General features: G+C 38.7%; 38 protein-coding genes and 1 long non-coding RNA gene across 43 annotated transcripts; 15 read left to right on the top strand and 24 right to left on the bottom strand.

The window, feature by feature from the left end:
- Nucleotides 1-323: 323 nt before the first annotated feature.
- LOC129787612 (homeobox protein Hmx) lies at nucleotides 324-12,891 on the bottom strand. Of its 2 annotated transcripts, none has more exons than XM_055823335.1 (4): nucleotides 11,910-12,891; nucleotides 3,087-3,193; nucleotides 1,983-2,286; nucleotides 324-1,783 (listed from the first exon to the last, which is right to left on the bottom strand). In XM_055823335.1, exons 1-4 carry the CDS (start codon nucleotides 12,254-12,256, stop codon nucleotides 1,471-1,473), a joined length of 1,071 nt encoding a protein of 356 aa, XP_055679310.1. In that variant the 5' UTR covers nucleotides 12,257-12,891; the 3' UTR covers nucleotides 324-1,470. The 2 variants fall into 2 exon arrangements, with proteins under 2 accessions (XP_055679310.1, XP_055679309.1); XM_055823334.1 differs by having other exon boundaries at nucleotides 1,983-2,301.
- Nucleotides 12,892-16,559: 3,668 nt separating this feature from the next.
- On the bottom strand, nucleotides 16,560-19,650 carry LOC129787568 (gastrula zinc finger protein XlCGF57.1-like). The gene is made up of 2 exons (XM_055823281.1): nucleotides 19,543-19,650; nucleotides 16,560-18,253 (listed from the first exon to the last, which is right to left on the bottom strand). Exon 2 carries the CDS (start codon nucleotides 18,234-18,236, stop codon nucleotides 16,584-16,586), a length of 1,653 nt encoding a protein of 550 aa, XP_055679256.1. The 5' UTR covers nucleotides 18,237-18,253; nucleotides 19,543-19,650; the 3' UTR covers nucleotides 16,560-16,583.
- Nucleotides 18,341-19,549, bottom strand: LOC129787613 (formylglycine-generating enzyme). The gene has a single exon (XM_055823336.1). It carries the CDS (start codon nucleotides 19,542-19,544, stop codon nucleotides 18,471-18,473), a length of 1,074 nt encoding a protein of 357 aa, XP_055679311.1. The 5' UTR covers nucleotides 19,545-19,549; the 3' UTR covers nucleotides 18,341-18,470.
- Nucleotides 19,651-19,770: 120 nt separating the features above from the next.
- LOC129787620 (mitochondrial import receptor subunit TOM40 homolog 1-like) lies at nucleotides 19,771-20,966 on the top strand. Its single transcript, XM_055823342.1, has one exon. The coding sequence runs from the start codon at nucleotides 19,881-19,883 to the stop codon at nucleotides 20,898-20,900; it is 1,020 nt and encodes a 339-aa protein (XP_055679317.1). The 5' UTR covers nucleotides 19,771-19,880; the 3' UTR covers nucleotides 20,901-20,966.
- Nucleotides 20,967-21,066: 100 nt separating this feature from the next.
- LOC129787641 (protein DPCD) lies at nucleotides 21,067-21,945 on the top strand. Its single transcript, XM_055823369.1, has 3 exons — nucleotides 21,067-21,419; nucleotides 21,504-21,740; nucleotides 21,809-21,945. Exons 1-3 carry the CDS (start codon nucleotides 21,153-21,155, stop codon nucleotides 21,932-21,934), a joined length of 630 nt encoding a protein of 209 aa, XP_055679344.1. The 5' UTR covers nucleotides 21,067-21,152; the 3' UTR covers nucleotides 21,935-21,945.
- Nucleotides 21,946-21,966: 21 nt separating this feature from the next.
- On the bottom strand, nucleotides 21,967-25,174 carry LOC129787623 (uncharacterized). Its single transcript, XM_055823346.1, has 2 exons — nucleotides 24,636-25,174; nucleotides 21,967-24,513 (listed from the first exon to the last, which is right to left on the bottom strand). Exons 1-2 carry the CDS (start codon nucleotides 24,815-24,817, stop codon nucleotides 23,697-23,699), a joined length of 999 nt encoding a protein of 332 aa, XP_055679321.1. The 5' UTR covers nucleotides 24,818-25,174; the 3' UTR covers nucleotides 21,967-23,696.
- A 190-nt stretch (nucleotides 25,175-25,364) lies between these two features.
- LOC129787585 (dolichyl-diphosphooligosaccharide--protein glycosyltransferase 48 kDa subunit) lies at nucleotides 25,365-26,916 on the bottom strand. Its single transcript, XM_055823298.1, has 2 exons — nucleotides 26,701-26,916; nucleotides 25,365-26,630 (listed from the first exon to the last, which is right to left on the bottom strand). The coding sequence occupies exons 1-2, from the start codon at nucleotides 26,846-26,848 to the stop codon at nucleotides 25,438-25,440; spliced, it is 1,341 nt and encodes a 446-aa protein (XP_055679273.1). The 5' UTR covers nucleotides 26,849-26,916; the 3' UTR covers nucleotides 25,365-25,437.
- Nucleotides 26,917-27,141: 225 nt separating this feature from the next.
- Nucleotides 27,142-27,886, top strand: LOC129787653 (protein SYS1 homolog). Its single transcript, XM_055823382.1, has 2 exons — nucleotides 27,142-27,414; nucleotides 27,500-27,886. The coding sequence occupies exons 1-2, from the start codon at nucleotides 27,244-27,246 to the stop codon at nucleotides 27,815-27,817; spliced, it is 489 nt and encodes a 162-aa protein (XP_055679357.1). The 5' UTR covers nucleotides 27,142-27,243; the 3' UTR covers nucleotides 27,818-27,886.
- On the bottom strand, nucleotides 27,830-28,611 carry LOC129787659 (V-type proton ATPase subunit G-like). The gene is made up of 2 exons (XM_055823387.1): nucleotides 28,396-28,611; nucleotides 27,830-28,282 (listed from the first exon to the last, which is right to left on the bottom strand). Exons 1-2 carry the CDS (start codon nucleotides 28,475-28,477, stop codon nucleotides 28,005-28,007), a joined length of 360 nt encoding a protein of 119 aa, XP_055679362.1. The 5' UTR covers nucleotides 28,478-28,611; the 3' UTR covers nucleotides 27,830-28,004.
- A 12-nt stretch (nucleotides 28,612-28,623) lies between these two features.
- Nucleotides 28,624-29,835, top strand: LOC129787630 (probable dimethyladenosine transferase). Its single transcript, XM_055823354.1, has 2 exons — nucleotides 28,624-28,799; nucleotides 28,888-29,835. The coding sequence occupies exons 1-2, from the start codon at nucleotides 28,742-28,744 to the stop codon at nucleotides 29,748-29,750; spliced, it is 921 nt and encodes a 306-aa protein (XP_055679329.1). The 5' UTR covers nucleotides 28,624-28,741; the 3' UTR covers nucleotides 29,751-29,835.
- Nucleotides 29,757-32,128, bottom strand: LOC129787538 (protein FAM114A2). The gene is made up of 2 exons (XM_055823238.1): nucleotides 30,687-32,128; nucleotides 29,757-30,613 (listed from the first exon to the last, which is right to left on the bottom strand). Exons 1-2 carry the CDS (start codon nucleotides 32,028-32,030, stop codon nucleotides 29,843-29,845), a joined length of 2,115 nt encoding a protein of 704 aa, XP_055679213.1. The 5' UTR covers nucleotides 32,031-32,128; the 3' UTR covers nucleotides 29,757-29,842.
- A 126-nt stretch (nucleotides 32,129-32,254) lies between these two features.
- On the bottom strand, nucleotides 32,255-33,138 carry LOC129787639 (nucleolar protein 12-like). The gene is made up of 2 exons (XM_055823365.1): nucleotides 32,967-33,138; nucleotides 32,255-32,898 (listed from the first exon to the last, which is right to left on the bottom strand). The coding sequence occupies exons 1-2, from the start codon at nucleotides 33,050-33,052 to the stop codon at nucleotides 32,271-32,273; spliced, it is 714 nt and encodes a 237-aa protein (XP_055679340.1). The 5' UTR covers nucleotides 33,053-33,138; the 3' UTR covers nucleotides 32,255-32,270.
- Nucleotides 33,139-33,423: 285 nt separating this feature from the next.
- On the bottom strand, nucleotides 33,424-56,697 carry LOC129787494 (histone-lysine N-methyltransferase trithorax). 2 transcript variants are annotated; one of them, XM_055823110.1, is made up of 10 exons: nucleotides 56,366-56,697; nucleotides 56,237-56,297; nucleotides 55,835-56,148; nucleotides 54,858-55,682; nucleotides 45,196-46,012; nucleotides 44,605-44,934; nucleotides 36,505-44,506; nucleotides 36,280-36,413; nucleotides 36,031-36,206; nucleotides 33,424-35,958 (listed from the first exon to the last, which is right to left on the bottom strand). In XM_055823110.1, exons 4-10 carry the CDS (start codon nucleotides 55,143-55,145, stop codon nucleotides 35,785-35,787), a joined length of 9,921 nt encoding a protein of 3,306 aa, XP_055679085.1. In that variant the 5' UTR covers nucleotides 55,146-55,682; nucleotides 55,835-56,148; nucleotides 56,237-56,297; nucleotides 56,366-56,697; the 3' UTR covers nucleotides 33,424-35,784. The 2 variants fall into 2 exon arrangements, with proteins under 2 accessions (XP_055679085.1, XP_055679086.1); XM_055823111.1 differs by having other exon boundaries at nucleotides 54,858-56,148; nucleotides 56,500-56,697.
- Nucleotides 56,698-56,862: 165 nt separating this feature from the next.
- Nucleotides 56,863-58,901, bottom strand: LOC129787576 (pre-mRNA 3'-end-processing factor FIP1). Its single transcript, XM_055823289.1, has 4 exons — nucleotides 58,534-58,901; nucleotides 57,404-58,454; nucleotides 57,185-57,335; nucleotides 56,863-57,114 (listed from the first exon to the last, which is right to left on the bottom strand). The coding sequence occupies exons 1-4, from the start codon at nucleotides 58,747-58,749 to the stop codon at nucleotides 56,979-56,981; spliced, it is 1,554 nt and encodes a 517-aa protein (XP_055679264.1). The 5' UTR covers nucleotides 58,750-58,901; the 3' UTR covers nucleotides 56,863-56,978.
- A 278-nt stretch (nucleotides 58,902-59,179) lies between these two features.
- LOC129787642 (40S ribosomal protein S8) lies at nucleotides 59,180-60,710 on the top strand. The gene is made up of 4 exons (XM_055823370.1): nucleotides 59,180-59,282; nucleotides 59,655-59,761; nucleotides 59,940-60,342; nucleotides 60,558-60,710. The coding sequence occupies exons 1-4, from the start codon at nucleotides 59,279-59,281 to the stop codon at nucleotides 60,665-60,667; spliced, it is 624 nt and encodes a 207-aa protein (XP_055679345.1). The 5' UTR covers nucleotides 59,180-59,278; the 3' UTR covers nucleotides 60,668-60,710.
- On the bottom strand, nucleotides 60,680-62,142 carry LOC129787598 (m7GpppN-mRNA hydrolase). Its single transcript, XM_055823315.1, has 2 exons — nucleotides 61,938-62,142; nucleotides 60,680-61,867 (listed from the first exon to the last, which is right to left on the bottom strand). The coding sequence occupies exons 1-2, from the start codon at nucleotides 62,025-62,027 to the stop codon at nucleotides 60,740-60,742; spliced, it is 1,218 nt and encodes a 405-aa protein (XP_055679290.1). The 5' UTR covers nucleotides 62,028-62,142; the 3' UTR covers nucleotides 60,680-60,739.
- A 149-nt stretch (nucleotides 62,143-62,291) lies between these two features.
- Nucleotides 62,292-70,348, bottom strand: LOC129787664 (uncharacterized). The gene is made up of 4 exons (XM_055823389.1): nucleotides 69,636-70,348; nucleotides 62,703-63,514; nucleotides 62,508-62,643; nucleotides 62,292-62,443 (listed from the first exon to the last, which is right to left on the bottom strand). The coding sequence occupies exons 1-4, from the start codon at nucleotides 70,252-70,254 to the stop codon at nucleotides 62,307-62,309; spliced, it is 1,704 nt and encodes a 567-aa protein (XP_055679364.1). The 5' UTR covers nucleotides 70,255-70,348; the 3' UTR covers nucleotides 62,292-62,306.
- On the top strand, nucleotides 64,010-68,433 carry LOC129787665 (uncharacterized). Its single transcript, XM_055823390.1, has 2 exons — nucleotides 64,010-64,635; nucleotides 64,873-68,433. The coding sequence occupies exons 1-2, from the start codon at nucleotides 64,054-64,056 to the stop codon at nucleotides 65,542-65,544; spliced, it is 1,254 nt and encodes a 417-aa protein (XP_055679365.1). The 5' UTR covers nucleotides 64,010-64,053; the 3' UTR covers nucleotides 65,545-68,433.
- Nucleotides 70,349-70,835: 487 nt separating the features above from the next.
- LOC129787666 (DNA polymerase alpha catalytic subunit) lies at nucleotides 70,836-75,840 on the bottom strand. Its single transcript, XM_055823391.1, has 3 exons — nucleotides 75,485-75,840; nucleotides 71,217-75,416; nucleotides 70,836-71,131 (listed from the first exon to the last, which is right to left on the bottom strand). Exons 1-3 carry the CDS (start codon nucleotides 75,498-75,500, stop codon nucleotides 70,980-70,982), a joined length of 4,368 nt encoding a protein of 1,455 aa, XP_055679366.1. The 5' UTR covers nucleotides 75,501-75,840; the 3' UTR covers nucleotides 70,836-70,979.
- Nucleotides 75,689-77,408, top strand: LOC129787667 (uroporphyrinogen decarboxylase). The gene is made up of 6 exons (XM_055823392.1): nucleotides 75,689-75,946; nucleotides 76,047-76,160; nucleotides 76,221-76,391; nucleotides 76,450-76,908; nucleotides 76,968-77,135; nucleotides 77,195-77,408. The coding sequence occupies exons 1-6, from the start codon at nucleotides 75,929-75,931 to the stop codon at nucleotides 77,336-77,338; spliced, it is 1,074 nt and encodes a 357-aa protein (XP_055679367.1). The 5' UTR covers nucleotides 75,689-75,928; the 3' UTR covers nucleotides 77,339-77,408.
- Nucleotides 77,409-77,499: 91 nt separating this feature from the next.
- On the top strand, nucleotides 77,500-78,289 carry LOC129787675 (60S ribosomal protein L31). The gene is made up of 3 exons (XM_055823401.1): nucleotides 77,500-77,570; nucleotides 77,790-78,043; nucleotides 78,107-78,289. Exons 2-3 carry the CDS (start codon nucleotides 77,820-77,822, stop codon nucleotides 78,255-78,257), a joined length of 375 nt encoding a protein of 124 aa, XP_055679376.1. The 5' UTR covers nucleotides 77,500-77,570; nucleotides 77,790-77,819; the 3' UTR covers nucleotides 78,258-78,289.
- On the bottom strand, nucleotides 78,280-86,393 carry LOC129787669 (uncharacterized). Its single transcript, XM_055823395.1, has 9 exons — nucleotides 86,141-86,393; nucleotides 84,795-84,967; nucleotides 83,594-84,727; nucleotides 82,567-83,529; nucleotides 81,160-82,501; nucleotides 80,769-81,093; nucleotides 80,155-80,258; nucleotides 79,833-80,088; nucleotides 78,280-79,772 (listed from the first exon to the last, which is right to left on the bottom strand). Exons 1-9 carry the CDS (start codon nucleotides 86,391-86,393, stop codon nucleotides 78,305-78,307), a joined length of 6,018 nt encoding a protein of 2,005 aa, XP_055679370.1. The 3' UTR covers nucleotides 78,280-78,304.
- LOC129787673 (RWD domain-containing protein 2A) lies at nucleotides 80,790-85,949 on the top strand. The gene is made up of 2 exons (XM_055823399.1): nucleotides 80,790-80,905; nucleotides 85,011-85,949. Exon 2 carries the CDS (start codon nucleotides 85,026-85,028, stop codon nucleotides 85,887-85,889), a length of 864 nt encoding a protein of 287 aa, XP_055679374.1. The 5' UTR covers nucleotides 80,790-80,905; nucleotides 85,011-85,025; the 3' UTR covers nucleotides 85,890-85,949.
- LOC129787674 (anaphase-promoting complex subunit 10) lies at nucleotides 85,875-87,320 on the bottom strand. The gene is made up of 3 exons (XM_055823400.1): nucleotides 87,101-87,320; nucleotides 86,791-87,027; nucleotides 85,875-86,707 (listed from the first exon to the last, which is right to left on the bottom strand). The coding sequence occupies exons 1-3, from the start codon at nucleotides 87,207-87,209 to the stop codon at nucleotides 86,496-86,498; spliced, it is 558 nt and encodes a 185-aa protein (XP_055679375.1). The 5' UTR covers nucleotides 87,210-87,320; the 3' UTR covers nucleotides 85,875-86,495.
- A 122-nt stretch (nucleotides 87,321-87,442) lies between these two features.
- Nucleotides 87,443-89,755, bottom strand: LOC129787671 (centrobin). The gene is made up of 3 exons (XM_055823397.1): nucleotides 88,442-89,755; nucleotides 88,197-88,358; nucleotides 87,443-88,135 (listed from the first exon to the last, which is right to left on the bottom strand). Exons 1-3 carry the CDS (start codon nucleotides 89,561-89,563, stop codon nucleotides 87,650-87,652), a joined length of 1,770 nt encoding a protein of 589 aa, XP_055679372.1. The 5' UTR covers nucleotides 89,564-89,755; the 3' UTR covers nucleotides 87,443-87,649.
- A 101-nt stretch (nucleotides 89,756-89,856) lies between these two features.
- Nucleotides 89,857-92,353, bottom strand: LOC129787670 (protein claret segregational). Its single transcript, XM_055823396.1, has 2 exons — nucleotides 90,541-92,353; nucleotides 89,857-90,483 (listed from the first exon to the last, which is right to left on the bottom strand). The coding sequence occupies exons 1-2, from the start codon at nucleotides 91,942-91,944 to the stop codon at nucleotides 89,923-89,925; spliced, it is 1,965 nt and encodes a 654-aa protein (XP_055679371.1). The 5' UTR covers nucleotides 91,945-92,353; the 3' UTR covers nucleotides 89,857-89,922.
- Nucleotides 92,354-92,457: 104 nt separating this feature from the next.
- LOC129787672 (pyruvate dehydrogenase E1 component subunit beta, mitochondrial) lies at nucleotides 92,458-95,461 on the top strand. The gene is made up of 4 exons (XM_055823398.1): nucleotides 92,458-92,583; nucleotides 92,654-92,858; nucleotides 93,029-93,599; nucleotides 94,402-95,461. The coding sequence occupies exons 2-4, from the start codon at nucleotides 92,679-92,681 to the stop codon at nucleotides 94,713-94,715; spliced, it is 1,065 nt and encodes a 354-aa protein (XP_055679373.1). The 5' UTR covers nucleotides 92,458-92,583; nucleotides 92,654-92,678; the 3' UTR covers nucleotides 94,716-95,461.
- On the bottom strand, nucleotides 95,259-104,192 carry LOC129787668 (serine/threonine-protein kinase ATR-like). The gene is made up of 6 exons (XM_055823393.1): nucleotides 103,857-104,192; nucleotides 101,511-103,800; nucleotides 101,355-101,447; nucleotides 100,614-101,290; nucleotides 96,415-100,555; nucleotides 95,259-95,621 (listed from the first exon to the last, which is right to left on the bottom strand). Exons 1-6 carry the CDS (start codon nucleotides 104,108-104,110, stop codon nucleotides 95,493-95,495), a joined length of 7,584 nt encoding a protein of 2,527 aa, XP_055679368.1. The 5' UTR covers nucleotides 104,111-104,192; the 3' UTR covers nucleotides 95,259-95,492.
- A 270-nt stretch (nucleotides 104,193-104,462) lies between these two features.
- On the top strand, nucleotides 104,463-111,108 carry LOC129787678 (uncharacterized). The gene is made up of 2 exons (XM_055823405.1): nucleotides 104,463-106,826; nucleotides 107,103-111,108. The coding sequence occupies exon 1, from the start codon at nucleotides 104,539-104,541 to the stop codon at nucleotides 105,817-105,819; it is 1,281 nt and encodes a 426-aa protein (XP_055679380.1). The 5' UTR covers nucleotides 104,463-104,538; the 3' UTR covers nucleotides 105,820-106,826; nucleotides 107,103-111,108.
- On the top strand, nucleotides 107,109-107,879 carry LOC129793278 (uncharacterized). Its single transcript, XM_055833154.1, has one exon. The coding sequence runs from the start codon at nucleotides 107,109-107,111 to the stop codon at nucleotides 107,877-107,879; it is 771 nt and encodes a 256-aa protein (XP_055689129.1).
- On the bottom strand, nucleotides 111,025-112,571 carry LOC129787677 (something about silencing protein 10). The gene has a single exon (XM_055823404.1). It carries the CDS (start codon nucleotides 112,399-112,401, stop codon nucleotides 111,109-111,111), a length of 1,293 nt encoding a protein of 430 aa, XP_055679379.1. The 5' UTR covers nucleotides 112,402-112,571; the 3' UTR covers nucleotides 111,025-111,108.
- Nucleotides 112,572-112,640: 69 nt separating this feature from the next.
- LOC129787676 (RRP12-like protein) lies at nucleotides 112,641-116,979 on the top strand. Its single transcript, XM_055823403.1, has 4 exons — nucleotides 112,641-112,782; nucleotides 112,837-113,056; nucleotides 113,126-116,692; nucleotides 116,770-116,979. Exons 1-4 carry the CDS (start codon nucleotides 112,641-112,643, stop codon nucleotides 116,879-116,881), a joined length of 4,041 nt encoding a protein of 1,346 aa, XP_055679378.1. The 3' UTR covers nucleotides 116,882-116,979.
- Nucleotides 116,980-121,417: 4,438 nt separating this feature from the next.
- On the bottom strand, nucleotides 121,418-166,251 carry LOC129787680 (neuropeptide SIFamide receptor-like). 2 transcript variants are annotated; one of them, XM_055823409.1, is made up of 7 exons: nucleotides 165,727-166,251; nucleotides 164,536-164,827; nucleotides 142,760-142,859; nucleotides 125,391-125,763; nucleotides 124,742-125,007; nucleotides 124,037-124,674; nucleotides 121,418-123,969 (listed from the first exon to the last, which is right to left on the bottom strand). In XM_055823409.1, the coding sequence occupies exons 1-7, from the start codon at nucleotides 165,871-165,873 to the stop codon at nucleotides 123,782-123,784; spliced, it is 2,004 nt and encodes a 667-aa protein (XP_055679384.1). In that variant the 5' UTR covers nucleotides 165,874-166,251; the 3' UTR covers nucleotides 121,418-123,781. The 2 variants fall into 2 exon arrangements, with proteins under 2 accessions (XP_055679384.1, XP_055679383.1); XM_055823408.1 differs by having other exon boundaries at nucleotides 124,037-124,686.
- LOC129787681 (larval/pupal cuticle protein H1C-like) lies at nucleotides 129,552-130,360 on the bottom strand. Its single transcript, XM_055823411.1, has 3 exons — nucleotides 130,229-130,360; nucleotides 130,001-130,140; nucleotides 129,552-129,934 (listed from the first exon to the last, which is right to left on the bottom strand). The coding sequence occupies exons 1-3, from the start codon at nucleotides 130,319-130,321 to the stop codon at nucleotides 129,748-129,750; spliced, it is 420 nt and encodes a 139-aa protein (XP_055679386.1). The 5' UTR covers nucleotides 130,322-130,360; the 3' UTR covers nucleotides 129,552-129,747.
- A 149-nt stretch (nucleotides 166,252-166,400) lies between the features above and the next one.
- LOC129787679 (eIF-2-alpha kinase GCN2) lies at nucleotides 166,401-174,438 on the bottom strand. Of its 2 annotated transcripts, none has more exons than XM_055823407.1 (9): nucleotides 174,264-174,422; nucleotides 174,016-174,179; nucleotides 173,280-173,923; nucleotides 171,729-173,218; nucleotides 170,811-171,227; nucleotides 170,619-170,736; nucleotides 169,770-170,547; nucleotides 168,150-168,896; nucleotides 166,401-166,622 (listed from the first exon to the last, which is right to left on the bottom strand). In XM_055823407.1, the coding sequence occupies exons 1-9, from the start codon at nucleotides 174,318-174,320 to the stop codon at nucleotides 166,523-166,525; spliced, it is 4,515 nt and encodes a 1,504-aa protein (XP_055679382.1). In that variant the 5' UTR covers nucleotides 174,321-174,422; the 3' UTR covers nucleotides 166,401-166,522. The 2 variants fall into 2 exon arrangements, with proteins under 2 accessions (XP_055679382.1, XP_055679381.1); XM_055823406.1 differs by lacking the exon at nucleotides 166,401-166,622 and adding an exon at nucleotides 166,669-168,070 and having other exon boundaries at nucleotides 174,264-174,438.
- A 189-nt stretch (nucleotides 174,439-174,627) lies between these two features.
- Nucleotides 174,628-177,083, top strand: LOC129787682 (polyribonucleotide nucleotidyltransferase 1, mitochondrial). The gene is made up of 2 exons (XM_055823412.1): nucleotides 174,628-174,805; nucleotides 174,876-177,083. The coding sequence occupies exons 1-2, from the start codon at nucleotides 174,672-174,674 to the stop codon at nucleotides 177,031-177,033; spliced, it is 2,292 nt and encodes a 763-aa protein (XP_055679387.1). The 5' UTR covers nucleotides 174,628-174,671; the 3' UTR covers nucleotides 177,034-177,083.
- A 246-nt stretch (nucleotides 177,084-177,329) lies between these two features.
- LOC129787683 (discs overgrown protein kinase) lies at nucleotides 177,330-189,612 on the top strand. The gene is made up of 6 exons (XM_055823413.1): nucleotides 177,330-177,592; nucleotides 177,750-177,857; nucleotides 178,062-178,172; nucleotides 185,773-185,881; nucleotides 186,256-186,845; nucleotides 187,909-189,612. Exons 2-6 carry the CDS (start codon nucleotides 177,782-177,784, stop codon nucleotides 188,100-188,102), a joined length of 1,080 nt encoding a protein of 359 aa, XP_055679388.1. The 5' UTR covers nucleotides 177,330-177,592; nucleotides 177,750-177,781; the 3' UTR covers nucleotides 188,103-189,612.
- Nucleotides 181,767-184,230, bottom strand: LOC129787684 (uncharacterized). The gene is made up of 2 exons (XR_008750248.1): nucleotides 184,163-184,230; nucleotides 181,767-184,093 (listed from the first exon to the last, which is right to left on the bottom strand). It is a non-coding gene; the product is annotated as an uncharacterized LOC129787684 (long non-coding RNA).
- A 749-nt stretch (nucleotides 189,613-190,361) lies between the features above and the next one.
- On the bottom strand, nucleotides 190,362-205,090 carry LOC129793345 (cytoplasmic dynein 2 heavy chain 1). Its single transcript, XM_055833292.1, has 8 exons — nucleotides 205,057-205,090; nucleotides 204,487-204,985; nucleotides 199,796-204,395; nucleotides 199,576-199,713; nucleotides 196,827-199,518; nucleotides 193,036-196,757; nucleotides 192,863-192,973; nucleotides 190,362-191,036 (listed from the first exon to the last, which is right to left on the bottom strand). The coding sequence occupies exons 1-8, from the start codon at nucleotides 205,088-205,090 to the stop codon at nucleotides 190,362-190,364; spliced, it is 12,471 nt and encodes a 4,156-aa protein (XP_055689267.1).
- Between the last annotated feature and the right edge of the window lie 10,508 nt (nucleotides 205,091-215,598).

The raw sequence follows: 215,598 nt of genomic DNA on the forward strand, positions 1-215,598 counted from the left end.
GATGGTCGTATTATGTGCTTCTCTTTTTTTTCTGGGGGGATTACACAATGAATAAATTTAAAGAAGGAGGCACATAAAAAAGAGGGTGGATAGAAAGGTGATACAAATACTGATTTTTCTTCACTTTCACCAATACGCAATCATCCTACTTCTTCTATTCGTGCGAGTCTCAAGAAAACTTTTGGCCAAAGTTGTTGTTACTCTGTGTAATCCTTAAGGGAAATGTGAAGCCATTGATGGTTTTTTTTCATGAATATAACACCCTTTTGCTGTGAAAAGAAATTACTCCGACGATGTACACCATCCCCCAAAGAAATGCACGATTTATCATCAAAAAATTCCTACATTTAAAATATACAATATTTTTATATAACAAAAATTACATTTGACTAATGAATATTTTCTTTTATCTTCTTTAAATACATGTGACAATATTACAGTCCCCTGAAGATTTTTTTTTCATTTAATACAAGTTTATATTATTCATTTATTTGTTTTTTTTATAACGTAAGATTTTTTTTAATTAATTAAAAGAAGTCGGGCTTTATACAAATTTACTTACACATAATGTTTATAATTGAAAAAAAATATAGGCATTTTAATAAAAATAAAATCACATTTTGTCATACTTTTATGAGAAGAAAAAATAATTAAGCTTTTTTTTTTAAACAATTTTGGAATATATTTAGAGGAAGGATTAAGTTAAAAAAGAAAAGCATTAAGTGGAATTAGGATCTTTACATAATACGCAATTAACGCACTAAATAAATTACTTGTGTAATGTAAAAATCCTTCTTTAAAAAAATTAAATAATTAAAATTTTGCTTTTATTTTCAAAAATGTTTTATTAGTTAGGGGTGATTCTTTGGAGAATATATTTACACACACTTCGAGTTTTTTTAAAAACCTATTTTGAAGTCTAAAATCATAATAAAAATCATCCCTAACTACATATCACATGATTTTGAAAATAAATTGCCTTGAAAATCAATTTATTTTTTGATGAAAAATATGTTTTGCTCGTTTTTTTCTCCATTTTTATTTCATTTTGCATAATATTTTGCATGTTGTAATGAAATTTTTGTTTTTCCGCTCTTTCTATTAACACGCGGATTTATATCGTAAATAGTTTTCGCATCTACCTTCCTCCTCTTTCTCCCATTTTCAAATATTTCAAACACCACAATCACACTCAACTTGTTAGTAAATTTTATATATAGAGTTTAGTAAATGCGATTTATATGGGCTTTTAGTGCCAATCTCATGTGAGCTTCAGTCGATGACTCGCTTTTTCCGGGTTCTACTTCGTGCTTTGTGCTCCCCCTCCCCCGCAACCCCCTTCTTGATTCAATTCTTTTGATTATGCATTTGTGTAGAGAGGGGTTCTGTGGTGGATCCCAATGCCAAGGAGATTGCAATTTCGTATCAAACATCACTTTGGGGATGTTCTGTCGTCATTCTCAATGCGATCTAAACGAGGGATGATAATGGCGGTCGTGGCGACGTGCCACTCCTCGTTGAATAGTAAAGGGGAGTCGCGTGCGAATGAGGCGGTGGCGGGGCGAATCCTGTGCCAGGCGCGCCAGCACTCTCGTGGTAGAGGACAGGAACGCGAACAAGTCTCTGGGCCGCATGTGCCATGTTTGCCATATTTGCGGCCTCCAGTTCAGCAGCCAATTGACGCTTCCATTTGTTCCGTCGATTTTGAAACCATATCTTCACTTGAGTCTCGGTCAATCGCAGTGATGCCGCCAAACCAGCTCGTTCCGATGAACTCAGGTACCTTGTGAGAAAAGACATTTTGTGATGTTTTAGGGGAAATCAATTTGTATTTTAAGCCCCTCCTGCCCCCCTATTGCTCCACAAAAAAAATCATAAAATGTTCAAGGAGACAAATCTAATGTAGAGTCTGGTAGTGAATGATTTTTGCAATAATAAAAGTTGATAGAGTGAGAGAAAAAGACAATATTATGTATACCAACCTTTTTATATCAAATGTTGATTCTAGTTGAAACACTTGCGCTCTCGAGAAAACTGTTCGAGTTTTCTTTTTCCGTTTCGCCTGAATTGGACCATTATTATTTGGGTGTGGTGATGCATTATCCAATGTTCGATCCGGCGTATCCGAGCCGTCGTCCTCAATTATCTCTTGGTGCTCGTCATCTGATCCCGCACCCGCCGGATATGTGGCATGAGATACCCCAGCCGATGGCGATTTGTTTTCCTGCTGTGGTTGAGGACTCAGCGTCGGTGATGGGTTTTCCGTTGTATTTGTTGAGGAGCTATCTGCAAAGTTATCCCCTTTTAGCAAAAACACTCTTTGGATTATTTTGCAATTAGAGAGAAATGGGATTTTTTTTTGCAATGATGGAGGGTGGGGAAAATTACAGTTTGCATCCCTTAAAATAAAATATTTCATACAATACGAATAATTTTTTGTGCTATGTATGCAAGTAAAATGAGCATATATTTTATAAGACAAAAAGAAGAAAATATGAATTGAGGATTTAAAATATTTATTCTTATTAAAAAATCTAATACCAAAGTTCTAGGTACCCGAAAATGCGTTACAAATTAAGGAAATTCTTTCTTTTGAAAGGTCAAAATATTTATTGGGCACTTAACACTTCTAAACCAATAAGTAGTTTAATACAGCAATTGAAAAACAAGAACATTCCGTCATGTTGTCCCAATTTTAGTGCACTTTTAATTCTTAAGGTTTCCACTATTGATTTGAGAAGTTCTAGGGTTTCTAATACCTTCATTTATCGATTTACCAAAGAGGTGTTCAATGTATATAGCAAAACTTCTATATCTCAAGGCGAAATGAGAGCCAAATGCACGTTGTATGTTGTATTTTCAAGCTCACTGAACTATTCATTGCGAGCGATTACATAAAACAAGATTATTGGAAATATTTCTTTAAGACAATATTTTCCACTACACTACTTCAAGTTGGATACAAATAGTATAGAGAAAATAACTGACTACCCCACACAAATAGAGTGCGAAGTACCTACCATTTAATATTCAAGGTTTCATTGTTGAGTGTAGTAGAAGTTTAAGAGAAAATTCTGAAAACTCACCATTGGGACTATGAAATGATATCCGATGTGCCGACCATGGCCATCCAGGTGGGCATAGGGCGGCATACCTCCCCGCTAGAGCACCCCACTGTGATATGAAACCTAATCTGGAATTGGAAAGAGAAATGAATGAATTTTTTTGCACGTATCAGGAGAATTTTACGGCAATTCGCATGACTTGAGGCGACAATGATTGACCAATTCATTGCGTGGTGGCTTTGAACAAGGATAAAAATTATGTTTTACAGAATTGCGTCCAACGTTTTGTTCTTTTCTCATTTTCACCAAGCTTTTTTTAAAATAAAGAACAGTCGAGACAACTCTTTTACCACTTTACTACCACGACTACCGAGCGGAATCAATTAATCGGTAGCCGTGAGCAAGTCGTAGTTTTTGTTAAGGATTAGCAGTTTTAATAAAAATTTTCAGTGATTAAGAAATCAAAAATAAATAAGTTAGCTAATCGAAAAAAAAATCTTTGAAATTTAATATTATTTATTCAATAAAACACTCAATTTATCTTTCAATATATTACCCAATTTTCCGCATATTCTTTTCACAATACGCATTTGATATCCACAAGATATAGATGGGTGGAAGGAGGAAACTTTTAATGGGGAAATGTTATATCTTATCCCATATTGAGCTGTAAATCTTTCATTCTTGGAAGGAAATCTTCACAAAAGAGGGAATTTCCACCTGGAGGATGTGTTCAAAGAACCCTTTTGAATATTACTCCTCTTAAGAACTTGTGAAACACGGTAACGTTATAAATCTTTAAATAACTGCCAAGTTACCCTCGGGAGATAAATGATTAATTTTGTAAGTACCAGTGAATACTCTGTGTTAAAACACGACGAAACTTTTCAATATCCGCCTAATAAAGTATTAAATACATCCCTTTCTTACCCTCGCAGTTTTCTTTAGCACAATTTTGTATAAGATGATACGTAATTAAATGGTTTTGTTAGTTTATGGGATAAATCTTTAGTAACTTTTGCCGCTTGGGAAATTACCTATGTATGTACGTATTATATATTAATGTTACCTGACTGGGAAAAGTTTTTTTTTGTTTTAGTTTTAAACGAAGTTTGAAAAAATTGCATTTGTAATAAATACGTCTTTTACTTACTAACTTAGATAATGAAAACTTATTTTTTATGTTTTCTAAAAGATTTTTTTTACAATCTTTGGTAGAAACAGGAAGAATCTTTGAGTAAAATCTACAAAACATAAAACAGTCGCAATCACCTAATAGAGATCATTAATTTGAAAAAAAAATCATTGCAAAATGGAGACAGATTAAGATCTCTTTGAAAGTGTTTTCAGCGTGGTAAATTGAAAACCGTCCGAGGCGTCAAAAATAAATTTGGTACATGATTAAAGGGAGATTTCGAATGTCCTAAAACACGCGTTTTTGACTGCAATCACAAAATTAGTTGCGTTAGAGATCCCTTCCATTCATTGATGTTCTATTTTCGAGTTTTCCTATTTAACGTTTTTTTTGTGAATGTGTATATAGTACATAATGTCCTTTCTGAAGTGCTCTTGATTTCTCACTCATGTGAACCTTTACAAAAAAAAGTATATAGACAAGGATAATTCTGGATTAAATACTGTATGCGTGTTCAAAAGATGAATGAAAGTAGAAAATGGGGATGAATTGAGACACTGGGAAAAGCGAATGAGAACAAACTATAAAAGGCAATACGAATCAGATTTCATGCTTTCGTTTACTTAATGGATTCATCTTCTCCTGCTGTGCGGAATCTTTGGGGTATCAACAATGCGGCTGATGCTATCCTCCGCATGGAAGGATGATAGAAAAGTTGTGTATAGATGAATAGAAAACACAATAATCACTCCTGGTGGTGTCCCTTGTTGATGTGGTTGGTCGGCATTTAGACAAAGAATAAAAATAAAAATCCAAATCGATAATCCCTTCCTCGGGAGTCCCTTGATCCTTCAAATACATCCAATAGGATACAATTCTTTCCATCTCATTTCCGCGATAAGTCTCCTACAGCACATCTTATGTATGCGAGCTAATCAATTATTCCTCCTTTTGTGCTCATACGGGCTCAAATAAAATATTAATGAGAAAATAAATCCTCTTCAGCAGGTCACCCATTGATTAATATGGCATGGACGAATTGCCCGATAAAGATAATGCTTTAGGCACCTCTATATAATGTGTTATGTTTGTCATTATGTACACCATCAAAGTCAGAGGCACTTTTACCTTCTACCCATGCAATTTATAGTATTGAATTTCAAACACCAAACTAAAGCCGATGATTAGGAAATCCCCCAAGTTAACACACTGTGATTACTTCAGTCAGAGATCGAGCATGTGCCATCATCGTCAATAATATACATCGCATGGATTAGTTTTCAAATTATCCCGCAATTAATTTTATAGCACAGCACACATTTTATATCTCCTCTTTGATTTTTATGCAGTTGCGTCCTTCTGTTTTTAGATGTACCACCGTAATTTGTTTTGCAGTAACATATGTAAGATCACTCTCACACTCAAGCGGCAGGGACGTGTCGACACACCTCCTGTCGCAGTCACTGCCATCACAACACTGACTGTCCCGACAAGGTTGGCGATCGTTGTCCCGTTAATCCCCGTTAATCCGCTCATACCTTACTGTTAACCTTACATTCGGCCACTCCTGACTTCGGGAGCTGCCCTCAGCGACCTTGACGTCATTCGTCATATTATCTTCTCGCTTCTACATTCGTTCTAATTGCCTCCCAGAACTTCTCTTGCTTCGTACTATTCCTAACTCCCTTAGATCTTTCCCTGCTCGTCTTATCTTCCTCCATTCTCATGTATTCTTGTACCCCTCTTGTTGCCATCTTTTGAACTGTGCTCTAACTCTCATTATTCGCCGTAAACCGGATCTTCAATTCAACCTGTCTCCTTAATAATTGTTCTGTCTCTATCTGATCGTCGTTGTTCCTGCATCCTACAATTCTACCTAACTTTTTATTTCTTTCCTACAGGACATTACAAAATTTCCTTTCTTTCACTACTCTTTCTCTAACACTGAGTACACTTCTAATCCGTTTATTGGTTCCTGTTCCAATACCGTTTTTCAACCCCTCGGCCACTCCTGACATCAGATGCTATGACGCTCATTCATAGATTTTGCTTCAACTAACTCTCAATTTTCTCTTACTTCCCTCTTCATTGGCTTCGACTTATTCTGGACACGTCTTGAACTTAACCAAGGGTGTACCAGAGTGGCGCTCATTCACATATTCTACTTCAACTAACTCTCAATCTTCCTTGTTCTCTCTTTATTGGCTTCGACTTCTTCTGCACACATCTTGAACTTAACCAAGGGTGTTACAGATTGACGCTCATCAGGCTCTGCTTCAACCAACTCTCAATCTTCTCTCTTCGTTGCCTTCTACTTCTACTGGACACGTCTTGAACTTAACCAAGGGTGTTCCAGCATGAAGCTTCCTCGCAATCTCTACTTCGACCAACTCTCATCTTCTCTTGCTTCTCTCTTCATTGCCTTCTACTTCTTCTGGACACGTCTTGAACTTAACCAAGGGTGTTCCAGCATGAAGCTTTCTCGCAATCTCTACTTCAATCAGCTCTCATTTTCTCTTTCTTCTCTCTTCATTGCTATTTACTTCTTCTGGACACGTCTTGAACTTAACCAAGGGTGTTCCAGCGTGAAGCTTTCTTGCAACCTCTACTTCACCTAATTCCAAATTTTTTTTTCCTCGCTTGCATTTCTCTATTGACTTCAACTTCTTTATGGACACATCTCGGACTCAATCAAGGGTGTTTCAGCATGAAGTTTTCTCTATTCTTCCCTTCTTCATTCAACTCGATATTTTTTTATTACTCTCCCTTCTTCACTTGACTCAAACTTTTAACGGCCCTATGCGAAGAGATAAATTTACTTTCCCCATTCCAAGACTTCCCTACAATTCTCAGATAATGAACTTACTTTCAGATTCTTTACAAAAACTCTGCTTTATCAACCACCTGTGTCAACATATCAGTTTTGTACTCACCCTATAGAACCTCTGATACACTCCCTTGTTATGTTCGTTCACCCACTTTCCTGAGTTAAACACTAAATATTCCCCCTCGCTTCAATTCAAATTGTTTTCTCGTTTGCATCCTTTCGGACATCCTCTATCTGCATCGTTTTCCCTTGTCTGACGATTTGTATATCTTCCTTTCCCAGAATATCCAGGCCGACAATCATTGGAATGTCTTGAGCTTCATCTGGTACGACATAGACGATTGTTTGCCTTCGCACCTCGTCAATCTGACCCATACTTCCGTTTGCCCCACGGTCTGGCATTGTCCTGCAAATCCTCTCAGTATTGTCGTTCTCGATTTAATCTCTACCCCCAGAGCTTCTGCAACGGATTTCCTGATTGTGGTGCAATCACTCCCTTGATCAATGTAAGCCCAGAGCTTTTCCTCGTTAACTTTCATCTCCTTGTAGTTCGGATTTTCCTTTTTCTCAACTTCAATTATTCTCATGTTGCCCTTATGGATCATCTTTGAGTCTTTCTCCTTTTTGCCACAGAATCTTGCTATGTGACCTTTCTCGTTGCATTTGAAGCAGGTGATTTTTGCCTTGATATCTCGCTGTTTGTCTTCCCTTTCATGGTATTCTCCGGCTATTTGACAACTTTCCCTCAATTGTAGTAAGATACTTTCTGCACCTGATTCCCATCCTGGCTCTCTTGTTCAGGCCGTGCATCGTTCTTTTCTCCCTTTCGCATTCAGCGGAACTTGTTGATTGGTCCATTCGTAAATCTCCCGCGTGGATTTTAGATTCTCAATCCACTCCTCTGTGGTTGTCTCACCTTCCCCAGATCGGAACGCCGGGATCAAATCTTTAATTTCCCCTCCAGCAAGTCGGAATGTTCTCATTTCCCTTAAACTTGATCAAAATGTACCCCGTTTGAGCGCTTCATTCTCTTTTTCGAATTCGCGGATCTTTTGCTCGTAATATTTCAACAAATTCTCCCTGTTCGTCTCCTCCCCTTGGTTTTTTTTTTTTATTCCCGGAGCTCTCCTTCTTCCCAATCGATTTCTCTTTCATCCATTCTGACTTCTTTTCCGCTCTATTTGCTAACTTTTCTTTTATTTTCCTTTTGACACTGGCTTTTACTGCTATTATTAAAAACAACTCGCGCTTTGTTTTGTTTTTTTTTTCGTTTATTTCACAATGACAACAACGAAACCCAATTGACATTCGACACTCTGTGTGGTATCGACCGATGTCGAACCCACCCGAGTGCATTCGCGCAATTCCCGTTTCCCGATACCACCACTCGCAGCATTCTTCACTTTACATACATTCCCAAGATGATTATTCATTTAATTTCCCTATTAACTTTGCTCGCATTCTTTTTCTTTAGACACAAAATCTTGCTTCTATTCTTAATAACCCTGCACAATTTCCAAATAATAGAGAGAAAAAATTTTTTTATTTAACATTTTACCGCTTCCCGCTCTTTCGACTTTCCGCCCTTTGTTGCTATTTTGTACATTCCGCGCCTTTTCTTTCCGAATCGTCCTACCTTTGCCTTTACGTCTGTATCACCTATCATCTTTTATGTCCTTCCATTTCCTTCCGTGGCAGAGCCGCATCCCACTTCTGAAATGTAAGATCACTCTCACACTCAAGCGGCAGGGACGTGTCGACACACCTCCTGTCGCAGTCACTGCCATCACAACACTGACTGTCCCGACAAGGTTGGCGATCGTTGTCCCGTTAATCCCCGTTAATCCGCTCATACCTTACTGTTAACCTTACACATACATTATATATCCTACATATAAGCTTAACATGATATTCTATACACTTCATTGTCTGGAGCACCACATGTGTGTACAAATGCCTGAACCAGGAGGGTGAAGAAGGGAAAAATTAAAAGTGAGATAATTTAAAATAATTCCACTTGAATAGGTTTCTACTTCACTCTAGCAACAATGTTCCACGCTCAACCTTTAGTGAGATTGAAATCCAATATATGTGTAGTGTATGAGTCAAACTAGGAAAAAATATGTTTGTAAAACAATCCTTATACCTATAGCAATCAATGTTCATGTTTGTATGGATTATGGGTGTAAAACAATACATAAAAATTTCATTATTCATTAACTCATCAATACCTATACTTGACCAGACTAAACACTTGATATAAATTAATTAAAATAATTCAAAAACAGTCGTGCTCTCGTGGTAGGACCGTCGTCAAAATGACTTCTCCGCGGTAAAACGGCTTCAGAATGAGGAATTTTGCCTTCGCAGTGGGACAATTAGTATCCTACCTTTCCAATAGTACTAATTGTCCCACTGCGAAGGCAAAATACTTCATTCTGAAGCCGTTTTACCGCGGAGAAGTCATTTTGACGACGGTCCTACCACGAGAGCACGACTGAACTTGTTTTTGAAGCCGACGTAAGTAAGTGTGAATTGAATTTTTTGGAAAATTAACTTTTCCAAATCGGAACTCAGTCTAGCCCCAGAGGAAGGCACTGATTTGTGCCGAAAACTCTGGCAGATTTTCTGACGCTGACCGGGGGAAAAGTTGTTTTTCCAAAAATTTTAATCCAAATTGAATTGGTTTGATTAATTAATTTTTGGAATTTATGCTTAAAATGGGATTAAGAAAAACTTGAAATAATCCATTTTCCTTTAAGAACACAGAGAATTTCTGAAAATTCTACCATATCTAGAATTTTTATAATATAATAACTCAAATTTTAATACAAGATACCTGCACTGTGCTTAAAAATTAATTTCAATTGATTAAGAATCATTTACCACCCTGTTCCCTGTTTCGATTCTCCTAACTTTGCTCTACAGGGTGTTACATTATGGCTTACTCTGTTGATTTGCTTTTTAGTTGAAATTTAAGATTTGCAAAAAAGGTAATGATGGGAAAAATCGTTGATTCAGTCAGTTTTCAATGGATTAAAAATAATGGAAAAGACATAGTTCTTTGTATGGGACATCCACTGTATCATTTTAATTTTAAGAAATTTTAAATAACGTATTATCAGTACTTAACGTTTAAACGTCTTTTAGTTAGTTATTAATGATAAATCAGTATTACTTAACCATCGCAAGCAACCACAAAAGTGCACAAAAAAGTTGTTAACATATAAAAAATTCTCCACTCAATTTCACCCCTAATTCTTCCATACTCCTCATTCTTTTATAATTCACCAAAATTAATTTAAGAGCATTCTAATGGTTTCACCCCAAAAGCATTTTGCTTATGACAGTGACAAACAGGAAATTGTGTTTAACTCCACAGTCAAATATTACACGGAAAAAAAAAAGTTGTACGGTACAGAAATTGACATATATCCAAGCCAGAAATTCTTATATGTCTCTGCCACGCATAATTTGTACTCGAGCCACTTATAGTTCCAGTCTCGGCTACAAAAGAATTTCAACTGCCTCACAAATTTTGTCATTTTTTTCCCAATACACACATAAACATGGTCATTTTCATAAGTCACCGAGAAAACTGTGAGATTTTCCGACAAATCATGAGATGTTATTGTAAATGGGTCCACAGGAAAATTGCACTTCTTCAGAGAAAGTCAACAACACCATCACATAACCTAATTTTTGAATGTTTTGATTTTTCTCTAAAATTTCTGAGCTAGAAATTTCAAATGCCTGGGAGAGACATAATCCATTTCTACCCTGGACATTATTATATTCTAACGCCAAATAGCTGGGAGACATATTTTTTGTGTCTACCTTGGCTATTCATTTTTTTCCGTGTAATAAGCCACAAAGTAGCGAATCTTATCTGATAATCTAATCGGTGTGGCACACGACCTGAAGCTCATGAATAAAAATAATCGAGCATCATATGTGGAAACCATATAATTTGTTAGATGTTGTTGAGTCGTATTAGAAAAGCGAAGCGATATTGTGAGGAAAAAAAAGGTACGAATAGTACAATGCTCCCGCGCTACTGTGGCGTTCCCATTCTAGACAAAAATTCTTCCCTCGCACGAGACAATATGGCAACGAGGGGACGATGCGAAATTTTAATAAATTAATTGCTACTCTTAGACATTTGGTCTTTTTCAATTAAAATTATTACCACAGAACATGGGAATTCAGGTATAATGAGCAGTAAATTGCCCATTGAGGGTGTATAGTTTGCTGTCGTTTGGCAAATGAGAAAATAACTCAAATGGAATCTGAAGCGTGGTGTTCTCTACTCCTATTTTGTCATAAAATGCAAATTATCCCAAATACATAACGCATAATAATGCTAATGAAATTATCTCTATCAAATATTTTAAACGACGCACTACTATATAGAATGAATATACCTGGCTAATTAAAATGCCTATTTGAAACGATGATGATAACATTTTATTGCAATTTGAATATTCATGAGAAGCTAAAAAATCAATTAAAATAATTTAACGGCATAATGTACACAGAATATTTTGAAATAGACAAAACAACATTAGATGAGTCATAGAACTATCTTTTGTTAATTCTGCAGGTATATTAGATAAAATAATGTGATAATAGATCAATTAATTATTTTTTCATGTTGTCTTACTTCTGATTTGAGGAAATAAATTTATTAACTTTCAAAATCATCCAAAATTTATTTTAAAAAAATGAATTGAAATGAAATGAAGCCATATTTTGGGCTAAAAACAATTTTACATTCAGTATTTAAAAAAAAATGCTATCTTAATTTTCAAAGAACATAATATTGAGCCCTTTTTATTTTTGAAAATTATTTTAAAAAATGTGAAACTTTTGAACATCTCACCTTGAAAGCATTGATGCATCGTGATGCCCCGAAATTCCTTGTGCCGTTGGTACAGCTGAAAGTGGTGTGATGGGTCCTTTCTTGGGATCATTGCGACTCAAGATGCTGGATATTGAGAAACTCGTGTAGCCTGCCCCAGAAACTTTTCTCTGATCGGTGGGTGAATGATGTGGTGACCCAAGATGACTTTCCATACCATCCTGATAGGTATTTATGATTGTATGCTGTGACTGTCGATCATTCTTACTATTCTCACACGATGTCCGTAGCGACGGTGATTCTTCCCGATGCGGACTAACTTCCGGACTAGATACAACACTGATATCCACATCTGTATCTTGCGACATGGTTCCGTCTCTTTTCTCTTGTCCTTTCGCCTTGAGTTTCTATTTTTTTTTTTTTTTTTAATTAAGGGCTTTTTCTCCCTTTTTCACTTTAAACGCCTCACACCCTCACAGGAACACAGGTAAAATGTCAAAGTTTAAATTACAATTAATTGCTTCTACTTGCCAGAAGTTCCAGGGACATCTTGCACAATTTATTTTCACCAAAAACACTTAATTTAACGAATTTATCTTTTGATTTTCACCTAATTTGTTTAACACATTTGGGATTTTAAAAAAAACCGAAAGTTCAAATTAATTAGCTCTTTGGTTGAGGTCTTTGTTCATGTGTGTAGGCGTTTAACAGTTGTACTATATCTTCTTCAGATAAACACTTTCACCACTTTTCTTTCGGATTAGAAATATTTTATATGAGAAACTAATTAAAATCAAACAACACCACCTAAAGTGATAGGTCCTCTCAGTATCTGGATGCAAATCCGAGAGTTGGGTATTTGAGGAGAACAACGACCATTTCTCCAAGTAAAGCCGGGTGCAGACGAAGCAACTATGACGATGATGACGATACGGCACCGAATAACCGTGTGCGCCAAAGGGAGAGTAAAAGCAACCCCCGGGGTTGAAATGTGTGCGTGGTTGTGCAAGAGTTGAGGAACATACCCGGGGTACGCATTCACACGAGCAAACAAAAGGGCGGAGCACGGATTGCGGCCAATAGGAGTTGAAAAGAGGAGTGATATATTTTCCACCCCACGTTAGAGCCCTTTTTCACCATCATCATTTTCTCGAACCCCAACTTTTCGTCGTCGTGCAGTTATTCCGTAAACGAGACCCTTAACATGCTATATCCCTATCTCATGCCCCACACAATCATCCCCTACGCGTTAGAAGAGATGCGAAATGCAAGAAATTCAAGAATTGTACAGACAGAGTGATGAAATCCAAAAAGGTAGCACTGCTTGCTAAAACACTCAACCGAAGGGGGATGATGATGGCAAGAAAGAGAAGAAGTCAAGTTAAAATATCCCAACAAATGTTTAGGCGATAAATGTGGTGGGAAATGGGAAAACTCTTGCTTCTCTCTTTTCACTCTTTGCTAATTCATCAGACCATCAACACGACATAATATAATACAAAACCATAAAGGATGAAAATGGAAACAATGTTATTTTAGTACCTTACTCTATCTTCTCAAACACAACATAGAAGCACCCTTATTGCTCTGCACCCACCCTCCTCCCCCACACACACAATAATGTATAAGATGGGTAAGAGAAAGATAGAAGAGAGAAATAAAATATTCTCGTTATTTCCTCTAATTACACGCAAAATCGTTTTAGCAATAAATATCACATACATACCTCCCACCCACCCCCCGCGCGCAACAAAGAACGCTAACATCGCACGCAAAGTGCGCAGAAAAAGTTAAATGTGTGTAATGGGTCTAATAAATTTTTCATCATCAACCCCAGAGAAATGGAGGTATATAGCAGAGTGGTTTTTGCGTAAAATGTGCGTCGAGTGGTTTACCGTGTGGCCTTAAATTGACGGTGTTAAATATTAAACGATGGAAAAATTAAGGACTCCCAAGGGAATCATTTTGAAATATAATGATAAATCTTTATTCCATTCACTCAATTTCTCCTTTAATAGTAAATTTATTATTTTAGCAAAGTATGGTAGTTGTTGTTTTTAGTTGTTTGGCTAAAATCGGAACTTTTTTTTCGTTCATTTTAACGATAGCTCGATTCTATTAATCAGAACAAGAAAATCAGAAAAAATCTTAATTGACAGTATTTTAAAGTTAAGTTTGCAAGATCTTGAAGTCTTAATTTCCTTTAAAATCTTAAAATTGACTTCAGAATAAAACCAAATAGGGATATTGAATCTTTAATTTTTTTTGAAGTTTTTCTTCCTCCTTCACAAGCTAATTGTAATTTCTAAAATGGAAAGGAGGAAAATTATATTCGTTCCGATTTTGAACCCTAAATATCTATTCTAAATCACCTAAATCATGTAAATAATGTTGATTTTCAGAAGCTTTTCGCATCATGTCATCGGATTTTTTTACAAAAGCTACAATCTCTCAATCTTAAGATGTTTACCGATCATTGACAATGCGCTATCCAAAATTCTATTCATACCGTATGTCCTTTAAATTGATTTAATCTTCTTTCAAAGATGTGCGCCCACATCTAACAGAATGAAATGTTATGTATATTTCGTGTATAAAATCAAAGTCTTTAACACGGTTGCATTTGCAGCATAAACAAGGAAGAAGAGAATGAGCCTCTATTTCGGCTCTAAATGTTCATAGTACTTGATCTTCTTAAACCATATGATCATCACTGTTGGACAATAGGGGGACACAATGGGATGATTTTGTAGCAGATTTCACACATAAGTGCCGACACTTAATCCGTCGCTCGAAACACCTTTTATCCATGGGATATAGTCATTCGAGTGCATATATTGTCTTCGTTTTTTTCTACCCCCTATATTATGTACACTCTCATTCCTCCTCATTGCCATCCTTACCCACCTTTTTAAGCATGATAAATATTTATCTGGTGTGTGGAGCTAGTCTGCCAAAAAATAAACATTACACTTTGGTATAAAGGGATTCGAAGAAGACATTTTTTGCTGAATGGATTTCTTTTTTTTTTTGCCTTTTTTTCGGTGGTGTATTTTCTCGCATGGATCCCGTAAGGTGCGTTTTATTTTCTTGGTTTCACCCACTAATGGGTTAATCTCTGAATTTGTGACATGTCCCGTAATCTTTGGGATTTCCCCTGAGAGACAGTCAAAAGAAGAATTTATTTTCGCGTCAAAATCAGAAGAAAGTTGAGAAGCATTTTCCTTTTTATGTGATTAAAGATTGAAGTAAAGTCAAATCCTCTAAATAATATTTTGAAATGGGAATTATTTTATCTTAAATATTGTATCCTAATGCGATATATAAGGGATAAAATGGATATTAAATACAAAAGAAGTACAAATTCAATTTTGTAAAAAAAAAATTATAAAAGAAATTCTTTAGTGAACCACAATATAATTGAAAAAATATTTAACAAAAAGATTTTAAAGCTAAAAAAGGGAAACAAAAAGCAAATAAAACCAAATAGTTACTCCATTATAGCGGAATTATGTGGAGATATCAAACATATACCGACTAGCCGACCACCAAGGATGATGATAGTTAAAAAATGAGGTGAAGTAGAGAATCTCAAAAGCAATCGATGCCAATTTTTCGGCTTCTTCAGTATCAGTTCCATCGCATGGAGGGATGGAGAACAAGATGTAAAGAGAGATATGTTTCACAAAGTAGGTAAAACTACTGTTGAGAGGACCACAAATGATTTTGTGCTCACTCAAGTGCACTTAATGTTCAACACTCGACGGATTAGCTATTGAGTTTCTCTCTATGCGTGGCTCAAAGAAGTATAAAAGGGGCACCAGGTTAAGAAATATGAATAAGTGAATTATAATTGAAGGGAAAAAAATGTTTTTGTTACATTTTTTTTGCTGCATGGTCCTATATGTTTGAGACTTGGCAGTTCGTCTAGACTCCACATTAATTACATGCGATTTTCCCAATGAATGATCTTTGCTTTTACCATCCCTAAAATAAAGTACTTACTGAAATTTATTTTATCAGTCAAATACAAGAGGCGCCAGTTGAGATAATTGGATGAAGAAGACCAATTGAGTGAAGGGAAAATACATATTCCATCAGCTGCAAGTTATTTAGTCCATTTTGCAAATTATTGTATCATGAAGAATACAAAAGAATATGAATTTGAGTGATTCTTCCTACCTAAAAGCTATATTGGACCATGGCAGTTAATATTTGGTAGAGATATCTTTATTTGTCCAAACTTTAGGCTAAATAAATGTGTCAGGAGAAGTAAAATTGAATATTTCGAAATAATCAAGAACATTATTGTAAAAGGACGAATAAAATATCCAAAGGGAAGACCGGGGCGAAGAATGTAATCTTAAAGTATTTATGAAAATCTGAAAATAATTTTCCAAGCATATAAATGAAAACGGAATAAAAGAAAGAGTTGTTAGGGCAATAACTTTGAGCTTTTCCTAAGTTTTTTCCTAACTTTTAGCCCAGCTTTTTTCTGTTTTGCATTTCCCAACGTTTTTAGATTAATTCGGGTAAATCGCTTTTATTGGTTACTGCTCGCGTAGAGCTAGAAGGTGTATCTTCGATGCAAACTTAATTTGAAGAGAGTATTAAAAATAAATAACAAAAAATAGGAAAATCTATAATTCCTTTGAATGAAAACTGCTAAAGAACATTCCATGAATAATTCTTTATTCACTGTGATTGGCTTACCCCCTCGGTATTATTGATTTCTTCGAGATTCCCATATTCTGCTGGTGCCGTCGCAGAAATCATGTGTGTTTTCGAGTGGTTGTTGCGAGCATCAGCCCTTCGGAATTGCCTCTTGCATATGCCGCAGGAGAAGGGTTTCTCACCCGTGTGAATACGAAAGTGCTCCTTCAAGTGCCCTGGCTGTGAGAAACCCTTTTGACACACTGTGCACTTGTGTGGTCGTTCTCCACGATGCATCCTCCTGTGCTTCTGGAAACTACTCTGATGCACAAACTCCTTGCCACATTCACTGCAACTGTAGCATTTCTTGCCAGTGTGGATCTTCATATGATCAGCATAGTGCCCAGATGCGTAGAAGGCTTTCTCGCAGATGCTGCACTTGAAGGGTCTGTCTCCTGTGTGAGTTCTCGTATGAACAACAAGATTACTGCTGTGCTGAAAGGACTTTCCGCAGAAGTTGCACTGATAGAGTCTTTCACCCGTGTGCACCATCATGTGTTTCTTTACACTCGTTAAGTGGGCAAATGTCTTCCCGCAGATATCACAAGTGTAGGGCTTTTCTCCTGTATGAATCCTTGAATGTTTTATCTTATCGCACGATTGAGCAAATCTCTTGTCGCAGTATTCACACTTGTGGGGCTTCCCTCCAGCATGGATCCTCATGTGCCTCTCCAAATCTCGTTCTTGCCCATAGGGAATGCCACAAATTTTGCAATTATGAATTGTGGCTCCAACATGTCGCTTCATGTGCTTCTGAAGAGTTTGATTGAGGCTGAAATGTTGACCACAGAATGTGCAATTGTGCTTCTCTGCTGTGTGATTCTTCATATGCTTAGACAAGGAGGAGATTGTGGAAAAAGTCAAACTACATCTACCACACTTGAAGTCCTTTTCAGTATCATGATCAATTCTCAAGTGCAACATCAGATCTTCAGTACTTTCGGAGAAATCTTCACAAAGAGGACATTTTTTTCTACTTTGAATCTGTATTGTCAGCTTTTCAGGATCTTGAGACACTTCTGTGTGCTTTTTGTCTTCAATTAATTTTTCTAATTTGTTCAGATCCCTTTCTGAGGTGTGCTTCCGTAGGTAGTGCATGTCCAACGTCCCTTTTTGGATGAATGCCACCGGACAGAGGAGACAGGAATATTTTTTCGTGTATTCAATGGAAGTTGGTGTTTCCGGAACAGAATTTTCAGTATCCAGAGAACATTCTGTTTCACTTTTCTCTGGCAAAACTGAAAACTTCCCTTGATTAATCTCATTCTGATGCAACTTCTGCATGTGATTTGTGAGATTTTTGAATTGAGCAAAGAGCCGATCGCAGAAAACACACTCAAAAACGGATTCATTGCGGTGTATTCGACGATGAATATGAAGTTCTTCGGATCTTGTGAATTTCTTTTCACATTCACTGCATTCGTAAACCTTACCGTCATCATGTAGCTTCCCATGATTTAGCAGCGAGTCGTGTGAACGGAAAGATTTGCCACATTCTGAACAATCATGAATCTGTAGGGATCTTTTAGTTGCCAATTCGTGATCATTCACATGTTCTTCCAGATTCTTTGAACATCCAAAGGACTTCTGGCATAAATTGCACATAAACAGCCCATTATTCTGCTTGCTGCCCATTTTTTAGTTTATACTCTCTGAAACAATAAGAAAAGGAATAAATTATCCAGGGGAAGTAAAAAATAAATATCTTGTGAGGAATAATGGCAATAAAACTAATTAACTTTCAATATTAAAAATGTATTCGGAATAAAATGGTATAAATTGAGATAATGTACAAAAAATCTTATAATAATCATCCCAATTTAAGTACTTTGCGCAATAACAATGCATGTCTGGTGTATATAATCAGAATCACTCTTTTGTGGCATCTTTAGCACAACGGAATCCCAGATTCCCAGCTGAGCTGTCTTCGGTATTCTGTGATCGAGCAGCACAGCGATATCGATAGCAATAGGATTTGTGGCAGAGGTATGAGCCACCCTTCTTCACCCTATTTGGATTCTCTGTCTTCCTCTCCTCATCTTTCTTATCCCACAAATCATCTGTCCACTCCCAAACATTCCCAACGATGTTATAGAGATTGTACGAGTTCTGGTGATACTCATCCACTGGACAGGTTCCAAAGAATCCATCCTCCTTCTTATTATCATCTGGGAATTCTCCTTGCCAAATATTCATCCAGTGCTTACTCTGAGGTGTCTCCTTATCTCCCCATGGAAATAGTCGCTGTTTCTTTCCTCCACGACAAGCTACCTCCCATTCCGCCTCTGTGGGTAATCTCTTCTGACGCCACTTGCAGTAAGCCACAGCATCTCTCCAGGAAACATGGATAACTGGGTGGTTTTCACGTCCAGTTAAGTCACTATCTGCCCCCTCTGGATGCTGCCAGCTGGCACCCTTAATCTTGTACCACCATTCAGCTCGTACAACCCGGAAGTCCTTGTTTTCCTCTTTTACACTATCCTTCAAGAACCCTTCAAAGACAAAGCTATCGCCAAACTTTTCTGCTTCCGTGATGTACCCTGTGGCATCCACGAATTCCTTAAACTTTGCATTGGAAACTTCATATTTATCCAAGTAGAAGTTATCCACTTTAACCGTCCTCTCTGGGGCTTCAGCATCAGCTTCGAAAACGGGTTTATTCGTCCCAACAATGTACTCTCCTCCAGGGATCAATGACATTGAGATTTCCACGTCATTCTCAACATCATTGACTTCCCGAGGGGTCATCCTGATAATTTTCTCCTGAATCTTCTCCACATCATCTGACTGGTATGCTTCTGGAGTGTTGGCTCTCTCGGAATACTTTTCAGCTGCCTTCTCCCGATTTGCAGCACTGCAACCACAATCTGCTGACCCAAATCTCGTTCCCAGAGACAGGAAACACAAAATAAAGAATAAAATATTGAGGAATGATACTAACATGGTTGACCTGATGATGTTTTATCACAAATTAATATTGTTTTACAGTCGTGGAATTATATTTTTTTACGATACCCATCACGAGCCATGTTGGGAGAGAAATAAAGAGAGAGACACATTTTCTCTATGATTTTATCTTATCTCTCATTCTAACACACAAGAATGCATGTAGGATCTTACTCCCTCTAACAAAGAGAGGGAGATTTTATGCTGCTCCTCTCCTAACCTCACAAATGTGAGAGAAAAAGAGAGACTTGTCAAAAAGTGTTGCGAAACGCGGTGGAAAAATCGTGTTTATTTTCCGTGAAAAGTGAGGAAAACCCGCCGTGTGCAGCTGCAATGTTTCACCGCCTTTTCCAGAAAGTCTTTTGTGCCGATGGCACACCCACGCGACCGGCGATTGGCAGTCAAGAAGGTTCTGGGGAAAAAGGGAGCGATACCGGCTCACATGGAATCTCCCTGACAAGTATCCTTGGGCCACCGCGCCAAGTGGGCACCCTTGAGGACCTCCACAAGAAGTGCAAGGAAGTTTTCCCGGCCACTTTTGAGGGTGGCAAAGTGATGATCAACAAGGGATTGAGCAATCACTTCCAGGTCTCCCACACATTAACCCTCAGTGGGGATCCCGGAAAGACGGGCATTAGTGGATACCGTTTCGGGGCCACCTTTGTGGGTACCAAACAAATGAGCCCTACGGAAATGTACCCAGTACTCCTGGGAGATATTGATCCAGCTGGAAACCTGAATGCGAACATCATTCATCAGCTCACAGACCGAATTCGAGGGAAGTTTGCCGCCCAGATTCAGGATAGTCAAGTCAGTGCAGCCCAAATGTCAGCTGAATACCATGGTCATGACTTTACTGCCTCTGTTATCACCGCCAATCCCAATCTTGTCAATGGTTCAGGCATCATAATTGGTCACTATCTCCAGGGAATCACAGACAATATCTCTCTGGGTAGTGAAATTGTCTACCAATTTGGACCAGCTGTTCCTGGTGGGGAGAATGCCATGATTTCCCTTGCTGGCCGGCTCATTCGTGGGGATACAACATGGACGGGCACTGTGGACTTTTCAGGCGTGCATTTATGCTACCACTCAAGGGCAAGTGAACAACTGCAACTCGCCGTGGAGGTAGAAACGAACTTCCGGATGCAAGACTCGGTGGCCACATTTGGCTACCAGGTGGACCTTCCGAAGGCTAATCTAGTGTTCAAGGGCATGGTGGATACCCATGGTACCGTAGCTGGAGTGTTGGAGAAAAAATTGGAGCCACTGCCCTTCACCTTGGCCCTGAGTGGTGCCCTCAATCACTCCAAAAATCAATTCCGCATGGGATGTGGCATAGTTCTAGGCTAGTCCGCTCTCCTCCTAGGCTTTCGATGCTTTTGAAAATACCAATAAAAATTATGTTGCGTAGATGAATTCAAGATTTTTCTTCCTTTATGCTTTGTAATTTTTTATTCCTAAAATTTTTTATCATTTTTTTTTTGTAAAACTGCAGTGTGCCAGTAGTGTGACGTCACAATGCGGTTGTCATTATTTTGTTTACAAAACATTGATTAAACAGTTTTCTCGAGGAAGTGCAGTTTATCTTAATTTTCTGGCAAAATGTCTTTTGTTGAGTGGGTAAATCTCATCAGAGCTGCAGAGAAGACTTCAATTATCTCGGGGGGACAGCGAAAGGTGCACTACACCTTCCCGGATGGGCAGGAAATGGTTGAAGAGTACAGTTTGGAAACAGGAGTCATCCAGAGGAGAGCATGGCGCAAGAAGAAAGATCTACGTGGGGAGCCAGACTGGGAACTTGAGTTGGGAGACTGTGTCAAGGAGTTGAGAATTGGAGGAGATTTTATCATGAGGGAAGCAAACACAGAGGTGAGTTCTTCCTTTATACTAGGGGGTTTGTCATTTCGAAGATTGAAAGTCTTAAAATATGTTTTTTATTTTTTATTCATACAGCCAATAATATCAAAACGCATCACAAAATCAAATATTGAATGGAGAATCCGAAATCTCCCGTATCCCATTGAAACGTACTCCGTCACAGCTGATACCGAGAAGAAGTCCATTGTGGTGCGAACAACCAATAAGAAATACTATAAAATCATTCAAATTCCGGAACTGCAGAGATGTAATTCACTTCCAAAGCAGGAGAATATCTCATTCAAGCATCAGCACAATACTCTGATAATCTCGGTAAGTATTTTAATTTTATAGTTAGTTTAAAAAAAAGAATAATTCAGGGAAAAATCAATTGTTTTTAGTATCAAAAGCCGAAAATTCTTCTTGAAATGGAAAAGGCCGTACTGCTGGAGCTAAAAGACGTTGAAACAACCACAGATGTTAATGTTGACTGCGATGAATTGCTCCAAGAACTGATGCGTAAATAGGAATTTACAAAAATAAATCAAAGAAAAAAAAATACAATAATTTACTTTCTTTTATTAAAGAGGCCCATTGTTGTGTATTCTCATCAACAAAAATACGTCTCTCCTATAAACATTAGGTATATTGTATATGAATAAGATATTATTAATTAATTAATAGACATTCCCACTTGATGGCGGGGAAGCCATAATTTAAAAAAAAAAAGTAAAGTATGACTCCAATTTTCTCATGATTCTTGTGACAAATTCATTGAATCGCAATTCTTAGAAATATTTTGATTTTTTTGGTGAATTCTCTCAAATCCCTCCTTCAGGGCACTTTTCATGTAAGATTTTTTATCACACTAAATATAGACGAAAATACAGAGAGAGTGGATAATCCTTTCTTACATGAAGAAAATCTTGGCACAATACACACCAAATCATTAATTGGATGTCACACCTTTTTACCACATAGAAATTAATACTTTTCATTTTTTCATAGTTAGTTGTTTAGAACAGAGCAAATATTTCTACACGAACATGTCGAGGCTGAAAGAAGATTTTTTTTATGAATGAAAGTTTTTGTTTTGTAATTTATATTACAATGATGTAAGGGACATCTCATTGTTATCATAATTGGGCAAAAATTAATTTCTTTTCCTCTCAAAGGCTTCATTTGGTTAATTTGTCTTTTACTATACACATTAAAAACGTAATTATCTACTAAACATGTTGCGATGTTCAAGCATTCAGCACCGAGAATCCCAATATAAAACACAATAAAAATGTTTGAGAATCTCTAAACTTTCATCTTTGAGAGCTTTATGAGTTCTCAACGTTACACATTTTTTTTAAACATAATTTAATCGGCACTCGAGGCACGTCATTTTAAATTACCTACATAATAAATTTTAAATAAAAAAGATCACTAAACATTTTCATTTTCTGGCCTTATGATGTCCTTCAATGTAGGTCTATCTTTTGCTAACATCTTATACGTAAGTATGTGTATTTCAAAAAACACTCTAAAAATTGTTTTACTAAAAATAGGTACCTTCTTCAAAGATATCTTTGGGCTAAATGGAGTTAAGTATACACCTAGAAGTTAATAAAACATGAAGTTGTGGGTTTATTTTCTTGGAAAACAGTCTTATAAGAGATTCATTAAACACTTTCTTTTTGTAAAGAAAAGTTTCTTCTATATAAATACTTGTGGTATAGATTGATAATTGAGAAAGGAGTATTTAGTTAGGCTATCAATAGAAACATATTCAATGTTGCTTCTATCTAAGCAATTCTTTTTTAAGGACATCATTTTCATCATTCGTTAAATTCTTTAAAAATTTCTCAACGAACCCAATATAAATTACAAAAACACCGAATGTTATCATTTTATACCTATACGTATTACTTTTACATAAGACTTGAATCAAAATAATGCTATGCTCAAACTTTATCATCTCTCTTCTGCTCTTTTAGTCTCATTTTTTCAGTCCCTTTTTTTGATTTAATGTTCATTTTCGAAAAAAATGATAATTTCTATTGCAAAATCTTTTTATGTTGGCCATTTATTTTCAAAACCTGTAAAACTGTATTATTTGCATTATTTTTGCATAAATGAAATTGAATTTTCATTTTAAAAGTAATAATTTTGCAACTTGTACACTTTTTTCGCTCAATGAGATGCCCCTTCGGCTAGAGCCGTAATTTATGCAGCAAGAACAATTTTGTCAATTTAATCCGCACAAGCAGTTACTGGTCAATTTGTAGAAGGTAACTGCAGTCACTGCTGCTGGAGTACTTCATCATCCCCCACAGTTGTCTCATCCAGGGAATGCAGCCAATTGAAGATCATCATGTTGCGCTCATACTTGGACAGTGGCTTCCCGCGGTCACGTTCAATGTCATACATGGTGATGTTGCGATTTAAATTGATGTTAATTTTACGTTTGAGCTGTGGACACGCCAGTTGGTTCACCGTTTGACTCTCATCGTCCACTATCGTAACCGTTGGACACTGCGGTTGCGGTCGGAGTTTGGGGACAACGAGTTCCGTGGGTCCTGGGCCGGCGTACACTGTTGCTGCTGCCGCAACAGCTTCTAGGCGATCAAGGTTGAATTCACTCTGTGAGAGGCGTTCCAATGCACGATAGGTGGTAAGGAGGCGCCGACGAATGTAATTCTGGCGGACCTTCTTGTTGACCGAACGAATGAGATCAGCAGCCGTGAAGGCCGGTGGAGGTGGTGTGTTGGCCATTAGTGATGGAAGGGTATTGGTGTGCCCACCATGGGGAGAGGGTAGTTGGGAAGTTGATGCAAGCTCCCCAACAGCAACCCACGTAGAACAAGAACGGGATGTATGTTCCAGGCGTGGATGATCGAGGATGTAGCCGCAACGTTGGAGGGAGTTGAGGGCCAACTCTGATGTGGCATAGGTATTTTGGAGATGATTTGTGTGGGATTCTTCTGGAAGTGGTAATTGGGCAATGTCGCTCGTGCTGAAGGATTTCTGCATGCCCAGAGCTGTCGATAAGGCAGCGCAACTGCGTATTAAATCATTTCCTTCCTCGAACCACATTACTTCCGGAATGTCAGCAGGTCTATATAAATGTAAGGTAGCATAGATTTTTATGCAATTTTTTCCACAAATATTTTTTTTCACCCTTTTTTCTCAAGATTTTTGTTCCATTTTTTTAACGGGGTAAAATCAGATAAATCTCACCTGCTGGATTGTTTGTAGCAATCAGGATTGGGACTAGGTCCTCTGTGCTGACGAGTACCCGCAGCTGAGGATACGGAAAACAAGGATAAATCCGTGGTGACACTTTCATGTGATGGTGAGCGCAGCATCCGCGTGACGGTGAGAATAGGCGTCGCGGGAGCTGTTGAGCGCGGTGTAGTCATCTCTATGCACTCAGATCTGGAGATTCAAGCACCATTCCACGCAAAATGTGCACAAATTTGCCTTCTGGATACACTAAAAATAGCTCAAGTGTCTTTCACCTTTCCGCCCAACACCGTGGGAGAAATTTCCGCTGGAGCACAGGAAGCTCCTCTTCCCCCCTTCAATGCCCCCACTGCAGCGTAAACTTTGTAATCTCAATAAGCTCCTGGGTGGTAAATTGAATTAGCTGGAAAATAGTAGCAAAGGGTATCCCGGGACACAAGAACCATGCACGAGAGTTTCGAGAGGGCGTGTAGGTGGAAAACAATTTGTGTGACACTGAATGCCTTTTCCCGATCGATATTAACATGCCAAGGGGAAATGCTATTTTCACCTCTACATTGGAAAAATTCTTTTACATTCTCTCCCTCTCTCATTCTCATTTTCCACACATTTCTCTCGATGCCTCTCTGCCGAAGAGAATCTGTAATCTAATGCTGTAAAGGAATTTTCATTGAGAAAAGAAAAAGGTACAAACAATCATCTCAATCAACATAAAAAATGAGATTTTTAATTCATTTAGAGACGTTTATTTCTTTCTCTTACCAATTCTTTCGACAAAATGACAATTTATTTTTAATCAGTTAGTTTTCTTATCATCTGACTTCTTAGTAGGAGGAGTATCTTCTCTGTAGTGCAGGAACACCAGGGCAAAGATCCACACACCAACCATCATGGAAAATGAGCTGATGTAGTATGGATAGGCGCTGGGAATGAATCTTTCGTACTCTGTGTGCTGCAGAGGACGAACTGAGACTTGTGTGGTGCTGTAGAGATGCGTGTAGCCCACTCTGTTGTAATCCACCTTGAACTGGTAAACTCCATAGACGTCTGGGATCTTGAACTTGGCCTGATACTCTCCGGGTTTCACTTGCTTCAGTGTGGTGCGCACAAATGGATCAATTCGAACAAATTCCAACTGAATATCCTTGGCCACAAAGGGTTCCCATGAGCCATCATTGATTTTCTCAATTTTAATGGTATAAACGACTGGTTCGAGAATTGTGTATGAAGCAGGTGGACTGGTTTCGCCATCCTTGGCGTGTGACACTGAAGACACCCGAAGACGTCCTGTCTCACCAAATACCCACTTGCTGATTGTTGTGACTACATCCTGATTCCCAGATTTAGGATTGAGTTTTCCGCCAATTGCCTTCTGGACGGAAGCTGTGAAGGCTTCATCGGAGAAAAAGTACAGAGATCCAGAGAAAACAACACGAGCATTGTTCCGTGCCTGCAGAGCTGCAATGAGGAGTGTTCCCTTTCCAATGGCGTGAGGATATTCCTTAATGGGGCTAGTTGGAATGTAGCTGTATGCGGTACTGTCAGCAGTGAGAAGTTGCAAAATCAGAGGATTCTCACGATCAGCAATGAGTCCTGTTCCCTTGTACAAGAGAGGCGATCCCGTACGTGGCCCCACAATGACAGGAGCATCAATGAGATTGGATGGAGATGCAACGATTAGTGTATGATCCCCGGGATCAGCAGCATCATAGTTCAAATGATCAATCACTGATGCACCTTCCTCATCCAATTCAAAGCCACATTCCGATGCCAACTCCCGGATAGCATCTCCGGATTCTGAGCCACCAGCAATGAGAACATTTCCTCCGTCATCGATAAACTCCGCAATCTTGGGGACACTCAAATCCCCACCGAATTCCTCAACTGATGGAGCAAATATGATGATGTGCTTATAGAGATACTCTCCGTACTTGGCAATCACGAGATTAGCATCATCAGCTAGTTTGTACGTAAGTTTGTAGCCCCGGTCTGCGAAGAAAAAACTCGGACACGTAAGCAAATTGAGGTTAAGGAATTTTCTTTTTGCTTTTACGCTTACCAATGAGATCTTTGAAGAAAATTGAATGGGTCTCTTTCACCGCAAGATTGTCCAGAAGAACTAGGACATCTTTTCCTGTGGGGGAAGCAGCGATTCCTCCCAAAAACAGCAGAAAAACAAGAGCCGGCACTCGGAACATTTTCACCATTTTCTTACACACACACTAATCCCTTTAAACTTTGCTTCCTTCCTTACATTGTAAGACAAGTCCTATGATTTTCCTACGGAGATTCATAGAAATTATTGCAAGAAAGATTAATTTTTAGCGAATTTTGAAGTGAATTCGCGGGAAATTGATGATTTTTCATTGAAAACCATGTAATCTGATGAATTTATGTGCCAAAATAACATTAAGCGTCGTTGAATCATAAATCGAACATACGCAGCATAAAATTTCCATGGATAGTCCAAAGACACATCTGCCAATAATTCGTTAAATTCATCAAATCTTTATAGGGAAAAGTGAAAAAAACAACACGCAGTGAGCAAAATGTTTGGGAAATAAATAAATATAAGAAAACAAAGCATAAAACATAAAATATAATGGTGAAGACAGCTGGCTCTTTCCGGAACACACAATGGGATCCCATACTGCTTATATCTCAAATTGTTGCAATGCAGGCTGTGCTGTACACCACCCTGGGAATGGTGATGTTCTTCATGGATGTGCTCGCTGGAGCGAACCACACACTTGATCATCTCTTTCAATATCACGTAAGTTTCATGATAAATCAATGCTAAATGTCTTATGCAACACTCCTATAAAAAATCACAACATCCATGCTATTTTTGTTTGCAGGAGATTCACGTGTTTGACCTTGGGGGTCGCCTAGTGATATGTGCATTCGTTTTGAACTCCTTTGTGGGGTCCCTGGCACTGTGGTTCATCGTACGACGGACAAAACTTTGCCTTGACTTCACGTGTACGTTCCACCTGATTCACCTCATCATCTGCTGGTGGTACAACTCGGCGTTTCCCACTTCATTCTCCTGGTGGCTCCTGAATGCAGTCTGTGGGGTACTCATGTGTGTCTGTGGGGAATTTATGTGCCTAAAGACGGAACTTCGTGAAATTCCAGTTGGCTACTCAGCCCTCAATCAACGTGCCGACCTCTGAAAACCCCTCTAATCATTTTCTCATTAAATTATTCCTTTTTTTATTTAATTCACATCCCTCTTCACAAAATACTGTTTGTTTATTATTTTTTATACCATTTTTTTAAAAGGCAAATTACAAGACGATTTATTTAAAGGAATTCAAAATCTACGGAATGTGAGAGGAGGAGGAAGAAGGGGAAAACATATTACTTGGCGGAATTCTTAAAGTTCTTATGCAATTCGGGTTCAATGTTGTAGATATGCGTGAGGATCTCCTGGATAACACGCTCCTTGTGATTTGTCACGGTTCTATTCATGTCGTCAATCTTCAACCTTGTGTCTGCATCAATTTTATTGGCAACACCCTCGCGAGATCCTACATGCTTGGCCTCGAAATCCTTGAATTGCTGATCACGTTCAACTCTGTACTTCTCAATTTCCTCTGTTGCCTCATCCTTTGCCTGCTTTAGACGACGAGCCTTGCCTGGAGGGAAGCGAGGAAAAATTATTCCAATCGTCATGTGACTCACAGTATTTCCACTGTCATGGAAGATTTTCTCTTTGGGGGATCAGCCCAAAAAATTCCAGTAAACTTACGTTTTCGTGCCTCTGCAACCTTTTCTGCGGCCTTCTTTTCAGCTGCCAGCAATTGCTGGATTCCTTGGGTGTTGCTGGCCATCTTCTCACTGATATCCTTACAGTACACAGGGGAACGGTTCTTCCAGTGACGACCTCTTGAGCACCTGACACAGACTGAAGAAGATTTTCCCTCAAGAACACGAAGCGATAAGAGAAATCATGTGACTTCCAACTTCGTCAATTTATCACAGTATGCGTGTGTTATATGTGTACGGGAAGAAGTAAACATAACCTCACATTCGCACGTGAAAATAACAACGAAGAGGGCAAAAAATAAGGAATTTCTATAAGAAATTACGGGAAAATGCCTAAAGTAAAGAGTGAAAAGAAATCTCGAGTGCACAAAGATGTGCAAAAACAAGGTGAGAATGATGTGAAAACATAAATTTCTCTCAAAATTTACCAAAAATCATTTAATTTATTTACTTTGTTTTGCTTTGGTTATCCCAGGAATCGTCTTCAATAAGGATTTTGGCCAGCATATCTTGAAGAATCCTCTGGTGATTACGAGTATGATTGACAAATCAGCAATAAGATCCACAGATGTAGTTCTGGAAATTGGTCCAGGAACGGGAAATATGACTGTGAAGATTCTGGAGAAAGCCAAGAAGGTGATTGCCTGTGAAATCGATACTCGTCTTGTGGCTGAGCTGCAGAAACGTGTACAGGGAACTCCGTATCAGTCAAAGCTGCAGATTATGATTGGGGATGTCTTGAAGTCTGAACTTCCCTTCTTTGATCTCTGTATTGCCAATATTCCCTACCAAATCAGCTCACCTCTCGTCTTCAAACTCCTTCTCCATCGACCCTTCTTCCGCTGTGCCATTCTCATGTTTCAGCGGGAATTTGCCCAGAGATTGGTAGCTAAACCTGGGGATAAGCTGTACTGCAGGCTCAGCATAAATACCCAACTTCTGGCACGATGTGATCTGATAATGAAGGTGGGGAAGAATAATTTCAAACCCCCTCCAAAAGTAGAGTCAAGTGTCGTTCGTATTGAGCCCCGAAATCCTCCACCACCAATCAACTACCAAGAGTGGGATGGACTTACCCGTATTGCTTTCTTGAGGAAGAATAAAACACTCGGAGCTGCCTTCAAGACCTCTTCTGTCCTTGAGACAATGGAGAAGAATTACAAAATTCACTGTTCATTGAAGAATATTGAAATTCCCGAAGGATTCAACATAAAGGCGAAAATTGAGGAGATTCTCGTGACCAACAAAGCTGATCAGTTGCGTGCCCGGACAATGGATATTGATGACTTTATGAAGCTTCTCTACGCCTTTAATGCCGAAGGTTTTCATTTTAATTAAAAAAAGTTTTCAATTGAAATTGCATAATAATGTATTTCATACAAAAAAAAAGAAATTAAGGATAAGGATTTTCCGGATACAAAAAGTGATGTTTATGCAGCCCCAAGCTGGAGGATGGGTATGAAGAGTTGGAAAGCATTCTGAATGTAGGAAGTACTGTTGGAGCCTTCAAGGAAAATCGACGTTATTAAGGCATTTGGGTCATCTGCTTCCTCCGCACTATCCACCCGTACACCTGGTCCACTGAGAAGGGTTCCAAATTTCCCGGCAATGCCATTGAGGTGCCAGCAGAAGATCACTGTGAGTTGCACCAAGCTATCAGCTTCATTAGCCGTGCTATGATGATCCAGGACAAGCAGTAATTCAGCCAATTTGTGCATTTTGGAAACACAAAGAGCCGTAGTTTCGGCTAAGCAGTGTAGAGCTTTGTCGTAGACTTCCCGTGTAGATTTGATATTCTTCTCCAACAGCCAGCCCGTGTAATTTTGCCAGCTGTCGAGGATCTCTCGGAAATCCACCTCAATGCCCAAATCTTCGACGGCTGTTGCAAATTTATCCCTTAACTCATCAACCGTATGCATTTCATCTGAATCATCTGCATCCATTTCCGGAAGTTCACAGAGTTCCTTCACCTCACCAATGGTTTCCTGCATCTCTTGCAATGCCTTGCCCGTAAGTGGTGCCAAGAGAGATTGAAGTTTCAGGACGCATTGCTTCGAAAGGATTTCCAGTGCTTCAAGATGAACGAGACCACAGTAATCATCGAAGAGTGTTTCAAAGTGAACTTGCTTCCGGTAGTGCTTTTGCATTAACTTCATCTGTCGCTCTGCTTCTTCGGACTTTTCCTTTGCCTCCCGCAGTATCTGCAGCGAAAAGGTAAGAAAATTATTTTTATTAGCATCTTAAACACATTTTCTGGGAATGGGATTGCCTTACCTGGCTTAGAACTGGTCGATCCCCTTCAAGTCCCAACATCTTCCTCTTATTCATCAAACCTGGATCATTTTCCTGAAGGATTGTCATTGTTTTCTTCCCTATACCTTCGAGAGTGTCTAAACCACCGGAAATTACTTTAGTACCAATTTGCTGAACACCTGAGACGATATGTCCGAATTTGAGAGATCTCTCTGAAGATTCTGACACTGGGGTAACAGTTTTTTCATCTGCTGCGTCACCTTCACCCCTTTTGGCAGCTTCCTCCCTCTGGGCTTTTGCCAATTCTGCAGGATCTGGTACACCAATCCCGGATTCTATTACAGATGAGATGCCATGAGTAAGATTTGCCACACCCTCAGTGGCAGTTGAGAGGAGCGTTGAGAATCCACCCCAGGGTTTCCAGCCCCATGATTGCGTTTTAGCGGTATCCTTGGAGAGTCTATCAAGAACATTGGTCACTTCCTCTGTATTTCTCTGCTGGAAGTCCTGCACTGGGGGTTCACTGAATGACTTCTTCCCACCCAATTCATTGAGAACGGGAAAAGTATCATAGGATGAAGTTCCCTGGGAGGGTTTAATGATCTTCTTGGAAATATTTTGAAAAATCCCCGAATTCTTATCCTGCTCCACATGCTTATCTTGAGAGATTTCCGATAGAACTGGGAAAACACTGTACAAATTACTTCCGGATTGTTTTGTTGGGTCTTCTGCATCTGATTTTGTGGGTTTCTCCCAATCATCCGATTCCCAGTCATCTCTATCCCATCCTTCTTTGTCCTCAGATACAGCTTCGTCTTTTTTGCCATCATCTATTGCATCATTATCACCCCAATCGTCAAAATCCCAATCATCGCCTGATGACTTTTCCGTTTTCTCTGATACTGCTGGTTGCTCAATTTCTGGCTTCTTGCTTTCCACTTCCTTTGGAGGTTGAACTTTGGAGCCAAGTTTCATTCCCAACTTCAAGGGCTTTGATTTTTCATCCCGACTCGGCTTTTCAATCTTTGTTTCTGGCTGGATTTTGTCCTTTCCCTGATCCTCAACTTTCAATTTTTCTGAATCCTTTTTATCCTTCTCATTCGACTTGAGGTCTTCAGATAATTTCTCTTCAGCCGTTGGATTTGATGCAGTGTCATCCATTGCTTCTAGAAGCCCATGATGCATTTCTGATGACGATTTTCTAGCCACGCTTCCTGTTTTGTTGTCATCACTCTGTGGATTTTCTTCAGCAGCCACAATTTTCTCCTTTTTAGCCTTTTCAACGGGCTTCACATCACTTTTCTTTGTTTCAACACCAAAATCTTCATCTGCACTCTCAAATGCTTCACTTTCTGAACTGGACATTGTTTATTTTTCACTTCTAATTGGAATTTTCACGATTTTTCTTTTGTCTCTACGCAAAAAAAACTCGCCCTGACAGCCTGACGTCACATAACCTCAAAATGTCAAATCAGCTGATGATGAAAACAAAAAAAAAATAAATAAATTCCCTATGGATACGACGTCCGCGGCCGTAAAATATTAAAATAAAAAAAAAAAAAAAAAAACAAAAAAAAAAAAACAAAAAATTGGAAATTAAAAAATTTATTTTCTTTTTTGAGATTTTCCGCCGGATTTCTTATTCCGTTTCTTTTGCATCTTTTCCTTCTGCACTCTCTCTCGGCGAGATTTCTTCCGGTTCTTTGATCTCTGCAGCTGTGTCTTCATTTTATAGGCTTTACTATTCTTCAGGAACTTTAATGTGTGATCCTGCACCATCCGGTTGAGCTCCTTTTTAGACTTTAGCTGCACTTCTTCCTTTTCCGCGGCGCTTTCTTGTGTGACAGGAGTGGCTTTTGGGGCTTTAACACTCATTCCGGGTATTTCTTCCTCTTCATTGTCCTCATCAGAGGCAGAATCTTCTTCCTTCATGAAAGATTCTTCCAACTTTGCCTTATTCTCACCCACCCAATTGTTTTCTTTAGCCAAATCATATGTGGAGAGTTCAGTAATCTTCACCGTAACATCTTCAGTTTCATACTCTTCCTCTTCGGCTGCTTCCTGTTCCTCTAGCTCAGGAATTGGCTGAAAGGATTTCTTGAATTGCTTCGTGATGTTACTTCGAATTTCATCCCGAAGCTGTTTCTTCTCAATCTTCAATCTCTGCTCAATTTCTTCCTTTGCGCGCTCCTTTCGCTGCAGTTTCCTCTTCCGGAAGCCTGTGAGGAATTCTCTGTAACAATTTTTGAGGTTATAATTTTAAAATTATTGAATAAAATTAAATGTTTTGGTGTTTTGTACCTTCTTTTCTTTTCATCGAAATTTATCACGACTTTTGGGCGAGATTTTCCGCCATTTCCACTTTTATTTTTCGGTTTTGCTCCCATTTTAATTAATTAAAAACAATTCCTTCCTAGTCCTCAGAACGAAAACATAAACAGAAAACACGTGAAGAATTAAAAAAAATAAAAACAAAAATTGAGAACAGTTGATATTTGCCCTCGGGCAAGTGTGTGTTGCTGAGAATTGAACTTTAGGCACAGTTTTGCCCCTTTTACCAGTTTTTTGCGTTTTCTCCGAGTTTTTCATCGTATTTTCCAAATAAATTAAAAAGAGACTAAAAACTCCATTTTATAGTCGGAAAAATATCGAAAAAACGCCAAAAGAGCCGGAAAAGTGCAAAAAAAAACATTTTTTGATATTATATTACTATTAATATATATTTATTGTGATTCAAATGCAAACAGAATCCATAAGATTACAAAATTGTACATAATTATTATATATTTAATAATTACAGTATTCCTTTTTCTTTATCAATTTTTACCTGTCTAAAAGTTTGACATGCCTGTAATATTTTATTACAATTTTCGTTTTAATTAATCTCTCTATCTCTCTCTACTGGCTACCTCTCACAATAATGTTAATTTCTACACTGCTAAATAATTAATTGATACACATGTCACAATGTTTTAAAATAAAATACAAACAGCCAAAGTATTAAAAAATATAAAATATAATAGTAAAATTATTAGAAAATATGGCAAGAAGTTAATAGGTCTCTAAAATACATTTTACACAAAATTCTTTTCTCACGTAATTTTCTTTTTTTTTTTTTGTTGTTGTTGAATTAATAAGTAAAACGTTAGTGAGGCTTCCTTTCGAGATTTTTTTCTTTCTTTCTTTCACAATGCTTTATCACTTCGCTTAATCTTCCATACATTATTTGTTTTTTTTTTCTTTTCATATAATTTCAATGTCGTGGGCAAATTTATTACCTACAATACATAGTACATAATGTAATATTCTGCAACAGAAGTATTTGAAGCGTGAAAAAGAACAAATTAAACACGCTCATTACGTTGGGAAAAGGGATTGAAAATATTTGAATATACATACAATTTTTTTTCTTTGTTCATTACAATTCTAACTTCTTCTTTTTTTATATTACACGATTTTTTTTTGCTATAGTGTAGATGTTGTATTTAAAATGAGTCACTTTTCATTAGTGCATTAGTTATGTATGTATATTAATTTTTTCTTTAATAGATTCTTCATTACAATACTTTTTATATTGTCAACATGGCTATGTGTGATGATGCTAAAAGAGACTACATAATTAGATAAGTAGGTAGTTAATTCAGCATCTTCTCGCAGCATCATCATAACCAACTGTACCTATTTATTTTCTCAATTTTAATAATACTAAAAGTTAAATTGTTAGTTTGATTTGAATCTTGATCAGACACTGAGACACTTGATTTATTTTTTTATTCTTTAACTACCTATTTTATACTCTTTCGTTAGCGGACTATTTTTTTAAGCTTTTTTTGTTGTTTGTTTTTGTCTGTTATTTATGTCGTAGTACCTTAAGGACCTTAAGTAGAGAAGGTATTGAGGAACTGAAAGTATGTAGGCAAAAAGGTAAATATTTTCTAATAATAAAAATACATCAGAGATTTTTATTGAAGAAAATTCTTTTAAAAGAGAAATTATTTTAAAAAAAAATTAAGGAACAACCTAAATGTGATGTGAAGGACTCTAATTTAAGTAGTTAGTAAACAACGTCTTATGTACAAATTCACAGAAAGCCTGAAACTTTCAGAATTCCACCAAAGAAAGGCAGAAAAAAATAATATCATTGAGGATTCAGACAAAAAACATTCAATGTTGATTTTTCCATTATATTGAAGATCATTATTGAGAGAAATATATACTTAATTATTTATTTGTTATTTCTTACTAATTATGCTTCAGGTGCAATATACTCAGAATTATCTTTAATATCTCAACAGAAAGCACCTTTTTGTTGTTTGTATGTGATGATTTTATTTTCGAGAAATTAAGGAACGTTCTGTAGAATGCCATATTCTTTCATCGGAGCTTAAAAAAAGACTCTCCCCTTATAAATATTAGAGAAGATTTAATTGCAATATAGGTAATTCTATTGTTTTTCTTATATGTTTGTCTTTTCTTTAAAATAAAGACTATTTTTTTTCTTGTTGTTCTTCTGTGATGCTGTCAATAGATTATTAATGAAAAAAAAAATTGTAGATTTAAACACTTTTTGCTGCATAAAATCTCGTGCAAAATGCTTATTACTGGGAACATGCAAGCGTGTCACTTATTAAAATTATTATTAGGTAGGTATTTAAAAATAAAATCTCATTCAGTGAGAATTTCACAGAAATATTACCATTCACATCAAAGAATATTTTTTATCCAAAAAAAGTTTCCATTTAAAATGAAAGTTTTTTTTTCTTCTTATGTCCATAAAATTATTATAAAATATTAAATATAATTTTTTGTTTAAAATAATAAATTATTATAAGCACTATAAAATAAAAAAAATCTTCACAGTTGATTTTCTCTTACACTAGCATGTAAAATGTATATATAGCTACAATATTTATGTACAATACAAGACAATGATACATATACGGTCTAATTGCTGATGAAGGACATTTCTGTAATTTTATAATTTTACTTTAGAATCCTTCAAACCGATACAATTTTCTTTTCATTTATATTTACACACATTATTTTGTTCTTATACAACACTACCCTCATTGTGATTGGAAGGATTTTTAAGGATGTACGTACTTTTGGGGTCCCCTCATTAATTTAAGTATTTCCGGCAACGTTTTGATCCACATGAGCAGGGTATTTTGACGTCTTCAAATGGAAATTTGTAGTCATACGTTAATTCCTCGCCTGGAACAATTCGCCTCAGGGCAAAGATGATAATGTGCTTATGACCAAGAATATCCACGACTTTGGAGTAGCAATTTGGCTATAAAGAGGGAATTTTTTTAAAATTACAATCCCTTAAGAATTCTATTTTATAGCCATAAATCACACGTACCTCACAAGAATGATTAATAAAGCGTGCAGCATTGCCACGCATTGTTGCATCTACCACGAAATTGTCATCAATGCGGAACATGTAGCAGCCGATTCCTTTACTCTCATAGTAATGCTCCCGTTTATCCGTCAATGTGGCACGGATTAATTCACCAGCATACTCAATCACCATTTCACCTTGACACAGAATGAAGCATAAATCAATAAAAATCCTCTTCTTTGATTTAAAATTTTAAAAATAAAAACTTACCAGCTTCAATATCTCTCGTGCAGAAAAGACCACGTCCGTGTATATGAGAGCGATAGACACCAACGGAATCCTTTGATGTTTCCTTAAGAGTTCTATATCGCATAGCCATGGGGAGATTGCTAGAACTGCCACGTCTGCAATTAATTTATTTTTTATTTTAAGGAAAATTGTTTAAAACATCTTTGAAATCTTCATGGGCGTAAGATCTTTATCATTATTACTCACCTTGGTATTGTAATTTCACTGTCCAGTTGAATAGTGACCGGTGCAGGTTGTTTGCGATGTCGCGACGCCAACCAGCTGAACATATCGTACTCTGAGCGTCCACTGTAGGGTTCACATCGAGCTGCACCAAAAATATTCTCTTTGCTATCGTCGAAATCAATGAAATGCGGGAAAAGTGGAGCAGTGTCCTTATTTAACTTTCTCTCATGGTACTTTGGGGTGTAGTTCTTGCACGTCTCCACACCAGGTAGTTGCTCAATGAGGTACCGCAGTGCATTGGATTTCAGCCCCAACATCCTATGACCACTCATATCGGCCAAAGGGCCATCGGGTAGGGCACAAAGTCCATGAGTTTTTCGTGCAATTTGCACAGCTTCGAATACTTTGTCCCAAATATCCGTAATTGATGTTGATTTGTAGTGAAAACCATCCTCAGATTGAATCTCATAGAGCATCCTGGGACCAGGAGGTGCTTTCAGAGGTTGCAGGGCGTTCAATGATCGTTGAATTGAGAAAGTTGTCCTCGGTTGGGGTTGTTTGAAATTCACATCTTCTTGCGGTGCAGCTACAGGATTGCGATTCTCCTTATGCTCTATTATGTCCTCCATTGCACTGTCCAATAGAACATTATTCTTGTTGCAATCTTCCTTGTCGAGATTCACGAGAATTTCGCAAATCTTCTGCTTCACTTCAGGTGTTGAACTTTCAGAGGAACTCTCATCTTTGTCATCCATTGATTTTATTTGATCAAAGAGATCTGCTTGAACGTCATTCTGGAAGATTGTTTTGAGATGAAGGCTAGCGGGTGAGCTTGTATCCTTTTCCCGGGAATTTTCATCTTCCACCAAATCTCTATTTTCAAAATCTTCAGTTTCTTCCTCCTGGGGTTCCTCCTCATCCTTTTTCTCCTCCTCCATTGGACTTTCTTCAATGACTAATTGCGGTGATGGCAATTCAGTCATTACAACGTCTTCCTTTGCTGGGATTTCTTCTATCTTGGGAGGTACCACGGGCTCCTCAACCTGGCATTTTGGTTCAGGTGGTGTTGGTGGTGATTGACGTGCCTGAATAGTTTGCATGGGTAGAACTCGGTTTGTAGGCCGGGAATTTGTTGTATTTCCATTGTAGTGACACTGCTGGATGGGATTGACAACATTTGTAGGTACATTGGAGTTATGCGATGGAGCATACGGAGCTGAAGGTAGTTGAATTTGTGGTGTTGGCGTGGAGTTTGTCTGGAAGTTGTGAGTATTCTGTTGATTTCTATTTACAGGTGAAAAGACAACTCCTTCTTGGAGAGTTTTTGTCGTATCGCTACTCGCGCTAGCCAATTGAATTATATTTTGAACATTTTCCTTTTCAACTGGGAAAATTTGTTGATTTGATTGTTGCGACGACACCATTTGACTTTGCATATTATTCTGTGCTACAGTTGTTATGATAACATCCCCCACAATTGAATCATTCTTCGTAGCTTGATTGATTGAAATGGCAGGACTCTGTTTTATGGTGAAAGTCCCACCTTTGGGACGATTAACTGATGTCCTACCAATTACGGGTTTTGTGATGATTTTGGGTTTAATTGTAGCCGAATTAACATGCCCCTTGGCAATGGGTTTAATTATGTTTGCTGCTCGGGGGATTGGTTGAACTGTATTGGGGGTGGTTACAATGATTGTCTTCATTTGACTAGACTGTAGTTCCTGTGGTGGTGGTGGCATACTAGCCTGATGGAATATTGGTGTTGAACTACTCGAAGTGATGGTCATAGTTTTGGGTAAAATTACCGGCTGTACCTGAGGCTTAACTGCCTGTGGTGCAGGTTGTTGCTCAATATTAACCACATTTGCTGGTTGGGATGGTATAACTTTGTTAATCACCTGTGGCTGAACTTTTGTCACAACAATCGGTGCACTTTTAACCGTAGGTTTAGGCGGTGAAACTGGCCTAATTTGTTGCGTTACCTGCGGTTGTGCTTGGATCTGCGGTAGTACCTGTGTGGTTGGCATTATTGCAGCTTGAGTCTGTTGCTGATCAGGCATATTATTCAAGACAACATAGCCACCTGGTACCTCCATGATAGGCTCAATTTTACTTGCCTGAAACACTTGAGTTGTTGTTGCGGAAAAACTGGAGTTTTGACTCAAAACCCCCTGCATGGCTGTTGATACAAATTGCTGCGATGACATCACGGTGTTCTGCACAATGGTCTCAAGTCCATAGTAAACTGGTTGACTTGTGAGGTACATACATCCTGAATTGGGATCTGTCACCATCTCAAGCGTGGGCGTACTCCCAAGTACCATTTGTTCCGTTGCCATCATGCCGCACTGAATGGTTGTAGCTTGAGGTTGAATAAGAGTTCCAATAACTTGTGGTTGCTGCGGTTGTGCCAGCTGCATTGCCCCCGAAGGAAGAACTTGAAGCCCAGGTGCTGCATTGGCCAACACTAGCTGCCCATTGGCGTCAGTTTGCAGTTGAAATGCTCCCGGAACAATGGGACTGGGTGCAAGAAATTGTGTCTGTGGCTGTTTGTATTCATTCGAAGGCATTGCAATGTACTGCATCCCATTGCTGTCTGTTACATATTGCACGAGGTTTGCATTATTGTTCATTGGTTGCACAATTAAAGGTTGTGGTTGTTGGAAAACAACCCCGGGGTTTGATGTTGTGGTTGCGAGTGTTGTAGTTGGTGTTTGGATCGTCTGTTGTGGTCTTATGATGGGCAAATTAGTTGAATTAACAATTTGCAGAGCATTTGTATTGGGTTTCGTGACAATCTTCTTCATCTGAATTGGTTGATTCTTCCCATTCGTCTGGCGTCCTTTGGTCTTCATCATTGCAGCCGATTGAATTCGTGGAAGGGCTTGTTTTTTCATCATCTTATCCGCTGGTTGTGGTAGGATTATTTGATTCTTCTGCGGTGTTGTCTGCATAATTGTTCCACTGGTGCGAATGGGAGCCGGTGCTAAGGTCATAATTTGAGAATTATTGCTTGTGCCCCCAATTGAAATTATCTGGGGTTGACTTGCAGCTGGCTGAATAATTGGGGTATTGTTGAAATTTTGAATGTTTATCCCACCTGAGAGTTGAATTGTTGGTTGAATTCCCGAAGTTTGAGGGAGAATTCTCTGAGTCTTCTGCAGATAATTCGAATTCATATCATTGTATTGATTAATGTTCTGCAGCGGGAAGACTTGCTGCTGGAAATTATTCACGCTCAATGGTTGAGTGAATTGCTGATTCTGCGGTGTCGTCATGAGGACGTTGGACATTCCACCATTTATTTGACCCAATTGATTTACTCCACTCAGTGGAACTGTTTGAATTTGGGGATTTTGCAGCGAAATCTGACCCCCATTCTGAATTGGAATTATATTTTGCAGTGAACTAGGGATGGTTATGGTGTTAGCACCCTGATTGGGTATTGCTTGAATTGTATTCACATTTCCATTCCCAAGAATTTGTCCGTTAAAATTCTGCACCAAATTGTGGGGCTGAATGGTGGATATTGTGGAAGAATTGCAAATATCCGAAACAGTCACGGTTAGCATGTTATTTGGAGCTATGGTGGCTACTTCTGCATCTGGCGTATGGGGATTTGCTTCTGATTCCGATTCACTCGTTGACATTGGTTCACACGTGAGAAGATGCCGCTGGAATGAATCTTGCGTGCGATACGTGCAGTGGCATCGATCACATTTCACAGGACTTTCCCCGCAATTCTGATCAAAGGGAACATTGTGAATTGTGTAGTGTGGAAGAGGTGATCCACTTTCACTTCCACTACTGAGATCATCCATCCCGTCCAATTGAGAGATTTTCAGCTTCTCCACAATTTTCTTCTCCGCTGAAGCATCTTGGGTATTTTCATTTTCAATCTGGAGTAATTTTTTGGCACTCCATGTAATTTTTCGATCACCACTCGTTGAAGCTTTTATGTCTGATCGTCCAAAGGTCCGGAAGACACTCTCGGGAAGTCTCAATTCTTGCAACATTGAAACCTTTCGACGTTTGGTGTTTTGATCAACTTTGCAATTCCAGGTGAGACTGGATGATCGCTGGTGATTCCTGCTACCACCCACACCTCTATTGAAAACCTCGGATTTACTACGTTTGAGTTCCTTTGCCATGGTTGTGGACATTGGTCGTGTTGATGAAAGAAGAGGGTCTTCAACGTGGGTAACTGTGGATGAATGACTCCAATTCTCCATTGGTTGATTAGTCACTTCATCCTCAGCCACATACTCCTTTGCATCTTTTATGAGTTCACCACCAAAGTAAATTTCACTCTTTGAATCCATTGCCACTAAATCCTCATAAGTCATCAATTTGGGGAATATGTCGAGCATTGAAATCCCATCGAGGATATCATGGGGAAGATCCTCAAAGATAGCTTCCTTAATTTCTGGTGGTAGAAGATCCGCATTACTCTGAGGCTCTTCCTCACCCTGCTCATCTCCACCACCGACAGAATCCATATTTTGCTTCGTTCTCGAGTGATCTCCACTATCTTCTCCATTGCTCAAGCTACTGTGCCATTTGGCGATTTGATTGAGCCCCTTTTGAATGAGATTTGTCGTTGAAGAGTGATCAACTGTGAAGTTTTTCCCCAAATCCATACAATGTGTCGATGAGGTGCACTGAATTGATGTCCTGATGGTGTACTCGACAATTTTCCATGGTTCTTTGGTGCTCCAATATAGGCGCGTGCATAAAAAATCACTAGGAACTATCACATCACTCAGGTCAGAGAGAATTGGCACAAATCGCCCAATATTGCGCACGGCCAGGGAGCCAATTGCAAATTGCACCTTTCCTGGTTCAACGGATTTCTTTCTCCGGCGATCCAATTCCACATAAACTGGGCGATGAACATCGAAATCCCCCTCTGGATGGCATTTCTTTTTCGTGGTTTCATCCTCATGACGAGGACAGTACACCGTCTTATCGGACATGAATACGCATTTGGCCGTCCTTGCGCAGGGATAGTGAAAATGCTCACCGCAATTCTTCACATTGCATCCCACTGTTGCTCCCTTATTGCCACATTCAGTGCATTTTATCATCCTCCCACGGGAAACAGCACTATGTACATTCTGAAGGGAACCATCAATCTCTTCAAACACCTCCGCTGACCAGAGGGCACAATTTGTGTGAACCCAGGAATTCTGGCCACAATACAGCAGACGTCCCTCCTGCAGTGCCATCTGTTCCCCAGTTTGACGACAAAATAGACACACACGATCATCATTTCTCTCATACGACCCGTAAAAGTATTCTTCGCCATTCTCTGGAATATCCACCGTGGGTACCATTTGATCACAATCCATGCTCAATGTATCGGGATTCGCGGTGAAATCACACGAATCATACATATCTTCCTCGAGAGCATCTGTGCATGCTTTCGTTTCATTCTGGAACCATGGAAAAGTCTCACTGAGAATCTCCTTGTAGGCCGTTACGAGATCATCGCAAGAAACCGAATTAATTATCTTGAGCATATCATAATTGAATTCTTGCAGTGAAATGTATTCGTTGTCGTTAATTTTGCGCTTTAAATCAAGAAGACTCGGTGAGGATGTTGCGTAGGCCAATTTCTGCTTTAGGCCACAGTAGCATTGAGTATTTTCTGCTTCACCATCAACGGTTTTTTCACTGAGATTTGATGCTTCTTCAAAGTTGGCATCTTCCCCTGAGAGGGTATTCTCAACATTTCCTTCAGTGAGCTTCTTAAATTGAATACTCCTGCTTGATAGGATTGGTTGGCATGCACAAATGTTGGATTTTTTCCTGGGACTGAGTTTCAGTAGGGCACATGCAGGACGACTCTTGCTGAGCATCTTTACAACACTCAAAAGACCCGATTTGAATTCAGCAGCAACAGCATCACGCCACATGTCCGCCATGGAGTTGTTCTTGGCGCATTTTTTGCAAATGAATTCAATACTTTCGGGTAAGACAGAGAGCATATTGTACTGTTCATCAGTTAATCCTTCACATTTTGCATGAACCCATCTCTTGCAGTCTCCACACTCCATCATCTTGAGATCAAAATCATTGTCTTCATAGCACTTCTGGCACAACGGGCAGAAGTTGCCCTTTTGCCTAAGTTTGAAGCATGCTGTACACATGGGTAGATTGCCGACAAACTTTGTCACATTTGTCGTGCTGCAGCTCTTGCATTTGAGACAATTGGCACAGATTAGGGGTCGATCAGCACCAAGGAGTCGCTTACTCGTGCCCAAGCACGTTGAATGGTAGTTCTTCTGACACTTTTGGCATTTTACCTTACTCCCCGAGGCCATGTTGCATGTGTAGCATACTGTGCATCGTGGGCAGAGCCAATTTAAGCGATTCCTCACATTCGGGGATCCACTACTCATGTCCAAAATACTGATTCCCGTCTCATCGAGCGCCGTGGGCTTCAAATTGTACTCATCTTCCACGCAGTAGCTGTGATAGGGTTCACAGCAGCAAATACAGAAAATAAGAGCATCCGTTCCGGCACTTCCGCATAGAAAGCATATTGCACGGAGAGGGACACTCTCTGACAAAATCAATCCAAATCCCGTCTGACTCACCTCAGCTGGGTCGTAGTTCTCCCAGAAATCAATGGATACCATGGGATTTTGAATTGTGAGCTGTTGGATGCGTTTTGTGGAACTGATTGCAGTGAGGCGATTACTCAAATTTGTAACATTGTAGCTTGGTCGGGAGAGTTTTCGTGTTGTTGGCTTTTGAGATTCATCCACAGATGCTTTGGTCTTCATTACATTCTCCTTAACACTTTCCTCATTGCCCGCCATTTCACTATCTTTCTCCACCATTGGCACATCAGCCTCATCATTGGGGCTATCGATTGGTGTTGCAGGTGGACTCAAGCCCAAAACTTGTGTATTTGTATCACCACAATCTGTGCACATGCTATTGGGCCTTTCGACAATTGTCTCCACCATGCCAACGACATCTGCATGAGGGGAATCAGGTCGTGGTGGTGTGTCCAAATTCTCAAGAGGAGATTCATTGGGAAATGTTGCAATTGGTTGTCCAAGAACAATTGATGCACTACGACAAACATGCTTAACTCGGGGCCCTTTGAGATCAATTCTCTGCCTCTTTGGAGCTGAAGCATCTGTTTGTGGGGCATTTATTGCCGCTTCCTTGCTACCATTTACTTGTGGTGCATCACCCTTCTTCCGACACACTTTTGTCTTCTCATCGGTGTTCTCATTTGTGCCAGCATTTGAATTGATCACAGAATTATTGGACGTCTTTGCACTGGATTTTGTATTTGAACCATCTCCCTCAGAGGGTGTTCCTTTACCTTTAACCTGTGCTGCCGTCTCCACTGTATTCCTCACATGTGGAGGAGAATGTACCATAATCATGGGTTTCTCCGTAATTGTTGGCACCACAAGGGGTGTACTGCCGAATGTGGCATTATTCTCAACGAGGGGATTTGAGAAGGGTAGTGTTTTTGTTGTTTTAAATTCTATATCTAACATACGATCAGTATTGGGTGGATTTGAGAAGATATTCATATTACTTTGATTCTCCGTCTCACGCTTAATACTGAATTTCGTGGAAATACCAACAATGTTGGTGTCAACATCACGCATTGTCACTGGTAATGTTGCAATGAGTCGTGCCTTGGGCCCCGAAGGGATTTGGAAGGATTTTATGCATCTCTTCAGCCAGCATGCTTGACATCTTTCTTTTAGGGCCATTTTTAGTGTCTTTAGATGCCCCCCACGGGGCATAGGCTGTAATGTGCAGGTTCCATCACCCTTGGAACACTGCATTGGATTCGATTGACAATGATTGCCCGATGATGCGGCCAATTTTTTAATCATCTTCGATATAAATTTGCGACATGCTTCGCAAGAATTAATACCGAATTTCCTACATTTCTGCGCATACCGACACGATGAGATTGTACCACAGATGCCACACGTTGAGGATGTCATTGAGGACAGTGCTGAGGACGATGGCAGAGAAACTGCATTGAGAAGGGAAAAAAAGAAGAAGGAAATTTAATTGGTATCGTTTCCTCAATAAATTCACTGCAGCAGCTAATGCCAGACAAGGGAATCTCACCTGAATGGGATGATGATATACTATTCTTAATACTGTTGCTATTGACATTAAATGAGAATGTTTTTTCCATCATTGTAGATGTTGTTGCATTTGATGTGGATGCAGCTGAATTGGTACTTGTGGAAGAAGATATTATCGTACCCGTGCTAAATTGCAAACGTGGTTGCCGTAGAATCACTTTCCCTGAACTATTTCCACTATTTTGTGTTGATGGTATGGCGCTCTTTCCGCTTGTTGAATGGAAAATCGATTTACAAAATAGCCTTTGTTGTTCAATCCTCTTACTCTTGTCTCCATTTATTAATTTACTCTCCTCTTCGTCAGTTTCATCTGCAAACACACACAGAATGGTGTAAAGAAGAACAACATTTAGTTGAGGTAGAGATATATATTAAATGCAATCACCTCTTATTATTCGGTCGATTAGGAAGTTCGATTTGCTTCTTATTGAGTAGCAAACATTTTTACGCAATTCAGTCATAAATATTTCATAACAAATTTTTTTTTTTTAAAGACAAACGAACATTTTATTCGACCAATAAATAATTGCGAGTATTTTTGAAAAATAATAAGTCAATTTACAACACTCACCAGCATCATCACTATTCTCAGATTGAGTTTGTGATGTTTCCGATTCACCGCAGTTTTCTGTATCCAATTTGCTATTGGATATCTTTGAGGAGAGCGTACTATTAATAAAAGTATCCTGGAATGTAATTTCCTTTTGCATCCTCTTCTTTTTGTCCACACCATCCAGTTGATTTTTGCGCTTCATACTCAACTGCAGGCGTTTCTTGCTACTACAGTCATCCATGTTGTCCAGGAACTTTTTATTCGGCTTAATCACACGACACGAGTGGAGGCTTCTCTTGGGCAAAATGAAGCGTTTATCCCTGGCAAGACCACCCTCAGTGCGACGTTCACCCTCCCCATTTGCCTCCTCATCACCACCTTCCCCATTAGGTGGGTCCTTTGCATTCCCCTGATCATCATTACTGGGAATGCTGGACAATCGAAAGGAGAGTGCCTTCATGGTATCCTGATTGTTGGAATTTTGCTTCATGACCTCCGTCAACCGGGATGGACGCACAATGCTATTCTCCATTCGTGTGAGAGACTCTTTCTTTATTATTGGCACAAGTGGAGGAGCAAAGTCTGGATTGTAGCTCTTTCGCACCAAGACATCATCACTCGTCTCGAGGACATTCTTAAAGGTGACTGTCTTCTTTTTGGACGTTTTCTCACCGCCCGGTTTGTCCTTGGGCCTGGACTCACTTGTTGCATCTGACTTCTGCATACCCACTCGATCTTTCACGGCGTCTTCTGTACTTGTCTTCTCTTCCCCATTCGCATTTCCTCTTGCTGTGTCACTCCCTTGAGGTATTATTACCTCGTGTGATGGTACTGCCTGCAAATCAGACAGAAAAAGACCACCAATTAATTTTTATAATTTTCTGTGCACAAGTAAAGAGGTAATGAAGAAAAAAAGAAAGCTTATGCCTACATATTGTATGCGTATGTACATAAAAACGTTTAAAAATTTATTCTATATGGAATGAATTATTTAATTGTAATGTATGGAGTCTCTTTGTGGTTCTTTGTGTCCCTAAAATAAAATCATATTTTCAAGATCTCAACATAAGACAATTTATTAGCAAGAAGTAAGTCTCATCCTACTATGTAGTTGTTCGCTAAACACTTTTGAAGAAGAAAAATCGCACATAAAAATCACATTGAGTATGGCGCATAAGTATTTAAATTGCCCCCAAATACAAAGAATGTAAATTTATATCGTTCATTTTTTTTCGTAAATTTTCTTTCAACATATTTTCCGTAAGGTTAGAGAATACTCTTGTGTGTATGCTATGTACGTGAATGCTATTTACATAAGTGAGTCAGCCTAAAATTTGTGATGTCTTTTCCTTCTTCTATTTTACATTGTTCCAGTGGCAAAAAGATAAAAATCTCATCACTCTGTGAATGTATAAATTTTAAAGGAAATAATTTGAATATTTTCGCTTTGCTTGCATTTTATTTGTATTTTGTTATTTATTTCCGCTGAAATTGAGTCATTTTGGATCCAATGGAATCATTCAATATTATACTGATTTAATGCCATGCAAGAAAATTAGGATAGAGGAATTTAATAAAAATTAATTATTAAGGAGTTAACCCGTTCCCCCATGGGAAAACCGTTCATTCGAAGAAAAATTTTGGACGTATTAGATTCATTATGGAAAATTAAAAAAAATCTATTTCTCCTCCACTTCTAGACAAAAATTAATAAACTCCTTTTAATCAAACTCTCAAGCTAAGACGGGTTAGATCTTTAATTTCTTTCAAAGTATAAATACCTACTCTAATAAAAAAAGTATTTGAGATTTCTTCTTAAAATGTAATTAATTACGAATGAACTCTCCTTAAATAGAAAATCTTCTACTATTAATGAATTAATCAAATAAAAAAAGTATCTCTTCACTACACTTCGTAATGTAGGTAATGCGATTAAAGGAAAAAGTAGCCGATGAAGTAGCAATTGGTAAATTGAATATTACTACTTACACAATAATTTAGTACAGAGAGCTACACATATGGTTGAAAATTTATTCACATATTAAATTTAACATTTTTCGCCTCAATACGATGACAATTTGCAATCATAGCAAAGCGCAACATACAAACTGTGGCGAAAGACATCAAATTGATGTAGTGAAAGAGCAAAGGCACTGCCATAATGGTGAAAGTTGTAAAGTTGCGAAAGACCATTCATTTAGAATTTAGGTACCTATACCTATATTTAAATTATACATACATATACCTACTTTTAGTAAATAAGTAAAAGCTCTCCAATAAATAATGCTGTGAAATTTAATTTAAGATTAATTTGAGGGCACCTTCCCCCAAAAAATATGAGCTTATTGATTGTTGCAGATATACTATGTAAATACATATTATTTTGAAACCTCAATGACTTATGTTTGCATTACACAAATACCTTTCTCAGATTACATAGTAAAGATACAAAAGTTCGCACCTTCTGCAATTAGTGGTAAATGAGATTTGTGACAGGAAATTATTGTCACCTCGTGGCATATATAATTACTACTTGTTTGTGAGAATGAGCATTGAATAATTTACCTGTGGCAGTCTTGCTTGATTATGTATACACAAAAATAGTAAAATTTTAGCGCCATAAATATGTAAAGGTATTTACCTATATATGTACATATGTGTTTAATTTCTGTAACATGAGAAACACTTGAATTTTCATTCAACTTTCGCATTGTTACACTATATTCTTCAAATCATAATGAATTCAACTTTATAATTGGTCATTTTGTATTACTTGTATTGGAGTGCCGTGACACATAGCACTGTGCATTTTTAACTTGTTTTAGAAAACTAGCAATAGTTGGTTACATATTGAAGATAAATCTTTGGCACAATTCAAAGTAAATGAGTGGGCATTTCATGTGAAATACATTATATATGGTGGATAAAAAGAAACATATGTATACGGTTCATAGCTTGACGTATAATTGCGCAACTTCTCTATAATAATAATAAATTTACCATGAGATTGATGTGTATAGTCAAAGTATGTATGTTGCTGATTTGTCGCTTTTGATGGTATAGTAGTTTACTCTCAAAGCAAATTCATTCTGTTTATTCAAACAATTAGCTTTAAAATCTGAATATTATATTTGTGATTATTAAGAGAACTATGTATCTAGTTTTAATGGGTTTTAAGTATGTACATAATGTTTTGGCCATCTTGCCTAAATTCGGATGAAGCCAAAAACAAATTCCATCTATATCTATTATTTTTGCAAAATTAATTTGAATATTTTGGAATATAGGGGTAGATTCTGATAAAAATCTTTTCTTTTCTTTTCAAAATTTAAGATCGTTCTATAAAAAATTAAAGAATTTGTTGTTACAGAAAAATATTTTTAAAAAATCCATGGAAAAGTAATTTTCCATCAAAAATAGTAAGAAAAGATTTATATCAGAATCTCTACCCCATAGTTAAGAGTTTATCCATGCTCATAACTAGACGCTATATAAACAAGGTGATAAACTAATATTTAAGAAAATGGAATAAAAGAAACACTATATGTCAAAAAAATAAATAAATTGAAAGAGTCTGAAAACACGTTTGTAATATTTTATTTATAGAATCGATTGTTCTTCAAAAGCTCGTCTTATATAGTTTTTCCGTCTCTCTTTTTCACATTCAGGTTGAGTTAACTTTTATTATTTTCTTATTTAAATTACACGCACGATTTCAATTAATCCAATCTCTTGCGTTCTTGCGAATATGAACACACTCACATCACATATCTTGTGGTATCTCAAGCTAAGCAATCAAAAACAGCTAAATCGATGCTTAATTAACATTTTATAACTGACTCTGTGTGTGAGTATTATATGTATCTATCTACCTATGTATATAAATAAACATATATCAACACATTTTAGCAAATATGAAGATATAAGAAGGCAAAGTGAAAAAAAAAACTAATAGACAATCTCAAATGTGATGAATTGTGTAAGTTAATATTCTCCATAGCAATTTGCATACATCATTTTTGTATTTAGATTTTTGTATGCTATGTATATAGGTACATACATATATTTGTACCACCATGGTTGATGATATAATGTAAGCGGCAGATTGGATGAATTGGATAGCCCAGCATTTCACGACTTTTCAATAAATAAAGGTGTATTTGGATACGTTGATTTTTTTTGAATAAATGACCATTGTAATTCGGTTATTAACCCTCAATTAACAGGTCTTTTTCGACATTTTCATTACACGTTCACCATGTAAATTAATTGCTCAACAGTCTTGTGAGCCTCTGAGGTGTCTCTCGAGTCTCGCAGAGTGAGACGCATCGTGTATTATATCAAATGAGCATGTTTGCCAGCGATTTTATTCACGTGGGGAATTTTAATGGTGCGAATAAACTCGTATGTACGAAAAGACCATGAAATTACAATCCGCACACTGATGATGGTCAATTAGAAATGACTTTATGACAAGTAGAGGGGCCCTTTGAAAATTAAATTTACCAATTAATATCGTTTAAGCGAATTGTCTCAAAAGGTATATTTCGCCTAATAATCATTCGGAACGGTTACAAGAGAAGAGAAAGGTTCAATGTGTACATGGTAAGCAATAGTTAGGTGTACATAATATGACTCTCTATTGAGCTTATATTTGCCAGTGGAATGTAGTTATGTATTTATAATTAAACTATTTGTTGTTGTTGTTGTATATATACTGTATGAGAAAACTTTTATATTGTATCCACCTCAATAATTACAGTCAGATACTACGGTAGGTAGTATGAATATAAGCAAGAGTCACACTGTGTGTTCTTTAGCACCTCTTACTTGTCCACATATTAACCCAATACGATCGAGAGTTGATGATCGTAAATATTTCAGCCTCTCTTGCCACCTCTTGCTGATCATTTTGTGAAGTGAAAAAAAAGCGAAGAGACATGATGGAATATATACATATTTCACTACATACATGTAAACATTTATATCATCTACATAAGAATGAAATAATGTCTGAAATATCTCTGCGAGATATTACACTACTTAAGTGTTGGCTACGATCATGTTTTTTATGAGTGATTTTTTTTACTTCGCTGATCACTCTGCTGAAATGTTTTATGAATAAAATTCAATGTTGCCACATTTTGCAATGAAGCTATCTTCTCTCTAAATATTTCACGATACATACAACAACATCATTCAATGCTATATCTACACACAACTCAACACATGAAATGAGAAAAGTAATATTTTTTGCACCTCTTATTCAATGATAATAGAGACACACTGTGTGTACGTACGTATACCTACTCGTAAAAAAAAGAAGATAGAATTTGAAATGTTGGAAGAATGCTCGCATTCCTCACCTTTTTTCTGCAAATTATATTAATTAAAGATTTCAAATTAAGCATAAGAATTTTATTGATCTTCACATCCTCTATTTAACAGATTATTACAGAAAGAAATTTTCAATCTCCTTGAGTTTTTTATCAATAAATCAATCAAAAAAAATTGTCTGCGACAGATTATTAATCATTAATATAGCAAAAACATAAACATTGAACTTCTTATCGTTATCACATATACTATGTATGTGCATAGTTGTTGTCATTCACAGATAGTAACATAGTTACATTTAATTTATTTTATTTTCTTTTTTTTGATTATTGTTTTATGCATATCACAGGTGATGCGAAACACCAAACATTAAAATAAATCTAACCCAAATAACTCATGATGCTGTCAATGTGTTGAAGCCTTTAATAATAGCATCATGAAATGAGGTGACACCGAAAACTTCTCTAAATAAAAGTATTGTCTGAAATAATGTATACATACCTATATAAATGATACATGTACGCATAAATCAACACAAGTGAGAAATCGTATTGGAAAAGCCCGCGTACAAGGCCACATATGCAGTGATAAAATAAATTTCTTATCCATTCACATGATATAAAAATGTATTGTAGATAAATAAAATAAATCAATTACATGATGTAATGTATTCGATTAGAGTAGAAAAATTGCATGTTACTACATCATGATTTGCCCTAAAAATAAATAACGAGCATGTCAATTTTCTGATTAGATTCCAAAGCTTCTACTATATGGTTCCATTTTTGGAACACGTACATTATTGCAATATTGATAACAACATTAAATAAATATTGTCACAAATAAACATTCCTTTATTTTGTTAGAAAACAACGTGTATGCACTACAAGACTTTATCAAAAGGAGCATTTTGTAGAGAGAATGACTTTAATTATTTCATAAATAAATAATAAACATTGTTTATATAATTAACAAATTAATAATATTAAACAAGAAATGAGAGTTCACAAAGGTGCAAAAGTGTTTATTTATAAAATGAAACGAGGTAAATTGTCGCTTCGCTCCAATTTACCTCGCCCCGCTTCGCGGGGATTTGTTGCGCTTCGCGCAAATTTTAGATGGAGAAAATAATTGAGATGAAAAAGGTCCAATAGAAAAATTATTCGTTAGTAAAAATCGCCTGGTATCAGTAGTCTCTGTACCAAATTTCATCACGATCGGACCAACGGTGTAGAAATGCATAGCTGTACAGGAACGAAATCCTTTCTTTATTATATAGATGGGCCATGCAAAATCTCCAACAGATATTTCAAAGAGAAAAAGTGAATTTCACACAACATTTAAGGCGCCGAATTCAAAAAGTAGTCAAAAAAGCATGAATTTTATATGAGGGCTATGAGAAGGGGGGCTCTGGGGGGAAAATGAATGCCGTTGGTAAAAACCGCCTGGTATCAGTAGTCTCTGTACCAAATTTCATCACGATCGGACAAACGGTGTAGAAATGCATAGCTGTACAGGAACGAAATCCTTTCTTTATTATATAGATATCATATGTTGTAATCAATGCAAAAGAAAACTGAATGGTGTGGAATTTCAAAAGCGTGACCATCACATGTGTCAACAAACCTTATAAAAGAGTTGACTCTTGTGCAAATTCAACCAATATTATTATTCCTTTTATTTCACTTGAAGAGTTGTGTGTTGTGTAAATTCTTGGTCATTTGATCTTATGCGATATATTAATATTTCACCACACAAACGTTAAATAGCCACAAATTGGTGAGGAAGGAGTGAGAAAATATCATTCAATATTGTTTGTTTAATGTTTTGCACAAGCACATTTTGGATAAATAAAAAATAATAATGTTGCAGACCTGTACAAAAAAATATTATAAACCATCTGCTTCGTATTAAGAACATCTTATCAATGCGTTTACATCTAAAACGTCGTCCTTTCACGAAATTAAGTATTTGCACTCTGCTGTTGTAAAACAACCCACCGTTGAATTTGAAGGTACCCTTTTCAAGCCAAAAGTTTCTTTCTTTTATTACATATCATATTAAAAAACGAGGGAGACATGCATGACGAAATTAATCATGCAGTAGGTAGGTAAGTTATATGCAAAACTGTTGCCGACTTATGCTGAGTAGCTGGTCAGACAGAACAATTAAAAGTAACATAAACTGGGGTGAATAGAAATGAAAGGGTGTTAATAGGAACACGAAAAATTGTCATTTAGACCCTTTAGAAATTTCTTTGTACATAATATTTTATAAGGAAGTAACTCGTGAAGGTAGTAAAAATTTACGATAATGTTTATTCAGATTTGTCAATACATATAGATCCTTGTTCATGAATGACATTCCACAGTATAGAAATAATTTTATGCAATCGCTTTTCTTCACCCTGCTGCATCCAAAACAATGGAAAATCAAATAATAGCCAAAACATTATTTTTTATGTGCCTCTTAACATGGAGTATGCTGCACATTTTACACACCAAACTCTCTCTCTCTCTGCAGCTCATCTCATGAGTGGCTTTTTTAAGCCAATTTTACACACACAAATTACACGCTTTTTACGAGCATTTTGAGTGTGAATTGAAAGAGCATAGCTTCTCGCTGTAACGTCAATTTAAAGCCTTCAAATTTAGTTCAATCTTGATATTAGCACAAAGTTATGATTCCAAAAAAAGACTACATATTTGCGCTAAAAATTGATTTATTTCATGTTAGCTTTAATACCTTTGAGTGCCTACATATACATACAATGAGGTAGGTAAGTGATGTAAGTGAATTTAATTATGATACATGCTCAATTATATTGCAAGTGCATGAAAATGATAAAATGCAGTGAAAAAAATCTGTAATGAAGGTTAAAAATACTAATTGATAAAAAAGCACTGCATGTAAGCTGAATAATAACTATTATTTTACTTTTGATAATTCATAATTTTAACAATTGACCTTCTTTACTTTAAAGCAATGTGGCATTGAAAAGATTTCCGTATAAGTTGAATTTATATGTCTGAAATATTTTGTAGTTTCTTTTTATTTTGTATCCAACATTTTTCACTGTGCATGTCCTTGAAATGTAGTCACAAAGGGTTAAAAGGGAAAGCAGACGCAAGATTGGATAAATAAGATAAATAATTAAACTACAGTGGTGCTTCGTATTAACGTATTTTTTCAATTTTCGCATAAAGCCAATTCTAGGGCGTCGTTTAAACTAATTAACTAACCTAATCCATTAAAGGAAGTTTTCTCGAAAGTCCTTAATGACTCAAGATGAAATTTAAAAAAAAAACGTCAAGCGGAGCCCTACTGTAATCCTTTCAGAAGTAAAGCATTCTTTGTATTGTAATTAAGTCAACTTAAAGTAAACCAAAATTACTCGTTCTGTGTTAAAGGTGAACAATAAAAGACTTATTTTTTAATAATTGTTCATTGGTTTTATTGATAAATTTAATGTATTTTTTAAGGATTATATTACACATTAAATCCCTCACGTGTATATGTATGCACATTTGCATAAAAAGGCTTTCACCCTTTAATTTTATTTTTCTATTTCAACTCATTTTTCCAGAGAAACAATAGGTGGGTAAAAAAAGCGTGCAGTATTTATTTTATACTGTGGGGTTTTAAATTGAATTTTAGGGTGAAAAAACGGAGGTAAAAGAGGGAAAACGAAACGACATAAACTACTTGAGCCAATATTAATTGGTGTAGAGGTACTACCTATGCTATATGTATGTAGCATATATAATGTTGTACATGTATGTGACGCGGCTTGAATAATTGGCAAAATGTGAAGCGCACAATCGCGCGCAATAACACTACAAATATCATTTATTTTGCAAGTATGTACCTACATTATGTACAATATACGTTTTTTTTATTATGTACAAAAGGTATATAGTAATTTTAATGTGTGTGTGTGAGAGATTGAATACTGTGGAATTAGCATGAAAATGTTATAATACGATTATAGATATTAGATCAAGAGCAAATATACTGTGAATGTTTTTTTTTCGAGTGGTTTAGTTAATCTAATGATTAACTTTTCTCTGTAAATGAACTCTTTTGATTTAATAAAGGTTGTAATTAGAGTCCTGAGAGTCCTCTAAGATGCTAATTATGATTAAATAGACTAGTTTAATGTCCTTAGTTTACTTAGTGTCATGTGTAAGGTCAGTGCAATAGCTACAGAAGGTCAAAGGGCATAATCCCCTTTTATCATAAAATGAAATTAAAAAAAAAGAAAATGATCATAATTAAATTTCTCACATAATGTGTATGTGTGTGTGTGTGATTGGAGGTATGAGAGCCAATTGCAAAATTACCTGAATATTGTCGCCATCTTCATGAAAGCTGCATGATGGGGTTGTTTGTGTTGGTGACGACGGTGCATTGGTGTTGCTCGCGTGCAGGAGTAGTGGTTCACTACTTTCGTGACGGCTGCTGCTGCTGTTCCACTGCGAATTATCATCATTCGGCGAATATTGCTGATTATCCGTATCATCATCTGCACTGGTATCACAATTGCCACACTTTGCACTCCCCCCCAGCACACTTATGCGTTTTTTATTCACCAATTTCGATGGTTTCCCAGGGAATTTCGACCTTCCCATTTTTCATAAAAATTCAATATCTCACGTAAAAGCCACACACACATTTACGATGCTTTTTTTTTATTATTTTATTTTATATCCAACTACACATACACACACACATACACCCGCCCAATTCGATTTTTTTCTCGGGCGACCAAAGAAAAAAATGAAGATTTTTTTTGCTATTTAATTGTATCTTGTGCACACATATTTTCCAAGTTTCTTAACACATTAAGCGAAGATTCTATTATTAATTTATTCCTCTTTTATTCCACTTTATCTGCTGCTGCGTTGTTGTTCACATCACAATACATACATACTACAAACACTACCTATGTATCCCCAGCTTCAAACTACATACATATTTGGGGATTTTTATAGTTTTAATTCTTTTTTTTTTATTAAAACACTTTTCAGGCTCTTGATCTTAAAATCCTTTTATTTCACTTTTACACAAAACATTTAAGGTAGTAGCGTAGTTACATACTAGCTACTAAATTGCTCGCTAGCATACGCGGACGTCACTTCCATCAATGTCGTCGTCGTCGTCGTTCGCTGTGTTTTGGGAGACAGAGATGAAGTTTTAGATTTGCGCAGTACAAACAATGGGTGCACAATAATTCGATTGACTCCACTGAATAATCCAATCGAAGCAATTATGTACAATGAACAATGTATATTTTGAGGACACTTTTTGGGTTTTTTACCACAAAAATGATCCGCGAGAAATAAACGAGACGCGCGAGCCAGAAACGCTTCTTCTTCTTATTATTTTTATTTTTTTCTCTGTAGCATAAATAAATGTTTCTCTCACGTAGCATGTTTTATGCTCCGAGGTGTAACTTGAGTGAAACTTGAGGGAAGACGTTTGTGAAACATTTTTGCAAATTTTTTCGCAATGTTCTCGAATTTTCCAGGGAAAATTAAATTTTCCTGGATCTAAAGAGCAATTTTTCTCTCAAAAATTCAATAAAATAGTCCTCAAATGCAGCTTCCAAGGTTCAGGATTGGCTAAAAATTGCTTAAGAGAGAAAAAAAAATTAAAGAATAATTTTTAGTCGCGATCAGACCAGCCGTTTTGAAGGATTTATGTTACTGACAGCAGTTACCTTGATCATACAGCTTTTGATTCTATAGATATTTATCGCATCCTCTGTTGCCTATTAAATCCTATAAGAGTATTTTAATTGTTAACATCCATTTTCTATTTTGAATATAAATTTTTATAAGACACTTACTATTTTATGCTGTTTTCTTAAATTCTTTTTGGCGTTACTAAAAATTGCTTCCTTCATTTTTTACAAAACGCCTACTATGATTTGTATGATTTGGTATAAGAAACTGTCAATACCTACATATAACCTCACCTTACCTGTGTAATTTTTCCATTCTTTTTCAGCGGGTATTTAACGTCCCCAGCTATGTCCTACATACAAAAATCAATCTATAGGAATTCATCTTTCAATTTACATATATAAACTCCATAATTTACTGATATTTTTCTAGGTAAATTCCCTATTTTTCTCGCAACTCTTTCACACGCTTTTTCTTTTCTTTTTACAAATGGCTGTTATAATTTTGCCTTTCGCCTATTCCGCCCGTCAAGGCCTACTGTTCTACTAAATTCAAACTCCTACCGTTAATAATTTCGATTGCTAAAGAGATACGAAAAAATTATTTTCTTGATTATATTAAATAAAAAACACTGAAAAAATATATTTTCCATTCAAAATCGTTTTTTATCGTTTTCAGATGTGGTTTATTCTCTTACTCTCTTTTACATATTGAATTTCAATATTAAAATAATTTGATGACCGAAAAGTTTGTGTGGTACATACAATTCTTCCTTTTCTACTCACTATCATCTTTATCGCGTTTGTGGGATTTTTTCTTGTCACTACGACTGCGACGATCTCTAGTGCGACTTCTTGAGCGTCTGGATCGTTCTGATCTCTCACGACTGCGGGATCGTTCTCTGCGGCTGCTCCTGTTTGAAATAAATGAAAAACAATAAATTTAATAATATTCTAACAATTAGCTAAGATGAGAATTCTTACCTCTCGCGGTATTTAGATCTCCTGTCCTTATCTCTAGAGGGAGACTCGTCATCCCTATCAACGGGTTCTTGCTTGATCTCACGTTCAGTGAGCAAGCGATCACCGCGATCTCTCTCGCGATCCCGAGATCGGCTGCGACGTCGCTCGAAACCTTGAAATAAAAAAAAACATTAAAGTTCATAAAATATTTTTTTAGTAAAAAATATGCATTCAACTCACGTCTATCTCGCTCACGACGATCTCGATCCCTCTCACGTTCACGATCACGATCACGTTCGCGTTCTCTGTCGGCATCATCAAAACGCAATTGGCTCAACATTGGTGGTGGTCCGTGTCCAATGGGCTGGATTGGCATGGGCAGACCCAGGGGTGGTGGAACCATTTGTGGAGCGCTTGGTGTGAGTTCCTTTATTCCCGACGGCTGCCAGGCATTGTTGTTCCACTGAGAATCCTGCGTTGGTTCGTACCCATAGTTGTACGTTTCCTGTTCGTAGAATGGATCAACTGGTGGTGGATCTCCGGAGAAGTTACCAGTAATGGGTGCATCAAACTTCCCCCCAGCGCGACTGTACTCCCTCCTGTCTGCAGTCATCACTTGAATGGCATTCTCCTTAGCTGAAGGCTTCCCCATGAGACCATCTTCGCGGCGACTGGAAATCCCATTTGAGCCAATTACATCGATACTTCCTGTCATTTTGCGTCCTGGCGGGGGTCCTGCACGCCGCAAATTCCCAGGAATTGACGTGTACTTGCTATTGTCATTCGAAAGGGGTGTCAGGGTACGTGCATGTCCGGTTGTGATCCCCGGAACAGGACCTATAGCGAGTCCCTGAAGCCCCACACCGCTTTCATTGAGACGCATCTTCTTCTGTCGTTCACAGTAGGCCCTCCAGGTGTCTTCATTGAAGCCGTAGTTGAAGTAATCCGTGATATCAGCTCCAGGCATTCGCCATGGCTTCTCTTCGAGGGAATCAATACTGAATTCCGTCGCGGCGACACCACTAATTGTGCCCACACTCTCAAAATCCTCCATATTGAACTTCCCCGTGGATTGCTTGAGTTTCTCATTGACAGCAGCTGCATTGGAGGCCAGGAGATTCCCTCTTTGCTTTATGTTGTAGCTCAGCCCGGATTTAATGTCTCCAATTACCACATTTATATCATCATCATCACTCTCATCTGAATCCGAGCCATTCTCTCCCTTTTCCTTGACATTTGGAATATTTTCCTGCTCCTCCATATGCTCTGCCGCATCTTCCGGGACTTCCTCCTGAAATACAGAAGAGACCAAACAAATAAATCTCAATTGAAGCTCCTGCGAGCAAGGGGCAATAGGGATGGGGACTTACCATATTGGCCTGATCTTCATTGGTTCCATTCTCAACCTGGGATTCCTCGCAGGTGTTGGAATCTTCCTGCTGGAGACGTCCGTCCTCGCGTTTGTCATCAAACTCGTCGCGACTCTTTCCTGCCTCCCCCTCCTCCATGGCGCCCCTTTCTTCTTCTCCTTCATCCCCTTTTGAGCCTCCGTACAACCAGCTATCCTCATTTCCCTCCTCTGCCATTGGAAAATCTCGGAAAATTCACTTTTCTTTAAAAATTTGCGGAGAAAAAAAACAGCTTGGTTTCTCAAACTCTGTTTTGACAATGACGTTTCACTGTCACACAACTAAATATTAGGGATATTCACTTTTTCTTGAGGAGTTTTTAATGAGACCTTAATTAAATAAACATAATTCACGTTATTATAAATTAATTCGTTCAAATTAATTATTTTTTAATGCTTTTTATTGGTTTTTAATTTAAAAAGATATTAAAAAAAAATTTTACTTAAAGACCAATTAACTATAAGAAAATAATAAGACTATGTAGTTCTTTGAATAATTTCGCTGCTTTAATTTACGGTACCTTATTTTCATTTAGGTACACAATTTCTTTTTTTTATGTTTTCATAAAATTCATTGAATAAAGTATGCGTAAAGTCTGCGTAAAGTGAATACCCTTATCGCCGCCAGACTTATGTGAAAGCTCGCGGCGAAAAAGTATCTTTGACAGCGCCGTGTTTCGCTCTTTCTTTCCGAAACCTTTTACGCCATGGGTGAGTTTTCCGTCGTGAATTTTTGCAAATATCTCAAGAAATGGAAGAAATATGTTCACAATTTTATGTTTTACTGCATCAATGGAGTTTTATTGTGTGAAAAATGTTAAAATGCTGCGAAAGGTACAATGGATGGCTGAGATATCTCTTGATTTGTTCAATCCGCTAATAGCCATTGACAACGGAGTGCATTCCAGCTTTTACTGCTTTTATTGTGAATTTCACACGAATTAAACGATTATTGAGGACTACTGAAAATTCCAGTAAACTCCTGGCAACAATTGTGATCATATTTCTTCCAAAAACAAAGAAATCGGTGATAAAGTTAATTTGTTTTGAACATAACCTAAAATGTCTCGTTGGCTTTTTTAGGAATCAGTCGGGATTCGTATCATAAGAGGCGCTCCACCGGAGGCAAGAGGAAGCCAATCCGTAAGAAGCGAAAGTATGAGTTGGGACGCCCAGCAGCCAATACAAAGGTAAATTTTCTTTATAAAAACAAACTGTTTGTGTGGTTTCTGTGATGAGGATTTTATTACCTTTTGCGTGTCAACAGATTCTCAAAAGAAAAATGAAGAATAGGTCACCTGAGAAGAAGATTTCAATCTGTTTTCTTACATTGCAGACAAATATTAATTGAATGATTGTTTATTTCAGTTGGCAGCGTCTCGTGTTCACGTTGTAAGGACACGTGGTGGCAACACCAAGTTCCGGGCACTTCGTCTGGATACTGGAAACTTCTCATGGGCATCAGAGGGCACCGCCCGGAAGACTCGTATCATCGATGTCGTTTACAATGCTTCTAACAACGAGCTGGTACGTACCAAGACACTCGTGAAGAATGCCATTGTTGTGATTGACGGCACCCCATTCCGGCAATGGTACGAGAGCCACTACATTCTGCCACTTGGACGCAAGAAGGACACCAAGGGTCAGGATGAGAATGATGTGCTCACGAAGAAGCGCAGTGGACGCGTCATGAAGAAATACTTGGCGAGGCAGAAGCACGCTAAAGTAGAAACCGCCCTCGAGGAGCAATTCACGTCCGGACGTTTGCTTGGTGAGTCCTCCCTGATGAGATTGAAGTCTTTGAGAGACACAATGATGACAAATGATTGTGATTCGTCAATTAGTGGGTGTGTACTCGTTCTGAGTTTATCGCTCCTGACGAAATGTGATATAATCGTCATAGTTACCCTGAGTGTCCTCCTAAACTCAAAGCAGAGACTCTTCAAAACAAAAGAAAACAGTTTAATTAACAAATTTCCTTTACAGCTGCTATTTCTTCCCGCCCTGGACAACATGGCCGAGCAGATGGATACATCCTGGAGGGTAAAGAGTTGGAGTTCTACTTGAAGAAGATCAAGTCTAAAAAGTCAAAGTAAAACAACAACAAATGTGGACTAAATAAAATCGAAAGGATTTTAATTTTCTCTTTTCTTTGCTTTTAACACAACTTACAAATTATTGTGAGAATCACAGATTCGCGCAATGTCAAAACGGAAGTTGTCCCACTCCCAACACGGCGTCACGACGAACTGTGGCCGTGGATTGGGTTTCTTGCTGCTGCTACTATCCGTGATCTTTGTTTTGTTCTTTGCGGCGATGATTGGAGTATTTCTGGACAATACTGCGGGACTGGTATCCGGAGTACTGGTCGCTGTGGCGTCTGAACCGAAAAGTTGTCGCTTTGGGTTGGTCTTGGGGGCTTTGTCGCGTCTCTTTGGTTCCCAATTGTGCCCCATTGGGGTACCCTTATTTCCCCCACCGGGGTTATTCAGCAAACTCCCACCACTCATCTTATGCACACCGCTACCCCCGTCGCCGATCCAGAGATTCTCGATTTCCCCCATAGACTTGTGGCGTTGCCTCTTTTTCTCTCCTTTGGAGTTTGAGGGTTGTTGAGACTTCCCCGCCTTCCTGGCCAAGACCTCTTCGCGTCGACTGTGCACCCACTTCTTCAGGCGCTTCATAAAGGGCATAATCATGAAGAAGGAGTTGGCATTGAAGCCCACCGTTTGCTTTGTATCCACTTCAGTTTTACTATTCGGCAGGAGATCAATTGGGAACCACACGCAGCACTTGATCTCATTGCGAGTCCTTGGAGTAAACACCGTATCTTTGGGTACATTGCTCACAACGTAGAGACGCGTAAATTGATCATTGAAGGTGCTTTCGAAGAAGTCAGCAGCTTGAATGAGGTGGGATATGTCGAAACCAGTTTCCTCGAAAACTTCCCTGACAGCGCAGTGAACGGGATCTTCATTCTCATTAACCTTCCCCTTGGGGAAGCCCCAGGAGCTCTTGGCCCAGTACGATTGGACCAAAAGGACCTGACTTAGGTCGTCAGAGATGAGAATAGCCCCGTACGTTGGCACAGATAGCTTGTATTTCTTCCAATTGTCCAGGATTTCATCCAAATGCGGCAGTCGCACACGAAGGAAGGGCACATGTTGGAAGATTTGTGTTGCAAACTGCTTGAGTGTGCACGAAACCCCCCGGTAATCCTCACCACCGCAGTAGAAATCCAAGTAAAACCAATGAGCCAGCTCCACTTGGAAGCAAATCCGAATTAAATTTGCTCGCTATAAAAATAAGAGAATTTAATTATTTTCTAATTTCTTTGGGGAATTTTTTTTCTTTCACAATTTTCACCTCTTCTACGGGAACATTTATGATAAATCTACTCGCAAGGTCGTCCAGGAACTCTTCGTCAATCTGTAGGGCAGATTTTGCAGCACTCATCTTTTTCTTAATTTGTATTTTTTGCAGAATTTATCGGAGAAAGAATGCATCACAACACAAACTATTTTGATTAATGAATGAAAAAAATAAGCATAACCTCACTTTTATACGTTGAAAATCGTCGACTGTGTCATCCTTTATGGTTTCTCCAATGGTTGCTATAAAGATGGAAGAACTGCTCATGTAGCCGACGATGTTCTCTATAAAAATTATGTTTTTGAAAATTCAAAATGCAACGTCTAATTATAACCGTCAACTGCCAACTTTGTTCTAATTATTTTATTGAATTCTAGAATTGAGAGGATTTAGAACGGTCCCAACAATAATTGCAAGATGATTCTCCTTGTCAGCCACAACAAAAAGAAAAGGACGATTTATAGCCAATTCAACGGGTGTTTTGTAGTACGAAGAATATCCTGAAAAAAAAAAATTGTATAATAAGAATTGTTCTTGAATAAAAGAAAATGAATAAAATCTTACTTTTCAAATTATCATTCGCATGAATTCTTATGTTAACAGTTATCGCCTGTTCGACGTGCCTCGTGTAGATCCCCTCATCATCGCTCATGGGAGAGAAATTGGCACGCGTTGGTTCAAATATGTCCAGAATACCCATCTAAAAAGAAAGATTAGCATTAGAAGAAATATTGAGATTAAAATCTTTTGCTCACTAACATTTTGCAAATCATTGGTGAGCACAATGCGACCGTGAAGGAAGAATTTGGGAATCATTGCTTTGATCCATGTTGGCTGGAGGATTTCAGTACGGAGCTCCCGTATGTTGGGCACAAAGCGTGTCTTCATGGCAGCCAGAACACGATCGAGCCCATAGTAGTAGTCTGGGAGGATGAGGAGGAGATTGTAGTTATCAGAATCCAATTCTACTTCCAACACAGATGACTGAATGGAGTCGAGATAGGCAAATTTCATGATTGTATTGAAGAATTTGTAGGGAACTTGAGCACTTTCGAAGCGATTAAGGTAGAACAGATCAACTTCTTCCCGAGAATCCTCTGTTAGTTGATACGGGTGAATCTCATATTGAGGATTGGGTGTTGCGATGGCGTTGTAGTGGAGGAACGGGGGAGGTGTATCAATTTCAGGGATTACAAATTCAATCGGTGATCGTCTGCGTCGAATGAAATTAATCAAACGTGACTGCCTTTTGGGCTTTCGACGTCTTCGTCGTCCCAGAGCAATATCTGTTGTTGTTTCCTGAACAAGATTCCCTCCAGTTGTTGTAGTTTCCTCCGTGTCCCTTCCTTCGGTAGATGTGGACATTTCTGATGTTGTTGAAATTGTTGAGATTTCAGACGTTGTCTCCTCCTCATCCACAACACTTGTGGGTGGTGTGAACGTGAAGATGTACTTTGTAGTTCTCGTAATTCCAATTGTGGTGGTTTCTGTGCTCTCCAGCTCCTCAGTCGTTGTCTTTTCCGTTGTGGGTGTTGTCTCAAGTGCTTCCGTAGTTGCAAGTGTGCTCGTTTCTATTTAAAAATATAACAAACAATTAAAATTCTGCAGCTTTTCATCTCAAGATTTCAAAGAATGATCAATTTTTGTTATTGATCTAAGAAAAAAATCTGTATTCATTCATTTCTATTGTACAGATTGCAAATAAATTCAGTAGTAATAGAAAAAAAACTCGGATTTTCATGAAAATTGAAAATTCTTGAGTAATTTGCTTGGGTGTGTCTGGCTCATGCAATTTTCTCTTCTTCATTCAATTGCGTAACATGAAATTCAGAGGAAATGCACAAATTTAGAAAGTTACATAGCATCTATTGTGCACATTGCAGCGCATAATTCTGTCCCTTTAATAGGTGAGTTGATTAATGGATTAATTGATGATTTTCCACCCATCTAAGAAATGTAGAAAAAACCTCTTTTTTGTAACAATTACCAAAATTACTTTTTTTTCTGGAAAAATCAACGTTTGCATTCGCTGTCCAAACGTTGCCAAGTGCACATCGGTGATAAAGCAATTGGAGGGAAAAAGAGCAGCATTGCTCTCCCTTCGGATGAGATGCAATCGGATATGAATTGCGATGAGAATGAGACGGACAATAATGCTGGCTATATGGGAAGTGGCGATATGGATACTGATGATATCAATGAGGAAGAACGTGATCCCGGTGTGTTGATCTCAAGGCAAATTGAGAAATCAAGGGATATTATTGCTAATTATAAGCGAAGTAAGGTGGATATACCGCCCCGCAAGAGATTTTATCCCGCTGATGCTAAGGGTCCGTACCGCGTCTATATACGCAAATTGGTCAACAACAGGTCGATCCCCGAAATCTCGTTGACAAAAAAATTGACCGGCAAATATAAGTCAATCACTGCAATGAGGATGATCGTGAAGGAAAAACTATGCGTGGAATTCAGCGACCTAAGGGAAGCAAATGCACTGCCAAACGATACGGATTTCAATGTAGACTATCATGTGTACATTCAGTGCACAGGAGTGGAAATTCAAGGTGTGGTACCTTTTTCACTCGGGGAATCCTTGATTGTATTGCAGAGAGAAGGTGCTGGTCGTCTCAAGACGCAAATGAGCAAAAAGATTGAAATCATTGAAGTCAAGAGATTGTACAAAGTGGTCAAGGTGGGCAATGAAAAAACCGCCACGCCGATCAATTTTGTAAGACTCACATTTGCAGGTCAGATGCTCCCTGATGTGGTTGAAATCGATAAGCTTCTTCTACCTGTGAGATATTACACTGAAAATGTTCTCCAATGCACGAAATGCTTGAGATACAACCACACAGAGAAATTTTGCTATGCAAAGAAGAGATGCGATAAGTGCGGAGAAGTACATGAGAATTCCCCTTTATGTCCGCAGGAAGCATTCAAATGCCCTAATTGTGATGGAACATTTCCAGAAAAAGCCCATGATTGTCCAGTGAGGGATGCCATCCGTGCGAAGCAATATAAAGCCGCGGAAGATAATCATAAGAAGCTATATTCAGAGATTTTGAGGCAACAGACCCCTGCAAACGGTGCTGTGAGAGCAACCCCAAGGCGATCCCAGAACACCCAACCCACGAATAGATTCGAAGCACTCTCAGAGCCAGAAGATGAGGAAGAGGAAGAAGGAGCAGTGGGTGGAGTACAGGAAGAAGAGGCAAGTAATCAGGAGAGACAACGAAGGCAGAAGAGGAATAGAGCACAGAGATCATCAGAAGATATTGATGAATCCTACTGGTCCAGTCTGGGTGCAGTCCCAAAGAACAGAAGCTTTGTACAGCCCCAAGTAAGCAAAGCACCACAGCAACAGCGGAAAAATATTAAGAAGAAACAAGACAAACCATCTGAAGACGATCAGGAAAGCCAGGATTGGATCGATAAAATTGTGGATAAGTTCGTTGAGTGGATCGAATCTTTTGGACTGAGTGATGGATTGGTTGAAATGATAAGAGCTGTGGTTGCCCCATTAATCAAGAATTTAATAAGTGAAATGATACCAGCGCTAATGACCCGCATGTTCTCTGGCCTATGCGGCAAGAATGAATGAATTCGATAGTACATCTGAACGAGATGATCATGGAGTGCGTTTAAATTTGGTTCCGCCTGTTGGTGGTGATGGGTTTAGAATTATACAGTGGAATGTTAATGGTATAAGATCTAGATTGCAGGATGTATGTGTTCTTATGAGATCTGTTGGGGCTGATATTTTTGCACTACAAGAAACAAAAGTCACAGAACGAACAAATGTGCGTGTACCAGGATATGATATAATAAGAAATGACCGAACAAATCATGGAGGAGGGGTTATGATTGGAGTAAAAAGTCAGTTGAGATGGACAAGATTAAATTTTGATAGCCAGAGAATTGAGTGTATAGGCGTTAGGGTTTCATGGCATGATGAATCTTTTATAGTTTGGTCGATTTATTCTACAAGGGATAATGAGTTAAGAGGAGAAGATCTAAACAGCATTATAAGTGTTTCACAGGGAAGTAAAATTTTCTTACTGGGAGATTTTAACGCTCATTCTGAACTATGGGGTTCGCTTGAATCTGATAACCGAGGGAGCGCACTTGAGGAGTGGGCACTTCAATCGGACTTTGTTATTATGAATGATGGAAGACATACTCGAATTGCATGCCCTCCTAGGCAATCTTCAGTATTAGATCTCTCCTTTGTATCACGTCAGATAGCTCTAAGGTGTGAGTGGGATTTGGTGAATGACTCCCTGGGTAGTGATCATATACCAGTTTATTTGTTGATTCATGGACAAGCAGATAATTCGCAACCCGAAAACCCTACTGATGCTTTAATTTCTAACAACATTGATTGGAAGAAATTCAAACGAGAAGCTGCAAATGGTTTCAGTAATGCAAGAGAAAATTTTGATTGTGTTAATGACATGAATGCATTCTTCAATGAAGTGGTCATTGAGGCTGCTAGAAGATCAGAGCGACGATCTCAGGGTTCAAACAACAGACAATCTAAAGACTGGTTCGATAATGAATGTAAAAGAGCATGGACGGATAGGGCAGTCAAATGGGATGTTTTTAGATGTACAGGGTTAAGGGAATCTTTTCTGGAGTGGAAAAGAGCTGATGCAATTGCAAGAAAGCTTTTCAGAGAAAAACGCATCCAGGGGTGGAGGCAGAGATGTTCTAATTTTTCGTCAACAACCTCATTGCAGGAAATGTGGAGTATAGCCCGCAGCTTTCGAGGAGCCCGACGACAGAACAGATCAAAATTTAATCCTGAATGGATGGATGAATTCGCAAATAAATTGGCACCACCCTTTGCCCAGATGTCTCCACCTATGAACGATCAAGATCAAGACCCATCATTATTAAATTTTCAATATCTCGAACACGAAATATCCCATGTAGAAATTAAACATGCATTATCGCAAAGCAAGAATAAATCACCAGGTTTAGATAGAATAAGAACTTCGTTTCTATGCAATTTGCCGGTGTGTGGATTTGAATTTATGGCTAGTTTGTTCTCTAGGGTTTGGGTTGAAGCAAGTATCCCTGAGGTGTGGAAAGAAGCAAAGGTCGTACCAGTCCCTAAGCCAAACAAAGATTTAAATGAATTATCGGGGTATAGGCCCATCAGTTTGCTGTCGGTTGTTCGTAAAGTTTTTGAGCGAATAATTCTGAACAGGCTTGAATTATGGGTCAGCAGTAATTCCATAATCCCAGAATCTCAATATGGCTTCAAAAGAAAGCGTGGGGTCACAAACTGTGTCGCTGCCCTCTATACGAAAGTACAGATTGGGTTTGCACGCAAACAACAGACAGGATGTCTATTTCTTGATGTTGAGGGGGCGTATGACAATGTGTTGGTAGACGTTCTATGCAAAATGCTTCTTAATTTGGGCCTAAGTGGTAGGATTGTACAAATACTATGGGGTCTACTAGCTGAAAAGCACCTCAGTTTTGTTGTTAACAATACTATCCTTGCGAAAAGAATTGGTCAAAGAGGTCTTCCACAGGGGTCCGTGCTTTCCCCAGTACTATACAACATATATGTACACGAACTGGATTCTATTCTGCCGTCGGGGGGTTTCATGTTGCAGTATGCGGATGACATAATGATTGGCATCAGCTCACGGAACGAAGAGAGTATTGAATCTACATTGAACGAAGCGGGTCAGCAAATTTACACGAAATTAGGGGAGCTTGGACTTAAGTTGTCTGTGTCAAAATCCGTATCAATGGTGTTTTCAAGGAAACATCAAGATCCAATACTCGAAGTGTCCATTGAAAATAGAACCCTTGAATGTGTAACATCCTTTAGATACTTAGGTGTTATATTTGACAGAAAATGCCGTTTTGCAGCACACATTAGAGAAGTGGTATCTAAATGCACCTTGAGGATTAATTTTCTCAGAGCCGTAGCAGGATTTGAATGGGGAGCACACCCCTTAAACATGTTGATCCTGTATAAGACAACTATAAGATCAGTACTTGAATTCGGTAGCATTGCATTTGCAGGGGCAGCTGCGGGGCATATGCTTAAACTGAACAGAGTTCAATGGAAAGCTCTTAGAATGTGCATGGGAATCATGGTGTCCACTCATACACTTAGTCTTGAAGCAATAGCTGGTGTTATGCCACTTAGTTTAAGATATGAGTTTCTGAACACAAGATTTTTCGCAGGTGCGCTACAGTACCAGCCAACCCTTTGGGCTGATCTGACACTTCTTAATTCTCTTGATCCTAACAACAGACTTTGTAAAATCACTAGAGTTATTGAAAGTATGGGCTTAACGGCTGAGAACGTATGGGGAAACCCTGTTTCTGCTATCGTGAATGAGGTCAGCGTAAATATCTGTTTTGATGTGTGGGAATGCGTCAAAGATATTGAGAAGGAGCTACGAGCAAATGTGTCTCAGCACTACCTGTACGAAACTCTAAACCGAAGGGAATTTGATAATGCTCCTTTGTTTTATACAGACGGTTCACTGTTGAATGATTCTGCAGGGGCAGCAGCCTTTGAAGAACGTTCACGATGGCAAAATACGATTCGCTTGAAAACCCCATCCTCTAGTTACACTGCAGAATTAATGGCTTTTGTATTGGCTCTAGAACGTGCAGTTGAGACTGTGGTTGACGCGCCGAAGATTTGCATAATAACTGATTGTAAGTCCGCAATTGAGACTGTGAAGAACGCGTGCAAGCAATCAGGGGATCGAACATCTAAACTACTAGCTCGTATAGTAAGTTTAATAAGTTCTCTCGAAAATCGCAGCGTGAGTGTATGGTTTATATGGGTACCTGGACATTCACGAATACCGGGCAATGAAATCGCAGATACGCTCGCAAGAAATGCCACGGAATTGCCAACAGCACAAGATACGGAAGTCATGCCAGGTGATTGGCACGCTAAGTTCAGGGAGAAAGCAATTGAGAAATGGCAAACCATGTGGAGGGAAAGTGATAAGGGTAGGCATTGTTTCTCAATATTGTCTGAGGTTTCATTGAATCCTTGGTTTAAAGACAGATGGGACATGAAACGCAATGTGATTGTAAAAATATCTAGACTTGTATCAGGCCATACTAGAACTGCCGCGCATCTGGGCAGATTTAACATTGTAGAGACCGCGCTATGTGATGTATGTGGAGTCGTAGAAGACATTGATCACGCACTGTTTGACTGTCCCAAATATTCCCTAGGTAGGCAAAGAATTGTGGTCCCGGTATCAAACGAGAGTACTGCACGAAGTTCTGTTCTTCTTCGAAGATGCATAGTCGACAGGAACGAGCAAGCATTGTGGGGGTTAGTTGAGTTCTTAGAAGAGAGTGGTATGAATGTTTAGTGTGACGCTTTTATATGTTTTGTGTTAAAATTTCAGGATTCAATTGCTTGACCGCGGCCTCAAATATTCTACGAATGAGGGCCTTTTTCGCATCGGGTGGGTGGGTGGCGAAAAAAAAAGAAAAAAAAAAAAAAAAAAAATCAACGTTTGAAGGTGAATTCTTTTCAAAGCTCTTTTAATCTTTTGTTGGATATTTTTATAATGCAGCATTTATTGTACAGATTAGCGATAATATTTTCGATGACCCTCGTAGATCACAATGTTTATTTAAAATGTTTTTGTAAAAATCATAAAACTCCATCATTTTATTAATTTTCCTCACCAGAAATCTCCTGGGCAGTTGATGTTTCAATGGTGGTCACTTCAGCAGTCGTTGCTTCTGTTGATGCTTCCGTTGTTGTGGTGGTGGTTGCAATTGGTGTTGTAGCCATTGTGTCTGCTACTGATGTTTCCTCAGTGGTTGCTTCCGTGGTTGTTGTATGCATCATTCCACCTGACATGAGATCATACCCATAGAATCTCAGTAGAGTCTCATATTCAGGACGAATTGTTACATTCTCTTTGCTGAGACTCAATCCACTCAGAAGATTCTCTTGATTGTAGAAATAGCTCCGCAATCGTCGATGAATATCCCGAAATCCCACACGAATAATATCCCTCTCCCAGGGCAATTCCAGTGTGTCACGAATTTCGAGAGCACTATGCCCATCGGAGCCCTCGAATAGTGCTATGAGAACACTTGCGAGGCCACACGGAGAAAGCGCCACGTTATTCCTATTGGCCAGGGAATGGTAGTAGAGTATACGGAAGCCCAATTGATTGGTTAAGTCCACCATTTGATCCTGTGCCAGGAGGACACTACTCTCGAGAACGCAATACGAGTATCTCGGCGCCAGGGAGTGCGCCAGAAAAATCACCAAAAGTCCTCGAATCACTGACATTGTGCATAATTGAGTTCTCACATAAACTTTATCTCATCAGCACAACTCACAAAATCACGCACGAACCATTCTCGCAAATGATCAGAATCAAACTAACAAGCTCTCTCTCCCTGGAATCGTCTTTTCAATTCAGGTGCTATTGGGCAGCAGCAGGTGCCCTGAGCGGGAGAAATCCCACACACAGACACACAGCGATTAATTTTTTTTCAGCAGCGCTCATTCATTCATAAAAACCATTTACTATTTTCGATCAATCGACCCGCGTGTGGAGCATTGGTTGGGGGGGATTTTGTTGATGAACGTTTAAACTGCTCTTTTTGGGTGCAGAGCCCCGTGTGGAATTCGCTTCTCCGACGAGTTTGTCTTTTCCTCTCTTTCATCATTTTATTAATTCGCGCATCCTCTTCTTCTTTTAGAACTGAGAACAAACTGAAAAAAAACCTGCCCAATTCTGCAAATGAAATTGCCCTCCCAAAATCCAACGGGTTTTTTGCATAAGGAGCAACATAACAGAGGTGAGTCTTAAGATCTTCCATTCAGTGCTGTTGCTGCTGCCAGAAGGAAAATAAAATCAAAAGATCTTTTTGAAATACTTCATATTTTCTCTTTTATTTTAATTACAAGAAAAGACACAAAATTATTTAATTTTATTTGAATGAAATACAAAAAGTAAAAGTTATTAAGAAAAAAATCTTTGCGGAAATTCAATTCAATTGTGTGAGCACTTATTGATGATCATCTGAGGTCTTTGTGGGGTGGAGTTTCCCAAAGATTGTTGCCAAATTGACAATACAATACGCTGATTTACTCAGCAATCGATCGATTGTCTCCTTGAGCAAACGATAGGCATCTTCCACTTGAGGTGTGATCTTCATTTCTGCATTTTCAGGGAGGGGAAAGAATTGATTAATTAGCAAATTTGTCCACATCCTCCTTCACTACAAAATAACACTGATACTCACTCTTATATTGAGGCTGTGTGAGGTCAAAGATGTACTGAAAGTAGCGAATTTGCGTGTAGAGATCAGTCTCTGTGTACTGTCGCACGAGACTTCCTTTCCGGCAGGCATAGCACATGGGACGATCATTGCTGGAGATGACATGCGTGAGGATTCGTGTGTTGTGGGAGCAAGTATTGTCATCGCACACGAGCCAATTGGCGTAGTAGCGATTGATGAAGGAACGAATCTTGAGGATTAGTTGATTTTGAATGCCAGCTAGATATTCGTATGGAGGGATTTTGCATTCGGGATTTGCACAAACAGCAAGAACAGGCACGAGATTGGCATCCACACGCTTCACAGCAGCTGCCATGGGATTCTCATGATGACACGAGACACATTTGAAGGTGAATTTCTCACAGAAATGATACTTCTGAGCACTGCTCTTCATCAGGGTGTTCACATCGTCATTCAGCTCATCCTCGCGATCAACTTTCTCCTCCAGACTCTTGTACTTCTTAGCATCCAGCCCCAAGCATTGTGCCAATCGGGAGATGTTGGTGCCATCGAGGGGTTCACAGATGCGTGAAATAACCGGGAAGATTTGCTGCGAAATGTAGTAGTCAGCATCGATCTTGAGTTCCGCATTCAGATGCATCTCATCGAGGTGATAAGCTCGCTGCATTTGTGCCCTGTCCGTGCCATCCTGGCAAATGACATAGCTCACGGTGTCCCCTTTCTTGAACCTTCGCCCCTGTGTAGCATTCATCCTTGTGGCCACAATCACATGGGGCAAATTTGAATTGTTTGCATACTCTTTCGGTGGTCGAGTGAGCTTTTTGGTGATCACAAAGAGCGGCAGAGGCACCTTCCCTTCGTAAATGTCCCGCCTGATACTCTCCAGGCGATCGTGGATCTTCTCAATCTTCTCATCTGCATCGGCATCACTGAAGATGTCATCAATGATTGAATGACCCACCATAACGGAAATTTTTGACCAATCCCGTCGCACAATATCCAATCCTTTGAGCTCAAGGCTGTACTTAAGTTGACCATTTGGCCCCTTGCTGACAATCTTCGCAGCGTACTTCTTCTTCTTCAGCAACAGAAGGGATTTGAACACCCCATCAATGTCCAGCTCAACATGTTTGTACATTTTGTTAACCTTCTGCTTGATGGTATTCCCAATCTTCTGGGCTTCATCGTAATCCACACAGTTGGAATTAACCATGATACTGTCTGTGTCTCCGTAGATAACTTCCAGATTGAGTTTCGTTGCGAGATTTTTGGTATTCATCAAGATATCGCGCCCCTTTCGTGTAATCAGGGCTGCCAAGTGTGGGGCGTAGAAACGCGAATGGCTGAAGCCCAAGCATCCGTACATGGAGTTAGCAGTCAATTTGAGAGCTCTCTGTCGTATGTCGTACTGCATCTTTAGCTCTGCATTCAAATTTGGCTCCGCCAGAAGACCCTTAACGACGCGTCGACTCTCCACAAGCCCACGAATTTGACTTGGAAGCACACCCTGCTCAACTGTTGAATCCGGAAGTTGAATATTGTCCTCCACATGTTCTGGCTCATCGATGGTGGTGTAGCAAATGTTGAATTCTTGTATAATGCTCGGGTAGAGCGAATTGAAGTCCATCAGGACAATACATTTCTCATAGAATCCCTTTATGGGATCAAGAACAAGCCCACCTGTGTAGGCGGCTTTCTTGCGCGTTTGGCCCCCCTCGGCGGCGGCATCTACTTTCTCCCATTCTTTCCCGATGAATCTCTCCTTCTTCGATGGCACAATGTAGTCTCTCTTATTGAAGGCATGCAGCAGGAGGTACTCATTCCTCTCCGATCGTCCACCCTGAAGCGTTCGTGCCATCATATTCCCGCAGACATTTGTGATCTGCAGTGCCAACGGGAGAACATTCAATTCGCACATGAGGCGAAGAACATACAGAGCATCCTGCACGGTGAGTGTGATGAGTTTGAGAATTTCCTCACTGGACTCATACATAAAGTGAATGTCATCATTGGAGATCTCAATGCGATCATCTTCCTGAATCTTTAGTACCTCCGTACAGAGCGTCGCCAGGTCATAGCTGCGGCATTTTATGAATTCTTCCGCGGATTTCTTCACATCGCAAATCATTCGGCCGGTAAAGTAGTCCTGGTAGCGCTTGCTGTCCACCGCTGTCCTTCTGAGACGACCAATTCGTGACCAATTTTGCAATTTTAGGCCAATAACACGATCAAAGATCACATCAAGCTGACAATCGGCTGCATCGTGCGTTACAATGAGATCAGGATCGGTGTTTTGATAAATAGCCAGGAACCAATTGAGGAGTTCACGTTCAGATTCGAATTTCTTCGCCTTAGCCTTGGTGTAGCCCTTGAATTTTGTCCCAAAGTCCATCGGCCAGCCCTGTTGCGTTGGATGAGTTAAGCCGCAAAAATGACGATTGAATGGGGTCGTAGGAGGGGCACGATCGAGGGGAAATTTATCCTGAATCAGGCATGAGATCATTACAATCTCATTCTTGGTTGTTTTCACATTCAAGCTGGATCTTACATTGAGGACAATAAGGGAGACTGGTGGGGGATTTTTATTCTCTTCCGGAGCCACACAGACAGCCCTACTGGTGGGAACAACAATCTCCATGCGGCTCCACGTTAGAGGAAGTGAGCGAGTTTGAAAGTTCTTTACCGTCAGCCAGCAAGGTCCCTTGATCTTGGTGTCGAGAAGAAAAGTCTCCAATGGTGTTGTGGTTGTACCGAAGATGTGGGCAATTGAGAGGTACTTCCTGGGTGCATTCTGTGGCACTTTGAGGTGACCACTGTAGCGAACTTCAATGCACTGCGAGGATTCCGGGATACGAACACCTTTTATGGTGAAAGCAAAGTTTTTCATCACTTCCTTCGTCTTGTAGGACTGTACGCCCAATTGTGTGAGAATCTCATCGAGTTCCTGCGCAACATGGCCAAGGGTCACCCTTTCCCGCGTCTCCTCTCGAGTCATCTTGTCCAAGAGGTACTGCCGTGGGAGGAGGTAGAGCTTTCTGTCCACGCTCTGTATGTGAACAGTTATGGATTTGAAATTTTCATTCGATTTATCCGCAGCAATGCGTCCAAAAAGGAAAAGTTGCCCAGGACGCTTCATAGGATCCTCCCAGGCATCCCAGAACCAAATCTTCTTCTCAGATTCATCATTCGTTGCTGAATTCTCAGGATCAGCCTTTTCAAATGCAGTGAAATCAATGTCATTGTCATCATTCATTTGCATGACTGCTTCCCAATTCATGGTAATCTTATCTGAGGCCATTGCCTGGATTTTCTCTTTGGCTGAATTACGCGAAGGAGTTTGTTCATCTACAAGGGCCAGCGCAAAATCTTCACTATCCTCCAGGAGAGCAGCCAAATTTTCATCTTTATTCGCTTCATTTTGTTTCTCAGGCTCATTTTCCTTGTCTCCCTTCTCAATTACAGGTGCTTCTGTGATTTTCTTTTCCTTTTGTATTGGCTTGGGTTCGACGAATATTGCTTTAGGTGCTTCCTTTTGCTCCACCACATTACTCTTCTTTTCCATTGTTTGTTTAACAATCCTATCCAGCAGCTCATCATCACTTCCATCTGCATCCTCTTTTGGGGGTTCCTTCCTCTTGATTTTACTATTGAAACTCCGCATGTATTCCTTCGTGAGGGCTGCATCTTTCTCCGATTGCTTCGTCACTGGAAGCTTCTTCACTGCACTTGATACCGTCGTCTCTGTAGCATCTTTCTTTGACCCATCAATTTCTCCCAGAATCTCAGACAGGATACTATCATCCCCAAGAGTTGCTGTATGACTCTTCTTGGGAACGGCATTGCTAAAGAGATTCTTTATTGAACCCTTCCCTTTGGCGGTTTTTCCACTCTCCCGCCCACGCTTTTTTGCTGCTTTCTTGCTCTTGGAAGCAGCAGCACTCTCCCCATCGGAGTCTTCATCATCAAATATCTCCCGACCATCCTCAACGTACTCACCGTCATCGTCATCAATCCAATCTTCAGCAGCACGCGATTGGACCCTTTTGGAGTACTCGCGCTCATCTACGGTCTCGTACACATTATCCACATCCTTGATCTCGTACTTGTTCTTCACGCCGGATGATTTAGCTTCCCGAAGACGCTGGAATGCCGCTAATTTGCCCAATTTATCAATCTTCTGTCGCTTTGGACGTGGTTCCATTCCTAGAGGTTAGGAGACGGGGAAGAAGGTAATTTGATGAATTTTTCATTGAATCTACGATTAAACTTACCTCCAGAATCGCTCATCTTTGAGTTTGTAGACTATTCTTGGATGATTTGTAAGAAATTCAGGAGATTTTTCACTTTTTTCAGGGGAAAAACACAAAAATATAGAAATGCTTTATCAGCTGTGTTGTTGGGAAAAAGGCGCCAAAATTTTTACAGTCAAATAGGGTGAATAGGTTCACAATTAGAATTTTTATTTAATTCCTGCTGACTTTTGTTCTTTTCAAAAAGCTAAAAAATATGCAAAATTCTTTTTTTTTTGCCTTTATATCATTTTATTTGTTTAATTTTTGTTTAATTTAAAGTGAATCAATAAATAAATTTTCCTATTCACCCCATTTGGAGTTGTCAGAATTTCTCCGCATGTTTTTTTGTTCTTTTCTCATTGCAATTCAATAAAATTGTTTTTCATTTATTTAGCAATATTACAAGGAATTCAGGCGAATAAAATGTCCTCCTCGAATAAGGTAAGACTTTTCTTTTTATGGAAAATCATTAAATTACTTAATCTTTTTGATTTATTCGTAATAATGGGCAAAACATGAAAATCATCCTCTCCATGACTAGCAATTTCCTGCCCTAAAAAATGATAATCTCCTACGGGCAGCTCGTGGAGAAACTGTGGATAGAATCCCAGTGTGGGTGATGAGACAAGCTGGAAGGTATCTTCCGGAATTTCAGGTAAGTTTCCTTTTTATTTGAATAAAAGAGAAGGATTTTACAGGAAATGTAATTTTGCAGGAAGTACGGAAGAAGCATGATTTCTTCACAGTCTGCAGAACACCGGAACTAGCATGTGAAGTCACAATGCAGCCACTGAGACGCTTCGATCTGGATGCTTCAATCATCTTTTCAGACATTTTGGTCATTCCACAGGCACTGGGTCTTGTAGTTGAGATGCATCCCGGGAAGGTAGGGGTGTGGTCAAATGAAATCTTTATTAAATGATCTTAAACCCGGATTATTGTAGGGTCCTGTCTTCCCTGAGCCCCTCGATGGCCCAGATGATTTGAAAAGGCTCACTCCGGAGGGAGCAGTGGATCGATTGAAGTATGTTGGGGATGCCATAACGATGATGCGGCATCTTCTTGATGGAAAAGTCCCTCTTATTGGATTCACTGGAGCTCCATGGACTCTCATGGGGTATATGATTGAAGGAGGTGGCAGCAAGACCATGAGTAAGGCCAAATCTTGGCTCTCAGATCATCCAGATGAATCAAAGAAGCTCCTTGATCTCCTAACCAGCGTTATTGTGGACTACTTGGAGATGCAGGTTAAAGCTGGAGCTCAAATGCTCCAAGTCTTCGAATCAAGTGCCGAACACCTTCCCAAGGAACAATTTCTATCTGTTGCTTTGCCGCATTTAAAGGAAATCCCCGAGAGGCTAAAAAAGCGTCTTCAGGAGCAAAACATCGAATGTGTTCCGATGGTGAGATTCTAAAAGAATTAACCAAAAGATTTTTCTTTTTAATTAAATTTATTTTTTAGACACTTTTTGCTAAAGGAGCTGGTCACTCTCTAAAGGAGCAAGCTGAATTGGGGTACAATGTGATTGGGATTGACTGGACAGTGTATCCTACAGAAGCTAGAGCAGCAGTTGGTGACAATATAACTCTTCAGGGAAATTTGGATCCTCAGGATATGTACAAGAGTCCTGTAAGTTTGAAATCAGCTTTATTTATTCAATCTTCCTGTTAATTTATTTCTAATTTTAGGAAGAACTTCGTTCTCTGACCCAGGAAATGGTGAAGAAATTCGGGAAGAAGAGGTACATTGCCAATCTTGGGCATGGAATTACCCCTGCAACTCCCATAGAAAGCATGAGTATCTTCTGTGATACAGTTCACGAAACATTGTAGATCCTTGTAGTGATTATTTTTTACAAAGAAAATCCGGCTGAGGAATAAAATTCTAAAATTAAAAAAAAAAGATTTTTTTGGAATTCTGGAGAAAATCGTTCATTCATTCTGTAATTATCTTATGTATTTCTAACGGTACACATGCGACCTTCGCTTAGCGTAACCGACGAAATCAACGTCACCCTGTGTCAAATTTTTCTTGGTCTTTTATTCGATTTTCTGGAATAGTGAGGTGTGTGCTCCACATTTTTTTCAATTTTCCCTGTAAAATATCCCTAAATCCCCACATAAAACACATTAATCCTACTCTTGGGATCCCAAGGATGTGATTATTGTAAAAACTTCCTTAGAAATAGTGTGAAAAACACGAGAAAATTGCTTTGAAAATCCATTCGCGTGGCGTGGTGTTGATGTAGTGGAAAATGTGAGGTTAAAATGAATGTTTTTGCAGGAAACTCTCGGAGAAAATCCAACAAGCGCAATGGCCAAGAGCAAAACGGAGAAGAGAACCAAGTCTGCCATCAATGAGGTGGTGACACGTGAATGCACAATCCACTTGTCCAAGAGGATTCACAATATCGGCTTCAAGAAGCGTGCCCCGCGAGCCATTAAGGAGATCCGGAAGTTTGCTGAGCACGAAATGGGCACCAAGGATGTGCGTATTGACACTCGTCTCAACAAGCACATCTGGTCAAAGGGAATCAGGTGAGAAGAAGAGAGAAATTGCATGGAAAATGAACTTTTTTCTAAACAAAACTAAATTTTCAGGAGCGTTCCAGTTCGAGTTCGTGTCCGTCTCGCCCGTCGCCGCAATGATGATGAGGACTCCCCCAACAAGCTGTTCACCCTCGTGACCTACGTTCCCGTGCCCTCCTTCAAGGGTCTCCAGACGGAAAATGTTGAGTCCAGCGACGATTAGAGTGTAGATTTAAATACACTGGTGAAAACATATTACAAAGATTTTATTCATCTCATTACTGCTTCAATCAATGTAGCTTCACTGGCCGAAAGAACAGCCACAAATTCTTTCCGGAATTGGGGGTACTTGATAACGCTGAGACGATGTCCTCTTGGGATGGTTGACGCCACGGCAAATTGGCGAAATCCTGCCATTCCTGAGTAAATGAGGACAATCAGTGGTTGACTAGGGTTCCCAGTGAGAATGTACAGGACAAACTCTCCCGTGGGAAGAATCGAGAACTGAATCCTGATGGGAGCTTCAATCTGTACGTGTTGGAAGTGAACAAATTGCTTCCCGATGAGTCGATATATCTCCACGGAGCCATGATGAACGGAATTTTTAGTTTGTCCCGAACATACAGCCATATAGAGCTTCCCATCGAATGTCTCCGCAGACACATCGAGCGGATTAATGATGGAGAGAGTCTGCTTCTCTTCCCACTTCTCTCCACGACGATACTCCAGCACATTGACGCTTCCATTTTTAGCAATTGCAGCAAACATATTGGCTCTCAGAGGGATGATTTCGCGAACTCCATCAATTTGGAGCTTCTGAACGGGTTCCCAGGTGATCTTCCCGCTCTCATCCACTGCTGTACACTCAACAGACACCTGGAAATCCTTCACGGAGTACTCAATGATGCATTCCTGGTTATTTTGCTTCACTGAAGCCATTCTTCGGGGTGTTTCGGTGAATCTCTCATAGATCACCTTCATGGTATCGTGCTCGTAGTTGAAGATGATCTGTTTGTATCCAATTGCTTCACTATATTTCTCCGTAAAGAGAAAATCTTTCCCTAACAGTCGCAGGTGGTTAATACTCACGAGATCCCCGTCTGCAAAGCGCACAGGTCGAATGTCTGATTCCACAAAAGTCTTCCTCTGAAATTCCTCCAAACGGTAGAAGTTTATCATTGTTCCATTGGCATCTCCTGCTAGCACAGCTAGATGCAGGTTGACCTTTCCATTCTTCACGAGGTCAATTGGGACAATTTTCTTCAGGGCATCTCCTTTGAGGGTTTGCGCTACAGCATAGTGAGTGACGTAGAATGTGGCACTTCGGTAGTGCCTAATTTTCTTTGCATTCTCATACAATTCCTGCAATTTCTTCTCCATTGCACTCAATTCTTGAGCCATTTCCATCTCCGGGACCATTTCAGTCATATTTATCCCAAAGAGGCTTCCACGACATTGAAGGTATTCCACCGTGAGGGGCTTCTCGAACACAACGAGGGATTTCGCGAAATTCTGACCAGTTTTGTAGTCATTGTACGTTGCAAGATTACTCAAGAAATCCTCCACATTCCTTTCATTTATATTGTTCGCCTGTAATTGATGGATTGTGAGGGGATGAAGCTTTGTCCTATCTCGGGATCTGTTATCGATATAAATATTCCCTTCAACCGTTTGTTCAGCATCCTTGGTTAACACAGTGTCGTGATTGAAGGTGATGTTGTTAACAAGCCCATGAACTCTGAAAAATTACACCAAAAATTAAAGAAAATGAAACATAAATTATGCTTTCTCTCATTACGTGATATCTGTGTGGAAGATGGCCCTCTTGAACGTTGTTGTGCCATGAATTGTATGATTCCCAATGAGGAATACCGCCTGGGCAAACCATTCCTTCACATTCACATCCTGAATGATACAATCATGCTCACACTGGATACTCTCCACCATTAAACGATGAAGCTTCTTCAGGGCAGTCACATTGTTGTACTCAACATCGTACCGCATAACATCCTGATCCATGTTGAGATTATTTACAAGAGCTTTCTCGAGATCTCCTGTGAAGAACAAATATTTCAGGTAAGTTTTATTCTTTATTATTTAATTTTTAGGGTTCTTTGTACCTTCAACTTTAACCCTATCAACTATCCATTGACCGAAAATTGTTTGATTCCCTACAATTTTTGCAGCTTTCTCATTCAGTTCTTCCATCTTGACTGTTAGTCCACTGAAATGATTTAAAGAAATTGATTTTATTTTCAATTCATTCTCTGGGATTAAATAAAAATGAATTTAGAATATTTTAAGATCATTTTGTGGCAGTTTTTTTTCGGTTAAATTAAAGAGAGATTACAGTGAGCAGCATAGAGAATGCTACAAGCTAAAAGAACTATAAAAAATCGTCCATAGAATCCTTCTCACTGCTCTTAAGAACATCTTCATAGAAAAACTTTTAAATCTACTCTAATCTCCAAATTTTAAATTAATAAAATTAAATAAATCTTCAACTGTACTGTACAAAAATCTACATTTGAGCAAAATTCATTTAACCTTTTTAGACGCGAATAACATCACGGGTGTATACTATCTTGTAGCATTTGTATACATTTTATGCTGTAGCAGTGTAGCATAAAGGTGAAATATAACCTCTGCTGTTGTTCTTTGACTGATAAGAGAGTAAACTGATATTCCTTGAGGCAGATAAATCACTTGGAGGTCACTTAATGTGGATTCTTACCTCCGTTTTGCCCGCAAGTACCCATCAACGTGGATGTGTGAAGATGACAGTGGTGTCTCGAGGGTTACATTGCTGAGGAAGTTGATTTTCGTCTCAATAATTTGGGGCTTTGTGAGGCTCATGTAATTGGAAGCCACGTAAGTTAAGTTGATATCATTAATTTTCCCCGGGATGAAGACATTTCCCATAAACTCTGCCTCATGGAAGTGCACAAAGTCATCAAAATGAATCTTGTTGTACACCATGAGAGCATCTTCGAAGTGTTTTCCAATGTCCCATCCATTGAGGAAGAGTACTTTTGGTTCCATGTTGAATGTTGCATTACCTTGAAAAGATAGAGAGAATTGTAGATTAGTTAGCTGCTCAGTTGATGCTGTTGGTTGATGCTTACCATGAACAACGAGTCGATGGAGGGAATTTGTTGATGATGGCATGAGGAAGTTAGCTAATATGGGCAAGTTGATGTTATTCAATTCATCCACGATAAAGAGATTTTTATCAACAATTAAATCTCCATTCACAGTTAATTTGGGAATTTTGTAGGAAGTTCCGCTTTTCTTGTTGAGAATTTGTGACATCCACAGGCCAGAGAGGGTGCCATTTGTGACCAAATCATCGTGAAGGGTAACATCTTCCACAAACTCAACTTCCGGGAGGTTTTCCTGCTGATTGATGAAGTAGGTATTCTCATACAATACCCTGAGATTTCTTTTATTGAGCAATCCTTCCAAATTGATCTCACCATGAGCTTCAACATTTGTGAAAATTTGTGATGTTGCAATATTCTGATCACCCTCAGTTAGTAACCACGTGTTGCCAAAGTCAAAGTTCTCAATGTTGTTGAGGAAGCCTTGAAAGGTCATTTCATTGATTTCCATCTCTTCAGTGAACTCCATTGAATCCCAAACAATTTTCTTTCCCATAAAATCCAGGAAATTCCCATTAACGTGAGAAATGTTGAAATTTGGAAGATATGCAACGTCCAGATTTTCAATTGAAAGACCTCCTTTGAATATTTTATTCCCCGTGAGGATGATCCTTTCCCCCTTTCTTGCCGTATCCGTTATGAGACTACCAATGTCCACTCCGCTAATTTTCCCATCACCATGCAAATCCGCAACTGTAAGATTTTGTGCAGAAAATTCCTTCTTCATTGTTACATTTCCAGCAATGTATTGATCCCGATCAAAGTGCAAGAAGTCACGGAAATTCCTCCCGGATAGTGTTACATTGTCCCCATTTACACTATTTGCCATTATTTTCCTGAACTGAATGTCTCCCGAGATCTCCTCATCGCCACTTTTGTGCAAAATACTCCTATTGAGATCCGTAATGTTGACTCCTTGAATCACAGCTGCATCACAAAATCCCTCCTTGACCGTAAGATCAGTTTTGAAGTATTTCTTCCCCAGAATTGTTTGAATTTCATCAGTATTGATCTTTACGAGATTTTCCGGATTAATTCCATTGAGGGATTTTGTGAGGAGATCATTAAACTTTGGTGGTTGATGGAAATTGATGTTCTGATGAATGTTCACCGTGTCACTGGGGAGGCCATCTGAGAGGAGTCTCTGGAGACTCAGAGAATCCCTATAGCTGAGAATATCATCTGTTTTGAGGACTCTCTTCACGGTAACTGGGCCACTTATGAAGTAATCACCAGTTAGGAGTAAATTTTCATTAACACTCGCCATGGGATTCATTTTTTCCAAGCTTTCGCTCTTTATTTTTCCCTGCGAAATAAAAGAATTTTTAGCATAAAAAAGGTGATCTTAAGAATAGAAGATGAGCTATTTACCCGAAGAACAATTGGCTTTAGCAGTTTAACTGTCTCGAAAGTCTTTCTTCCCTCAACAATTTGCATTTCAGTGCTATTGAGCTGTACAACATCCATTACCCCGTCAAAGACTTCAATATGTTTCAATCTTTCAGTTATTTTCAGATCCTCAACGGAGATGTTACGCATAAAGCTCACTGGGTAGTTTAGCAAGAAATCCCCATGAGAAGCGAGAACAGCATCTGAGATATTTTTATCAGATATCTTCTTAAAGACATTCACTTGATCCACCACAAGATGCTCAATCTCTGCTGGTTGGGTGATTATTTGATTCCCCTCCGTGCGTAGGGCGTACTTCTCAATAAAGGACAAATCAATACCATTAATTGATCCACTAACAAACAAATTATCTGCCTTGAGGACAGTTAAATTCTTCCCGATCGTTTCCATTTTCTTCAGTGCATCCAGAATTATGGAGAAGTTCATTGAATTGATGTTCTGCAGATGAAGATCCCTCACAATGAGGGTATCGAGAGAGGTGAAATTGAGATGTTGTGCATCGGAATTCTTGAGGAGAATGTGATCTCGGTCGAATTTTAATCCATCAATGAGATTTTTCACTTTTAGCTCTCCCAAAATCTCCAAATTCTCGCATTCCAGTGCGATTCCGGAAAGATTTAGCGGGATATCTGTACGAATGAGCCTCTCAGAGGGGATATTATTGATAAATTCTGCTGAAATTTCATCAACGAAGAGCTCATCAAACTCATAAGTTTCATTCGTAGGATCTTGGGTAAGGCTCTCAGCTATAGGAAGATCTTGCATGAGAGCTTCTTGCGAAACCTGACCATACTTATCAGCTAAGAAATTCTTCATTGTTGCACTAATAATGTTCATTTTTTCATTGAGAACGTGAACACGTTCATTCGTACTATTTATTTCCTTTGCTGTTGCTTCATTTAAATCCACCAAATTTGTTCTAATCTGTTGCAAAAAAATAAGGAAATTGTTAATAAAGAAAATTATGCTGAGAAAGTAAAAAACTTACCTCAGGAGTTAACAACTTTTCAACTTTGAGGGATGCAAATTCCACTCCTTGGCTGAATTCAAGAGCTTTATCCGTTGCCTTTGGTAGATTTTCCATTGCAATAACAACTCCATCGAGATGAAAGCTGGAAAGTTCTGCGATACTCTCCTGACACCATTCGAGCATTGCTTCGTGAACATCATAGTTGGGAACTGTCTTGAATTGCGGCACAAAGATATTCTGAGTCTCCCCGAAAACACGTCGATTGGCAATAAGGATCACGGGGGATTTCTCATACGGATACACCCTCATTGTGGATACTCCAAATTCAAATGATTCAGCCGTATACCGAACGGAGGATTCGTAAAACTTCCATCCATCGTACTCGTAGATTCTTATTGATTCCTTCTCACTGGAAAAGAGGAGGAGAACTTGATCATTTGTCGCTGAAACAGGAAGAACTTCTGATGCATCATCTATCTCGAGACTCTGGATGGGAAAGAAGTGTCCATTGGTGAATTTGTAGATGATACTATGAGGTGCAATGGTGTAGTCATCCCGGTTGTTCTCTTTTGGGGGTGAATTCACCACAATCAGATAGTCTTCGTCGTTAACACGGAAATGCTTGAGATCCACAAGACCATCTGTGACGATAGCTCGATGGAATACAAATTTCTGAGCCCCCTCATTGAATTGATACACCACAGAAGGAACCTTTGTGGAATTCTTCTCACTTCGACTATTCCCCATGACCAGAAAAACATCTTCATTCACCCCAAAAAACTCCACAGCAACAGTGTCTGAGCATGGAATTTCATTCCATACCTCAAAGCTTCCCATTTCCGTCCATTTGTACACGGGGCAGAGAAACTTCTTGCGAATCTCAAGGGGCATACGTGTTGTTTCGAAGGTCTCCATGAGGAAAATCTCATTATTGTAATTCCAAAATTTAGCCATAAGTTGATGCTCTATGCGGTTGTAGTGAACAATTTTAATGTCATTTGGGAGAATTTGAAAGACTGGTGAACCAACATCTTTGGTTCCTCTTCGGTAATCCCCAGAAAGTGCCACAAAGGCAAGATCTCCCGCTGCAATACAATCCATTTTTGAGATTTTGTTCAATTTTCCTTCGTAGATTGTCTTAAAATCCGATCCCTGAAATGATTAATGATCATTCTTGAGCGAAATCTGCATGAAATTCTAAAGGAAATCATGAACTAACAATTAATTGAAGGAATGTAATCTCCGTTGTATTTGTGGTGGCATCAGATTGGGGTCCATTTGTGTGAAGAGCCACAGCAAAAGTTGTCCCAAAGGCCTGCATGAGGCAGAGATCGAGGGGAAAACTCACTGGGATTGATCCCATTTCCTCGAATCCCAAAAGTTTCAAATGATCTGAAAAATAATTCAAAGAAACAAAAAATTCTCATCTTTTCAGGACTTTCACTGCAAGATGGACGAAGTGATCAATATCCAGAATGATCTCTTGCGATCTTGTCTGAGTCAACAGATCGATGAGCTGAGCATGTTGGAGTCAATTTTTTGCAACCCCGGAGAATTTCACATTGATGATCACAGCATTGCGGCGGATATCAATGAATTTCTCGAGAATCGATTGGACGCAGTCCAGAGGAAACTCGACTTCCGGATATGCTTGCAGCTGGATGAGGGAAAAATGTATTTGAGCTTTGAATTGCCACACTTTTACCCTTCTGTGGAGATTCCACGAATTTCCGTTGACTCCACAAAGCTCACAAAGAAGCAGGAGATTGCCATTGGGCGGAAAATTGAGGACTACATAAAGGGTTTGGATAAAAGTGAACCCTACATCTACCAAATTGTCTCCTGGCTGCAGGATAATGTGGATGATTTGAGGGTTTCAGCGACAAATGATGCAGCAACGGAGAAGGATGAGAAAGTAATTTTTGAGCGAATGTGGATCTATTCGCATCATATTAAAAGTAAAACAAAAAGAAAAGATATTGTCAAGAATGCTCATGATCTCTCCTTGACGGGATTCTCACTCCCGGGGAAGCCAGGAGTAATTTGCGTTGAAGGAGAGCAACGTGATACTCAGGAATTCTGGCAGCTTCTGCGACAAATGCACTGGCAGAAGATTACGCTGAAACAATGTGAAGAAACTGAGGTGCTAAAGAGGGATTTTGATGATCAAAGACGTTTTACAGACTTCAAGGAAATACTCTTTGTCGATGTTGGGGATGATGAGGAAGTTGTGCTCAATATGAGTAATTTCATTAAGTTCCTCGAACTACATAATTGTGGCTACATTAAAAAGGAATTGTTTGGTTTTGATTAAAATTGTTTTTATATTAATTTTATGTACATTATTGATTAAAAAAAAATTGTAAAGAAAAAATATATTTTACGAATGATCTTTGACTGATCTTCGCAGCATTTTGCCGTTATCCGCAATAAATTTAATTCTTTTGATAACCACGTTGATTTTAACAATGAAAAGTTCAAAGAAATTGAAGAATTTAATAATTTATAATGAGAAATTTGCAATTTTAAGAACTTTTAAGAGTAAATTCTGCTAAAATGTTTTACCTGAAGCACTATATTGGGTATCCCGGCGAAATCTCCTATGCTGCTCATGCTCTCCCAAGTTCACAAAGTTTCCAATTAAATTATCAATTTTATCCTGAATTTCTTCCTTTTCAAAGGAATTCCATTTCTCTGCAAAACTCTCTTCTAGATTATCTATAAAATTTCTTTCCAATTCATTATAATTCCCACTGGATGCCACTGAATTGATCAGCAAAAGAAGAACATTCAAAAAGATCACTCTACACGACCACATGGTGGATTCACGAATAACCGGGGGAATTTGCAGGAAGATTTGAAGAGGTGGCGGCAGTGTGATCTTCAGCAGTAGTTGAGGACAGGTTTCCGCGGCTTTCCGTTATCGTATTGTGCTGTATTGCAAAAATTGAACCGAACTGAAATTCCCATAATTCTCTATTGGACAATTTCGACCCTCGATGGGTGAGTGAATCCGAATCTGCCGCATGTGTGTATCCCTGCCATTCTGATGGTTCGAAATGACAGCAATTTGGATCATAAAGGTACGAATGGCCTTGTCTCGGATATCCCGGATGGGAATAACGACCCAACCTAATTAAATATTTTGTCTTTTAATTAATTTCATGAAATTAAATCAAATAGAAATCATGTAGAGAACTTAGAGGAAGAATTACCTGTAGGTTCGCATAGATCTATCACCTCCACTTCTTGGAGATCATTGAAATGCGTCCCGGATCGGATGGAGATACGACTGGGGGTGTAGCTCTCATCAAGCTTGTAGTCTGTGTAGATATAAATCTGATTCACCGTGGTCTTCCGCTGAAATTGGATATTGACGAGATGCGGGAGGGTTCCATCTGATTGCCAGTACGTATCCATGCAGTTATCACGCAGCTGCTCAACGCCAAATCCTTAAATTAATTCGAGAAATTCAATTCTTTAGTAAAGAATCAGGAAACTCTCGCAAATCAATTGAGTTCTCACCGGGTTTGCATGAGGAAAGACTCCAAACGGCATTTGATCCCACTTCACGAACAACTCCTGCACGTTCTTCCACAGATGGATTCTCATCTCCACCTGTTTTGGGATTCATTTTTGTGGCAAAACTAATATTTTTAGGGCGAAAATTGAGAGCAAAACAATATTTTCAGCTGTTGTGTATGGAAACGGAATGGATATCTTACGAAGAATCCTTTATGATTCCACTGGAAGAATTTAACGATGTCTTTCATAGGCTTCGTTGAGTGCAATTTTGGCGCGGAATTCAAATAAATCTTTATTTTCTTCTTTTATGAGAAAATATTTCCGCGAAATAAAATAATTTCCTTGATTTCTTTTTATTTATTTCATAAAAAAATATAAAAATTATTGAAAAAGTGATATTAATTTAAGGAAATTGGGGGAATTAGGTTTTAATCTAGCGATTGTCTTTGATATTTTCCATGATTTTCATCTTTTTTCTCACTCGATTTGTAAAAAACATTTATTTAAAAATTATCAAGTAAAAAATTGAAGCAGAAAATGTTTTTTTTTTTACCTCCACGGTCGTTGTTTGCTTCTCATCTTGGACGGAAGTCTGTCACCACCTTTATCCTCGCATGCATTTCCATCTCTTATTGGTTCTTGGTTCATCTCTGTGAGGGATTTCCTCAGCAATGCCTTCATGAAATTCTGCATTTGCTCCTGAAGCTGATCTTCTGGGTCTTCGCGCTTCTCTCGCGAATGTTTTGGTGGAAGTGAAAAATCCCGCGAGGGAGGATGGTAGAAATCCTCACGCAGAGAGAATTTCTGGGCACGAGCTGTATGGTCAGGAGTGGGATTCGAGAGGATTTCGAGGGCTTTCTGCCACTGTACCTCCATGACGCCATGCAGACGCTGTGCAATATCCATGCGACGACTCTCATGCTGACTCAGCTTCTCACGCAGCTCTTCAATGGTTTTTGTTGCCACAACTAACTGCAGGTGGCTCAGGGAGAGCTCCTCGGAATGCTTCTCACTGAGCAGGGCGATCTCCTTTTCCTGCAGGAAGATTTTGCTTGATTTCTCTTAACTTTATTCCCTTTTAAGGGTGCTTTCTTACCTGCTTCTGACACAGAAGATTCAGATTCTGAGCTTCAGCTTCAGCTGTGTCAAGTTGTAGCTGGAATTCCTTCACTTTCTCCGCCACTACGCTGTTCAGTTGTTCCTGGTAGTAGGATTTTAGGTAGGATTGCTGTGCTTGAGTATCATCGGAGATTGATTTCTGAAAATTCCCACAAATTTTTTTTTATTAAGAAATTGAGATGAAAAAATTCCTGGAGGGTCAGGAAAACATTCCCAACTCACCAATTTTTCATTGAGAAGATCAAAAGCCGTCTGGAGGGAAGATTTCTCCTTGAGAACAGCTTCAGTGGCCGTTTTTGCTTCCTGCACTTCCTTCTCTATGTCGTGCAATTTTGTTTTTCCCTCCTCGAGGTCTTTCTTGGCCTTGACAAGGTCATCATTCAGTAGTTGCTCAACTCTCAGGCTGTTCGACAGCCTCACCTGCAGATCCTCCATCTGCTTCTTCGTAATCTCCTTCACGTCGTCATTTGCCTTTGTGAGGTGAATAATTTTTGCATGAAACACTTCATTCTTGTTCTGAAGATCTCGCGTGAGTTCTGAAGATTTTCCCAGCTCTGCCTCCAGGAAGGCACATCTTCGCTCAAGCTCACCATTCCTGTCCCTCAGCTCAGTTTTAAGGTGATTATTTTGAGCCTCAATACGCGCAAGATTGTCCTTTAGCTTTGCTATGGTTTCATTCTTTGTCCTGTCCACCTCCATGGCAACAGCAAGCTTCTGCTGGTACTCCAGGATACGTGCCTGAAGCAAATGGATGCTCTTCTCACAGTGCTCCCTTCGAAGGCGCTCCTCTTGTAGACTAGCTGCCTCTCTGGCTGCCCCCTGTGAGCACCAGAGCTCACTGAGATTAATCAGAGTAGCATCTTGGCCATTTGATGAGAAATTGAGACTTCTATTAACTGCCGGGGTAGAAGTCTCAAAATCCCTCGATCCCCTCATTCTGCCCATTGATTCCGTGTGCCTTTGCAGTGCATTCTGTGCCTTCTCATGCAAATCACCCCTTGGCATCGTCTCAAAATCTCCACTCCTGCCCAGGGGCTGAAGATCTCTCATTGAAATGTCACTGAGATTGATTATAGACTTCCCCGATTGATTTCCAGGTGTTCTCTCAGCTCCGTGATCCTTCAGGAATGAGTCAATCTCACGCAAAAAGGACACCGAACCCTCCATTCGTTCACTCAGCTGCTGCTGCCCCACTTGCCAATGTTCAGGATATGTGTACTCCAAGGGTTCCTGGAACTCTGTTTCACAGCTAAAAGGGGAATTCCGGGCAGATTCCTCGGAATCCTGCAGAAGAAAGAAATCAGGTGGAATCAGAAGAAGTACTTCCGTATCATCTGACTTCATTTCTTGTTGCCGGAAGTGAAAAAAGGCATTTTTTCCGGGTGTTTCAAACAAATTCGCTTATGGTTCACAAATCCTTATCTTTCTGGGATTGTTTTTGGAGATTTTCAGGATATTTTGACGCTTTTTTTCACCGGAAATTGAAGAAAAAAACTTTTTGGCGTTAAAAATTTTTATACAATTTTTGTTTGGGCCAAAACAATAAACAAACACTGAAGTTGGCCGCAAATTTTGAATGGAAAACCGTTAAAAAACGGAAACTCTGAAAATCTTGGAAATAAAAAAAAAAACAATAATTTTGTTTTTAGTTAATTTTATTAAAAGATGAATAGATTTTGTTGAAATTTGTATTAAAAAAATATTTAGGCGCTGGTGGTGGCCACATTGTTCAAGTAGCGATTCTTCCTCACTCTCGTCATCTTTATGGAATTCACGGAAGCAGCAAAGCGAAGGGACTTTAGCGATTCCCCATAGCAGTCCTGCAGAGGCGATACGTTGATCACCATCAAGGTCTTTGAGTTGCCTCCCAAAGCTGGCATTAGCAGATGGGTGAGCTTGGAGTTTCGATAGGGGACATGTTCCTGCTTATTGAGGATGGCCATGATGACATTTGTGAGCTCACTGAGGCTTCTGTTGATCTTCTTTGTCTCCTCCATTCGGGTGCTGGTCTTCGGGGACTCCGATCCCGCGAGGTCCACAAGATTAACGGTTCCCACGCACTTTTCCTGCTTCCCCTCGTGCACACCAATCAGCTGAAGGCGCGTAATTGCGTGGGAGCGTGATGAACGTTCATTGCCCACCGTGCAGGCTGTTGCTCGATTGCGCTTTGCAGCATCCATCAATGCCCTCAATTGCTGCCCATTCTCAACAATCTTCTCCGTTATGTTGCTCACATAAACATCCGTTTTACTTGATGCGCTGACCTGTGAGAAAAATTAAATTTAAAAAAAGGAAAAGAGAAGAAAGAAAAATTAACTCACCATGCGGATTTCCAAGTCATTCGCCTCCGGATTGAGAAGATCATAGAGAACTTCATTGTAGATCTCCAGGAAGGTTGCCCGGATCTCATACTCCCAGCCAATTCTCTTATAATTCTTCACGGAATCAAAAAGAAGGTCAACGGTACGCGGAATAACGCCCAATTGACCCTCCGTACCCTCCATTGTGAAGGTCTTCCCAGAACCCGTCTGTCCATACGCGAAAATGCACACATTGTACCCATCCAGAGCTGATTGAATCAACGGAGTAACATTCTCAAAGACATCAGTTTGCGATGTGAGGGGATGGAAAACTTGATCAAACGAAAATTCCGTCCGTTGGCCCTTATTCTTGGGGTCCATGCTCGTAATTTCCAGAGACGCCTCATCGATGTACCTCCATCCGCACAGAATTCTCTCAGTCTCGCACTCTAGTGCTGGACGAACCCGACAAAAGACTCGGATATTTCCTCTCAAATCCATCATTTGATTGTGAAGGTCTTTCCTCTCCATCACACTGGCAAATAATTGATCCTTGCACACATTTAATTCCTCCCGCATTGCATTCCCTTCATCTTTGAGCCACTTATTCTCCTCTGTCAGCTCATCAACCTCTCCCTGCAGCTTTTTCTCATTCTCCTGGGCAGCCTGGCATGTGGCAGTAATCTTCTCAAGCTGTGCAGCTGTACTCTCAAGCTGGGAAGTGAGTTTTTGAATCTTCTCCGCGGAAATCTTTGTCTCTTTCTCCAAACACTCGTAGTGCGTCTTCGTGGCAGCCAATTCCAGCTGCAAACGCTGAACTTCCGCCTGAGATTCCTCATACTGCTCCGGGAGACCCTCAAGGTGCACTAATTGCTCTTTGTGCTCATCGAATTTCTCCTTGAGGGCATTGTGCTTCTCCAACAGTGCCCCATAGCGTGCTTTGTAGTCATACGGAGGGATTTTCTTTGCACCCACCTTTGTCACTGCCCCCGAGGAAGTTACTGGCTTCTTTACTGCTGCAGGCTTGGGTTTTGTAGTAGTTTGGCCCGTCGTAGTCGCAGTGCCAGTCACAGCGGGTTTCGCCGTCCTCAATTGAACTGACGTCGCTACCCGCTTGGCTGGAATTGAAGGCATCGTTGGAGCAGTCCGCTTCAAGGGATTCACCCGACTCATCACGCCAATATCCCGGATATCGTTGAAGGATCTGCTCCGGCGAAGATTTGTCCTACTGGGGGCTACTTTTCTGCTCTGCAAATCCGGTGATAGCGCCCTCCTCCTGGGTGCTGGTAAATTGGCCAAATCCCTCGTTAGGGGCATTTTTGCATCACTCACTGTTTTTGCAATTGTTTTCGCCGATGCCGTGAATCCTGCTGTTTTGAGGGCTGGCTTGGGTATCCCACTCGGCTTATCCAACCGTCTGTTCATTGTTTTTCACGTATTTCCACTGATTTTCCGCAAGTTTTCACCGTTTTTTTGTAGCGAGCGTCACTTGTTTTTGAGACAACTTGTCCGTTAAATTCTACTATTTGAATTTAACGGACAAATAAAATGTAATTTCCAAAAAAAAAGCTCTTTTTGTTTTTATTGTTCTCTTTTGACTACAAAACACATTTTTGGGGCTCCTGGAGTACCTGTGGGTGTTCTGGGGCCCCAGAGGAGCCGCTCAGTGCGAAAATTAAGGGGCCTGGGGAATTTTTGACGGTTGGGGATTCTACACACCCTTTTTTTCCCGGAAATGGATTTTCGCGAACTTTTCAAACCAGTCAGTGATGCCAATTGAAGCGGCGTCGCTTCCTAATTGCAAAAAACTACTTCCGTTTGGAAAATTTGGCGGAAAACGCGGTAAAATTGCGAAAAACTAAGTGTGAGAGCGAGACAACAACAGTGTACGGCATTATTTTGAGGGAAACTGCCATCCCGATACCACAATTTGCACTCAGCTGATTGTTGAGGGTAAAACTTCAGTGTGGAACAAAAAAAAACGATTGGAAGTTTTGACCTTCGCTTAAACTTCAGTGTGGTGAAAGATTGGCAATTTTGACCTTCCGCCGTGTTTTGAAGCGAGTGCGTTTGAGTTTTTCCTCAATTTTCCCCGGACGAGCACGAGGAAATTGTGATTTTCCTTTCATTTTAGGTTCAGTGCTAAGTGACAGAGTGGAATGATGCTGGCGGCTGTGCGTGTTCTGACCAGGAGGGCCTTTTCCACGGCAAAACCGTTGGGGGCTGCGCAAATGACAGTCCGGGATGCTCTAAACAGTGCAATGGATGAGGAAATGGAGAAGGATGAGCGAGTCTTCATTCTCGGCGAGGAGGTGGCACAGTACGATGGGGCATACAAAGTATGTACAACACAGCAGCTAAAAGCTGGAAGGGTTCACGGAGAAGACGCGCAAAAGACACGCTTCCCGTGACTCGCAGTGTTACGTAAACACTTCTATTTGTGCAGAGAGAGAGAGCGACGTTACCTAATGTGCGAATTCCTCCCACACTCGTGGTGTCTTTTTTCCAGGTATCTCGTGGTCTGTGGAAGAAGTATGGGGATAAGCGGGTAATTGATACCCCAATCACAGAGATGGGCTTCGCGGGGATGGCCGTGGGGGCTGCAATGGCTGGCCTAAGGCCAATCTGTGAGTTCATGACCTTCAATTTTGCCATGCAGGCCATCGATCAGATCATCAATTCAGCCGCCAAGACATTCTACATGTCAGCTGGCGTGGTAAATGTGCCCATTGTGTTCCGTGGCCCCAATGGGGCTGCTGCCGGTGTAGCTGCTCAGCATTCCCAGTGCTTTGCCGCGTGGTACGCACACTGCCCCGGGCTCAAAGTCATCTCCCCCTATGACGCGGAAGACTGCCGTGGTCTCCTCAAGGCTGCCATCCGAGACCCGGATCCTGTGGTTTTCCTCGAGAATGAGATCCTCTACGGGCAGCCATACCCTGTGTCTGATCAGGTGCTCGATAAGAACTTCACACTGCCCATTGGAAAGGCGAAAATCCAACGTCCTGGCACCCATTGCACCCTCGTAGCGCACTCCAGGGCTGTCGAATTGTCCCTCCAGGCTGCTGCTGAGCTTGCAAAAGGTAATGTGAAAAAAAAAAACGTTGCGTGCCCCCAACCTTTTCAACATCATTTTATTGTGCAATCTTATCAATTGATTTGTGATTTTTATGTGTAGCTCGTGCTTATCGCCGCACTCTCGAAAGATCAATGACAAAAGCCATCCATACATAACATATACATAATATAATGATTGTCGTGTGATGGCTTTTCTATTGCTTGGGAAAATTCATTGAGCATGAAATAAAGAGGGATATTTTCTCATTAATTCCCATTTAATTTCATCTGGAGGGGGATTTTATGTTCTGAATCATTTTTTAAATTTATCTTCGAAAAATTATTCTTTTTGCTTTCTTTGTGATTAATTTTCTGCCTTTATGAGAGTTCTTTTGAGTCATTTGCAGAAGAATGAAAAAGAATCTATTTGGAGGGAAATTAAAATGCTTAAATTGAATGATTTTTGGAGGCTACAACGTTAATTTTGATCTGAGAATATTCTCTTTTGGATCTTTTTTTGTTTAACTTTTTCTTTATAATGTTTTAATCTTTCAATCGTGATTAATTTGATTTCTAATTTTTTCTCTGAACCTTTTTGGAGCTTCTTTAGTTGCTAATGAGTTCTTTTTTAAGGAATTCTTATCTCAGGGAAGCTGCTTTGTAATAATCTTAATTTTCATAAAATATTCAAGTATTTCGCATAAATACTCTCCAGATGTTGGCCCCTTGATTGATAAAACTTCTTCCTAAATATTTTGCCCCAAAAAAATCAATCTGACCATGGCATTCAATTGAAATTAATTTGCAAACATTTCTTTCATCTTTCAGGCGGCATTGAGTGCGAGGTGATCAATCTCCGGACAATTCGTCCATTGGACGTGGAAACGATATTCCAATCGGTGCAGAAGACACATCATATGGTGACGGTTGAGCAGGGCTGGCCACAGTGTGGTGTTGGTTCGGAAATCTGTGCCAGAGTCATGGAATCCGAGACTTTTTTCCACCTCGATGCTCCCGTTTGGCGTGTTACGGGTGTCGATGTACCCATGCCGTATGCAAAATCCCTCGAACAGGCTGCCCTGCCGCAGGTACCGGACATTGTGGCGGCCGTACGGACCGTCCTGGGGGGTAAGTCCAAGTGAGAGAGCTCCACCAGCGTGCACAATAGGACGGCAAGTCAACTCCGCACCACACATTGATATTAACCCGCCTGGTTGATTTTGTTTTCGGGTTCCTCATCGCGCCCCTTTTTTTTTAATTAGAATATTAGCTGGTAAGCAATAATTTTTTTGAGAGCATCCACTTCCCCAAAATACGATCCGGATGCAACAAAAATTCTTCCTCCTCAAGTCTCATCTGTCTTTTGAAGATTCCCCCCAGAGAGAGAGAGATAGAGAGCCCCTCCACACAATGGAAGACTGAGGTTCGACCATAAAGACAAATGCCCACGTAGTGTTAGAGGGACTGACTTAAAAGAAAAAAAAAACTAAACGATAGAGAGAGGCCTGTAAATAAAGAATAAAATAAAATAAAGATTTACTTAAGAGACGTCCCAGAACTCACGAAAAAATAATTACGAGAAAACCGCAAAAATCACCCCAAAACTCAGGATTAAATCTTGACGATCACACATTGTAGTTATAATTTCTCTTTTCCTTTTCTTTCCTTTTCATGCAAACGCATTGAGAGAATAAAAAAAATCATTTTATTTTAGCGAAATGAATTGAAAATTCACGTGATTGGGTTTTTTTGTTGTTATTTTATAATGATAAAAAACATTATTATTTGTTAAATATTTTTTAGAGAGATTAAAACGTGGATTTGTAATGAAGGTTTGCAAAACAACAAAGAGTGTAGAAATAAAACGAAATCTCTATTTGGAACAAAAGCTCGTGGTTGTGACTTCCTTCCACTGTAAGCTACATGTAGGCTCCCCATCCGATGTACATTGCTGAGAGATTTTCAACGTCTGTGGCTTCTTTAATGACAAAATTCACCTGACCCTCTGTCGACAAAGGAATCTTGACGCGTTTTCCGTTGATTTTTACCTGAAAAATTCAAATAATTTATTACTTTTCTGCTTTAACCATTTAAGGACCATTGGGTCATACGCTGACCCAAAGACTCGAATTTGAAAACTTTTTTCATTTTGTATAGTTATTTTTTAAATAATGGGTGAAATTCACTAATCAGACACACTTAAGATTTCTTAAGAATGACTTAAGTTTTCATCAAATTTCTAAAGATTCTTTAAGAAAAAAAGAATTTCTAAGAAAAATTTAAGATTCTTAAGTTTTCTTAAACGAAACTTTAGATTTCTTCAATCAGGCCGTAAAAAAATATACATTTTACTCAATTTACTTAGGAAATTTAAGGATTTGCTAAGGAACTTAAGGAAAACTTAAGAATTTTTGAGAAAAATTTAAGATTCATAAGTTTTTCTTAAGAAATAATTATGAAAACTTAAGGCATTCTTAAGGAAGCTTAAAGGATCTACAGAAAATTAAGTCTTTCTTAAGGAATCTTAAGTCTGTCTGACTAGTGAATTTAATCTTATAATGTCTGGACATCAAAATTAGCGAAATTCATTGAAAAATTTGCAATCTGCTTTCTCCAATTAAGCCCAACTTAAAAACCGGCTTAAAATTTTAAGCCTGACTTACTGGTGAATTTCCCCCACAAAAGGACATCCCCAAGGACTCACAGGATCAGGCAGGACGAAAAATCGAAAATTTTTGAGTTGGTTTTTTTTTGCCAAAAATTATCTTTAGTTCAATCAGCTCGCTAGATTAATCGCGGACCTCAAAGGGTTAAAATGAAAGATAAAAAAAATTAACTCACATAGCCCTTGAGCCTCTCTTCGATGTGATTGAGATTGGTGAGAGCTTGCGGGTCTGTGCGTTCTCTCGTGCTGTCCACACGTTCCTTTTCCTTTTTATTCCACGAAACAAGGGGATCGTAGACGAATGGCCTGAGGACGGACATGAGTGTGGATGTTTGTGCTTGGAGGACGTGCAGTGTTACTTCGCAGCACTTCCGGAAGAGTCCCTCAACGCCCAAGGGACCCATTGCGTGTACCATGTTGTGCGTGAGACGGAATGGTACAACTTCCGGCACCCCGAGCGACTCCCCCTTGTTGAACAAACAGTTAAAGTCCACGTGCACCGTATCGCCGTTTGTGTGATCAAAGAGAATGTTCTCCCCATGGCGATCTCCCAGCCCCAGAATGTAGCCCACAATGGACATAACGGCTGTGGTGCGAATGTAGGAACTTCGTGCTTGGTACCAATTGAAGGGAGTCGTGAAGGTTGTGCGGAACCATTCGCCGAGAATGGGTGGATGCCTCTTGCAGAGAATATTGACGAAAATATCCTTTTTCCCAGACTTTCCTTCCCTCTCGCGCGCCATTTCGATCTTCTTTATATCATTCATATCCGTGTACATGCCATGACGTCTGTACAGCGTGAGCACGATGCTTCGGAGAGTTGTGAGATTGGACACCCACTCAATGATGCCACACTCCTCATTCAGTGGCAGAACGGAGTAGGTTCGAATGTGCAACCTGCGCTGCCTTGCATCCGGATCCTGACGCAAATATTGCTTTACAACTGCATTGAATTCCATGAGACGGAAATCCTTTCGAAGATCATCTTTTGGCTTCATCAGAACACTGTACTCTAGCCCATCATTTGCCACAAAGACCACCTTCCGGGGACGCTGCAGCGATCGCAGGATAACAATGTCATTCTTTATGCTCCGAATGTAGAACATTTGACGCGGGAAGGCATTGTGGGCAGTTGTAGCGGCATTCCTTTCACTTGCAGTCGGGAGTTCTGGTTGCATAAACTTCTGCGCTGGGATGACAATTTGCGAGAAGGTGGGATTCTTGAAGAGTTGCGGCAGCTGTGGCACAAGATTCGAAACCTTTGGATCCCGTACGTGATTCGGGATGTTTTTGTTCGTCAACTCAATGAGCTTCTCAGCTAGACGATTGAAATTATTGATGAGAACCTGCATTTCCTGATCTTTTAGTCGTTGATCATTTAGCATTTCAATGCATCTCTTGCTGCGACTTGCATAGGAAGACTTGAGAACACTCAAGATCATCCAGAGAGATTGCTGCGGGTAATCCACGATGAGTTTAATGAGAATTGTCTTCAGAACTTGATAAACTTCCTGGGCAGGATGACAAATTCGGCTTACAAGTTGGGAGAAAGCAATGAAGAACATGTACGAGGGAAGAGTGTTGGATAAGCGCAGAGCTAAATCCGTCATGTGCCGGGAGACGCGTTTATCACACCCAGCTGGAAGGGCTGCGTAGTCTAGCCAGATACTGAGAAGTCGTGGCATGGATTGGTAGAGATAATTGCAGCCAAACTGCAGAGATTTCCCATATGAAAGCATAATTTCTTTGAGCAATTCCGTCCCTTTTGCAGCAATCTGCTGCTCCTCCGGAAGGGCATTGTAGAGCTTATCGAGGAATTGGGCATAGTGAACGTGACTCTTTTCACAACTCGCTAGCGCTGCAATTGCTTCCCGGAAGTAATTTATGTTGAGATCCGTTTGAATGTTCATTGATTCAGCATTGAACGTTGCTATGAGGAATTTCCCTTCAGCGTAGAGAATTCTGTCATTTTGTGGCAAACTCTGAGCACTATCCACCCGTGCTGCCTTCAGGAGATCCTCCAATCCTCTCTCGAGTGTTTGAAATGTACTGGCGTGATCTCCACGTGCCCAGAGGAATTTTGCACGTTCCAAGAATAAATCTTTCATTTGAAATGTCTCCAAATTGAGCAGATAGAGCTGTGCCTGCTGATGAAGCCCTTCCTTGCGTGCTAATTCAGCACTCTTTAGCCACATCTTACCCAATTCATTGGTCATCTTTGTCTCCACGAGACGCTTCACGAGAGGATTCCGTTTGCAGTGCTGCAGTGCCATTGTTTTCCCCTGCATAAGAAGAACCCTCCGGAGACGAAGAAGGGGCTCCATTGTACGCGTTGAAGGCTGCAGTAGTTGCAGTCTTGCATCCCAATCACTGAAGAATCTCTTCATTGCGTGCTTTACTTGCTCCTCAGATGAATTCTCCGTGATTTTTTGCATCATCTCAAAAGCTTTCTCAATCTCTGTGACCATATGGAGCTTTAGCACATCTGAGTATCCCTTCTGGTAGGTATTCTGCTCAATTTCTGCACTTCTCAGTGATTTGAGGATACTAAGACGTGCCCTTTGCATCTCACTGGCAAAATTATCGTGATCATCTCGTTGGTATGAGAGCAGGAGGGACCCACAGCGAACACCCCATCCATCGCTGTCCTCCAGCTGGGAATTCTTTATCAAATCATCGAGATCCTCAAAACGTCCCATCTGCCAGAGGGGTTCAGCACGCAGTTCCAGCGTCAATTTATCCACATTGTAGTCTTGGAATTGATTGAGCAAGCCCTCGGAAACAAGCAGAGCCGTTTCGGGTTGATCCAGTGCCAGGTAGTACTGGACAAGGCTATTTGTGAGTGATGGCGTAATATTCCCTTCCTGCATTAGCTTCTCGAAGCAAACTGCTGACTCTGACAATCTCCCTGTGATTGAATTCAGCACAATTTGCTCCGGAAGTGGAAGACTTTGATTCATCAGCCTCATTGCGCCCTCAACGCTGTCCGGATCCATCAATTCTGCATGGATTTTAGCCAGGAATCCCAATTCTTCTTGCAATTTGGCCGGATGCTTCAACAAATACTCCTCCATGTACTGCAGAGAACGCGCATATTCGCCCACATTGAAATTCCCCGTGGCTAGGATCTTTCTGTCGAATTGATCAATGAATCCACGCACCAGCATGTATTGGGCATTATTTGTGGGGTTCTCATACACAGTGTGGTACTGCTGTAGCCAAATCTCAATGAAATCCAACTGATTGAATGCCATTTTGGCGCATTTCTGTTGCACTTCCTCCTTCGTTTCCTGCTCATCCGTTGTACTGGATGGCATGAAGCCAATTGATCGAATCCCCCGGCAACGCTTCACAATCTTCGGCACGTCCATTGCCCCATTCATGCTGGCTGCCGTTGCAAAAACCTGCTTGAATTCTTCAGCAATCTTCGTGCGATACTCATCCTTGCACGATTGCAGTGTGTGCAGGATAACGTAGGGAAGGAACATCGATAGAGCCTGCATGTCATGCTTAATACTTGGCCGGAAAGAATTGAGGATATGCTTTGTGGAATTATCCTGAATATGCTGAATCATATTTGAGGCCCAAATGAATGTCCATTCCTCCAGTGAATGGCATTTAGAGCTCCCGAAAACCGGATGAATTTGCGTATTTGTATTTGGGATGATCGCCGTGTAGCATGAGGTGAGCAGGGGCTGCATTAGCTGACGCATCCTCTCCGGGATTGCATGCCAAACCGTCAACTTCTTCCCCTCATCCGGAGCCACACCGCGTGCATTGAGAATCTCCTGAATGGCCAGAGACAAACTATCAACATAGCGGGAGTTCTTCTGCAATTGATAAGCACGACACAACTCCGCCAGGGCCATGATGGCAAATTCATCTGAATGAATTGAGAGCGCATAAGTCTTCTGTGGCGCATAATTCGGGGGTAAATGACTCGGTTCGAGGGCTCCCAACTCCCCAAGGCACATTCCTGCTGCCACTTGGAGATTTTCATCTACATGCCGGCATCCCTGCATGATTGTCTCCAGGCAACCCACGAGAATCGCATCAATTCCCACCTGATCGAACACCATCCTATTGAGATCAGTGCGATTTTCACCAAAGAAGCTCCTCAAGAAGATGAGACCGTACGTTTTGACCCCAAGATTCTCATGATTGATGTGCGTACGGAAATTTTCAAATTTTTCCCGGAAATTATGGCGTGTAGCCTTACCTTGGGATACTTGAGAGCTTACAATGGCTTTTATGGAGTCCTCAAGTTTTGTATTTTCAATGAAAAAGAGATCCCCAAAGTGGGAATTCAGTAAATTCCTGAAAAAAAGATTAGCAAAAGGAAAAAAATCTCTTCCGGAATTTCCCTACGACTTACCTGTTCTCCACGATGAGGTAGTGAAAGATCTCTCCTACTTGTTCAGGTAAATGCTCCAGTAGAGGCTCCAGGGATACGACAATTGTGCTCAGCAATGGTCCAAGGCATTGAACGTCCACTGTGTGCAGGAAAATAGTCCACACACTCGCCATGATCTTCTTCAGACTGATGTCGTCCACTGTGAGGGCTGTCTTGAGCACAGTGAGGACTTTGAAGCGATACGGCGTGATATGTTGGGGTCCCATGAAGCGCACAATGTCCCCGAGACTGAGGAGAGCTTCCCTCTTGAGAGCCTTCTCCATGTCTCGATTTATGATGAGATTCTCAAAGTACGTGAGGATGCCGAGGAAGCGTGAGGATATGTAGGTTGCTACACCTTCGAGGGTCACCTCATTCTTCGAGAGAAGATTCTGGAAGGCGTGCATGACGAATTGGGGATTCTTGTGGTAGTACTGCAGCACTTCCGGAATTGTTTTCTTGATATCCGTGTGAAGGAGGCAGTAGAGTGTCTGACTCGTGTTCTTCATCACATAGTCAATGCACTTGTTGTTGATCTCTGGCGATTGATTCAGGAAGAGGTAGCTGTAGATTGTCACGAATGATTCACTGAGAGCATCACTCAATTCCTGGCCAGTGTGCTCACAAACATCCTCCAGAAGTTTCTCGCATTGATGGTACTAAAAAAAGAGATTTTTGTTCAAAAGAAAATTCAAGAATTTATCATAAAAAAAAACTCTTTACCTTAATGATCCACGGAAGTAGCATGGCCAGGATGATTTTATAGTGACTCGTTATGAATTCCCTAGCAGCGGTGTATCCCAGGAATTTTGCAGTCTGAAAGAATAAAAGTTTGGTCAAAATGTAATCCCTGAATCTCACAGAATTGATAAAACTCACATGTGTGAGGGAATTATAGAGTCCAACGTTGTTCCTCAGGAAAATTCCCACACTGAGTGATATAATGATCCGCAGGATGTCCTCCTTGTACCAGAAGAACATATTCATGGGCGTCACGCCACGTCGGATGCACATATCTCGTCCCAGGATTGATGCTTCATACGCTACGACGGATTCTGTGTTGATTATGAAGAAGAAAACCATCTTGAAGCAATGAATGAAGGTATCTTCCGTGAATTTGGGGCACTCTGAGAACTTATCCAGCAGCAGGAGGACTGAATAATGATTCTTGAAGGTATCTTTCTTCCGGACACCACGTATAATGACCTTCAGGACAATTTCTTGAGCTTCCCGGAGGATTTTCTCACGTTTCTCTTCATCAGGAATCAACTTGAAGATGTTGTTGATGATCAGGGGCAGTGTGTAGGCGAATTTCTCTCGATTTGAGCAATCTTCTTGCTCCAGGAGTGGTGTCCAGAGAGAAAGATTCACAAGAGTGTGTGGAAAATGTGCCAGGAGCGGCCGAATGCATTCAATCATATTGAAAATGACTTCCTTTTTGGACGAAACGAAGAGTTTGAGAAAAGGATCAAGAAGTTCCTGACTTCCTGGATTGCTTCCAGCGGGAGAATTTTCTGTGTAGTCTTGGCAAGTTTTACAGGTAAACTTGAAGCTCCCTCTCTCACACATTTCCGGTGAGATATTGCCGGAAAGGACACAGATCAGGTGCATGAGGCTCTGTGAGATGTATGAATGAAATTTTTCTTCCTGCAGCGTTTTGGAGTAGAAAATTTTATAAACTTCCGTCATTTGCAGGAGTTTCTTAGCCAGGGCAGTTACAATGAGCGGGAAGAGGCACACTTGGGAGTCAAAATTGAGACTCTGGTGCTGCTGGAGGATTTCCAGGAGAACATTTTTGACTTCCAGCAGAATTTTTGGCGAAACATTTCCCTCCTGCATGGAGAAGAGGGTTCTCAGGCTGATAAATTCCACTTCCAGCTGGTCTTTTGGCACAGATTGCTTCGAGGATATGACATTTGCAATATTCTTGGGTAGATTCTTCCACTCACGCCGTGTGATCTTACTCAGAGGACAGAGAATGAGTTCCAGGATGAAAGCCTGACGTACTTCTGTGGAATTCTTAAAGTCCGTAAGGAATGTAAATTCCTGGGCAATGAGCAGGAGCAAATTAACGTCCTGGAAGTCAAATTCAACGGACCATTCAACTGCCTTCCACAGCAACACGATCATCTCATTGATTTCGCTCCCAAAGCATTTTGTGGAGGTTTTGCGCGATATTCTCCCACCCATTCGAATAACTTCGCCAAAGAGGAGCAAAAATGAATAAAAATTCTCCTTTTCAGGAGTCTTCTTCCGCAAGAGAGATGAGATCTCCTGCCACGTCTTGCTTTTTGCCTGAATACTGTCTCCTTCTGGATTCTTTTCAACTTCCTGCGCAATTGCAACTTCCAGCAGCTTCAGTGCTTCCATGTTTTGGGGAATGATGGTCAATATCTCCTTCTTGGTTTTCTCCTCCAACTCCAGAGAAGCATGAGTGATCAATTCTGCCCCATAGGTGATAAATGCCGTCGACACAGGGCGGAGTTTATCAAAAAGAACTTCATGCATCGTGTGAAGAGTCCCGATTATAGGCAAGACAGCTTTCAAGAGGATCTCACAGTCCTGCTTTGTAGCTGCCTGAACGAGTTCCTTGAATGCCTCGCAGATTTCTGGGAGAGTTTGCTGGATACTTTGCAAATGAAGCGTCATGAACTTCTCCATGCTGAGCCAGAAAGCAAGATTTCTCAGGACGGCTTCAATGGCAATAAGAAGTCCCAGTTGCTGAGCTTTCAAGCTGGTACTCAGAGGAGAAGCAGCATTCCGGAAGACTTCCTTGAAGTACTCAAAAGCACGCAACTTCGAAGCCAAGTGCCCCCGATCGAGGACTTCGTAGACACTCTCAGATGCTTCCTGAATGAGTTTGGGGTCTGTCTGACCAATGACACACAAAATACTGGCAAGGATTTGTACTATGGTATCCAGAATTTTCCTGGCAATACTCCCAGCGGGGACAATCACAGAAGTACATTGCATATTGGGATCAATTGTGGTCAGATCGAAACGGGATGTATTGAAGTGGTCAATCTCAAGTTTTTCCTGATCTTTCAGGGAGATTAAACCCCTGACAATCTCCACGTACTTCCTGACGATCTTTGTGAACAACCATCGTTGCTTTACAATGCATCCAGCAAGAAAATCTCTCAATAATCCCAGGATGTCGTCGTCAAAGCTGAACAAGGTTAAGGTTAGAATTTCGAGGCTTGGAAAGCAGACAAAACCACTTACCGTGAATACTGTTCCTCAACCAGGAGGTGGAAGAGCTTCTGGATTAGCCAAAAATTGCAAGCTTCCACGCGATCCTTCTCCGCTGCATCCAGGATTTCCTTTGGAAAGAAGCCGGGACACTCAAACACCAGCCGATCACGGATCATCCCGAAAATTGCTCGAAGTTCATTATCGGCACGCTTCTCCAGGGGCTTGGTTAGTGTGTCGAAGAGTGTGCGCCACATCTCCAGGTAAATATCGGAATATTGAGCCATTTTTTTAACACACAAATCAATTACAAAATATTACAAAAACATTGAGATAAACAGAGAGAAAAAGAGCGCGAACTTTTTTTTATGGAAATTGTCAGTTGATATAACCTAATTCTTTTTAGGGAAGACTGGGGTTGTTTTGGGTTTTGGTTGGATGTTTTGTAATATAAAATGCTGTATAAAATAAATTGCAATTTCCTATCGATTCTAAAAGAAAAGTAAAGATTTTTTTTATAAACAACAAATTAAATTAGAAAAAATTTAATTAAAAAAATCCTTTTCCTTTTTTTATGAACAAAAATTCATAAATAAAAAATATTTTCAAGGCTTTCTCCACTCTTCCCTAAGGAAATAATTTTGTTTTTTTTTTCCTGGAAATCGCTAAAACTTTTATTGTGTTTAAATTAGTTAAATTCTCTCTAATTAGCGAAATGGCAGACGAGGAGACAAGAGAGGAAAACACTGGTGATAGAGGAGTCAAGAGGAATTACGAGGAATCTTCCGTTCATACTGAAATAGCTTCTGCTGATCCTGTTGCGAATGATCGTACCGATGGAGATTCTCAAGGAAGCCAGAAGAAATTGAAAATTGACTGCATTCAGGAGACAGAAGAGCCAGAAGAGCCAGAACAAACAAAACATCATAAAGACCCCACGCCTGAATCACAGGAGAAACAAATTCAGGATCAAAATGTTTTGTCGGATGTCCTGGAAGCTCAGGATTGTGATCAAGCAAAAGATCATTCAGAGAATGCCGCAGAAATTAATGCTGGAAGTTCTCCACAGGAAAGAGAAGTCGGAGATAGGAAGGATGTGCCTAATCAGTCAGTTATTGAAGAAGAACAACGATCATCAGGATTATCAGAACAAGTTCCGGATGTTGCGGATAATGCATTTAATTTGCAACTCATCAAAGCCGTGAAGAGGAATCGTAGCTTATACGATCCAAATGATGCTAATTACCTCAATTTCATGAGAAGGAATCAAATTTGGGATAAAATTGCGAGCCAATTGCAGTCATCAGGAGGTGTTTGTAAGAAGACATATGGAGATCTTTATCAGAAGTTTGTTAAGAACTTCACCATCCTCAATACTCCTGTAGAACACAATCAATCACCATCCGCTACAATTGAGAAGTTTCCCTACTTCAATGAAATGCTTTTCCTTGCGCCTATGCTGAAGCTTTCGGAATCGCAGCATTTCTTTGAGACATCCCATCATCGTGAAGGACGAGATGAAGGAGTTCCCTTTCCGAAGCCCCCAAAACGGAAGAGAATAAGAATACCAAAGGAATCTACACGAATTGCCTTGGAGCGGAAGAAGGAGAAGAAGATTATGAGGGCTATGCAGCAAATTCAGAAGATGGAACAGAAGCAGAAACCGGAGAAACAAAGCGTTGAAGGTTTGAATGAATATCTCAATCAAATAAGGAGCCAGACAGAAGCTAGCCAGATGAATTCCCAAGCTCCAGATGCAGCTCCTTTCCCTTTCGTTTTACCACAACTTGCTCAGTGTGAGCCATACTTCTTGTACCGTCATGGTGAGAATTCAACAAATCAGGAGGATAATGTGATTGGAAAATCATTTGCAGATGATGTCCAGATAAACGACAGATGGGGATTTGTGGAGAATGCAGCAGATGTGCAGGATGGTTCAGGCATTGAATTCTTCTTCATGGGTATTGCACAGCAAGTTAAACAAGCCAATTTGTAGTCCTAATTTTTTCCAGACCCTAGTCTCATGGCTAAAGGGTGGAGGGAATGTGCGAGCTAAATGTCCTAGGCGGTGGATGTACGTGTGAGCGTCGTCCATCAGCACGCTCCGGTATGAGTCAGTCTCTCTCTGAGTTTCGTCGGGAGCGCATGTGGGGCATTTAGTTAGCCGTGCCCTACCGCTCAAATAGACTTTCTAGGTAGCCCAACTTAATTGGACTACATAATCAGAAGTGGGATGAAGATCCCTAAAGAATCGCAGAAGTGAAACTGCGAGAAGTGAAAGTGAAAAGTGAGAAATTGTGAAAAAAAAGTGAGAAAAGCTGCGCGGTCGGCGGAGCGACGCAAGATGGCGGACAGCGGAATTCTCGGAAAGAGAATTTCTTTCTCATCGAGCAGCGAGATTTGCGGCAAGAGGCAACCATCAAGGGCCCCAAAAAGGGAAACTGTGAGTAGAAACGGGGGGTGTTCTGCCCCCGGGGCACGCGGATGAGACCATCGCCGAAGAAAAAGTGGCGGATGGGGTGCCCATTGGTAAGAGAGAGAAAATAAATGGGAAAAAAAGAGAATTAAATACATGCGCATTTTCTTCATTTTCTTATGAAAAACTCTATATATGTGTATATATATGTAAATGTTGCAACATGATTTTCATAATTCTGTGTGAATGAGTGTGTGTGTGCATGAGAGATCTCTCCGACACGAATTATTTCCGATTGTTTTCGATGACGTCACGTCAAACAGAAATTTCGAGAATTTATGACAAAGTGACAAGTAGTTGCGCGGAATTTCTTATTTCTGGCAATTTTATCAGCAAAATATCGTGTGAAAATCAAGGAGAATTCCTAAAGGTAAACAAAAAGGGCGATAAAAGCCGAGAAATACGTGAATTTTATCCCAATTTGGGTCATTTGCAGTGAATACTGTGTGCAGTGCAGGGCAACTGGTGAAGACACATTGTGTGAAGAAGACGAATTTTTGGGTTTTATGCAAGAAAAAGGAACCAAAGTAAGTACAAGAAGGTAATTCAGGTGTGAAAGAGGATGACTAAGTGCAGAGAAATGCTGGATAGAGCCGCAAGAAGTGATAAACAAGCACAAAAAAAGGACAACATGTTTAGAGGTTATGTTGTTATTGTTTTTTTTTTTTGAGCAAAAATGAGCGGATTTGCGAGCATTTGTCCACATTATTTACGCGAAGAACCTCATGTTAGTCAACCTCGAGCACCGGGGGTGCGAGATGTACCATCTTATGTACTAAATGTCGTTGTTTTGGGGTTTTCAGACAACAATGACTACTCCTCCGACTCAACGTCCACGGCTCACTGCAGTGGAAATGGAGGCTCTTATCCCTGCGTTCGAACCTGGACAGAAAAACGGGCTTCTTGCGGAAGAGTGGATCCGGAAAGTGGATGATGCCATTGTCCTTTTTGATATGGACGCCAAACAATCCCTGGTGGCTGCAGTGTTTCGGCTTAAAGGTGCCGCCAAGGATTGGTATGAAGGAAACCAAGGGAATATACGATCGTACAGTGACTTCAAGAAGGAGATTCTACTGAATTTTCCGGAGAAGTTGTCCGTGGCACAAGTGCACCACGAACTGAAGTCAAGGAAGAAGAAAGAGGACGAGTCGATCGAAGAATATTTCCACGCGGTAGTAAAGCAGGCCAGGAGAATCAGACTGGAAGACGATGCAATTCGTGACTACCTAATAGAGGGCATCCCGGACACAATGATGCAGGGTCTGTTGACAGCAGCTCCACCTTCTTCTCTTACGGAGTTTCTGTGCTTTATGAAGAAGGTACACACAATTATAAAGGACAAGAGTGGCAATAATTCCGAGGAGAAGAAGAGATATCATCCGTACAAGAGATGGGGTGGAAAGAAAGGAGCCAACGATGCTGGGACGTCAGCCTCCGAGGCAGAAGAAAAGGATTCCATGGAGGAAAAAGAGGAAGAGAAGAAGATAAACCCAGGAAAGCCACGAAAGCGACAGTGTTTTGCTTGCGGGTCAGAAGAGCACCTCGTCAAACAGTGCCCCAAACGCAAGGATTTTCCGTAGGGGTGGTGCGGAGGCCCACCACCCAACCAAATCAAGGTTTCCTAGTGATTGTGCGAGTGGGAGAAAGAGAGACGAATGCGCTGATTGACCTCGGGAGAGTGGCGACACTGGTGGCTGAATTCTTGGCAGAAGAGCTCAGATGGAATGTAACTTGTGATCGGAAGGTATTTTCAGGCTTTGGTGGAGGTTCGTGTACATCCCTGGGGAGCTTGAACACCGAAATGATTGTGGAAGAATTCCAGAGACCCTCAAACACGAAATCGTTGAGACAATTCCTCGGATTGTCGGGTTATTTTCGACGATTTGTGCCCGCTTATTCCATGATTGCCAAGTCATTGTGATCTACAAAAGAGTGAAGTTTATGAATGGAAGGCAGAACACGAAGAAGCGTTCAACAAGTTGAAACAAATTCTTTCGCATTGGCCTCTTTTCACCTTGTTTGACCCGGACTTAGAACGTGAGCTGCATTGCGATGGGTTCAGCTGCGGTATGGGGTCAGTGTTGATGCAGGTGGATACAAGTGAAGATGCCCGACCGGTGGCATATTACGGCAGAGTGACTAGCAAGGAGGAGGCTAAATATTCAAGCTTTCGATTGAAGACGTTGGCAGTAGTAGATGGTTCGAAGCGATTTCGATACTACTTGCTGGGGCATCACTTCAAAATCTTAACGGACTGCTATGCCCTCAAACGAGTGCATGAAAAGCGAGATGTGTCACCACGAATGACTCGTTGGTGGGTGGAAATCTTGAAGGATGATTTTGAGTTGTACTTCTGCAACGGATGCCACATGGCACGTGCCGACTTTTTCAGCCGGAATGCCCTGGAGTCAGATCCGGGAAATAGAGAAGCGATCTGCATAAATCTCCTTGTTCCTCGCATGGATTGGGTAGAGGCATTGCAGACCCAAGATGGAGACATTGTGCAATTAAGGAAGGTTTTAGATGTAGTGTTCCATGAGCACGTGAATAAGGAAAATGTTTTGGCCTCCTATGAAGTGATCGGTGAAAGAGTCTTCAGGGAAACACCCCATGGGCCAAAATTCTACGTTCCGAGAGGCGTGCGATACAACATCACGCAATTGTGCCATGATAAAAATGGGCACGCAGCATACGAACGTACGCTGGTGCACATACAAAGGGATTTCTACTGGCTACGGATGTGGGCAATGGTGCAAAGAGATGTTGATAGCTGCATTAATTGTTGTCAGGCGAAACGGGGTAAAGATGAAATTCGCATTGAGCTGCATTCACGCGGGAAGTCCCCGATCCCATTCAAAGTGATACAGTGGGACCACAGTGGGCCTATCCCGAAATTTGCAGGAGGTTGCGAGTATGTCCTCATCGCTATAGATGCATCTACCAAATTCAACATCTTGAGGCCAGTGCAATCCGCGGGTGTGGTGAAAATGTTGAAGGAACTTAGCCAGTTCGTGGGCTTCCCAGCGGTGATTGAGTGCGATCGAGGCTTTGCATTTATCTCGGAAGCCTTTGAGGAATTCTGTGCCGAACGTGACATCATGCAGGCTCTAATTGCGATGAAGACGCCCAGAACGACTGGACAAGCAGATTGTGTTCGGATCGTAGGGGAGGCTTTGAGAGTGATGTGTGCGACAGAGAATGGAATTGACTGGTATAAAAATTCACTGGTGATTCAATGGTATTTGAACACGTCAAAGAATCGAATTATCGGACTCTCTGCAAAAGTTTCTGTTCGGATTACGGCCAAGACATTTTGGGGAATACCCTGGCAAATGCGGTAATGGACGAAGCTGATACCAGCGATCCCATTGTGAGTCTGGGGCAAATTCGTGAAGTCGCAGCACGCAGGGTACAGGGGCTAAAGGAAACCCAAGTGGCAAAATGCAACGCAATTCGTCAGGGGCCGCAGAGATGCGCTGAGAAGGAATTTGTGTTAGTAAGGTGGGACACCACTGGCTTTAGCCAGAAGTTGCTGGGGCGACACCGAGAACCGTACGTGATCGGTGGGGTGTTGAGAATTGATCGCTATTTGGTGAAGGATACTTCCACCACGCAGCTCTCTAACAAACCCTTTGAATCCGTAGGTGTGGCGGATGAAATCAAGCCATGAGCTGATAAGGGAGAGCTAGAAGCGGTGGAATATGAATATGAAGATGTGTACAAGAAATAAAACCCCTTTCTAGGTATTTGGAATAAATTTTGGTGAAGTTAACTGAACATCTTCTGAGTACGTTAATCGTGCGTGAGGACTTTAAGTCTGAGTCATTCTAACCCCTGTCATTTTCTCGAGAACATCCTAAGTCGAATAATTGAAACAGAAAAGATGGAAAATTCTCGTGGGGTTAGCCTCTTGTGAGAGGGTGTCGCTATCTTGGCACAAGCATTTTCCTTGGGAGGGTACTTGGAGTCACAGTAGCGGGGAATTATTCTTCTAATCGAGTTTGCTGCAGTAGTGGTGGGTTGGATAAAAGAAGATGATTCCGTGTTCAATGGCATTTACGGTGAATGTCGTTGGTGCTGGCAATTATGCCGTGTTATCCACATAATTGTGGGAAAGGTCTTGTGTCATACCATCCGTGGGTGGAGATTCACTGACCGTGGATCAGTAAATCTGATCATTTGGCAATCTTGCCGTGTCGACTGCGCTGTGGTACGGTCGGGTCGATTTATTCGACTGTGGATCAGTCAATCTGGTCGTGTAAGGACAGCCGAGCTGATGTGGGGAAAGAACGGATTACGGGTGAGGTGGCGTGTTCCAAAACTGTGGACTCACTACGCTCATCGGTGACAAGGGACGTCACCACATCAGTATGGCCGAATGTAGTCCTAATTTTTTCCAGACCCTAGTCTCATGGCTAAAGGGTGGAGGGAATGTGCGAGCTAAATGTCCTAGGCGGTGGATGTACGTGTGAGCGTCGTCCATCAGCACGCTCCGGTATGAGTCAGTCTCTCTCTGAGTTTCGTCGGGAGCGCATGTGGGGCATTTAGTTAGCCGTGCCCTACCGCTCAAATAGACTTTCTAGGTAGCCCAACTTAATTGGACTACAAATTTGACACGCAATCAATTCAAAAACTTGCAGATGATCATCACCAATGTCCTCTCTTCAAAACTTTCCTAAATCCGGGAATTATTTTCTTTCAATCTTTAAAAAAACAACAATGAACTCCTTTTGAATTTTTATTCAATTTTAGAACCTGTTCTAATATCTTGAAAATAATGAAATTAATTTACAAATTTTCATTCTCAAATTAATGGAGTTTAATGGACTTCCGGACAGTTGCTTTGATGCCAGAGTGCTCACCGGTGTAGCGTTTATCCTCCCGGCGGACAGTTCTGACAGCACCCTTGCGCCTCACGAGGGCTTTCTTGTACTTGAGGCGATGCTTGACTCGTGGATTCCTCAATTCCTTCTTCCGGTGCGGCATCAAGCCTTTATTCTTGGCCATTTGATACGTGATGGCTCTCTTATCCGTACCATCCTCATCAGATGCATATTCCTCCATTTCTTCTTCTCCTTCAGACCCTTCGTAATCTTTCTCATCATCTTCCAGGAAGGCCTCCTTTGTTTTCTGCGGGACTTCTTGGGATTTCTCAGGCACTGTCTTCTTCAGGATACTCAACATTTTTCTTGGTTTCTTCTTTTCTGGCTCATCTTCTGGGGGAGCTTGAAGTTTCCCTGATTGGATATCCAGTATTGTTTTCTCCATCTCATTCTGTGCTTCATTCTGATATTTCTCTTCGAGCTGCTGCAGAAGTTCCCGGAATTGGGCAATTCTTCTCATAACCGGATGGTTCTTCACGAAAGCTTTTTTATGCTTCAGCATGAGGTAAAATGTGAGATTTGTAGCATAGTGCATGGAGAGCTTATTCCTCATGTCGATAAACTCAAAGATTGGCAAATTTGTGAGTTTGTGACGTTGCAATTCATCCAGGAAGGGTTGCATGATGTTGGCACTTTCATCCATCTTTCCAAGAAGTTCATCCACAAGTGCATCAAATTCCGGTGAGTCTTTCTTGAATTGCTGAAGTTCCTGCTGCTTGGAAACACTCACAGATTCTGAGGAATCTTTCTCTCTGGCCTTTGGAGCTTCTCCGCCACTTGTGAACACGTCCAGGGAGAATTGAGCATCATTGAGTTGCTTGGAGAGACGTTCCTGAAGTTTACGTGTTTCCTGTTCCTCCAGCTGTGCTAGTTCTTCTTCACGTGCTGTGTAAGTGTCATAGTCCTGATCAACAAAGTCAGTGTTGTAGAAGACACTCTTCTTGCGCCCCCATGCTCTATCATCGGGAATGTCATCATCTTCCTCAGAGACAACATCACTGTCAGCTTCGAATTTCTCCTTTGCAGTCTCATCCTCGAAATCCGAGTCATCATCCTGCGGTAATCCAAACACTTCCTCTTGTTCACTCTCTGATGCCGATGCTTTTGCATCCCGATACTTTTTCAGCAGCTGTTTCTCCCTGGCACTGTACTCCTCATCCGATTCTGACATGTCCTGGTCATCGCCTCCTCGGCGATCTATGTAGATTTTATCAGCCATTGTTTTATTTTGACTTTAGCACAAAATTAATGAAATTTTTGCATAAATAAAAATAAATCCACGTGCGTCCACTCTGTGTTTATTTACAAAAACATAACCTCTTAAAATTTGTCAACATAACCTCAAAATTAATGACAACATAACCTTAAAAGATTTGCAAATCACATTGTTTTATTTACACATTTTCTGCGCATTTTTTGTTCACAAAATTGAGTGATTTTTAGTGGTTTTACGGCAAAATGGCAAAGTTTAGGTCAAAGTTGAAGAGTCACAGTAAAGGAAAACGATGGGCATCAGGACATTCAGCTGTTACCAATCCGCAAAACTTCAAGCATCGCAGCAAGGCAAAGTCACGTTTTTTCCAGCCAAACTTGAGCCTCGGTAGGTGCTTCCGGGAAGTTTTATTGTACCCCCGTTAACGTATTTTCATTGTAGCTCCGCCAGATGGTCAAAAGAGTGGACTCACGCAGGATGCTGTGATGCAACATGAAGCTCGACAGATGTTTATTTCCCCACAAACTGATCCCACGGTGAAAGATATTGCGCTTAGTATGAAATCAGTGAGTCTGGATGAGATGATGACTGAGTCTGCTGGGAAGACATTCAAGACATTCGCCACAAACTATACAGATTGTACAAATGCAAGCTTTGGGAAGTAAGTAGCCAGGAAGTTCATAATGAAAGATTTAAATGAGTTCTAACGCTTCCTCTTTAAAAATTTTAGATTGCTTACTCGCTTCCGGGCAGATTCCAACCTACACAAGGACATGTTGGCTGTTTTGGCGGCTATAACTGAAGTAATTAATGACCAAAAAGGTCAGCAATCATCCACGGAGTATTTTGTCGCCCTCCTGGAGGTGTTGAGTAATGTCAAGGAGGACAATCAAACAGCAGCTGCTCTCTCACTCCTCTCAATGGGAATCAAAACAGTCCCTCAGGCAGTGCTGAGGAAGAAATTCTCCGAAACCGGTGAGTTACTCTTCAATATAATGCAAGAATTTATGGAGAAGGAAAATCAGAGTGTCTGGAGGAATGTGATTGGGTGCATGAGTGTGTTACTGCGGAATCAGGAGTACGCACTCTGGACACTCTCCTCCACAATTAAATACTTTGAATCAGTGCTGGCATTTACCATTCATTCACGTGCAAAAATTCGCAAAGCTGCCCAACATGGGGTAACGAGTATCTTGAAGGGAAGTTGCTTTATGGAGGCAAACCCAGAGGCACCTGGGAAGGAAGTGAAAGTCCATCCGGCAAGTGGAATTGTCCGGAAGTTCTGTGCGATGCAATTCAATTCGGAGAAAGTTGCAAATTCTCAGACTCTTGTCTTGCACACTTTAGGGCTTCTGCAGGATGTAATTGGGGTATTCAAGGAGGAAGATGTTAAGATTATTTGTGAGAGTATCTTGTCTATTATGACGGCATCGAATATCCTGTTGAGAATATCGTGCTTCCACACATTGCACGCACTGTTCTCCAGCAAATCTCCGAATGTTGGGGGCCAGCTTATTGGGAAACTCATTTCGGCCATCTATGGATATCGTCCTGATCAATTGGACGTCCGGCAGACCATTGTATGGGTGACTGTGATCAAGGAGGGCCTCCTGTGTCTAGCTCAGAGAGATCTGCACCTGTGCAGTCGAGCTTTGCCGCGTTTTGTGGAAATCTGCACGTCAGATCTGTGGATTAGCGATAAATTTGAAATTGTTTCAACCACATCAAATGCTCTCAAGGAAATCCTCTACGACTGTGTCAAGCCATGCTGTGAGAATCCCAAAGAACTGCCCAGTCATTCATCTTCGCTGCAGAAGGTTATTAAATTCATCAGCAAAGTCCTCACAGATAGTCCCTTTGGACATGCCTCAAAGCAGGTCTTTGTAATCCTCAAAGTCACCTTTGAGATCTGTGGCAGTCACTTTGGGGACGCGCTTCAGGAGACTGTAGCCACAATAGGACGCCTCTATGATACAGATAGTTCCGTAAGGGTGGAAATTGAGCATTGTCTCGTGATGGCAATTTCAACAATGGGCCCGGAAAGAGTTCTCAAAGCAATCCCACTCACAGAATCAAATGGCGTTGTATCCCTCAATCGCAGCTGGATCCTTCCACTTCTGCGGGAATCTATCAATAATGCACGGCTCAGCTTTTTCTCCAATCACATTCTGAGCCTTGCGGATCAGTGTCGCAATAAGTGGAAGAAGTACTCGGAGGAGAAGAATTCCACAGTTGCTCACACTTATGAGCTACTCTGTTGTCAACTTTGGGGCCTATTTCCGGGCTTCTGCCGTCAACCAATTGATCCGGAGAATTTCCAGACTGTCGCAAGGACACTCGGGAGTGTTTTGACGCACAATCCCGAACTCAGATCTCCTGTACTCGATGGCCTCAAGGAACTCTGCACGAATCCCACTGATGCCTGCAGGGCAGAATTGGAGAGATTCGCCAAGAACTTCATGCCGATTTTCTTCAATATCTACACAACAAAGCCAACAACAACGTATGAAGCTGAGCAGAGGGAGCTTGCGTTGGAAGTTGTGAAGGTTTACCTGGAACTGACTCCTCACACAGTTCGCAATCAACTCTTTGACACAGCAATGGGGCAATTGAAGGGAAATCCACCGGGGAAATTCACATCAGAGTCTCTCTTTACGCTCGTTCGTACCCTGGCGATCTTTATGGATGAGGAGAAGCTCAGTGAACTCTTTGATAAGTACGTTTGCCCAATTTTGGAGAGAAAGAAGAAGAATCCTGTGGTTGTCAAGGAGGATGATCGTTTTGGGCAGCAACAGAAGAAGACTTATCAATTCCTCGTGGAGATTCTCAGGAGTGAAAATCAAGGCTGTAAGGAATTCACGTCAAAGCGAAAAATTGAAATTCGTGATCTGCTCCTTTCGTGCTTTGCGAAAACTTCAGCTCAATGCCAAGGATTGCGTCTCACTTGCCTCGCTGTGATGTTTAGTCATGCCAAGAAGCTCACGAGTGATTCAATCTTGGTTAAGAAGACAATTCCGGAGCTTATTCTTGCATATGGAAGCTTCTATGGGACAAAGGACAACGTAGCGGATGATTTGCTTCAAACGATTGGGGATTTGCATGAAAAGGACGGGAAGCTCAATGAGCTGATTGATACTCTCTCTTCTGGACTGGCTGGAGATCAAACACTCATCACAAACACAATCCTCGTCCTCAAATTCTTCTTCCAGCGGTTTGCCGGTAATCTCCGGGTAACAACGATTGAATTTGTTCTTCAACAAATCCTCACGTACATCACTGGGAAGCAGAGATCTATTGTGGCATCATGTGTTGGATTCCTTCTAGTGTTTGTACGTGTCCTTCCTGTACCTCTGGTGGCAAATCACTTGCCAGTTATCCTCAAGAATCTCTCCGTAATGGTACCGGACACAAAACGATACTGCAGGAAGCAAATTGGTTTCCTGTACAGACGTCTTTGCAGGAGATTTACAGCTGAGGAGATTATCAAACTCGTCCCGGGGAATGATGAAGTAACGCACAAGAGACTGAAGAATATCAAGAAGGAGCAAGCACGGAGGAAACGTCAAGATCTCGAGAAGAGTCACCAGAAAGATGATTCAGATGAGGAAGTAGCTGAAGAGATGCTTGAGAAGAAAATTGATACAATTGATGATGTTTTGGCGGATTCGGATTCAGATTTCGATGAGGAACAGCCAAAGGAGCCGCCGAAGAAGAGTAAGAAGGCCAAGGAGGCATTCATAAAGGAGGATGCTGACACAATTGTTGATCTTGCTGATGTCAATGCAATTGGAAAGATCACAACTTCACGTCCGGAAGCGGAAGAGATTGTTGAGAAGAAAAAGAAGAATCCCAATAGAGGGTTCAAGGTGGACGCAGATGGGCGTTTGGTGATTGAGGAACCAAAAGCAGGACAAGCTGAAGAGGATTCTGATGAAGAGGAAATGGAAGAGAGTAAGCAATCGAAGAGGAATCGTCTGATGGAGGATTCAAGTGATGAAGAACCCATTGAGGAGGTTCCAAAGTCCCGTAAACGAAAAGCAGAAGATGCCTTGAGTGCTGCGTCGGGGCAGACGGGCTATCGTCCGGGTGGTTCGGGAATTCATCGACCATTGTCCGCCTATTCCGGAAAGTCAGGAAAGACTGCAGCATCGTGGCTATCAAAGGCATCAACGAAAGCTTCTGGGGCTACATTTGGACAAGAATATCAAGCAAAGAAGGCACGCGGAGATGTTAAACGGAAAGGAAAATTCGATCCCTACGCCTACATCCCTCTGGACAAGAGTACTCTCAACAAGAGGTAAGAGATGTGAATGGATTTTCAAGCTTTTGAGCTTAAAGTTCTAATAAAATCTTTATTTATTCTATTTTTATTAGGAAACGCGCCAAGAGTGCAGGTCAATTCAGGAATATTGTGCAGGGAGCACGAAAGGGAGCAGCGGCTGGATCTAAGAATCGTCTGCTAAAGAAATCTGGAAAGCGGGCATAATTGGAGAAAAGTTCTTGGCCGAAATTCAGCTTTATTGCAAATTTGAAATAAATATTTTGGAAAATTAAATATTCTAATAAAGATTATTAGTTACTGAATGATTCGTTTTTTATTCGTATGATCCGTTTGCCCGATAAAAACCCTTAGAAGAAACATTGAGGGCGTTAAGGGGGGTTTTTTTTGAGAACTGGTGAAATTAAACGGTTTTATTTTTCTTGGGGTTTTTCTTAAATTTGGTTTTCAAGTCGTTGGCAACATTTAAAGACTTATTATTGAAGAGTAAGAAAATCACTTTCCGCCATCTTAGGTGCGACGCCATTTTGTGATTTTTCTCAAAATACAAAGGTAGGTTTTTCTCAGGACCTACTGGATGAATTTTGATGGGGTAAAAAGCAAATGAAAGTGAACATGTCAGTGGAAAATGTACCGGAACAGAATTTTGAATTTCCATTCTGGGGCTGAGAAAAGTGGAAAAATGTGACTTTTGTTCAGATACTTTTGACGTTTTTCCATTTTTCTCAGCCCCAGAATGGAAATTCGAAATTCTGTTCCGGTACATTTTCCACTGACATGTTCTCTTTCATTTGCTTTTTATCCCATCAAAATCCATCCAGTTGATCCTGAGAAAAACCTACCTTTGTATTTTTATAAATGTAACCAACATCGAAAACACCAAGTTTAAGAAAAACTCCAAGAAAATTAAACATTAAGGATTAAGAATGTGTAAATTCTAACAATTTGCCCAAGAGACTCCCCTAAGGAGTGTTTGGAAAGTAAAAGAACTTTGCATAAATATAATTTTTACAGTAATATTTATTCAATAGGTATTTGTTTGATTTGGTTAAATTAACATGTATTTTGTGCTGGTTGCAGCGCATTTGTATAGAAAATTAAATAATTCGTCATACCTTAAATGAAAATCTCTCCTCTACTTTTATCTCTCATTTTTCTTTTCATTTTATTTATTTATTTTTTTTTATATAAGAGATTGCCTAAATGTTATTATAGGTACTATTTTATGTAGTTTCTCCAGTTTTATTTGCTCAAATACATTTTCTTCTCATTGTTCTATATAAATGATGATTTTTTTTCCTTGGAAAGCAATTTAATTATTTCGTTTTTTTTTTCAAATAGTTTTTCTCCATCATTTTCTTGATTAAAGTTATCTATATAATATTTATTTGGTTATTTTTTAGTTTTTTTTATTTTATGCTATAATATTTTTGTTCTTTTTTCATTAAATTAATCTTATATATGGAGAAGCTGTTCACTGTATGTTTTTATTTGTATTTTATCATCATTTGCTCATTTTTTTTATTAATTGGTAGGTTTTCTTTTTTTCCTTACTTGCAATGAGTTGTCCTTTTTTTGTATGAGTGAAGCGATTAAAAGGTTCTTTTTTTTTTGTTTAAAAAATTCACCCAAATTGAGGAGAAAATGTTCTATTTTTGTATTTTTACTTTAATAACATTCTTTGTTTTGTTTTTTAGTAAATTCTCTTTTATATGCCTTTGTTTATATAAAAAATTGGAGAGAAATTAATTGCTCATTATTACATCTTTTTTCTTACTCGGCATTTATGCAATCCTATAATGTTTTATAAATCTCTTTGGTTTTTTCTCTAGTAAAATCTGATTGGGAGGAAAATTAAGATAGAACGTGATATGATTTCAGTCAAAAAGTTTTCTATTCTTCATGATAAATCGATATGTACCTTTTTATAATTTCTTTCATTCTCTTCTATTTTATTTAGTTATTTAAAATACACACATAATCTTTTTTTTTATAAAGAAATTTAGTGGCTGATTTTTCTTTCATTGTGTGTTGCTCAAAAAAAAAAGGTGATTTACGAAAAATTCTGATACGCAATCATCGTTGGGCGGATTGTTATTCAACTTTTTTTCTTCTTTGTTTCAACTTTTCGTTTATTGCCTCTTTTTTTTACATACAAATTCAGAATTTTCCCACACCCATCCGGAAGAAAATCAAACATTTCATTGTACGTAAATTGAGACCATCAGGTAAAAGAGTACATTTAACACTTTGTTTTTCCTGCTGCAGTTTCTTTATGTTGAGTTAAATTTTATTTTAAATATTTCTTGTATGTTTTTCTTGATATATTTTATTACTTTATTTCAACAGTTTTTTTTTTGCTTTTATATTGATTTATTTTCCTTATTTGATGTGTTTTTGCAACATCATCATCTGTCTTATGGTCGAAATATTGGAGGTACACAGGAATGAAGGATTATGTAAAGAAAAACTTAAGTTTTTGCAGAAGTTCTCAATTGTTTTAAATTGAAAGGAATTTTGATTGTTGAGGAAATTCCATATTCACCAAGAAAGATAAAAGAAAGAAAAAATATTTATGCTTCCAGAAATATTTAAGAAAGATCTTTAAAAATTGCTGGAAGAATATTTTTCCTATTATTTAAGAAACAAACATTTGGGATCGATTCTTTAAAAAGATATATGACAGTTTCTGGTATCTTGCAAGAAAAAAATGAAAAATGCTTTGCTGGAAATCTGTAAAGACTGCTCTGAAAGATTTCTGGAACAGAGTATTTTTCCTTTATTGCACGACAACAGAACGTCTTAAAAGCATCAATTGTCTAAATATTAAAAAAAAACTTTCAAGTTTTGATAAAAGATTTTTAACAGAATCGACACCTTAGTCACCTTTAAATTTGTAATGAATTTCTGCAATTTTTAAGAAGAAAATTAATTTATTTTACATCTTTTCCTGACAAATAGAAGGTCCTTCAACAAAATTAATCTTTTGCGACAATTTTCTTAACATGAAAAGTCCCATTTTGAGTTAAAATAGTCAAATTTTCTTTTAAATCCATTTATTTATGAACATTTAATTTACTTTTCTTTTTAAAACTTGTACTGCATTTTATTCCATTTGAAAAACCTCATTTTAATGATTTCTTTTCCAATTTTATATGTATTTAGCAAATGTCGTATGTATAAGATTTGCAATAATTTTGCAAAAATATCCGAATTTGAGAGAGAGACTGGTGTGAAAACTCCTTGGAGGAATATACATATTTTATGGCTAGAAACTATCTCAATGCAGTTCAAAAAGTTGAAAAATGATTGTTTTTCTTCTTCTCAAAATGCAGATTTATTCTTTTTATAATAATTTAATATAAAAAATGACCAAAAAACGAGTGATTTTGGATAAAATTCGTTATCAATATTACGTCGAACGATGTATTTTTTAATGGACTACAAAAAATTTTTTACCTTTATTTGTCTTCTTTCATCAATATTATACGCCTGCCTTTTTTTTCTCATAAATTACATTGAATTTTCTTTCGGGGGTACGCATCAAAAAAGTTTTCTTTTAATCAGGAATTGAATGGATTTTTTGTTGTTGGTTCATTGTAGGAAAAATTTTATCTATTCACCTGTAAGCGAATATATATTCAAAGAACTTTTTTCATTTATTTTTTTTTACACATTATAAAGTAGAAAATGCAATGAAGTTACACATTTCTCTCATTTTATTTCAATAGGCACGTACCCTTTTTCTCCTTTTTTGTTCGTAATAAATTTGTATATTTCAAATGTTCTCTAGAGAAAGTTTTTACGTGATTTTACTGATTTTTTCTCTTCACACTAAAATTAGTCAAATTTTATTAAATTTATTATTTTTTTCTATTCCTATTCATGGGCTTTTTTTCAAAAACTCTCACATTCTTTATCTAGTTTTTTTTTAACTCATTTCAATTCATTCACACGGCACATGCTCAATTCCTATTCGTGCTTTGCAAGAAGGATGATTCTCTATTCTTCATTTTATGAAGTAGTTAGTTGTTTGATGATATTCCGAATAAATATTTTGTGTGTTTATGATTTTTATGGTTTTATGTGCTGTGAGCTGAAGAAAAACATTGAAAAGCTTTGAGGAATTTATACATGCGATCAAGAATTCTTGCGTGATAAAAGCAAGATTTAAATTAAACTTTTATGAATTTTGCAAAGCATTTCGCGTTAAAATTATGATTTAATGTTTATTTTGTTTTAATTTTATATTCATTTTCAATTAATTAAATGCTTGTTTATGATTTTTTTTTATCCCTGTAAAAGAAATTAACAAAAAGAAACATTCAAAGCATTTATCCGGAATAACATCCTTATTCTCTAAGAAGGGTTTGTGATTAATAATTGTTGGTTTATAGCTGCGTGATTTAAATTTGCATTGGAGGTGAAAATTTTTCTGTGAAAGTGCTTTGAGGCCGGATTGGAGGATGTACAAAAAATGAGGAGAATTTCGGGGTTTCAACACACCACATGCTCTTGGAGGAAAAATTGCGAGAAATGGGGTGGTGCTCAGATAGAAAAGACATTGGGAAAATCCATGTAGAAGCTTTCAAAAGAAAAAAATCCATTCACATCTTTCACTCTTCTCAATCACAATCACGCACAAGGATGCTGCTCTTTACTCTCTTTCACTTTTTTTCTCTATACAATGCTAATGCTCTTATAAATCGTATCAATTTGGGGGAGAATTAAATGAAGGAATTAAAAGATAAAATTCTAAATAATAAACTATTTCTATTTTTCTTTACATTTAATGAATATATAGGAAATTTTTCTGTAAGCTATTCATTTTTTAATGTAATTTGTCATTTTAGTGTAAAAATATGTTTTTTCTCTATATTCTCTCTTTAAAAATTTTTTTAACCATCTTTACAGTGAAATTTGTTTTTATTTTCTCTGAAACATCTAGAGTTTTTTTCTTCAACATTCTTTAATAAATCTCTCGTTTTTTTTTCTCTTTCAATTCTCTGTTTTTAGACTCAACCCGTTATCACACTTGACGAATTTTAAGAAAATCGTCTTGATTTTTCTTTTAATGCCTCGTTTTTTTTTTAAAGATACAAAAATAGATCCTCTCATCAATACTGAATTTTTATTTTTTATTTTTTATACTTTAGTTAAATCTCTTTTCTCTATTTTATGATATATATAAGTATTGTTCTTATTAGTTAGATTTCTTCAACAATTAGCATGGTACATTTTCATTTAGCTTTCTCTCAATACGATTACAAATATTATTGGTTTTATTGGATATTTTTTTTATAATTCTTGTTTTATTACATTTACCCTCGACTTATTAAGAAAAATCAATGACTTCGAAGTTTTGAAAAGTTTGTATTTTTTTTCAATATTAAATTCAATAAAATTAAAAAATCAAATAAAAGCAAAATAGTCTTAAGAAACCATTAGATTCATTTGAATTTTTCAACTTTTGAAGTAATTATTAAAACATTCTATTAAAAAATTACAAGATTTTTAAAAGATAAAGAAATCTTATTTAATGTAGTCATTGATTTTCTCAGCCTATCCCGAAATTCCACCCACTGCTGGCCCACTATTCTCTTTTCGTTTGGGAACATTTTTGTGCTAAAGTGTGCGTACATCGTACATTTTTATTTATTTTCTAATTTTTTCTAGTTTCTCACTAAAATCTGCCCAAAATACTAGAATGGGATTTGCCTATATATTGACTATTTAATTAATGATTTGTGGGAACTACAACTGAAGAAAAATTCTTGATATTTTCATCTGCAATGAAGCTCATTAAATATTTGTTTTTTTGTATGTAATTCCATAATGTCTGTAGAGACCTAAACATTGCAAAGTTAATGCTATTTGTTTTAAAAGTTTACATCCAACAAAATCCATTGTTTTTGCCAAGTATTTTCCCCTTTTTCTCCACGGAGGGAGATTTATCTAAAAAAGTTTTCATTTCAAAAGCTTTTCTGTTCCTTGAAATTTCATTTCAATCACCCTAAAATGCGATTCTAAATTAATTCTTGTTTAATTTCTCTAACCATTCCTTCATCTTTCTTTTAAGTTTTAATTATATCTAAGTCTTAAGCTTTTTAGTTTTTATGTTAATTTTACATTTACCTCATACACATTTATACAATATATTATTTATTCATTGAAGATTTCTTCTCGTATAAGTTTTATTTAGTTATTTATTTTTTTTACATTTATACAATTACCATGCACTTAACATTTAGGCTAAATTTATTGATTTTTAAATATTGTTTCAATTTTTTTTATTTTATGTTTTTGTCTCTAAATCTTCGTTTTATTGCGCCTCAAATAAATTGGCGGGAGATTTAATGAAAATTGGGCAGTAGGTTTTTCTTTGGTGAATAAAAATAGTTTTTTTTTCTTTCTTTCTCATTTTTACTGAAGACGACCTGCGTCTGTATTAGAAATTAGTTTTGACAATCTACTAAATATAATACGAGTCAACTCTCATGGGAAAATCACTCGCAATTTACTACAATAACTAATTGCTTCAATTCATCAAAATGCCAATTCAATTAAACCAATCATCAGAGTTGGAGCTCACCAGATAAAGATTAGGCATTACATTTTTGCGGAAATAATCATTTTTTTGTGTTAAAAGAATGTGGAAAGTGTTGGGAAGATCCAAAAAAGAAATTTGAAAATATTTTACAATCTTAAATTGTGAAGGCACAAATTTTCATTAAAGTTTTTCATATAAATGAAATTGAAATAAAAAATTACGTATTTTTTTAATGAAAAATTACCGGAAAAAAAGAAAATTAAAAAGAATTGTAGTTTGCAAAAATTTCATCCTAATCTTTATGTGGAAAAATTTTCCTATGCTCTTCATCCAACTCTGCCAGTCACACCTGAATTTCCTTTGTGGAAAATGGAGTGGAGGGAAAATGATGATGACTAAAGAAACGCACAGCGTCCATATTAGATACTCCCTCGAATGCAGGTGGAGGTGAAAAAAAGATCAAATAAAAGTAATGTGGCGATGTAATGTCGCCTAGAGGATATCTCCATTGCCGTGTGGGGAGCGGAGGCGAGAGAGCGAGGACGCAAGGAGTCGCTTTACTGTGAGATAAATTCAATGGTCTTGCGACTCGGTGAGCTACCCTGTGAATCTGTCTTCTTGAGGATGGACACGTGATGACCCTCACCGTGTCTGGTGGCAGGATAGGCTATTACGGAATCCTGCTTCGTGAGATATCCACGCCTCTGATCGGCGAACGATATGACTGAGTCCTGTTTCACAAGCACTGCAATCCACACAAAAATCAGACTCATCACATGCATCCTCATCACACTCATGTATTGTCAAATTACCTGGCTTGTCCCCATACGACATGATTGAATCCTGTTTCACAAGCTGATGCCTCTTGTGCTCAATGAACGACACCACGCTGTCTTGACTCGACAGGGAGTTCTTCTTGCTCTCGATGTAGGAAATTTGAGTATCCTGCTTGCACAGGACACCCTTCCTTGGTTCGATGTACGAAATGGTGCTGTCCTGCTTAAAGAGCCCCCTTCGGGCTAAATCCGAGTCCTGTCGCATCAGTTGTCCCTTCTTCGAGTCAATGTACGAAATTTGCGAATCTTGCTTCGAAAGCATGTGCCTAGAGCCATTGCTCTCCTGTTTTAGCAACATCTGCCGGGAATTATTGCTATCCTGGCGTGAAACAGTGCTGCATGTATCCTGCTTTGTGAGGCTCTGCCTCGATCCAATGCTATCCTGCTTTAGCAGTGATGACTGCCTGGACACATTGCTATCCTGTTTAAGGAGCATCTGTCGCGACAAATTGCTATCTTGCTTCGCAATGTGCTTCTTCCCGTTGTGCTCACAAATATACGACACGGGATCACTCTTGATCGTTGGGCTGTACGGTGGCTTCTTCGTGGAGCTCTGATTGTTGTGGTAGTGCGACGATTTTCGTGTGCTCGTGGAGGACGATGGGATTGCCACACTTTCGTAATATCTGCAAGTAAGGCACTTAATTGTCAGGGATATGGGCATAGGGATAGGAATGATACCTCAGGCGGCCGCAGCAGGAGCGAGATTTGATAATGGCGGCAAATCCACGACGGTACTTCTTGTTGAAGAAGGCATACAGGATGGGATTGATGCAGGAATTTGAGGCACCCAGCCACTGTGCTATTGGTGTAGCTACTTGATAAATTTCCTCCTCTTTGGGACTCATTGCACCACCAAACTTTATTCGGGCAAAGATCACGTAGAGTGGAAGCCATGAGAGCACGAAGAGGATCACCACAGCTACCAGCATCTTCACCACTTTTACCTGAAAGGTTAATTTGTTTTTTTTTGTGCATGATGGACATAGTGCGGGGATTTTTATAAAAAGAATTTTATCTATAAAAAAAATAATTAATTTCCATATGTACATACTTACAAACAAAAGAGTTTTTATCTAAAAGGACTGTGCAAGTTTTTTTTTAAAGAAATTTAATCCTTTCTCTGATATTGCATAGAAAACAATGCACCAGGCGTCTCCATTGCTAAAGATTTTAATTCCTCAATGGAGGCGCCTGGTGGTTTCATACAAAAGCTCGCTGAAGAATAAAATTTAAGATTTTTTGTTTTCCTGAAACAGCATGCATTTGAGAGGATGCTAAAGAGAATTTTAGAAGAAAAATCTCTCGAAATAATTAGCAGAACTCTTACCTTGGACTTCTGCTGCATTCTATCCATTTGGGCATCCTTGGAATCTCCCGGAATGGATCTTCGCCACACTTTAACCCATATGAGGATGTAGCAGAGGGTGATGAGGAGCATGGGTAGAATGTAGCAGGCAATGAGGTTGGCCAGGAGGAAGTAAAGTGCTCCATCAGTTCCCGGAGGCCACACTTCCAAGCATAGCTGGATGTCGCGGGTTTCCGTGGAGGTATTTGGTGTGGCACCGAAGAAAGGCACCAGTTCGAAGAAGAGCGCCCAAGGAATTGTAGAGGTGAGGGCGATGATCCAGATGCAGAGAATCATGAGGCGTGCTCTCTTTTTCGTTATCTGCAACTTCAAGGGCCACCAAATCGCCAAGAATCTGTCAATGTAGACGAATGTTTGTGAGTATTTAAAGTGTCCCTCTCAGTGCATTTAAGGGTTAAAAGCATTTTAAAAGCTTCTTCTCGTCTTTTGGAGTTTTATTTACCAAAATCCTCCAACAAGGCTACCTAAGGATGATGCAAGAATGTGGTTTTCTTGCAATAAGAAACACGCAGAGATTCAAATGGCATTGAATCGGAAAAATTATGCGTAGCATTGATTAAAAATTTACGTTTGATTTATTAGATTTGTGGTTTTTTTGCACATAAAAATTAGACTAAGAGGAGCAGCTTTTCTGGTAGAAATCGTTGATTTTTAAGGCTTCGCCAAGGATGTGGAGATGAAGAAAAATGAAAGATGATTAGATTAAAGAAAAGATGAAGGAAATCAACATTTTGTTAATAGATTGAAATTGTTGCAAAAACGATATCTTTGTGTATCTAATTTTCCAATTTAATCTATTTTTCTAATCTTTCCTATTCCCATTAGTCACGTTGAACGACAGTATATGATAGTGGAATGTTTGTGAGAGGTTTTCTCACGCGCAGCATGGAAATGACTTTTTCTGCTGGCCGGAGACAATTTGAGGAAATTGAAAGAATTTAATTATCTCCCAGATGTCCCAATTTCCTCCCTCATTTTACCGCCCCTTGTAATTAAAAGCTTTCTTTATCCTCGCTGGGCGCAAAATTGTTTTGATTAATTGAACTCGCACCCAAAGACTTCAATTTCAAAAGAGGAGACTCAATCGACATTGCCATCGTCTTCTTTTTTGTCTTGTTCCCATGCTGAGCTTTTTTTTGTTGGAAAAAGAAGAATTATCTTGAGACATTCGAGACACATTGCCCTGTCTATTTGCGTAAAAATTCTCAATGGCAGATTTGTATTTTCTGAGAGGAAGAAATGTGGTCGTGGTGTAGCATTTTATGCTCTATTTCTCAATGCGAACCACACACAGCACGGGTTTCTCAAAATGTTGGATGGAGCGATCAAGGGCAGAAAATTTTCCCCAAAATTTCTCCACAAAACGTGACCACGTTTCTTCAATGAGACCATCACTCAATTTCTTCCACACGACATACCCAAATTACCCCTCAAAAAAAAAAAGATCCCCAAATGGGACAACTCAAGAGGCAAAAGGAACTTTGGTGGTGTTGAAAAATATTCTTTATGCCCATTGAGAGGAGCAAACTTATCAATTAATGTATTGGAATGTCCTTTGATTTTTTCCTCAGAAAAAAAAACTTTTCGTATCTTCAGAGATAAAAGAGGAAAAAAAATATCTACCTTGGGCGAGGGAGTGCTTCATATCCTCTGCCAAAAGTCTTTTATTAAATATTCTTCTGGCATACGAGAGAAAGTTACATTGAAAAGAAAAATTTCAATGTGATGAATGTTTTTGTAGGATGAAGACATCATACAAAAAGCAACCAGAATTGAGTTCAACGCATGCAAAATTTGCAGGATATTTGATATTGTCCTCACAGAGCTTTTCTTTTTCCTCCCTTTCCCCATCTGTAAAGAAAATTTCCTTTTCATCCCCCAACCTCCGTTTTTTCGCTCCTCTCTCAAACACTAAATCTCATTATGGAAATTGCTTTTTGCATTTTTTTTTCAAATTGTACGTAACATAGAATTGTACCTATATATTTTATTTATTAACATGCTATTGGTGTTGCGCGTAAAGGTGTGTGCCTTCTGTCGCATTATTAAATTCTTTTCCATTCATCACGTCGTGATCTTGAATATGAGATGACTCTCTGCGGAAATCTTGAGGTCTTTAATTGAGTTTTTTTTTATCAATTCGCAGAGGTTTACAATGGAGTATTTTTTTAACAATGCAAATCAATTGAAAAGTTTTAAATAAATGATTTTCCTGTATTTTTGTCAATATTTGCTTTTCAATCATTGAAGGATTTAATTATTTGCAGAAGAAAGAATTATAAATTCACATTTTTAAAAGTTGTAAAATAAATAAATCTTTAATCTACATTTTAGTCAAATCATTTCCCATTAAGAATGTCCATAGAAAAACTATAAAAGGACAGAATGGGATCTCTTGAACATTTTGCAATTAATCGCGTGAACGGATTATGTGATGTGGGATTAGGCATTCACTTTTATTTCCCTCCCAATCAATGGAAATTGTCCAACACATTAGATACAGCAACTTGCCGACATTTTCTCATTGTTCCGTGCACCCAGATTCTCTATGAATGGAGGCAGTTCAAGGTATTGAACACTTGCCCGACGATGGAGCGCCTTTCATCACAATCATTTCCTTATCTCCCATAGACTCCACGTGTATGTGAAGAATTATTCGCATGGAAAACATGCGTCACTAACTGATACCATCACACCCACTCTTACGGGGAAATGTCCTGAGGGTGGTGTCCTGGGTACCTCCTGATAAGCTCTTTTCATCATCGAGCACGAACTTTTCTTTTTTTTATACAAGAACTTTGCTCCCAAAATGTTGTAAGCAAGTCCGTCATCATCGAATCAATTTAACATTAATCATTTTATGCTAAAATTGTTTTCTGAAGAAATTTGAAATACGAGACAGAGTGCACTTGAGCAACATTGTTGAGCTGGTGTGGCATAAATTTATTCATCCACCGAATGCCCTTCCATTGACGAGTTTATGCTGCGGGGAAACATCGCGGGATTTTGATGTTGAATTAATCTCTTTGCCGAAATGAAAGTTTCAAGGGTAAGAATGGATGAGAATAGTGATGAACTGGGCCAAATATCGTTTTATCTTAATCGTTTAATCTCTCTCTCTCTCCGGCAGATGGAAGTTTCTTTCTCCTCTGCCATATAGCAAAATATAAAAGCAACTTATCAAACCAGCACCAAAGTTATGACTGTTTAGGAAACTCTCGGGTTAAATATAGCCACAGAGACAGAAGGATTACAAAAATCCTTTTTATTTTCATAAAAGTTTTGATATGAAGATATGTAGGCAATTGGATATTTTTTTTTACACGAACGAAAAGCTTTCTCAAAAGCTCTCGTGATTTTAATGTGAATATCGTTGATTTTAGAAGCTGAACGATTCAGAATTTTCGGGAAATATTCACAGAAATAAATAATAATTTTGTATATGCTAATCAGGCGAGTTAGAATTGTTCTAAATGATTTCAAAGAACTGCCGCAATATTTTGTGCTCAACGTCTTTCACAATTTCACCAAAATCACCCGCAATAATCATTAAAATCAACATTGACATTGAATTGCTAAATAAACTCTTTGCTTTAGAATTTAACGTGAAATTAGACACGTTGAAATGAAAACTCATCATATATTTTTAGTCAAAAAAATATTTCCAAATGGGATTTTCTGTATACCATCAAGTGGGGTGAAAATATGCGGTCAGGGGCGATTTTATTATTTTTTTCATAAATCAAACTTTGAATTAATTACCTAAATTATTTTTTTTGAAGGAATTCTCGTGATGTTTTTATATGAATTTATGTAGTTTCATAAGTTTTTATATTAATTCCCAATTCTCCCGACGTTACAGTATTTTTTTAAGATGCGAAGTGAACATAAATCCCATGAACCGGATCCACCTGAAAATTTCGACGGAGGTGGCAAAAATATAAACATTTTTTGAGATATGGTCCCTGTCGTCACGAAGGACGAAAAAAAGAAGTTCCAAGAGAAATCTTTCGCTGAGTTCATCTTCCTTTTTTCATCGAATAGCACTGAAAAGTCCTATTCATCACTTTTTCCGCCCACACTCATAGATAAGTGCGTTGATAAATGATAGAAAGATTGAAATTAACTTTGAAAGAGGTGGATTTATTTTTTTCTAAGATTTTTTTTGTTTGAAGGTATTTCTATTGAGAGAAATTCAAGATCTTTGTGTGACTTAATTTAGCGACTTTGCACAGTTTTCCACGGAGGGTATTTTCTGTTGCATGGGGAGGGTGTGTTGTGTGTGAGATGATTCTCCATCTTTGCGTGCCTCACGAATTTAGTGGTGTACAAGAACGGGGGCAGCGTGGTGGACAACTGGGTGGACAACAGCGTGATGGGCAACAACTGGAGCTGGATGAACTGACACAGTCTTCACAACTGGGGCCACGGCAACGGGGTGGTGCACCAATGGGGCGTGAGCAACATGGACGCTCTTAACCACAGCTGGGTGGTGGACAACATGGCTGTGAGGAATAAAGATCTCGCTTAGACATCTAGGATGCTTTAGGCACTTCCTATGCGGGGCTTACCTGGAAGAGTGGCTCACAGCCACGGGGTGCACAGCATGGGCAACTGGGACAACGGGAGCTGCATGAACCACTGGGCTGGCAACGACAACACCAGGAGCAGGGGCGGCAGCAGCCAAACCCAGGATTGTGGCAAGAACAAACTTAAAGGGAAAATTGCGAGAAACGTTAGTCACCGAAGGCACAATGAAAGATCACAAGAGAATTTCTTCTCTATCAAGAAATACGTACGATCTTGAACATTTTGAGTTTTGTTGGTTTTTTTTGGTTTGGAAGTTGTGAACACTTGAGAATCTCACTGGTAACTGATGCTGGATCCAGCATCCAGCGTACCTTTTATATCGCGCACCTCAATCGCGGATCATGTTGCAGTGCGAGTCAATTGGGTGATTATCGAACCCGATCCTCCGTCTCACCGCGCGGTAAGACACGAAGAGTGAAAAAAAAAGAGTCGAGATCGCGGAGGAGAGGCAGGTCGTCTTGAGATGATTATGTATACACAATAAAAATGTATTTGTGTATCCCACCACACGTGGACCGCGAGGTGTTTTCATGATTTATCTCACCTGCGAGTGTTTGGCGGTGGGATTGATTGTGACACGATTAATCACTCAAAATGAAAGAAAAAGTGATCTTGAAAATGATCTTGTACTGGTATGGTAATTCATATGAGACAAATACGGCGCTACGCTTCACTATGACGGAGTGCACTGAGGCAGTAAATATACTCTCCAATAACGCATCAGGTGACAATATATCTTACTTATTAGTACACTGTATATAGCGTTGAAGGTATCTTCAACTTATGACCAATTAATTGGGCAAAAGTTGTTTCAACAATAAAGCACGTGATTGATTCAGATTGTTAAATAAAAAAATCCAAAAGGAATTTCAAGATTTTTGCTGCATACTGATTGTGAGTGCGAAGAAGGTAGGACAAGGTAGATAGAATAAAAAAAATTAAAAGATACTTAAAAGCTTTGAGAGCTTTTTTTAGCTGTGATTCTTTTTTCGAAGTTTAGTCTACAAGTACTCAAAAAAAAAAAAGATCTTAGGAAGACTTGGTAAGCTTTGTGTATATATTTTTTCATACTTAATTACCCTATAGCACATAAAGCTTTGAGTTAAACCTGTCAAGCTAAATCTTAAGATTATATGCTCATCAAACACAAAATTCTTAATCTTGTTCTCTATATAGAGTTCTTCGTCAAAACGAGTTTTTCAGTTTATACTGTAGTTGATTCGAAATATATCGCACGCTTTAGATATATGTAAGTACATATGTACATAATAAATTAAAATTTAAATATTTAATCATTGAGATTTTTATACAAGGTACTAATTTACCACATATCTCTGCAATTTTATAGTTTTTTTCCTCTACAAGAAATTTTTGATTTGTTTAAAATTATCAAGATCAGCGAAGATATAAAGCTTATGTAATTCTTTTCCAAGAAATTCTTAAACTAGAATATTTCTTTATATATTTTTTGCTATTCTTGATGAATATAAAATTCTTTGATTCCATTCCAGCTCTGGGAAAGTCCATGAGAGACATAAATTCTAACATAATAGTGCGAAGGAGTTTGATGGCAAAAGACAAGAAAGATTAGGATTCTTATAACATTAATCCCTCGCAATCATTTTCCATTGTGTTTACACATTATCGTTTCGCTAGAGTCAAGTCATTAAATGTCACCGCATTACGAAATTGTGTCAGTACCACAATTCATCGGCTGAAACGCAGGTGATCAATCATGTCATTAACTCTTAAAGTAAATACCTCTCGGCGCGCGGGATTGTTTTCCGTCAGACCAACGAGGAATTGTCAGTGGCAAGGAAACTATTATTAGATTCTCCATGGGCGTGGGGAGTAGGGTATAACGAATTAAAAGCTCACCAATTAAGCTCTTTTTTTGTCTTCCTCGTATATCTAAATAACAAAGCATTTAGCTGCAAGTCTGAGGCGCCAAGCATAATTTGTGGTGGGAGACTCTGAGGTCAGGAGCAACACTTGACGCTCTTGTCCATCTTAGTGTGTATATTAGAAAAAAAAAAGATTGACCACTAAAATGTTTTTATTCAACCATAGGCTTGCCCGAGACATTCATCTTGTTGTTTGGGTGATTTCCCCCCACAAAGGCATAGTTGAAGGTTCGTCAAAGTTGAAGTGTGTGCTTGCAAAAAATTTATTACGCGTGCTGTTCAATGTATTTTATAGTGCCAAAGAAGGAAAAGTGACTAAAAATTCATTGATGATTTATCACCAGAGGGGATCTTCAATAAAAAAAACTTCAGCATAAATGGCTAAGCAAACACTTGAGACTTGTTGGTTTTATATGCTAAATAAAAGCTTGAAAATTTATTCAATTTTGGATAAAAATTTTTTTTTTGGATTTTAGAAGAGAAAATTCAGATTTAAATATTTGTAAATGTATATTCCAGATTTACTAATTTGGAAAATTATTAGACTACTGAAAACTGTCGGTAGACTAATTTATATACATATTATGAAAATCTTCCACTACGCTAGATTCAATCTGAAATTTTGAGTGAAGATGACTTCTTCAAATTTATTATGGTTTATTAGCTCAAGTATTAATCTGTGCGGCTTTTACGAACAAATGTTTTCCTTAGAGCTTTTCCCAAGCACTTTAGAGTAGATGTATGTATGTATATAAAATAAACTTTCAAGCACTTCAAGTTCATATTTCCTGGGGGAGGGTTTTTTTTGTATACGCAAACTTCCTTAGTTAGGCAATTCGTAAATTCAAATTTAGACCATGTTTATCCGCCTCGCTTCTTCTTTGCAGCATAAATAAGACTGGTTTTCATGGAATAGAGGAGGCAAACACACAAGGAAAAAAGAACCTTCGAGAATCATAAAAAAGACACAACATATGATAGAGAATGATGCAATAAAATGGGTATGGGGAGATATTATAGAAAAATCTTGCTTTTTGGTGGAGGAATGACCTCTAAATTGAATCTCTTCCTCTTTTGCAAGTTTCCTCGCTCCTCTATTATATATCGCATCTTGCCAAAAATATCATTCTTAACAGAAGAATCTCTCCTTCGCGTGTTCTTTGACGACAACTTAACATGGTGGCGTCATTGACGAGACTTTTCACCTTCAGCCAGAAGACATCTCGCATTGGCATGTGCGAATTTTTAATTAATAAGACATTTATTAGCAATTTATTTTCTCGCACTCCGTAGTGCTTTTATTTGTGTTAATGGATGTGATTTTGCCTCCTTAAGCCAATTGATCGTGTCATTTGGAGTGCATAATAAATCATGACACATGTCTTGTATACAAAATAGCATAAATGTTTTATATGGAAATTATGTAAAGGAGGTATGTATTTCGAAATCATTTAACAAGCACCGTCAACGTTATTATACTGCTGCACTTTTGTCTGCAAATTCATAAATTTGCATTACAGTTGGCATAATTGGTGCCATTGGAGCACTTTGTGAACTACATAATATACACCCAGCTATAACGGGAGCTCTCTTGGAGGTAATTTCCTCAATTTACCACCATTTGTGGCTTTCTCAAATTCAGGAAGAAAACGCCCATTTCCTTGGGAAAATTCCTTTCTCTCTCTGTGGGTGTCCCTTTGGGATATCCTGGTCATTTATTTTCTTGGCCTTTTCTTTAAGTCGCACGAGAGATCTTTCTTCTCCCCCGTCTGGGGTTACTATTGAGCTAGTAAATTATTCACTTATCAGCCTGAGCACACGAATTTGTAACCACTGAAGCCAGTCTATTTGTATTTTCCTGCAAAAGAGGTCTATAACTAATTTTTTCTTATTTCTATGTTTGTTTTCCTATATTTTTGGGGCTAATTTTTGAAGTATTCGCAAAAGGAATTAAAATTTATCCGAGAAATATTTTAATTATTTGTAAAGAAGTCAGAAAATTGTAAGAAAAAGTACAGGTAAGTGGAAACTTTGAAGGTAGTTCAAAAAGTGATCTGTAATGTATTTCCGCCACAATTTATAAATATTTCTTTGCTAATCTTGAACCATTGTTGCATCAGTCAGACCATTCTAATAATTACAATTATTATAATAGTTAAGTACTTACAGTACTTCAAGATACAAAAAATATTAAAAAATAAAATAAAGCAAGGTTTAATATAATTTTCTAGCTTGTAGTTCTTAATTACAAAAAATACTTCTATACAAAAGCTTTTAATGGAGCTTTTTTTCTATATGTAATTTTAAAATAGCAATTAATTTTTCCCCTGGATTTTAATCAAACCATCCAAAGCTTTAATTAAAGGCCTAACTAAACAAATAAGTAGAATCAGTATCAAAAATTTTCCATCTGCGCTCTCTCCAGAATTAAATGCAATTATTGCAAGGCTAATTGCATACCGAGCTATCATTATTGGCTGACATTATTAACCATTGAATGCAATTAGTTGTTCTCCCCTCAAACAAATATATTTGTGCGTCGTTGGATGGATGGTTTTAGCTAAAGTGAGAAATTGAGGATGTTTCAAAAGGAAAAGCCACATAGTGGTGGGCGTTCGTTTAATTGAAATTGAGGGAGAACCACACAGCAGAAGTTGATGGGTGTTGTGTTCTATATGCGCAAGAACTAGCCTTGCAGTACATTTAGAGAGACTTTTACTTCCACCGAGAACCTTCGATGAGAGGAAAAAAAAAGATTGTACAACTCAATTTATACTTGATGGAATGTAAATCGTGCATTTGTCACGAGCCGATGGCACTGCTGTATGTCAGACCTCCAATTTTCCAATAAATATCCTCTCTTTATAATCTCGATCGACATTAAAATCACATCGTTGATCTCATTAATCCACGTGAGATCGTCACACATAAATTTCGCACTGCGGCGAATGTCTCAATGTCAAGACTAAAAAGCTGCGTGAATGTTTTTTTATGCTCTTCACGCCATTAGTTTGCGGTGTGTATATAGTTTGTTTTGATGAGGGAGAAATATACATATCCAAAGTTAGATAACAAACTCGTTTTAGGCGAGGAGAAATATTATGTATGAGTTTTTTTCTATGTTCCTCAAATAGACTGTTTTATTTCTTGAAAGCTCTCTGACACTCTCTAAGCTAGAGACACAACATTGTAGTAAGGTCTAGAGGTCTAGAGCAAACTTCCAATCATCTTTTTTGTGCGCGATGCTTAAACAAAAACTTATTTAATTTTTTATGATGGATTTTTTTGTTGTTTAGATGAGAACTAAAGAAAATTATGTCATAATCTAGCTTGTTTTATCCCCACATACTTTTTTTTGCTGCGAAAAGCAATTAAAGAGCAAAAGGAATTATTATATTTTGTAGATCCGGTAAATGAATCTTGATGAATGCTTATAGGAGATTTTTTTCTCTCCCGCACCAAATCTCACGCAAAAAGAAGATTTTCTCATTTTTGTTGAAGAATCAGGAAAAGTTTCTTGTCTGGGTATATATCAATAAAATAATATTGCTATGTAATTGGTTTATTATCTCTCTATCTGGTTTTGGATGTATCTCCATTTACTAATCTTCCACCCCGCTGTGGTTTTTGCGGGGGAGGAAAAACTTTCTCATATGTGATTGGGAAAACCTACCAAGTTCATAGTATAAGGAGAAAAATTCTCAACAATGGCTAAGACCGAGAAAAAGCAAAAAGAAATCACATAAAAACAACTCAATGAAGCGTTACAATATGCTTGCCAAGAATGTTTAGTTGCTTTTTTGGGGGTGAAAAGTTCTTTTTCTCTCTTCATCACGCACTATTTTGCAGACAATTTTGTACCCAAATGCCCTCTGTTTTTTGTTGTTGTTGGTATGTTCAAATCCCTTGCAAAATGTGTGGGAGGCAAAGCATCCCGGGCTGTGGAGGCAAAGAAAAAGTATCATTGATACAAATTACCTAGGCGTGTAGAGAATTTTCTTCTTATTTCCCACCGGGCAGTGTGGGGAAAAACCAAAAATAAAAACCATTCACTATCACAACATGAGCGATAATGGGGCAATTAGTTGCCATGATTAATATAAAATGAACATGTTATTTGTTGCTGTTAGAAAAAAAGGCTTTGCCATCGTAATTTCTTAATTTATATTCGTAAACGCAGTGCAAAAGCTTCCCGTTCTTTTTTTTTATAGTTTATAGAGTGCGGGAAATTAGCATTTTTAATTGCAAAAGGCTGAGGGGGGAGGGCGTAATTAAATCGTTTGATCGATTTCCCAATGATTTTCAATTAATTGCCAGAGTGTCGAGAGATCACATCTGAAAGGCAGGAAACCACCATTTGGAGAATAAGATGAATACAAATGAGGGAGCTAATATAATGTGGCTCCAACCCTTTGACTAATTGCACCCCCAAGTGGTTGGAAATTTTGTCTGTAACTTTCTATAGATAAAACTGAATGAGCTTTTTCTTACTGAATGACAACCTCGGAGTAAATTCCTTTTCGGGAAAATTTTTCATAAACTCATGATTCAAAAATTCCAGTGAAGGAAAATAATCTCTATAACATCTGTCTATCAGAAAACTTGAATTGAAGACGTCCAAGCCTAAGCGGGGGATATAAAACAAGACAAACTTTTGATAACCTTCTCTACAGTGTGCAATAAATAATTTCAAACATCTTATTTTTTGGAGAATTTTCAATCTCAAAAATAAGAAATTTTTAACGACAGATTAAAAGTTGAATGCAAAGGATCAAATATCTAAAATATGTGGAAAATGTATATATTATTTTATGCTGTACACACCAATTTTTTACGCAGTGTAATTTTCCTCCCACATCGCTTCATTTTATTCAAATTCTTCTAAAAGAAATCCTTACAAAATTCAAACTTTTGAATAAGCTCTGAATGGGTTGTTTGTGCGTCTGATGGGGCATCATCAAAAATTCCTGGTTCAAAAGCAATTGATTTAGTTCTTTCATCTGAAGGCATCTCAACTCATACTACGCCAAATATATAGACGCACCAAATGAGATGATAATGGCTTCAACCGCAGACGACATAAATGAGCTTCTGGACGACAAGCACAAAAAATATAAATATACATATATAAGTACAATGATGGTCCAGCAGAGTAAAGGGAATGTACTGGTAAGTTTCACTTACGGGCTGTGATTCTTCCTTCAGATGACAGTCCAAGTGTGGTGAAAATTGAGGTGGATAAATTTTTAGGAATGGCTTTCTCACGCAACGAATCACAGCCAACGCGCATGAGTAAGCCCTTCCCCAGAATTTTAACGCGTTGGCTGTGATTCGATGCGTGAGAAAGCCATTCCTAAAAATTTATCCACCTCAATTTTCACCACACTTGGACTGTCATCTGAAGGAAGAATCACAGCCCGTAAGTGAAACTTACCAGTACATTCCCTTTACTCTGCTGGACCATCATTGTACTTATATATGTATATTTATATATTTATATATTTTTATATTTTTTATGTATAAAAAAGGCGCCCCGCTTCGCGGGGCGCCAATTAGTTTGTTTAAAATATATGTGAATAGGTAAAAGTAATTGTTGATGTAGCAAAAAGGCAGAAGGCGGCCATTTTGAATTTTGAAATTAGTAAAATCTGATAGGTCATGCCCACTATACCTGATGAAACTTCAATCGAAAAGTCTTTATCAAGTACCGTTAAGCCGATATAAGGCAATATTACAACAATCGGTACATATGGAAACCTGTTTTGGTCTATATCTCTGAAACCACGACATAAATTTTTTTAATTTTTTTTTGGTTAAAAGGTGTGCCTATCACCTATAACATACTAAAATTTAATCGAAATCTATCGTCCAGTTTTTGAGATATTAATCGAAAACTCATCGAAAATTTTGTTTTTGATTGTAGGCCCTCTAGCGGTAACTTTTGAAAGTTCCTATGTATAGATAATTGTAGACCTCATTGAGATCTTTCATTCAAAACCGGTTTGGTCCAAATCGGTCAAGCGGTTTAGGAGTTATAGCCCACTTACGATAGAACTCTATATTTGCTAAACCGCTTGTCCGATTTTTGGAAATGAAGTATCGTTGAAAAGGTCTTAAGGGCCCCTACAACATATTAAAATTTCAGACCTCTAGCTATAATAGAGGCTGAGATATAGCAAAAACAAAATTGAAAAAAATTCAAAATGGCGGATGCAGGGGTGGGGGGCTGAATTTGATATCATAGTTGGACGACTTCCAGTCGATAATTGAACTTTGCCGTTGACCGCAAGTCTCTATCTATTACCGTTCTCTTGTAATTGAGCTCCAAACTACGGCCGGACGGACGGCCGGAAAAGTTTTTCGGCGCATACGTTTTTTGGAATGTGGGGACCCTAATTCGTGCTCATACCAAGTTTGAGCCCGATCCGACGACCTTGAGTTTTAGAGTGGACACAGAAGCTGTGCTATTCTTTTCTTCGAAAGAATCACAGCTAAAAGCTCTTTCAAAGCGCATAGAGCAAGAAAAGTTGAGAAAAAGTTTCCACGACGTGGGGGTTTGCGAGAAGTGTGTTGAAGGAAATTAACATGAGATGCAATATTTGCAGTTGAAATCCCACGGGAGTGTTAATATGGACGGTAGATTGAATTCCATGATGACGCTTTTGATATTCAATGAACTGGAAGATTGGTTTTTATTAGAGAGACATCGTGTAACTTGTTGATATTTTAAAAGCACACCAGCAGTGTGTGGTTGCGCTATTTGTCACAAAATGGAATTCAGAGTTGGAAAAAAAGCATCGGGGTGTGCTTTTTTATGGTGCTGGATACCAAAACCACATTGACACACAATATCTCTCTGCTGCTTGAGATCTTTCGTTTGTGCGAGCTTACCTTGGGGAGAATTATACTGCCCAACAATATGTCACCTACTTCCTCAAGCCCAGCCACAATATCATCTTCAAGGGCACCTACTGAGGAATCCATCAATATTACTTCTCTCTCTTTTTTATAGTTCCCCACCTCATCAAGCCAAAATATCTCACACAATATTGCAGAGATCAGTAAAACTATGCGAGACATCATTTATGCCCCAAATCCACCCAAAAAACTTCTCAAAGCACAAAATCTGTCTAGATTGTGCTTTTTTTCGCAACGCAAAATTTATCTGTGAGAAGGCGGGTGGGCGAAAATTGGTTTATGGCCAAATATTTTTATAGGAAAAAAGCTCAACTTCCGGTGATTTGGATGAATTCAGAGAATATTAAATTAGAATGAAGGTATACAACGAAGAGAGGTCGTTATTTTAATAAAACGTATCCAATGCAGAGATGGGGATGATTCAATATTTCGTGAAATTTATGTTCATTTCCAAGAATTTTCTACATATTTCAAGGAAATTTTGAAAAGAGAAAAATACGAAATTGCTATGTACCTACGTTCATATTGAGAACTAAACTTTTACTTGCAATATGCATAATAAATCTATTTTGAAATAAATTATGGGTCATAAAATAATTGTCTATAGGTACATTAAATGATTAATAAAATTTTTAAGGGAGAAAGGGGATAGATTTGTCTGTAATAGTTGATAATTCTAAGCCAAAAACATACTCTATAGCTAAGAGCTTTAAAATTATTTTTTTAAGTAAATCACCCAACCCCAGTGTTCCCTATAAATTTATTAATGCAAAATATATTTCCTTTCTCGCCAATAATCGTTTTTTAGAGCATTGTACATGTTTAATGTCAATTTAATGCTCTTTAATCCAATAGTTAAAAGCCCAACGAAGCTATTAAACATGTCTTTCATCAACTTTACTCTTGACTCGTGTAATTATAGACTTTGAGTAATATTTATAATATTCATTGATGAATAATTTTGCATAAATTGAAAATCACGCAATTAATCAACATTGCGGCAGCAATTTTTCACACAGAAGCCAATATTTTGCCGTATTTATTCACTCTTTTTGTCGTGCAAATTGTCAACCCTGAAGACAAGTAGAGATATCCACGAAAAAAAAATTATATTTCTGAAGACTCTTGAATTGTCTGATTTACGATTCCTCAACATATATACATACATATTTATATCCCAACGATGTCAGGCACAAGGTGAGATTATTTCTTCACCAGGCATGAAGCATTAAATTTATTGTGCTCAATTTGCTCCTTTTTTCCCCCAATAAATTGCTACCGTGCTTCCAACTAATATCTCACTGCTAGAGGGTACCTACTCCATGTTGCTGACAATGCTCCTTCACAGAGTGGCCAATTAAATCTTCAGTGTCATCCCCCATTGGAGAAAACAACACGCGCTAGTTGTGCCGAGGACCAACGCGCGATGTAATTATGCCGCCGAAATTTCCGATGAATCTCGATGACCTCTTGAGGCCAGTAAGGTTATTAAGTTTTCAATCACATATAAATCACTTTTGCAAACGTCGCGTGATTTCTCATCGCGACGCTACCGTGATAAATGGGCAATTTATATTTGGGCACACCGCATGGCCCCATATCAACAACTTGGAGATTATTGATGAAAAAAAAAACACTTGTCGCCAAAAATGCCAAGAGTCATCTTTTCACAATCGAGCGGAGCCCTGCATTTGCCATCACCAATTTGAGAGAGATATCTTCTTGTCGTCTCACATGACACAACCCATTGATCTTCCTCCGTGACCGCCGCGATGAAAAACAAGAGGTGTGTTCCCAATCATGCAGCATCGTGTTGCTCTTGGCTTTGCCCACCCAGTAGCAATCGATACCTTGCCCTGTGAGACATTAATATTCTTCATCTTCATAGTAACAATGGATTGAGTTCGGTCACTTTTATTGCAATTTTATAATAGCAAAGTTGCTGAATCAGGGGAGAATAATTAACATTTTTATGTTAAGATGAAGAGATTATATAATTTGATTATTTGTTATGCTGTTTTTAGTTCTTTTCAGCATTATTTTAATGCCTTTAACAAATGTTTAATAATATAATGAAGTAAATAAGCTTGAGACTTTCAAACGTAAAAGCTCTAAAAGTTGTATAGTAATTTTCAATTTTAAAATTTGAAAATTAAATGAATTTTCTTGATCTCTGAATAATTTGAAATATCTTTTTAACGGTCTTAAAAAAAACTTTTAATTGAGCGAACCACAATGTCAATTTATATTTTTACTAGTGATCCACCCTTTGTGCTAGAGAGCTCATAAAATAATCTGATGGTGCACAATGTATGGGATATTCTTCTTGCATGATTCATAATACACAAGATTTGTGCAGCGCGTTGGAATCAACAGTCTTGTCCTCGCGATTTATTGCGAAAAATCCTCCGCACGGTTTTCCCATTCAATCCACATCAACTGCATCCCCATGAGACTTGATCAATAAATTGGAGATGTGGTGCAATTTGCGGTGACTTCTGTCGATGGATAAATGTTAATTTGACATGGGAATAAAGAAATAAAAAGGAGTACCCATAAGAGGCACCAATAAGTGAAGTAATGTGGCTGTCGAGGAGATTTTTTTTTATGTGAAACCATCAGGGCGATGAGAGTTCGCCAAATATCAGAAGGTCGTACCGGGAATTATAAAGTAAATCAAAATGCGATTTGCATGGAGTGTCGTTTTGTATTATTTTTTGCTTTCTTTTCTCTCTCTGTAATGTACTTCTCTCGGCTGACCCAATTCATGGTGAGTGTGCGAGAGCCACGTGAAAAAAAACTGGCTATTACATTGACATTAAATTTTCTTTGGGTCACATTAAGTCAGTATTTTTTTTCTTCTTCTTAAGCCACATGAAACATTCATATTTTTTTTCTTTTCAATTCTCCGGGTGAGCATTTTTCCATCAACTAATTTCCACTCTGGTCAATTTTTCTCTCATAATTTATTTCGGGATGTCTCACGTTGTGGGTGTATGACAAGAACATTCTTCTACGACAGGATTTTCCAACATGGGGGAGTATTTTAGAGGGAACGTTTTTTAAAATATAGCCCTGCAACATCTGAGAGGGTTTCTCCCCGCCGGTCTAATGGTAGAAGGATGTGCTGCGGGCTCTTTTTTTTTTGGGGAGTGAAAAAGCTCGCTCTATTTCCTCGACTTTCGCGCAGACACCCCGCAGCAGGGTCAACGACTGTCATATTATACCGATAAATTTATTACACCCTTCTCGTGTCTCAAAATCCACCCACAATCACTGGCAGAAATTCTCAGCATGTCCCTTGTAATTTCGACGAGATGCCCTACTCCCTCCTTTAAAAGCTCTGTGGGAGCATTCCATCATGAACGTCATGCCAAGGAGCTCCGCTTATGTTCTGCATTGCATAACTTTCTATGGGATTTCACAGATTTTTACAGCCACTCTTTCTATGAGGGGAAGGGGGATTTGCACGGAACTTACACAAAAAAATAAGAAATCGAGGGTTGAGGTTTTAGTTTAGGGCACGTTTCTGGAAATGACAAAGGGCCATTCTTCGTTTTTGAGGGAAAAGAATGCAGCTTTTCGTCTCTCGAATAAACAGAAAAAAAATTATTATTGCCATCAAAACCAACCCTTAATGTTGGTGTTGAAATATTATTTATTTCCCAGATAAATCTCCGGTTTTTTTAATCAATTTTCCCAAAAAGCTTTTGAAAGAGGGAGAGTGGAATAAAATGAAATTTCCGTGATAACTCTCCAAAATGGATGTGGGGGATATGAAATTGCGTGTAAATTCAGCAGATATAAGTCCTTGAGATAGCCAAAAGTTGGAGGAAACAATTTTTCTTTTCACCTACCCCCACAGAGAAGGAACTTTAAACACACACCTTCGTTGAAACTTTGATTAATTTGTCTTACCTGTCCAGCGACACGGCGATTAAACTGTAGACAGATGCTGCCACAGAGACGCCCTGCACGTAGGGAACGGTTTTGCACATGAGCCACCCAAGCATCCAGGCTGCAAAGAGGAAGAAAAGAGAGAATATATATTGAGAAGCCTGGTACAATGTATTTTTCAGTGATACTGTCCAAAGAGGGCACACACAAAAAAATCACAAGACGAAGAATCTTGTCTTTTCGCTCCACATGCCGTAACAAATGGCCAAGGGATCTGTACCCAAAAAGCTGAACTTGTCACGACCAACAAATTTGCTGTAATCCATTTCTAAAGGCAGGCATTTTTCCCTTTATCCACCAAAAGAAAATTCTTAACGTCTGGGAAGATTTTAGCTGTGTTTCTTTCAGACACAGCTTTTGTGTACCGAGCAAAATCGAAAGTCGTCAGATCGGGCTCAAACTTGGGATAAGCACGAATTAGGGTCCCCACATTCCAAAAAACGTATGCGCCAAAAAATTTTTTTTCCGGCCGGCCGGCCGTCCGGAACCTTTTGCTAAATTACAAGAGAACGGTAATAGATAGAGACTTGCGGTAAACGGCAAAGTTTAAATATCGACTGGAAGACATCCGATTATGATGTCAAATTTTACCCCCCACCCCCGCGTCCGCCATTTTGAATAACCTCAAAATTTTGTTTTCGTTATATCTCAGCCCCTGTAATAGCTAAAAATCTGAAATTTTTATATGTTGTAGAGGCCATCAATACCTTTCCAACGATACCTCATTTTCGAAAATCGGTCAAGCCGTTTAGTCAATATGGCCGCCACAATTTTTCATCGAAAATCGACCATAATTCGAAAACGGCTTGACCGATTTTGATCAACCCGGGCTCAAATGAAAGCTCTCAACAAACCCTACAACTCTCTAGAACATCCGAAGTTTCAAAAGTGACCGCTAGAGGGCCAAAAATCAAAAACAAAATTTTCGATGAGTTTTCGATGAATATCTCGAAAACGCCATTATCGATTTGCTTCATTTTTTGATATATTATAGCCTACTATAACATCTATTTATAAAAAAAAAATTAAAAAAATTTATGTCGCCATTTTGAAAATATTGAGTTCCAACTTTGACATGTCATATCTCCGGTTCTACATGTCCGATTTTGATCAGCTCAAACGCAAATGAAAGGTTTCGTGAAACCCTACAAATGTCTAGAACATTGCAACTTCGAGAAATGACCGCGAGAGGCGCTAAAGTCAAAATCAAAATTTTCGAAAATTTCTAATTCGAATATTTCAAAAATGCTATTATCGATTTACATCATATTTTAATATGTTATAGTTGAGGTTAAGACCTTTCCAACGATAGGTCAAACTCGAAAATCTATGGAGCCGTTCCCGAGATATGGCGTTTTAAAGATTTCTAGGGGGATGACTTTTCAACTTTTCCTGACTTTACGCGTACCTATTTAAATTAATTTGCCTTGTAGTTTGCTCTTACAAAATTGGTACACTGAAAGAAACACAGCTCTCGTAAGCTTGGTCAGCTTACCAGTACATTTTTTCTGGGAATGTGGGCAAACTCGCGTGAAACTCCCACTCTGATCTTGGCACGCTGCAAAATGCCGAGGAGAAGAAATTAAAAACTGGATAATTGAATTTGTGACAATGAACAATTGCTCGGAATTACTTGAACTTGCCAAATGTTAAGGACTAACGTACATGGAGAAATGTATGTACTCTCGTTTATTAAAAGAAGAAACAACGAGCGAGGTCTTCTTCGTGAATGTCAAGGGAATGCTTAAGGATTTGTTAAACTCTTTAAAATTATAGTTAGAAGATTTATTTTAAAATGATTATAACATACATACCTACAATTTTTACATAGATAGGTGTTCTATTAATTGCCCAATCCACCCTTTTAATTTATTCTGATTTATTTAAAAAAAAAAGAAATTAACTCGCCCTCTACAAGAGCCTTCCTAATTTGCTAAATTGCCTTGTTAGAGATCCCAAATATCCGTATCTAATCCCTATTATAGGGACATTCTTCCCCAAATTAATTCACTTCTCTCACTGACATCTGTTGCGAATTGTAGTGTGAAAATTCAATTAATTTGTCGGTTGTTGAACCACCCAGCACATAATATTTAGTTCCCCAAATGAGAAGTAGCCGCCCCAGGCGAAAAATGCCCCACCGAGATGAGAGAAAGAGTTGAAAAAAAAGCACGCAAAGAATGTGAGGAATGTCACAAAATAAATTCCGCCGCAGAGTGTATTCCTCTAAAATGTGTATCAAATGCAAAAATATTGCATAGCAGTAGTTATTGGTGGAATGTTGTAACTTGACATTGGTCATTGAATAATAATAAACCTTGAAACTTGTTCAAAATGTAGGGCAAAGTATTAAGAGAGTTGTAATAATAAAAGCAAGTGGAAATGATTTTTTTCCATCACACTACTCTTCAATCGTTGATGGAAATTTTTTCTTTATTCATTTTTCCATTTGGCATATGGATTAAGGGGGGAATTGATTTAATTTATCTTCAATTTAATGTCGCCCCGAAATTCGCATGTTTGCCCCGAGGGCAAATTTTCGTTTATCTGTTTCTCTTCAATGACTGACATAATCGTGCATCGTACAGTCTGCTGGACCAGCCAAAAGGCCCACACGCAAAGGCATGAGAACAATCGAACACCGCCAATATAAACGGCTTAATTTAATAAAATTGTTAATTGTACTTGAAGTGTCACAAATTTAAATGAGTTGTAACTGAAAGTGTCGCCCTTTCCATTTTTTTTTACAATTTGTACATGTCTGGCATTCTACACAGAGCGTTACGTACCGAAAAAAACTGATAAGAAATGCGCGATAAACTGGCGCGGGGGTGGTGCAACCTTGAGACGTCAACTGCTTCTTCTCAAATTGCCCTAGATCATCGAAACAAATTGGTGATGATTTCTTAAACAAAAACGTTTCATGGAGACAAAATTCGGGAGCTTCAGCTAAGGGGGGAGGGGGAGAAGCTTTTAGGGAAATTAAACTTTATGACTATATTGAAAGTCCAGAGGGTTGGCTTGTACACATTTTTGTTTGGATATGAATCTTTTTCACCCGCACAACTTCCTTACTTGGGGGAGGATTATTTGAAAGTTTGTACAATTAATAGCCAAGCTAAATGACTCTCAAGGCAGATTTATTGATGTGATTCATGGAATTGTATTTCCTCGGAGACTCCACAATAGGAACATCAATAATCGTTAAGGGTGATGATACACTGTGGAGGAATATATATTTTAGAGGAAATTTTCATATATAGCTCAATGTGCACAAACATTCTATGTAAATGGAAAGTTTAGATAAAAGCGATAAAATCATTCAAATTGCAAGCTTTTATTTATAGAGAAAATTAGAAAGTTGGCAAAAAGGGATGCACACTAATTAATTTTGTTAAAAGAAGAGATTTTTAAAATTAAATGGAGGCGCCTGGTAAAACTTGGTTAAGTGTTCTAGCTCTTTCTCTGCATATTCTCCCATTATATAGAGACTACCAGGCTGCTCCATGGATTGATATTAAAACAAAAATAAATAATTTAAATAAAAGAAAGCAAAAATTCGTTGAATTCAATTTTCTCCTCTTGGAAAAATAGAAATCCTCAAAATTTATTACTTCGCAACCCCTCTATGTAATTTATCTGTTGATTAATGGTGGGAAAATGTCAAAGATATCACACACACTTGCGATTCACTCACCACGTGCGGGTGCTAAATGTGATTTTTCCCACTGAATTTTCAACGGAAACTTTCACGACATTTTCGCGTGGTGGTTGCATGGTGTAGATAAAACTTTTAGCAGAAATTAAAATGAATTATTTTCCCGGCTCTTGTGACTTTGGCACAATCTTTGGCACTTTCACGTGTCTCCTTGGAGGGGAAACAATCTCCGGCATAGCAGTGTGCCCTCGTGCATCGAGGGCGGAATTTTATTTTTTTGAAAAGTAAAAAAAAAAAAAAAACTTAAAAAGAGGGTGATATTGATATCATGGGGGATATCCCGTACTAAAACCACCTCATATATCCAACCAATTCGGCCCCAAGGCCCATAGCTGTCGACCGATATTTCTCCTATGCTATGTATGTATATATCGATGGAATGGATATGATTATGACCTGATTCCCGAAGACTGGAGAATGTGTCCCATTAAGCCACAAAACACCGGCAGGAATGAAGGTCACCGCACCAGCATAAGGAATTTATTGGAGCATTCCGTTTGGGGGTGGTTGTGAGGCGCACCCTCCATATCAGCTGACCTCTTCATGCCTCCTCTTGAGCGAGGGAAACGACAATACGTCTTTCTGCCGAGATTCCCGCTTCCGGATTCTCCCGGTGTGTGTCTGTGTGACCTAAATTTCGCTCAACCCCGAGCAGAGGCAACACAACAGGTCATGGTCGGCTCGGCGGCAGAAAAACACTCAATTCCTATATCGACTCTCTCTCTTGATGGAAATACCGGTGGTGGGGGTGGTAAATGTGCAATATTCAATCCCACCCTCACACAAAACTGTCTATCCAATTTATCCACTGATTTCCCCCCTCAGCCCAGACCCTTGAGCGAGCACCCACCCTCATTTACTGTTCAATCTGGTGCGGAGTAATTAGGAAAATTGCAGGAGAAAATTGAGAATAATTTTTTTCACAATTACTTTACTGAGAAAATGTTTTTCCACAAAATTATTTGCAGGATATGGAAACATTTAATTTTATTTCTAATCAAAAATATATTGATGAGAATTATTCAAAAATAGTCAAACTATTGGTGCAAAGGTCATGTAGAGAGAATTTGAAACTAATACAACCTTCGTGTGCTTTTAATTTTAATCCTCGAATAGGATTTATGCTTGTAAGCTCCAATCGCTTCAATAAGTGATTGTGTAGGTGTGTCTGCGGGGGAAAATCATGCTAAAATATTCTGCTCTGATGCTCATGTACATAATGAAGTTGTTATGCATGCTTATCATGTATATCGTGTATGTTTAAACAGCTCATAATTTTTCTGCTGAATCACTTTCCTTCGTAAAAAAAAATCAGGGAAGATTCTCTTTTATAGGCGTGGTGCTAAGTAGACATTTTGTGTGAAATCATCATCTCCTGTTTAAAATTGTTTTAAAGTGAGGAATTTGCAGTATTATATGGATTTTCTGGTACATATGCAGACAACCCTAGATGGGTTTTGAGGGTGCAAAAGCGTGCCAACATCCATATGTTGGAGGCGCGTGCTGGGTATGGAAAAAAGGGTGTTTTGTATGTAGATTGGAGGCGTGTTTTTGGGGCAAAATATGCTTTCTATAGTTTCACTATATGCACAGACACTCAATCGACCCAGGTCACAAAACACATAGCCACAGGTAGTCGACAACCTTGCCCTGAATTCGAGAAGCCCGCGAATGCGCGACTCACACAACAAGAGAACTCCTACCCGAGAGTCTCGCTCGTCTCCCATCTCATGCCCACCAATATGTTGAATGTGATACCTGGGTTGTACATATGAGTTGACTATAAATATATGTATGTATGCAGCATAATTATTACCATTAACCGAAAAGAACACACGTACACACCACATATTTTCATTTGAAGAAAAAAAAAAACGTCCACCCCGACACGACAAGGAAAAGCACCATAAATGCTTCAAAGGAGCTTTACCGGAGAGCTTCCATGTCATCCCCCTCTCAAAATGCTTATTTTTTCATTCTTTCTTTCACCACCACCCCCACAAATATGCGACGGGGAAGGTAAGAGCAGTAGTGGGAGGAAGTGAGAAAGATTTCACTACAAACTTAAACACCATTCCTCCGCATCCAAAAGTGTACCCTTGAGTGGGTGCCGTACACACAAAAACACACGGAGGTAAGGAGCTTACAATTTCCGTTAGCGAGTCATTATGTAAGCACATAAGTTGGAAGTTCTTGGCGATTTGTGACTCGTGTGGCGGAAAACATTAAATAATAATGATGAGAATTGGGCTACCATGCTCATGTAACCCCCAACTCGAGGTGCCAGTCAGTGATTTACCGCGGGAATCGCGGAGAGGAGCTTTTTTTTTTCAGTGAACGAGAAACCCCCCCCCCCCACCAAGTGAAGGCTGCACGGGGAAATGCATGTGATTTGGCGGGTGCAATTAAACTTGACATGCAGAGGAAGGTCTTAAGGAATTTATTTTTTCCTTGCACATTCTCTGTCATCTTCAGTCGGAGACGGGAGCTTCCTGGAAAGCTGCCAAGAGCAATATCGTACACTCGCATGCGACGAATCACCCCAATTTGAGTAATGAAGAAAAATGTTCTTCACAAGAATTTTTTTCTCCCTTCGCAGAGGCGGCATCAAGTTACACAAATGAACCATGTGACAGACTCCTTATACCACCTCTTCTAAACTGAGCTAAATATGGACAAATTGTGCAGAGTATCCATCAAAGTAAATAAGTTCTGGCAAAGAGTGCAATTAGATGGGGAAAAATGTTGTAGTAAGAGGAAAATGAATTTGGGGATGATCTTGTATCTTTATTAGGGGAGCTGCTGATCTATGATCTCTTATAAAATCATTTTTCTCGTAAAATCATTAACTCTTGGAAGTGTTCCAGATAAACAAACAAAACAAGCGATGAGACGAGCTCAATGGTTTGAAGAATATCTTCGATGTTGCGGTGGTAGTACAAAAAAAAGCTCCATGATCTCCTATTCATGGGGTTGAGCGGAGTGTAATTGGGACAATCGACCAATTGACATACAAAAAAAAGAATACCCTCCATCAATCAGAACATAATTTTTCATCTACAATACCTCGTCAGTGTCCCTGCCATGGGGCGCCAAGTATTGAGGCAGTCCGAGGGAAAGGTCAGAACCGGCGAAGGTGGTGGGAAAAGCCATAGACAATGCCTCGGTCGCCTTGATCGGCAGGCCTTATGGAAAATTGATGGGAAAATTGTTGGTCATTGCATTGACACACATCTTAAGGGGAAATGCCGTGTGTGGGTGGAAAATGTGAGAACCAAAATACACCCCCTCTCCCAGCCTCTTCATAAGAATGATGGGAATGTTGTACGAAATAAGTGGAAATTGCCAATTTTCACATAATAAATGCCTTTTTCTCCGACTTTTCTCGCCTTCTGGTGGAAAACTGCGGTATATAGAATGGGAAGTTGAAGGAAGGAAAATTATAAATTCCTCTAGCGTAGCAAAAAGTGATGCGCTAGAGAGGAAGTTGCGATGGGAGGAGACGGAAACTGCTAGTTGAGGAAAAATATTTTGAAGGTCAACGACACCCTCCTCTTCATCGTGGAAAATTCACCACCCGCTTCTCTTTAGAATCCCATAATCCAAATCCTTAGGGCGAAGAAAATTTGTTGGATATTGAGGGTGGCAAACAACAGTGGATTTCAATGGAGCAAAAAGACAGCCAATGTGGAGACACCATTTTCATAAATTCCAATGAGCCTCTGCGGAGGGGGGTGTGAGACAATGTCTATTTTGGTATCAATTTTTGGTCCATGGGAAAAATACACTCCCAATGCCAACTGTGAGGGACCACCACATGGAGAAGAGAAAAAGATGAAGACCTAACATGGGGGAGAGAGAAGAAAAAAAATATATGCTGCTACACTACTTATATGAGTCACGTCAATCCATGAAAATAAGCTACATAAAGTGTTGCGAAATCTGCTGATGCTGCAAAAATAGGCAGAGTTCCTAATCGAAGGAAAGTGGATACCAACCTAATGGGCTGCCGATCAACTTTGACTTCTTAATTCGATTCCTGGCTACTTTCTAGCCATATATAGGGGAATGCCAGAGAAATCATTTCCCGCCACAATGGTCATTGACCGCTCTATAATTTTGATATTCTCTTCACACCCCCGCCCGTCACAAAAATCGCCAAAACAATCCTCATTGTATACACAATATAGACCGCCGTATAGCCATGATAAAAGCAATTGCAAAAGTCCCAGTGATTTCGTCGTGTTATTTGAAAATAAAAGAAATCCCCCTTTTCGACACATGGTCAATTGGAAATTAGATACGTGCCCGAAATCATACATTGCGTACCTCCCCATGCAGCCCCTTTTTGGTACTCATCATCCCATCCCTCGACAATATGGCATGATGAGGAATTTAGCGCCACGAGACTTTTGTCATCCCTCATCGCACACAACACCCACGCACGAATGGGGATGGAAGTTGAAATGAAATCAAAAGTTTATTACCAACCACCATACCCGCAGAGTGAAAGGGAAATCTTCTTGTATTGTATCATCATGGTGTCGTGTACGAGCAATCGAAAAGTTTCAAATATCCCAAAGTTTCTCACTCTGTGAAACTTTCACAGGATTGCGGAGAAAATTTTTCCAATTCTTCCGGCAAATATATCAAATACTCCTCAATTTGGAAAACTATCTCGGTTACATTTTTCTTGTGGAACTTTTAACGAACATTTTTTTTTAAAGGAGCGCGATTGTATAATTAAAATTTATATAAGAATGGTGGACAAAGAAAAAATTAAGTGAAGATTTAAAGCTCTGATTTGAAAATTTTTTTCTATGCTGATTATGTGTTGAAAATTAAGAATTTTCACTGAAAAATCTATTCACGTTTTGTTAAATCATTAAATGAAATCAATTTTAGGAAATTTTTTTTCTCCAATTGGAATCAACTGATTAACTTGAGATAAACCTCCTTTAGGGACAATCCTAAATTATAAATCGTTTCATATTGAAATTTAAATGTCAAAATTGAAAAACTTTTTTGCATTACAATTGAGAAAATTTCAGGAAACTTTCAGCAGCTTAACAAAGTCGTGAGACAGTGAATAGGGTCAGGATTAATTAATATAATTTCTCCCATGAATAGGAGCACGGGATTTTTGTTCTCATGAGTATAAAAACGTTCAACTCTCCTCACCCTTTTTGGGGCCATTCACACTTTGCAACATTTCCCATACAAAATGCCCCGATGGGAATGAACATTATCACTTTTCATTGGATATTAATTAATTTTCCTCTTTTTGGTGTTGAATGTGTGGCACTTTACCCCGGGAAATCCCTTGTTTTTCTCGAGGTCTAATTTGTTGTTTTCAGCGATTTGTGCCATAAGAAGGACCTTTGTGCTAGGGATTGTGGAGCATAAAAGAATAACTGAGGAAGGTCGATGTTTGAAATTAAATAAAAAAGGTAGGTATGTATTTTATTCGAGTAAAGGAACGAGGGTATGTGGCTTTTGTGGTTAAAAAGGAATTAAAAGAAAAAATAAGAACATTGAGATGGCTGCTTCCTACACAACCTTACATACAACCAAAAATTACCATTTTGTTAGGCATTCACGGGAAGAAGGTAAAAAATAAGCACAAGAAATATTCCCCGAGAAATTAACATGACGACTCAAATATGCAGATCAATTTGTAACCTTGTGTGTCGTGCTCAACTTAATATTGGAGACTTAATGCTCCGCAGAACATTTATTGCTTTCAGCTATGATTTCATTGCCAAAGCGAAATATGGGGAGCATGTTTTTTTTTCGGGAAGGCCTTTTCCCCATATTTTCACTAAATTTCTCCATGACTCAAAAGGCGCGCGTACAACATTTTTCCGAAGGTGAAATACGTTTCACACATCCAACATCCCACATTGGGGAGCGATTTGGCGTTTTGTGCGCTGACTATGAGAGAATGGGCGCTCACAGAATGCCGGGCGAAGGTGGAGAAAATTTATTAATTCGTTATCATATTTTTTATTTGTTGTAATATTTCCCTCATTCACTGCCACAACAAAATCCTTGTATGGTGTGTGCCTTGTATTTTTGGCAGGCAATTTAGAAGTAGGTCAATTACAATGCGAGAAATTTTGAGAAAATCTCAAAATTGGGTCGATTGCTCGAGGGGCTTATTTTGCTTTTTTTCCCCACCATTAGCATGGGAGGGAGGGGAAGGATATAGGGATGAAGTACTGTGTGGGAGATGAAAAAGGAGCATGGATTATGGGAGTTATAGTATCTCTCCCAAGAGTTGTTTCAACGTGTTGAAAATTCTCTGTGCGCCTTACTCTCCCCCTAGAGCATCAATTAATTCCTTCCCCCGCAACTTTGGGATCCCACCTATATAGTCAAAAAAGCTCCACAGGTAAGGCGACGACGGTGAAAGCGATAAAATGATGATAAATGGCGTGCGAATATAGAATAGGGATTTTATCGCCGGCAGTTTAGAACACTTCTCTCAGATTCTGATTGTTCTACCTCGCCGAATTGGCGGTTGGAGGAAGAAAAATTCTAATGCCGAAAAGCTCTCGCAAAACGCACACAGCTCAAGGTTCACCCATTTTAATTATATTACAAAATGTATGATAAATTGTACTGTGAGAAGGACTGTGGTGTGTAGGAAGAAACAAACAGTGTGAAGCACCCTCAATTGAAATGCAAAAGTAAGCTCAAATAAATCCATCTTGTGTTTGTTATTCAATGCCACAGAAGGAATACTTTTGCCCCATCCATTCTGTGTCCATGTGAAAATCCAAGGGAGCTTTTTCTATACATATGTCCATACCCCAACTATGTAGGAAGACATTCACACAGAATATGGAAAGAGCTTTTAACTCACATATATAATATGCAGAGTATATAGTAGAGACAAATAATTTCCCACAACTATGTTACACATAGCATAGCATTTAATTTATACAACTCTATCCGTCGCGTAGGGAGCTTTTTTGGGAGGGAAAGCTCCCGCCTCTTGTTAGACTATCTTACTGTGAGGTGTGCCACTTTTCATCAGGTGTTTTTCGTCCAAACACACACTTCAAACGATGAGGGGTGGTGCACGATAAATTGTGTACAAAACCCACTTATGTAATTGTCAAGAAAAGTACACAATCATCGTGGAAGTGAAACAGATATCTTACAACTTAAGATCCCTTTCTTGCACTTGATAATCCATTTACATATTACGAATTTACAGTGACTGTCTGTGAAATTAGATGCAATTTCAATCAATTAATTTTTAAACTTAATAATAATTTTAGAGAAAAGCTTGTATTGGAGCTTCAGGACATTTTAGGAAAACATTTTTATAGGCTATTGCTCAATATTAATCGTTATTATTCAATTTTCAATTAAAAATATTATTTAGACAACCTTTTTGAACGTTTTAAACTGTAAGAAAAAATATCGTTTAAAGTAATGTCTAATATTAAATTTACAAACTCTACATTTTTATTAATACTGTGTAAGATTTAGTAATGTTATAAATTTTATTAGTATGTGCGGTAGGTACTTTAGCCAAATAGACAGAGAAGAGGTCGTTATTTGGCATTGTATATATTTTAGCATGAATTTCCTTGTGGTGGGTTTTCTCTCGTTACTGCCAGACATTCAAGTATGGTGTGAGAATATTTTGAGAGCGAACAGAGAAAATATATTGGAGAGAAGTGTGGAAAATTCTCCAGAAGGAACACCCATCACATCTTTGAGAAAAAGCTCCTGGCACTTCCAGAGAGAGCGGTGGAATATATTTGCGGGAATGTCGGGAAGCGAATGTACATAGTAAAGGAGGTACATAATGTAGGAGAGAGAGCAATAGAAATGTGAAACAATCGATGGAATGAGATGGAAATATAAACAAGTCATAATCAGGCCACAGAGCTTTCCTGCTGAATGGGAGCTTTCCTCCACCCCATGGGTGCGAGTGAGATGAATGGTTGTGTCGTGGAAGCCCCCAAAACTCGTGCTTTGACCTATTTATTCCATCGAAACGTCCTTAACTACATAAAACCAGTGCAATGCACATTCGAGCGAGTGATTCAATGTTAAAGCTCTCTTCATGGCTTTTTCCTGGGCATGGCTCCCGTACAAGAGGAAGTTATATTATGGAGTGACTCCGCGGGGAACTCCTTCAACAATGTTGATTAAGCATCAATCTGTGGATGCTTTTCCTGGGTTTGGGAACATGGGTACGGGGTGGGGTTAAAAGAGATCAAAACTTTTGCCATGTGCCATCAATTTTCCCCGGCAACTTGAGTAGGTATGTACGTTAGTTGTGGAAGATGATAAAGGTGTGAGGACACCATGAGTTTGCACTCCATAATTTTTCCCACTCAAGTGATCCTCCACCAAGGAAACTTCCTCCTCTGCATCCCAGATTACGCTGTCAATTGTGTCTTGAGCCACATTATTTTTCTCAAGTACCATCGTTTAACAATCATTTTGATAAACTCACGGATATATTCCAACCTCCCCGTCCCCACCCACGAAGAGGGTGGCGATGTGAAGCGATGCGAGAAAGGGAGAAAAAGCTCCAGCAACTGGGTCACGTTTGTGGACTTCTTGTGTAACTTCTCTTTTGCCCTTTTACACCCACCCACACCGGCCACTCGAATACATCAAAATCAGCAATAAAGTGTAGCGATAATTAAAAGAGGATTTTGCCATCCTTTATGATTCACCCCCTCTTACCCCATACCCATGGGGGATGCTGTGACATGATAAAAAGCTCAAGGGTTTTTACTGTGGCACGGAAAGTCTTGCCGAGGGGATCCCCATTCAAGGCAAAAGAAGTTATTTTGCACATAAATTAATACACTACAGACACTTTGGATAGACAGAGGAACTAACACTGCTGGTACAGACATTTAATTTGCCGAATTTATCTGCATCCATCGAGATTAAGCAATAAATCATTGGTGCTCTGAATAAAAGATTAACCGTGTGGGATATAGGCTCAAGGATTCCTTTCCAAAGAGATTTTCTTTTTAATTATAATCTTCTTCGCCATACTAAAAGTTCTGAGGAAGATTTAGCTCAGGAGATTAATTTGTGGGATACTATTTTTGGGAGAAACAAAAATTGTAATCAAAAAACAATTTTGGTGCCTTGAATTTAAGAATTTTTGCTTAAAACTTTCTTAAGAATTTTAAATAAAATTCCGGATTTGTAGGAAAATATAGTAGAGCTTTTGAGATGTAGGTTAATATAAATTATTCATCAAAATTATTTGTCGTTTTCTCATCTGCCTAAAGCGTTAAAATATGATTCAATACCTCAATTCGTAGAACTGTTTGGGTCGTGATTTTTTATTTTTTTCTAGGATAAACAATTTGCAAATAAGTGAAAATTATTAATGGTAAATTTTTACAAATTGACGGATAAAATTGAAACTTCCTGGAAATATTTATTTTTCTTTTTGGTGGAAAAATTACTTTTTAAAAAAATATATTTAGGGATTGTTGTGAGAAACATCCAGTTGTTGCTTTCTTATCGATAAATATGGTGCGAGGGTGTATTTTGCTCTTTCATACGCATTGCTTTTCCCGGAGTTTCCCGCATCCCACACAAACACCCTGTTTACATTTTACGAGTCTCCAGGATGAAGTGGGATCCTGCGAAAAGCCATAAATTCGCTGCAGAGGAAATTTTCCTTTTGCGGATGTTTTCCCTGGCGCCGCGAGTTGGGTGCTATATAGTTTGGAAATTACATTTTCTTCGTGTGGGGGATAAATTGGAAATTGTATTAAATCAATGCGAAGGTTGTTGGGTGGGGGCATTAGTGGAGCTGTATGTGTGTAGTATGTGTAGCCAGACTGCCGCCCTACTACTATTTGCACCTGAAGCTCATTCCGAACCCTATAGAGAACACTGTGTAAATCCTTTAGCCAATTTTCAAGTCAATATTGCAACAAGAACTTTTACTCGCATGGGGTTGTGTTGGGGAAAAAGTTGCAGAAAATGCGAAGTGCCGAGTGTGGCGCGAGCGCCGTTGCTGAGGAGCCGAGACGACTCCTCTGCCAATTCAAAACCAGGTCAAATGGTCGATGAACTCTTCCACCTGGGCGATATATAAGCAATTATGATAGTGCCTCGAGTGGTCAGGGCCGCACAATTTAAATGGAGAATTTGCCTGTTTTTCCCACCTCCGCATACTTTTTCATGTCCTTCAATTCCTCTGCCTTCACCAGATTTATTTCCTCCGCGCTCCCACCCGAAAAAAAAGAAGCTCTCACCCACCCACTCTGAGAGCTTCTTCTCGTTCCTTTCCATGCGGTCAAGTTTCTCTTCTCCACACACCAAGGAATTCCTTCTCAACACAAGAAAAGCATTCTCTTATTACGAAAATTCCGACAATTCTTCTTTTTTTCTCCCTTGCTCGTCGCAGGAAGTATAAATTGTTGCCCGAAGGAAGTAGAACTCGTTCGATGGTCATATGAGAGAAATATTTTTTTTTCATTTTTTATTACGCCGTGCTTTTTACGAATTAAAAGGAAACTTTTTGCGAATTTTTATGTTGCTTTTTTGTGAACGGAAAAATATTTCTTCTCCCTTTGATGTGTTCATCCGGAAAGGGTAAATAAATGGGCAGAATGCATAATATAAAAAACTCATAGAATAAAGAATTTTCGAGAAAGGAACAATACAACATTATATTGTGTTTGAGGCAATGAAAATATTTGCATAGCAAAAGAATGAAAAATCTATGCTGTCGACATAAAAAATTCTTTGATTTTAATCATGTTGTGCAATTTCCAAAGGATTTTCTTTTACAGGAATTTCATGGCATAAAAGAGTTTAGAATGGAGTAGCAATAAAGTCAGAACTTTATGCTGTTTATTTGAAAATCATTTGAGAAGTTAATTTAACTGTAAAAAAGGTAAAAAAAATCAAAGTTTGATTACATTTTTTACATATTTTTATGTGAGTAAATAGAGTAAATTATGTCAGTTTTCCTACAAGTTAGTTCGCTAAATTCTCACAGAGAAAACTGTAAGCAACATTGAAAATAAATAAATTTTAATTAATTAAATAAACTCAATGCAATGCTTGACTAATAATAAAATTGCACCAGGCGCCTCCATTGCAGACGTCTGCATTTAAAAACTTGCATTTTACTACCATTTCCCAATTATCGTATTTTCCTAAACGATTTTCCGGGAGAGTTTCAAGTGAAATGGGTTATATTATGTATATTGTAAAGAGAAAATGGGAGAAAAATATATATAGATATGTGCGAAATATGGGAAATTGTGGAGTTTGTTTCCAACCCCTCGATCAATTGGAATCGCTCCTCTCTATGTATTATTTTCTATTTGTATTTACTTTATCGCCACAGAAGAGATTCCATGCCCCCGTCTGCACACCCTTCCCTTCCACCTTTGTGAGCTTTCCGTGTGTTCGTGCTTGGTTTGGTGTTGTATATATATATACGGGGAGGAAATACACCAAGGCTGTTTGGCGTGGAAAATCCGTGTACGGGAAAGGAGCGCAAGAGGAAATGTGTGGGAAAGGCATTCGGGAATTTACAAGGCAGAGTGTATCAATTTGAAAATAAACTGCCGGAGGATCGATTTGCAAGGTGGCATTGTTTGCCTTGCAAATAGCAAACTGCCCAATTGGTATGCGTGGAGTGCAGTTTGTATATATTGTGCAGGAAGCGAAGGACATTTCGCCTACCAACGGGGAGTCCCGTGCACCATCCTCATGACTCCTCTTCCTCACCCATCAACGACACGAAAAAAAATGATGAGTGGGGTCAGAGAGGTATGGATGGAAGCAGGTGGAGCACGTGACATTCGCGACCTTTTCCCCCACATAACACTCTGCGGTGTGGGTTGTGGGGGGCGGGGAGGTGGCACACAAAAGCCCAGTGAAGAGTAGGTCAGAGAGAGATTTAGAGGTGATATTAAATCACCATTTAGGTTTCCCTTCATTCACTCTGTGTGTCACTTTTCCTTCGACTTCTTTCCCGTGTCGTGGGGTGGCTTTTCCGACTTTCGAGGTTGAATTTGACAATGCGATGAGGTGAAAGTCGCAAACACACCCCAAGAAGAGGCCGCACACATCCCTTTTTTCATCCTCTCCACCCTCACTCACCCTCCCGAGGAGGTGGGTGGCGAAACACCTGTGCATGTGTTGTGTGGATGGGTGGAAGAGGGAAAAATATCAGCAGAAAAACTGGGTCGCATTTATGCCGATGACCTATCGATGAAGCCTTTCTATATTATTTACCTGTGTGCCAAAGGGTGGCTTGATATACGGCCAGGTTGGTGTGCTGTACAACCCCATCCACCTTCGCACACCCTCCTTTGACCCATGAAACGATTGGCACAAGGTGGAGAGTAGTAAATTTTAGTTTTACACACACAATATATTGTTTAAATAGCATCACACCCCGAGTATTGGAGAATAAATCTCCAACTGGGCAATATTGTGCCACACATGCCGCTTAGGGTGGGCCCTATTTTCCCAGGGAAAAAGCGACATATCAATCTACATATCCGCTACCATTTGAAGGGAAGACACATCCAATGGGAATTAACTTGCCAGAGATTTACAGCTGACTCCCATCGAGTGGACAAGAAATTCATTTACACTCTCCCCCCCACCACTAATACCACCCACAACCCCCTGCAATTTGCAATTAATCTCTGGTTTCAATTAATTCAGACACACTCGCCACAAGATGCGAAATGTGTAAATTAGCTTTTCCTCGCTTCTTTCCTCCCCCCATAAACCACCCACAACATATTCTTCAATGGTGTTTTTTTGCTGATGAATTCCTCTTTTTATTCGAGAGGGGACACCACACAGGATACAAAATGGTGCATGTATCAAATTAATGGGATTTCTTTCCCTCCATTGATGTGGTTTTTTTGCAGCTTGAATCTAAGCTCTTGAAGCTTTAGCATGTAAAATAGGGTTTTAATTTCATTTTTGCAATGATAAAAAGGTCAAAACATAAAAGAATGTAAAGCAATTAATTTTCCCCCAAAAAAATGTCAAATTCTTCTTCTTTGCAGTTGAAGTTTGAATTTAATTTATTCATCCTTTGACCCAAGACCACAGAATGATTTTTCTTTCTAAGGTTGAGCTTTTCATTTAAAAGTTCTTTCGGCAATTTCTGGTTTTTATAAACATAAAACTTTTTTTAAGAGAAGTATTTTTAAAAATATCTGAAAAAGGCATATAAAATTGTTTTCATGTTGCTTCTTTCTTCGATATTATCGATATTATTAATAGTAAATTATAGGAAAGAGGTACGTGAGTTTATTTTATTATTAGCTGAATGTTTTTTCGTGTTTTTTTTCTCTTATAGTCAGAGGAAAAGGAATTTGTTGATGAAATTCCTTTTACTTCTGTATTTTTTTTTGATTTGAAATGAATCTTTTTCATAATAAAATAACATATTTGTGATTTCAATAAAAGAATTCTTCCAAAGGGTTAATCAGTGGTGAATATTTTGCAAAGGACTCTATGTATAGGGGAAAGTGGCCCAATTCCGACCTCCAAAAGTCCGCGCAGAATGAGAAAAAAGGTATAAAATAAAAAGCAATATCCTTAACCATTTTAAAGTTCATTTAATGCTCTTTTAGCTGTGATTCTTTCTTCAAAGAAGCACAGCTTCTGTGTACACTCTAAAATGCAAAGTCGTCAGATCGGGCTCAAACTTGGGATGAGCACGAATTAGGGTCCCTACATTCCAAAAAACGTATGCGCCAAAAATTTGTCCGGCCGTCCGGCCGGCCGGCCGGAGTATAACGCTAAATTGCGAGAGAACGGTGATAGATAGAGACTTGCGGTCAACGGCAAAGTTCATATATCGACTGGAAGACATCCGATTATGAAGTCAAATCCACCCCCCCACCCCTCCGTCCGCCATTTTGGAACACCCCTAAATTTTGTTTTCACTATATCTCAGCGCCTGTAATAGCTAAAAATCTGAAATTTTGATATGTTGTAGGGGCCATCAAGACCTTTCCAACGATACCTCATTTTTGAAAATCGGCCAAGCCGTTTAGCCAATATGGCCGCCACAATTTTTCATCGAAAATCGGCCATAACTCGAGAACGGCTTGCCCGATTTTGATCAACTTGGGCTCAAATGAAAGATATTAATGAGCCCTACAACTTTCTAGAACATCCGAAGTTTCAAAAGTGACCGCTAGGAGGCCAAAAATCAAAAACAAAATTTTCGATGAGTTTTCGATGAATATCTCGAGCACCGCTTTATAGAATTGCTTCAAATTTTTATATGTTATAGCTGGCTATAATATCTTTTATCATGCCAAAAATGAAGAAAATCTATGTAGCCGTTCCGGAGATATCGCGTTTTAAAGTTAACATGTCAAATCATAACAGTTGCATAAGACCAACGCCCCGCGAAGCGGGGCGTTTTATATATACACATAAAAGTAAAGTAAAAAATATATAAATGCATAGATATATACACTTTATTCTACATATAAAAATGCAAAGATAAATATATATAAACTGCAAAGATAGATATTAAATATAGCATGGATGGAACAGTATAAAGCGAAAGAACGGTAAGTAAAACTTACAGGCTGTGATTCTTTCTTTGTCAGTGAAATGTGAAGATGGCTGAAAATTGAGGATGAGCAAATTTGGAGGAGAGACTTACTCGTGAGCCGAATCACAGCCAACGCCACCACGATTAAGGCTTTCTTTAAAATTTCTGCGCGTTGGCTGTGATTCGGCTCGCGAGTAAGTCTCTCCTCCAAATTTGCTCATCCTCAATTTTCAGCCATCTTCACATTTCACTGACAAAGAAAGAATCACAGCCTGTAAGTTTTACTTACCGTTCTTTCGCTTTATACTGTTCCATCCATGCTATATTTAATATCTATCTTTGCAGTTTATATATTTACTCCCATAGCTTACGACATTTAAAGTTTTATCGGTTTTAAGTAATAGCGGATTGAAAAAAGGTCGAATGAGGTCGGAATCGGGCCACGTTTCCCTACTAAAACAATGAAGTTCTTGCTTCGTGTATCGTGCACAATATCCTTTAAAACGAAATATTAGGAACGTTTTAAATAAAAGCTAATAAACTTTTAAAAACTTTTTTTTTGGCTTCACAGTAATCACATTTTTTTCTCACATTTGTTAGCCCTTTTGAATCCTTTTCGTTTCTTTTTTTAATACCCAACACCCAAAAGTTGAGAATAAATTGGTAAAAAAATCTCAAAAATTTCTCTCTGACTGAGAGGAATGTTGGGTTCACCTCAAAAATCCCATCTATGTGAATTTTTTTCCTCTGTATATAGCAAATTAATTTCTCTCTTACTAGGAGCCTTTTATCTATCCCTCCATCATCTACCTACCTACCTACCCAACGAACAAAATAAGTTCTATAGTATTCTCATTGAATACTTTAAGTAAAATTTATAAAACCATGAATATCCTAGAGAACGCTTGTAGATAGCTCATATATGTCTCTCAGACCATTATGAGACAATCTGGCGCACTAATAAGGGCCTACAAGAGTTCTCTAGGATTATCCTATAACAGTGTTATAACTGTCTATGAAAAATATTATAAGAAATTTTGATTGCTTATTAGTGCGTCTTATAATATACTATTAGAAACTTATAGCACTGCTTATAAGAACATTATAGAACTTACGAAAAAATTCGTAACATTTTTAAAAAAGATTTTTAATTATTATTTTTTCCAATTTTCTATATTATTTTGATTTTTTTTTAATATTTCATATTTATATCATATTATTTTGTGATTATATTATATTATTAATTCATATGTATAATTGATGAACATATGTCTTGGATAACTTCCTCTGCATCCCGGGAACATATCTGAAAGAGTTAAGAATACACACATATCTTGCCAGGCAAATGTGTGAATTTCGTATTTAACAAAACTCATCAGAATTTATTTCTACCGAAGTATACGGGATATTTGGTACACTTTTATACTCGTAGAACATTATGAGAGCTCTTAAGAACCTTCTGAGAATTGAATTCTTATAACGATCTTGTTAGCTTCTCAAAAATGCTCTAACAAAATTTCGCATCTCCCTTCAGAAAGTATTGTACGTACGTGATAAATTTACTTTTTCATGTGAAATATTGCCTTTCTGAGCTACCATACTTTTGCATGGTAGAGGCGATATGTCAATGCTAATTAAATACGAGAAAAAATCCTTTCTTTTTTTTTCTTTGAAAAATCAACTAGATGATGTATTGTTGCGCATATTAGATCGATTAGATCTCAAAAAATAACTTATATTTAGCAATAAAAATTAAACTCTAATAATAATTTTTCATTAAGGCAGAAAGAGGTTTCATAAAAATCTTATAAGCAGTTCTATAAAATTCTTAATGAATGCTGTAAGCTTTCTTTTAAGTATTTTTAACTTATAAAACCCCATTATGAAACATATTTTCTTGTAGATCATTGGTTCTATATGGATGGGCTGTAGGCTTTTATAAGAAGACATTATTGGAATTATTTTCCTGAGAACAAAAGACTCATATCGAAGTCCTATAGAGAACTACAATCATGGCTTATAAGAGCAAAATTCTAGTAGAATATATAGCCTATTTAATCCCTTTATAAGACAAAAAGTTCTGTGTTACACCATTATAACACCTTTTTAGAACTTTTAGTGTTTTAAGCCAAATAAAATGTTTGTTGGGTAGGTACAAATAAATACCATTATCTATTCAGTGTAAAGGTAAATTCTGTTTCTAATTTTCCGTCCGTGAATAAAAGATGAAATACATGATTGACGAGGAAAAATCAAAGAAAAGTTGCTTTTCCAATGTTAGGAAAAATCACGGCAAGGCATGGAAATTACAGGGACGTGGCCGTATAGCTCCAGAGAGTGTTTTCAGTGTGCTGCCAATCGATGGGAATTTTCTTCTATATACATGTGGGAATGCCTTCGGGAAGAGAGCATCGTTAAATCTGTCTCACTTTGGGCCATATTCTTCATCATTAGCGAGAGACAGACAAATATCGGACGGGATTTTGGGGGGCAAAACGGGTGGAGGGGGTGGTGTAGAAAATTGTTGTGTTTTTCCTGGTATATGTATTATGGCATGAAGCATGAGTGAGTCACGGAGGAAAAAGCATAAAGCTGTGCATGGAGTGTCTCTCGGTACTATGTATTTCGTGTCTGCGCTTGGGGGAGAGGGTGGAAAAGCACACGCTATATAGAACGCGCACACACAGGTACACAATTTGTGTGGATATATGGAAAAGTAGGTCGCAGTTGTGTGCCGATGACCTACCGTCGATTGCGGGGTTGGAAAACTCTCCACTCGCAACGGAATCGAGAGTAAGCCACCAACCATCGGATTGAGTGGAACTTACAATGCTTCATTTTCTCGCCACTCTTCCCACATACTACATACACTGTATGTTATGTATAATAAATTATTTCGTTTTCCCGGAGAGGTTTATTTCTCTCTCTCTCTCTCTCTCCCTCCTGGCAAGCATACAAATTCCACAGGGATAATTGGAGGGATAGCAACAGCAGAAGGGTTTTCCCTCCCCCACCCCCTTGTGCTCTTTCTAAAGAATTTTAAAGTCTCGTCGAGGAATGGATATTCCGCGTGTTAACAGACCAGAAAAGAGAAACAAGGCAAATTGATACGATGGGTGGAAACCCATTGGGACCCATATATGAAGTACATAATGGCATTGGGAAATCGCGGTGGAAAATCCATGGGAAAAGTTCACGAAACATTTCCCATACCGTGTCAAGTTGAAAATGTGCCAAAGAGCACAACTCTTCACAGCCAGGTGGAAAATTTATCACACTCACGGGAAAAATTTTCCCCATCGCCACACCGATTAAGGTGATCTGTGTAATTGAATTTAATATCAGATATCACCCTCTGGCCAGTACTTTTGCCCATGGACACACATCTGGGATTCCCCATGGAGGGGGAAAAGTGCAAATTGAACAATGTACATATATGGGGGGTATTGTACTCACGGACGAAAATGTTGCTCATGAGGGTAGCAGGGAGGCAGAAAACAATCACAAGGATGTCAGCTAGGGCGAGATTGACGATGAAGTAGTTGGTGACTGTTCGCATCCGGGGTGCCCGCATGACCACGGCGATAACAAAACTATTCCCAATGAGTCCCACGGTGAACACAATGGCATACGCCACGCAATAGACGGCAGTCATGGTGAAGGAGTGTCGGTAGAAGAGCTCATTGTCCTGCGATTCTGAGCTCACGGTGGAATTGTATCCACTCCCTGTTTGATAGTCATCAAAATCCTGCGGGAGATCCAAATGGAAAAGCCACTCAAAAGTGATTTTTTTCGGTGTGGGAGGAAAATCACAAAATTGTACAGAGTTGAAGAGAAAATAGATAAAATGTTTTATAGATTAATTTTTAATCATTATTTTATCATTTAGTAGAGCTTTAGATAACTCTTTAGGACGTTTTTAAAATTAAATTATATGCTGAAATTTTTTCTTTTTTGGATGAAGGCCAAATTGCTCTCTAATTCATAGAAATTTTGAATTTTTATAAGCAAAAGTGAGAAAAATCCAGAGGAAAATCTTAAAAAATGAGAAAATTTTGCAGATCGATAACAGGGATTAAAAAGAAAACAAATAAAAGGATAATTTCCAAAATTTTATTTAAAAAAATACAAATAAAATAATTTAAAATAATATAATTGCAGATATTCTTTGGGCGACAACACCAAAATTATCTCAACAATAAACGAAAGAATAATAAAGGGCTGGTTTCTGATAAAATCTTTTCTTTTCTCTTCTAACAATTAAAAAGTTGCTGTAAGATTTTGACAGATGGGTGTTGTTAAATCGTTCTATTTTCGTTCTAGAAGAGAAAAACAAAGATTTTGTTGTCCGAGAAAATAGTCAGAAAGATCTCTGAAGGGGCCTGGAAAAGTAATTTTTCTTCAAAAATACGATTAAAGGTAGAAACAAAAAGTCCTATAAGATTTTTCCCGGAATACCAAAAATCTTATAACTGACGAATTGTAAGAAAAGAAAAGATTTTTATCAGAATCTACCTCAAAGAACCAACTAACAAAAATATAAAACAAAAATTCTAAAAAAAAATCTATGATTTAAAATTTTTCAACTCTATCCAGAAAATAAGCAAAAAAACATTTATGAACGCAGAGAAAACGGAGAAAACTTACATCTGACGATGTGTCCCAGTCCGTATTGTAGGATCCCCTAATCATGGGCTCTGCCAGCCTGAGGGAGGCCACATCGGGAGTTGGTGGTGTGACCCTCTGCAGCTTTAGAGCCAGCGCCATGGAAAACATCTCACTTCCAATTTCCATTTTTTCTTGTAAAATTTGTTTCTTTTTTTCCTTTCTAATGGCAGTAAAAACGGTTGATTTTCTTTCTTTCTTTTTTTTTAATGTAAAATGTTCACAGTATACGCTAAGTTTTAATTGGAAAAAGGGTTCAGCATGAAAAGTCACTGATTTATTGTATTCAAAAGTCTGAGATTATTATTTTTTACCATCAAACACACACCATTCCTTTGCACACCACTAACATTACTCAAATTTATTTGTTTTTTTTTAGTTAAATCGTAAAAGAGAGTCTTCCTAAAGCACACGGTTTTGCTCAACTTCTTCTTTATTTTATTATTTTATTTAATTTTTTAAAAAAGTTCCAACGAAAATTTCTTTTCAAGTGATAAAAAAGCGTTGAATTTTATCAACTAGTTCCCTTTCCCTTACACTTTTTTCTTTATTTTTTCTTTAATTTGTGTCCCCGTTTTTACTTCAACAAACAAAATTAACTGCCTATTATATCAAGTAGAAATGCAATTTAAAGGTGCCCACACTCATGTGGAGTCTGAAGCGTCCGCTGAGGTGCTTGTCGCTCCATACTGAACTTGATACTGAGCTCTGCCGTGGCACACAAGTCTGCATTTAACCGAAAAAACACTAGAGGATGGTCCATAACTCCAACGAGGGTTCAAATACCTTCCATATAGGATTTGAAAGCTCTCCACTTGCGCGCGCAGAGCTTTACCCACTGCCAATCCACCCACCCGACACCCTGCTGGAAACTTCTACTGCAAAATAGATGGAAGTTAGCTTTCGCGCGCAAAGGATTGAAGCTTTTTCGTCCTTATTTCTTTTTTTTCTTTATTTATCTCAAAAACATCCTTTAAATTCTTTCACTTTGTACATTTTTCTCCCACATTGTCCTTCATAAATATTATAAAATTAGTTTTCTTTTTCTGAGAGAGAAAATAATGATTATCAAAAAATTATATTTTCTGAAAAATCTCACTTTAACTTTATTCTTCTCATCAACTCTCTCACCTTATGTAGGAAAATAAATCACTTTGTGCTTTTGTGGCGGGTACAGAATACAGAAGTGCTCTGTAATCATACTCGTCATCAAGGGGTTGAAAGCTCATATAAATACTTAATACATATTTTGTGAATTTAATTTTTTTTTGTATTTTTTTAGCTTAAAAGCTGGTTTTAAATTAAATGAAAATGAATAATAAAAATTCTATTTATTTTTGATTTCCTAAGTTTCTTCCACCATCAAAGCTTAAAGAGCTATAATCATTATGTTTATATGATTAGACTTAATGCTTGCAAGGAACTTAATTTATTTTAAATGCTTTCAATGGGCCTGAGATTGAGACTTTGAAAGGAACAAGAAGAAGAAGCAGGATCAAGACTTTTCGAATTTGTTTATCCCCTTCATCAGGTCTTATAAATTATTCAAATTATGAATTTTCTTTTGTTTAAAATAAAAATGAAAGCATACAATAAAAAAAATCTAAACCGACTAAACCGAAGATGCTAATATGTAAAATAAAAAAAAAATCTTATAATTTAATTATTTTTTTGTGATATTACAAGAAGCACAAACCAACTTTTTGTTATAAAAATTCATAATTTTTGTGATAAAAAAATCTGTTCTTTATTTATTTTTATTCAAAAAAAAATGACACTTTTCATTTTAAAAAGTTAGAATATTTTACATGTAAATTCATAAAGTATTTTTTGCAACTAATTCATACAATTTTTTTTACTTCTTTCAATATAAATCATAAAAAAAATCAAAGAAAATATTCATTTATTTTAAAAATTCTTCTTGTATTGTCTTTTTTTTTCTCATTTCTTTCTTCGAAAACTTTTAAATTCTTCCTAAAGTTCTTTATAAAATTCGTCAAAAAGAAATCTTTGTTCTTAAATTTTTTTAACGCAAAAAAAAAACTAGAAAATTAATCTTTTCTTAATTAAAAAAAAAATTCAATTTGTTGCGTTCTCAGCTTAAGAATTAAAGATTGTTCAATTAACCCCTTGATTGTGTCTGCCTGCACTTTAACCTTCGCCACGTGATTCGCAATTTTTACTCCTAAAAAACTAAACTACAAATCTATATCCTAAATCGGGGATGCTGCATAGCCCAATAATTGAGTAGGACCGCCGTGGATTAGCTAATTCATCCATTATTTGGTCATAGAGCGATGTGAGATATTTCTTGAGACGTGGAAACCTTTTTTCCGGCCAAAACATGATAATATTTCTTTTAAAAAAAAATCTTTTACCAAGAAAAATGTTTTTTTGAGACTCACCTCTCGATGATTTTGGGAATTTCCTCTTCTGTGGGGCATGTAGCAATATTGCGGGGTTCCAGCGTTCCCACAAAGAGTCCTAAGGCACTCAATGGTAGATCCACGGCATACACGCGGATACGCTCCTTGGCCACAAAGAGCTTCAATGAACTCGCCATGATTTGCAAAATATAATTCTCCAGTCGCTTCTTCGCATGATTAGCCATTTTCTCCATTGTAATGAATTGAACTTCAACATTGGAGAAGCACGATGGTGCACTATTGCTCCTGAGGCTCGTACTACTTGCACTTGTATTCATTTGAGATGAATTGAAGCTCTCACTGAAGTTTGTTTCTGGAGGATTTCGTATTTTGTGCAGATATTCCATCAAGTCCGGACGACTAATTTGCTGATCACGGAAGATTTTATTATCCCACGACCTCACACGGAATGTCCCACCTTCACCCAGGACAATCACATGAGCTGCCCCGAGACCTTCAGCTGCTTGTTCAGCCTCCTCCAGTTGGGACGCCTCAACGACACCACACTTGATGTCCATCGACCAGATTGTGTGGAGAATCTGCGTGACGTCTTGCAGCGGTGGACGAGAGCCCAAGACGCAGATAACAACATCAAGTGAACGATACTCTGTGCTTGTTGATGTTAAACCAAGGAAATTCACCATCTTATCCATTGCAAAGGAAAATCCAACGCCACAGATGTTCTTTGCTGGGACGTCAATTCGACGACACTTTGAGCCTATTTTCCTACAAAGAGAGCAAAGTTGAGCTTTCTAGGAAACATAGGGTTACTACCTCTAGGGGGTTCACCCGGAGATTTCGGGTTTCGGGGTATGATCTCTGGGCTGCGGGTTTAGAATGAATTTCTCCGAGTCACACGTCTTAAGTCAGATCTCAGTTTTTCTAAATCAGAACAAACTTCTTTAAGCTAGACTACAGTTTTTTTCAAACTAGGTTTAAGTTTATAAAGTCATTCCTAAGATTTTTAAGCAAGATCTTTGTTTTAGACTAGAATTAAGTTTTTTTAAGATCAGGCTTTTAAGATTTCAAGGTTAGATCAGACTGAACTGAAGCCGAATTAGTCTTAAATGTCTGACCTAAAGAAACTAAGGTTCGGTTTAAAAAAAAATAGGTCTGGCTTAATAAACAGCTTAGCTTTGTTTCTTAAGTCAGGCTTAAGTTTTTAAATCAAATTTACATTTTTTGATGTGTTTAATAATTAAAACAGGCCAGATCTAGAATACTCTTAACCCTACCTCAGCATGACTTAGGAAACTTAGGCTCAGTTGATAAAACTGAAGTCTAGTTTAAGTAAAATTAAGCCTGGTTTAAAAAAAACTCAAGTACTTATGCTAAAGAAAAGTTCGCGAAGAAAGCGAAACTTATAAACAAAAAGAAACAATTCTAAATAAAATAAAATAATTTATATAAAAATAAATTTCATTGCCTATCGAGAGATGAAAAGAGAGAGATCAACGTAATTTTTTTTAGTATTACGAACATATAAAAATTTAAGGGGGAGGGGAAGGTAAAATCTCAGGATTAGAATGTAATGTGAGATGGTAACCCTTAAGGAAACACTAAAAAAGCTAAATATAATCATTTAAAAAGAAAACTCACTGAAAATCAGCTAGAAGGTCATCGTATCTCCCTCCTCCAGCCAAAACATCTGGGCCATGTTTTCTAGTCTTCTTCAGGTCTGCCACCATTTGCCAAACAATTCCCCCAGAACGAGCTCTATTGAATCCCGCTGAAAGTCCCGGTTGAAGAATCATCGGACACGTTACTCCCATTCCCTGAACTAATTGCACAACCGACTCCAACTCCCTGATAGCCCCTTTGGCCAATGCTGCCGCCTCCCCGCGACCCTTGACGAGAGATCTCAGTGCACTGCCATTTATACTCCCCCTGGGGCCACCAAGAGGTGATTCCGTGACGAGTAAATCAATGAGTGTATTGGTGTTGTGTTTTGTTGTGGCAAAAATGGAATTAATTGCGGAGGTGAGTTGAAATTTGGTAATTTTGCACTCCATAAAATCCTGAATGGCCCTTAGGAGATTACTCTGCTTCTCCTTGGGCACATTGCAGTGCATAAGAATGGCACGAAGGAGTGTTGTATGATTGAGACGAAAGCTGAGATTCTTCTCACGTAGCTCCGTGAATTCCATTGAAATTTCATAGGAAACGGAAATTATTTCGGCATCGAGGAGAAAATTGCCCGTATCTTGGGAGATTATATCAAAAGCACATTCATAGAGTTGCTTTGGGTGGAAATTGAAGACCTTCTTCTCACGATACACCCGCCCAATTGAGTAGCGTCTGATTGATGTAATCCCACTCACCGCCACATGACTTGCAAATGGTTGACGGAGATCGTACGGGAGGTAGACAACGTTTCCTGTGGATAAGGAATTTTTTTTCTCACACACAAAATGTAGGCGGCAAAAAAGCCTCCACCCCAACACTTACCGGAATGTGTCATCAATTTCACGGAATCCACATAAGTGTGGTCCTTTCCCAAGGGCGTCAGGAGAGGCGTTATCACCTCAATGGCTCCATGCCGCTTGAAAACATGCAGGATTTTCCCCTAAAATCATTAAAGAGTTCACAAATTTCAAAAGAAAATCAATTTTATAGGCGGAAAATGAAAAAGTTTCCCACCTTTACGTATCCCATTGTTGTGGAGATGGGAACAATGTTGAGATGATACGTGAGCTCCAGGGCTTTATTACTCTCCTGCGATAGGCATCGTGACACGAGATGCTTGTACGTGCGACTCTGTGGATTTGCAAGAACATTACGCAGCATTTCCTGCAACTCTGTCGCTTCGAGTCGTGCCGGTGGTACGAGATCTGATGTCAGGAGTTCCTCTGATGATGGACGCTTCGATGGGTCGTGGTCAAGGAGCCATTTAATCACATTCACGTGCTGTGAGTACTTTTTGTCATTCATCATAAAATCCGGGAAGGTTATAGCCGAAGATCTGAGGGCTACGATTGTTTTAACACGCTCCATGGCTGTCTCAAAAGGTGGGATACTCATTTCAAAGAGAATAATACCCAGAGAATACAGATCCACCTGCAGGATGGAAGATAATTTACAGTTCCAAATGAAGCAAAGAATGTCAGGCTCGAAGTGTGTACACTTTTTCCCGGAACTGCTGGATGTGCTTCCCGGAAAGTGCCATAAGTGGCTGGAAGTTGTGCAGCCACCCTTCTCATTGCATCAGGAAGTTTCTAAGGGATCTTATGAATTTTATTTTCAACATCCTGCTGATCTTTGATGTCATTTAGGGGTCAAAATCTAAGTCTATAAAAATGCTTCACGCAATTGCAAAGGAGTCTCCTTACATAGGCAAATTTTGACCTCTAAATGAAATCAAGGATCAGCAGGGTGTTGAAAAGATGGTTCCTAAGATCCTTTAGAAACTTCCTGATGCAATGGGAATAATGACTGCACAACTTCTGGCTACTTATGGCACTTTCCGGGAAGCACATTCAACAAAAGAGAATGTACAAAAAGGGTACAAACTTCAAGAGCTGCTGCAGAGAATTGAAAATTAAACATTCAAGAGCTTACCTTGAGATTGTAGGTGGATTTTGAGGCATTCCCCGTTAGTTCTGGTGCCACGTAGAGCGCCGTCCCTACACGCCCTGTCAGCGTATCCCCCATATCCGATTGCGACGGAGCAATGGAGGCATTCTGCTCTTGACTCTGCAGCGCCAGGAAACTCGTTGTGGCCAAGCCGAAATCACCAATCTTCACTTGATCGCGTGAATCCAAGAAAATATTAACAGGCTTGAGATCACGATGAATCATCCCCTGCTGATGAATGTGCGACAGCCCCTCAGCAATCTCCCGGAAGAGTCTCCAGAGACGTTCTGTGTCATTGCAGAGGCCCCCATCGATGGCCGTCCGGAGGGTACTCTTCTCGCAGAATTCCATCTGAATGTACATGAATTGATTCTCAAAGTGTGGCGATTTCCGTGATTCTGGCCGCTTCTTTGATAAACTCTCATCCCCAAAGTCCTCCAGTTCAACGCACTCCCCAGCGGAATTGACAAACTCAATGCCATCGCTGGGATCTACCCCAGCTGGTGGGATGTAGTTTATCCAGTCGCTAGATTCGCTCGATGATTCATCCGAAGGCTCAATTTGTGCTGGATTTTTGCTATCGGGAACACTCACGGAGAAGTCCCCTCCGGGTATATTAACTTCACCGAAAGCCCCTTCAGGAAGGCCTGTCTCGATCCAGCTGTTGTAGTACCTGACCACATTCTCATGATTCAACCGCGAAAGGAGCTCTACTTCGCGTCGGATCTTCCGGTAAAGTTGCTTATTCCGCGCAGTTAGAGGGATCCTCTTGATGGCGTACTGCCGATTATCGAGGATATTTCGTACTTTCAGTACATCCCCGTAGGCACCATTGCCGAGGAATTGGAGGAGTTCAAATTCACTTTTCAGCCGTGATTGGGCGGTGGCTGAGATGGTGGAATGAAGCTCAGGACGTAGCTCTCGTGGTGCCACAGGAGCTGCCGTGTATTCCACAACGGCTGTTTCATTGAAGAGAATTGGCTGAAGGAAGGGATGAGTTTGAAGCTCAACAGCACTCAGAGTTCTATCGGACTTGCAGCGTTCAATATAGTCACGCATGTTGGACGTATGAGTGGGTAGGAGAGCTTCCAGAAGGGCTCCCATTGCTGGAAGATCACTCCTCGCCGTTCCGGAACATCCAATCAAGTCCTGAAGATAAGGGACGAGGGCAAAATCCGTCACACGGATCGTCCCAGTGTTGTCCATGAAGACCGTCGTGTCGAGGAGATGATTGTGGAAGACAGAGTTGTTATGCAGGAAAATTATAGCATCCAGTACACCCTTGGCCACCATACTGGCACCCTCAGAACACCATCCGAGTGTTCCGGAAATTGTGCAGATGCTCGTGCCGAGAACAAAATCCTGCACCAGGTACACGAGAATTCCCTCCTTCTTCTTCATACAAAGGACACACTCGTAGCTGATTAGATTCTTATGCCGTAGCTGGGAGAGATTCGTAACTTGCTTCTCAATATCTAGTGGAAGGAAGAAGTGAAAATTGAGAAAATCATCCTTAAAAGTCAGAAATTAACTTACTTGATATGATTTCATCCACGTTGTTCTTAGACTCGATTCTGCTGTACTTTATATTCCATTCGGTGAGATAGACCAGCTGTCCGGTTTCCAAATCAATCCCGGAGTAAGCCACACATCCCTTTTGGCTATGTCCAAGGCAGCAGCCCTTCTGGATTTGCCTCCCGGCGCCGTGGAAATAAATAACTTCAGATTTTCGGTGCTCTTTGCACTCATTTGGGTACATGTAGCTCCGGAAGTGTGGCCAGGAAGATTCGGAGACATCCGAAGAGGTGGGTGTGCCGTGATTGGGGCTGGATTCGCTAATACTCCTCCTGGTGTCTTTTCGCATGCGAGATTCATTCTTCAGTATCTCCTTCCGTCGATTCACTTCATCCTTCAGCGCCTGCTGCTCCTCATCCTCCTTCATCTTCTGACAATTTATCCGCTCTTGGTCACGCTTCAGCTTCTGCATCAGCATCTCGTCGTAGAAGCTCCCCGGTGGGGGTTTGTTGTGTTCAAATAGGAATGCCCGAACTGACTCTGCCAACTCGTACACCATCTCGCTCCCCTTGAGTTCAGCCGCTTGCTTCTGTAGACACTTCAAGAGATCCTCAATGAGGGCATCTGACAAACCCTTGCTATCTTCCAGCGCCAATTTGGGGGGTCTGTAAAGGAGGGATTAGCGTTATCTCTTTTACACGGAAACTCCATTAGCGTAATCAATGACACGCTAGGATCGATATGCGCAGGGGCTTACACTTTGGGGTACTTTGCTGGACAAGTGATGTGGACGCTCGTCCAAACATGTGCTTCTGTTGGTCCGGAAGATCCCTTGAGTGGCATGAGTTTTAGCTTGAAGTCCATGGGCTTCCATCCTTGTCCCTTCTCCCGTAGATCCTCAACGTCTACCCCGAAAATTGACTACCATCCGGGGAAGAAGAGAAAAATGGAATCTCATGAAAAGTGGTTGATAAATTGCGCGAGATTTATTCGGAGGAAACTCACCTGAATTGCTTCGAATTCATTTTCCTGCCTTTCGCGATTGCTCTCTCTGGATGCCATTGCATGCCACACACCACTTTTGACAATATTCGTGGAAAAAAACGCGCGGAAATACCGGAAAACCCACTCCGGTCTCTACATTTTCCGCAACACTTTTTTTTCGCAAACAAACCAAACTGAAGTTTTTATCAAAATTTTGTTTTGATTTTTTTCTTCAATTATTTTTTAGATTTACATTTAAGACTTATTTTCTAATTTATTTTTCTGATTATAAAAAAAGCAGAAAATGATTTCTAGTATTTTTATTTTAATATTTTTAATAAAAAAAAAATCATTACAAATTGACACGAAAGGGTTAACATACAAAATATTTGTTTTGTGTAAACTTTAGCGTGGTTCGGTTTATTTCACATGTACGCTCGTCCCTGGAAATCCTGCCTCCTGGGCAATCTCATCCACAGAAAAGTCCGGAAATGCAAGTCACTGCATCGCTGTTTAACGTCTGGAGTGGAGGATGCCACTGTCGAAGCAGTTTTCTCCAACAAGTGAGTACTTCTGGTGTGAGGTTATGTTTCGCCGGCTGCCAATTCCCGAATTTCCTTTATTTTTTTGCAGTCGCACCCTCACCTTGACTTCCGGAAAGTACGCGAGATTTGCAAATGGAAGCGTTGTGGCCCAAATGGGGGATACAGCTGTTATGGTGACAACTGTGGCCAAGCAGAAACCCACATCCGGAGGATTTGTTCCACTTGTTGTGGACTACAGACAGAAATCCGCTGCTGCTGGACGCATTCCCATGAATTTTCTCCGCAGAGAATTGGGTCCGTCTGAGAAGGAGATTCTCTCAGCGAGGCTAATTGATCGATCAGTGCGGCCACTATTTTCACAGGACTTCCGCTATGAAACGCAGATCGTTTGCAATCTCCTGGCTGTGGATAACGCCAATCTTCCGGATATTTGTGCCGTGAATGCAGCCTCAGCGGCACTCAGTGTTAGTGATATCCCCTGGAATGGTCCCATAGGGGCTGTCCGTGTTGGTCTGTGTGACAATGAGATTATCATTAATCCCACAAGGAGAGAACTTCAAGCTTCATCGTTGGATTTGGTGGTCACAGCTACAAAGCAGAACTTAGTGGTGATGCTGGAGGGACGTGGGGATGTCGTTCTGTTGAATGATGTTCAGAAAGCCATCAAGCAGGGAACGAGAGAAGCGCAGCATGTTATAAATTCCATTGAGAAGCTCGCAAAGACACACGGAAGGCCAAAGAGGGTCTTGGAAGCACTTCCAGAAGTTCCGGAGGAGGTTTTTCAAGCACTTCGGATGGCCAGTGAGATTCGTCTCAGGGAAATATTTCGTGATACCACGCACGACAAGATAAGCAGGGATGTTGCGGTAACAGCTGTGAGAACAGAAGTGCTGGAGAAGGTTCGTGGGGACTTTCCGGACACGGAGGGATACCTCATTGAGGGAGCTTTCAACAAATACTGCCGAGAAGTGTTCAGGGAGTTGATATTTGAGCGGGATTTACGGTGTGACGGAAGAGGAATGGATGATTTGCGGAACATCAGCTGCCGGATTGATCTTCATAGACCCCTTCATGGTTCAGCGCTCTTCCAGCGTGGACAGACGCAGGTCTTTTGCACAGTTGCTCTGGATTCCCAGGAGAGTGCATTGAAGCTGGACACAATCTCTGCTCTTGATTCTGGAGCGAGAGCCAAGAATTTCTTCCTGCACTACGAATTCCCACCGTATGCGACGGGAGAAGTGGGCAGGATTGGACCAATTGGACGAAGAGAGATGGGTCATGGTGCTCTGGCTGAGAAGGGACTCATGCCCACACTCCCGAGCGATTTCCCCTTTACAGTACGTTTAACGTCGGAAGTGCTGGAGAGCAATGGTTCGAGTTCCATGGCGAGTGTTTGTGCTGGATCCCTGGCTCTCATGGATGCTGGCGTCCCTGTGAGTGCTCCAGCGGCTGGAGTGGCTATTGGACTTGTGACAAAATGTGAGGACACGAAGCACCTTGAAGACTATCGCCTACTCACAGATATCCTGGGCATTGAGGATTACATGGGGGATATGGATATGAAGATTGCAGGTACACGGAAGGGCCTAACAGCCATCCAGGCGGACATCAAGATTCCCGGATTGCCCCTGAAGGTCGTGATGGAGGCTCTGCAGAAGGCCACGGATGCCAAAGGGAAGATCCTGGACATCATGAAGCTCACAATTTCCGAATACAGACGCGTGAAGAAGGACAGCTGGCCGGTGAGCGATAAAATCACAGTAGAACCCCATCAGAAGGCTAAACTAATCGGCCCTGGGGGCGTCAATCTCCGGCGGATCTACCTGGAAACAGGGGCTCAGCTAACAGCAGAGTCTGAAACGATATTCACCCTCTTTGCCCCTTCAGTGGCGGCAATGGATGAAGCCCGGGAATTCATTGAGGAACTCCTGAAGGCCGACAAGGTGCCAGATCTGGAATTTGGTGGCATTTACACGGCAAAGATTGTCGATGTCAAGGATATTGGGGTCATGGTGACCCTCTACCCTTCCATGCCACCTGCCCTGCTGCACAACTCACAGCTAGATCAGCGGAAAATTGCTCATCCGTCAGTTCTGGGGTTGGAAGTGGGTCAGGAGATTCAGGTGAAGTACTTTGGGCGGGATCCCGTGTCTGGATTCATGCGGCTCTCGCGGAAAGTACTTCAGGGACCCAGTACGACTGTCCGGAACCTCGATAAGGGGGGTGAACAGAATGGTGTAGCGTGATTTGTAGACGTAGGAATAAATTGAGAATAAAGTTTTTACTGTAAATAGTACTTCAGGATACTTTTTCAGGGGTAAAGACTTAAAATCCTTGAAATTTATAAAAGTGAGGTTAGATCTTGAATATTGGCGGGTCAATTTCCTCAGAAAATTCGCAGGAAAACGCGAGAAAATCGCGAAAAATCAAAAAAGTTTACAAATTTTGAATTTGGCGCTCAAACCCATAATCGATGAGAAAATCGATGAATGCGAGTTGTGAAAACTCGTCCGCTACACGATCCATTCGCGTATCCTTGCGACACAGGTACGGGTGCGAGTGATGAGGCCGACGAATTGACAAGTAATTTTCTCGGTAAAATTATTTAGAAGCAAGAAAAACTAGGGAAAAAGTGGAAAAGAGGACCCTTTGGAGTATGTTAATTAACTCATGATAGGACACTGTGCGATATTTGCCCATGTTTGACCGCCAATTGAGCTTTTCGGGGCTGTGTGCTGAGCATATTTGAAGGCATTGTGTGTGAATCAAAACCAACCTCCTGACATCTTGAAAATCCAACAAAAGGTGAGACCAATTTTGCCTCCGTGGAGCCCTTCCTGGGCCCCTTGTGGGCACCCCACTAGCTGTGGTGCGTGCGAAAAACCCCATTTTGGGGCTAAAATGCCGCGGAAATGACTCATTTTTGCCATTTAATTGTGTTTTTCTCGGGGGCACACCGAAGGATTGGCCAGCATCGCAGTTTCGAAAGAGGAGATGGAGCTCAGAGTGGGGAATAAGTATCGCCTGGGACGGAAAATCGGATCTGGATCCTTCGGGGACATCTATCTAGGTGAGAATGGGCATAGAGTACGGCCCCTCCCACCCTTTCCAACCCACCAGCTTTTCCCCACATGATATTTTCTTTGTTTTCCTCCATGGGGCTCCCCTGCAAATATTCCCCCCAACCTCAAAATATCCCTCAAAATCATCCGGGGAGGTGCGAGAGATTCATTTCTATTGCTAATTTGTTGATTTTCTTTCATTTTCTGCGTAGGTACGACGATCTCAACGGGTGAGGAAGTGGCCATCAAATTAGAATGTATCCGGACGAAGCATCCACAGCTCCACATAGAGAGCAAATTCTACAGAATCATGCAGGGCGGAGGTAAATACCACATTTGCAAATCTTCTACCTTTTTGCAGATTCCCCTTATTTTTTTTTTATTTAAAAACATTGCTTTCTTGCACAATCTCCCCATGGCAAGTGCGTAGTTTTGATGGCGTAATCCTTTGTTTCGCGCGCTGGAATTGCAATCTTTTACGCATTTCCACATTCGTCTTCTTGTCCATCTTCCCCGGAATAAGCGCACTTAATTGTCATTACGACCATTGTTATGGATCCTCAGCAATTAATTGTGTTTTGTTCTTCAGAAATTGTCTTTTTTTGCCTTTAAAATATCATTTTTGGAGTTTCCTGGAGAAGGAAACTTGCCACTTACCTAATTAGGTGGTTATGTTGGCAGACTGTTGTAGAGGACATTGATCTGAAGAGAATGGGGTTTGTAGTAGAAAGCAGGAGTTGTACCTGCAGGTATAGTTTGACCTGAAAATTATGTGGGTACTCCACAAATGGTTAAAATTCATGCATGGAAATGAAATTGCATTTGGAAAAGGGTCTCTTGCCAGTCTGTATTGAAGAGGAATGGCAATAGAAAGGTAATGATTCGGGGTCAGGAGGGACATGCAAAAATTCTTCTACAATTAATAAGATGATCCAGTTAGACAAAGACTCCTAATGTGTCTGACACAATGGCATGGAGAGAACTGAAAGTATATGAAGTTTTGGTTTAAAAAAAGGGCCTTTTAAATTTATCTTAATTCTTTTTGCTTGATTGGCACGTTGAGTATTAGTTTGTTTATCTTTCAGATTGAAGAAATTGTTCCTCTATATATTATTTAGCTTTTTAGAACTCGTTCTGTAATTTGAATGCTGTAGTTTAGAGAAAAGAGAAGAGTTTTAAATGCATTAAATTGGAATTTGATTTAATTAGGATTTAAAGTTATTTTTAAATGTTTTTTTCAAGATTTTTTTCAACATTTTAATTTCTTGATTCAAGGTTAAATGAAATTCTTGAACAGACTCAAGAATTCTTTAAAATCAAATTATTTAAATTAAGATAAACTCAATAATCAAGGCCAATGTCATACCAAAAATGAATTCAAAATAAAAGCTTTCAATTGAGACTTAAAAGACATTGTCGATCAGCTTTGTAATTGTTTTTTAATCTTTTAAGGAAATGTGTTTTAAAATTTAGATATTTCCGTTTGAATTCTTCAATAATCGCCAAAGAATGTCTCTTTAGTCAGAATTATAAACATTAGTTTTAAAGATGTTTCCATTTCTGGTTTTCCATTTTGTCCATTGAATGCCCTGAGGAAGGACTTCAAATAGTCTGAAACGTTGGCCTTGAAAAAATTTAATTCGCCGAGCTTGATACCGAAAATCCGTCTTTTAAGAAAACCCATTCATCGCCTACGGTCGTCCCTTTAATAGTTCTTTTCATTTTGTACGGAAATTAATAAAGATTTTTCCAGCTATTAAACCGTGAGCTAAAGATTTAGAAAAGTTTTAGAAATAAATAATTTTTAAAGAATTTGCTCATTTTAATTTTTGGAATTAGATTTTTTTACGTTTTAAGAAAATTGTTGATTAAAATGTTGAAAATTTCGTCTTCACATTTCATTTATTTCCAAGAAAGAAAATGCATTAAAAGTTGGAAAGAAAATCTCACGAAGAAGAAGTCTTATGCTCAGAAAATTGATTTGTTTTTCTCATAAAGAATTTTCTCAAGTTTACGAATGTTTGGAAAAATAAATTTGAAAAACTAATTTGTAGAAATTCAAATTTTTTAATTGAAAGTTTTCTAAACAGAATCAAAGTTTTTATTTAACTTTTAAAAATTACGCACAGTTCCACGTCCTTTAATAATGAATCTTATTTCATAACTGACACAGCATATAATGCTAATTTAGGAGAGCAACAAAAGGATATTTTATTCAATCACAGAGAAAGGAAAGAAAATTTAGAATCTTTTCTTGAGGCTTTCTCTTGGTTCTTTTATCAAAAGAATTTTTTTCAAATAAAAAAAAAAATTCTCACGTGTAAAATCAGTTTAATTTTGCAAAGCACCAAAATCCATTCTCAGTGCATTTTCGTGAAAATCCACTCTTTGGGTTGATGCGGGGAGGTGAGGAAATTCGTGGGAAAAGTGAGGAAATGTGATTGAATGATGGATAAGGGATCTTTTGGCACGTGCTCCATGCTCAGGCACGAGGGGAAAAAACCTTCATTTGCCTCTTCACAACAGCTCCCGTAGTGACCTTTTGTGATATTCCTACTTTACTTTTTTATCAGGAACAAAATTTTTCTCCCACACGATCCTCCCGCTGAGCTTACTTCCTTCTGGAGAATTCATTTTTTTGTGTTAAAAGTCTTTCAATGATGGGAAATTGATTTTCACATTCGCAAGTTTAATCGAATTTCGTACCAAATTGCCGCGGAAGAGAATAACTAAAGTGCAGATAAAGTTGATTAGGTTTTTTATTGTTGTTGCTAAAGTTGAAAGTCTTTTGATGTTTTGTTGGGCCAAAAATTCTTAGAGTTTATCTTTGTTTTTCTTCCCAGATTCAGCTCTTATGTTCCTATCGTTTAAAGGTCAATGTTTTGTTCTATTTTATGTCCATCACAGATTAAGAGACTTAAACCTCAAGGAAATTTAATAGCGGGTTCAGTGCTTTATTATTGTTTTTAAGCACAACATTGTAATATTTTTCATCTCATAAAATCTTTTGTTTTGCTAGATAAGACACAACTTTAAATACTAATAAAGAAAAACCCTGAAAATGTAGCGACTTAAGTCTTCTCAGCTTAATTTGTGTATTTGTGGCATTATTTATTTAATTCTAAGCTCGATGTATTTAGGAGAAACATTTTGAGATTCCAATGCAACCAATTCCATTGAGCTTTGGTTATTATTTATTTTATTTAATAATTTTTCAATCCTGTAAATCCCCTTTTGATACTGATTCAGTTCCAGATTTAGATCTAACGTATTTCTTTCTTAGAAGTACCCACTCATTTTCACTCATCTCTTATCATTTTCATTGAGAAATTCTCCTTTATATATCTGTATGAAGAAGTAAATAATGTGTAAAGAGTTGCTGTATAAGTTATAATTAAGTTTGGAGCTTAAAGTTTACGCAGAATATTCTCTGAATTAGAAATTCTTGTACATCTCTTCTCCGACATTGTGCTTTTTAATTTTCTCCCCCAGACTATAAATCATTTTCGTAGTACTAGTGGCTATGGGTTGGTGGAAATTAATAATGAAGAAATTTCACTAAAAGCAACAATAACAACAAAAAAAAGTAAAAATATTAATCTTAAAGTTTCGCATCTCATTGATAAACTTTTGCAGTTAGTACGTAATGTTGTGTTGGATTATCGAGTGAAAATTTTTCGCTATTTTTACGCATTCTTATCAAATCATTAATCACAAAAGCATTCAAGATGACCCAATTTGTGTGAATGATATTTTGCTTTTCTTTCCACTTTTTTTTGCACGACGTGAATTGAGTGGCTTTTGTTGTTTGTTGTTGTTGAGAGTTAAACAATATTGTGGGTGACTGTGAAGGAATGTCTTATGAGGTTTTGATGAGAAGGGCTAGAAGAAGAAGTTTATTGAAAATTAGCTACAAATTCAAGAAGATTCTTCGAGTTTTCTTAAAATTATTTATTTTTTTAAAGAAACAATGAACAGAAAATTGAGATCAAATACAATCCACAAGACTTGAAATGACAAATTAAACCATTCCATGAATTTCTTTTCTAAAAAAAATCATCTAATTAGTGAAATTGTTGTGTCTGGAAGTAATTACTTTACATGAAATGAATAATTAAACAATTTCAAAGAAGAAATAATTTTATTTGAGCCAAAATACACTGTCATTCAAATTTTCGTTGCCAGTACTAAAACTAGCACTGACGAAACTTTATTAGAAAATTTTAATAAAAAAAGGTTCTACTAAAATTCTAGTTGACAGAACTAAAGAATTTAGTAGTTATGTATTTACTGGAAACTTTAGTGAATAATTTGACTAAATTGGCTACTAAAGTTTAGTTTTAAGTTTTAAGGGTATAAAATTAAAAATTTTAGTTACCAGCACTAAGAAAAAACAAACTTTAGTGAAGAGAACTAAACAGTTTAGTGAGTCAAGTCAAAATGACTAAAATTTCCAATTATACAGGGTGACCAGGAAATTAGGGCATGATTTTAAACGCGAATAACTTTTGATTGGATTAAGATATCTGAAAACTTCTGCCACCAAAAGATACGTAAACTCAAAAAGTTTTATTTGGTTTTCAAGTCAATATCTTAAAAATTGTAGCACTTTACTAAAATTTGAATGACAGTGTAGTATTTTATTATTTAGAAGAAAAATAAAATGAGGAGGTAAATTCTTTAATCAATATTCAACTAAAAAATCATTAGCTGAATAGCAGGTTACGTTAGATTCTTCCTCTTTTTTTTCCAACCACCCACCATCATTTGAAACTGACGACATACCCATTTGATTTTGATTTTCTTTTGAACCATCCTCAACACAACATTTTCTCTCCTCGTTTTTCCGTCATTTTCCTCGGATGATGGTGTGGTGTTGTCACAGCAAAATTGTGCCGATTACGTGAATGCACCTGGGGAGGTATACCTTATAGCAACTATCCGTTTGTTGGAGTTGAATGTTGCTCCGGCGGTGTGGCATTGTGAGGCCATTTATATGAGTAGAGTATGTTGTGTTTGTGATGCAAAAGTGCCATGGGAAAGGGTGTGGGCGCCACTAACTGGTCGTCGTCATAGTTTTAGAGCTTTTTTCTTTTTTTTTTTTTTGCATTTTCCACTTGTGTACGGTTGACTGTATTTTCCATTGTTCTTACAGGGGGTGTGGGGGGGGACACTGCAGATGGGCAGTTAGATTTCTTTTGGCATTTTGGAGTTCTTTGATGTTGTTTCATCACCTTCTGCATACTATATGTCAGGCTGTTGTGCCGTTGTTGGCATACAAAAATGTGGAAGTCTCATGGTTTTTCCGAGGGTGGATTGAGAAGGTTAATTAACTGACTAAATATTCCTCATTCACTCAATCCAGCAGCACGACCTCTCGACATGGAAGAATATTGTCTTTTAATGTGCGCAGGAGAATGAGAGATCTATCCGGATGGGAGACAGTTACGTGGAGTTTGCCCAAAAAGAGGTGTCATTGATGGAGCATAGCACTTTAGATGGAGGTTTTTTTATGTTATTATTATTATTCTCTTCTACGATGTGAATGACAATAAGAAGAGAAGAAAAAACGAAAGAGATGAAGGAGGAATTAAAATGAGCAACTTGCTACTACTAACACTTTCAATTCCTCATCATTTCATCTCAATTGGATTTCTTCTTGAGTTTTTTTTTATTTGTTAATTTCCTTCTTCACCCTCTCTTTTTGGTCTGACTTTTTTGTTATGTATATAACAACAAATGGTTGAAAAATTTTGCGATGATCCATGAATGGGAATATAAATGCTTTACAAAAGATGATTGGCAGGATGGGTTGAAGTGAGAATTTGCATAGAAATGTGTCTCATTTGAATGGGTCTCTGCTCTCTTTGACTGTGACTGTGTGATGCCATTTGTACAAGAAGTTATAAAATGAAATTGTTGCTCTGGCGCCGTGTTCCTTCAACTTCTTGCGTATGATTTCTTCTCTCTTTATTTTATTTTTCGTTTTCTTTTAAACCTTATCTCTCCACCTCTCTCTGCCTATGTCGTGAAGGTTTTCCATCTCCTTCACTTTTGGGGTTCTTCATCCTCTTCTTCATCATCATCCACATTGAGTAGAGAGACATTGCGTGTTGCCGCCACGGAAGACACAAGTCAATGAAAGAAGTTGTATGCATGTATGTAATGTGCGAGGAAGAGTGAAATGGGGGGCCCTCTCACCTCATTCACAAATGACTGAACCAATTCTCCGCAGGGCAAGTTCCTGTGATGGGTGAAAATGTGTAAACAATGCGTGTTACCTAGGTTTTGTCTTCGCAATGTAATCACTTACAAAATAAAAATATTCGACAATGTGGAAGAAAGAGTAAATACCGTCGTACGAAGCACATTCCAAACTGCAAAAGTACTGCAAGTTTTTGATGGTTGTTTGATTTCCACAAGAGATTACAATTTGTTTTGTCTCCCTGGGTAGGAGAGTCGTCGTTTGGAATCCAATAAAGTGTCTCAATTGCCATGTTTACCCCTTTCTTTAACCCTTTTATACACTTCACCCTTCCCCCCGAATTTGGAATTCTTTTCCACGACAAAGTTGTAAAGAGAATTATTTTACACGAAAATTACAATGAAGGAAGTTTTATGCCTAAACTTTAAAATTTTGTTTGTTTGGCTATCATTCTCTTTGCATGTAAGAAAAATTCTTATAGTTGAAAATTCTTTAAATGTTACTCTGTGAGTAATTTTCTAAGGAAAGTCTGGGGTTAAAAAAATCTTTCATAAATGTTTTTATTTTCTGGGGTGATTTTTCTAATTTTTTTTTGACTATTAGAATTTTTTTCCATAAAACTTTACAAAAATTCAAAAGCGATTAAATAAAATACTGAAAGTTCTCTATTTGAGAATAGACTTTATTAATCAGCTAAACAGATTATTTTATTATTATTATTTTTTTTTACAATAAATATACGTTTTTCTATGACGTTAAAAAAAATTAACAAATAATTACAAAAAAATAAGCAGAATTTTTATAAAATTTACAGAATTTTCAAGAGAAATAACTCAACATATTTTTTCCATGACGTGCAATAAAAATTCTTGCGTCTACTTCCTATGTCAATTACATATGAAATAATAAATATAAATATGTTGTGAACGAGAGTATCAGTGTTCATTCATGTAAATCGGATAAATTGCCTATACTCTCCTGCAATATTATGTCGATATTTATTGGTTTGGGTGTATAAACTTTGGTAGAGAATGTTTGTATTTGCCATTAACTTTCGATTCTTACTGCAAGCGTATTTTATTTATCTGAATACATATTTCATTAATATTTAGCTCTGAATAAGTTGCAGAATAGGCGAGAAAATTATCTTAAGAGAGTTCGGAGAGCATAAATGTCGGTATTTATTCTTTTATGCTAGAACTATATGGAATGAAAATATTCTCGATTGATTAATTGGATTTTTTTTCTTCATTCCATTTTTTTCTTCTTCTATTTTTACCTATTTTGCGTCATTGAGGTGAATTTTTAATAAACCCCCTTTTTCACCTCGAAATTGAGAAATAGAGGAAAGCACATGATTTTTCTTTTTATATTTTCCATAAACTGCACAACATGAAAGCCTTTGTGTTTTTTGTTGTTGTTCCTCTCTGTGTTTTCATGCAAAATAATTCACTGTTCGAGTTTACAATATTTTTTTTTCTTGAATGGGAAGGTGAAGAAGGTGAAAAAAAGAAACGCGACAACAGAAGAGAACGAAACGAAAAAAAATAAAGGGAAAAAGACCCGTGGTTGATGAATGCAAAAATTGGTGGAAAAAATGCGCGCGCTGTGCCTTAACATTGTTAATCTGGGAATCTGTTGCATAATCCATTAAAAAAAATTGTGTTGATGCATTTTAATTCCCGTCTCACTCTCGTTTTTCTCTTTTGCTTTCGCAGTTGGAATACCACGAATTAAATGGTGTGGCTCCGAGGGTGATTACAACGTGATGGTGATGGAACTATTGGGACCATCGCTGGAGGATCTCTTCAATTTTTGCTCTCGAAGGTTTGTTTATATTATTATTATTATTATATTAAATTTAATTTAGTGTAAAAAACGTAAATTATGAAGTATCTTCAGTAAAATTGATAAAATGATTGAGATAAGGAATAGACTGTGATTGAAAATGAAGCACTTGAATGGTTGTTAAAATAAGATTTGCAAAGATAGTTGGATCTTCAAGTGTTTGCTGAAGCTTTAGAGATTTTGCGAGAATTTCCGGGAAATTTTAAGTTATTAACCAACGACTAAAATTTGATTTAATCGAAAAACTCTCTCAGTACGAAGCTTCACTGTTAAATTCAGAACAACAGCAACAACAAAAAATGATGCTTAAAAGAGATTAAATTTCATATATTACCTTCAAACACCTGTTGCAGGTTCACGCTGAAGACAGTCCTTCTGCTTGCCGATCAAATGATATCACGAATTGATTACATACATTCGAGAGACTTCATCCATCGTGACATAAAGCCAGACAATTTTCTAATGGGCCTGGGTAAGAAGGGTAATTTAGTGTATATCATAGACTTTGGCTTGGCAAAGAAGTACCGAGACTTCCGTACACAGCGACATATACCGTACAGAGAGAATAAGAATTTGACCGGGACAGCTCGGTATGCGTCAATAAATACGCATTTGGGTATTGAGCAGTCACGACGTGATGACTTGGAGTCACTTGGCTATGTGCTCATGTACTTTAATTTGGGTACATTGCCATGGCAGGGATTGAAGGCGGCAAATAAACGACAAAAATACGAGAGGATTTCAGAGAAGAAACTCTCGACGCCAATTGAGGAATTGTGTAAGGGATTCCCTGCTGAATTTCCCACCTATCTCACATACTGCCGACAGTTGCACTTTGAACAGAGGCCCGACTATTGCTATCTGCGAAAACTCTTTAGGACGCTTTTCCATAGGCAGGGCTTTACCTATGACTATGTGTTTGATTGGAATATGCTGAAGTTTGGTGAGTCTTTATTTCTTTTTTATTTATTTACTATTTTCATTTACAAACCAATTTGCCTAAATATAAAACGTTTTGCATGCGGGTTTTGTGTAAAGGTGGCTAAAAATATTTTCCCTCATTGATTAATAATTTTCCTTTCATTCACAAAAGACTTGATGAATCACCTAAAACTACCTAAAAAAATCCTTTTTTCTGTTTATCGCATTACCTAACATTTCTATTAAACACATCTAAATATTGATTATTAGCCCATTTATTATTTATTTGTTGTGGAATTTGTGTTTTGATAAAATAGAGCTCTTGTTGAGCTTCCTCACCGCAGACAATGAGGCTTTCACAAGGTAGTATCTCTGCTTTGTGTCTGAGAGCTTTATTTCATTATAGAGAATGTTTACGCGAATACATAATATTGAATGCATGCCGTAAAGTTTGTTGTGTGTGCATCTCTCACTAAAATAATTCGACTTTATGACTCTGGTGCTGTTTTGTCTGTATTGTCTAAAAACAAACTGGGTGGAATTATAAAATGTTTATACTTATTCCGCGGAAATTTCTGTTAGTCCGATTATTTCTTCCGCTGTCGTTTGAATCAACGAGAATTTTCACAGAAATTTGTTGAATTAATATTTTAAAATAAAAAACTAAAGAAAAATAAAAATGTGTACACTGTCAGTTAAAATTACCGGAAAAGTCAAAATTGATGATTGGAAAATTTCAATTGAATTTGCTAAAACTTTGCGTTAAATTTACGTAGAAGAAAAATGTCCTTTGAGAATATTTCTAAGAGATTTTTTCAATATTTTATTGTTTCTTGCGGTTGCGAAAGGGTTAATTTTTCATTTGGCTTTTGATTTACTGACAGCTTCTCCTTTTTTGCTTCATTTCTGTCTTGTTTTGCATGAATTGTGCGTTAGTTATTTGCGTAGAAAAAATAATTAATTAATAATTAGAAATTTACGAAAGTTCTTATAACTTTCAAAGGAACTTTTGGAAGGTCTTTAATTGCCTCAATCGGAAAAACAAAATAAAAGTCTCTTAAATATATTTGAAAATTCCTCTAAAGGTGGCTCACGCAGCACCGCCGGTCCCAATGAGGAGATCGAGGGCGGAGGTGGTGGAGCGAAACGTACTCAAATGACCACCAACACAATGGAGGAACCAACAAACTCCTCACGACCATATGACACGCCCGAGAGGAGATCCTCGATACGTATTCGTGGGCAGAGTGTCGTGAATGATATGCGAAATGTGAAATAGTTTTCATAAGAGAGATGGCATTGAGGAACAAAGAGTGGACGCATAAATAATAATAATTATGAAGGATGAGAGAAAAAAAATTAAACATTTAAGAAACACAAAAAAAAGAAGAGAAATATGGAATAACAATTACTATCCATATTAAAAAAAAAACTACTACCTACTTTTAAAATGAAATATTTCTGATAATGTGAGAGATGTGAGCGACAACATGAGAGCTGGGGAACATTTTTAGTATGAGGGTGAGTTTATTTCTCTTTTATTTAAAATTTTCTTCAATTCTTTTGATATACAAAAAAAAAGAAACTTTTTAACGAAGAAATTCAATCACTTTTCAGGTCCGTTTAGTCCCTCGGCCCTAAGACTTAAAAATACCTTATATAAAATTAATTATAACTGAGATGGGTGAATTAAGAAGAAGAAATCAACGTGAGCGTAAATTTCAAAAAAAAAAAAGAATAAATTATTCATACAATTACTAATGGAGAAAATTAAAAAAATAAAAATAAAACACCTTTAAGGGTGAAATGTGAATTACTGATGGGATAAATTATATTAAAACTAAATGAAAAAAAACTCTCCTCAGTCCTTAATTTCGTTTAACATTTAATAATAAAAAAAAACAATTAAAACCTCACGATTGAGTGAGAGATATAAAAAAAAACAAATTATAAGAAAATATTTTAAAAGAAATCAATGGTAAGGGAATAAAAATATCATAAAGTGAAAAAAAAAAACATTTTTAAGTGTATATTTGATGAATCACGTTAAAATAATTAAACAAAAAATATAATGAAAATATTTAGGAAGTGATTAATTGATAAATGTAAAATGGAATTTAAAGAGAAAATTAATGAGAAAAAAAAACGAGAATTAGGTAAAATCTTTGATAAAAAAAAACCAACAATCCAGCCACACACGTCTTTCTAAACAGAAACTTTAAAAAAATCTTACTGGAAGCATAACATTTTAGACATATAGCTGTGTTTTTAAACAAAAATTCTATACAGAAATGATAAAGAAAAGATTAAAACGAATATTAAAAAAAAAAACAAGCCACAGTATAGCGTTTAATAAAAATGAAAAAATATGGGTTAAAATGCTGAAAGGATAACTTATAAAAGGAAAAAAATGTATATTAAAATAATATAACTTGTACACTGACTTAAAAAGCTCTTAAAACAAAATGTCCTTACCGTCAAGCCGTGCATTTGGTTTAAATGTTGTTTAGTTTTTTTTTCTTTGTAAAATTCATTTGTCTCAAAGCAAAAGTTCTGTATATGGTGGATAAAACTGAATTACACAAAAAACTGGATTTATAAAAAATCAAGAAAAAAAAACATTAATTACAAAATAACCCATTAAAATTCATGTTGTTTCATAGTGACATTGTAAACTATAAATTTTTGATGATGAAAGAAAAAAAAAGAAAGATGGTGAAAATCTTGTAATATTTCATACTTTACTCATATTTGATATATAAAGAAAATAATATTATATAGTCAAAATGCGTGTGAGGGTAGTTTCTTTTATTATTTTTCACTCATCAATCGTCGAAGGTGCTTGGAATGTTTTCTTCTCACGAAATGTTTTAACGATTTTCTTTAAAAATTCTTATTTCAGGTAGAATTTTTGTTTATTTTTTTTATTGAATTTTAAAGTTAAGGTCATTAAAACCTCTCATAAAATACTGAAAAATTATTTTCCATTCTTCTTTAAATTTTTTTTGGAGTGTTTAAATAATTTTTGGAGCTAAAAATTAATATAAAAATAAATGATTTCAAATTTAAAAATTTTCGCGGCAAACTAAGGCCATCTGTTAGCATTTTTAATTTCCGTATAATGGTTTTTCTTGAACCTTATTAAACTTTTGTAATAATTTCTGATAATTCTTATTTTCGTTCCATAAAGCAAGAAAGATTGCATTTCAACAAAGAATTTGGAGTTTATGAGAGTTTTTATTTTAATGTTTTTAACTACAAATTTCTTCAATTTACAACCAAAAAACATTCTAAATTGTACCTTTTTCAGCAAGTCTTGTAGACAAAACAAAATATTAAATGAAAAGTCTAATAAAATCCCCAAATTAAATTCAAAATGAAAACTTTCCATGCACTTACGATGATTGTTGAGTGACGCAACAGGGAATATTTTTCGGTACGGGGGTGGGGAGACAAAATGAAATTAGAGAGAAACCCTATGCGAGGGAAAATTGTTGGGAATGTGGATAAAGTTGTTTTATGGTGCGTTGTGTGTATCCTAGAGGGGAGCGTCGGGAACAACAAATGCGACGCCAGAGTACGTAGCCATTGCCGCGGGAACCCCTCCGTCCGCTGTGGCGACTACAATCCGCCCTAGAACACGCTCGCGGCTTGCATTGCTGTAGAGGGGAATGGGAATGTCTGTGGCAGTGTAGCCGCCACCTGTTGCACCCGTGCTGGTGAACGTGACGCGGAACGACGGTGTGCGAGTGTCGTCGGTGCGTCGAGACGCAAATGTGAGACGCCCACCGCGCAGGGTGGCGCCATCGATTAGCAATGGAGCCACATGGACGGTGGGCTCCTCGAGATTTTCGCTACCGTCGAAGGTGGCATGTAGGGTGAGACGGCAGGTTGATGTTGCCCGAATGTGTGCTGTGGCGAGCTTTAGGCTGGCCAGAAAGCTCTCAATACTGAAGACGGTGGCAAAGTCAATTCTTTCGCACCATCCCGTGGCACTGCCGCGTGCCTGGAAACGCTTTTCTGCCTCGTGGGCACGCACTGAGACGGCTTTCATGTACTCAGTGGCCAATCGGGGGCCAGACCACAATTTCCGCCATTGCAGCGGCACCTGATTCTCACACAGCGTCTGTAGGGCTGCCCTCTCCGTCGTGGACATTTCCGTATCACCTTCGCGAATTGCACTATGTAGATTCGAAAGCATCCCATGAATTACCTGCCAATTAATTTAAATAAAAAACATTCTCAATCATTTTCCCGCCAGATTTTAAGAGTTAGGGGGCAGAATTGCTGATTCTGTGTGATTTATTAATCCCGATCATTAGGCAAGGGATAGACAACGATTTGTCGCGTTTTTTCGCAAAGATTACCCCAATTCTTTACACAGGGTCAACAATTCTGTTCCTCATAAAAGGCCCATCACATCCCCACGTAAATGCGTAAACATTTAGACTCCTAATTCTCAAGGGAAAGTAGAAGGAACAATACATAAAAATTAATGAAAAGGGACACGTAAAGTCATCGATAGTCATTGATTTTTCTCAATGAAATTATTTGTTTTAATCTAAATTATTTTTAGGGGTGATTTTATTTAATTAAAAATAACAATTTGAGAAATTAAACGTAAAAACCTTTGAGGTTATGTTCTTTACGTTACAGTAAAATATTATTTAACGTACTTTAGTAACGTTAATAAGAAATTGTCGCTTGTATTAGCACTTGTAAAAGTATAATGGGTACAATGTAAAAAAATTGTTGTTTTTTACTCACAATTGTTCTGTTTACATTACTCTTACATTTTTACGTGGGTTCACTAAAAATTTACAAAATGCACTTTACGCATTTACACAATTTTCTTACACAAATTACATTTTCAAAGTGAATTAAAATTTCATTGAGAAAAATTATTAATTAATGACTATCAATGACCTGCGAGATGACTGGTAGGAATTTAAAAGAACAAAAAAATCGATTATAATGTTTTTTGGATTAGTTAGAGAGACACACGGATATGTAGTTTGGTAGCTGTGAAGGTGGAGCATTACAATCATGAGAGGAGCCTATATAATATTCTAAATTGCGATTGCAATTTTGTGAAATTGCAATTTTTTTCGTGTAGATTTTACATTAAGATTTAATTTTCTCCTAGAAATATTTCGGATTTAACATTTAGTCTTATAGTTATGATTTTTTTTGACATTTTTTTTTTACAAACAAATCAATTGGAGAGACTTTGAGAAAAGTTGCGAGTGTTTACTGTGCAAATACAAGAAAAGAAAAACAAATTGTTTTCTGATTTTATTTTTACAAAAAGAAACAAAAAAAAAGAAACGAGAATTACGTGCTATTTGAGCATGATTTAAAAATTGTGCGAAAAAAACTTTGTGTGAGGATTAGAGGAAAAAAAAAATAAAATAAATAAAAAAAGAAAAACAACTAAGATGTGAAAAAAATCTTGAGTTGAGAAACAATTTAGTCTATACCTAATAAATGAATATATATAACTACATAAACATAATATATATTTGTCATAACTGTGTATATATTAAATTAATTAAGGTGACAATTGATAAGGTATATTAAACAACAACAAAAAGGAAGTAAAACTAAAAAAATGGACGCAATTTTGTGCACGATTTTCAAATTTCAGACACAATTTATAATTTTTTTTTCTAATTATGTTGATCTTTTTTTTACAAAATGCATTATAATGGGGATCTTTTTGAAAGAAGATTTTTCAGAGGCGCAGAGTTGTATCTGAGTTAGAGCATTTAACCAATGCTATTACATGTTTTTTTTTTACTTATTTACTATTTCTTACAATAAAAAAAAAACTACAAAAAAGTGAAGAAAAATTATGAAAATATGTTTCAAGACCGATAATGATAATAGTATAATAAATTGAAACATTTTTATTAAGAATAAAATTGTTTTCTTTCGCAATTTATCACTTTTTTCCTCAATGTTTAAGGCCATTGATGACGCGTAGACAATTAAGGAAAATGTAAAAAATGATCCCAACACTATAAGAAAAGAACTTACGGAAAAGAGATTCCCAGCCAGACGCATTTCTGATACAATAAAAGTCATCCAAGGATCAGACTTTTGCTCATCTTCCGGCATATTCTGGAAGGTTTCCAGTAAAGTTGATCCCTGCAGAAGGAAATGAAAATCATTGAGAAAATTGAAGAGAAAACTTTAAAGATTTTTCGTACCGAAAGAAGCTTCTTCCACGTGGCCAGAATGGGCCTGATTCTCTTCTCGAGATTCTCCTGATCGTCAATTTTGTAGTACGTTCCCCGGAGATGCTTCAGGAGGTTCCGGCAGAATAGGAGATCCCTCGAGACGTTTGTCGTCATGGCCAGGCCAAAGATTTGTGGCTCATCCGTGTCACTGAAGCTGTGGACGTAGTTATAGTAGTCCTGGACATTGGTACTCTGTGGGAGTGGTCGAGAGAAATTCGACGGAACCCATCGGCTGGTCAGGAGAGCATCACTGAAAAAATCCTCCAAATGGTGAAGCAAAACTTGGTGATCCTGAACATTGTCAATGCGCCCCCCAAAGGCAACACAGTCCAGGAGTCCGTGAAGAATTGGCCATTCCATTTTCACAGCGAAGGTTGTCTCCATCCACCGCATACAATCAACACCAGCCCTCAGGTCTGAATCACTAAAATCATACCACTTTGTGAAACCCTGTGGAATGTAATTTCGTCGCTCCTGGAGCACCCCATTAAGTAGGAGAAGCGTAAAGAAGAGCTTAACAAGCCTCGGATCCCGTTTAGACGTCATCAGTGATTCCCACTGCTTCAGTAGCCGCTGGACTTTGAATTTTATCCCATTTGGAAGCTCAAAGAGGAGCTTCAAGCACCTAGAGACGAAGGCTTCCGAGAAATCTGCTGTGGATTCACAAATTAGCCACAAACGGAAGTCCTTGTGGGGTGACAAGGCAGCTAATTCCGTTTCCAAACTTTTAATCCACTTGGGCAGGAGATGAATATTTTTCAAGCACACCCAACTTCCGGATTCAGCTGCCCGGCGGACAGCTTGAAGGCTGCTCTGCTCCTGACCCTTTCCCATGGAGATTTCAATGAATTTCTCCGGGGACATCTTTTCCGTGACATACCCTCTGAGATCTTTTGATGGATCTGTTCCCGATGAGCTGATAATCAAGATGGGTTTGTCGCTCTTTGCTTCCTGGGCGAGTTGTTCCATTGACGGTTGAATCACGGACATTGTGTTGAAGCCAAGGATTCTCGCAACAGCCTCCCTGATTGTCTGCACCATGAGATCCGGACGAAGGATTTGCGTAACGAGAATTCTCTGGAAGTCACTCACACCCACTGGCAGCTCTGTTCGACTTCCTCCCATGAAATTCGTCCACAAATCACGATTATCAAGCTGCAAAACTTCATAGAGCTTCACATGGGATGATCTGAGGGTTGTCAGCTTTGGGATTAGCTCCTTCTTTAGCCACTCTGGGAAATCATACCCAGCGGAATCTTCCGTGGAGATAAAATTCGTGATAAAAAGCTCCCATTCACGCTCCGGAACTTTCTCCGGGAAAGCATTTTTGCACACATGGAGTGCCAATTGGATGTAATTCTGCTTTGAAACACTCCTGGATAGATTCATGTAGACCCGATGGACGAGCTGGGAGAAAATTATCTCCTCATCGTAGTCCACGGCCTGCCCGAGGGTTTCTGTGAATAAATCTGAGAAGAGATTCACAGAAAGTGGGTAAATCCGTGCGATGCCAATGAAGAAGTTTGAGGATTTTGCACAGAGGCACCGGAACTTGCTGTAGTCCTCCATTAGCTTCTTCCGGACAGCTGTGGATTCTTTCAGGGATGCATCAATGGATTCACTGCTCTCCTTCACGGCATTCAGGCTTGTGATTAATTTTTCATTTTTTAGAATATCCCCCTGAGCTGTGGAAAGTTCCTGCAGAAGACGCTCCTGGAGCTTTTCACGTTCCTTCAACATACTTCCCTCACTCTGTAGCAGATTAATTCGTTTCTCCTCCAGCTCAGGTCGCTTCAGGAGGATACTTTTACTCATTAGCTGATCCGTGAGGCCACTCACGGTTGTCGTGAAGGGTATTGGAGTCACGAGAGCTTCAATATCAGCACTGAGATCAAATCTATCGAGACTCGTCGTGAGGATTAAATGAAAATCATCGTGAAGATCAATTAGCTTGTTGCCAACTTGAAGGAGTTTCTTATTGAAGCGTACGTGAATCTTCGAGATTATCACTGAGAGGAGAGACGGCAGGAAAGTCTCCACATCTCGTACAATGAGAATTTTCCCAAAGCGAATTGCTAATTCGAGAATATAAGCAAATCTTTCAGCATTCTGTGAGGAAACCTCAAAGGATTTCTCTTGGGCACGCAAATAGGCAATAAACCACCGTAAGCTGTTTCCGGATGGATCCAGGAGGAGTGGGATTGGTGAATCCCGCAGTGGCAGAGAGAGAATCTTAATCAAAAGGCCTGCATTCTGAATTGATTGAGCATCAGGAGTGAGCCCCATACTTTCCCACATAATCTTTTCCTGCTCAGTGACGAGACTCTCGGTGAGATCAAAAGGTGGGAGATCTGTGGTCTGAATGATAGTCTGAAGTACCTGAGTTCGTTCTTCCAGTGCCAAATGACTGAGAAAATTAATTGTTAAGCTCACGAGGAAAGCTCTCATGGAAAGAGAATCCAATTCAATCTGCAACTGTTGCATCTGATCGCTCCAGCTTCGATATTCTGAACTGAGTTTATCAACGAGCATTTCTGCTGACGAAAGAGTACTCCTGACATCGTTAAGCTTGATCTCCAGCACAGCTGCTTCCTGCGTGTAAATATTGAGCTGATTGGAAAGCTCCTTAACACGCGAATCCACATCATCCAAGCCCGTCATTAAAGATTTCATCTGTGTCTCTGCCTCATCGAGATTTCTCTTAAGTTCATTCTGTTCCCGCTCCAGTGGCTTAATGCTCTGCACTACCTTTGCATACTGAACATTGGCAATGACCCAGGAAGCAAGAGGAGCTGCAGCAGCTGAAGCTCTCTTAGCGTTCTTAATGTCAAATGAATCTGCTTTTGAGACTAAAAGTTTCTCAACAGCTTGATAGTTTTCTGGGGCAATCCGGGCTGGATCAAGGGATCTTATGTCCTCTTTGACGCCTCTCTTGGCTAGGAATGTTTTCATGCTATTCCATGAGGTATCCCGGATTCCCATTAGCCGAAGAACCCCTTCAAGAATGTCACGAATTGTTTCCGGGGGAGCTCTCAAGGAACGAATCTCCGATAGAGCTTCTGTCTTAATTTGACCAACTGCTGCAATGGCTTCCTTGAGCAATGGCTCAACTTCCTGCAATTCCACCTCAATGGCTTTCTTTCTCACAACAAGAGCTTTGCTGCTCTCTTCGGTTTTCTTCTTTAGCTCAAGAAGATCTGTTCGTTGATCTGTGGCTGAGCGCATTGTGGCTGAAATCATTTCCAGGGATTCAGCTGCGAGTCTTCGTTTCTCCGTCACAGCTTCTTCCTGCTGTGTGGCTTCATTTTTCAACGAAGCAACTACGCTATATGTGGCTGAGAGTTTTTCCACGCCCGCCTTTAGATTTTCCATCCTTGCTGAAATCTTCTGTGTCAATGAAGATGAGATTTTCTTGAATCCCATGATGAGTTGCTTCATTCTCTGAGGGGATTGATTCCACCGCCCACTTGTCACTATTGCCTCGGAGAAGTATTTTGGAATGGAAAATTCCTTGAAATTCTCAACGGATTCCGGGTAGTTTCTTGAGAAAATTTCCAAATCATTTGAGGATGGGGGATGGAGGAAGAAAATTTCTGTGCTACGATACAGTGATGGGTACTTTGTGAAAAGATCGTTGATTGTTGCAGATGAGCTTTCTAAGCTGATGATCAAGTGAAGATTTTGACCAACTCCTGGAAATGAAATAAAATTTAAATTATAAAACATCAAAAAATAATCTTGAGAAGGGATTAATAACATACTCTTGAGGAAATATGATGCTAAAGACTCCTGATATCCTTCTAGTTGAGCTGAACTCCTCAGGGGATTTGCGATCGTCTCGAGATCATCACCAAAGATTTCGGGAACTTCACTTCCCTCGAGAAGTGCTTCAATCGGTTCGAGGATCGCAGGGAGGAATTCTATCCACGTGTGATCAATCACAAGGATCGTATTTTGATCCTCAAGTGCTGCACTTTGCATTGCAAGCTTGAGATCACTGAAGAAATCTCCCATTGCGTAGTTGGCAGAAGCCTGTAATGTGTAAATTTTCGTCTGCAGCAAAGCTCCTGCAATGTAGAGGGATTCCTTTCGTCCTGATCCTGTTAGTCCAGCGATTAACATGTGAGTTTCTGGACGAGAAATTGCTCGACATACAGCTGCAATAGTTGTAAGGAGTTGATCAGTAATTGGCGCATCGATTGCTATGTGTTCTGAATTGCAAACAGCAATGGATCTCTTGACATTGTCCAGGAATTCTTCCGTGGGGATTTTCTGCATTTGGCTTGTTTTTGTTGATGATGGGATGAAGAACATTGAGTTAGATTCCGGAGAATAAAACTGCCTTGTGGCTGATGAAAAAATCTCATCAAACTGCGCAGTTTCTTCTGAACTTGTCAGCCGATCTCTTAGCATCCGACATGCTTCGTAATGCAGAGCTTCTGGGAGATTATCCACAGGGTAACAAGAGAGATTCAAAAGCAATTTGGTAATCATCTTTGGCGTGAAAACGTAGTGATTGTTCTGATCTACCGTGAAGGAAGTCTTTATTTCCTGGTAGATCGCAATTATTGCTTCGGCAATCTTCTCCATCCGGATTCGTGAAGTTTTAAAGCGGGAGAATATTGGAGAAAATTGATTCTCAACAATAAGACTCATGTCCCGTTCACTTGGATAGTCCATCACGAGAAATCTTGTGACTGAGAGGAATCTCGGGGATAGGGATGATTTAAAAGTACTTGAAAATGATCCACAAATCTGTAGTCCAGTCACGCTGATCCATTCTAGCGTATCAGCATAGAAACCATTTCGCTGAATTAATTGGAGCAAAAGTTCAACAACTTCTGATGTTCCCCACTCATCTACGGGAACAAGATGAATGTTCCGGAAGTATATAACAATTCTATTGTACTTTGGTTTATATTCTCTTCCTCTGATACCGGAAATGACAAGGAAATGCTGCTTCAGCACATAAATTACGTAGCTCACTGTTAACTGTGCGCTGCAGTTTATTGTAACAAGTTGATACCCGGAAAATTCGGCCACAGTCGTCTCCATGAGGAGAGTTTTCCCACATCCAGCTGGACCAACAATGAGAAAAGGTGCTTTTGACTCTCCTTTTAGGAAGTTCCTCAGAATTTCCATATTTGCCTTAGCTATTGGTGTCTTTATGAGAGATCTCTCGGCTGTGGATCCTGCAAATACTTCCAACTCAAATATTTCAATGGTATCCCGGAATGTGTTGTAGTTCACAAGTTCTGCATCTGATCGATTGGGTAAATAGATATCTGCCCAATCGAGGATCTGCTGGGAAAACAATTTTCGTGCCTCAACGGTGAGAGAAGCTCCTAAACCTTGAACTAGCTCTACGCAAAATTGATCCTTGCTAGCTGTATCAGTAATAGCTTGAAGTCCACACAGAATCATGTTATTGGGCACAGCAGCAACGGGTCTTGTTGCATTCTTTTCAATCCACGTTACGGCACGACGGAGATACTGATCAAGGAAACGCTGCAAGATCTCACTGTTGGATTGTCGTTGCAGCCATGATTGCAGCAAAAGATCTCCTGGCAGATCTCTCATGCTCAAATTTATAATTCCCATGCGGGAGATTGTAGCTGGGGAGGCATGGCTGAGATCGTGAGTTTCAAAGATAAAATTTACATTGTTGCCAAATTGAATTCGCCATCCAGAAGGCAGCGTTAGGAGCTTGTTGTCATCAAGAACTGAATTCAAGGCTTCAATCCATTCAGGATCAACGTCTCCGTCGCAAATGATCCATGATTGTATTGAAGCATCCTCAGTATTAACCGCAACGGCTGTTGTTGTGAGTACTCCATCATTCCACTGTCTTGTATCAGGATCAAGATGTCCAAGAAGTTGTTTCCTGCTCATACTTTTCGGTGCAATTGTATACTTCCGAATTACTTTCCCCAAACTCATCAGAGCTTGCTTAAGGATTGCAATCAGTGTTGTCTTTCCTGATGCAGGTGGTCCAACAACAACAACTCCCATTCTTTTCGTCAATTGTTCATACAATTCCAGACATTTCTCCACCTGCCGCTCATTGAAGATCAATCCTGCGCTCTTGAAGCTTTCCTCCAGAGCTGTTTGTAGTTCCTTTTCCCTGAAATCCGTTACTCTAACACCGGGGAAAACATCTTCTATAAGAGCATCAAATAGCCTACAATCAGCCAGTGTTAGTTTGGACATTGTATTGGATCGTACGGCATTAACTGCGATCTCCATTTCATCTTGAGCTGCTAAATTCGAGGATCGTCGCTCCCGCAAAGCTTTTCCACAAGCTGTTAAGACTGTTTTGAGTTCCCTCAATCCCCAATCGTAGTGTCGCTGCGGGGAAAGAATTTTACTTGCGAGGGTGAACAGTTCAACCATTCGTTCTCCAATTTCATCTGCATTCTCAAAGCCTTCAACAAAAAGAAGAACTCTGGCGATCTGGAAAGGAAAATAATTAGCAGATTTTCTTTATTTTATGTTGGTGGCTTAGTTTACCTCCTTCGGTTTAGGTTCCTGCATTACAATTGGCCGGAAGAGGCTCTGAATATTGGCAGGGAGCTTCTGGCGACCCCCATATTCCTCACCAGCGGGATTAAGTGTGACAAAAATGCCACAATGTGGATTTAGAGGAATCTACAACAATGATGTTACTCAGAAATAATAAAATTGATCTTATAGTGAACAATATTTGTTTAATTTTACCAAGAACACTTACAGGTTCATCGAGGATGTTCACAGTGTCTCGTTTCTCTTTCAGAGCTTGCTGAAGTGGTTGAATTTGCATTGAAATGGCAGACAGTGTTGCTTCCTGTAGCCTGTTAAATTCATCAAAACATCCGAAAGCTCCACATCTGGCTAATCCTGATAGAATGAGTCCTATAGCAGCACTATCGACATTTTCGTTGCAATTGAAAACCAGCACTAAGCGTCCTAGCATTGCTCCAAGGGCCTTGACGCATTCTGTTTTCCCTGTGCCAGCTGGACCAAAAGGATTCCCGCCCAAGCCTAAATGCATTGACTGCGTAAGGGTGAGATAGCATCTGTGTGTTAGGGATGTATTTACGAGTTTACTGGGATTACCCAAAAATTCATATGAGTATTCGAATTCTGTGTAAACCATCCTAGCTGTGGCTGTAGCTGAAGTGCGATCAATGTAAAATTTTAGCTGTTGTAGCCACAACCAATCTTGGATATTTGTTACATTATTTTGCAGCAGATTTTCAAGGATTGTTGCATGATGCACAAGATCTACAAGCAGAGATCGAATTTTTAGCTGTATAAGGGTTGATTGCGTCTTCCCGGCCATTGTAGTAAATCTCTCAATGTCTGATCGTGTGGTTTTCAGAAGATTCCCCACACTCATGGATGTGATGGCTTTCTCCGCAGAACGAGTAAAGAAAATTCCTCTGGCAAGAGTTAACACTTGAATTGGGTACTCTTCAATATTGCCCTCGGTAAAGTCCTTAATTTCAACGCATTTCCGCACAAGTTCCCGTAAAGTGAACTTGATCTCCATCACAAGTTGATTCAACCAATCCTCAACGGCTCCATTGATGTGGATAACATTCCTGAGAACAACTTCATCACCCTCCGCACTATAAATACTTCCAATAAGTAGTTGATTGTCCTTTGTTGAAATTCCCAATTTGTGAATTCCCGGAAAGAGTTTTTTAATGTGCTTCTGCAAGATAGCCTCCTTGGAAGCTTGCCCGAGAATCTCCAGAAGATCATCATCACCTAAAAAGTAGAATCTCGGGAATGCATTTCTTTTGCTGGTGATGTACGTTGTGAGAGTATTCTGACAGCGAGATAATTGATTTTCCAACGATTCAATGATGTTGAGGATATTTGGAATTTTTGCCACACTCAAAGCTCTAGGATCTTGAACAATCTCCCGCATAATGTAACGAAAATCCTTGTCAATTCGCATGAAGATAACTTCTTCATTTTTAAGGGTTCCACTGCTGAAAATTGGTTCTAAGTAGATCCATTTGCGCTGTATCTGATTTAGGCTTGTTAGAATACGATCAAGCATTGTTAGTCTTCCTTCCCAGATTTCTGCTTGATCGGAGAAAGCTTCAAAAGCTGCGGAGTTTTTAGCAGACTGCAGAAGGCACTGATTATCCCCAATTTTATTGAGAATCTCCTGAAAATCTCTGATTAAGGAAACATCCTCCGCTTTGGAATCTTTATGTTGAGTCAATTTTAGTGATGCTGTAACTCCCCATTGCTCTAATTCTGTAAGAGCTTGCCGCACAATTTGCTCAGAAGAAGCTTGACGTACAATTGATTGAACTTCTGTTACTTGTTGCGAGAGATTTTCTCCAGAACTGAGAATATCCTTCAGAAGGATATCATGGGTAGGCTTTGGCTGTTTTCCCAGGATGTGAAAAATTCGCGCCCAATGCTTTTCAGTCAGTGCATCGGACTGCAAACTCTGCAACGCTGGAACGATGTTCTGGCACATGTCTATCATCTGGTGGATTCGTGTTGTAGCTGGGGTTACAGGGATAGTCTGATCATTTTTCCATTTTGAAAGAAAGTCCGTTAAAATATACGGCCTACGGCGGTAAACTGTCCACTCTTCTGCGCCAATTTCATCAAATTCCTTTGTAAATCTTTCAAAATGTTCCCACTGCTTCCCTAGCTCTGTAACATCTTGTTGGACTTTCTTAAAGGCTTCTTCAACTTTTGCCGGAAGTGGGAGATTGAACTTGATACAGTTTGCTTCAAGATGTTCCTTCTTTTCCTTGAGAGCCTCCCATTGTTGCTGACGCTCACGAAATACATTTAAATCCGCCTTGTCATTTGCCTCCATTTCCGTTAATGTTGCTTCCCAGCGAATAAGGAACTTCTCTGCTTCTTCTGTGAGATTCTCAATCTGTCCACTTAGATGATCTTTCATGATGTCAATTTGACGCTGTAGAACTGTGTGGTGATTATCAATCAACGGTTGCAATTGATCCCAACTGCTGATGATGTTTGCAAGAGATGTTACGCGCTCTTTGCACCATCCTGCTAAGCAAGTGTCCTTCCCTTGGACTGATTTTATCAGTTCCGTCATTTTAGGTAACTCACTTGTGATCTTCTCATACTTTGCTCCTGCTTCGGAGATCCCATTTTCATCCAGAGGAATATTTTGAAGAACTTGAAGCGAAGTATTTAGGAAATCTTCAAGAGTTGAAATGTCTTCCAAGATGGAGGATCTGAGGCTGTTGGTTAGTGCTTCCCAATAGCGACGACTGATGAATTCAATATCAGATCTTAGTGGTGAGAGGTTGATCACAATGCAGTCAATTCTTTCTTCTGAATTTTGAATTTTCGCAACTTGTTGGCTAAAATGTTTGCACGAACGGAAATTTCGATCCCAGTCTTGCCATGATGATAGATGAATCCTGCACAGTTCATCAAGATCTACGCATCCTAGAGCAACCCATGAGAACCACGAATCCTTGTGCTTCTGGAGATTGTTGAACAAATCAATGGCCTTGCGGTATAGTGAACCAAAGTAGTGCCTATTCCGTTCAACCATAACTTTGAAGAGATCTCCACTATTTTCCGATAATCCACGAAAGTTTAACGGACGCTCGATGAATTTCCTCAGCTGGAGGAAATATTTAGCTCTGATCTCCTCCAATGGTGGTCGAAATTGAAGCTGCTGCTGCCGAAAAACGATGTCAATGTAAATATCGGGTAGTTTGTTGTTGAGATTGAGGATACCCGATATGTACTGATACTCCAGGACTTTATAAAGCTGATAATCCAGGTGAAGCTTGAAAGCATCCAAGTTTGTATAGCCTTGACTTTCAATTTGTGCAATCAAATCTCTCAAATGTCTCATCTCATCCTTCCAGATCTGTGCCTGACGCTGCAAATCCGTTGACATGAGTTTTACAATGATCTTCTTCGCTTGTTCATGGTAACCAGCCAGGATGGCATTATCCTTTGATAGCTTCTGAACAGATGCCTGCAGAACTCCTATGTACCTCTTCACGGATTCCTCATTGTTCCATGCAACTGATTCACTACGCACCAAATTTGAAAGCTCAACTGCATTCTTCAGCATTATAGGACGCTGGCAAGGAATCATCCTGTCACCGATTGTGTTGTGAAATGTTGCCACCTGCTGTAGCTGCCTTGCATAGGAGATAAACTTAACAGCATGAGATGCTGAATCTCTTAATTCCAGAGGAATCTTGTAGCCTTGTCGCTCAAATTCACGAACATCGTAGCAGAAGGAGATTAATTTCGAATTGAACGTTACGCGCATAAGTTGACGACCACTTTTCTCAAATTCAACAACTGACCTGTCATCTCTGAGGGTGAGTTCTCCACTCTTAACCGCCGCCAGGGATTGTTCACACCATGAATCGAAATTTACTTTCAAGAGATTCTGTGTTTCCAACCGCAAGTCCGAGAGTTGCTTGAAAACATTCGCATGATCTTCTTGATTCGCCACAACATGGGAAATTTTGTTGATCTCATCAATTTGATACTCAACCACACGTAGCCAGCGACATTCCCAGCAAATGGGTGAGATGTGGTTGTTTTCAGTCATTGTATCTCCACTCTGACTGAGAGCTACCTTTAGATCCTTTATGAGAACCTGCAGGGATTGCAGGAAGTGCTCCCTTTCAGCTGTAAGGAGTTCCAACACCATCGGACGCGTAGAGATTATATTGAATTTGGAGAAAATATGCACAACCTGGCGTGGATTGTCCAAATGACGATGGAGCTTTGCTTTCAACACATTTGCAATCTTCTCATCTATTGGTTCGAGGATCTTCTCAAAATGCACAAGAGCTGCCCGCCAACGCTTCTCTCCCAATGGCTGTATATCCAAGATGTTGAGACTGCGAAAGGGTTGGAACATTCGGTTAACTGAATCAATCAGGTGGGAGTTATCAGTGAAGAGAGTCACAATTTGCCTGTAGAGATTTTTTATGTTCCGAACTTCCTCGAGGCGGGATTTGAATGCCTGCGCTTGACGAGGAATGTGGGATTTCCCCACCCAAGGATGTTGGGAGTAATTTGGCCAGAAGAGTCGCGTTAGGGAGTCACAAATTTGAATCCAATTGTCTGCAAGTTCACCTATTTGAGCGAAAATGGTTGTAACGTGAAGATTATCGAGACTCCACACATCCTCTCCACTGAGATTCTCCACACAGATCTCAAGGACTGTAATGCAGATTACATCCATTATGTCAGCCATTCGATTCTGCGGGAAATGTCCCGGAAGTCGCCATACTTCATCTAGAGTTGTGTGAGCATTGTCCAGGAATTCCTCAAGATTACTCAGAGAGCGAATGTCTTCCCTAAAAATCCGGTAAGTTTTAAAAATTAATTTAAAATTTAATTTTTTATTGATTTTGTCCAGGAGAATATTCCTTAAAAAATCTGAGTTACCTCCTAATCTCATTGTCGAGCTTCTCAAGAAGATTTGCAAAAGATTTTGTTTTATCCCGGTCAGATTTGGTGGAGGATTGAATTGATTTCTGTTGCCAGTAGTTGACCTCATCGTGAAGAGTTACAATCCCAGATTCTGGGAATCCCAGCGTTGATCCGAGTGTTGTGTGAAGTGTATCAATGATGTTGGCCACTTCTGGTGTATAGACGGATCTCTGAGAGACATTCGGGGAGAAGATTCTGGCCACAGAATTGTAGATTGACTTCACCATTCCCCCCTCAAGGGAAATCAATCCAATTGATGACTCCTGCCCGTCAACTTTGCTCAACTTTGGGATTTTGTAGTAGAGTAGGCAATTGTCGCAATCCTGGGGGATTTTGTGATGAAAAACAACCCTCTTGTCCGAAACAGTGGCAGCCAGAAGGGTTATTTCTTCGTTCTCAAAGAAAGATTTCACGATGGCGTCGTCAGTTGATTGTGAGGCACTAAAGAAATCAGCTACAAGGAGATTTATTTTTATTTTTTTCCATATCACGAGATAATTGGGATGAAGAGGATTAACTAGGTACCTGAAGTGCTGAGGATGAAGCGGATTTTCTCCATTTTTCTCACGGATAATTGAACAATTTTCACTTTTAACAGGAATTTTTTTTCGTGAGGGGTTGTTTGTTGTTGGCAACAAGGTGTCCATGGGTACGGTTTCTTAGGCAAAGGGAACAGCGTGCATGTTATTCCTTCCACCTGTTTGGCCAGCTGGCAAGTAACAAGGGGTGAATAATTAATCAATCTCATGTTTGTTATATCTTTTCCTTTTAATTTGATGTGGAAAAGGTAAAGAAAAAAGCAAAGATTTATGCAGTTCAATTGAAATATCCTGTGCGGTGCATTTCCCATTTTCAATAAAACTCTCAGGATATTTAATAAAAAAAAGAAAAGTAAGAATCAGTGGAAATCGCCGTTTTCCCTTGACAACGATAAATTTGTCTCGTTCTATATATTTTTAAGGAACAAAAAGGGAAAAAAAGGCTGAAAGGAAGTAAAAATCGAGTGATTTTTAGAGAGAAAGTGAGCCAAAAAGGGGGATGAAACTTGCGGAGACTTCTTGACGTGGATGGCACACCCCCATGGGAATGCATTGTAAATCACCGCGTCATTCCAATGAAATTTCCATCTTACTCCCTCGGTTCTGGTAACTTTTTTCTATCGCTCCACATTTCTCGAGAGAAAATGGGTGGAAAAGCCATGAGAATGATTCCATCTAATGGGATCTCTGGAGGACTTAAAAAAAATCCATTTGCTTCGCTGTGTTAATTTCCACCCAAGTTTTCTTCGCGCGCATTCAATTGTCGCACAAATGAAAAATTCGATTCAATTTCGTGGGAATTTTCTTGCGCGAGAGGAAGCTCTCCGGGATGCTGAAGGGGGTACATTCACATGGGGAAGTGTGGATGAATTGCATTGTCACCAGTTTGCAATAAAGTTGCGGGTGGGTGTGAAAGCAAACAAATTGGGAAGATATTGCATTCCACCTCAAGGCTGTACCTCTACCACATTCACCTTCTTTTAGCTCCTTTTGCAAGTGAAAATAATTCTCAGAAAAAAATTCAAAAGCTCCCCAAAAGTTATACGTCGAAGGTGAAAAACTTTCAAGTGTATGAAAATTGGTGGAAACATGTCTTGGAGCAAATGAAAATTAATCTTCTTATACAAACTATTCGAGGGAAATGCCGTTAAAGATATGTAGAGGGGAAGATTTTTAAAGAAAATGTAATTAAAGCTTCCTTCATAAAGGAGTTGATTCTTTTCTGTATGCCTGGTATAAGAAATTCTTATTAATTTTTGTTTCTTACAAACGATACGAAATAGTTTCTCAACACATCGCGCACAGAGCTTTTTGGCGCGAATGTTGGTGAGCTTTTGCGCACATCGATGGAGGCGCCGGGTTTATTTTGAATGAAGCACATAAAATTGAATATATAGAAAAATGCATTTGAAGGAAAAATATGAAAAGCAGGAAAATTTTCATTCTCCATGCAGAATGCGACCAAGAATGAAAATCTATTTGAAAATTTTCATCAACAATAAAATCAAAAGTTGGCGTACGGATGAAGATAAACACGATTTGAATTTGGAGTCGAATATAAAAGGGGGGTGAAAAGGCGTCTCCCCAAATCCAATTAGATGAAAAGGATTGTGCCGGAATGAAGCTGTCTGGGCGATTGGAATCAAAATAATCCGGGGGAAATGTTCTGGTGAATGGGTTTGAAAATCAAAGCCAATATTTGCCCCCCATCGAGAGATGAGGATCTCAAAATCGCAAACACAAACACTCCACCCGCAGTATGAGTGCAATAAAGTGGCATCGATTGATTTTCGGGGGCACAGTGGCGGAAGTGCCGTGTGTTTTTGTTTCCTCCTTCTGTATGGTCCAAATCGATTTCCACTGTGAGGCATATATCCTTGGGGGCAGCCCATTGCCAACATTCCCGTCCATCCCCCGCAGGTGTTCGTTCACTCGCCCTCCCCTTGGAATGGCTTCCGGTGGAGAAAGCATTTGCAGCACAGGAGAGAAGAACGAATGCCATTTGCTGATTGTGTGCTTTGCATCCGCGTTAACGATGGAAATCTCTTTCTCATACCTCATGTATATGTGTGTCACCTGCTGCATGGTCTTGGGGAGGAATGTCCACATGCTAGATTGGGGGTGCAACAAAGTGAGCATCACGGGTATTTGCGTCAATGTTTATAGGAACATACATTCTGCACTTTCAACGGATTTTGTCCAATTATCGGAAAGAAAAGCAAACATTAGTTCCGAAATAAAAACTTTTTTCGCAATCCTGAGAGAACGTTTGCATTGGGGACAGTGTCTAAGAATAAATCCCAAAATAATCCTTAAGTAAAGATAAACAATTTAAACCTCAAACGCCAACGCTTTTACTCGCGTTATATTTCCCCAATCTTGAGCCCTCGAATATTAAAATAAATCCCAAAGCTCGCAAACTTCAAATCATTTTGAATTTCAACATAGAGTTCAAGAAGAAATAAATGGGAAAAATGCTAATTGAAAGAGATAATTTCCAAGAAAAAAACTTCAGCCTTTCATTTATCTTCTAACATTTTCTTTGTGTGAAAAATCTACTTCAAAAAATTTATTCTCTGCAGGTCTGCAGCGTCCTTTATCCACCCATCCTCTGGAGCTGTGAGAGAAATGCACCAACTCCGGTAATCCTCGGAGTCTTCCAATACGTTTGCTCCTGCGGATTGCCCGGGGAATGGGGAGGGCAGTCGAAATGGAGACAACTTCCAGCAGTATGGCCAAATGTGGCCATTAGAGATAAGAGAAGGTGAAATAGGTATTGTACCCATTGCTACAATTCACACCGGCATATCGAGTGGATGGAATGATGGGTGGTGGAATGGCGAACCCCTGAATGGAACAGGACAATAGCAAAGGGGTGAGTTTATTTTCTCTCTCTCCTCACCATGTTTTCTCCTGATTGGGGAGTTTAGTTTGAATTTTTACCCACTATTTGAAGAAATTTTCCTTAAAAGAAATCTCAAGTGAAAACTTTTTTATTTTATTTGATTATTTTCTTAATCAACTGCAGCCAACAATTTGAATTTGAAAGTTAAATATTTTGTCAACAAAATTTTTTTGTTATTTGGTCAGCAAATTATTCTATTTCATCATCAAATATTAAAATTTTATAAGCTATATAATTTCTTTTGTCAACAAACAGTTTCATTGTGCAAGTAAACAATATAAATTCTATGTGTAAACTATTTTATCGCGGCATGAAAGAGTTACGCACAAATATATAATTGAAGCTCTAATTTTCTCTCAATAAAAGAAAATTTGCAATTATCCAAAAAAATGAAAGAATTTGATGAAAATTAGGCGCGAAATATTCATTTTTCTACAAATATTTTTAGAATTTACATTTTGTTGTTCCTCCCTTGAATTCTTTGCCACTGTACAGGAATTTTTGCAAGCGTGGCAATCAATATAGTTCACGTACAATATAGAGAGAGGAGTTCGAGAGCAAAACTATACATAAAACAGCACCGATAGCTAAAACATTCATACGGATCTGAATGGTATTTGGGGGGCGGTGTGTTCACTTCTCAATGGACTAAATCAGATTTCCATTAAATAAATGGTTGGTTGAGTCATATCTTCTTTTTCAAAACTTCCATGTGGGTGGGAAATATGTAGCACCTTCTGCCACAATAAATTTTCTCAAACATTTTTTTAAATTTTAAATTTCATGTCGCTTTTCAGTTGAAATTTTTATTTGTAGTTCCAAGCTCGATTGAGTTTTCTTTGCATGAAATTTAAGAGTTTTTTCCCAATGAACTTTAAACTTAAAATCACGTGTGAATGACTTTTTTTTCTTATAAAATATTTAGGCTTTAAAAAAATCAAAAAGCCATTTTCCAAATTATTTATTTCGCTGGCATACATGGAATTTTAGGCACATAGAGAATTCAAGTGTTGGTTTTAGTGAGTCCCAAAAATGTTAGAATATGCAATTCAATAACACACCTATGTACGTTCATACTAACAGGTTGATTAAATTAATATTTTAACATGATATTTTAATCAAATTGATGAGTCATTCTACTGCATGGCTTTTTAATCAGTCTAATGAATTTACTCATTGCGTTGCGGGAGCACATTCAAAAATTCTCTATATTGTATGCTGGTAGACTTTGCGTTATGCCCACTTCTAATTTTTAAAATTTTATTAGTTTAAAAAAAAATTTTAAAAACTATTTAAAAATAGATTTATTTTCTAAAGAACAAAAAATCTGTTTATTTTATTAAAATAAAATAAAAAAATTATATAAAAGGCAGAAAACTAAAAAAAATGCACAATAATAAAAAAAATGCCTGCACATTTAATAAATAAACTGATAGACACATATTAAAATATTATTTTATTCGCTATTTTGTTGCTCTATATTAAGCAACATTATTGACCATTAGATTTAACGTAAATTTTAATTTTATTTCACTTTATCGAAATGTTTAATGTATTAAATTAGGTAGGTATCTATTTCACTTTATTTTATAAATTGCAATTTAAAATTTTCTCTAATTATATTAGTTATTAATTTAATAGCAATATGAGCAATATAGATAATTTTATATTTTAATAAATTTCGCTGCAATTGAAATATCAGTGATATGGGTTTGTTTTATAAAATAACGAGGAGATTATTTAATTAAATATTTGCTTCCGCTTGATTGAATAGCTTTTAGACAAGCTTTGAAATGTTCTGTTTTTAGTGTTTCTGACAAGTTTTTTTTTATTTTGATAAAGACAAGAATATTAAAAATTGCAAAGACTTTGTGTTTGATAAAATATCTCTTAATTCATATTGAATTTTAAATGTATTAAGACATCAAACTAACAGGATAAAAGAAAATTAAAATTAGAAACTATTTTCAGTTTATTTTTGTGCAAAAAGGATTGCTTTTGATTCCATAAGGAGTATTTTCTGCAAAATATATAATAACATCCTCCAAACATGTGTTAATACACGTAAGTCTTCCTCTGTCTGACTTTCCTCTGTGAGAAAATGGAGAAAATCCATATTCTACGAGACTCCCTGAGCAACGGTGGAACGTGCGGAAAAAATATTTTTATCCCATATATGAGATTTTGGGTTAAAATTCCACTCGAGAAAGCTCTCCCCTTACCTTCTTTGCTTTTCTCTCAAAAAGCACTCGCGCGATGGGGATTAGAAGCATTCGAGGGGCTCAGCGTGCTTATCACGTTAAATATATGATATTAATATATATACAAAATATATATGGGTGTATTTATCTTTGATTATGTTGATGAAATTCGCAATTAAGCTCATCAAATACGTGAGCCCCGGTGTATTATATGTTGACAAACAATTAAGTGCCTCTGTGAGAGTTTTGTGTTGGAGGGAATATTGTTTAATTTTGAATTTAACACGCTTACCAGAGTCAAAATTTGCTAAATCTCATCATTCCCCGATAGCGCAGCTTTTCCTGCATTTTCAACTTTAAGTGTTTTTATGTTACAATCGCTAAAACTATATTAAAATTATTTTAAAGAAAGAGAGGAAATTAATTATGAATATTGCAAAATTATTAAATCGTATTATATTGGATTAATTTTCTTCTCAAAGGTTAAATATATTTTTCAATTGTACAAATATTTCCGCAAAATATATAATGTTGTGTTCATTTGCACATAAAATATCAAACGTTCATATGCTGGGAAAATTCTGTCACACACCGTTCCCGAAAAGGGTGATGGTTGTGGCTGGGGCAAAAAAAAGCGACGAGATGAGTGCGATGGAGGTTTATCTATTTGAATAGGATATACTTCAGGAAAAGAGGAGGAATCTCTGACAAAATTACCCGTATCAATCCCCATAAAGCCACCCTTTTTTTGAGCTCAGATAAGCCGCCTTTATTGCGTTTGATTGACCGATTTTCAATCTCACCCCCTCCAACCACACGCATCGCACAATTGAATCTACTTTATCTCGTAAATAGTTAAGAGAATAAAATGAAAATAAATCACTCAATAACAATATCATCACTTCCTCAAAATGTCTTTCCCGAAAGAAAGTTTTTCCCCAAATAGATGGGAGAGAAGACGGTCTAAGAATGTCGTAAGGAAGATTTAACAATTAGGAAAGTAAACAGAAAGGCAAAATCCTCTTGAATTTTCCTCTAAAAGAAACAATTTTCTTTCTTACTGAAATTGATACCTCTCTTGCAATCTCATAGCTCCATCTCAAACGCCGAGGTGCTTGTCTTCAGTTCAAATGAGTTAGTCTTTCTCCACAAGTAGAGAGGGATTTTTTTTCTGCTGAGTGTCTTTGTATAGTGTTGAAGTTGAAGATTGAAAAAAGGTCATTTAGATGGATGGATAGGGATGGATTTCAGAGGAAAATGAATGAAAATTTTAAGAAGTTTAATTCAAAATCAAAAGAAAAATTAGATGAAAAGCATCTGATTGATTAAATAATATTTTTAATGGATTATCGCAATAAATATTCATTTAAAGATTCCTTGAGAGATTTCTGCAATGTTTTGGACTTGAGAATAATTTTAGACCCACCAAGAAATCTCCCAGAATTTCTAGAATTCTCCTTATTATTTTTTTTTCTGAAGTACATACAAATGATTATTGACTTTTACTTTATTCAATTGACATTTTCATTGGATTTTCCTTCTTTTATATTTTGATAAAATAATTCATTTGGTGTTGAATTTATTTCTATTTTATCAACAATCTACGCGTCACTTTCCGTCATCAATCGATCATGGAAGACTGATTCCGGCCGTCTCATCGTTGAAATCCAAATAAATAATTTCAAGGTACATTGGCCAATACTGATGAGTGGGGGGAGGATCGTTGAATTTTGTTCGCTGCGGGCTGTGGAGGGATGGAATAAAGAATGTCTGGTGATGGATTATTTTTTAACAATATGCCTCAATTCCCCGCATGGAAGGTCTTTAAAATTGGGAAATTTGGACCGAAAAAAAAACCTTGAGGATGGGGCGGCAAATGCGCGAGAATCATGATTGAATGGAATTGATTATCCCTTGAAAAAATATTGGCTGAAAAAATTTCACCCAAAACTGGCAATTAGAACAATATTGGATGTACTCTGCGTGGAACAGCTGCGCTGGAAAGGAAGAGCAAAGAACTTTTTTTTCTCTTATGTGAAGATTCATTTTTTTCTGCGTTGTGTTCCCACACCCACGGAATAATTCCCATTGAGGTGGAATTTTCTTGTGAGTCGAAATTGCGGAACAATCAAGAAGCCCAATTAAATAACGAGGCTATGATAAGTAATGCAAATTTATTCTTCAACCCTCCACCTCGAGAAAACAATCTACCGACAATTCGCAATAAGAGGTAAAGAAGTAGCATTATTTTAGGGGAGGATTTGTTTTAATGTTTTGGATGTTTATTTTTTTTTAAAATTATTTTTAAATACAAAGATGACGTCACTGTTTAGATTTTTGAGCAAAAATTTGCGAAACTTTCTCAGCTGAATTCAGTGGAAAATGGGAATTCTCTTATGAATTCTTATTTCTTATTTACAAGAAGATTACGAATGTTCTGATTGTTTCCTCGAATAAAGAATTTTTCTAATGGAAAACGAGTGAACTCCTTTCTTTTTTCTATTCTGTAAATTAAGAATTTGATTTTAAATAAAATTTCCTCAGTAATTTTAAAGGAAAACATAAATAAAATTTAGGATAAAAAATGATGGCAAATATACGTTTCGTTAGTCATTTGCCCCTCAATTCTAAATTCACATCTCATTCTTTGATCAATCCGAAGCACACACTTTCTGAAGGGGCGTACCCGCTAGATTGCGACTCCCGCACCTCAATCTCCATTGCTCATGTTACAAATATATACGTAGCTGGTGAATGCGACACCATTGCGTGGGGGAGGGAGCTTTTCAATTTTCAATTATTAATTTATCCCTCGTTTGTCACGTATCTCCGCGTGTCATTGAGATGGTATTTGCGACAACCTGCAGGATCCTCTCAACCTCACGCCCCTCTTGGTTCGATATATTTACACACATTCCTTGGAACGAGAAACACACTCACATATGCCACGAGAAGTCATCCAATTTGGCGGTTTTCCACCAACTTCAATTCGCAATTTATATTTACACCGAAAGTCTCTCAAATGGATCGATTTTCCGATTTTCCCTTCCAACCCACCAATTGCTATAAATTTTTAGGAATCTTTATCTCTATGCATCTGAGATTCGTGACCTTCCATCGCATGTGATTCACTCCCACACACCCACAATTGACTTTCCCTCCTTCCCCGCATTGCTGCTATATATCGAATATTCACCCAACCATTAAGAACTCCTCGATTGCCACCAAATGCTACCTGTTATGGTGCTAAATGCTACCGATGAGGTGAACTTTAACTGTGTGGTGGTGGTTCAAGAGAGAGGTAAAAAAGCTCTCGTTTGAGCTAAATGTGTTTTTGAATTTTTCACCACCCAATATCGCGCGGTTTAAGCTGTGAACTTTTTTCTCCTTCGGCATCACAATTCTCATACCCATTTTGGCTGGAGAGAAGGAGGAAACACAAGAAAAATCACTGCTTAAATGTGAATAAAATTCATTAATTTCACCCCTGAATTTCTTCTGAAATGCTCCAAATAGGGGTATTTCCGCGCTGTTTTTCCCTAACTTTTATCCAAATGGGGGGTGTGTTATTTTGTGGAAAAAGAGACCATATATAATAACATTTTTGCGTTATTACTTTCAATGATTGTTATCAAGATGAATAAAGAAGTTATTTTTCTTCATTTCTTTACTTTTTTTTTTGAATCCTTTACATTTCGTCAGTTTTTTTTGATTTTATGGATTTTAAAATTTAATTAGAAAGTCTTTGAGTGGGAACGGTTTTTCCGAATAATTTAAAGGTCTAAAAATTCACAAATTCTGTAATTTGTCAGCCCCCTGAAACAGTGTTATAATAAAAATTCTTCCCAGAGAAAGGAATTCCAGTCGAAGGTGACGCATTTCTGGGAATCGCGGCAATTGAATGATTTTCTCAATCTCCACGGAAAAAAATACGTTCTCAGTGGTGAATAAATGGGGTGAATGTGAGAAATCTTAACTGGGTAGTTTCATTTACCACCCTCAAGCCATTGAGCATACCTTCGTACATATATGGGATGGCTTTGGCAGAAAGCCTCACCGCAGCATCCGCCCATTGTGACATCCTTTCGCGGATTTTGCCACACAGATAGCATGCATATATTTGTATAAATTGATTATACGACTTTTTTTTCTCGTTTCATCCCAGCCATTGAGACACCATCATTATAGTATATGTAGCGTGCTAGAGTGCCGTAACGTGGCCCCTTAAATGTCGTTTTCGTATAACATTACACCATATCCATGCAAGGGTGGTACATTTACCATCTCTTTTGCCGCTCAAATCCCATCCAGCCCACTCTTAGAGTGGAATCACGACCCCGCTCGGTGTAGAAAAAGCAACCGCACGAGGTTGGGGTTTCTCCTTTTTTTTCGGGGGACGAAAAGCATTGCTGAATTTAAATAAGTCGTTAAAATTTTCCCGCTTCTTTGACTTCAACCGTAGCACAACGATAAAATTGAATTCCATACCATGTTATGTACATATATATTTCTTTCTCCCGTGACTGCACGGTTGTGGAGCAACCTAAAATATAATATAGAGAGAGACACTCTCAGTGAATTTTTCTCCATACACAACACTGACGATGTTTTATAGGTGAAATGAAAGGTACGGCGATTATGCTGAAAATACCATAGACCACAATTTACAATGTTGAATTTGCACAGTGAGGGTGGAAAATATAGGGACACACAGACACAAAAGGCACCGGGTCAGGGGTGAAGTGAAAAATGAAGAATGTTCGGGAAGTTACATCATGAAATAATAGAGATCGCTACAAGAGAGGGTAATAATTGCTGCAATTTTGGGGAAAATTCCCCCAAAATTTGTTACTCTTTGACATGAAAGTGTCTCTAAATTGTGAATTTGTTACACAGACATTTGGTTGGGGGTTTAAGAATAAAAAAAAAGGGAATAAAATGATTTTTTTCTGTCTTAGGGGTTAATCAGTAAATACTCTAATGAAATTAGAACAATTTCACATCAGACTTGAGAATAAAAAGCTCAATCAGTCTTATCTTGTTTTTCTAATTTACAACATCATTTGACGCTTATGCTGATTTTTAAAACAAATTAATGACTTTATGATTCAGAATATATTTTATCTGTGAGAGATTTGTATATGACTGTGATAAATAGTTGAGAATAACACGAGAACAAATATATTATTATTACTATTGATTCCTAATTGGTTTATGTTCTTAGAAACTTCCTAAGCAACAGCTTTTGTTACTAACTTGTTCTTTAATCATTTTATTACATTCATTCCGTACAATAATAATCAAAATTGCATTAGATATCAAACAGTGCAAAGAAATGAATGAATCTCTGAAAGAAAAAAAATGATTTTATTGTAGGTAATGACAATAAAATGCAAAAATCTCATTAAACATTGAGGTAGAC

This window comes from Lutzomyia longipalpis, chromosome 1, assembly GCF_024334085.1.
Source record: "Lutzomyia longipalpis isolate SR_M1_2022 chromosome 1, ASM2433408v1".
NCBI lineage: Eukaryota > Metazoa > Arthropoda > Insecta > Diptera > Psychodidae > Lutzomyia > Lutzomyia longipalpis.

Bases quoted from the DNA above. Each gene is read 5' to 3' on its own strand.
- LOC129787680 (XM_055823408.1), bottom strand. From the start codon at position 165,873: ATGGAAATTGGAAGTGAGATGTTTTCCATGGCGCTGGCTCTAAAGCTG. The intron at 164,828-165,726 runs GTAAGTTTTCTC...GATCTCCCGCAG, and splicing joins ACTGGGACACATCGTCAGAT to GATTTTGATGACTATCAAAC. The intron at 123,970-124,036 runs GTAATTTGACAA...TGTGGATTGCAG, and splicing joins GTCGTATGGGGACAAGCCAG to TGCTTGTGAAACAGGACTCA.
- LOC129787671 (XM_055823397.1), bottom strand. From the start codon at position 89,563: ATGAAGTCAGATGATACGGAAGTACTTCTTCTGATTCCACCTGATTTC. The intron at 88,359-88,441 runs GTGAGTTGGGAA...GGGAATTTTCAG, and splicing joins ATCTTCTCAATGAAAAATTG to AAATCAATCTCCGATGATAC. The intron at 88,136-88,196 runs GTAAGAAAGCAC...ATCTTCCTGCAG, and splicing joins ATCTTCTGTGTCAGAAGCAG to GAAAAGGAGATCGCCCTGCT.
- LOC129787665 (XM_055823390.1), top strand. From the start codon at position 64,054: ATGCAATCGGATATGAATTGCGATGAGAATGAGACGGACAATAATGCT. The intron at 64,636-64,872 runs GTGGGCAATGAA...TTATGTCCGCAG, and splicing joins GATTGTACAAAGTGGTCAAG to GAAGCATTCAAATGCCCTAA.
- LOC129787612 (XM_055823334.1), bottom strand. From the start codon at position 12,256: ATGTCGCAAGATACAGATGTGGATATCAGTGTTGTATCTAGTCCGGAA. The intron at 2,302-3,086 runs GTGAGTTTTCAG...TTTTGCTAAAAG, and splicing joins ATCATTTCATAGTCCCAATG to GGGATAACTTTGCAGATAGC. The intron at 1,784-1,982 runs GTTGGTATACAT...TTTTCTCACAAG, and splicing joins TCAACATTTGATATAAAAAG to GTACCTGAGTTCATCGGAAC.
- LOC129787669 (XM_055823395.1), bottom strand. From the start codon at position 86,393: ATGTGGTCGTGTAGAGTGATCTTTTTGAATGTTCTTCTTTTGCTGATC. The intron at 80,089-80,154 runs GTACAAAGAACC...TGTTCTTCACAG, and splicing joins TGATAGGGTTAAAGTTGAAG to GAGATCTCGAGAAAGCTCTT. The intron at 79,773-79,832 runs GTAATGAGAGAA...GTAATTTTTCAG, and splicing joins ATCTTCCACACAGATATCAC to AGTTCATGGGCTTGTTAACA.
- LOC129787681 (XM_055823411.1), bottom strand. From the start codon at position 130,321: ATGCTGGATCCAGCATCAGTTACCAGTGAGATTCTCAAGTGTTCACAA. The intron at 130,141-130,228 runs GTACGTATTTCT...TTTCCCTTTAAG, and splicing joins AACTCAAAATGTTCAAGATC to TTTGTTCTTGCCACAATCCT. The intron at 129,935-130,000 runs GTAAGCCCCGCA...TATTCCTCACAG, and splicing joins GCTGTGAGCCACTCTTCCAG to CCATGTTGTCCACCACCCAG.
- LOC129787674 (XM_055823400.1), bottom strand. From the start codon at position 87,209: ATGAATCCCAAAACAGGTGGAGATGAGAATCCATCTGTGGAAGAACGT. The intron at 87,028-87,100 runs GTGAGAACTCAA...AATTAATTTAAG, and splicing joins TCTTTCCTCATGCAAACCCG to GATTTGGCGTTGAGCAGCTG. The intron at 86,708-86,790 runs GTAATTCTTCCT...ATATTTAATTAG, and splicing joins AGATCTATGCGAACCTACAG to GTTGGGTCGTTATTCCCATC.
- LOC129787494 (XM_055823111.1), bottom strand. From the start codon at position 55,145: ATGGGAAGGTCGAAATTCCCTGGGAAACCATCGAAATTGGTGAATAAA. The intron at 46,013-54,857 runs GTAATTTTGCAA...TCTGATTTGCAG, and splicing joins AAGATGGCGACAATATTCAG to GCAGTACCATCACACGAGGT. The intron at 36,414-36,504 runs GTGAGTAATAAT...AATTAATTGCAG, and splicing joins AGTGAAATTACAATACCAAG to ACGTGGCAGTTCTAGCAATC.
- LOC129787670 (XM_055823396.1), bottom strand. From the start codon at position 91,944: ATGAACAGACGGTTGGATAAGCCGAGTGGGATACCCAAGCCAGCCCTC. The intron at 90,484-90,540 runs GTGAGTTAATTT...TTTTTCTCACAG, and splicing joins ATGACTTGGAAATCCGCATG to GTCAGCGCATCAAGTAAAAC.
- LOC129787673 (XM_055823399.1), top strand. From the start codon at position 85,026: ATGGACGAAGTGATCAATATCCAGAATGATCTCTTGCGATCTTGTCTG.
- LOC129787666 (XM_055823391.1), bottom strand. The intron at 71,132-71,216 runs GTGAGTATCAGT...CTGAAAATGCAG, and splicing joins CACACAGCCTCAATATAAGA to AAATGAAGATCACACCTCAA.
- LOC129787683 (XM_055823413.1), top strand. From the start codon at position 177,782: ATGGAGCTCAGAGTGGGGAATAAGTATCGCCTGGGACGGAAAATCGGA. The intron at 185,882-186,255 runs GTTTGTTTATAT...CACCTGTTGCAG, and splicing joins TTCAATTTTTGCTCTCGAAG to GTTCACGCTGAAGACAGTCC. The intron at 186,846-187,908 runs GTGAGTCTTTAT...ATTCCTCTAAAG, and splicing joins TTGGAATATGCTGAAGTTTG to GTGGCTCACGCAGCACCGCC.
- LOC129787568 (XM_055823281.1), bottom strand. From the start codon at position 18,236: ATGGGCAGCAAGCAGAATAATGGGCTGTTTATGTGCAATTTATGCCAG.
- LOC129787620 (XM_055823342.1), top strand. From the start codon at position 19,881: ATGTTTCACCGCCTTTTCCAGAAAGTCTTTTGTGCCGATGGCACACCC.
- LOC129787613 (XM_055823336.1), bottom strand. From the start codon at position 19,544: ATGTTAGTATCATTCCTCAATATTTTATTCTTTATTTTGTGTTTCCTG.
- LOC129787598 (XM_055823315.1), bottom strand. From the start codon at position 62,027: ATGAGTGCTGCAAAATCTGCCCTACAGATTGACGAAGAGTTCCTGGAC. The intron at 61,868-61,937 runs GTGAAAATTGTG...TTATTTTTATAG, and splicing joins TAAATGTTCCCGTAGAAGAG to CGAGCAAATTTAATTCGGAT.
- LOC129787630 (XM_055823354.1), top strand. From the start codon at position 28,742: ATGCCTAAAGTAAAGAGTGAAAAGAAATCTCGAGTGCACAAAGATGTG. The intron at 28,800-28,887 runs GTGAGAATGATG...TGGTTATCCCAG, and splicing joins CAAAGATGTGCAAAAACAAG to GAATCGTCTTCAATAAGGAT.
- LOC129787641 (XM_055823369.1), top strand. From the start codon at position 21,153: ATGTCTTTTGTTGAGTGGGTAAATCTCATCAGAGCTGCAGAGAAGACT. The intron at 21,420-21,503 runs GTGAGTTCTTCC...TTATTCATACAG, and splicing joins TGAGGGAAGCAAACACAGAG to CCAATAATATCAAAACGCAT. The intron at 21,741-21,808 runs GTAAGTATTTTA...AATTGTTTTTAG, and splicing joins ACAATACTCTGATAATCTCG to TATCAAAAGCCGAAAATTCT.
- LOC129787585 (XM_055823298.1), bottom strand. From the start codon at position 26,848: ATGGTGAAAATGTTCCGAGTGCCGGCTCTTGTTTTTCTGCTGTTTTTG. The intron at 26,631-26,700 runs GTAAGCGTAAAA...TTTTCTTCGCAG, and splicing joins TTTCTTCAAAGATCTCATTG to ACCGGGGCTACAAACTTACG.
- LOC129787675 (XM_055823401.1), top strand. From the start codon at position 77,820: ATGGCCAAGAGCAAAACGGAGAAGAGAACCAAGTCTGCCATCAATGAG. The intron at 78,044-78,106 runs GTGAGAAGAAGA...CTAAATTTTCAG, and splicing joins ATCTGGTCAAAGGGAATCAG to GAGCGTTCCAGTTCGAGTTC.
- LOC129787576 (XM_055823289.1), bottom strand. From the start codon at position 58,749: ATGGCAGAGGAGGGAAATGAGGATAGCTGGTTGTACGGAGGCTCAAAA. The intron at 58,455-58,533 runs GTAAGTCCCCAT...TCTGTATTTCAG, and splicing joins ATGAAGATCAGGCCAATATG to GAGGAAGTCCCGGAAGATGC. The intron at 57,115-57,184 runs GTAAGAATTCTC...TATTTCAAACAG, and splicing joins AGATCTAAATACCGCGAGAG to GAGCAGCCGCAGAGAACGAT.
- LOC129787642 (XM_055823370.1), top strand. The intron at 59,762-59,939 runs GTAAATTTTCTT...TGTTTATTTCAG, and splicing joins GCCCAGCAGCCAATACAAAG to TTGGCAGCGTCTCGTGTTCA. The intron at 60,343-60,557 runs GTGAGTCCTCCC...TTTCCTTTACAG, and splicing joins CACGTCCGGACGTTTGCTTG to CTGCTATTTCTTCCCGCCCT.
- LOC129787672 (XM_055823398.1), top strand. From the start codon at position 92,679: ATGATGCTGGCGGCTGTGCGTGTTCTGACCAGGAGGGCCTTTTCCACG. The intron at 92,859-93,028 runs GTATGTACAACA...TCTTTTTTCCAG, and splicing joins AGTACGATGGGGCATACAAA to GTATCTCGTGGTCTGTGGAA. The intron at 93,600-94,401 runs GTAATGTGAAAA...TTCATCTTTCAG, and splicing joins TGCTGCTGAGCTTGCAAAAG to GCGGCATTGAGTGCGAGGTG.
- LOC129787679 (XM_055823406.1), bottom strand. From the start codon at position 174,320: ATGGCATCCAGAGAGAGCAATCGCGAAAGGCAGGAAAATGAATTCGAA. The intron at 173,924-174,015 runs GTAAGCCCCTGC...CCTCCTTTACAG, and splicing joins CCAGCAAAGTACCCCAAAGT to ACCCCCCAAATTGGCGCTGG. The intron at 173,219-173,279 runs GTAAGTTAATTT...TCCTTCCACTAG, and splicing joins CGTGGATGAAATCATATCAA to ATATTGAGAAGCAAGTTACG.
- LOC129793278 (XM_055833154.1), top strand. From the start codon at position 107,109: ATGACTACTCCTCCGACTCAACGTCCACGGCTCACTGCAGTGGAAATG.
- LOC129787676 (XM_055823403.1), top strand. From the start codon at position 112,641: ATGGCAAAGTTTAGGTCAAAGTTGAAGAGTCACAGTAAAGGAAAACGA. The intron at 113,057-113,125 runs GTAAGTAGCCAG...TAAAAATTTTAG, and splicing joins ACAAATGCAAGCTTTGGGAA to ATTGCTTACTCGCTTCCGGG. The intron at 116,693-116,769 runs GTAAGAGATGTG...TATTTTTATTAG, and splicing joins AAGAGTACTCTCAACAAGAG to GAAACGCGCCAAGAGTGCAG.
- LOC129787667 (XM_055823392.1), top strand. The intron at 76,392-76,449 runs GTAGGGGTGTGG...GGATTATTGTAG, and splicing joins TTGAGATGCATCCCGGGAAG to GGTCCTGTCTTCCCTGAGCC. The intron at 77,136-77,194 runs GTAAGTTTGAAA...TTCTAATTTTAG, and splicing joins AGGATATGTACAAGAGTCCT to GAAGAACTTCGTTCTCTGAC.
- LOC129787623 (XM_055823346.1), bottom strand. From the start codon at position 24,817: ATGACTACACCGCGCTCAACAGCTCCCGCGACGCCTATTCTCACCGTC. The intron at 24,514-24,635 runs GTGAGATTTATC...ACATTTATATAG, and splicing joins TGCTACAAACAATCCAGCAG to ACCTGCTGACATTCCGGAAG.
- LOC129787538 (XM_055823238.1), bottom strand. From the start codon at position 32,030: ATGTCCAGTTCAGAAAGTGAAGCATTTGAGAGTGCAGATGAAGATTTT. The intron at 30,614-30,686 runs GTAAGGCAATCC...TTTTCGCTGCAG, and splicing joins ATCGACCAGTTCTAAGCCAG to ATACTGCGGGAGGCAAAGGA.
- LOC129793345 (XM_055833292.1), bottom strand. From the start codon at position 205,090: ATGGAGAAAATCCGCTTCATCCTCAGCACTTCAG. The intron at 204,396-204,486 runs GTAACTCAGATT...CCGGATTTTTAG, and splicing joins CTCGACAATGAGATTAGGAG to GGAAGACATTCGCTCTCTGA. The intron at 192,974-193,035 runs GTACGAAAAATC...TTCCTTCTGCAG, and splicing joins CGTGGAAGAAGCTTCTTTCG to GGATCAACTTTACTGGAAAC.
- LOC129787664 (XM_055823389.1), bottom strand. From the start codon at position 70,254: ATGTCAGTGATTCGAGGACTTTTGGTGATTTTTCTGGCGCACTCCCTG. The intron at 62,644-62,702 runs GTTAGTGAGCAA...CTTTCTTTTTAG, and splicing joins TCACCAATGATTTGCAAAAT to ATGGGTATTCTGGACATATT. The intron at 62,444-62,507 runs GTAAGATTTTAT...TTTTTTTTTCAG, and splicing joins TGCGAATGATAATTTGAAAA to GATATTCTTCGTACTACAAA.
- LOC129787668 (XM_055823393.1), bottom strand. From the start codon at position 104,110: ATGGCTCAATATTCCGATATTTACCTGGAGATGTGGCGCACACTCTTC. The intron at 101,291-101,354 runs GTAAAGAGTTTT...CTCTTTTTTTAG, and splicing joins TACTTCCGTGGATCATTAAG to TACCATCAATGCGAGAAACT. The intron at 100,556-100,613 runs GTAAGTCGTAGG...TCTTTTTTTCAG, and splicing joins TACCTCATCGTGGAGAACAG to GAATTTACTGAATTCCCACT.
- LOC129787678 (XM_055823405.1), top strand. From the start codon at position 104,539: ATGGCAGACGAGGAGACAAGAGAGGAAAACACTGGTGATAGAGGAGTC.
- LOC129787677 (XM_055823404.1), bottom strand. From the start codon at position 112,401: ATGGCTGATAAAATCTACATAGATCGCCGAGGAGGCGATGACCAGGAC.
- LOC129787682 (XM_055823412.1), top strand. From the start codon at position 174,672: ATGTACGCTCGTCCCTGGAAATCCTGCCTCCTGGGCAATCTCATCCAC. The intron at 174,806-174,875 runs GTGAGTACTTCT...ATTTTTTTGCAG, and splicing joins GAAGCAGTTTTCTCCAACAA to TCGCACCCTCACCTTGACTT.
- LOC129787639 (XM_055823365.1), bottom strand. From the start codon at position 33,052: ATGGGAGCAAAACCGAAAAATAAAAGTGGAAATGGCGGAAAATCTCGC. The intron at 32,899-32,966 runs GTACAAAACACC...AAATTGTTACAG, and splicing joins TTCGATGAAAAGAAAAGAAG to AGAATTCCTCACAGGCTTCC.
- LOC129787653 (XM_055823382.1), top strand. From the start codon at position 27,244: ATGGTGAAGACAGCTGGCTCTTTCCGGAACACACAATGGGATCCCATA. The intron at 27,415-27,499 runs GTAAGTTTCATG...TTTTGTTTGCAG, and splicing joins ATCATCTCTTTCAATATCAC to GAGATTCACGTGTTTGACCT.
- LOC129787659 (XM_055823387.1), bottom strand. From the start codon at position 28,477: ATGGCCAGCAACACCCAAGGAATCCAGCAATTGCTGGCAGCTGAAAAG. The intron at 28,283-28,395 runs GTAAGTTTACTG...GCTTCCCTCCAG, and splicing joins GGTTGCAGAGGCACGAAAAC to GCAAGGCTCGTCGTCTAAAG.